Genomic DNA, 288358 nt, shown 5'->3' on the forward strand with positions numbered 1-288358 from the left:
GTATATTAATATCTTATTCTGTCCTCCTGTTATGTTTTAACATATTTGTGTGTTTTAAATAATACTTTAAAATAATTTTTTCTGTTTTATATTATGAAAATAATATGTATTAGTGGTAAAAATTCAAACAATGCAAAGAGTAACAGGGAAAAAATTTTTTTAATGCCCCTTACTCTCAAACTTTTAATCCCACTTCTTAAAGCACAGTTTAGTTTACTGTATTCATCCAGAATTTTCTTATATTGGGCATCTTTCCTAACCAACATTCTGGATCTAGCTTGTTCTTTTTAATAGCTGCATAGTATTTTATTACATGGTTATACCATCTTTTATTTACCAGTCCCCTTTGATGGACATATATGTTGTTTCCTCTCCTTTTTTAATTTTATAGCAATACAATAAATTTTGTGTTTCTTTGAACACATGAGAAAGCACCTCTGTAGGATAATTTCTTTGAAGTAGACCTGCTATGTCAAAATTTGTGTGTCTCCAAGGGTACACCAATTTACACTCCCGCTGAGAGTGTGTGGTAGTACAGTAGACTCCTGAACAACACGGGTTTGAGACGCACAGTCCACTTACACACGGGCTTTTATAGTACTATGTGATTGGTGGTTGGCTGAGTGGGAGGGGCAGGGGTGGTGACGTTAAAGTTATTTTCAGATTTTCCACTGGGTGGAGGTCTGGTGCCCATAACCTTCTCATTGCTCAAAGGTCAACTGTACTTGTTTTTCCATATGCCAAACTTTAATTGTTAATCTAAAAGCTGACAAGTGGAATATGATTTGGGCTGGATGCCTTCTGTTTGCCCCACCAGATGCAACTTGCACTCTTCTCCCAGCTCTTTGCTGTAGACAGATACTGTACAGACTACATCACTGGATTCCCGCACTCTCTCGCTTCCTCTGTGTCAGATTTAGAAACAGGGGCACCAGTTGAAGATGGGGTACAGATGGGGAAGAGGTATTTATTGATGAGGTTAACATATTTATTTCCTGGGCTCTCGCCTGTGGGGTGTCTGCAGACTGGCTGTGACCCTTAAGGTCAAGGACACAGCTTCTGTCCACACAAATTTCTGTCTCCATTTTCTTGTCCTTTCAAGCATAGAAGGCTGGTCTGCCCTGGTTTTCCTATATCTTGCTCTACCTTTGTAAGTAATAACTTTATTAAGTATGCCTTGAAGCACCTCATTTGAATGTTCTGTTTCCTGCCAGCTCTTGTTCCTGAAAGCTTGACCTAGAGAGATTTCCCAGGATGTTTAGGAGGTATCTCGCAAGAGGGGCAATTTGGACATAGACCTGAATGATGAGGAGTATAAAGCTCTTAGGTTTATGTGTTCCAGGTGGAAAAGGCCCTGTTTTTGGAACAAGCTTGTCATAGTTGAAGAGCAGCAGGAACACCAGAGTGGCTTTGGGCCATCAGGCAAGTATATGGTTTGTTTGTCTGAGAGCCATTGCCTCTTCTTCCTTTCTGAGAGAGCTCTAATTTTGTTCAGACATGATGGGAAGATTCAAGGGATGAACCACCACTTGTCTAAGTGAATCATGAAAATTCTGTCCCAAAGTGTCTGACTGATTTAGGAATGGGCATGTAACCCAGTTCTGGCAGATGAGACATGAGAGGGAATTTTCTAGGGTCCTCTTGAAAATTTTTCTCTCTGGTAAAAAAGCAGACATAAAGGAGAAAATTCCTACCTCTTTCTCCCCTTTTCTGCTTTGGATGCTTTTTGTGAGAATATGATGCCTGGAAATGCATAGTCTTTTGACAACCATGAGACAAAGGGCCAGGATCAAAAACAACATATGAAGGCAGAAGAGTGAAACGTTGGAAAGAACCTGGACCCTAATGACATATTGGACCTTCCAAGCCAACTGTAGGATCACCTCCCTTCAGACTCCCTGTTAAGTAAATAAACAAGTAAAAATCAATCTTAGCTTGAGTCACCATTAGGTGGAGTTTCTGTTCCTTGCAGTTGACACATCAACTCACAGAGTAGCAAGGGAGAGGGTGAGGGAAGGTAACCAATGTAAGAGAGGTGGGCAGGGATCCATCACAGTGTCTCTCAGGCCAAGGCATGGAATTTGGATTTTATTCCAAAGGCAAGAGGTTTCTGCCGATGACTCAGTGCATACAGGCATATAATAAAGACTTATCTAGCTATCTATCCATATCATTATACATATTTATCATGTATATGATAAGAATATTATTTAGTATTAAAATAATAGGTATTGACTAAAAATATATTTACCATTTCCATTTTAATTTTTACAGAAATTACTATTTAGAACCGGATAAAAAGAAAGAAAAAGTCTCACGAGTAACTTATGAACTATCTTGACTGAAATTCCCAAATGTTGAGAACCTACTAATGTCTGATCTTTTATGCTTGGAAGAACTTTCAACACAGTTTCTAGGTATTGCTTCTGTCTGCTTTAGCCACATCAGGGTCTTTACCAATTATGTTCTTCTTCAGAGAGTTTGCAACTGCCACCTCAAACCCTTATCTCTCTTTGAAAGAGCCCCCAGTTTTTTCCTTTGTCTTGTGTCTTTGAAAAGAAGGCGACTTCATTTAAGCATGGCTGTCCTAAATACCATGGATGGTGTTTTTCTCCTAGTTGGCACCAAAAAATCACAGAAGAAGGTAGATCATTTAAAACATTTTCCTCATGGTTGTCGTGTTCCTCCATTCAGCAGAAAGATTATTGGTTACCATGGCAATAGCTCCCACAGCATTCCATTCTAAGGATCCGCACAGGTAAATCGCAAGTTTTACTCTGCGTTCCTCCTACCCTGGCTCTCCGCAGGTCTGCATATTTTTGCAGCTTGTACTCTGTGACCGCTGTTTAGAGCAATCAATCAGCTGACCAAACAAAAAACCTAGAGTTAAGCCAGATATTTTTTTCAAAGGCACCATATCCCTTTCTCTTCTGAGTATTTTGAAAATTTACATAAACCGTTGTACAATGATTTTTCTAACAGCACCACTTAAAAACTTTCTGGTGTGTTCTTTCACCTGTCTGGTATTTTAGTTGTACCTCTTTAACCATGCTTAGAAAATAATGAATTTACAGTAAAAATTAAAGCAGGAGATAGTTCTATGAGATCATTTCCCATGGGCTTAATATCATGTCTTTCCTAAGGATAATTCTCTGACTTTCCTTCCTTCACCACTCCCAAACCCTCTTATAAAATAGTGCTGATACTCAGAAGAGTAAAAACTGTCCTCAAGCCATTGCCTTGGAGATACCAAACACTTAGATTTTCCCCCCTTAAGACTGTTAACGACCTTGTTTCTATTCAGAACCTTATTGATAATAGTAAAAGGTGGTTTTAAACAATTCAAACAAATTACTGGCACACAGCACCTGTTATGTTACAGAGGTGATGGAATAACTTTAGAGCATCAACTGGATAAATTCTATTTCCCTACAACTATAAAAAATTTTTCGTATTATTACTTTTAGTCTTTGCTGATTACTTAGTTTCTTCATAACCATGTGGCATAAATGAGGAATCTAGAGATTTCTATAGTATGTAGAGATACCTTTTAATCTTTATTTCTACCTATAACTTTGAAACAATAGTGGTATTTTGGTAATGAAAAAGAGAGAACATGAAGGGGAGTTGCTATTATCTGATGTTAAGCAATTAAAAATAAAATTTGGTTTCAACCCTCTTTCAGGGAAGGATTTTGTATCTCCTAGATGTCTTTTCATTGAGAAAGACATATCTCCTGACCTATCTATGAACATCCCATTGAATAGCACCATCTCCTATTAAGGGCATGGAAGTAAACTCTGTAACTAAAACAGATGCCTCCACCCACAGCTTCTAAAATCAGTGGGTATTCATAAACCTCACCACAAATTTTCAGAGCATAGTGGGAAAAGGGAACTGTTAAAAATTTGAAACTCTATTAAAGTACTTTCTGACTCTTCCGGTAAAAGAAAATATATTACTTTCTAGGAAGTTCACTACGTTAAAAAACAAAGCAATCAGGATTGGAAATCCATGGCTAGCATTTTGGGTTACATCACTCAGATTTAGGAGAGAAGACATTTACTTTTAGATAGAATGCCATATAGAATGGGTCTCAGATTTCTCTCAAAATTGTATTGGAATTGTTTCAAGGGATGATAAAGACATCATTATTTTCTAAGCCATTTTCTGTCTAAACTAAATCACTTTTCTCTTTTGTGCTCTTGCCATCTATGTTAAAGCTTTCACTTCACCATTTTCTTTTTTTTTTTTTTTATATGGAACGCTTCACGAATTTGCGTGTCATCCTTGCGCAGGGGCCATGCTAATCTTCTCTGTATCGTTCCAATTTTAGTATATGTGCTGCCGAAGCGAGCACAACTTCACAATTTTCAAACACTTCATTCCACTCTTTTATCATGACTTTATGATACCATGAAGCATACCTTCAAGCATACCGTGATAAAATGTTACAAAGGTTTATTTATTCCTTTACATGAGGGCTTCCCAATGGGCACAATGTTAAAGAATCTGCCTGCCAAAGCAGGAGATGTAAGAGATGTGGGTTCGATCCCTGGGTTGGGAAGATCCCCTGGAGTAGGAAATGGCAACCCACTCCAGTATTCTTGCCTGGAGAATTCCATGGACAGAGGAACCTAGTGGATTACCATCCATGAGGTCCCAAAGAGTCAGACCACTCAGTTACCCAGCACCACCGGGTGCATGAACACATATAGTACCTTATATGCTAATCCCACATAAACCAGGAAGAAAAAGTGACCCACTATTGTAGAATTTTCCAGATTAAGTACAGAGGTTAAAATAATCACACAAACTTTGGGAGTAATTATATTACACTGCACCGTGAGATTTATATAGAAAAACAGTCGCTCTCAATTTTCAGTTGACAAAAGAGCAGTTGAGAAGAGACTCTGTGGCTCTGAAAAGCAGAAACGCTAATGAAGGGTCAGCATTGTATAAGCATGAGGCAGCTAACATGCTGTTTTGACAGCTGAGTAAAGATGAAGGGAATAAAGATTGTAAATCAGAGGAAGTCATGATAAAAGGATGGAGTGAAGTGTTTGAAAATGGTAAAGGGAGAGCTTTAATTAATATGGGTGGGAAGAGCACAAAAGACAAAAGTGATTTAGTTTAGATGGGAAATGGCTTGTAGAGAAAGTTAAGGAGAATAATAATCTGTATGTTAATTTGCAAGGGCCAAGGATGATATTATTTGAAGAATGATAGTTTTATTGTTTTAATATTTTATACACTCAAGTTCCGTTTATCTGAAACATAAATTAGTACAAGTTCCTATTACTCTTAATATGTATATTAGACAAACTGGCAAGCAGGGGTTTGCTTTAGGTCAACCTTTGTTATAAACTTAATTAAAACTACTTTCACTATTTCGACTTATAAGCAAGATCATGAATTTATAATGTGAAGATAACAGAAAGACTGATTTAGTTACAACTTGGTCCTAATTCTTTTGGCTAGTATCCTTCAGTTCTGGGTTCCTAACATGATCAAGAAAATGCACATACAGAAAGAAGTAAAACCCACTGTTCCTTAATTAGAAATCATGTGAGTGGCTTAATATTAAAAACATTTTAAAAATACACATGGTACAAATTCTATAGTGTTTTAGCTTCTTTTATTTAAACTGCATTGATATCCATTTACAGCTCTCCTAACAACCACAATCCTCTGTCCTGGATTTTCCAGGTCACTTCAGATTCCAAATATTATATCTATTGTTAAACGATATGTTTGGATTTGGGTTTGGAAAATATGGTCACTGAACTTATAGACTAACTCTGAAATAGCAATAGCCTTTGGCATTATGTAGTGATTCTATTTCTGGGCCATGATTATCATGTTAAATCAGATCAAATCAATGTTCATTATTTGAGTCGACCTAACAATAAACTATGAAATAATGGGGACATTTAAAAACCTCTGTAGTCATTTGCAATTTGAAGAGAGTTCATAGTATGATCTATTATAGACACAAACACACATATAGCCAGTAAGCCTATAGACACAAGGCTCCTCATCCTTGCCACCTGCTGTGTGCTAAGTCGCTCAGTCATGTCTGACTCTCTATAACCCCATGGACTGCAGCCCGCCAGGCTCCTCCGTTCACGGGATTCTCCAGGCAACAATACTGGAGTGGGTTGCCATTTCCTACTCCAGGGGATCTTCCCAACCCAGGGATCGAACGGGGTTATGCCTAACCTGCATTGGCTGGCGGGTTCTTTACCACCTGGGAAGTCCATTGCCATATAGGAAATGAAAGCAAGAGATAACGAGATATTGTGTTATATGTTACAGGGTCAAAACTAAGGAAGACAAAAATAGTCTAAATGTACTTGTGCGAATACTTAAAAAGCGCTTGGTGATATTTTTAATTTCCATAGGGTTAAACTCATATTCTTGATAAATCAGAACTGAAAAGGTACACTGGGATTTGCTATGTACAAGACGATAATTACAAGGGAATGAAGTCAAGACTGACTCACTATCCTATGCCAAACACCTCCTCCTCAATGAAAACGTTTACATCATTTGATGCCCCCTACATTACTAGCCTTCTTATCATTATAATATCGTTCATGAGGCCAATCTTTATTCTTTCGTGATTTTGGGTACCCACTAAGAAAGAAAGGAAAAAGTTTTAAAGACTCCTGATGGCTCAGATGGTAAAGCGTCTGTCTACAATGCAGGAGACCTGGATTCGATCCCTGGGTCGGGAAGATTCCTTAGAGAAGGAAATGGCAACCCACTCCAGTACTCTTGCCTAGAAAATCCCATGGGCGGAGGAGCCTGGTGCAGGCAACTGTCCATGGGGCCGCAGAGTCGTACACGGCCGAGCGACTTCAAGTCCAGAATGGCATTTGGTAACTCTCTTGAAAATTAAGGTTATTTTCCCCAAGTCTTGCTGGAAACACATCTACCACTGTGCTGAGTCTCTCCTCCCACATTTCCGCGCTGGTGGGGACTTGAGAAGCCCGGGAAGGCGGCTGCAACAGGGGTGGGAGTGGGAGATAGGATATCACCCGCTTGACACTTCGGCACTGTTGCTATGAATGATTCACTCGTGTTTGGCACATTTGTGGCAAGGAAATCTCCTCCTCCCGCCGCTCCTCTCGGCAGTCTCCTGCGCTTTGGCCTTTAAGGAGAAGCGAGAGCAGGTGGGCACAGAGGAGCTCGCCGAGTCTTCCTCCCCCTGCTCCGTCCCTAATTTAGCAGTACTTCCGGCCGCGTGACATCATCCCCCGCACCCCGGTGACGTGAGCGGCGGGTGACGTGGGTGCGCAGAGGAGCGCGCTGACGTCGCTATTTAAAGGTCCTCCTGCGGGGAGGATGGAGACACAGCGCGAGCACCTGGCTTGGGGCGCGGAGGAGGCGGTGGAGGCCCGGAGCGGGGCCGGGAGCCAGCAGAGGAGCGGAGCGCGCGGCCTGCCCGCCGCCGGCCCCTAGGGGAGGGGGAAAGGAGGGAAGGACGGACCGCCGGGCCTGCGAGCCGGCCTGGCTCCCCACGAGGGTCGGCTCGGCCCCCGACTACCGGCGTCCCCGGCGCCCTCGCGGCCGCCGCCTCCTCTCGCTCCCTGCAGGGCCCCACCGGCTCCCCGGGACCCGTCCGCGCCCCAGCTCCCGGCAGTTCCCCGGCGGCCGCCGCTTCCCGCCCCCTCCCGCGAGCAGGGGGAGGGGCCGCGCTGCTCCCTGTTCTCCCCGCCCCTCCCCGCCCCCCGCAGCCCGCTCCGCTGCCGCGCTCGCCTCTCGCTGGCGGCGCTGACCCGGGAAGCGGCGGCTGGAAGCGGAGGCGGCGGCGGGCTGCGGGCCGCCGGACCAGCGCTTGCTCCGCCGAGCGGGAGCTGGAGTCCGGCGGAGGCGGGCGGTGATGGGAGTGTGAGGAGGCAGCGGCGGGGCCCGGGCACTGTGAGGCGGCGCGTGGCAGCGGCGCGGAGCGGGAGCGGAGAGGAGCAGGGGTGGGGCGCTGGAGCCGCGGCTCTTCCGCGGCGTCGAGCCCCAGTCCCCCAACCCCGGCGCGGGACCACCCTCCCGCCTCGGCTCCGGCGGGCGCCCGTCGACCCGTCAGCCCCGTGCTCCGCGGCTGCTCGGCCAGCCCGCGAGCTGGGGAACAGCCTGCCGGGGGCAGCGTGGGGCTTGGCGTCTCTGATTCATTCATTCGCCGCCGCCGGAGCTCGGACCTGCAGCGCTCCGAGGAACGGAGGGACAAGGGGCAGCCGCGAATGAGGGGCCGAGTGGGAGCCAGGCTCCATTGTGCTCGGCGGCGGGGGGCGGGCAGGGGCTGAGGGGGGTGGGATCGGGCCCCCTCCCGCTGCTCCCCGGGTGCGCTGCGCCCCCAGCCTGCTGCCAGCCTGGAAATGGCTCCGTGTGTTCTCTTCGGGAGAGTGAATCGATCCTGCCCAGCCTTCTCTTCCTCCTCCCCGCCTCCTCTCTGCTCCCAGTCTTAGGAAGGGGGAAAAAAATTAAAGACAGATTCCAATGTGGAGTGCCGAGCGCGTCGCGAGCTGCCGGGCTTGCACGTCGAAGAGGTTTTTCTACATAGCTTTTTTCTAATGTCAGCGCAGGGAAGCAGTGGTATTGCTGCTTTTAGGATTATTTTCTCGTAGGGATCTTTCAAGTGCACGTCGCATTGGGTTGCACGCTCCACCCCCAGGAACCTGGTGTGGTGGAGAAATTTGAACCCGCAGCCTTAGTAACACCGAAAAGGCCGAGTTACCTGGGCTCTCCCTGAGTGTGGAGGAGGACATGAGCGAAATGACCACCAAGCTCATGTTTTACAGGACTCCGTGAAGCTGGATTCTGCGTTTTCCGACACGTAGATTCGTTTTGTGGAATAAAGTTGACCGCCGTTTCCTCCGCGCAGCATTTTATCTCTAATAAGCAAATGCCACCTCTGTTCGAACGTTTTGGTATTTCCCAGAGAGAAATAATTTTACCTAAGGGAACTAACTGAATTTTCAGCTACATTGAAATACCTCCAGAAAAGGATCTCGGGGGTGGAAAAGCAACTGCGAAACAACAGACGGAGAAATTCATTTGGAAGTTATTCCGTAGCATAAGAGCAGGAACTTACAAGCAAGTTTTCATTGGGCAAAATGGGGTAAGGATTTTTGTGCTTAACCCTCTTGGAGTCTGTTTATGTTTGTGTGTGATTGAGCGGTGGTGGCGAATTGTCTTTGTTTTAGGTTTTCAAACAAATTTGCCACCTTGCTAAGCTAGTTGTAGTTTAAAAATATAGGTGTGTTAGCCTTTTACGAAGGTGTTTTTGTAGAGTGACACCAGAGGCCGTAATTAAGGAACATACGTCTATTATTGTAACCAGAACATAGTTTTACTACTCATATTTAAGAAGACCACACGTTCTGCGCTTTCCTGGTCGAAGTGCCGCAGCAGTTTGTAATCAAAGTCGTGTTGTCTTAGGTTTTGTTGCCGGTATCTTTAAAGAGAAGCCCTGCATTCTCTCAGTACTTTGAGAATAATCAGGTGCACAAAGGACGATTATAAAGTAATGGGTAGGTTAGACTCCAGTCCTTGAAAAGGATCCAGTGTAAATTGTTGTTCTCACCGTGCCCTCTGTTTTGCCCTTGAGTAGCCAAAGCAAAAGTCTATAGAATTGACTTACTGGGGGCATTAAAACGAAAATCTGGAAGTCTTAGAAGGACTCCACAGTGCTCTACACTTAGTTGGACATCATAGCCTGAATAGGAAACAGCTTTTTGTTGAAAGAACTTGTTCACTTTCTCTGTTTTTTGGCTTTTAGGATCAGCTCTTCAGTTTGTGTTAACAGGGTCAGGTCTACACCTTCTTTCAGATCCAAAGTCAAACAAGAGTGCATTTTTCAACCTTTTATTAATCCTTTACACAATAACTTGATAAAATGCTTGTGATTTTTCCTAATTTAAGCCTGATATCTGTAATATATTAAAGGAGTAATGATCTGGTTTGTTTCATTGACATTTTTTTTCAACGCTTTTTGTCAAAGAGGAACTTCCAGAATTTTTCTTTCTCTTTTTTTTTTTATGGTTGAATAAAGACATCTGAAGTGTAGTTAAAGGACAGAGATTGAAAAGATAGACATGGAAATACACTGACAGTTTAGGGATGTGCATATCTAAACTTTTGTTTTTAAAATGTCCAGAGGAAAGTTCCTAATAGTATTGCCCTTTTTGTTGGAGTTAAAGCTTGGAGTTTATTAACTTGAATACGTTTGAAAATGTTAAGAATGTGTGTGGTAGGAATCTTTCATCAGGAATTGATGAGAAAGAGCAATACTTGTTTGTAAAACTTAAATGACAAAGTGATGAGAATATATTTAACTTCCATGATTTGGAATACTAAGAGCAATTAAAATACCTCATTCTATTTCTAGTGCTGCTATTAGTAGCTTGGTGATCTGAGGCAGATTGCTTGACCTTTGTAGACTCTTGTTTTTTTATCTGTAAAATGAAAGTGTTAGGTGAGTTTTTTGGTTTTTTTTTTCCAGTTTGTAAAAATGAATTCTTTCTTTCTCCTCTTTCTATTTTTGTAATTGCTGGTTGGTTTCTTGAAGCAAATCTCTCAGATGGAGAGATTGCTTTCTCTAAGCAGTTGTTAAGCATGTAAGCTGGAAAATAATGGCATTTGAAAAATGTTTTGGATGAATTGTACCAATTTTAATAAGAGAAAATACTGAAAAATGCTACTGTTCAGAATCTTTGAAATATGGCTTCCCTTGAGAGTCTGCAGCCCTTCTGTTTAAAACGTGTCAGAGAAGAAAAATCAAGTGGCAGTTTTTCATGCTGAAGGCTGAGTTCTCTGTAGGCTGTGGAGTGGCAGCATCGTGAAAGAAAATCAGTTTTCCACAACCTTGAAGCTGCATGAATGTCCATGGTTTTACTAAGGGAAGCTTGGGAGGAACTTAGTACAAAGAACACTGGTTTTTAAAGCATGAAAATAAGTCCCACACATTTAACATACTAAAGTGTAATAAAATGTATTTATAAACTAGTTTATTTGTCCTTAATAAATTCTTTAAAGTTGACTGGAGAGGCAAAGGAACAAATATTTATGGCATAATTTTTCTGCAAGTCTGTATCTGGGGCTGTGACTCTTTCTCATTAACTATGACTTGTTTCATCTGAGTTGTCGAGAGAAGGCATTTGTGGAAGTTTCCACACTTGGTTGGTGTTTGTACCTAATAAGTACGGAATAAGCATAGCCTCCTGCACCTACTTAAACCGAAGGGAAACAGAGCTTTAAATGGCCTTTAAAGTTTTACCTAGGCAATCCTAAAGTACTTACTCTGACTGGCGTCTAAAACTTCCAATACTGTGGATGAAGAGTTTCACGTTTTATGAATGTATTTTTTGACTAATGTTAGGTCATAATAGAAGTTTACCTTTGCCTTAATTTTGGATATAATTGCAAGTCTAGGGGCAAAATTGAAACAAAGGAATGATTTTTTAAAGAAAATGAGTGATTAGTTCAGGCAGAAAAACAAATTAAGGCTCTTGTAATAGGAGTTTATGAACTATGGTGGAAATGGAAAAGAACAGCTGAAACTGACAGTTGGCAGAATCTGTCAAAGTGTCTTGGATGCTGCCTGAACTGTTTTAATTACGGTGAAGACAGTTGAAGGATTGGTTTATGAAACAGGTGTATCAGAACCCCTAAAAATGAGAGCGTGTATGTTAGGTAAAGTCTTGGAAAAGCTTCCAAGCCCCAGTGAGGAGTCCCTGTTAGGTATGACCCCCAGTCCTCCATGTAGTATCTCCTAAAGAGAGCAGTGAGTCAGGAGCTATTTTGGAATGAGTAGAGTAGGCAACAGAGATCATATAATTTCGATGAGGTATTTCATGCTACCTTTTGTTTTACTTAGCTCATATTGCCAGCTTATTGACCTCAACAAGGGAAAATCCCCTCCCCTGCCTTATTAAGAGTGAGTTATTTTTAAAATGTGATTTCTCCCTGCCAATACGGTTGATAACACTGTTTCTGACTTAACTCACCTGCGGGTGGACGCCCAGAGAAACCCTCCACTTTGGCTTCCCCACATAACTCCCTGAAACATGGATGTGGGTGCTGCCACATTGCAGTCTGAACCTTCTTTGCTGGGAGCGAAGCAGACATCTCTGTCTCAGGCTACTGGGTGCTGCTCTCCGGGAACTGTACCTAAGATGCAGAAGTCTTGATCCAGCACTGCAATCTGAATGGGCTGTGTTGCAAGGGCAACCACTCAGACATGTCTAACGTCAGAGAAGTTAGATGGAAGTCTTAATTATTCGTTCATTTTGCCAGTTTTGAACCTCTATCGTGCCATATATAGCAGCTCAGTGCTGCTGATACATAGACTAGTAAAATGTGCTCCTTCCCTTAGGGAGTTTATTGTTTAGAAGCTGGGTCAACAGTCAAGCCTAAAATTAATAAGCACAGTGGAATGTCTAAGGGACTGAATCGATCATAGAGATACAAAGTAAGTGTGTGTATGGCATTAACTGCTGAGGGAAGCATGAGAAAGCTTTTGTGGAAGAGGTAATCCATATTAAATAATGAAAACTGGGTACAGGTGAGCCTTGTAGACAAATAGCCTTCAAGGCAGAGGGAACAGTGTGGTTGACAGCATTAAGACAGTTCAGTTCAGTCACCCAGTCGTGTCTGACTCTGCAAGCCTGTGGACTGCAGCACGCCATGCTTCCCTGTCCATCACCAACTCCCGGAGCCTACTCAGACTCATGCCTATTGAGTCAGTGATGCCATCCAACCACCTCATCCTCTGTTGCCCCTTCTCCTCCCTGCCTCAATCTTTCCCAGCATCAGGGTCTTTTCCAATGAGTCAGTTCCTTGCATCAGATGGCCAAAGTATTGGAGTTTCAGCTTCAGCATCAGTCCTTCCAATGAATATTCAGGACTGATTTCCTTTAGGATGGACTGGTTGGATCTCCTTGCAGCCCAAGGGACTCTCCAAGATTCTCCTCCAGCACCACAGTTCAAAAGCATCAATTCTTTGGCTTTCTTTATAGTCCAACTCTCACATCCATACATGACTTTTGGAAAAACCATAGCTTTGACTAGACGGTCCTTTGTTGGCAACGTAATGTCTCTGCTTTTTAATATGCTGTCTAGTTTGGTCATAGCTTTTCTTTCAAGGAGCAAGCGTAATTTCATGGCTCAAACGGACTTTCAAGAGTCAAACAGACTCTTGCAGGTCACAAATAAAACCTTGTGCACACCAGGACTGAGGAGAAGGGAGCAGTGACCCCACAAGGGACTGACCCAGACTTGCCTCTGAGTATCCAGGAATTAAGACAAGGAACTGCAAGATAATTTGACGTGGTGAACTTGGCTTTATGGGGTACAGCAAGAGACAGGCCCAGAGTCTTACACAGGGCTCAGGTTGGAGGGCCTTGTGGACCAAACAAAAGTTGGTCTGTTTCAAGCTTTTTTGAGCAGTGACCCATTACAGTAAGATAATACATTTTTACTTTACAACCTAGTGCACACATATGTAAATGGTAAAATATCACAAAAGAACACCCTTTGTGTGATGCACTCTGGTATTTTCTGTTCTATTTCTAAGAAAGAGCAATGGTTGAAATGCAATAAATTGAGTTAACATCCCAGGACTAGCAATGGTATTTTGAAAAACACTGCTCTTAGCTCTGGGAACCCACTGGAGTGTTTTAAGGAAAATAGTTACATGAAGGGTCAGGGAAGTAGGTTGAGAAAACAGTTTTAAATATTTAAATTTTGGCTTTGTACATTGCATTCTGTGAAAACACCAAACCTGAACAATGAAGCATGACTTGGTAGGGGAAGTGGATAGCCAGCCAGGCCTGGAAAATTCCAGGGTGTTAGGAGAGGAGGGATCATGTTGGGCTGTGTGTGGTTGTCTGAGTAGGACTTTTTTTTTAAGGACCAGCACATTTTATGTGCAGAGGTCAAAATGCAGGAAACAGCATGGTATGTTCCTAGCAGAGCCACACACTCAGAAGGGCCATGGAATAGTGAATTTGGGAGTTTAAAAAGGACTTTATAGCTGGCATACAAATTGCATGGAAATAAAGAGAATGTTTTGGAATTCCTGAAGAAGTAAACTGAAGGGTACATGGAGTTGCTGGTAAGATTTGCCTTGTATGCTAAAAAGTTATTTGACTTGTGATTAAACAGAAGTGTAATTTTATATATATCAACCTACTGGGAGGCTGTCCACTATAAGAAGAGTTTGCATGTTTTGGGAATGGGTTTTCCCCCCAGTTTTATTGCAGTATAATCGACAAGTAACATTGTATTATTGTAAGGTGTACAGCGGAACAGTGAGCATGTGGGAGCCTGTGTCTGTGTTGGGAAATGACCACAGGTCCAGATAACATCCATCCCCTCACATTGTTAAAGCCTGTTTTTCTTGTGATGAAAACTTTCATGAGAATAGGTTTATTTTTTAATATATTAATGGAGTAATTGAGCCCTCACTCTTAATTGAAATTTGAAAGAACTCCTTTTTTGTTTGCAGGGTTGTTTTTCTAGATAGCCTGTTATGCATGAAGGAGATCTCTCTTGCTGTTTCTTTTACCCTAATCTCTAACCTCCTGTTCCATATAGTGAGGACTTTTAACTGGCTCCTTTTTGTTCTTATTTCCTTTTATTCTTGTGGCTACATCCCCTTTCCCTTGGCCTAGTGATGCAGGCAGTGATACCAGCCGTGGACCCTCAGGGCTTTCCTCCAGGTCCTACAGACTTTTACTCACTTCCAGGCAGTGGAAAAAATTTCAGTCTGTTCCACCTCCAATCCTGCCATCTCCTTAACTTTGCTTCTGCAATTTCCTCCTTGCTTCCCAGCTTCTCTTTCCTTCAGTATTGGGGTTGATGATGCTTTATCTGAGCACCACCCTCCCCTCTGCCCCGCCCCAAGATTTGAAGGAAGAAGAGAAATTTTCTTTTCCAGTTTTGTGGTGAGATGGGCTGGTTAGGACATCCACTATCAGCTGACAGGTAACATGATCTCTTTATGGCATAGCAAATTGTGTTATCATGCCAAGATGTGGGATATTATTACTTATACTTATAAATAAGATATATAATGTCTTGTCAAAAACTAGATCCTAGAGTTTTAAAATGAAAATAAAAACTTTTTGAATAGTAACATTTTTCAGCCAAGTACAAAACTTAATGAGAGTAGGAGTATCAAGATTATGGTACTTGAGTACTTGCACGAAGCTGTTAGTAAGATGGTATCAACAAGCCAAGCTTGGCTACTTTACATATATATGGAAATTGACTTTTGAAGGGAGCAAATGTTAGAGCTGGGATCATTTGGGAGACAGAATGAATGTGGAAGATGATGTATTTGGTGTTTTCTTTTTTGAGGACTTTTCTGGTGGCTCAGATGTAAAGAGTCTGCCTACAATGCGGGAGAGCCTGGAGAAGGAAATGGCAACCCAGTCCAACATTCTTGTCTGGAGAATCCCATGGACAGAGGAGCCTGGCAGGCTACAGTCCATGGAATCACAAAGTCAGACGCTAGTGAGAGACTATTGACTATGGGTGGCATGTTAGGATGTGATTATGTACTTCTTAAAAACAATAAACAACAGGGACCCTGCCTTCCCTCCTCAAGCCGGTTGAACGAGCACATTGAATGGAAAGTCTTCCTTTGACTTTCTTGGTCTTTACCCTTTAGACGCTTATGGCCACGTGTCTTGGTAGCACATCCCTCCGCTGGGATTTGTCTGATGTTTCACTGTACACTGAAACGAACAAAACACTTGATAATCAACTGTGCTTCAGTTAAAAAACCAGGAATCACAAACATCACCCCCCCCCCAAGAAAAGCCCAACAAGGTGTCTCATTTTTGATCAGTCACATTACATAGACATTAATCCTTTTAAAAAATATCCTTATTGATCCCTTTTGTATGTCTTTCACTTGTAATTTTCTTTTTTTTTCTTGGCTCTAGAATAGAATTACTAAACTTTCACAACCAACTTGCAAACTTATCATGGACAAGTAAGTGTATACACTAAAAAATCCTTTTCAAAATATAAATATATAAAGAGCGTGTTTAGGGGAATCTCTTGGTTTTGGTTCAGTACAATAATGTATTTAATAATTTTGATGTGAAGGCACAGTATAAATCTGACTAGTGTGACTTTTCTTTTTAGGGTTTTGGAGAATCATGAAAGTGCATTTAGGATAATTACCTGGAGTGTTGTTCATGGCAGTTAAGGGATTGACAGAAGTGTCTTTATACATAGTTGTAAACTGAGTTTAGTCTTAAGTGATTAAACGTTTCAGATGAAAAGGTGGTTGAGTCTCAAAAGGTCCAACATTGCTACTGCCCTGTGTTTGTTTTTCCAAGCCTATGATGTTTAGTTGAAATATTTATTGGAGTTAATCCATGGTTTTGTTCTGTCATTTTTGATTAATCAGACACACTAGATGAAAGAGTAGGGAACGTGAGTTCCAAATGTTTAAGTGTTTCCTGATATAACTTTTAAATGACTGAATAGAAGACATTTTAGAGAGCTTTATTTCTCAGGCTCTGTTGAGTTGAGTGAAATGTGCAGTTTCTAGTTGTGTTGCATATTTGTAATGACCCATGGCTTACACAGTAAAGTGACCCTGTGGTATACAAGATTCATTATGTTTGTGGAATGACTGAGGTTTTCCTAGAAGTCAAAAATACTTCTCTGTTAAGGTTTGAAAAGTTGAGTACTTTTTAAGATGGTGTAAGGTTTCATGCTCATTAGGTACCTTCATTTCAAAAGAATCCACGTGGTGAGGCAGTATTTATATTCATTTTAGCCCATCTGTGAGAATTGAGATGAAGTGTCCAATCTTACTTAATGGGCATTTCAAGAGTAGGTGAAACTTTTTAAAGGCTAATCATTCAGTGGTCTTTAACATGTGAATACAATCATATAGAACTGACTCTCTGAGGTTAAAATGTTAATTTTTACAACATCTCTCTCTCTGTACTATAAAATTAGGACATCCATTATCACTCTGTTAAAAGAGACATTTATCAGTGAACTTGTGCTCTTAATTGCAGGTTGATTTTCCTTTCTTCATTGTAAATCTAGCACTATTGGTCATCTCTGTGCTCCCTAATGAAGTGTCTGATAAAAAAGATGAAATTGATGAGAATCGGTGCTGCTTGTTTCAAGCAGTATTTTCTAGGGAAGAGATTGAAATTACTCACATGTATGTGTTATATTTTGTTGTGTGGCTTGTCATTACCCTCCACTTGTATTTTTTATTGATTTCTTTTTTTTTTTCTTTCTAAAGGTTTTAAAAAAATCTCATTTCCCTGGTAGGTATAATTTAGAATTAACTTTATAGGGACAAGTATAAATTAGAATTACTTTTACAGGCACAAAACTGAATTGCTTTTTCATGACCTTGCAAAGAGAAAAAACCGAAGTATTCTTTCTTGTGTGGTTTCTTCCCCCCAGTGACTAATTGTGAGCCCAATATGGCTTTGGTGTAGCTAAAAAAATTTCAAATATGTAAAACAAACGTTTGACTTAGGATCTGGATTTCATTTACACATAACTATCTTTTCTCTTTAACGGTAAGCTGCTGGCAGATGGCAAAAAGTCAGTTTTCTTTTTTGTATCAGAAAATAAAATTCTAAAATCCAAAAAATTAGCAGTCTACTCAATACTTTCTCTTCGTAGTACAGTTTACTTTTGCACTTTCTCTCACTTTTGAAAAATCGCTTTCATCCTTTAACACCTAATATTAGCTTTGAAAAAATTGCTTTGCTTTTTGGACATTTTCTTTTAATGTTCTTCCATAAAACATGAAGCTCTTCCATGTTATCTTTGAAAAGAGTTGGCACCAGCTCCTCAAGGCAGAGCAGTTTTAAGAACCAAGGACTTTTTATAAAATTACTGAACAAGAGTTAGACAGAAATTAAACACCTATCAAAGCAGCTTTTGCTCCTTTGTGAGGTGGTTTTAAATCATGTTTGTTTGTCACGTCTAATGCACATCCAGATCCACGTGGTCATGTGCTGCAGGGTCCAGAGGGCTGAGAAGAGAATGCTGTTGACCGCCACCCTATCTGTAGAAGGACTTGCTCCTCATTTGTCCCTGTCTTTAGTAGGAGGGCGGTGACGGCCGTAACGCAAGTTCATGTCTCTCTGGGTACTGTGCGTTGCGTTTCCTAACCACCTGCTGCCGCTGCTGCTGCTAAGTCATTTCAGTCGTGTCCGACTCTGTGCGACCCCAGAGACGGCAGTCCACCAGGCTCCCCCGTCCCTGGGATTCTCCAGGCAAGAACACTGGAGTGGGTTGCCATTTCCTTCTCCAAGGCATGAAAGTGAAAAGTGAAAGTGAAGTCTCTCAGTCGTGTCCGACTCTTAGGGACCCCATGGCCTGCAGCCTACCAGGCTCCTCCGTCCATGGGATTTTCCAGGCAAGAGTACTGAAGTGGGGTGCCATTGCCTGCTCCGTCCTAACCACCTAGATCATAGCAAAGCACACACGTACAGTGTAAGTTGAGAGGTTCTGGGGAATTAGACCCCACTTTTAGGGTATAGAAAATCCTGATTCCTAGCAGGTGGGTATAAGTTGGATGTACCAGTTATTTTTCTATTAATTTCCATGGTAACTTGTTGGATCCTTTCATCTTTAGTTTTAAGCATGCCTCAATCTTAAGTTGTGTTGCCTTCTTTCTGTTTCATTTAAGAAATCTAAAACTGTTATTCTGAATAAGGCTTTTTTGTGAGTTGGAATTTTCTGCCCTAGTTGCTTTCAGTTTCCCTCATTAGGTTCATAATAACGGTCTCTCAGAAGTTATCTTAAGTGGATTTGACTATCAAAGAGCAGTAGAAAATTTCTGTCCGTGTTCCTTCGTGGAAGGTAAGTCTATACATGACTAAGCTTGGGACAATTAATTTGAACCAACTGTATAATAATATTCAAGTGGGCCTAGCCTATCCGTTTGGGCTTCCTGGGTGGCTCAGATAGTAAAGGATCTGCCTGCAATGCAGGAGACCCAAGTTTGATCCCTGGGTTGGGAAGGTCCCCTGGAGTAGGACATGGCAAGCCATTCTGGTATTCTTGCCTGGAGAATCCCATGGACAGAGGAGCCTGGAGGGCCACAGTCCATGGAGTCGCAAAGAGTCGGACACGACGAGTGACGAACACTCAGCCTAACTCTTTACCTTCCTGTGCTTCCATTTTGCTTATCTTCTAAAGCTGCCATGTTCTGTCTTACTCTGTAGGTGTGAATCTCCGTCATAGGGCTTTTAACGTTAAAGTTCGTGTGCTTTGCTTAATCACCCTGCCCGCTCCTTTGATGTTCACAGGATGAGAATTCCACCTCCTTTTGTTTACTGAGCATTGCCAGGGATCTGTGTACATTCAGCTGAATGGGGAGACTCCCACATCACCCTTTTATCTTTCTTGAGGTTCTGTTGATTAAAAAACATGGTTCTAGATTTCGTGGGCTGTCTTTTTCCTTACTCAACTGATAATATATGGGATTTTAGTTGTCTGTTTTCATTGTTGCTTTCATTTAGTATTTTATTAATGCTGAATTGATATTTATTGTTATGCCTGTGTTAATGTGAGGGAAGTAAGACATTAATGGTAATATTGCTACTTAGTTTTACTTGGAGGCTTATTAGTATATTTGGGGTATTTAGCGTATGATCTGTGTGCAAAATATAGGCTATTCATGTGGTAGGAAGCTAGCCTGAAAAGTGTTTTCAAAGATGGTGCAGTGGTTACTTAGAAACCAAGGTGCAAAATTATATATTTGCAACTATACAAAATACATACTGTATATATAACAAGATTTGAAAGAAATTTATTAAAATGTTACCATGTTTATTTCTTGGATACAACAATTCTGAAATTTTGTTTTTGAGTCTTTCCGAATCTTTTAAGTTTCTTTGTGATTAAGTTTTAGAACTTATCTTGGGTTTTAAGGGTGAGGGTGTTAAAAATTACTAATGTCTACCATACAAAGTTATCAGGGGGTCTGTCACTGTTCCTATAGATGCATAAATACTTATGTGTTTGTATCAACTTTAACTTATCTCAAATTTTGTTTTTCTTTTCAAAACTGGCTAAAGAAGTAATTACTCCAGTGATAGCAAATATGGTTTCTTGTTTAAGTAAGGAGTACTTCTGGTGTTGGTTATCAGAATGTTAGTACTAATCTCCACTTTTATGGATAAGGAGCCAGAGCTCAAAGGGAAAATGTGCGTAGGGGCAGTTATATGGGGCAAGAGCATGTGCTATGTCCTCTAATTCCTAGAGGCTCTTATCATTAGCTCAGGGGACCCTAAATGGATACTCACATATACGGAGACTCATTTTTTGTTGATTAGTCACTAAGTTGTGTCCAACTCTTTGTGACTCCATGGATTGTAGCCCACTAGGCTCCTCTGTCCATGGGATTTCCCAGGCAAGAATACTGGAGTGGGTTGCCATTTCCCTCTCCAGGGGATCTTCCCAAGCCAGGGGTGAAACCTGTGTCTCCTGCACTGGTAGAAGGATTCTTTACCATTGAGCCACCAGGAAAGCCCAAGACTTATATAGAGTGGGGTTTCTAACCCCTCATAGTTTATTTTTTTAATTTTTTTTCTTTTCAGGTTTTTTTTTTTTTTTTTCATTTATTCTTATTAGTTGGAGGCTAATTACTTTACAGTATTGTAGTGGGTTTTGTCATACATTGACGTGAATCAGCCATGGAGTTACATGTATTCCCCATCCCGATCCCCCCTCCCACCTCCCTCTCCATCCGATTCCTCTGGGTCTTCCCAGTGCACCAGGCCCGAGCACTTGTCTCATGCATCCAACCTGGGCTGGTGATCTGTTTCACTATAGATAATATACATGTTTCAATGCTGTTCTCGCGAAACATCCCACCCTCGCCTTCTTCCACAGAGTCCAAAAGTCTGTTCTGTACATCTGTGTCTCTTTTTCTGTTTTGCATATCAGGTTATCATTACCATCTTTCTAAATTCCATATATATGTGTTAGTATGCTGTAATATTCTTTATCTTTCTGGCTTACTTCACTCTGTATAATGGGCTCCAGTTTCATCCATCTCATTAGAACTGATTCAAATGAATTCTTTTTAATGGCTGAGTAATATTCCATGATGTGTATGTACCACAGCTTCCTTATCCATTCGTCTGCTGATGGGCATCTAGGTTGCTTCCATGTCCTGGCTATTATAAACAGTGCTGTGATGAACATTGGGGTGCACGTGTCTCTTTCAGATCTGGGTTCCTCAGTGTGTATGCCCAGAAGTGGTATTGCTGTTTAACCCCTCATAGTTTAAAAAAGAAAAAAAGGAAGAGAGTCCAATGTAAGCTTAGTATCTTGACAATGAGTTTTAATTAAACATATCTTGTTTTCCTTTTAAATGGTACTGAAAGAAACTGCATTCTCATTTTAGTGTGCTCAAATCTCTGCTCAATGCATTTAGTTTTGAATACACTGATGTCTTTCTCATGAATGAACTGAAATGTTGTTACATGTGTTTTGTATAATTTCCGAAGTTCATTCTAAAGTGTAAATTCCATCAGTCAGAGCCCTGTTAACTGCCTTTGTAATTATTGGACACATGAGCCTCAAGGACACGTAAGTCGGCAGCGTCTACTTCTCTGAGGAGCTCAGTCTGGAATAAGAATGCTTGGGATGTTATCTTAAAGCATGTTTCCTGAAACTTAATGTTGGACCATGAGACCTACAAGTGGAAGGATCACTTACAGCCTGTAGTACAATTTCTGAATCATGAGACAGCTGTAAGTTGTTTAACTCCCTAGAATTTTCATAAGAGTCCGTTGGGCCATATCATATCCAGTTTTAAAATTGTTACTCTTTCGGAATTGTTTTGGCTGAGCAGAAAAGTGTGTGAATGTGTAAGGTAGAAGTCAGTCAGGACTGGTGGAGACCGTGGCAAGGTGAAGAGAGCATGCCCTGCCTGAAGGCATTCATATCCAGAGTTCTCAAAACCCTGTGCTGAAAACTTGACTCAAGAAGGAAGCCCAGAGAGCATGGCAGGGCATTGGCAGAAATGGACACTAGATCAGTGGTTCTCAGTTTGAACCTGCGTTCCAATCACCTGGAGGGCTTGTTAAAAACAGACTGCTAGACTTCAGCCTGAGTTTTTGATTCAGTAGGTCTGTAAGTGGGACCCATGAATTTGCTGCTCTATTAAATTCTTAGGTAATGCTGACATTGCTGGTCCATGGACCGACCTTAGTGTTACTTGAAAAATGAAGTGCGTACATGAAAAACTTCTGTCTGTTCAAAAGCTTCGGTGATTCTTGAAACCTTTTTGTTCTTTGCTTGCAAGTTGTAAAAAACTGTGATTTTGAAATAAAGGGAGAAATTCTGATTGAACTTGTTAATTTTTTTTTTTTTTTTACAAGCTAAAAGATCCAGGGCAACTTGAAACTAATCTCTATTTCTTTAAACCTGGTTACTTCTGGCAGTGCTTACCAGTTACAGTTGTGCAGAGTGACTTCTGCTTTCTGGCATTTCTGAATGGATTATTTTTGAAACTACCTGGCAGTGCTTTGACTCTTGAAGTTTTTATGCTTTTGGAGGAAGTGTAATTTCTGTCTAAGTTGTTTATCCTGCCTAGATATCCTTAAGTTTGTCCACATGCTATAGTACTAGTTTTCTATTGCTGGGTGACAATTACCACAATTTTGGTGGCTGTAAGACAACACCCACTTACCTTAGTTTTTGTGAGTCAGGAGTCCAGGGACCTTAACGGGATCTTCTGCTCAGGGTCTCACGAGGCAGCAGTCAAGGTGGCAGCTGGGGCTAGGGTCTTATCTGTGGACCAGCATCTCCCTGAAAGCTCATATGGTTGTTGGCTGGTTTCATTTCCTTGCAGCTAAGGAGCATGGCGGGCTGCAGTACACGGGGTCACAAGAGACTTGGACACAACTTAGCGATTCAACAGCAACAAATAGAACTCAGTGGCGTTGTCTTCAAGGCCAGCAGGAGGAGCCCCTCTTGGTTCTTTATCGTCTTCTAAAGGACTCACCTAAAGAAGTTAGGACCACCCAGGGTAACCTTCTGTTTGAAGGTGGAGAGTTTTATGCAGATGTCCACCAGGAGGCAGTAATCCTGGAGCCATCTTAGGATTCTGCCTGCTGTACTCCATCAAACATCTATGGGTGTTTTCCAGATGCTCAAATATCAGTATGCCCACTCCAGTTTTTTTTTTTTTTTTTTTTTTAACTTTAAAAAATCTGTAGCCTTCTGCATTCCTGCTCCAATATGGACTGGTTACTCCTTAGGCATATTACATAATCCTCATATTAGACTTTCCCTAATTTTTTTTTTGGGCGGGGGGGGAGCGTGGGAAATGTGGGCAGGCATCATATCTTGTTTTCTGGTTACTATGCTTTCTTTCTGCATTTATTCTTTTATTTTACTGAAGCTCCTTTTCTTGTAGTTACCTGAAAATGACTAGGTAGGAGATAACTTGAGACATATGTGAAAGTGCCCTCCCCCTCAATTGAGTCTAGATCTCTAGACAGGAAGTAATTTTCTGTCATTACTGTGAAGGCACAGATCTATTCTGGTTTCCAGAGTTCCTGTTCAAGCCTGCTTGTTTCTGATTCCTTTCTTTGCCTTCATGTGTTACTCTTTCCCCACTTTGTAACATTTTAGGATTTTTTCCCTGTAGTTCAAAAATGTCACAATGATACAGGGTGGGGCTTTTTGTTTGCTTGTGGGTTTTTTTTTTTTTTTTTTTTTTAATCTTTTGGTCACTGCTGGACCATTTCAGTCTGTAAATTTCCATAACTTTGGGAAATTTCCTTCTGTTTTTAAAAAAATATCTTCTGTTTTTCTCTTTGTGAACTGTTAGTTGGATAGTAACCTTTTTCTCTAACCTACCAGTTTTTTTTTTTCCGCCTTCTAAGGAAATTACCTTGACTTCATCTTCTGACAGTTACTGAATTTAAAATTTTCACTTAATTTTAAATTTCCAAGTCTTCTTTCTCAGTGTGCCATCAATTTGAGATTCTTTTATGTTCCCTAAGCTTTCTTTGGGGTTCCTTTTTTGTTTGGTTTCTTCTTGCATGATCCTAAACTTGCCTAGAGTGCCTGGTGATCCCCATCTGTGTGTTTAAGAGTAAGACGCTAGAAAGCCGGTTGGAAGCTCTCTGTGACCCAGTGAGCCCTGTCACCAATGGGCTTCATGTTAGGCATTTAGGTGGTGAACAGGCCAGCTTCTTGGGTGGTTTCCGGGTGTCACTAAGCAGAAATCTGTTCTCTGAGACTGCAGGTCTTTTCTTTAAGAATGTTCAGTTTCTCTAAAAAGCAATCTTCCAATGTATATACCTTTTGGCATTCTGAGAGCAAAGTGTACACCATTATGTATCTAGGAGGCGTGTACCCGCCCTAAGCTGAAAACCATGAAGGGAGGGTTTGCAGCATTTTTCTTAGTGTTCCACCCTTGTTTTCTCCTACTGGGGAAAGTAATTGACTCTGGTGGTGGGAAGGGGGAAGGGAACTCTCATTGCTCTGGTGCTTGAACTTTTCAGGCAATTTCCTAATTTCAGGTCCATGCTTCACACTCTCTGCTGCAGCTCCTGTGTCTCTGAGTTCTGGCCAGCAAGTTGTTCACTCCCTTTCCTTTTTGCAGGCACTGTGCAGTTAGTTTCCTTGGGTTTGCCACGTCATGTACTGTTCCTTCTTCGAAATTACTTCTTTGAAAATTGTATTAAAATTACTTATCCCCTGGTGTCACTTCTATTCTTCGTGGTTATGGGTTTATACCTTCTTTTCCTCCTTCCCTTTCATTTTAGTGTAGTTTCAGAAAGGGAAGATAAATATGTGCAATTAATTTGCCGTGTTTGACCAGAATCACTGAGCCTTAGCTTTTGAATTTATATAAGGCGTTTTTCAGAATGTGTTGACACTGTTGACAATTGATTAGAATTTGGTGGGTGAGGAAGTGTTGGCTTTCTAAAAATCTCTCCCTGTTACCAACACCAGAAAACTCAGTGTTTAATGTAAATAAGCACATCTTAAAATTTAACAGTTAAAGTTGATCATCAGCCTAAATAAACCCCAGCAAAGCAGAGCACTTGCTCTTTCAACTGTGCCAGGTAGCGAAGGGGTTGCTACAGTTTATCCCCATCACAGTGCCTCTTGAGCACTTGTAACAAATATTAAATGACTTCATTTGTTTCATGAGTCACACTAGGTGCTGGCAATACAAAGATAGGTAGAAGTGAAATGAAGTGAAAGTCGCTCAATCGTGTCCGACTCTTTGAGACCCCAAGGATTCCATGGAATTCTCCAGACCAGAATACTGGAGTGGGTAGCCTTTCCCTTCTCCAGGGGATCTTCGCAACCCGGGGGTCGAACCCAGGTCTCCCGCATTGCAGGCAGATTCTTCACCAGCTGAGCCACAAGGGTAGACAGCCACATAAACAACAACTTCCGTTACTGTGACTTAAGTGCTGTGATACGGATGTATGCTGTGTTTGAGCACAGAGAAGGAAGTGCCCACACGAGTTCCAAACCAGCTTTTTCACTCTCCTCTTTCACCTTCATCAAGAGGCCCTTTAGTTCCTCTTCACTTTCTGCCATTAGAGTGTTATCATCTGCATTATCTGAGGTTGTTGAAATTTCTCCTGGCAGTCTTGATTCCAGTTTGTGATTCATCCAGCCTGGCATTTGGCATGATGTGCTCTACATATAAGTTAAATAAGCAGGGTGACAATATACAGCCTTGATGTACTCCTTTCCCGATTTGGAACCAGTCGTTCCACGTCCTCCAGTTCTAACTATTGCTTTTTGACCCACATACAGGTTTCTTAGAAGACGGATTCAGTGGTCTGGTATTCCTGTCTCAGGATTTTCCACAGTTTGTTGTGATCCAGACGGTCAGAGGCTTTAGCGTAGTCCATGAAGCAGAAGTAAATGTTTTTCTGGAACTCACATAGACATATATTATGAAACACAAAAACAGAAATGAAAGAGGAGCAAATAATTTATTTCTGTCACCCCACCTCCCCCATTTAGAAGTCACTGCTTTACATAATAGTTAGCAAAGGAACGATGTTAAGTTTGTAGAGTTAATACCACGCTTGTGTTTTAGATGAACTAATCAGGCCACAATATGGAGGAAGCTTTAGACTTGGGGAGATACGCATGAGAGAGAAATGGATGGGGGTCTTGGAGATCCTCAAATTTAATTGTGTAATAAGTTAATTGCAGCAGCTTAGTCAGGAATAATGGCTTGAATTAAGGTAGAGTAGAACACGGACAGGATTCAAAAGAGATTTAAGTAGTCCTATCTGTAGGAGTTGACAGTGAGCTCTGTCGATATAGAGGGGTAGGAAGACTGGCTTGGTCAGCATTAGTTGAGATGAGGAACCAGGAGAAAAGCAAGTTTGCAGTGAGGTGAGATGACGAATTGGATAAAAATTGTTGTATTTATTGCCATGTACGCGGGAATGTTTTATAGTCAGATATCCAGGTCTGGTATTCAGGAAAAGAGAACTAGGCTTTTGGGAATCATTAGGATATATAAGCATTGGTTGAAACTTTGAATGTGGATGAGCTCATTCAGGGTATTTATAGAAAAGAGCAGATTAGGCCTCTCTGGGGGAATAGTCATTTAAGGGGCAGCAAAGAAGCCGAGAGAGCAATCAAGCTAAAACGGTGAGAGAACAGTGTCAGAAACAAGAAAGGGAGTTTCCAGAAATGAGTAGCCAGGATCGAATGTAGCAGAAACATCAGATGAGGCAAACAGTATCTATTAGATTGGCTAAGTAGTGGTCCTTTAAAAAGGACCTTACCTTGAGAAGTTTGAGCAGCATGGGATGGATGCCAGATTGCCAGGGGGTGACTCGAAGCAGAGGCTCAGAGGGTAGGCTTCTCCTTTAAGACTAAGCGTCTCTGAAATAGGGTAGGGCTTCAGCAAATTCTAGGGTTCAGGAAATTGTTGTGCTTTTGTTTTCAAAGTGGGACTAAGCATTCTTTTTAGACCCTGAGAAAGGAGTCCATAGCTAAGGGGATTTGAAAATTAGAGTACAGAGGGATAACAACTGAGGAGAGTCATGGCAGAAAATGCCATCTGAAGCACAGGAGGAGCAGTTACCCTTAAACAGGAGGCATGCCTTACTCGTAGACTGGAGGGACAGGTATGCGGAAGGTTATGATGGGGTTAAGTTTGTAGGTTAAAGGGCTGGAGACTGGAAGGGAGCTCTTTAGCTGGGGGACTCCATCTCGTCAATTCATTCCCTGATTCATGAATAAACAAACACTTGTTCTAAGTAGCATCTATGAGTCAGGCACAGTTGTAAGTGTATGAGATACATCTGTGAACAAAGAGACTTCCTTTATGGGCGTGCATTCTAGAAAATGACGAAAGGCCATCTGTAGAGGCTGAAGGTTGCTCAGAGCCTTGGGAAGAGAGGTGCACAACGGGAGAGATGACTGAACAGTGAGGAGGTGGGATGGCCCACATCAGGGTGTGGCCACAGGTGTCCGTGTTCCTGTTAAAACAGTACAGGGTGCTGCTGTACCTGAGAAGCAGAGAACTGCGTGTTAGAAGGGCTCTCCTGGCCTCCACTCTGTTAAAATGGAAGCACAAAAGACGTGTGTCCAGTTTTGGTAGTGTTCTGTTCAGAGTTATTTTCATATGCCGCCTTTTCCCATCCTAAATGGCCCTTTTCCTTCTGTAGAGTACATTCTTATCTGAGGAAACCAACCTAGTAAGTATTAAGTTGCCAGAATGCCACCAGTTTATTAATATTTGAAGTCATTTCTCTGGGAAGCATCCTAGTCCTGTGAAAAGTCCTGGAGCACTCCTGAGTTCTGGGACTCCATTTAATATTTATCTTCCCAGCCCCCACTTGCGCTGTGTACACGTACCATTTTACTTCATCCTTTGTTGTCTAAAATGTAATTTCATCATCAAGCTCTAAATTGATGGGACTTACACCATTTTTCAAAGTTTTTTTTTTTTTTTTTTGACCTTAAGAGATGGATTTAGGCTGCAGAAGCTCAAGCTGTGATACAGAGGATCATGGCACAACGCAGGCAGAGCAGTTCAGAAATCAAGCAAGGTCTCTTGCACCAGCCAGTGGCTGCATTTAAATTAGTGATCCTCTTAGCTCTGTGATCTTGGGCAAGTTGCTTAAGCTTCTCGGTTTCCTCATCTGAATGAAACATAGGGATAAAAGTGTGGATGTTAAAGGATCAAATACGAGCAAGTTGTTAACACATCCAGGCACACAGGAACTGCTTTAACCACAGCTGATTATTAGTGTAGTTTTATACAGTTAACTTTCTGGTAGTAAACTCAATTTGAGGATTTTTTTGACTTATAAATAAAGAGCATGAGAAGAATTTTAACCTTTGGTACTACCGAAAGGCTTCCCTGGTGGCTCAGCCAGTAAAGAATCTGCCTGCAATGCAGGACCCCGGGTTCAAGACCTGGGTCAGGAAGGTCCCCTGGAGAAGGAAATGGACAACCCACTTCAGTATTCTTGCCTGGGAAATCCCACAGACAAATGAGCCTGGCAGTCTACAGCCCATGGGGTTGAAAGAGCCAGACATGACTTAAATATCTGATTGGGTCTTTTTTATTAGATATGCTCATGAATTATGAGACGCTTTAAAGCCAGATATTACTAAATTACTCAGTTTAATATCGGAAAAGTTAAGTAAAAAAAAAAAAACACAAGGTACTCATTACCTAAAACTATGTTTCTAAATTCTTATGATAGCATTGGTTTAGACCATAAGTGTCAGGAAGGCAGGGACTGCCTTGTCTATTAATTCATCTAAGAAATGTTTCTTGAGCATCTACCATGTGCCAGCACTCTTCCAAGTGCTGGCAATATTGCAGTGAACATAATAGACAAAAATTCCAGTCCTCATGAGATTATATTTTAATGTAAACTGTGTCTGCACTGCTTGGCATATGACAAGTGTTCAAGAAGTTTCCTCTATACCCTTTAGCTGTCCGAGAGACTCACTATAAAGGTGCAAATAGTCCCCTTCCCTCCCCAGTTACTGTTAGGGGCTACAAGTCAAGTTAGGCTAAGGGGTTTCATATGTCCCTTCCATGGATGTGTCTGCAGAGATTATGGGTCCCTGAAGGATTTTAAGCAGTAGAGTGAAATTTCAGTTCATAGAAAAGTCATATTTATGCAGTAGAAGTACTTGTGTGACACCAGAGGTCCCATTTTTCCTCTTGTAGTAACTTGGAATGTTGGGTTTCACTTGAATGTAAGTTAAAGTATTAACTCTTTCAAGTAGAGTTCTCATGTACATAGAGGAAAGAGCCTTAGAATTTTTCTGCCTTATACTTTTGTAAATTAATGTTTTCTTTCCCTTTGTTTTCAGATGCAGAAGTAACCTTGTCAGTCAGTGCCTGTGTTACTTTTAAGTGAAGCCGCTGAGGCCTGCTAGGTGGTGGTAAAGCTAGCCTTCTATCGCTTGGCTTGTGTTCTTTTCTCTCTAAAGATATATAAGCCACTCAGTACACCGTCCTGTAGTATAAGCCAACCTAAAACTTGTTTAGCAAGTTTGTATACATTTGTCATATTTTGAAATCTCTTTTCTGAATCCTCTTAGCACTTTTTATTACCTGTCCTATGGCATTTGTTACTTTCCACTCTTACATAATTGTCTTCTATTAGAAACAAAAATTTTTTTCTAGTTGAAACCTCTCTGAGAATAGGATGTATATGTAGTTCCTCTTTGAATATTCCCCATAGCTCTTAACAGAATGTCTGGCATTCACTAGGTACTCGAGTTATTAAACATGTATTTAGTTCATTCAGTTGTTCATTTGTGTCCTACTTCTTGCAACCCCATGGACTGCAGCACACCAGGCCTCCCTGTCCATCACCAACTCCCGGAGCTTACTCAATCTCCTGTCCATAGAGTCAGTGATGCCATCCAACCGTTTTATCCTTTGTCGTCCCCTTCTCCTCCCACCTTTAATCTTTCCCAGAATCAAGGTCTTTTCCAGTGAGTCAGTTCTTCGCATCAGGTGGCCAAAGTATTAAAGCTTCAGCTTCAGCATCAGTCCTTCCAATGAATATTCAGGACTGATTTCCTTTAGGAGTGACTGGTTGGATCTCCTTGCAGTCCAAGGGACTCTCAAGAGTCTTCTCCAACACCACGGTTCAAAGGCATCAGTTCTTCAGCAATCAGCTTTCTTTAGAGAGTTAGACTCTAAAGAGTTGAACTCATATTCATATATGACTACTGAAAAAAACCATAGATTGGACTAGACAGACCTTTGTTGGCAGAGTAATGTCTCTGCTTTTTAATATGCCGTCAAGGTTGGTCATAGCTTTTCTTCCAAGGAGCAAGTGTCTTTTAATTTCATGGCTGCAGTCACCATCTGCAGTGATTTTGGAGCCTCCAAAAATAAAGTCTGTCACTGTTTCCATTGTTTCCCCATCTATCTGCCATGAAGTAATGGGACCAGATGCCATGATCTTAGTTTTCTGAATGTTGAGTTTTAAGTCAACCTTTTCACTTTCATCAAGAGGCTCTTTTGTTCTTCTTCGCTTTCTGCCATGAGGGTGGTGTCATCTGCATATCTGAGGTTATTGATATTTCTCCCGGCCATCTTGATTCCAGCTTGTGCTTCATCCAGCCTGGCATTTCACATGATGTACTCTGCATATAAGTTAAATAAGCAGGGTGACAATATACAGCCTTGACGTATTCCTTTCCCGATCTGGAACCAGTCTGTTGTTTCATGTCCAGTCCTAACTGTTGCTTCTTGACCTGCATACAGATTTCTCGGGAGGCAGGTCAGGTGGTCTGGTATTCCCATCTCTTGAAGAATTTTCCACAGTTTGTTGTGATCCATACAAAGACTTTGGCATAGTCAATAAAGCAGAAAGTGAAAGTGACGTCATTCATGTTTTTCTGGAACTCTCTTGCTTTTTGGATCATCCAGCGGATGTTGGCAATTTGATCTCTGGTTCCTCTGCCTTTTCTAAAACCGGCTTGAACATCTGGAAGTTCACAGTTCACGTACTGTTCAAGCCTCACTTGGAGAATTTTGAGCATTACTTTGCTAGCATGTGAGATGAGTGCAATTGTGCAGTAGTTTGAGCATTCTTTGGCATTGCCTTTGTGATTGGAATGAAAACTGACCTTTTCCAGTCCTGTGGCCACTGCTGAGTTTTCCAAATTTGCTGGCATCTTGAGTGCAGCACTTTCACAGCATCATCTTTCAGGATTTGAAATAGCTCAACTGGAATTCCATCACCTCCACTAGCCTTGTTCAAAGTGATGCTTCCTAAGGCCCACTTGACTTCGCGTTCCAGGATGTCTTGTTCTGGATGAGTGATCACACCATCGTGGTTCTGGGTCATAAAGATCTTTTTTGTATAGTTCTTCTGTGTATTCTTGCCACCTCTTCTTAATATCTTCTGCTTCTGTTAGGTCCATACCATTTCTGTCCTTTATTGTGCCCATCTTTGCATGAAATGTTTCCTTGGTATCTCTAATTTTCTTGAAGAGATCAATAGTCTTTCCCATTCTATTGTTTTCCTCTGTTTCTGTGCACTGATCACTGAGGAACACTTTCTAAAATCTGCTTGCTATCTTTGGAACTCACATTCAAATGGGTACATCTTTCCTTTTCTTCTTTGCCTTCAGCTTCTCTTCTTTTCTCAGCTATTTGTAGGGCCTCCTCAGACAACCACTGTGCCTTTTTGCATTTCTTTTTCTTGGGGATGGTCTTGATCACTGCCTCCTGTACAATGTCACGAACCTCTGTCCATAGTTCTTCAGACACTGTATCAGATCTAATTCCTTGTGTTTATCACTTCCACTGTATAATCGTAAAGAATTTGATTTAGGTCATACCTGAATGGTCTGGTGGTTTTCCCTACTTTCTTCAATTTAAGTCTGAATTTGGCAATAAGGAGTTCATGATCTGAGCCACAGTCAGCTCCCGGTCTTGTTTTTGCTGACTGTATAGAGCTTCTCCATCTTTGGCTGCAAAGAATATAATCAATCTGATTTTGGTGTTGACCATCTGGTGATGTCCATGTGTAGACTCTTCTCTTGTGTTGTTGGAAGAGGGTGTTTGCTATGACCAGTGCACTCTCTTGGCACAACTCTCTTAGCCTTTTGACTTGCTTCATTTTCTACTCCAAGGCCAAATTTTCCTGTTACTCCAGGTATCTCTTGACTTCCTACTTTTGCATTCCAGTCCCCTGTAATGAAAAGGACATCTTTTTTGGGTGTTAGTTTTAGAAGGTCTTGTAGGTCTTAATAGAACCCTTCAGCTTCTTTAGCATTACTGGTTGGAGCGTATACTTGGATTACTGTGATATTGAATGGTTTACCTTGGAAACGAACAGAGATCATTCTGTTGTTTTTGAGATTGCATCCAAGTACTGCATTTCAGACTCTTGTTTACTATGATGACTACTCCATTTCTTCTAAGGGATTCTTGCCCACAGTAGTGGTTATAATGGTCATCTGAGTTAAATTCATCCTTTCCAGTCCATCTTAGTTCACTGATTCCTAAAATGTCGACATTCACTCTTGCCATTTCCTGTTTGACCACTTCCAGTTTGCTTTGATTCATGGAGCTCACATTGCAGGTTCCTATGCAATATTGCTCTTTACAGCTTCGGACTTTACTTCCATCACCAGTCACGTCCACAACTGGGTACTGTTTTTGCTTTGGCTCTGTCTCTTCATTCCTTCTGGAGTTACTTCTCCTGTAGCATATTGGGCTCCTACCGACCTGGGGAGTTCATCTTTCCAGTGTTCTATCTTTTTGCCTTTTCATGCTGTTCATGGGGTTATGGGGTTCTGAAGGCAAGAATACTGAAGTGGTTTGCCATTCCCTTCTCCAGTGGACCACGTTTTGTCAGAACTCTCCACCATGACCCGTCCCATCTTTGGTGGCCCTACATGGCATGGCTCATAGTTGCACTGAGTTAGACAAGGCTGTGGTCCATGTGATCAGTTTGGTTAGTTTTCTGTGATTGTACTCACAAAGATTATATTTTGGATTTGATAACCATGAAAACCCACAAGAAGCTGTTTCGTCTACAACACTCTAAGAGGCTCTTTGGCTTAGCCTCATATCTAGGTTTGAATTCTGGTTCCATCCTCATCTTGGCTGTGGGATCTTAAATACATTGCTTTTGTCCTTTTCCTCATCTCAGAATGGAAAGTAGTATGTGCCCCATCCAGATTTAAAGTGTATACAAAAGATCTAGTAAAAGTATACAAAGGATCTAGGGCCCGATGTACTAATAGCCACTCAATAAGTGGTAAGTCTTATATTTAAAATTTACTTTCTATTATTATAAATGTGTATGTTTTAGTAACAGCTCTATTACTATATGAAGGATTTATAATAACCTAGAGAAAGTTCTCTGATGAAAAATTGACAGTATTTTGTTGTGAGTATTAGATTGTAATGGTTTAATAGTTCAGCATGTTTGATTTGGGGCTCCATGGACTGATTTACCCTATGAAAACATAAAAGGGACTGATATATGAACTGGAATGGCAATTTATTAATAAGTCATTAGAAGTACATCCTCTCCTCATAAAAAAAGATGCCATAGTTGAAGCCTTGCACTCAGGAGGTTGATGAGTAAGGGTAATTGATTGGCTATTTAGTGCTACAGTAGCCTTGTACATCATTCTTCACCTGCCACTGGGGTTGTCAGGACCCCCCTCTTCCCCAGAGAGTGTTAGAGAGCACTGCCTAATCACCTCTCATGAATTACAGGTTACATAGTTATCTGCTTTTATGTTGCATATTCCTAAAGGAAAAAGCAGAACACTTGGAGCTTTTATACTTAGACATTAGCCTGTCATTTCTGCCTGAGTTTACAGCCTCACTTTGGTTGGATTTGGGGAGCTTATATAGACTCCTATATTTTTAAAATTTAAACTTTGTATTTAGAGAAGTTTTAAGCATACTAACACCTAAAGAGGTTTGTATAGTTAACCCCAGTGCATCCATCACCCAGCTTCAACAGGTATTAACATGTGGCACATACTGTTTCATCTGTACTGCCGGTCCCTCTTCACATTATTTTAAAGCAAATTCTAGACTCGATATAATTTTCCCTATGAATACTAAGATATGTATCATTAGGAAGTAGGACTATTAAAAATATATACAATACAATTATCATACCAAAAACCCCACTAATAATTTCTTAACATCTAATCAGTGATCAGTTCTCCACCGTTGCCTCCTCAGTCTTTTTTAACCACTGGATTGTTCGTATCAGCCTCCAAGCATGGTTTACACATTGCATTTGGTTGATACGTTTCTTGAGTTTCCTTTACTCTATGACAGCACCTACCCTATTCTTGCTGCTTATTTGTTTGCCATCTAGAATCTTCTACATTCAGGACGTGGCAGGCTACATCCTCATAGTTCATAGGGTCTCAAGAGTCGGATACGACTCAGTGACTGGACAACAATAACAATATTAGTCCTCGTGGTGTTCTTTAACTTGTTCCTCTGTTCTCCCATCTCTGATAAACTAGTAGCTAGACCTAGGCTTGATTGGGTTCAGGTCTGAATTTTTTCCCGAAGAATATGTCGTGGGCGGCTGTGATTTACCTCTTTTCTGTTTGTCACATTACACCAGAAGGCGCATGGCAGTGTCTTGCCTTTGGTCTTTTTGTATGTTGACCTTGATCATGAGGCTCAGGATTATCAGCTTGATCGATCCAGTATATTCTTTCAATGAAACCATTTTATTTTAGTTATTTTTAATTTTATTATCAAGGAGTACCTTGGTGTCAAACATTATGGCCTTCCAATTTGTTCTTCACATGCAGCCAGGATGATCTTTTAAATATTAATAGATCACATACTACCCTGCTGAAAACTCTTCAGTAGTGCTTGATTACTCATGAACAGTTAAATTTCTAACCAAGATCTATAAAGATCTCCATACCCTGGGCTTGATCTGTCTTTCTACACCTAATTTTATGCCATTCTGTCCTTTAGGAGGAAGGATGACTTTATTCGTAATGTAGTCTCTTGCGTAGACTGCGTGAGTGTGTGATCTTAGGCAACTCATTTAACTGTTCTGTGCCTGGTTTCCCCATATTTTAAAGTTGGTGTTTTAAGAGTATAATATACCAATAGGATTCTAATGATAAACTAATACGGGTAAATTACTTAGAATGATGCCACATAAAATAATAAATACCAAATGTTAGCTGTTGTTTGTTGCTGGAATTGGTGGTGGTATTTTTTAATCACTGTGTTGTAGCCACTCTGTATTTCTCAGTTTCTAGAACTGCTAAGCTCTTGTCAGCCTCAAGATCTTTGCACGTTGCTTTGATGATCTCTTCCTGTATAACAAGACCACTCAAAATTTAATGGCCTAAAACAATGGTATCTTTTGCCCAGCTCATGAATGTGCAAGTTGGGCAGGGCTTGGTGAGGGTGGCTCATACCTGCTCTGTGTGGTACTGTCTGGGGTGGCTTCCGTGGGGGCTACAAGATCTGCTTTTAAATGGGTCACGCATGTGGTTGGCAAGATAGTGTTGGCTCTTGACTTCGGACTCAGCAGGGGCTGGGACCTTGGTTCCTGAAAGCGGTTTCGTTTGGTGTCCCTTGGCATGGTTTTTTTTCATGGTTCTTCGTGCTTCACATTTGTCAAGCTTTTTGTTTGGGGCTTTAGGGTATTATCCAGTATGTAAATTATCCAACCATAATTTCTTCAAATATTTTTTTCCCCCATTTTTCCCATCTTTGAGGATTTCAATTGAATATGCGTTAGGCTACTTGAAGTTGTTCCATTATAAAGTTGTTCCATAATAATTACATCGATGCTGGATTTTTGTGTTTTTTTCTCTGTGCTTCATTTTAAGTAGTTTCTATTTCTGTGCCTTCAAATTAGCTAGTTTTCTTTCCTTCTGCAGTGTTTAATTTGCTGTTAATTTCCTCCAGTTTATTTTTCATCTCCAGAAAACTGATTTGGGGCTTTTATATATCTTCAAGTCTTTCCTTAACATGCTCTGCTCTTCTCTGCCTTCCTGAGTATGTGGAATGTCATTATAATAACTATCTTAATGTCCTTGTCCACAAGTCCTGTCATCTGTGTCATTTCTGGGTCTGTTTCTGTTGATTGATTTTTCTGCTCTTTACAGATTTTATTTTCTGAGTGTTAGATATTTAGAATTTTTGTCTGTTGAGTGCTGAATGTTTTTGTATTCTAAATATTATTATAGAAGGGCCTACGGAAAGAAGCAGGATATTTTCTAATATTTATATGAAGATAATAACTTGTATAGTTATATAATGCTCCTCTCAGAGGGAACGAAGAAGTAGAATGTATTTTGTTAGCAAGACAGTAACAAAGATTTACAACTCAGGAGATTTTGAATTGGTCAGTGAGCAATTCAAGAATAAGGAAAAATGAAACATGAGTTTAGTTTTCACTGTCAGACTCCATTATCTTAGGGCGTCATGAAAGCTCTTGGGTTTTGGAGCTAGTCTTGGATGTGAATCATAGAAACACCGATACTGGCTGTGACCTTTGACCAATTATTTAAACTACCCCCCCTCCAAGCCTTTTTTTTTTTTTTTTTCCCAAGCCTTTTTTTAACTGAACTTCTTTTATCTCTTCCAGTTGTTTTGAGATAGACATGAGAATTTATACAGGGTATTTACATGTAATCGGAATTCAACAAAATGCTACTGATACTCTTCCTCTATCTTTTTCCCTTACCTTTTAGCTATTTCATTTTGCAACAGTGCTACTTTGAATCACATGCTGGTTTTAAATGGGGATACTAACTATTTTATTACCCTTGAACAATTACTGTAACTCTTCCTATGGAAAGAGTTATTCTTGAGCTTTAATTTTCATCAAATTACATGCAGTTGAAGATATTCAGTTGGCAAACAGCTTGCCTAAAATTGCTTTAATAAATTCAGAGTTGCTTCTATTAAGATTTTTATGCTAGTTTTTCAGTAATTCTGCCCTAATTAAGTAAATATATTATTTGAGATGTATGAGGAGAAACTTCTTTTTAACTGAATTTAGAATAAATTAATTCTATAAATGGCAGAGGGTTGATAGGTTCTAACTGGATGAAGATTTGTATTAGTTTGCTATGTCTGCTGTAACAAATTACTACAAAGTTGGTATTAAGATAACATACATTTATTCTCCTGCAGTTCTAGACGTCAGAAGTCCAAAGGCAGTCGCACAGGGGTGAGACCAGGTGTCAGCAGGACTGCGGTCCCTCGGGAAGCTCTTGGGGAGAATGGTCTCCTTGCCTTTTCCACCTTCTAGAGCTGTCTTCCTGGCATTCATGGTTTTTGGCCTCGCCTTCATTCCAGAGCCAGCAGTGTAGCGTCTTCCTCCTGACTCTTCTTTGTCACATAACCTTCTTTACTCAAATCTCCCTGTGCCACCTTCTTAAGGACACTTATGAGTACATTTAGGGTCCTTGAGCATGATCCATGGACAGAGGAGCCTGGAGGGCTACAGTCCATGGAGTCTCAAGGAGCTGGACACGACTGAGTGACCAGTGCTAACAGTAGCATAATCCAGAAGAATCTCTCCATCTGAGGAGCCGTCCCTCAGTCACAGCTGCAAAATCCCTTTTGCCAACAAGGTAACATTCAGAGGTTCTAGGTATTAGGACCTGGACATCATTATTCAACCTTCCACAATCATTTCAAGAGGATACCGAATCCTGTTTTTCAAATGGTTTAATTTTTTTTTGCAGCCCTGAATTTAAAAGATCTGTCAGTTTACTGAAGTCTTCTATTCATCTCCCATTTTACATTGACTATTTATAATTTCACCTAGTGAAGTATGGTGCTTGTCCTAACTATGTCCACATCACAAATATTTAGTGGTGAAGACTGACAAGAAAAAGATTGTCTGATGTCATATCATTTTCAAAGAATTAATATTTCCTAAAGCAGTTCGTACAACCCACTTTATAAACTTATTTTTATGGAGTCGTGTGTGTGTGTGTGTAGGAATCCTGTAATGGTTCAGAGCACTTTCACAGAAAGTATATGGAACATTCCCACAAGTACAGCTAGTTAGGGAATTACATTTTTAAAGTGAAGGGAAACATTTTCCTGGAAAAACTCCATTATCAGAGGTGAAGTGTTCAGTAAAATGCTGATGGAATTAAATTCTTAAATTAATTTCTTAAATATTTTTTCCAGAAAAAAACCAAGTCAAGATAGGAAAAACAATAAGTAGAAAGTAGAAAGCATTTTTGTAAGTGTATAGTTTCTCTTTTATCAAAATATGCATATTATTCCTGTCATATAATCCTTTTCAGAACTACCCTGTGTGATGAAGTCTAGTTGGTGTCTGCAGCAGATATAAGATACACTGGAATTAATAACTTCTAGTTTCAAAGACCAATGTTTTCACCTTAGACAGGCTAACACTGTTAGTACTATTGTTATTATTATTGTATTTTGTTAAAGAGGTGAAATCCTTGTATGAAAATACAGATCAGAGAATTAACTTTCTTGCAGAAGGAAAAGATCAGGAACTATGATAATTGGCATGACTAAAAAAAAAAAGTCTTTAGATTCTTCCAAACCACACTGTCATTCTAATGAGTGTTATAATACAACTTGTTTTCAAAATACAAGTAGAAGGTAGGTGGAACCAGTGCCCATATATATTGATACATCCCATGAAAACACTTAAGCGCTCTTTAACAGTGTTTCACCTGCATAGTAGGCACAGTTGTGTAACTATACTACCCCACTTCTGTCAACAGAATTTCAGCCCAGGGGCCAGGCAAGAGTTTCCTTACAGCCATGAACTTGGGTTTGCCCGACAAAAGGAGTCTTTTCCCGTCCAAGGAGTCAGCATAGGATACAGTGAGGGCCCTAGAGCCCAGGCTGTGTTTGTGTGCTGGCTCTCATCTTGAGAAACTTACACACTCCAGCTTCCTCCTGTTCAAAAGAAGGTTAATAGTAACTGCCTCACAAAGGTTGAGAGTCTTGACACATCCGTTTTGTAAGTTTAAGCTTTTGTTTTCAAGTTTAAGGGTAGCATATTTGAATCTCTTAGTTTGAATCATCCAGTATATGGGTTTCTTCTTTTGGCACAAATGGTGGAAATTGTTGTTAATTTATATGCTCATTGATTTATAAAAGGGAAACAGCTGAGTTATTACATCACTCCAACTGCAAAAAGCTAAAATCTCAACTTTTGAGGGTCACTGTCACTTTTTAAAATTCAATAACTTGTGTTTAAGCTATTCAGTTTTTATTATATCCTGCAATATTTCAGTTGCTACAGAGAATTTCCAATAATTTGCAAAATCAGGAGCAAGGTGAAGCAGGAGGGTTAAAGATAGAGTGCTGAAAAGAAACAGGAGGAAACACAGCAGCCTCCTGACGTAAGATCAGGATTAGTGGAGAGGAGAACATGGCTGGCTGAGCTTCAGCAGTTGAGCTGTAGTCTTGCTTGGGCATAACAACAAGCAGACAAGTTTTTCCCTGGCAGTGTCGTACAAAATAATGAATATTATAGGGATCCAGTAGGAGTTTATTATTGTTAATCTGCTGAGAGATTCAGGGGAGAACTTTAAATCTTAATCCAGTGAAGGCTTTCTTCAAAGCAACTGTTATAAGCAGAAATTTGCTTTCTGACTGATTAATAGTACAGAGGGGAGGGAAGGTTTAGTCTTGAATAATCTATGATAGTTAGCAAAATTCTTAAATACTTTTGATGTCTCTGCCAAAGTAGAAAATAGTAGAAAAGAAGGAATGCATTTAGGATGCTGTGGATAGGAAGCTGTGATTTTTTTTTTTAAGTATTATGTCTTAACTTATAAATTAATAGAAAATGTGCATTTTCCTCCATGGTCTAGTCATATTTATTTCTAAAGCAATTTCTTTTTATTACCATAATGTAAAATCATCACATGATGACGTGTTGTGCTCACCTGCTGTTTGTAATACCCTTGCTGTTAATACCACTGCTTTCTTCTTGAGAAGTAAGACTAGTTTTTCTCAAATGTCTCAAAAGAGCATTTGATTGAGACTCTAGAGCTCTTTTTCACATGGTGAGAGGCTGTTTTTGAGTAGGAAAGATTTAAGAGTAGATTTTAGCACTTTGTGCAGAATCCAGGGTATGACGTTTATAGATGAATTGAAGATAACTGGTTCCTAAGTGGTCACCGACTAGTCCGCTGAGGCAACCTTAATTGGAATTCTGGTATTATCCACTTAGCGTGGAATGTCTGCCAAACACAAAGGCTTTAGTAGGATCGATACGTCTCTATTTATCGATTGGTTCAGCTAATATTTGTACTTGTTTAGTCACTAGTCGTGTTTGACTCTTTTGTGACCCTGTGGACTGTAGCCCACCAGGCTCCTCTGTCCATGGGATTTCCCAGGCAAGAATACTGGAGTGAGTTGCTAGTTCCTTCTCCAGGGGATTCTCCTGACCCAGGGATAGAACCCATGTCTCATGCATTGGCATGCAAATTCTTTACCACTGAGCCACCAGGGAAGCCCCAGTAGTTTACTTAATGTTTAGTTAATCCATCATCATCTTCTATGCTGTGTTCTCTGGAGAACCAGTTAGGGAACTGTCTCTAGCCTTAGATGACTGGCTTTCTTAGAGTTGATATTTTACAGGATTTCTTAGGACAAGCTTGCTGGTTCACAATTAAAGATGTGCAAATAGTTTTAGGTTATCATTGTACTGGATAACTCTAGGTATTTTTACACACCATAAAGAGAATTCTGAGCAGATCTATGTGATGGAAAAAATTTGCATCAGTGGAAATTTGTGGATGATTTGTAAGAAGTGTTCTGTAGGCAAGAGTGTCCTCAAATCTGTTTGCTACATGACTCCATTATCGCTTTGCTGTAATACTTTTAGCTGTGACCTGTCATTCGCTTTTTTTAAAAAAAATTTAAGGCTTGTGTTCAGTAAAGTACACAAGTCTAGAGCTCAGTGAATGTTTACATGTGTATTTGTTTGTGTAATCACTAAGACAACATTCCACTAGCCGTGCTTTTTTAAAGCAAGAAAGTACATTGCGTTAAAATTATTTGCTTAAATTTTTCCTAACTATAAATATAGTACATGTTCACATATTGAAAAGTTGTGATAAAAAATAAGTCATTTGTAATCCCACCACCAAGAAGTCTAAATGTCTTGATATATAATCATTTATTCATTTATTAAGTATTTTCTGAGTGCCTAATATGTGCCAGGTATTTGAGTTGCTGGGAACACAGCCCTGATAAAAAACGGCAAACTCCTTGCCCTTAAGGAGATAACACTTTAGCTGGGGGAGAGGGATAATAAATAAAAATACTTTGTATGTTAGATGGTGATAAACGCTATGGGGAACAGTGAAGAAGGGGGACGGGGCGTCCTGGGAGAGGAGAGGAAGGGCTACAGTGTTTACACAGAGCAGCCAGGAGGGTCTCACTGAGAAAGGAACACTTAAGTAAGCACCAGAAGGAGGCAAAGACCCCGATGTGAGGGGTGCTTGGCCTCGTGTAAGAAACAAGGAGGCCCGCTGTGGCTGCAACAGAAAACAAGCTGCTGCTGACCGGTCGGAGAAGGAGCTGGGACCATACTGTGAGTGGTCCTTCTCCTGACCTGAGACGTGATTCCTCAGGAGAATCGGCTTGGAAGTGGGGCTGCCCACCACCGTTGAGTCTCGGGCTTGGGGTCAGGTGTTCGCAATGCAGCCAGGGCAGAGACACGCCGATGGGAGGGCGTAAGACCTGTTCGGGACTTTGGCTTTTACTGTGAGATGGGAAGCCATTGGAGGGTTTTGAGCAATGACTCATCTGATTTAGGTTTTATTACTTTAAAATTCTATGTTATGAAAATGTTTTAGACATACAAAAAAAGTAGAAAATGGTTTTTCATACCCATTTCAGTTGCCATCTCATTTTGTCTTAATTGGTTTGTCCTGACCCCTCAACCTTTTCTGTTTTTTTTCCTGAAATATTTTAATATCAGCTTGGATTTTTGGAAGGATCACTCTGGTTTATGTATCGGGAGAAGGGAAGGCAGGACAAGGCCGAATATAAGTATATCCTCTATGGATTTTTTTTTCTGTGTATATATGGTTGACCCTTGAACAACACAGGTTTGAATTGTGAGGGTCCACTTAATGCATGGATTTTTTTTCACTAAATACATACCACAGTACTGCACAATCCAAGGTTGGTTGACTCCACAGACACAGAGGGTCGACTGTGAAGTTGTACCTCAATTTTTGGCCGTGCAGAGAATTGGTGTCCCTAACCCCATGTTGTGCAAGGTTCAAATGTAGATAAATTTTTAAACAAAAATTGAATTCTACTGTGTCAATGTTATATATAAACTTTTTATTTACTATACTGGACACCTTATGTCACTGAATATTCAACAACTTTGTTTTTTAATAGCTACATAGGGTTCCATTATATAGATCCATTATATGGTCCAAACATGGACCATGTCCATAGGGTCACAGAGAGTCAACACCACTGAGCAACACACACACACACCGTGATTTATTTGATCTTTTACATCATTGGGCGTAATTTACAATCTTTGCTTAAAAACAGTGTGGTGATACATCCTTATAGCTAAATCTCTGCATATATGTGTGTGTGTGTGCGTGTGTGTGTGTATATATATACACACATTCATGATCATTTCCTTAAGGTAAATTCCTAGAATGGAATTGTTCTGTCGAAGGATATGCACAAAAATTTAAAGCTTCTGATATGCATTGTTAAAGTGTTTTGGGGAAGACTTTACTAATTTATACTCCCACCAGCTGCTTCTGAAAGTATCAGATTTCCTTAAATTCCATTGCTGAGCTTTTTCATTAAAAACAAAATGGTTTCCTGTTTTGACAGGTGAAAAAATGATAACTCGTGGTTTTAATGTGCAGTTCTTCAGTTTCTAGTGAGGTTGACTTTCATTTCCGTTTGCAGTTTAAAAAATACGCTCATTCATATCATTTCCTAGCTGTGTGACTTTGGAGAAGTCACTTAGGACCTCTGCTTTTGTGCTGTGAAATGGGTGTTGTATACCTGCTTCACAGGGTTTTCATGAACATTGAATAAAACCATTTCATAGATCTAAGTTTTAAAACTTTTTGACCGTGACCTCCCAATTAAAAAAAAAAATCCTACTTTGCAACAAATTAATATAAATATGTAGGCAGAATTTCATGAAACAATGCGTATACCAAGTGTGATACACTCTAATACACTCTGATATTTTACATTTTCAGTCATTTTTTTTAAACACCCATTAAATTGATCATAACCCTCTGGGTTGTAACCCAGGGTTTTCTCATAAGTACTGAGTATATAATGGATGTCAGGTTCTCTTTCGTCTCTAGTGATTATTTCTCGTAGATAGTTCAGAAGTCAGCTGCCTCTAGTAGTTTACCTCTGCTGCTGCTGCTGCTAAGTCGCTTCAGTCTGTCACTCAATCGTGTCCGACTCTTAGCGACCCCATGGACTGCAGCCTACCAGGCTCCTCCATGCATGGGATTTTCCAGGCAAGAGTACTGGAGTGGGGTGAATTTACCTCTAGTAAATTCATTTTCAGAAAAGCGAAGTAGTAAACAACCAACCAGCCAACCAAATCTAGCTTATTGTATTGCTGAATCAAATTTTTGGTCAGTGAAAAACGAATGTATTTGTGTGGGCTTTTGTAATACCATAATGACTGAACTGTTATACCATTATTGTGAAATAAATCTAACGCATTTGAGCAAAACATCACATCATTACAGAGATTGTATTTGCAAAACCCCAAACTGGGACATAGCATCTGACAGAATTTTGCCTATAATTTTTGTTACCTGAAAAGCTGACAAAGATTGGAAACATAAATCACTTTTAGTTATATTTAATACAGCCTTTTTCAATTGAAAAATAAAATAATACAAAGCTAGAATATCCTGAGAGACTGGGAACGGGTGGCTCCCACGCATACAGTACCAGATGCTGTTCATTGGTAGATTTGTAGCTGAACTACTTGAGGACCACTCAGAAAGGAGATAAATCTAATTATTAGCTGTGACTAGAGGAAATTTGATCAGATGAAAGTGAGAGTCACTTCCAAGCCTAAGGGCTGTTGGAATGAGAACTGCAGAGAGAAATAGAGTGGGAATGGACTGGTGACATTTACTATCTGGAAAGCACCAAGGAGTGTAACGTATTTGAGAAGAAAACTGTGTTGTTGCTTTGGACCTGTAGTTTAACATTAGATATGTTTTATATGTTAAAATCATTTTTTATGATAAGCCAGGAAAAATTTTTAATGACTCCAAGTTAAAAGTTTGACTAATAAACATTTGCTACTCTCTTAACTTAGTCCTCCATTTTGAAGTATGTCAGAAACAATTTGGTACAAAAATATAAAAATGAAATTTGAATGTCTACTAGAAAATTACTTATTTTGAGTTTTTAGGAATATGCCACATGTATTAACAAGAATTAAATTCTCATTAACAAGAGGCTATTTCCTTAGATTTCCCTAGTGTATACTGTGAGTTCTCAGAATATAGCATTATTCAGTGGAAATCATCTGGGGAAAGAAGAATGTTTAAAGTCTAGTGTAATTGAAAGTACAGTGCTACTTTTAAATGTAATTGAGTTGCCATATATTTTAAAATACCAAGTATTTTATCTGAAATGAATAGGATTTTAAATGGGCAAGTGGGACAGAGATGATGTCAGTTGGAAGTTATTTAATAAATAGCAAGGTTCTTTGAGTAATGAAGCTGTTGCTTAAATATATACATTGAGTAGGTTTATTTGCTCTTTCCTATGAATTTGAGCATATACTTTTGATCTTTTAAATGTAGCTACTGATTGAAGTGCCCAGGGAAAATAAGTACTATAACCTCTTAATAATTAGTACTGTGGCTTATGAAAGGGCTGAGATTAATTTTAAGAAAAACAAAACCTCTTAAAATGAGGGCTGGTGTATGAGTATAAAACAATATTGTTACTGTTGAAGTATAATTTTATAATTTAGTAATCTTAAATTTAATTGAAAATTTTAGTTTGATTATAGTTTCTTTAGATATAGTTCAGATATAGTTTCTTTAGATATGCTAATTAAATCAAATACTTGATGTCATGAAAGTATTTCTGATGTGCAATTTTTATAACAGTTATTTTCTTAAAAAATCTTTTATTTGAATGTGTACTTAACCAGTTCAAAGCCCAAGGAATTCAGATCATGCACTTAAAAAAAAAATTCTTCCAGAAAAGACATTTTGTAGTCATCGGTGTCACATTTTAAGTCAGTATACTTATGTTATAGCAGTGTCCTTTACAATTTTGTATTTGCTGTGTAGCAAACTTGGAAGTTTAAAAAAAACATGTGAATGTGAAATCACTCCGTCCTGTCCGGCTACCCCATGGACGGTAGCGTACCAGGCTCCTCTGTCCATGGAATTCTCCAGGCAAGAACACTGGAGTGGGTTGCCATCTCCTTCTCCAGGGGATCTTCCCGACCCAGGGATCGAACCCAGGTCTTCCTCGTTGCAGGCAGACGCTTTAGCTTTACCGTCTGAGCCACCAGGGAAGCCCTAACACAAAAACAAAACAAAAACACACCGGCCTTGATTTGGGTGCATCACTAGATGGCGCTGTTGTGGTACAACTGTGTGCGGGTAGCCGTTAGTAGAATAACCTTTGCTTTACCTCAGAATAAGCCTGTGGTGTTCGTTTTTTAAAGAAAATTAAAAATGGGTAAGTAGTCACCTGTTACATAACATGGTAATACAAACACATAGTTGGTAATATGCAGTCATAATCTTTGAGCAGCGTCAACATAGCTCTTTTAGTCAGTAAGATTTCTCTTAGAGGCATTGTGTCGTGGGGAGTAGTACTGGGTGGTGGGGTTGGGGAGGGTTTAAACCAATTACCTGATAACCCAGTGGAATTACAACTTATATTATTACTAGTATAGGACAGTGCTTCTGAGGAAATTCCAGTGCTTAAGCTCCAGCTTGTCTGAAGACATACTGTGCTGAAACTAAATTCTTCAGGCATTACATTTGAATTTAAATAGTCGTTAGTGTTCAGCCACTCCTTGCCCATATCCTTTTGGCTTTAGCAAGTATTGTACAGCTTTTCCTTCCATTTCAAATTCCAAAAACCAAGCTAAAGATAGAATGTTCTTTGTCTTACTTCCGGTGTATTTACTTTCAATAAAGGAGGGAAGTGGACATTCCTGCAACACTTCAGACCCATAGTCAGGCACCTGGATTTCTGCTCCTCTCCTACTTTTCCTTTATTCCTTTTTATGAATAATAAGAATGCTTTCATACATGTACTGTTAGTTGAGTTCCAAGCTAAAAATTGTCACTTATTCTGTGATTCTTTGGCAGTCTTCAATAGTGATCTCTAAAGCATTCCTTTCTTAGTGTTAACTGAGATGTAAGTGTAGCTTCCTTCACTGTGCCACTTAAGAAGGTCTTTTAGTCCAGTTCGCTGCAAGTTTTAAAAGTTAAAAGTTTGTAAAGGTGAGTACTAGTTTCCTTCCTCATCTCTTCTTCATTTAGCCCCATCCCCACGGGCAACTGCTTTTTACAAATTCTGATTTTTATTTCTCTTGGTAGTTGCCTACATATCTCTAATATGCTGTTACACTGCCATTTCTTGATTAAAAGATTTGGATACTGAATCCTTATAGCAGAAAGTCAATTGATAATGAACTTTTATGATTTCCATATTACTTCTACCCATCTCAGTCAGTCCTATAAATTTTTCCATTGATTACCTCTACAGTATTAAATGGGGCCCTAAAAGTGTAATTGTGTGTACTGTGGGTCTGTGTTGCAAAGTTAATGAATGACCAGTGTGTAGCTAGCCAGCCAGGAGACCCGGAAGACCACCAGTCACATTTTATGGGGGAACATGTTGTTTCAGAGTTTATTATATGTAAACCTCTTTCTTCAATTATCATTTGTGTAATTTTTTAAATGACAATTGCCTGGAATAACTAGGAAGCTTGTTTTATCACATAAAAAGCCTGGAGGCTGATTCATTGAGTCAATGACATAATCAAGGAACCAGCTTCTTGGTTTTTCCATCTACTCCGATTCACAGTGTTGGCTTTCTTCTCAGGTTAACTGCCCTCAGGCTTCCCGGGTGGCACTCATGGTGAAGAACCCGCCTGCCAGTGCAGGAAACACAAGAGGCATGGGTCTGACCCCTGGGTCTGGAAGATCCCCTGGAGGAGGGCATGGCAACCCCCTCCAGTACTCTTGCCTGGAGAATCCCATGGACAGAGGAGCCTGGCGGGCTAGAGCCCATGGGGTCACAAAGAGTCAGACACGACTGAGCGACTTAGCCCAGCACTAGCTGCCCTCAAGGTCCTAAAATGACTCGTCAAGTCTGGGTGTCACTGCAAACGCAATATTATTCCAGAGAACACCCCTTCTTATGTGTGTATCTTTTTGTGGGTGTACCCAGAAGCTTACAGCAAACTTTCCCTGATTGTCTCATTAGGCAGAACTACCTCAGAGGTTCATTCCTAAGCAGACTTCTGGCAAGGAGGATGGAATTGCATTGATGATCTTAGTGAAGCTCACAGACATGTGGAGGAGGGTAGGGAGCACCATCTGACATGCGCTAGGAAGAAGCCAGGAGGAATAGTTGGTGGATAGTTAGCAGTGTCTGTAACAACGTCAAACTTCATGGAAGGTATCATCTACCTCGTTTGCTATATCTCTGCCAGGCTGCTTTCTTTTGGAAAATTAAGTAGAAAGTCTGGGAATTGTTTGAAATCATAACTTTGTTTATATCCACTTTGCTACAATATCTAATTGTACTTACATTTCTGAAAAGGATATTTGTAAGCTAGGTATTAAAAAAAGACTAGAAAATGTATAATTACTCTTTCTTCCCTTGAGCTGGTTTGTATTTATTGGACCCATACTTTTACACTTCCTTAGAACAAAAGTCCATTGGGCAATCCCTTAATATTTGCAATAGTATAAACTTCAGTAGTAATTTTTTTGAAAAACATCATCATTGATTTTTCTTTTTAACCAAAGCTATCCAAATGACAAATGTTAGTTTTTTGTTTTACTCCTAGATCTAGAGCTTTTATTTCTCTTGGCGAATAGTTTTTTTGTTTTGCTTCAGTTTGTCATGATCTTCCTTTCTTATCATACAGATAGATGCCTGAAAGTTAAATGCCGTAATTCTTTATGTCAAATTTTATGAGTTTAAATAAACTTTATTTCTGAAACAAAATTCTGATTTTACTACATTTTCCTCAGGGCCATCTAGTCTTTACATTCCTCTACTTTTCTACATCCATACCAAATGGTAGCGTTCATTACTGTATGTAGTACTTACAGAGTTTTAGCCCATGATGACGACATTGAGAATTCTTTTTTTAAGCATTTTATTCATCTATTTTTGGCTGTGCTGGGTCGTCTTTGCTCCACGAGCTTTTATCCAGTTGTGGCGAGCAAGGACTACTCTGGGTTGCAGTGTGAGGGCTTCTCATTGCCTTGGGTTCTCCGGTTGCAGAACACAGGCTCTAGGCCCACGGGCTTCAGGAGCTGCAGCACACGAGCTCAGTGGTTGCAGCTCCTGGACTCTCGAGCACAGGCGCAGTAGTTGTGATGCATGGATTCGTTGCTCCACCGCCAGTGGGATCCTCCCCAACCAGGTAGCAAACTCATGTCTCCTGCGTTGGCAGGCGGATTCTATACCACTGAGCCATCAGGGAAGCCCAGGATCTCCAGAATTCTTCTTATACCAGCGTTTAGAATTATTTCATGAACCTTCTGGAAAATACTCAAGTAACCTCTTTTAACATACTGAACTATTGATGGAAGAAATTACGCAGTAGATGATTCGCTAAGATTAAAATGTGTGTGTGTGTGTGTGTGTGTGTGTTTTGTTTCTCTAAGCTCATTTAAAGCATTCCCTGCCAAAATCTATTGGCTTTTAAAATTGATTTTTAGATTAATGTTTAATTTCTTAGGAGAGTTACTCTGTGGTGTTATATCTATTTAAGAAATCATACTGTAGTAAGGACTAAAGGCCTCGATTTTGTATTATGCTCTATATTCTGGTAACAGTAATGTCAGTAAAGATGGTAGAATATATAAATTGGCTTTCAGTGAGATGTATTTACCCCAAAATTTATCTTTCCATTCTCATATTGTAGTTATAAATCTAAGTCCTATGAGATGTTACTGTGTTCCATGAAGAATTCCAGGGTTAGATCATTTTGCTGCATGCTGGGTTATTCAGGGTTAAATGGATTTCTTTACTGCAGGACTTCTCAGAACTTTTTATTAACATGCTTTATAAATGTTTCAGAGTGGGACACATACGATGTTTGCAGTACTTATTTAAACATGGAACACTCAGTTCTAGGACTTTCGTTCCATAGACCATACTTTGGAAAACGCTGGTCTTTGATGCAGTTGGTTTTGTGTGAATTGTTATTAAGGAAGTAGTGTGTCTAACCTTTATTTACGAGCGCCATCCAGTTTGTTTGAAAAAGTATTACCACTTGAGCACTTGGGATAATCTGTGTCGAGTGCTTTTCAGATCCTTTAAGAGATAAGAGCTTTGAAATTTCAGGTATGGCTTCTCTACTGCTTTCTGCAGCTTTTCTCTGAAATGAAGTTTATCCACACACATGACATTGATATGTATCTTAAATAGACAAGTGATAATCTCTCTTAATGATTCTCAAACCTTTTCACTCCCGCCTGGGTTTCTCTGTTGAGCCCCGAAGTAACATTTTAAGTTCCCTTCCTGATAGTTTTACATGCACACTCTCTAAGCTTTTGAACTTGGTCAAATCTGAGAGCTCATCTTTCCCTCACAACCAGCCCCCAGTTCCTGACTTTTATTTTCTGTTTACCATCCTGCCAAGCGGCACTGTCTTCGTTTCAGTTACCCAGACCAGAAACCCAGTAGTCAATTTCTTCACCTTGGCTTTGTTGACTTTTTTGGCTGGATAGTTTTTTGTTGTAGGAGGCTGTCCTGTGCACTATAAATATTTAGCAACATCCCTGGCTTCTTCCCATGAGAAGCCAGTAGCAGTCTTCCTCAGCTGTGACTGTCCAAAATGACTCCAGACTTTGAGAAATGTCCCCTGGGAGACAGCTCACCTCAGTTTGATGAACCACTGCCCTACATCCAAACTGTTACTTAATCATGGTGTGTCTACTTTCTTAATTTACCTTTAATCCCTTTTCATGTCTTCATTCCACTCCCTAACCTCCTATCCTTTTTATTTTTATTTTAATACTTGGGATCCTTTTTAAGGTTCTGACTAGCATCCCTATGTCCAATGTTTAGTTCAGTTCAGTCGCTCAGTCGTGTCTGACTCTTTGCGAACCCATGGACTGCAGCATTCCAGGCCTCCCTGTCCATCACCAACTCCCAGAGATTACTCAGACTCATGTCCATTGAGTCGGTGATGCCATCCAATGCTCTTATCCTCTGTCGTCCCATTCTCTCGCCTTCAATCTTTCCCAACATCAGGGTCTTTTCAAATGAGTCACTTCTTCACATCAGGTGGCCAAAGGATTGGAGCTTCAGCTTCAGCACCAGTCCTTCCAATGAATATTCAGGACTGATTTCCTTTAGGATGGACTGGTTGGATCTCCTTGCAGTCTGAGGGGCTCTCAAGAGTCTTCTCCAACACCACAGTTCAAAAGCATCAGTTCTTCGGTGATCAGCTTTCTTTATAGTCCAAGTCTCACATCCATACATGACTACTGGAAAAACCACAGCTTTGACTGGACAGACCTTGGTTAGCAACATAATGTCTCTGCTTTTTAATAAGCTGTCCAGGTTGGTCATAGCTTTTTGTCCAAGGAGCAAGTGTCTTTTAATTTCATGGCTGCAGTCACCATCTGCAGTGATTTTGCTCCCCCACCCCCACCCCAAATAAAGTCTGTCACTGTTTCCATTGCTTCCCCATCTATTTGCCCTGAAGTGATGGGACCAGATGCCATGATCTTAGTTTTCTGAATGTTGAGTTTTAAGTCAACTTTTTCACTCTCCTTTTTCATCAAGAGGCTCTTCAGTTCTTCTTTGCTTTCTGCCATAAGGGTGGTGTCTTCTGCATATCTGAGGTTGTTGATATTTCTCCCAGCAATCTTGATTCCAGCTTGTGCTTCATCCAGCCTGGCATCTCACATGATGTACTCTGCATATAAGTTAAATAAGCAGGGTGACAGTATACAACCTTGATGTACTCCTTTCCTGATTTGCAACCAGTCTGTTGTTCCATGTCCAGTTCTAACTGTTGCTTCCTGACCTGCATACAGATTTCTCGGGAGGCAGGTCAGGTGGTCTGGTATTCCCATCTCTTGAAGAATTTTCCACAGTTTGTTGTGATCCACACAGTCAAAGCCTTTGGCATAGTCAATAAAGCAGAAGTAGATGTTTTTCTGGAACTCTCTTGCTTTTTGGATGATCCAACGGATGTTGGCAATTTGATCTCTGGTTCCTCTGCCTTTTCTAAATCCAGCTTGAACATCTGGAAATTCACAGTTCACATACTGTTGAAGCCTGGTTTGGAGAATTTTGAGCATTACTTTACTAGCGTGTGAGATGAGTGCAATTGTGCTGTAGTTTGAGCATTCTTTGGCGTTGCCTTTCTTTGGGATTGGAATGAAAGCTGACCTTTTCTAGTCGTGTGGCCACTGCTGAGTTTTCCAAATTTGCTGGCATCTTGAGTGCAGCACTTTCACAGCATCATCTTGCAGGATTTGAAATAGCTCAACTGGAATTCCATCACCTCCACTAGCTTTGTGCATAGTGATGCTTCCTAAGGCCCACTTGACTTCGCGTTCCAGGATGTCTGGCTCTAGGTGAGTGATCACACCATCATGATTATCTGGGTCGTGAAGATCTTTTTTGTACAGTTCTTCTGTGTATTCTTGCCACCTCTTCTTAATATCTTCTGCTTCTGCCAACCCACCGTCTTCAGTGCTACTGAATTTACTGTTCTAAAATGCAAAGCTGTTCCCTATTTACATGTCTCAGTAGTTCCCAGCAGGTATCCTCATGAACTGACTTCTCTATCTCTAGCCTCATTCTTCAGAGTTACTCACGGTCACTGAGGTTCATGCTACACATGCTGAGATTCTGTGCCACGGTTTCAGGCTCTTCTTAGGCATCAGCTTCTCCATAGTAGCCCTTACCCATTTACACTTTCAGAGTCTTAATCATGCTGAAGAGTATTTTATTTGTTTAACATGTCTGTCTTCCCACACCAGGTTGAACTTGTTAAAGGCAAAGACCATCTCTCTCTCTCTCTGTTTTATGCATGTAGTAGATATTCAGTAAAAGTGTGTATCACCTATTTGTATGCCCTGATAGATGTGGTATCACCCTCATTACTACTTGAAATTCTCTTCACTGTTTATCAGCTGTAAACTTATTTTCCTAGCCTTTGTCATCCACATGATGATGGCTAGGCTTTTGACCACAGAAATCTTGAATTATAACTTTCTTTAAGAAATCAGAAAAGAATTGAAGAGAACAGTGTGTTTAGTTGATGTCAGATGTCATTTGCTTGTAAAAATAGCTAGTTTACCCTAAAGACTTTTATTCGGAATGGGATTAAATTGAGTGGAATAATTGTGCAGATTAATTACACTGTGTGAATTAATATAGTGTGAAAGTATTTATTGGACTCAAAACATTGTGTTTCCATTGAATAAGGATTTGATGATTAGTCATATAAGGCTTGCAAAAGCAATATCATTGTCTTAACAGTTTTATTTTTTTGGAAAATATATGTACCAGAAAACATGCTTCTATCAGCCTACACTATCTAGAAATTTACCACCTGTCAAATGAAAAAAAGAATTATCAAGTCAATAAGAATAAGTGGCCTATTTCCTTTCTTTATGTGTCTTAATAAATAGAATTTTGTGGGAATGAATTTCCATATGAATCAAAACTAGTAGCACTCTCTAAACTTTAATTACAAGATGAGAAAATCAGAGGTTGTAGGACTTCTGGACGACAACCCAAATGTTGCACCAGCCTCACTATGAAAGTCAGAGATTTTGAGGATGGGAAAGGGAGTGAGTAAGACCTATTCCTAGTTTGAAAGACTTCAACTGGCATAGTGCGTTGCCAGATCATTCATAATTATTTCTTGAATGAACCTGTGTATAATGGCAGTTAAGCCAAAGTGATGACTTCCTGCTTCATTTTTTAGGGAGAGGCATAAAATGTATCACTCACTTCCTTTCAGAAGTGATTCTTTCATAAGAACAGTTGTTATGAAGGTTTCCAGAAATAAAACCGGGAAGAGCCTGGTTATATACAGGAAAGGTACCTCCCTTTCATAACAGCTCTCTAAGGGCTAAAGTAAATCAAAGGAGGCATATGTAACACCCAGCCCATTATTACTAATCCGAAGAGTCATTTTGCCAAAGACCAAAATTTGCCTTGCCTGTTTTCTAATTTCACTGTTTTCCGTACTCTCCTTTCACGTCTTTAAATTTAATATTGGAAAGTTTTTCTTTTAATTCTTTAAAATGAAAAAACTTAAACGTACTTAATTTTAACTTTACATAGTACCAGTTAAGATTCTCCTTAGGACCTTAAGCTGCTTTAGGAAAGAAAAGGGTTATGTCAGTGAAAGAAACAATTAGACTCCCCCAAAATTTTGGTCAGTGCTTGTTACCAGAGAATTTTTACTGAGAACTTGGAAAATTTTGCTTTGTAATGGTTCTATTATATGCAGATTTTTTTTAGGCTTGTTTTTCAGACTGTAAAAGAAATCTGTAGTGATCATATTTTGAATATATATTTTTGAATAGTTTTGGTTCTTGAAATGATAATTATAAAAACCTCTATTTAAGGCCTTACTTGATCTAGGTAAAATATACTGTGAAGATGGATTACTTTGTTTTCCTTGTATGTTTCAGTGTAGTAGAGATTATATTGAGTGTAAACTTTCCCATAAATTCCTCCCCAGAATTTTGTAATTTTAAGTGGGTAAAAACTTTTAGCTTAGTGACAGCCACGTATAAGATACTTGTATTTTAATAGCACATCGTCAGTTTTATTTGTAGTGGTTTTGTTCTACAAAGGCACCACAAACACTGAATTAGTGATATTGAACCGTTGTCCTGAGGGAGACACAGGATTAGGTTCCTGTGAGCCTCAGGTCACATTTTCATCAGCCAATCAATAGCCTTGTTTGATTATGTTTCTATTTAAAGACACCCTATTTAATATATATTATTGATTCATTACCATTAGCTCGTGGCCAAAAGCACTCATGCCTGAACAAAGCTTATATAACATTTTCTCTCCATGAGGCACATCACAATCTGCTTATGCCTAAGAACAGACAGCACTGGGCACTGTGCTTGGGGGCCATTTGAAACAGTGCAAGTACCAGCAGAAGGCACAAAAATGCAAACTCCATGGTGCTAAATAGGTTGCAGAAAGGACAGTTGTTTATAGTGTGAGAGCTGAAACAAGAAGGCTGAGTATTGCCTTGATCAGCCTCAGGTGGGGCATGTGAGGTCCCTGGGAAAGACCAAGAAAGTACCACAAGTGTGGATTTTGTGGTTACAGATGCCCTCTATGGAGCAGGCAAAATCTTGGATACAGAATCTTCAAATAGTAAGGATTGACTAATTGTTCCAAAGAAGCGTACGGTTGCACACCTCCAGAGTGTTCGACTCTAGAAGAAGGTTTCTTATATGTTCAAGGACGTGGGAGTTTTTGGCTAAGAGGAGTGACCCTCGCCGTTTTCGTGTTCTCTTGTCCGGGGGAATCGGGGCGGCTGCTTTCAGCCTTCTGTTTTCTCCCCCACAGGGAACAGCCCATCTTCAGCACCCGAGCTCATGTCTTCCAGATCGACCCAAACACAAAGAAGAACTGGGTGCCCACCAGTAAGCATGCAGTTACTGTGTCTTATTTCTATGACAGCACAAGAAACGTGTATAGGATAATCAGCTTAGACGGCGCAAAGGTGAGTTCCGCTTACTGTAAATAACCTTGCTGTTCTGCTTTATATTCACTGTTTCACAGTATTCACTTTAGTTTTATTCAGAAGATTTTTATCTGCAGTAAAATGAAACATTTTCCTTTCAGTTTTAAAAACCTACCTTTTAAAAAGCAAAATCGATCAATTTTAGGGTAGCAACTTTTTCATCTCCTAAATTGCTTCGATTAACCACCTTATATATATATATATATATATATATATATATATATATATATATATTGAGTTGAGGGCTTCTCCCATGGCTCAGTGGTAAAGAATCCACCCACAGTGCAAGAGACACAGGCGACATGGGTTTGTTCCCTCCCTGGTCAGGAAGGTCCCCTGGAGGAGGAAATGGCAACCCTGTCTAGTATTCCTGCTGGGGAATCCCCTAGACAGAGGAGCCTGGTGGGCTACAGTCCATAGGGTCACAAAGAGTCAGACACAACTGAGCACTCATGCATGGAGGCATCTGTTGAGTTACATGCTGAAATATTCTACAAATCTGATTTCAGTTGATTTGATAAGTACTCATTGCATATCTGTTCTGTTGGGCACTATGCTAAGTGCTTGGCATAGACACAGTTTCTACTCTTGAGCATGTAACCTAATGAGGAACTGGACTTCTTTTTAGATATACTGCTATAGTCCAAAGGCAGTTCAAAATTCCTCAATCATAGGAAGTCTTTCTATATTAAATTCAGTATTCAACAATAAAGTCAACATCCATTATTTAGAAGAGAAATGTATGGACAAGACCTCTTTTTACTTTTTAGCAGAGGCAGATAGTAAAATGTCTAAGAGCATGGACTGCCTGGGTTTATATCTAAAATCTACCATCTACTAAGTTTTTGATTTGGGGCAAATTGTGTGTTAACTTCTCTGAGTTTCCTTGTTTTCACCTCAGTAGTGGTTGTAAGGATTGAGTTAGTATCTCCAAAGCACTTGGTTAGCTCAGTGCCTGATGGATAGTATACCCTTCAAAAAGGGAGAAATTCCATTTTTTTCCTCAGTGAATTTTGAATAATACATGTAGATAAATACCAGACATGAATTCCTGGATATAGTGTGTAAAAAGATGAGGCCTCCATCCTTCTCTTTCAAGCTTTCTTAATGCCATGAGTCTCTTCTTCAAGCTTTCCTGATGTCATAAGACCTTTCCATTCCTAGGAACTTTTTGCAGTGCAGTGCAGAGTTAAGACCACAGAATCTGGAGCAGGAGCATCTGGTTTGAATATTTACGTTAATACTCCCTAACCCTGTGACCTAGAACAAGGTATTTAGTGTCTTCGTGTCTCAGTTTTCTCTTCTGTAAGAGAAGAATTAATACAAAAAACCACATCATTACACCATAGGATTATTGTGAAGTTTAAATAAATTAACTTAGGCAGAGACACTTAAAGTATATACAGTAATCACTATACAAACACTGCTGTTGTTTCTATTAGTATTATTAGGCTTTTAATTACATATTGTGTAGTGGTTTGAGGGAATAAAAGATAATTTAATTCAATGCTTTTCAGTCTGCTTTTTCTGTGGGCTCATCCCTTATCTCCTTAACTGGGTGATAGGACCTCAGGGGCTGTTTGCACTTTGTCTTGTACGTAAGTAACTAACATGTATTTGTTTGAATAATTGATCCTCTTTTCATTTTTACTCAGGATTTATAGGACTTGGGAAGTAGCACCAATTAATTTCTGTGAAGTTTGCTTTAATGAATAATTTTGCAACATTTTGTAACTGTTTAGTGAAATTAACAGATATTAATTATTATAATCTCAGACCCTGGAATGTTAATGCATCTCTTTTTCCCGACTTGAACCTTCAGTTCTGTGTAACTCGTATTTGTCTCTTGGCCCAAACAACAGATGAGATGTGGTTATTAGAGAGGGCAGTTAAATGGTATATAAAAGTAAAGTAGGCCCAAGTCCATTGTGATTAAATAATACTCATGTGTTTTTCTTTCTGAAGCAGTATGAACTATTGCTTCTGTCATTTCCATTTTTGAATGTACTTTGCAGCTTGTAATTATGAGGCTCTTATATAACTCAGTGAAAAAGTTTTTTTTTTGGTTTGTTTCATTTAACAAAATTTACCTGCTATGTTATGTTTTCTATCACGTTTTCTGTTATCTTGTTATTTTTTAAACTGATGCTATTAACAAAACAATAGAATGAGAAAGACTAGAGATCTCTTCAAGAAAATTACAGATACCAGGGGAACATTTCATGCAAAGATGGGCACAATAAAGGACAGAAATGGTATGGACCTAACAGAAGCAGAAGATATTAAGAAGAGGTGGCAAGAAGACACAGAAGAACTATACAAAAAAGATCTTCACGACCCAGATAATCACGATGGTGTGATCACTCACCTAGAGCCAGACATCCTGGAATGCGAAACCAAGTGGGCCTTAGGAAGCATCACTACAAACACTTTGTGGAGGAGATGGAATTCCAGTTGAGCTGTTTCAAATCCTAAAAGATGATGCTGTGAAAGTGCTGCACTCAAGATGCCAGCAAATTTGGAAAACTCAGCAGTGGCCACACGACTAGAAAAGGTCAGCTTTCATTCCAATCCCAAAGAAAGGCAATGCCAAAGAATGCTCAAACTACTGCACAATTGCACTCATCTCACACGCTAGTAAAGTAATGCTCAAAATTCTCCAAACCAGGCTTCAACAGTATGTGAACTGTGAATTTCCAGATGTTCAAGCTGGATTTAGAAAAGGCAGAGGAACCAGAGATCAAATTGCCAACATCCATTGGATCATCCAAAAAGCAAGAGGGTTCCAGAAAAACATCTACTTCTGCTTTATTGACTATGCCAAAGGCTTTGACTGTGTGGATCACAAGAAACTGTGGAAAATTCTTCAAGAGATGGGAATACCAGACCACCTGACCTGCCTCCCGAGAAATCTGTATGCAGGTCAGGAAGCAACAGTTAGAACTGGACATGGAACAACAGACTGGTTGCAAATCAGGAAAGGAGTACATCAAGGTTGTATACTGTCACCCTGCTTATTTAACTTATATGCAGAGTACATCTTGTGAAATGCCAGGCTGGATGAAGCACAAGCTGGAATCAAGATTGCTGGGAGAAATATCAATAACCTCAGATATGCAGATGACACCACCCTTATGGCAGAAAGCAAAGAAGAACTGAAGAGCCTCTTGATGAAAGTGAAAGAGGAGAGTGAAAAAGTTGACTTAAAAACTCAACATTCAGAAAACTAAGATCATGGCATCTGGTCCCATTACTTCATGGCAGATAGATGGGGAAGCAATGGAAACAGTGACAGACTTTATTTGGGGTGGGGGAGGCCAAAATCACTGCAGATGTTGACTGCAACCATGAAATTAAAAGACACTTGCTCCTTGGACAAAAAGCTATGACCAACCTGGACAGCTTATTAAAAAGCAGAGACATTATGTTGCTAACCAAGGTCTGTTCAGTCAAAGCTATGGTTTTTCCAGTAGTCATGTATGGATGTGAGAGTTGGACTCTATAGAAAACTGATCACCAAAGAACTGATGCTTTTGAACTGTGGTGTTGGAGAAGACTCTTGAGAGTCCCTTGGACTGCAAGGAGATCCAGCCAGTCCATCCTAAAGGAAATCAGTCCTGAATATTCATTGGAAGGACTGGTGCTGAAGCTGAAGCTCCAATCCTTTGGCCACCTGATGTGAAGAACTGACTCATTTGAAAAGACCCTGATGCTGGGAAAGATTGAAGGCGAGAGGAGAAAGGGATGACAGAGGATGAGATGGTTGGATGGCATCACCGACTCAATGGACATGAGTCTGAGTAATCTCCGGGAGTTGGTGATGGACAGGGAGGCCTGGAATGCTGCAGTCCATGTGTTCGCAAAGAGTCGGACACGACTGAGCGACTGAACTGAACTGAACTCAGCTGAACTACTACAGTTCCCCATAGAAGTAGTGTTTTGGTTAAGCACTGGTAGTGTATTTGATGTAGCTAAATGAGTGAGTTTCTTCTTTCTATCCTCGCTTCTGTTTCTGCACAGCACAGTGAGCTGGGAAAACCTTTAGGTGCTCCTGATCAGAAAGTGTCCGTTTGTTTGTCACTTACGGCTGTTACTGTGCATGTCAAGTTTGCTCAGAGGTTTCCTAATCCTGCTGCAGACATCGGCATGGCCAGGGGCCAGGATCAGGGCACTATGTGTCAGTAATGACCCAGCATTTCTACTGTTTTTCCTTGAAAGAAGCAAGAACTATGGGATTGAGAGACATAGATATTAATTTTAAAGAACTAAATTTTTAAAAAATTGGATTTACAGTAGCATTCTATTTTAAGAATTCTAATAAATTATTTTAAATGCAGAATCATCTATTATTTTAGAATTTTGTTCACTGATTAAAGAATCCCAAAACAAGTCATATGCAGGCAAGGAAAGATTCAGAAAGGGGATTAAAATGGAGCTCTTAAACATAAAAGCAGAAAGAAGTTAGTTTGAAATAGCAAGAAATAGGTCAGTAACCAGCAGCAGCAGTGTAAAGAACCCTCCTGCCAATGCAGAAGATGCAGGTTTGATCCCTGGGTCGGGAAGATACCCTGGAAAAGGAACTGGCAACCCACTCCAGTATTCTTGCCGGAAGAATCCCATGGACAGCGAGCCTGGAGGGCTACAGTCCATGGGGTCAAAGAAGAGTTTAGACTTAGCGACTAAACAACACATCAGCAGACACGGGTCACATCCCTCACATGCTTTATAAATCCTACGGTTGCCTCACTGTGTGAGAGTTATTAGGATCAGCTGTAGGATACCCGGGTGTATCCTTGGAAACACTCAGATCCCAGCTGACAAGTATCCCCGTCAGCAAACCCTAAAGGACCACCAAATCCAGCCCTGTCTTCCTGTGTCTCAGTCTTTATCCCATCCTGGTCTGTGGTCTTCTTCGCACTTACCACTCTCTGAAATCTCATTGCTCAGCTACTGGTTTGCTTCTTCATCAACCAACTCTTCTTGATCTAGACTGTAATGCATAATTATGTTGCTTCTCACTGTTGTATCTCAAGTTCCTAGAATTGTGCTAGGCATTTAGTAGGACACACACAAAAAGTTGCATATTCAGACAATTCCTTACTATTAGTATATTCTTTCCCACTTAATCTTTCATTTGATGACAACCCTGCATGTTATGCCCTTTGTGACAAAGTGGCTCAGACAATAAAGAATCTGCTTACAACGCAAGAGACCTGGGTTCGATCCCTGGATTGGGAAGATCCCCTGGAGAAGGGAACGGCTAGCCAGTCCAGTGTTCTGGTCTGGAGAATTACTTGAACAGAGGAGCCTGGCAGGCTACAGTCCATGGGTCACTAGGAGTCAGACTTGACTGAGTGACTTTCACTTCACTTCATTATTGGTTTGGGCTTCCCTGCTGGCTCAGACTGTAAAGAATCTGACTGCAGTGCAGGGTTCCTGGGTTCGATCCCTGGGATGGGAAGATCCCCTGGAGAAGGGAACGGCAGCCCACTCCAGTGTTCTGGCCTGGAGAATGCCATGGACAGAGGAGCCTGGGGGGCTACAGTCCATGGGATCGCACAGAGTCAGACGGGACTGAGTGACTAATGCCACATGTTAGAGCAATTGTTAGCTACATTTTATAGGATCTAGAATGACATGCTAGGAAAAACAGCTTTTGAACCAAAGGGTAAGGCAATATATTAGTATATAAATTTTGTCAGAGGTAAAAATGCTTATCGAGAAGAAGGGCTTTCATGTAACAACAGATAACATGACTACTGTCGTGAGAGAAAGCCAGGCATTATGCTCTTACTGTCTACTTTAGTAGGACAAGTATCAGGGACTCATTATAACTTCATCAACACCTCACAGTGAATAAATATGTACACTTTTACTGTTCATGTGGTATATAGATTTAGCTATGTTCTGAAAATGCTTGATTTTTATTCAGAGTTTAATAGTTCACCAAGTAACTGCTTATGGATTTGATGACATTATCTGTTTTATTATTACTGAGATCACTTTGTAATCTCAATCTCAATTGCAAAGTCATTAGACTTCTTAACTAAAACTGATTTAGAAGTACTGGCAGAAGGACTGAATGAACTTGATGTGCTAAAGGACAGTTGAAATTCATTAAACTGATCAGCAAAGTTAATATTTAATAAAATAATGATGCTAGTTTTCTAGTCTGCCAGGCTCCTCTGTCCATGAAATTCTCCAGCCAAGAACACTGGAGTGGGTTGCTATTCCCTTCTCTAGGGGATCTTCCAACCCAGGGATCAAACCTGGGTCTCCTGCATTGCAGGCAGATTCTTTACCACTGAACCAACAGGGAAGCCCAATACTAGTTTTCTAAGGAACTATATTATAATAAAAAATGATAGTGAGTCTCATTAACATGATTTTATACCACTTTATACATCAAGAAGTAAAGTATATATTTTGGGGTTTGTTTTTCTCTTGAGTGGAGGAAAACTTACTAAATGATTGAAAATCTTTTCTGTATCATAGTATATTTCAGGTAAGTTGGCTTTAAGAAAATTCTTGATGATGGATTTTAGAAAATAGTTTTCAAACAGAAAATTTAGTGTCTTCATTTTTGTAAGATGCTTTCGGGAGGGAGACTTTACTTTTAAATAAGCATCTGTTAAAACCTAGTTGCTTCCAGTGAACATCACCCAAAATTCATAGGCAGTAATCCTAAATGTTCAAAGAGAAGACACTGACCACATTATAAACTCTTTAAAATTCTGTGCATCACAGGAACATTTATTTTGCTTGTTAAGTGTTGAAATTTGTGAGAGTGCCATTGTATTTATAGTTCTATTATTACCATATTTCCACATTATCACTTATAATGTTAAAAACTGTTTCTCTAACTCTCTTCATATACTTAACATTGTGGCTCAATAGGAATTCTAAGTTTTTATGTAACTGAATAGTCCTGTGCTTGATTGTCTATTTGTGAATTTTTGGCTGGTTCCTCATACTTATTTTATTTTTCAGGCAATAATTAACAGCACCATCACTCCAAACATGACATTTACTAAAACATCTCAGAAGTTTGGCCAGTGGGCCGATAGCAGGGCAAATACTGTTTATGGACTGGGGTTCTCCTCTGAGCATCATCTTTCGAAAGTAAGTTAAATCACAAGATCCAAGTGGAAATCTGCATCTTCCGGTCAGACATCTTATATATGTAATGGAAAATGGAGAGTATAAAATGTAGGAGAAATTTCTTTGATATTCTTGAAACAACTGTAGTGACTTTAGAGCAAGAAGTGAGAGATCAGTAGATTCCACTGTCAACTGGAAACATTGTTGTATACATTAAATGCAGTCACCATTGATTGTATGTATTGTATTGGCATTTGTGTGGTTAACTAGGTATGGTAGGAAATAAAAGGTGGGAATTATCACATTAATATGGGCTTTGCTTGGTGGATAGCACCTTTGATTGATGCAATATAGGTAAACACCAAACTCTTCTGAATTGTGGAAACTCAAGCTGATAGTGGTATTTCAGCTTTTTGACATAATAGCAGGCACATATAAATTCTGTTTTATGCTTTGTTTGGGTGAGAATAACTCTGAGCTGTCTGATACAGCACAGAGTAAGATCTAAGAGACCCCCTGAGGAGTTATTGGAACCAACCAAGTAAATTGCTATGGCTAGAATGGCTGATAAAATACAGAGCATCACCTGGGCAAAATACTGGAAATAAAACAGTTGTCCTGCATAGAAACAAAAAGCCATGAAGTGTTCATACAAGCAGCATCTTGAGTTCTTGTGGCTGTCCACAGAGAAAGAGCTTATAAGGAAAAGGAAGCACTGTCAGGATAGTGAGATGATCCAGGAGGTGATTGCTCACCTTTATACTTCACATTTAATGCTCACCAGGCCCAAAGGCTTATGTTTACAGCTTCTCTGTTTGAAGTATTCAGTTAAGAGAACAAGCCTACATTTGAACCATATTTTATGTATGATTTGGGATACATAAGATCCGATGACTTGAGAGCTGAAATTGCTCAAGTGCAGGGTAATCAGGCTCTTGTTAGATGCACACTGTTAATACTTAAGTTAAACCTAAACTGTTCATTATAGAAATCATTCAGATTCTTAAAAATCAGTTCTTTTAAAAAATCTTACACTTTTGTGAATATTTATTGATTTGGTTATAATTAGTTCAGTAGTTAAAATAATCTTTCTTTCCTTTGGTTTTAGTTGTAAAATTCCTTAATGTTGTTTTCAAATGCTTTTGTTGTCTTTTTTTTAAATATAAATTAGAGTTGAAAGCTCAGTTTTACGACTGTTTGAACTTTCGTCAATGATTAAGACAAACAGTGTTGCCTAATTTCGCTTCTGTTACACCCACCATATTCTCCAAATACATTTCTTGAACTGTGGTAAAAGTATGAGTTTTAGCCTCAAAGTATTTCAACAAAGCAGGGACATAGGCATCCAGTTAAGTGTTGCCCCTCCGTAAACAATCCCCTCAGGAAATTACACATTTATTCTAATATTTTTGCCTTTACTCAGAACCTTTTTGGAACTTTTCTTTTGAAATTGTCTATTAAACCCTATAGCAAAAACATTAAAACTATGATTATATTATACTTGCTGAATTTCCTGACAACAAAGAAACTAGGTTGTGGATTAATTTCTCAAACTTGTATGAAATGATTTTTGAACCTGAGTAATTTTTTTATTATATTAAGTTGGTTCTTATTTATAACTACATCTTTCAAGTTATGGGCAAAAACTAATGTGACAAGGAAATAGGTTATTAAAATCTGTCAATCATATTGTTTCCTCTTATCTGATATTTTTTCTGAGAATGGTGTTTATAGTTAATTTGTTTTTCCTCTTTAAAGTTAGTGTATATTTTTGATCAGACTGACTGGTAGTGAATCCTGGTATTGTATTGTGAAGGTGGATTGACTATTAGGAAACGACCTATTAGTCAACCCTCGTTTATTTATTCACTAGACTTGGCTCCAGGAGCTTGTGATCAATCTCTTCAGAATGTTTTGGTCCAAAAGTAACAAAACCATGAATTCTTTTCCAAGCTACCTTGAAGATTAAGGTTGGTGCTTTGTAGGGGGCCCAGAGGAGTATATAATCTTTTACATAAATGAAGCAAGCATGGAAATATTCTGACTTGTTTTTATCATTAAAAAACCATACATGAAACAGAACATTATAAGAGATTGGAGAAGTCTCTGAAGGCAGTTGTAGACAAGGTGCTCTCAAAATGTGGAGAGCAGGAGCACTGAAAAGAAATGTGTGGTCTCCTAAGGTTGATGGATGAGGAAAATTTCAACTATGCTTGGATTGTTAGAGTGCTTTCCAAGTGGTATTTTGTTATCATGGAAACCTAAGTCTATAAAAATTAACAGCAGCTTGGGTCTTTATGAAGTTGAGAAGAGTTTTAAACATTAACTACCTTGGAATGCCAAATTAGTGTAAGAAAAACTTTATGTACTACTTCAAATTACATAAAGACTAATTTTGGTTTTGCTTTTATTTCATTTCCAACAATGTGAATGTTACCTTTTTAGCTGTATATTCAGATTTTTTTTTAACAGTAATATGATATTCTCTCCAATTAAATTAGTATAATAATGCAGATTCAGTTTACTGATCTACAAGTTGTAGGTGGGGGGGTAACAGGTTTAAGGTAAGAAGGAAAATTGTTATAATAACAGCTTTAATTTTGACCTTCTGTTTCTCTGCAGTAGGTCAGAATATCATGAGCCTTTCCTTCCAAAGCTTTCCTTCCCAAGATGAAAGTGAAATTGGGGTTGGTTTATCAGGTTTGAGAGGGACCTGTAATTTCATGTTTTTATTGCCAACTCTAATAGATGTTTAAAGTTGCACAAAGATTTTCAGTTTTTTAAAAAAATCTGGTTATTTTGTAACCGTAGCTTATTCTCTCTGAGAACAGTGGGAGAGTAGTTTCCACTTCCAGTGCATAAAGAGATACTGTTTGTAGCCATGACCTTTATTAGATTACCTTGAGTTCCTAAGAGTTAACATTTCATAAAAGTAATTTTTTAAATTGTTACCAATCTTAAAGACCTTCGTGGGGACCTGCTTTTCCTTTCTGCTGCTGTTTAGGAATCTTTGGTAATGAAAATTTAGTAATGTCATCAGTGACAGTAATAAATGTTGCTGTTTGTATTGCTGAAAATAAAATGCCTTGTGTGATACAAGAGTTAACATCCTAGTAAAACTTAAAGGCCTGCTCCAGATACAGAGATGTTTAGGAGTGGACACTTAGGTGATTTAAATTTCTCTGTGATAAGTGTGCCCATCTTTACTGATTTCATTCCCAACCTCCACCCCGTCCCCTGCCTTGGCCTTAGTAAAGTATATCTGAACAACCAATGGAGGGACATAGCAAAGCTAGCTGACACCAAATTCTAACTTAGTTGTATCATGATGTTTTTGAATGAGATTTGTCAGAGTACTTTATGGTATGCAAATGTTTGATATTAGGTTTATTTTCCTGTCATTTTCATATTATGCCTATAATTGATTTGAGGGCTAAGTTGCTTGTGTAAGAGTCAATTATTCAGTAAAATGGAAGAAAATTAGAGTAAAAGTGGGCATTAAGACCTATTTTTATTTGGTTAATGTATGTAGTCTTTCTGCATTCAGTTTGCAGAAAAGTTTCAGGAATTTAAAGAAGCTGCTCGACTAGCAAAGGAGAAATCACAGGAGAAGATGGAACTTACCAGTACACCTTCACAGGTGGGTATCTGATTTCTATTCCTTGTTCATTTTAGATGATATCATGCCTTATGCCAGAGATAAATTTAGAAAAATAATGGCAAAGTTAAGGTGATTTTCAAAGTGGACATAGAAATGCACTGTTCAGTTGATCTGTACTGGTGGAGAAAGGGTTTTTTCCCTTATATACCAATGTGTATAACAATCTCATTGGGGGGGGAAATCTGTTTAGCAATTCAAAGTCAGTTTTCTAATATGCATCCAACTTGAAAACAGTTGTACACAAAGAGCATAGATTGCCCTGTTGTCTGCCTTCTGTGATGATCAGTAGAGTGTGGCTGCAAGAGGAGACGTGGGAGGCGCTTGGGGAAACAGAAGTTTATTGTACTCCCAGGTCCTAGAAGGGCTACAGGAAGGGTAACCCCTCCTAGGGCCCCAAAAGTGGACTCTTCTCTGACACTCAGCAAGGAATTGTCCAGGAGATACGTGTGCTGACAAAGCAAGAGACTTTATTGGGAAGGGGCGCAGAGGCAACGGGAACCCAGGAGGCCTGCTCTGTCACGTGACTTGCAGTCTCTGGGGGGTTTTGGTGATGAGATTAGTTCCTGGGCTATCTCTGGCCAATCATTCTGACTCAGGGTCCTTCCTGGCGGTACAAGCATTGCTCCAGCAAGATGGATGCAGCGAGAAGGATTCTGGGAGGTGCTAGGACACGTGACATCTCCTTTTGACCTTTCCTAAATTCTTCCGGTTGGTGGTGGCTTGTTAGTTCCATGTTCCTTACCAGGACCTCCTGTCATAAAGTAATTCATGCAGATGTTACTGTGGTGCCTGGCCAGGCTGGGCGGTTTCACTGTTTCCCCTAACAGGACGCATGCCCCCTCTAGGAGGCAGCAGGACGCCTCAGGTTGGGCAGCGGGCAGAAAGCAGGCGTTCAGGGGAACACAACACAAGGCCTGTATTGGGGTTTCTCTTGGGAATGGCAGGCGGGGGGAACAATTTAGGATTGACTAATCTGCATGGTTTCCACTGGCTCTCAACCATAGGGGCGGTTCCCAGTTGCCTAACACCCACCCTTGGAATGTTGTCTCCCCCAAGGCAGGGGCCCCATAGGAGAGTGTTTCCTGGAGTGGTTAATTTGCCTATCAAAGGCATGCTCCCATCGTAGCCCCCTGCTGTCTCTAAGAACTGGCTAACTAGAAAGGTTTTTAAGATGTCATCACAGTATACAGAAAATTAAAATATATAAACAATATAGTTCTACCTTATTTTAATATGTGTTTAAATCTGACAGTTGGGACATTTACATCTCAGCACTAAGACCCAAAGGTTGTAGGTTTTTAAAAAGTCTCACTTTTTCCTTTAACCGGTTAGTTAATACCTACCACTTGTCCATTGTAGTCTTTCTTCAGCTGGAAATTAATTACATCTCCAAATAAAATTCACTAAAATAGCTGCATTTCAGTACTTTTACAAAGGTTTTAATGTAATAATATGACTCAGAGAATGCCAGTAACTTTTAGCTTTTTAATAATATACTTTGCTAAAATTTTTATTTCAGTTGAAATCTTACGGGTAAGGTTCAGCTTTATACTGGGTTCTTCTCTAGGCTAAATGTTTTTGAAGTGTCCTTAGGAGATTTTATAAAAGGAAAGATTGGATGTTACAAATGTTTCTGTGGAATATGTCAGTAAGTAGCTGATTTACATAAAACTTTCTTAAGGAAGTAGATAGTGATTGCTTTGGAATTTTGTGACTAGCCAAATGATTGGAACATTGTAGAAAATATTTTGCTCTTCCTTCCTCCCCACCCATGACACCCAACTCTATTTGGTAAACCCTACTGGTATAAAGAGTTTTGAGTGTTGTCAGAGGAAAGGAGAGCTCTGTTAAGTACGCTTAAAGTACACATTTCCTCACAGGCCAAAGGTGAACTCTGGATTGAAGCCAAAGCTCCATTATTCCTTCTCTATATTTGCAGAGACCTGGAATAACATGAATGATCATTTTGAAACTTCCCTTGAATCTCCCTAAATGCTATGATAGTGTAGTGATGCTTTTAAACATAAAAGCCTGTTTAAAATTTAATACCAGTACACATTGGGATCTCTAGTTCCTCAAGTGAATGATTCTAGTGTCACTGCAAGATGCTCCAGCACATTCAATAAAAGAATATGCCAAAGACTCTAATAAAATTGTAATAGATTACACTTTGCCATTGTACTTAGTTCCTGTTTCTCTAATTGTAACTTGTTTTTGTTTAATTGGTCATGAAATGTTACACATTGCTGCTATGGTCCCTGCTCCTCTTTGGTGGAAGGAATGTCTTGAAGCTTTTACTTTCATCAGGGGAATCGAAGATGTTTATATTTGGAAAGTGCTGTGAAATACAATGAGTAAAGAAATGTCTTGAGTACATTAGCATTTGAGAACCAAAATATTCTGACCTTAATTTATCTTTTAAAAATATTTGAAGTCTGATTGTTAATTTACAGAAGCCAGGGAAATAGGGGGGAAAAGTATTTTCATTTCTCTTTCCTCTCCTTTCTTTTTTTGTATGACAATAGTCTCTTACAGAGGTCATTAATATTCCTGTTTTACTTTGAACCATGTAATCTCTGGCCACCCTGATTCTATTTATTTTGAGCTTGATTTTCACTGGTTTAATCCAATCTACTAAATTAACACTCTGCCTGGAGAATAGAATATTACTCAGGAATTCAGCAAAGGGAGTCAAGAGATTAAATGTGATAACGGATAATAGTAGATAGTCACAGCTTTTGCTTTTCTTCAAGGCTGTATTGCAGACAACTTAGGCATATGTATTTTCAGGTCAAACTTAGACATAAATTCTTTTTCTGCCACTATATGATCTTGAAAAATTTGCTTAATCTAAGTCTGTTAGTACATCTGCAACATGAATGTTACATTACTTACCTTACAGGATTGTTGGGTGGAATAAATATGATAATGATAATGTCACATTGACAATGTCATGCAATAATGGCAATAATGTAGACTCTAGACCTCGGCTTTGATCTGGACTCTAACCCTGATTAGTTTTCTGAGCTTAGGCACGTTAGTATTTTCTTTAATTCATAAAATGGGAATAAGTTATTTCCTTACAAACTTGTCGTGAGAATTAAGTAAGGATTACAAAGTGCTCAGTGTGTAGTAAAGGCTTAATGTTAACAGTTGAGTTGTAATGTGACTATAATGGTGAAGATGATGCTATAAAGCCTTGACAGTGTTATTTAGAAAAATACAGATGCCTTAATTAAATAAAGCCTACATCAGAAGCCCCTGGAAGACGTGTTAAAATGCAAATCGCTGAGTCCCAACCATTTCTAAATTTAGAAGGGCTGACATAGGGCCTTAGAATGTGCATTTCTAACAGGTTTCCAGGAGATGCTGAAGACTGTTGATCTGGAGGATCAGACTTTGAGCAACACTGCTGTAGATAAATCCTTCCATCCCCCTAAAGGCTTGTGATGAAAGGAGTCTGGCATTTAGAGCAGAATTAGCCAATTCCCTCTCAGACTCTTGAGCTAAGGGTGTACAGGCGGTATAAATGTGTGGGTGTGTCATGATCTTCATGTTGTCTTCATCGAGGTAACATCTCTAGGAATACATGGACTCATGTGTTAGTTGTCAGGTTCTTTCACATCTCTCTTTAAATAATAGACATTAATTTAAGACTTTTTCTCTGTTGGAGATCTTATGTTCTCATGTTTTCATGGGAACCTTTTAAACAGTCAGTGATACATAATCAAGAGTGATGACTGACTTTAAACCTGAAATTTCTTACAAAGTTCACAGTTACAAAATACTGTATTTCAGTTAACTTAATAGAGAAAGGGGCTATATGATCAAATAATATCCAAATGTTTCTTCATTGGAGTTGAAAAAAATTAATTGTTAGCTGTCAGTTGACTAAGACCTTTAAATTGAGTAAAATCTATTTAATTCCATCACTTGTTTGCAGCCAAGCAAAAGTCATGGGCTTTTTATTTTTTTCCATTTAATATGTCAGGTTGTATAGCATTGAACATATTGTAGTGGCTATCTTGATTTATATTTAGCATGTCTTAACTTTTTCCTCAAGGTTTTTTAGAATTCACTTTATAGAAAAAATAGATTCTACATGTGTGTGAGTGTGTATATTCAGAGAAAATCAGTTTCTTTTTGTGTGTGTGTGTGTAAATGTCATAATTTTTAAAATGTTCATTTTAGCAATAAACTATTTGCCCAAAGGGCACTGGTTTCTTGTAAGTGATTATTAGGACCTCTGTGACTAGCTATTCGATCCTATGAAAGTCAGTTGATCTCTTTGGGCAGTGGTTCTTGAGAATCTATAAGGTCAGAGGTTTGAACTATATCATATATTAAGGACATTTCAAATGCAATAAATCTTGAGTGTTTTAGATTTTCTTGGTATAAATGGATTTTTTGAAAGGTGGTGTGCATTTAGACCTGTTACTATCCTAGACTATATTATTTACATGTCTAGCCCAAAAATATACCTTTAGAATTAGTGATTGCCTATACATTAAATATGATACCTCCTTTGTCACAGTATCATTTGACACGTTTCATATTTACTGAACCAAATACCACAAGAACAACATTTACAGCCTCAGGAAAGATTTGCTAGAGCTCTCTTCATATCATTATATGCTCTCCAAAGTAAGAACAGTGAAGGCACATGTCTTTAATCCAGATTATGAATCTTTCTTAGAGTTGTGTTCGACTCTTTGTGACCCTGTGGACTGTAGCCCGCCAGGCTCCTCTGTCCGTGGGATTCTCCAGGCAAGAATACTGGAGTGGGTTGCCATTTCCTCCTCCAGGGGATCTTCCCAACCCAGGGATTGATCCCAGGTCTCCTGTGTCTTCTGCATTGGCAGATGGATTCTTAATCGCTGAGCCAGGGAAGCCCAAAATTAAGAACAGTGCAGATATGTGTTTTTAATCCTGATTATGAATCTTTCTTACATAAACCATACCAAATTTGATGGTCTACAATTTCCGGAGATTTGTTTTTCTTCACGTAGAGCTAACCCTCGACACCCACCCTCCTGCTGTGGCACATACCCCTGAACAGACACCTGAGAGAAGGCTGGTGACGGCACCCTGAAGGCCTGGCTTGCAGTGAGAGCCAACATCATTTCTTTCCCATGTGATTCAAGATATTTCTGGGGCTTTTTGCTTTTTCCAGGGGAGGGCTTTCTTGCCACTTCATAAATGAGGAGAGAGAATTCTTAAGCACTTTCTGAATCTTTTACATCCTTGCTTAGGTTTCTTTTTTTATAATATGGTCATATCTTCTAGTTTTGGCTTCCTTGATACTCTTATATTTTAAAATGCAAAGTTTTTATTTGCTATCACTATGATCAAAGAATATATTATTTGATATATTTTCCCTTAAACATTTACTGTAGACGTGCTAGCCATATTAGCTTAGGAGTCCCTTTCTAAAGAGAAATTATCCTACTTTTTCAAAGTTTGTAGTCTAGCAGCTATACTTCATGCTTTTTAAAAAAATTTGCTTATTTTTTAATTGAAGGATAATTGCTTTACAGAATTTTATTGGTTTCTGCCAAATATACTTCATGCTTTTTATTTTGATATTTGATTTAAAGATATAAAATATAGATTTTATGAAAGTTAAAGTTTTTAAGGAATAACTACAGTTGGGACAGGAAATTGCACAGACTTTGATTTAAAAACAGCTAGGTATTTGGAATATGTTAAATAAAACAAGTTTCACAGTGCTATTTTTAGCATATGTAAAATTTCTAGAAGGTTTCACACAATACTTTTGGCTACCTCTGCGGTAGTTGGAGTAGTTGAAGGGCAAAGGAGTTTCATTGCCCTCATGTACTGTTGGAACTCTTTCTTGTTCTCCTGAGCAAATGTTGATTTTTTTGCAAACATCCTTAAAAATAAAACATGCTCAGGGCTTTTGTTTTCATTTTAGATGTAGCGTCTAGGGTAACTTAAATATGCCTTTTGTTAAATATAGCGAATATTTGAGCCTCCGGAAGAAAAGCAACCTGAGGCCCTTTCTTCCTTTTCTCCTTCTTAGCTTGTCTCTGAGAACAGTCTGCTTCAGTGGCATCAACAGTACTATCCTCCCCAACAGCCATGCATCATCAGCTTTCTTACTTCATTCCAGAAGATCCTAAGAACCAGAAATCAGACGACTCCTCTCTCTCTCTCTCTTTTAATCCTAATCTCCTTTTCACTCTTACCAACCAGTTCTAGCAGGTCCTTGTTGCTAATATTAGTGCTCTTTCATGTTAACAAAGCGGTTTGTTTCTGCTGTCATTTTCACTGAATCAGTTCTTGGCCAACTTACTGTTTAGTTGATTGGACTGTCAACCTGGATTATTTTAGTTTGGCCTTTCTTGGAGAAAAAATTTCCCTGATTTATTGAAACCAAATATGAACACCTCATGGTTTCTTACTGGCTGCTTAAAACTTTTCCAGGCTAATTGATATGGCCCATGATTGATCAAGAGATAGCCATTTTAGTTACTGTTCTCTCAGTAGGATTTGACTTTGTTGTAAAGCAATTTCATGTTGTCACAACATACTGCAAACTATTTGTGCATTGACTTATCAGTTAATAGAAACAGTAGATTCAGATGAAAAATTTAAAAGGAATAAAATTAAATGTCAAACTGGAGGTTCCATTAATAATTGAAAAATAGGTGAGGATGTGGAATCAAGAAGGAAGTCTTTTGATCTTTTGATAGCTTGTATAATTTATAGTATTGTGGTACTATTTAAATATTTAAATGTGAAATAAAACACACAGAGCCGTATAAAACTAAAAGCCCCAGAAAAGAAAGTTGATCTCACCACGTTAATATTTTCCATATTTCTTTCCAGTGCTTCTCCATGAGTAATAATTGTTACATAAAGTACATAAATATCATAATCTAGGTATCTCCTTATATCATCCTCTTTTTCTAGTTATAAGCAATTTCCTATATTACAGATACTCATCTTGTTTCTATTTGAGGAGATCTTACATTCTTTCAGGTTGACAAATTATGACCATCCCCAGCCACTCCCCTATTGAACACTGATGTTTTCATTTTCTTGCCTAGTTTAGCCTAATATTTCAGTTTTGAAGTTGTATTGGTCAGAGATTGTAAGGGGTCCACCAAGCTGCTCTTTAACCATCTTGTGCTGGGTCCTTCCATGGTTAATGGGTTTGTCAAATGACACCTCATTCTGATTTCTAATATCAAATTTAGATAATCTGGCTATGACAGTCATGAGAATAAGTGTCAGAGTGAGCTTTGTTTTAAATTCCATCTATTTTCCAGTGGGATAACTTAAATTCACTTTGTTAGAAATAAAACAGGAAATTTTGTGAAGAGAGATAATATCATTATGAGTAGCAGACAAAAAAAGCTGAAAATATACTAACATCACTGTATATAATGTGTTACAGGAATATTTCCAGTTACTTTTCTAAATGACTCTTAGAACTGAAAATTAAGGCATATAAAAAAATTGAGACTTAAGATTTCATTCTTTCTCTTCCTACCCTCCCATAAATAATAAATAATAATCTTGCAGTTTTGTCTTATTTTCTTTTTCTTCTCAAGTAATGATTTGAACATCTAACCAATTATATAACTTGCTTATATAACCTGAAAGTTTTTTAGTTCTTTGAAGCTACGTTTCTAAATTGTATGTTTACATTTTTAAATTGTATCATTTCAGATAGTTTTCTTGTGCATTGCTTTGCTTTAATTTTTTTTCTGTTTAAATTTCATTTTTTAAGTATTTTATTCAAATTTCAATTGAAATATGACCATATTTTATAAGTAAGCATGTATCAGGGTCAGTTTTAACTTTTAGATGATCTTGTGTATTTTAACAAAACAGCACTTTTTTAATCCCTATGCCCTTTTTTCTTTTTTTTTTTTAAAGGAATCAGCAGGCGGGGATCTTCAGTCTCCTTTAACACCAGAAAGCATCAATGGGACAGATGATGAGAGAACGCCTGATATGACACAGAACTCAGAGCCACGGCCTGAACCCACTCAGAACGCATTGCCGTTCTCACATAGGTACAGATTCAGCTCAACCATCATGATTAAGTAACATGTAGAAACTCACTTGGTTTCAAATAAATCTTGCAAAGTTACAACCCTGAGTTAAAATTCCAGGTCAGATTTTTTATTTTTTAAACTCTTAACTTCAGAAAAGTTTTACTAATTTATAGTTGATAGTTGCCTAGATGGACTGGAGTGGGCAATTTCTATTACCTTTGTAGAAAAGGGCTACTGAGCTAATTATTGTACAGATCATTTTTCAGTGAGACCACATGTTATTGCAAATCTCCTCTAGTTATTTCTTAACCCAGGCTGTAAAAGACCCTCTTTGTTAACCTGGTTTCCATTTTCATGTGTGTTCTTGAGAGTTATAAAAATTAAAAAAAAAATTAGGTTTCCTACTTTGAAATTAAGCTTTGCTGTTGCTTAGAGGTTGATCTCACTGTATGATTTCAAACAAGGAAACGGTTTATTGGTGTCACTTCCAGTATGAACCTGTTAATGTCAGATTTACTTTTGCACATCAACTAACAGAAGATAAATCTTCACATGCTTCTGAGTTTTAAGGAATTTGATACTTTAAAAAGATGCAATTTATTCTAAATATGTTCCAAGCCAGTTACACTAATTATTGGCCATGTTGGAGTGTTTTTAGGATGTAAGGAGATCTGAGAATCTGCAAATGTAAACAAATACCTATCAGTCATTGTCTTTATTTTTATCCTTTGGAAACTTTTGACCTAGGTAGTTTTAATTAAAATTAAGAAAAAAGTTTTCCTTTGTCATGCATCTCTTTCTGGACCAGTTCAAAAAAAAAATAGAATTCTTTAGCATATTCGGAAGAATGGTGAAGTGAGATACTCCAAACTCTTTTTCATGAGAATTTTAATTTTGATTGAATTGGTTGAATATTAAGGGTACAGGACTAAACTTATTAGAGACATTGAGGGCCCAAGGAAGAAGAAATTTAAGATTTTTCTTAGGAATGAATGGGGGGGAAACTGTTTGACTATGAGGCTATTCCAGTTTGTTTCTAAAATGCAAATAATTTTGCATAAAAGAGGCACATTTTGTAGTTTTCATAGAGGTGATGCTCTAAGTATTTCAGGATAAGCTCATTCTCGTTTCTATAGCTGTAAGAATGACGGAATGTGTGAACATTTTTGGTTCATCCAGTCTGAAGACTGTATGTTTACACTGATAGTAAACCATACTAGTTTTTAAAATACACAGTTACTACTAAAGAGCAATGTGATTCATGTGCAGTTTTAAAAATATTTGTATTGAGGGAAGCAAAAATTTCTTTCCTATTTAGCACATCCAATTAGTAAATAGATGTAACTACAGTGAACATAATTATAAACTTGATTTCTTTGGCTAAAACTTAAACAAGACATGTGCATTGAATACTGTTGCGTTAAGAAATAAGAACTTTTGTACTTACCATTGGTAAAGCTGTTTCTAGTCTACTTTTTGCACCTAGAATTTTCTGAGTGTTTATTACTTTGCTAATCCTCAGTGCTTGGAATTACTAACTGCGACTGGTCATCTATTGATTTTCTCTGTTTTTGGGAGTCAAATAGTAGTTACTTTCTTTGATGTGAAGATACAGCTTCTTTGACTACTGGAATATATAGGTTAGCCAAGGAGATATTTGAGTTCTGAAAATGAAATTTAACAGGTTGATTTAAGCTTTTGGTTATATTAAAGGCATTATGCAATCTTAGAGTTTTCTTATTTAAAAATTACTTTAGGATTTTAGAAGATTTATCCTCTGAACTTGTTTTGATTTTATATCAATCAATATTAATGAATACTCACTAAGTTACTTGATTAAAATTAAGATTTCTACTTGAGATAGGAAACTGAATCATTTACAACTAATGTTAGAATATCAAAATAACATTAGAGATTTCAGAGATGGTGTAATCTAGGATTTTTCAAACTGTAGTGGTTTGAAATCAACTTAGGTTATTCATTTCATTCTGAAAAAGAAATATAAAATTAAATAGGAAAAAACAAAATAAAACTCAACATTAGGAGAAGAAACTGTGTTTCAGTAATATATATATTTTAGTGTGGGCTGGATTATAGGGTAAAACATCAAAGTTTGAACGCTTGTGCCTTTGACACATGCTTGTGCCTTTGACACATTCCGGACGTTAGATGATTTGTCCTAGGTCACATGGGTTATTAGTAACTACTTTAGGTTTACAGCTTAACGCTTTTGGTCCTAGTATATACTACCAAGTTTTTTAATAGTGCATTTTAGTCTAATCCCCCAAACAAGCACATTGTTGTGTCAGGAATTTAATAAATGTTTCTTTATCAGGAAAACTATATAGAAATAAGATCAATGTTTCATAAATTACACAAAGAATATCAAAATAATTTCTCTTTAAATCTGAAACTCACAAGTGTTTAAACTTGATACACTCTCCTCTTTTACCGTGGCAAAGAAAACATTTAAAATCTGTGTTTTTAAGGCTTGCATATACTGTTTATTTTTGCCTTTCTTCCTCGGTACTTTTTTCAGCAGGAAAGAATGAATAGCCAAAAAGATATTCTGCCAACATTCCTCTGTTCTGGTTGATATCATTTTATTGCTAAATTAGGAGCAAAATCACTAGAACATCTATGTGTTGTTTTTTTTTTTTTAAAGATGGAAGGATATGGGAAACAATGATCTAGTCAGGCAAGTGGACTGAGTTGATGATAGTAATAGCTATTTAGCAAGCCAGCTTGTGCCCTTCTTAACATTTAAGTTTTATACCTAAATCTTACTGATTCATGAATTAACATGCCAAAAGAAGGCCCTGAGTTTTCATTCGGTCCTGAAAATTTAGTAATGTATTTATAGTTTATTTACACTATAAGCTTTATTTATTTTTTAAGAAGTACTACTTAGTTTTAAAAAGAAAAGAAATATTTCTTTTATTAGTCTTTAAGTTTCAAATGTATTTGAAAGAGATGATACTTTAGTGAACTCCCATGCACCTATCTCTGAGCTTCAAAATTTGGGAAAAAATGGCCAGTCTTGTTTCATTTCTAAACCTACCCACTCTTCCATGTTTGTATTTTTAGAGCAAGTCCCAGGCATATAATTTCATCCACAAATATTTTTTAAAAATTACTTCTGTATTTTATTATTTACTAAGCTAGTACAACTTTTATATCTAAATTCTATTTACTGTCATTATAGAGTTACCTTTATTTACTCTTGTCTTTGATTTTTTAAAAATTACGCTGCTGAACTAAATTTTAAAATGTATGAACTGCTCAATATTCCTTAGTCAAATGCTACAGTACTGTTTTGTGTCCTTGTTATAAACTACACAAAAACATTTTCATTAAATAAGTTCTGTTAAATTAACACTTTAAAAAGTATATTTATTTGAATGCTATAGAAGTCTAGAGATGTGTAAAATAGGAAGATTATGAGGATGAAAATCTTTACTAATTTCTTTGGGGAAATAGTATTAAGTTTTACCTGAATTGCTATTTTTTCTTAGAAAATATTTTTTTAACCTAACTGATAATACCCTTTTGGGACTGAACAGGTATACACTGACCCACTGAAGTGTTCAGGATTTTCTTTGAGGCTGTAGTCTTAGATTAGCTATATAATTGACCTTTGAACAACACAGGTTTGAGCTTACAGAGTCCACTAATATGTGGATTTCTTTCAATAGTGAAAATTACAGTAGCACACAATCCTCAGTTGGTTGAATCCATAGATGTGGAACCAGGGATACAGAGGACCACCTGTATATGCATGGCTTTTTGACTGCATTGAGGGTTGACACCCCTAACTGCCTGCATTGTTCAAGAGTCATCTGTATACTAAATAAAATACTGGATGCTTGATAATATATATATCTATCCATGTATATATATAATATGGAGGACAGTTTTGTGTTCTCATTCTAGGAGGGATTTGTTTTCTTCATAGCTATATGGAATTTTGGAATTGACTCGTTATTTCTCAATGAATTCTAGGATATTTTTGAAGATATAAAGCTATCTAAAATTCTTTTAGAAATAGTTAATTTTATAGTTTCTCAGGGCTGTTAGAGGGTAATACTGAAATATAATGCTGAAAACGGAAATTTTTTATTTTGTTCATTGTGAATTTATGATTTTCAGATATATAGTAATATATTGATAAATAGCTGCTGTTATATTTTCGAGAGTTGAGAGCAGATATGTATATATAGCAGTAGTTCATGAAGCTATTTTTATACTGATAAATTTTTAAAAGTTTGATTATCTTAATGGAAAATTGGCTATTTTGAGCACCTATTACATTTAAATTCTTCTAATGTTTAGATAATGTATTCTCATGGTGCTGCTAGAATTTATGCATTTGGAGGTATTGCATGTATCTTCTATTCTGTTAAAGAGATTTTTCCACCACTTTGTGTTTTTCCAACAGATATTCATTAAAGGATATATGCAGAATCATTACTCCTTAGTATGTTGACTTGCTTTAAATGAGTATAATGACAATTTTACCATAATTTGAGTGGGTTTATTCCACTTGTATTTAATAGACTAATTGCTTCATTCATTATCAAAAGCTACTATTTTAAAACTGTGATTAGAGATTTTTGTACATTTTCAAAAATTAAATTTCACTGGAAAATATACATGCAATTTTAGTTACATGTTAAAAAAACAAGCAGTGTTTTATCTTCACTGGAATACATTTTGTACATACTTTGAACATGATACAAACAGAAAAAAATTGTTAAGTGCTCTGGAGAACTATATTCTCCACAGCTGTGCCATTTGTCTCTCTTTTCATGAATAACTTCTAGGATTATAGTTATGAAATAACACAGAAATAATTTCTGTGGACAGCTCTTGTTTGAATAAAACTGTGTAAAGCTGGGGCTTGATTTCACAAGAAGTGCTTTATCATTGATAAAATTGTAGAAAAAAAATGTAACTTGTAGGATTCCCCTTATAGTTAGAGTTACAAATATTGTTATTCTACCTCAAATCAAACCTCAAAATTAGAATTAGTTTTTTAAAAATTAATTTGGAGGCCAAGACAGTGAGAGGGTACAACTGAACATTTTGGAGATAGCAGAATTTCCTTTACCGTAATTATAAACAGCATTTTGTAAGAAGTGCTATGGTAAGTTGGTAGTATATATAGGCCTGCATTTTTCTGGGAACTTAGAAGTAATCCATGTATTTTTGAATAAGATGTGATAAAAGTATAGTTTAGTGTCCGAGTGTTTACTTTCTTAGGTTTTTACATATATATATTTAAATTTCCTATCTTAAATTTTTAAGAGCTAATCTTCATTCTATTTTAATGTCTTCTAAAAGATTTTGAAGAAAATATATTTTCTAAAGCATTTTGGTTGGGAATTATCACTTAATATGGATTATTTGTAAGAAGAGAAGTACTATTCATATGAGATAATGACATTACTAACATACCTCCAGTTAGAGATTGTTCCTTCCCCTTCTTCTTCTCTGCCTTACCACTGAAATTAATGGGAAGAATTTTCACCAGTCCATCCCTTGTGATTGTTAGTTTGTATTTTCAGGGTTACTAGCTTGGAGTTAGGGGTGCTATCGCTCACAAAGAAACAGATGGATCTTAGATTAATTATGACCTCTTCCCTAGGACTTTTAAAATCTTTCTAGGAGGACTTTTAAAAATTCTTTTTTTCCCTCCATTTGTGTTCTTTGAAGACCGTGGTGGGGATTCTGTTGGAAGGGAGGTGTGTGATGATGACAGTTATGCTCTAGGACTTAGGAAAAAACACTCTTCCTTTGGACTTGGCTTTCTGTCTTTCCTCTTACTAGAGTAGCAACGTGTGAACATAAGCAGAGACCAAGCAAGTCACATGAATGTGTGACGTTTGTGATGTGTGGTATATGACAGTATGGAATTGTGAGGTCTGTGGTAAGGGGAAGTGTACATGGTTCTTCCAAAGACACTAAAGTTTTTAAAACATAAGGCCAAACAGAGAAATGAAGATTATGTGACCCATCTGGTTTCTAGTTTAAACTTTCAAAAGGAATCTTTGTGAGTTATTAATATATATGGTTTAGCCCAAGGTAATGATTTTAAGCAAATTCCCAGCTAGTAATATCTGTTGTCATAATGCCCTTATTAAGTTCTTGGTGGTGGTATTTGGAAGTATATGATTTGAAGATTTGGAATCCTGGATATTTACTCTTTGGTGACATACTACTCTGATAGGTGTTATTACCACTCTCAAATACAAAAATCTGACAATGTCCCTTTTCTCCTTAAAATATTTCAATGGCATGATGTATGTAGACCAGTTCATGGTCATCGGATGAGACTTACCCAGTCTCATCACCTTGTGATTTTGTAGCAGCTACTTGCATTTGCTTTTGGTCCTCCACTTCCCAGGTGGCGCAGTGGTTAATGAATCCACCTGCCAGTGCAGGAGACGCAAGAGATGTGGGTTCGATCCCTGGGTCAGGAAGATCCCCTGAAGTGGAAAACGGCAACCCACTACAGCATTCTTGCCTGGAAAATGCCATGGACAGAGGAACCTTGTGGGCTGCAGTCCATGGGGTCGCAGAGTCAGACACAGCTGCGCACACATGCACTCCACTTACGAGCGAGCAAACACAATACTGCTCATCTGCAAGTCTTTGCTCCCTTGTTTTTTTGATGTTCTCCCTTTTCTTTGGAGTGACTGTACACACACACACACACACACACACACACACACACACACACACACACACACACACACACACACACACACACACACACACACACACACACTCCATGCTTCCTTGCACCCCACCTCTGTTTTTGTTATTAGTCGCTTAGTCTTGTCGGACTCTTTGTGACCCAATAACTGTAGCCTGCCAGGCTCCTCTGTTCATGAGATTTCCCAGGCAAGAATACTGGAGTCGGTTGCCATTTCCTTCTCCAGGGGATCTTCTTGACCCAGGAATCAAATCCGTGTCTCCTGCAGGTCTCCTGCATTGCAGGTGAATTCTTCACCACTGAGCCTCCCACCTCTGTCTCTAAGTTGATCACCAGCTGATGAACGCCAGTGTATCCTTAGAAGTTCCAGCATTACGTCCTCTAATAAGCTCTGTTTCACGTCTCCAGACTGAATTGTGTGTCTCCTCTATTAAATCCTTGTTGCCTCCAAACTGACATATACAGGTTGACATTAGCCTCTCAGTCTCTCCTGGGGCAGTGATTGTGATTTATTCATTTATATCACCGATGCTTAGTACAGTAGGGATTCATTAAACATATGAAGGGAACGATGTTCCTCGCAAAAATGGAGTATATGCTCTGAATGCCCTTGGTATAGTGCTTCAAGTGTGGGGTTACACCTACAGATTCATAAGACCTTAAAGCTGAGATATATTAATAAAACTAGTTACAATCTTTGAACAGCAGTCACTCTAATCAATTTAAGTCTTGAGTTTAACTGAGTTAATCTAATTGTCTTCAAAATCACATAACCCTCCAAAAGGGTTTGTTTTCTCTATCATGTTTCAGACTCTCCTTGTCTCATTTTTTTTTTTTCTATCATTGTTCAATGTATATTTGCCATCACTTGCTGAACTCCCCTCTAGAGTCTTGGCTTCCAGCTAAACTTCGTTGAGTTGTATTTCTTGGTAGCGCATACTGTTTCTAGTCATTAGGCATGTAAGAGATAAGCAATAAATGTGCTGTGTGGAAAAATATGCATGTGCTTTTACTGTCACTGAGATGACAGAAAGGGTTAAATAAATTGGTGCAGCTTGATCATTAGCGTAAAAATATCCCACATATATGTATTCACTTGAGCAGAGCTAACAAAGATACCCATGTGAAGAATAATTACCTTTTTAATTCTAACAGGGTCTACTTAGCTATTGATATTCTCATTAATATTGTTCGTAGCAGTTTGATTGAGCTACAGTGCACATACTAGACAATTCACCTATTTAAAGTATATAATTCAGTGATTTGGGGTACAACCAAAACTGTCCAACAGAGTTTCTACAATCATGACCACAATCAATTTTAGAACACTTCACTACCTACCCGTAAAGCCTGTACCCTTAGTGGTCACTTCCCTCTTGCCCTTTTTACACTACCTGCCTCCCCCAGTCCTAGGCAATCACTCATCGACTTTCTCTCTCTGTAGATTTGTCTATTCTGGACATTGTCTATAAATGGAATCATATGATATGTGATCTTTTATGACTGGATTCTTTTACTTAGGATGTTTTCAGTGTTTATCCATGTTGTAGCATATGTCAATACTTCATTTCCTTTTACTGCCAAATAATATTCTCTTAACCCACTCATCAGTTTATAGACGTTTGGATTGTTTCCACTTTCTGGAAGTTCCACCATTGTTATGAATAATGCCGCTATGAACATTTATGTATGTGTATTTGTGTGGATATAGGTTTTCAGCTCTCCAAGTATATACCTAGTAGTGGAATCGATGGGTCATATGGTAATTCAATGTTTAACCTTTGGAAGGAACTGCCAGACTGTTTTGCAAAGCAGCTGCACCATTTTGAATCCCCCCCAGCAGTATGTCAGAGTTCCAGTTTCCCCACATCAACACTTGTTAGTTTCTCTTTTTTGTTATAGCCCTCCTAGTAGGTTTGATGTGGTGTCTCATTGTGGTTTTGACTTTTATTTCCTTGATGGCTGATGTTGACCATTTTTTCATGTGCTTACTGGCCACTTGTATATCATCTCTGAAGAAGTAGCTACTCAGTTTCTTTGCCCATTTTTAATTGGGTTTTTATCTCTTTGTTGTTGAATTGTAATTCTTTATATGTTCTAGATGTTAACCCCTTATAAGTTAAATAATTTGTGGATATCAATATTTTCTCCAATTCTGAAGGTTGCCTCTTCACTTTCTTGATGGTATCCTTTGCAAAACAAAAGCTGTTAATTAAGTTCATCTATCTTTTTTTTTCCCTCTTGTTGTTTATGCTTATGGTGTCATATCTAAGAAACCATTGCCCATAGGCACAAAGATTTATAACTGTGTTTTCCTTAAGAATTCTATGATTTTTAACTCTTATATCTGGATCTGGCCAGTTTTGAGTATTTCCATATGTGATGTAGAATAGAGGCCCAACTTTCCTCTTTTATATGCGGATATCCAGTTGTCCCAGCATCATTTGTTGAAAAGACTGTTCTTTTTCTACCGAGTTTTCTTGGCATCCTTGTGAAAGTCAGTTGACCATAAGTGTTTATATCTGAAGTCTCCGTTCTATCTCATTGATCTGTCCTCAAGCTGTTCTTCATTATGGCAGCTTTGTAGTAAGTTTTGAGATTTGGGATGTGTGTTCTCCTATTTTATTCTTCCTTTTCAGGATTGTTCTGACTATAATGAGTCCCTAGAATTTCCATGTGAGCTTTTGGATCAGCTTGTGAATTTCTATAAAGAAGTAAGTTGGGATTCTGATAGGAACTCCACTGAATCTGTAGTGAAATTTGGGGGGCGGTGTGTGTGTTAGTCTGTCAGTCGTGTCTGATTCTTTATGACCCATGGACTGTAGCTGTCCAGGCACCTCTGTGCATGGAATTCTACAGGCAAGAATACGGGAGTGGGTTGCCATTTCCTTCTCCAGGGAATCTGATCTTCCCCACCCAGGGATCGAACTTGGGTATCCCACATCGCAGACAGTTTCTTTACCGTCTGAGCCACCAGGGAATCCTGTCTTAATGTTAAGTCTATCAATTCATGAACATAATGATGTTTTCCCACTTAGCTCTTCTTTAGTTTCTTTCAACAGTGTTGTTTAGTTTTCAGAGCATAAGCTTTGTACTTCTTTTGTTGAATTTATTCCTAAGTATTCTTTTTGATGCTGTTATTAATGGAATTGTTTCTTGTTCATACTGTATATAGAAATACAGTTGATTTTTTTATAGTGATAGTGTGGAGCATAAAATTGGCTAAACTCTAATTAGTTTTATTAGATTTTTAAGTGACATCCGTAGGATTTTCTATATACAAAATCATGTCATCTGCAAATAGAAATAATTTTACTTCTTCCTTTCCATTCTTGATGCCTTTTATTTCATTTTCTTGACTAATTACCCTGTCTGGAACCTTAGTACAATGCTGAATAGAAGTGACAAGAGTGGACATCTCTGTCTTGTTTCTGATCTTAGAGGGAAAGTTCTCAGTCTTTCATCGTTCAGTATGTTATTAGCTGTGGCTTTTCATATATATTCCTAGTTTCTTAGTTTTTTTTTTCCCATTACTATTTAGCCTGATTGATTATAATGATTTCTTTCCCATAATTGGTATCTTTAAGAATCTGTGCTTTGACAAATATAACAATATGCTTTTCTTATATTTACTTCTTAAAAGGTAATCAATATTTTATTTTAAAGGGAAAAAAAAACCCCTCAATTTGAGAGGAGGAATTTTTCTGATAAAATTGTTGTTATTTTTTAAAAGCCTATCACTGGGCCTCAGTTTTCATACATATAAATAGGAAACCTTCGAGTTTTCTAGCTTTTATCTCTAGAATATGTGAAGAACTTTTACAGACAAGGGGATGGGAGTATATTTGCTTCTTAACTGATTTTGTTAGTGATATAGTTGACTCTTCATGTTTTTTAATTAAGAGAAAATAACTGATAAAAATGTCCTTTTTTAAAAAAGAGAAAGAATGTAAATAATCTTTTAAAAATGATACCAGATAAAGATGATACAGACAGGAAAGAACATGCCTGCAATGCGGGAGACCCGGATTTGATCCCTGGGTCAGGAAGATCCCCTGGAGAAGGAAAAGGCTACCCACTTTAGTATTCTTGCATGGAGAATCCCATGGACAGGAGAGTCTGGTGGGCTACAGTCCATGGGGTCGCAAAGAATTGGAGGCGACTGAGCAACTAAGCAGGAATGCACGCACTGGATAAATCATAGCATTATTTCAATGAATGTAAAGCGTGTTCTTATTAAATATGAATAGAAATACACATATTAAGTTATTCATTGGGAATAGCTCTGATTTCTAGTGTAAATATTACTCTAGAAAAGACTCATCCTCCATTTATCCTTACTGAATTATAGAAATGTTAGTTGATGATTATGTTAAGTGATCAGTTATGTGATCAGTGCTTCTTTTGTGCCAAGAGTATTCTTAGTTTACCATGAAGGGGTTGCATTTCTGGATGCATATAGTTTTCAACTTACTTGATGCTAACCTTTAAGCAACATAAAGATGTTATAGTCATGCTGCAGGACAGTTTAAAACCTGCCTGTGCATACAAAGTAGAAAATTAAGTCACTAGGTAGATTTAGTTAAATTTTTTTACTCTCATTTACTTTGGAAAGCAAAATATTTTTAAATTTAAAATTTCTGACACTAAAAGTTCTCCATGATACTTAATATGAAACCTTAGAAACAATTATATATAAAGATTTCCTTCATAGCTGCTTTGGCGTCTATAACGTGAGGTTTTTGGAAAAGCATGTTAGCAAAAGTGATTTTAGGAAGTGTATTTGATCCTTTGACTTAATAGTTTTTTGTAATCAGATCATTTTAGGTTATGCTTTACTCACAAGTTAAATTACTATTAAAGAGGTGACCTAAAGCATCTCTGGCTCTGTGAAATAACAGATTTTTTTTTTCTCATGAGATACAGAGAATGAATATTAGTAATTTGTTCAGTTACATGAAGAATAATATCACTGGGTATTTCTGACTCCACAGACAGTGCTATTGTATAGTACCTCTTCAGGCCTCTTCAACTTCTTTTAAAAGGTATAGCTAAGCCATCCTGTTATTATTACACATTATCAGAAAGTCTTAGTTTCCATGCCAAAGGAGATGTACTTTATCTTAGAGGTCTCATAACCCACAGGATATATTAGGTGTCAGGGCCTAGACAAATATCACATTTTAGTTTTGGAGAGAAATAGGTCTCTTGGGCAGAAACAGTAAAGAAGAAAAGTTACATATCTAAGCGAACTCAATTGCCTTTCCCCCACTTCCCACTTTAGGAAAAGTTTCTGCTTGAATGTTTTTTCTTTTTATGGGAAAGCTGAACTCTTTTACTTCCTTACATCCTGATGTATACTGGAAGGCTTTTTGGTTTGTTTTTTTTCCTTCAATTAAGATTTTTTTCCTACTGCGGAGACAACCTGTTTTCCTTGGTAGATGACTTCTGTAACCACCTTTAGTTTTGGAACATAGTGGAGTCACCATTTCCACGGAAGAAGAGGATCTGCAGTTTATCCTAATTGGAAAGATCAAATAGTCCCTGACTGAGAGAGTAACTGATATGGATGAAACATGACACTAAAAAGTTCTAATCGTCACAGATTTAACTGTGAAGAGTCAAAAGAACTAGTGCCTATAATGAAGATACTTAAATGTATGAGTTCCTCAGTATGCCTAGATAACACTTAGGATATCTCTGAGTAGCAGAAGAAAGAAATGATTTGGCATGGCATCTTATATTTGTTCCTTTGGTAAATGCTATTATATTTGCTCGATCTAATTTTCAGAAGCCTGAAAGCCCTTGATGGAGAAAATTTTCTGCGTCTTAAAAATCGAAATAGCTATTATTCCTGATAAAGATAGTGGGAAAAAAGCAACCTAATTTTCCTAGACTTCAAGATAGAACTGATTTGTAGATGCTGTGTAAGACTTTGATACAGCTATTTTTCTGTGTGTAATTTGATACACTTTTCTTGGTCCATTTCTTTTGTCATAACATGAGAACACTTAGCTCCCCACCTCACAGGGATGTTGTGAGGCAAATTTTAATTGCTCTTAAGAAAAGTGTAGAATTAATCATTCTTGATTCTCTCTTTGTTGGTAGTGTCCACAATCATGAGGTTTTATTTTAAAACTTACTAGTGCTTTCCAATAGTTATAAATGGGTATTTATAGGTGTATTAAAATGAAAGTAGAATAATGAAGTTGCATTTGATTTTATTAGTGAGCATCCTTGTAAATAATTTAACTGCATGAAATGTTGCATTAATTTTTTTTCAACAAAGAGCCTTTATACAATTATAATTAAAGAAAAGCTAAAGTAAAAGTGTCTGGTTTCCCCTTTTATTTAGTTGAGTTTAATTACTCATACCTTTTAGAGAAATAAAGTGTAACCCAAGCTATCAATTTCTAATGAGTAGAAAATGAAAAATACAATGAAATAGATATAATTTAAAGGAAAAACTCATAAGAGGTGCCCAAAATTTAGGCTTTGAGTAAAATTCTTGTGTTATTAGGTAGAGGTGAAATTTTAGTAATATTTTCATTAAAAATAAGATTACTGTAGGAATAGAGATTTGATAAGCAGTTGCTTCACATCACAGCGAATAGAGAGAGCAAATTTGCATTATTAAATAAAGGAAGAATGTTTAAGTATTAGCTAAAACTCATGCATAGAAAATTCTTGTTAGCCTGCAGAATTTGATTTTATTTATACAATTTCATTTTCATAACATATTTTGGAAAGTAGTTGTACAACATTTTCTGTTCCACATAAACCAGCCAGCCCAGTTTTACAAATCAAACTTAGATAAAGTGTGTGGATTACTGGATAGTGGCTCCCAGAGTGAGACGCTTAAATCGCTGGCAAATAATTGCTGCAAATGCGTCTGCTGCTTTGTTTTTACCATGTGTGGTATCAAAAGACAAATCAAGTGAAAGTGAATTTCCGGATTCAGGATTATAATCTGGCATTTGTAAACAAATGATTTAGAAGATCTTTTCTAAATTACTGTATTATTTAAATGTGTGTTTTATAACCTATTCTATAAAAATGGGACATTGTCCTAGATTAAGTGTGTTTCTATCAAGATAGTATTTTAAATCAGAATATTGCATTTTTTGAACTCCTCACTTAAAAAAATTAATAGCTTTAGATGAACTTTGTAAGCTTCACTTTAGCTGAGATCCTGCTGCTCCCTACTGTCATGCATGCCCCAAAATTCACTCACTCGTGTTGTTTAAATCGCTAACCTCTTTAACTTCTATAGGGGAGCTAACTATTGAAGAGGCCTTTCTTCAGCTAACTTGGTTTTATCCCTCTTCTCAACATTTTCATAATAAGCCCTCATTTAAGCATTTTATGCGTACGTTCAGATCAACTACTGATATGAATCATATAAATTGGTTCATAGTGTATTACTCTTTATTCCCTTTAATGCTGATATGTTTAAATACTGCAGGGAGAATAGTATTTTGGAAATCCTAACGTCATAATAATGAGAAGAACACAAACCAAACAGTTAGTTTGAGAATAATTATGAAATTATTGATGAATTTTATGTATACGCATTAATTTAAAAAAAGCTTCTTTAAGAATAATTCTGAACCTGGTTTCTCTTGCCCATACTGATTTTTTAAGTATCAAAAATGATTTATAAAACTGAGAGGTTATTTTCTGATTAAAAAAAGTAGAGCACTTTGTTTTCCTCTCAGATACGGTAGCATCTAATGTAGTATGTGCTCTTCTCACAAATCTATCATAGAAAGTAAAAGTTCAAGTTGATGAACATGTGCTTCTGAAATAATGAAGAAATATAACCACACTAGTCATTACCTTAACACTATTCCTTTTCTGATCTTTAAAACTTAGAAGGGCTATCTTGCATCGGTGCCTGTTTTATTATGGGAACAGTTTATAAAATATATCCTGAACCTGATATAATTCTAGAGAGAATAGTTTCCCGGGAGGAAGTGTGGATAATATAATGGTTTGTGATCATTTGTCGGTCTCTGAAAATAAAACACGTTCTTACCATCATATGGCTTTCAGAAATAAAAAGCTAAACTGGGGTTCTTCTGGCTATGCCACCAGTAGTGTTCTTTTAAGAAAATTGCTTCATCACTCTACGCTGGTTAAGAAAGAGAGGGAGACGGGGGTGAGTAATGATTTAAAAGGCCCTTTCTCTTGATTGTCTTGAGATGATCCTGCCTCAGTCCAGGAAATGAGTAAGATAGCCTCTTGTGGTGGTCTATGGCTGGGTGTGAGATTTAGTACTGAGTTTATAATCATTAAGAACATTGATATGTTACTGTGCTACATAAAAAACTAGCCCATGTAAGTCATTAGCCATCTTCGTCTTTAAATAGAACATTAAGAAAAAGAAATGTCCTATGCTTTTGCATTATGTGCACACATAATTAAAATTATTTAAATGCCTTCCAGATGGCATTATGGGTTCAAAATGTGTGATTCATCAGTTATTACTTTTCAACAATAAACTCATTTAAAATTAGAACACTAGCAGAGGAGATCACATAGTATTGTAATGTCCTTGGACGGATTATTATAATGGGATGAATTTCTGAACTGTAATACTATCTAATAACTAGACTTATAGTTTGAAACTCTTAATGACAATTAAATCTTCTGTACTTGGAAATGGATTTGAGTAGTATTAAATCATAAACAGCAAACTGAAAGAAGCTTGCTTTATATAGTGGCTCACTTTGAAACATAGTATTAGCCGATGGAAAGTGGTGAAGCCTGATATGCTGTCCTTTGAGAAAGTAAAAATTTAATAGGTAATATATTGTTGAGGAGGGCATGGCAACCCACTCCAGTATTCTTGCCTGGAGAATTCCCATGGATAGAGGAGCCTGAAGGGCTGCAGTCCAGGGGGTCGCAAAGAGTCAGACACAGCTAAGCACACACACGATATATTGCTACAGCTGGAAGTAATGGTGGAGGCATTTAACACTTCAAACAGTGTATTATGTCTCATCTGTGAGTCATAATTCACAGTTTAATACAAGTTCTAGACTAATTTGTGGAAAGCATTATGCCTAAAAAGGCCAGGGAATAATACTCCTTGCTTTGAATTCACTGAAGTTCAGTGATCCCAGTTAAGAGAAAGATCATCTTTGTTCTTCATTTTCTTTCTCAAGAGATCCTTTGTATTTTTAAAATAATTTTGATTAGAATATAGTTGATTTATGGTGTTGTGTTAGTTTCTGCTGTAGAGCAAAGTGACCGGTTAGACATGATTCTTTTCCCATATAGGTCATTACAGAGTATTGAGAAGAGTTTGCTGCAGGTTTTTATTATCTATTTTCATCTCGTAATAGTCAGTTTATTTCAGTTCAGAACTCTGAATATGAGGCTATGTGCACTATCCTTAGGGCTTCAAACACTTAGGTGGTATCAGTTCAGTTCAGTTGCCCAGTTGTGTCCGACTCTTTGCAACCCCAGGGACTGCAGCATGCCAGGCCTCCCTGTCCATCACCAACTCCCGGAGTTTACTCAAACTCATGTCCGTTGAGTCGGTGATGCCATCCACCCATCTTATCCTCTGTCGTCCCCTTCTCCTCCTGCCTTCAATCTTTACTAGCATCAGGATCTTTTCAAATGAGTCAGTTCTTTGCATCAGGTGGTCAAAGTATTGGAGTTTCAGCTTCAACATCAGTCCTTCCAATGAATATTCAGAACTTATTTCCTTTAGGATGCACTGGTGGATCTCCTTGCAGTCCAAGGGACTCTCAGCGTCTTCTCCAACACCACAGTTCAAAATTCTTCAGCACTCAGCTTTCTTTATAGTCCAAATCTCACATCCATACATATCTACTGGAAAAACCATAGCCTTGACTAGACAGGCCTTTGTTGGCAAAGTAATGTTTCTGCTTTTTAATATGCTGTCTAGATTGGTCATAACTTTTCTTCCAAGGAGGAAGTGTCTTTTAATTTCATGGCTGCAGTCGCCATCTGCAGTGATTTTGCAGCCCAAAAAAATAAAGTCTGTCACTGTTTCCACTGTTTCCCCATCTTTTTGCCATGAAGTGATGGGGCCAGATGCCATGATCTTAGTTTTCTGAATGTTGAGTTGTAAGCCAACTTTTTCACTCTCCTCTTTTACTTTCGTCAACAAGCTCTTTAGTTCTTCACTTTCTGCCATAAAGGTGGTGTCATATGCATATCTGAGGTTATTGATATTTCTCGCGGCAATCTTGATTCCAGCTTGTGCTTCATCCAATCCAGTGTTTCTCATGATGTTTCTGCATATAAGTTAAAGAAGCAGGGTGACAATATACAGCCTTAACATACTCCTTTTCCTATTTGGAACCAGTCTGTTGTTCTGTGTCCAGTTCTAACTGTTGCTTCCTGACCTGCATATAGCTTTCTAAGAAGGCAGGTCAGATGGTCTGGTATTCCCATCTCTTTCAGAATTTTCCACAGTTTGTGGTGATCCACATAGTCAAAGGCTTTGGCATAGTCAATAAAGCAGAAATAGATGTTTTTCTGGAACCAGTCTGTTGTTCCATGTCCAGTTCTAACTGTTGCTTCCTGACCTGCATACAGATTTCTCAGGAGGCAGGTCAGGTGGTCTGGTATTCCCATCTCTTGAAGAATTTTCCACAGTTTGTTGTGATCCACACAGTCAAAGCCTTTGGCATAATCAATAAAGCAGAAATAGATGTTTTTCTGGAACTCTCTTGCTTTTTTGATAATCCAATGGATGTTGGCAATTTGATCTCTAGTTCCTCTGCCTTTTCTAAATCCAGCTTGAAAATCTGGAAGTTCACAGTTCACGTATTGCTGAAGCCTGGCTTGGAGAATTTTGAGCATTACTTTCCTAGTGTGTGAGATGAGTGCAATTGTGCTGTAGTTGGAGCATTCTTTGGCATTGTCTTTCTTTGGGATTGGAATGAAAACTGACCTTTTCCAGTCCTGTGGCCACTGCTGAGTTTTCCAAATTTGCTGGCATCTTGAGTGCAGCACTTTCACAGCATCATCTTTTAGGATTTAAAATATCTGAAGTGGAATTCCATCACTTCCACTAGCTTTGTAGTGATGCTTCCTAAAGCCCACTTGACTTCACATTCCAGGATGTCTGGCTTAGGTGAGTGATCACACCATCGTGATTAACTGGGTCGTGAAGATCTTTTTTGTACAGTTCTTCTGTGTATTCTCGCCACCATTAGCCACATACAAAAGCATGGTGAAACTAAGCCTGACCCTCTGTTTCTGGAAGTTACCCATCTATAGGTCATTTTTTAAAAAATAGGTCATTTTAAATGTGCATTTATTGAAAATGTGATTTATTGAAGTCATTTATTGACCTTGTCTGTGTGCTGGGACAAAGGGACTAAGATTGCCCTCAGGAGCTTTGTGAGGCAGTAGAACATGTATTTGGTGGTGATGGTGATGATGCAGAGATAATGATTCATGGAGTGCTCTGGAAGCCCAAGAGAGCCCCAATTGTCTTCATAGCTACTTCTGCACTCTTTGGTCTCACGATTCCTTTTATATTCTTTTGAGATATCTGAGTGCCGGATACCATGACTACATCAGTGTACAAGACAGACGTCTCTGTTCCCCTGATGTTTAAACTTAAGTTGGGAGGCCAAGAAAAATAATTAAATAACTGTATAATTACTGTTATGAAAAGTATCAAAAAAAAAAAAAAAAGAAAAGAAAAGTATCATACAAGAAGAGATCCAAGGTAGAGGACAGGTAGGGATATGTCTGAATCGGAAGAAGCAGCCTCCTGGAGCAGTCAGTCGTCAGGCAGCCTCAGAAGCTGCCTTGAAGAGTGGAGAAGGAGCCCTCCAGGCGGAGGGAGGGGCCCTGACTTCGCCTTGAACCCCTGGGCTGTTGGTGCTCTCACCTGAGGTCTTGGTAGTGACAGTGGAAAGCATCTCTGAAAAACTGGGATGGAAAAAGAGGATTTTTCACTCTGCAGCTTTGAGAGCAAAGAAATAGGAAAAGATAATGATGTTTCCACTCCAGATCTTGTAAGCCATTTGAAAACAATATCTATGCCTTGCTATTTATCCGTGAGTTCACATTGGTAGCATGCTTGACATGTAGTAGGTGTGCATTGTTGTCCACTATAAACACGTAGGTGTTTTATACATTTGTTGACTCAGGTGACTGGTTAATTGTCCTTTATGTATTAGAGGTTTTTTTTTCTTTCGATAATTAGGGTAGAAATTCTTTTGAGGATGAGAAAAATATCATATACATTTATATCCCCCAATATTAGATAAAACAATAAATGCTGTTGATTTATCACTGATTGCTTGAATTAAGCTCAGAAATTACACAAACTGATAGCCTTTTTTGTTATCCAATCACCATGAAAATGACTAAAATCACATGACTAAATAAATTAGAAACTGGTAGAGAACCTGCCCGCCAATGCAGGAGACATAAGAGATGCGGTTTCAAGCCTTGGGTTGGGAAGATCCCCTGGAGGAGGGCACGACAGCCCATTCCAGCATTCCACCTGGAGAATCCCATGGACAGAGGAGCCTGGCAGCCTATGGTCCACAGAGTCTCCCAGAGTCGGACACGACTGAAGTGACTTAGCACGTACTCAGTGCATTGATAGAAAACAAACTAATACTTCCTTGATTGTTTGGTGTTCTCCAAATAGAAATCAAGAGCCAAAATAAATAAATTCCTAAATTTTATAGAAATTGTCACATGGTTGTCAATGGCTAAAATTTTAAGAAAGAAGTACTTTTGGCTGTGTTACATATCCATAACTTAATTTAGCGCTGTTTATTAATGTCATCTGTGCTATAGTCTTAGGTGGTATGAGTAAATGGAACCTAAACTAAATTTGTCTTCCTTCTTGAATTTCTCTGTTCACTTTTACAAAAATGCATCTGAAAGTGTGTTTATACTCGCAAAAGATTAACATTTGTAAGTTGCCTATTAAGTTAGTTGCCACAAGTCATTTCATTTTAATATAATCCTTAAAAAAACTTAGCATGGAACCTAGCTTTTCAGATCTGTATTTACATAGAGCTTCTCCTAAGTCTTAATTTTTTCCAGCTTGAGATACAATGACGTGTAACATTGTGGAAGCTGAAGGTGTACAGTGTGTTGATTTCATGCATTTATACATACTGCAAATGAGTGTGTTAGCTAATACCCATGTCAGGTCACATTATTACCAGTTCTTTTTTGTGGTGAGAATATTCAAAAACTACGCTTAGCAACTTTCAAGTATATAATACAGTATTGACTATAATCACTTTGCTGTTCATTAGATTCCCAGAACTTATTTGTCTAAGAGCCGGAAGTTTGTACTCTTTGACCAACAGCTTGATTCCTTTTCCCCCAGCCCAATCCCTTGGTAACTGCCACTGAGGTCTTTGTTTCTCTGCATTCAGCGTTTTTAGATCCTACGTGAAAGTGATAGCATATAGTATTTGTCCTTCTCTGACTTACTTCACTTTAGTGTAAATGTCCTTAAGGTCCATCCATGTTGCGGCAAATGACAGCGTGTACTTTTTCAGTTCAGTTCAGTTGCTCAATCGTGTCTGATTCTTTGCGACCCCATGGACTGCAGCACTCCAGCCTTCCCTGTCCATCACCAACTCCCAGAGCTGGCTCAAACTTATGTCCATCGAGTTGGTGATGCCATCCAACCATCTCGTCCTCTGTCATCCCCTTCTCCTCCTGCCTTCAATCTTTCCCAGCATCAGGGTCTTTTCAAATGAGTCAGTTCTTCACATCAGGAAGCCAAAGTATTGGAGTTTCAGCATCAGCATCAGTCCTTCCAGTGAATATTCAGGACTGATTTCCTTTAGGATTGCCTGGTTGGATCTCCTTGCTGTCCAAGGGACTCTCAAGAGTCTTGTCCAACACCACAGTTCAAAAGCATCAATTATTTGGCGCTTAGCTTTCTTTAGAGTCCAACTTTCACATCCATACATGACTACTGAAAAAACCATAGCTTTGTCTAGACAGACTTTTGTTGGCAAAGTAATGTCTCTGCTTTTTAATATGCTGTCTAGGTTGGTTATAACTTTCCTTCCAAGGAGGAAGTGTCTTTTAATTTCATGGCTGCAGTCACTATCTGCAGTGATTTGGGAGCCCCCGAAAATAAAGTCTGTCACTGTTTCCATTGTTTCTCCATCTATTTGCCATGAAGTGATGGGATCGGATACCATGATCTTCATTTTTTGAATGTTGAGTTTTAAGCCAGCTTTTTCACTCTCCTCTTTCACTTTTATCAAAAGGCTCTTCAGTTCCTCTTCACTTTCTGCTATAAGGGTGGTGTTATCTGCATATCTGAGGTTATTGATATTTCTTCCAGCAATCTTGATTCCAGCTTATTTGTAGTGGCTGAATAATATTTCATTGTGTATATATACCACATTTTTACCATTTATTAATGGACACTTAGGTTGTTTCCATATTTTGGCTATTGTGAGTAATTCTGCAGTGACCATGGGATTATAAGTCTTTAATTTGTTTTTTAAAAATCAGTAACAATCACAGTGATATAACTTAACTAGTTGAAAAGCAAAAAAAAAAAAAAAAAAAAAAAAATCAGTCATTACCAGCTCATAAATTATTTAGGTAAGAACTTCACTAATTTGGGAAACATAATATATATAATAAAAGCTTTTCTAAAGCTGAACTATGTAGTTATTTGGGGTGATTTTCTGAAAGCTGTTTATAAACCAAGTAAACTTCAAGGCATATTTTAGTGCCAAGAGCCTAGATTTAGTAAAATCTGCATTCATTTGTAGAAAAGAGCATAGCAAATAGTTACAGAATGCCCTTGAAGTCATTACACAGATATTCATGTGTTTTATAAAATTATTTACTTTTACATGTAAATGTAAGTAAAACATCTCTATAATATAAAGCCTTTTGATTTTGAGTTATGTAGTGACCGGGATGTCTGTTGTTTTCATATCCTCAAAAAGAAGTATAGAGATCCTACTATATTAGTCAATCCATATTTATAACCATTATCCATTTCGAAATATGCTTTGCAAATTCTGCTGTGGTATTGAAGGCCTTTGGAATAATAACTTAAATCTGTTTAATTGATACTTTATCAGACTCTCCAAGACTTTGATCTCAACTTTCACATTTTCATTTCATTTCTGATAAGTGTTGATACAGTCTGATAATTGGACTTCCCCAGTGACTCTGCAGCAAAGAATCCGCCTGCAATGCAGGAGACATGGATTCAGTCAGGAAGATGCCCTGGAGAAGAAAATGGCAGCCCACTCCAATACTCTGGCCTGGGAAGTCCAATGGACAGAGGAACCTGGTGGTTCCTGTAGCCTGGTGGGCTACAGTCTATGGGGTCGCAAAGAGTCGGAGTCGGACACAACTTAGTGACTGAACAACAACAGATCTGATAATCTGAATTTTATTAATCCACTTTCTAAGCTAGTTGAAAGATATTTAGCTGCATGGCATTCTCAACACCCTTATATATGACTGCATATAGCCTATTATAAATAACAGAGCAGAGGAATAGCACATGTGAAAAATGGCATTATAGTTTAGTTGGAAAAACATTAAGGCAGGAGTCATAATTCAAGTTTTAGCTCTGTTGTTGTTATATAGGAAGTCCCCATCCATAACAACATTTGGATTTAATAGACAGTTAATTCAGTTACTTAAGCTTGGTATATATGAAGCCCATATTACTGACCCTGGTATCATATGTGATCGCTTCACACAAACAAAAAATCTTTCAAAGTCCCAGATTACAGAAGTATTAGGGCCAGGGAAATTCAAGTTTATGGGATGAATATGTTCAAATCTGTCACTGTTGCTAGAAAAACAATACAAAGCAAATATCCAAAGCAAATATCCTGCTGGTAATGATTTTAGCTGTATCATCTTCCTATTGCTAAAGGGGTGACCCTTGCTGAACTAATCTGAAGTTGGGGTACAGCCAGTGTTCATCAGCTTGGCCAGTAAAGTTTGTTCTTGGAGTTTGGCTTCCATCCAGGCTGAGTAGGCAGACTTTAGAGGGAAGTAGAAAAAAAAGTCTGTCTTGATAATAGTCAATTAATCAGAGCAGACTAAGCTGTTACTAATTCTGAGCTATATTGTCTTAGTACCATCTCCCTTTTTAAAAGTTCATTTGCATAGTTCTTTTGATCAGGGCCCTTATTTTTGCATATGATATACATACCTCATGTGTACTTTAAATAAATGAAGTTAATAATGATGATCTGCCTCAACTAAAAAGCAGTAATAGTTGCAAGTAAAATTTTGTTTATACTACAATTTAAATTTAAGTGATTTGAAGTTATGTCTTTTGACTCTGGCCTCATTTTTTAAAACAAATTTAAACTGAAATGCGGGGCTTCCCTGGTGGCTCAGTAATTAAAAAACCCTCCTGCCAATGCAGGAGACATAGGTTTGATCTCTAGGTCGGGCAGATCCCCTGGAGGAAGGCATGGCAGATCACTCCATTATCTTGTCTGGGAAATGCCATGGGCAGAGGGGATTGAAGGTGGGAGAAGGGGACAACAGAGGATGAGATGGTTGGATGGCATCGCCGACTCAATGGACATGAGTTTGAGTAAACTCCGGGAGTTGGTGATGGACAGGGAGGCCTGGCGTGCAGCAGTCCATGGGATTGCAGAGTCAGACACGACTGAGCAACTGAACTCACTGACTGAGGACCCTGGTGGGCTACAGTCCATGGGGTCACAAAAGAGTTGGACACGACTTAGTGGCTAAAGAACAGCAGCAAACTCAAATGCAAAAGTTCTCTGATTGTGAGTGCCAAGTTAAATTATTGATTACAATTTGTTTCTAAAAAATGAAAAGTTTTCATAAGAAACTTTCTTTCATAAGAAAGAAATTGGAAATCAGATTTTATTGAAAATTATATTTTCAGTAAACACATTTACTGAATAGTTTCTACTCAATTTTAGTTTTGACAAAATCTCTGTTAATAGCATCTTTTCCATTCTGCCAGTACTGTGATTTTTAATTCATAATGTTTTTCCTCAACAGTACTAAATATTGTATTGAACAATTTTTTTAGGATGGACTTTAAGTGACCTACTTTGCAAGAAAACAGGCATCTTATTATTAGCCTCTAAAACTTATGGATAGACAGATGAAAATACTCATTTCTTTCTTGAATAAAGTATGATGATTATAATGCTCTTACCCTATAAATAAAAGGACAGGCTTAATATTAATTGATCTCATTTTTCGTAGATGATAGATGTGTATTCATAAGAGATAAGAGAAACATAATTCTTTACTTGGTATGTAAGTCTGTTTCCCTGAAGACACCTCCCCAATAGAACACTCTAACATCAAGTTCTGCCTAAGTTTCCAGTGGAAGTGTTTAGTCACTAATCAGTTATATAAGAGGGAAACCAACACAAGTATTGACTTGCATGAAGGTAATAGATGCGTAAATGACCGTATCACCTGGAGTAAATTCTTTTCTTTTCTCGTTTATGAACTAGCAGTAGTCTAGACTAGATAGGTTTTCTCCTTTCCCTTACACCCTCTCTTCTCACCCTTCACAGTCAGAAATCAACCTTACCACTTTATGAGAATCATTTTTGTTAACTTACTCTCTTACTCCTCATTAGTTTGATAAATTTATTTCTAGGTCTACACCAAAGGTTTAAACTTACAAACAGTGTATCCTATGGTCCCTAAGGGTGACAGCAGAAATCATGGAGTGTACCCCTGGTGTGGTTTCACCTGAATTATATCCAAGTTATTTACATCATTAATCAAAAATATCTCCTGTGAAATATTCAGTGTTAAACCTTTCTAGCTTTATAGCTCACTGAAGACTCTTTCAGGATTCTTTATTGCTTGTACATATACAAAAGGCACTAACGTTTGACTGTTACGTGCTTTCCTCAAGGGTACTTTTATTTGGGCTGTTTACTTGTCAAAATCAATGAGAAGAGTTGGTATTAATCCTAATTTTACAGATGAGGAAACAGACGCAGTGAGATTAAATTACCTTCCTGAGGTCCTATAAGTAGCAAATGATTGGAATCATGACTTGAACCACGTCAATAACAGAGTTCTGAGCCTGCGCCTTTTAAAAATTGAGATGTAATTAATATGTAACATTGTATTAATTTTCGATGTTTCTGAGCCTATACTTTTCATCACTGTTTCACAGTTTGTTCTTGCTTAATGTGTACTTTTAACAGAATTCTTCACAACTTAGAAATTTCTATCTACAAAGTGATACAGCTATGCATCAGACATTTTGAAGTAATTTGCTTCAGATTAATAACTTCCTCGGCAAAGTCAATGGCGTTTCAGATTCTTTACCAGAACTAAGTCAAATTCTGTAGTTTATCTGATTCTAGATGATCTTTGATAAGACTCACTGTTATTTACATAATACCAGGAAAAAAACATTGTCAATTTAAACTGACTATAACAGCTCTTTCAGATATATTTATACATAGATGTTAATATGTCTGTGTTAAGACTTTGGTACGTATGTAATGGACGAAAAATAAATGGTTTAAAAGTTCCTATAATTTCATCAAATTCAGAGTCCAACTGTTCAATTCACTTTGATTCTATAATTTATGTCCAGTTTTTAACCCAGTATTGTCTTTTGGGGCTGTAAATAACATTAGTGATACAGTGTTTCTTTTTTTCTTTTCATTTATTTTTATTAGTTGGAGGCTAATTACTTTACAATATTGTAGTGGTTTTTGTCATACATTGACATGAATCAGCCATGGATTTACATGTATTCCACAGTGTTTCTTTAAAGACAACTTTATTCTTGTCTCTGAGACTTTCTTCCAAGCCATTGTTTATTAAAAGCTTTAATATTTAAATTCCAATTCAGTTCTGAACACTGTGTTTCCTAAGTGTGGCCATGCGATTTCCCATTCATGACAGGTCTGTCTTTAAGACTTCATGGCGACCACGTCTTCATCTGTTTGCCAGTAGCCATCACATTCTGTACTGTGTGTTAATGCAGACATACCAGGCTCTGTGCAAAGATAATGGATTGTGAGACAGGGAAGGAATCTGAGCTGGAAAGTAAAACTTGGGAGATTATTGTGGCAAACATTGAAAGCAAGGGTCAGAGGAGGCAGCGGTTTAGAGGCAGGTGCCAAAAGGAGAGTAAGGAACGGAGCAATGAGACCATCTGGTAAGAAGGTCCCAAGGATAAGCATAAGGATCAGGAAGTTGCTAGAATTACAATCAGCTTTGAGAGGCACCTTGTTAGACATTTATGCAAATTTAGGCTTTCAGCTGTATATCTAGTAGAAAATCCTTTAGTATACTAGGCTCTTTAAATACTGTTTATAAACAATACAGAGTTACTCTCATTTAGGAGGTATTTCTTTCCTCTTTTAAAAGGATAACTCATATTGTATCAATAAAGCATCTGTTTCTCAGTGGGTCTAGCTTGGGTCTGGTGGCCCGGCATAAGAGCCCCTCGGGACACAGGGAGGTTGAAGTCCACGGAGGCCGCTTCTGCGCCCACGGGTGTGGAGGGGCGGAGGGAAGGGAAACCGGCAGGCAGGTCCCGAGACCCAGCAGCGGCTGGGCTGCTCGCATCAGCCCTCCTATTTTCATAGTGACGGAGTGACCTCCCTACCAAGATTAATGTCGGGAAGTAAGCCTGTTGCAGCCTATTCTTGAATTCTCTTCTTAAAGCTTCTCTGGATATTTTTCATGGTTTTACATAATTAACATGATGATTAGGAAGTATATACAAAGAACTGCCTTTTCAGAGATTGATAGTGGATGTTGGACCAGGAGGTATGGAAGAAAGGCAGCTTTCTTCAGTCCTGTAACTAACCATTCACGTATAGGATTCACTCCACAGGTTAAATAAGTGCATTGTTTGTGCCTAAGACTCTTATTTTGTTAGCCTATCTGTTAGATAGTACTTTTGGAGACATTTTTCTTTTAGATTTTACATAACTAAGTTAATGAAGTTTACTACTTTCTGATGTTAGATAAAGAAAAACAGTAAAATTCCAGTTTAAGGAACGTTTCAAATGATGTTTTTGGAGTGTTTTGAACTCCCTCATCTGACTTCTAGAGCTGAAGCCAACAGGAAACCAACTGGTCCTTTTTGAAGGGAAACTTTACCAAACAGTCACAAGAATAAAGAATTATTTTGCCCTTATTCCAGCTACAGACATGAGATCATAGTGGTATTTCAGTATCTCTTCTGACTCACTGATGTGTCTAGCTAAACAGTTTCTTCATGAACAGTTAATGTGAAACTATCAAAACTATACCTGTAAAAAAGGACCAAATTAGTAGCTAGAGAACCCCAACATTTATTAAACAAGTATTCTGAAATGTAACATGTCAATTTAAAATTTTGGTATCAATTAATCCCAAGGTATTCATTACTGCTAAAAATCTGTGGCAGGGAGGAATGTGGTATCTTAAAAGTTGTAGATTAAAGCAAGGAACAATGTTTTTGCAAAATTGCAAGAATGTGCCAAGTATTTAACATTATATGTAAGGGCTGATCACATCTGAGATAGCTCACATGTGGACCTTCCTTCAGTTTACTCCAGAATTCATTATAAGCCGAAATTGTGGAGGATATTCTTAATATACTGAATGGTGAAAGGGATATATAAAGAAGTTGTAAAAAGAAAACAGAGCAGATGGACAAAAAATCAGAAGCATTTTATTTCCCGAGTTGTGCTCTAGAAAGACAGATTATTAAAGGAGTAGCTTATAAGGTACAGGAAGCAAGAATGTTCCCAAAGATTCAGATTTACCAATAAAGATGAAATTTTGGTTGATACTGCAAAACTGCCTTAATGACACATACATATTTACCTTGGAACGAAGTATAAAAAATGCAGAAACACAAAAATTTGGCATTGAATTGCTCTGCTATAGTATTCATTTTGGGCCTATTAGGTTTCAAATTGTTGCAGTTTACTGTACTCATGTGCAATATGCATAAAAGTATTTGATGTGACAATTTTTTCAGCATTTGTTTTTTAGTGCACTCAGGAGTGCTTTGAGGCTCTGCAGAGGAAATAAGAAAAAGGTTAATGGGAACCCATTGATCAGCTTCTTTCTCTGTGGCCAGACATCACTACTTAAAATATATTAGAGGTTCAGAACATGTTCAAGGATATGAAGTTACAACAAGTTATAGTATTTCAAAGCTTTGTATGTTCATCTTTTTGTTTCCTGTTCCAGGGGCGTTGTTTTAATTTTTTTTCCTGCCCAAATCAGTTTTGATTACACCTCGTCTATGCCCCATCCCTTTCCTTTGTGTATCTCTGCCTCTCTAACCCTATTTCTCCTGTCTGCTGCTTATCACCATCTCCAGTTGCCCTCCCCTCCTTCCTTTTTGTTTCCAGCTCTTTTATTTGAGTCCCAGCTGTTCTGTTTCCTGCCCACCCAGTCCCTTCCTTTGCCAACAAATACAGTGGAGTAGCTTAGAGACCATTCTGCCCAGTTTAAGAAGACTTGACTTTCCAGCCCTTACTGTTTGTAGTCCCACAAGTCACAGAAAGAGTATCTAGGAGGGCTTAGAAAGACTTTTTTTTTTCTTTTAGTTGTGTGATGTTTTTTATTTGAAGTATAATATAAAGTAAAATCCATCTTTTCTAGTGTCTCGTTGTATGAGTCCTGACACATGTGCAGTTGTGTACACATCAACACTCTCAAGGCAGAGAAGGGTTCAGTCGCCCCCCAGATTCTCTGCTGCTCATTTGTAGTCAGTGTCTCTCTGGTACCTCAGCTTCTAGCAACCAGTTAATCTGTTTTTTTGTCCCTCTAGTTTTGCCTAGGGCTTCCCTGGTGGAGCTTCCTGCGTAGCTCGGTTGGTAAAACATCAGCCTGCAATGTGGGAGACCTGGGTTCAATCCCTGGGTTGGGAAGATCCCCTGGAGAAGGAAATTGCAACCCACTCCAGTATTCTTGCCTAGAGAATCCCATGGATGGAGGAGCCTGGCAGGCTACAGTTCATGGGATAGCAAGAGTTGGACACGACTTAGCGCTATCTTTCTTTTCTTTCCCTGGTGGCTCAATTGTAAAGAATCTGCCTGCAATGCAGGAGACCTGGGTTCGATCTCTGGGTCAGGAAGATCCCCTGGAGAAGGGAATGGCAGCCCACTTGAGTATTCTTGCCTAGATAATGCCATGGACAGAGGAGCCTAGTGGGCCACAGTCCAAGGGGTTGTGAAGAATTGGACGCAACTGAGTTACTAATATACACATAGTTTTGCCTTTCCCCTAAAGTCATGTGAATGGAATCATATGTTCAAAACAGAATGAAATAATGTAGTGTATAGCCTTTTTTTTTCTTTCTAAAAAATTGTGGCGAAATATATATAACATAAAATTTATTATGGTCAATATTTTAAGTATACAGTTCAGTTCTTGCGTGCTCAGTCATGTCTGATTCTTTTTGAACCCATGAACTATAGCCAGCCAGGCTCCTCTGTCCAGGGGATTTTCCAGGCAAGAATATTGGAGTGGGTTGCCATTTCCTTCTCCAGGGAATCTTTCTGACCCAGGGATCAAACTTGTGTCTACTGCATTAGCACGTGGACTCTTTACCACTGACCCACCAGGGAAGCCCGAACAGTTGAATCGTGTTAAGTACACTCACATTGTTGTGGAATCAATCTATAGAACTCTTTTCATCTTGCAGAACTGACACTCTACACACCTTTTAAACAAAAATTCTCCATTCCTCTCTTTCCCTAACCCCTGCAAACTACCCTTCCACTTTTTGTCTCTATAAATCTGACTACTGTCAGTAACCTGGTCTTCCCTGCTGGCTCAGTGGTAGAGAATCTGCCTGCAATGCAGGAGATGCATGTTTGATCCCTGGGTCAGGAAGATCCCCTGGAGTAAAAATCCAGTGTTCTTGCCTGGCAAATCCCATTGACAGAGGAACCTGGTGGGCTACAGTCCGTGGAGTGGTAAGAGTCAGACACGACTTAGCAACTAAACCACTACCATAGGAAACTTATATAGGTGAAATCATATAAGTGACTAACTGAGTTCATTTAGCATGATGTCCTCAAGGTTCTTCCATATTGTAGTATGTATGAAAGTTTCCTACATTTTCAGCCTCAGTAATATTCCACTGTATGTATGATGTATATACCACATGTTGTTTATCCGTGAGTCAGTGGACTGTTGGGATGCTAAACCACTACCATAGGAAACTTATATAGGTGAAATCATATAAGTGACTAACTGAGTTCATTTAGCATGATGTCCTCAAGGTTCTTCCATATTGTAGTATGTATGAAAGTTTCCTTACATTTTCAGCCTCAGTAATATTCCACTGTATGTATGATGTATATACCACATGTTGTTTATCCGTGAGTCAGTGGGACTGTTGGGAACACTGCTGTACAAATACATTTTAGATATTTACCAGTAACTGGAATTACTAGATCATATGGTTATTCTATTCTAAATTTTTTGGGGGACTGCCATACTTTTCTATAGCAACTTTCCCATTCCCACCCATAGTGCACAAGGGTTCCGATTTCTTCACATTCTCACCAACATTTGTAATTTTCTGCTTTTCTGATAGCAACCATCCTAATGGGTATGAGGTGGTATTTCATTGTGAATCTGATTTGCATTTCCCTAATACTAGCAAGGTTGAACATCTTTTTGATTGTTTACTGGCCATTTGTGTATCTTCTTTGGAGAAATGTTTATTCTAGTCCTTTGTCTATGTTGTAATCAGCCTACTTGTTTTTTGTTCTTGAATTGTAGGAGTTCTTCATATATTCTGGATATATGTTTTGCAAATTTATTTTCCAATTTGTAGGTTGCCTTTTCACTCTCTTGGTTGTATCCTTTGATGCACAGAAGTTTTAAATTTTGCCATAGTTCAAATGTATCTGTTTTTACTTTTATTGCCCATGATATATTCAAGAAATCATGTACAGTGTTGTGAAGCTTTTCATATATATTTTTTCTCATGAAGAGTTTTATAGTTTTGCTCTTATGCTTAGGTCTTTCGGAGAAGGCAATGGCACCCCACTCCAGTACTCTTGCCTGGAAAATCCCATGGACGGAGGAGCCTGAGAGGCTGCAGTCCATGGAGTCACGAAGAGTCGGACACAACTGAGCAACTTCACTTTCACTTTTCACTTTCATGCATTGGAGAAGGAAATGGCAACCCACTCCAGTGTTCTTGCCTGGAGAATCCCAGGGACAGGAGAGTGGTGGGCTGCCGTCTGTGGGGTCGCACAGAGTCGGACACGACTGAAGCAACTTAGCAGCAGCAGCAGCTTAGGTCTTTGATCCATTTTTAGTTATTTTTTGCATATGATGTGAAGCACAGAACTAACTTCAGTCTTTTCCACGTGGATATCCAGTTTTCCCAGCACCGTTTGTTGAAAAAATTGTCGTTTTCCCATTGAATGGCCATGGCAACCATAGATGTGAAAATCATTTGATCCCATATGTGAGGGTTTATTTCTGGACTCTTTCCTTTGGTCTGTGTGTCTGCCTTTGTGTCAATACTATGTTGTTTTGATTACAGTAGCTTTGTAATAAGTTTGAAACCCAGAAATGTGAGACCTCTAACTTTGTTCTTGATTTTTCAAGATTGTTTTGTCTATTCAGAATTTCTTGAGATCCCCATGTGAATTTTAGGATGGATTTTTCTATTTCTCTAAAAAGCACTATTGGGATTTTGATAGGGATTACATTGAATTTGTAGATCACTTTGTGTTGCATTGACATCTTTGCAATATTAAATCTTCCAATCCATCTCCATGGTATGTCTTTCTGTTTATTTGTGTCTTTAATCAGCAACTTATTTTCATTGTACAGGTCTTTCACCTTCTTGGTTAAATTTAGTTTCTAAGTAGTTTATTCTATTTAATACTGTTGTGAATAGTATTGTTTTCTTAATTTCCTTTATACATTGTTCAGTATCTATAGAATCACAACTAATTTTCGTGAGCTGATTTTTATATCCTGCAGCTTTGCTGAACTCATTTGTTAGTTCTAACAGCTTTTTTTTGTGGAATCTTTAGGATTATCTATATATAAAATCATGTCATCTGCAACAGAGATAATTTTACTTCTTCCTTTCCAATTTAGATGCCTTTTATCTATTAATTGCCTAATTCCTCTGGCTGGGACTTTCTGTACCATGTTGAATTTTAAGTGGTGAAGTAGTAATCCTTCTCTTGTTTTCTCATCTTAAAGGAAAAGGCTTCAGTCTTTCACCTCTGAGTCTGATATTAGTTATGTGCTTTTCTTATATAGACTTTTTATGCTAGGAAATTTCTTTCTATTCCAAGTTTATTGAGTGCTTTGAATCACAAAAGGGTGTTGAAATTTTTCAGTGCTTTTTTTTTACATCAATTGAGATGATCACCTGGTTTTCTCCTTTGTTCTTGCTAATGTGGTATCTTATGTTGATTGTTGTTTGTTGGTCCACTCTTGTATTCCAGAATCTCTTTAATTTTTTAATCATGTCTTTCAAAGAGAATGTTTCAATTCTTATTCAATTCTCTTTTCTTAATTTTTAAAAATGGATCATCTTTTTGGTGTTGTATCTAAGCAGCCTTTGTCTACCTGAAGGACACATAGATATTTCTATGATTCCTTCTAGAAGTTTATGTTTTGATTAATTTTTGTATGGAATGTGAGATATGAGTCAAGATTCTTTGTTTTTCCTTTTGTGTGTAGTTATCTGGTTGTCTCAGTACCATTTGTTTAAAAGACCATTCTTTCTCCTTTGGGTTGCCTTAGACCTTTAATTATAGCTATCTTCATTTTAATCATTATCAGATATTTTCCTGTCTTTGTTGAGATCCAAGTTTCGATTTTGTATCATAGTCTTCCACCTGAAGAACTTCTTTAATATTATAGTATATGTCTGCTGGTAATGAATTCTCTCAGCAGTTGTTTGTCTGAAAAGCTGTTTGTTTATTTTGCTTCCATGTAGAGAGTTATGTGTGTAAAGTTCTGAGTTGAGAATTATTTTCTTTCAGAAATGTCATTCCTTTGTCTTCTGAATTACTTAGTTTGTGATATAATTGTTGCTTTTGTTCCTCTGTGTATAATGTGTTTTTGAGCTTTTTGGATTTGTGACTTAATGTATTTTATTATTTTTTAAAAATTCTTAGCCATTAACTCTTCAAATATTTCTTCAGCCTTTTTTCCTCTCTCCTGAGATTCTAGTTACACATTTGTTGAACAGTTTGGTATTGCCCCACGTCTTAGATGCCCTGTTTCTTTTCATTCTTTTTTCTATTTGTGTTTCAGTTTGGCTAATTTCTGTTTGTCTGGATTCAAGTTCACTGACTTTTATGCATCTATGTCAGGTTTACTGATGAACTTGTCAAAAGACGTTCTCATCTCTTTTATATTCTTTACTTCTGGCATTTCCATTTGACCCTTATAGTTTTCATGTCTGTTGAATTCAACATCTGACAATATAGGGTATCCTCCTTTTCCATTAAAACCTTTAATGTAGCTATTTCATATTCTTTGTTTTTGAAAGTTTACTTTTAACTGGAGGATAATTGGTTTAGAGTGTTGTCTTGGTTTTTGGCGTACAGCAACATGAATCAGCCACAGGTAAACATGTGTCCACTCCTTCTTGAACCCCACTCCCATCTCTCACCCCATCCCGCCGCTCTGGGCTGTCACAGAGCTCCAGACTGAGCTCGCTGCATCATTCAGCATGTTCTCGCTGGCTGGCTGTTTACTGATGGCAATGTGTATGTTTCAGCGCTACTCTCTCAGTTCATCCCACCCTCCCTTTCCCCACTGTGTCCTCACGTCTCTTCTCTATGTCTGCATCTCTGTTGCTGCCCTTCAGATGGGTTCACCAGTACCATTTTCCTAAGTTCCATATATATGCGTTAATATATGATATTTACTCTTCTCTTACTGACACGTACTTCACTGTGTATAACAGGCTCTAGGTTCATCCACCTCACTAGAACTGAATCAAATTTGTTCCTTTTATGGCTGAGTAATATTCCACTGTATATATATGTACCACAATTTCTTCATTCATTCATCTGTCAATGGGCATTTAGGTTGCTTCCCCTAGCTATTGTAAATAGCACTGCAGTGAACACTGGGGGACATGTGTCGTTTAGAATGTGATTTTCCCAGGATATATGCCCAGTAGTGGGATTGATGGGTCTTATGGTCATTTTATTCCTAGTTTTTCAAGAAATCTCCACACTCTTCTCCATAGTGACTGTATCAGTTTACATTCCCACCAACAGTATTCCTTGTTTTGACAAATTCTACATTGGCGTTGTCTATGGGTATGACTCTGTTGATTGCTTTCTCTCTTGGCAATAGGTTTTTTCCCCTTGCTTTTTTGGTATGTCTTATAATGATTTTTTTATTGATTGCCAGAAGCAAGGCATTCAATGGAGATAAATAGTATTCCCTCCTGGAGATGGGCCTGATTCTTCTGCTAGCCTGTTTGTATGAAGGTCAAGCTGGTTTACTCAGGGGCTGACCTGGATTTGGAATTTGTTGTTGCTATGGTTACCACAGTGCATCACAGGCTTTAAACATGTCTAGCATTTCCTTGTGCATAGAGTTGAGATTTGACTGCTAGAGGGTTTTCTTACTGTTTCTGCTCCTCCCTCAGCTTTTGGTCTTTTCTGTGTACCTTTGCCTCAGAGGGGGGTCTGTCTCGTGACCTCCCCCCAGCAGATGGCTGCTATCAGCGTGGTGGTAGAGGATAGGTTAAGATTCTCAATATTCCTTATCCACTCAGCCTTGGGCAGGCACTGAAACCCAGAGTGTCAGGGTAGGCCTTTCTCAGTGATCCTGTCCCTACAAGTAGCAGACGAATTTGGCCTTGTAAACTTGAGAGTCTTAAGCAGGAGTTTCCTGCCCCTTCCCCCAAGGTTGGAGAACTCTAATGGTCTCAGACTATTTTTTGTCCTTTTCACGGGCTGTTTTAGGGTTTTATTCTCCTACTTTTCTTCATCTGTGACTGGGAGGGTGACAGTAACAAGATTTTCTCCCCTTCTCCCATGGCTTAAGGCTTTGTTTCCATAGAGGAAGAGGGTCCTGGCCACGCTTTGTGGCTTTTCCACAGTGATAGCCTCTCCCTTCACCCGAGGATCCCTGGAACTTCTGTCACTGTGGAGTTCGGGGCCCAGCATAGTGGCACATGGATGCATTCTGGTTCGCTAACCTGGAAGCTCTCCAAACCTCGTCCTTTTGGGTTTTTGGGATGGCTCCACTACAGACATAATTGATTAAATCACTGGCCATTGGTGTCGCTGGTCCCTCTTCCCTCCCTTGTAATCTAGGATTGAGACTGAAAGTTCCAGCTCTTTTCACGTGGTTGTTTCCCTTAGCATTCAGTCCCCTCATCTTAGGGCATCCCCCCAAATCACCTCATTAACATAAACTCAGCTGTGGCTGAACAGGGCTTATTTATGAATAACAAGACGCATTTCACCTTTATGGCTCTGGATCGGTTTCAGAAACTAAGGACAGAAGACCACATATTATTAAAAAAGATACTCCCATTGCTCTTCTTGCTTAGGAAATTCAAAGGGTTTGGGGGAGCAATTGAGCTAGGAACAAGACAAAACTAAAATATATGTTTATTATGAATCACAATATTTTAGATACATAGTGTGTTTAAGCTACACACAGTGTTAGTTTGTTTGCTGGGGCTGCCCTAACAAATAGCACAGGCTAGGGCAGCTTGAACAGTAGACATTTATTTTCTATAAGCGGGAAGCCTGAGAACAAGTTGTTGACGGGGTTGTTTCTGGAGACCTGTCCTTGACTTGCAGGTGGCTTCTTCCAGTGTGTTCCTCTCTGCATGTTTGTGTTCTGATCTCTTTTTATAAGGACACCAGTCATATTGGATTAAGGATCACCCTAATTACCCCATTTAATTTAACTACCTCTTTTCAGACCCTGTCTCCAAGTATACTCATATTTTGAGATACTGGGAGTTAGTACTTCAACATATTCATTCATGAGTGGACACAGTTCAGCCCATAATGCAAAAAATTGGAAAAAAAAAAAAAAGACAGTGGGAAATGTAGAACTTTCTGTGATGATAAACAATTTTTTATTTTTGCTTTCCTATATGGTGGCCACTAGTCACCTGTGGCTATTGAGTATACGAAATGTACCCAAAGGGATTGAGAAGCTGAATTTTTTACTCTATTTGGTTTTGAGCACTTTAAATTTTAATGTGGCCACTTTAAATGGCCACATGCACCTAGTGACTAACATTTGGACAGTACAGATCTTAACTAATGTCTTCATTTGACATACGAAGAACTGAAGATCAAAACAGTTGAGAGACTAATCTGATGTCACACAAATAATGATTGAAATAATTGCAGAGTAGGCTGTTTTCACATTCTTAATGAGTTTTTCTACCTACAGATTGTAAAATAAAACCTAGAGAAATAAAATGTAAAACACTCCTGTTTTTGTTCTTTTTCCTTTTATAAAGACAAGATAATCTTATGTTACAACTGAGAAATTTTCAACATATGTGTTTTAGAAGTAGTCAAAATCATTTCTCTGCTCTTTAATTTTTAAGAGGTTTGATATTTGTGTGTATCAAGTGTTTAAATTAGTTTAATAAGACTTTTGTTGTCAGATTGTAGAGTCTATTTAAATAAAACTAATGTCTGTAGTGGAAAAATTGGTAGATGATTTAAAAATCCGTATTCAGTTAGGGCAGATGAATCAGTGCATACTTTATCGGAAAATCTGAATCTGAAAAATCATTCCACAAAAGAAGAAATGGGAAGTGCTTTCTCTTTAAAGATAGAAATGGGTTGTTAAGTTAACATGTGTTAGTCACTCAGTCGTGTCTGACTCTTTGTGACCCCATGGACTGTAGCCTGCCAGGCTCCTCTGCCCATGGACTTCTCCAGGCAAGAATACTGGAGCAGGCTGCCATTTCCTTCTCCAGGGGATCTTCCCAACCCAGGGTTGAACCGGGGTCTTCTGTATTGCAGGCTGATTCTTTACTCTCTTTACCAGGGGAGCCCTGTTAAATCAATAACTTGTTTGATTTTGTCCTTTCATGTTTGATGAAATTTTTTCTGTAGACTTCAGAAAAAATGTTAAGTTTTCATTTAAAACTAATTTTAGTTGGGAGGGGGCTCAAAAGGGAGGGGATATATGTATACCTATCACTGATTCATGCTGAGGTTTGACAGAAAACAATAAAATTCTGTAAAGCAATTATCCTTCAATTAAAAATAAATAAAATTTTAAAAGATGAATAAATAAAACTAATTTTAGAATTACAGAAAAATTGCAAAAACTGTACAAAGAACTTCCATATACCCTCACTCAGCTTACCTTCATGTTAGCATTTCACATAACCATAATATAATTTTCAAAACCAAGAAATTAACGTTGATACAATATTACTAACTAAACTACAGATCTTAATTTTCACCAGTGTCCCTTTTATGTTCTAGGAACCTATCTGGATCCCACATTGTATTATTTCTTCTGAGTCTCCTCCATTCTGTTTCTCAGACTTACCTTTTCCTGACACTTTCTAAGTGTGCCAATCAGTTTTTATGTAGAATGTTCCTCAGTTTGGGTTTATATGTTTTTTCAAAATTGGAATGATGGTTATGCATTTTTGGAAAGAATGCCACAGAAATGATCTTGTTATACTGATATGTATTCTTACTGGTGATGAGCTTTAGAAATATTGATGATTGAAACAATGCTTTCTTTTATACTATATATATTAAGATTACTATAAAATATCAGTCCACCGAAACATTTGCTCTGTGATGCAAATAACTTCTCAAAAACTAAAATTCTGATTAAAGAAAGCTATTATCATTACTAGTTAGTTAATGGGATGAGGTTAGTAGAATTTCACTAATAGGAGTAAGCTGTTCAATAAGGAGAAAGAGAAACCACCTTTTTTTCTTTGAAATTAGGTAATTCTTTCTTCATTGGAAAGTTAAGAAAGGAGTTATTGAGAGGGGCCTTCTCACTTAACAGAATTGTCTTTGTAATAGAAAATTGTCTTTGTTGAGATACTTAACTCTGGGTAACTTAACAAATAGAACATAAAATGAGGAAAAAGTGATTGGTTTAGTTTTGTTGTATAAGTGACACTGGAATTCTATCAGTTATTAGTACCAAGTTCAATTTATTGCAGCAGATGTTTATATTGGGGGCATTTAAAAACTCTGAGTAAGATAAAATAAATCAACAATTTCAAAAGAAATACTTATATTTATTTATTTGATAGGTTTTATTCACTAGGAGCATTAAAGTGAAATATTTGTCTTTTTATTCTTTGTGGGTATTCTTTGAAACATTTTTGAATTATAAGCCAAATCTTAGAACTGAGTACTGCTGTCTCTTTAAAGCAACAACAGTCCGTGTAATGGGTAGAATTTTCTTTTCTTTTTCTTTAGTTCAGCAATCAGCAAACACTGGGAGGCTGAGCTGGCTACCCTCAAAGGAAACAATGCCAAACTCACTGCAGCGCTCTTGGAGTCTACCGCCAACGTGAAACAATGGAAACAGCAACTTGCTGCCTATCAGGAGGAAGCAGAACGGCTGCACAAGCGGGTAGGTGCGGGGCCGCGTCCGTAGGATTTACAGCCAACAGAGTTTCTAAATTTAATGCAGATTCAGCACAGGGACCTCTTCTGGAGATTTTTGTTGGTTATCAAAACATATATATATGGGTTGTATTATATGTGGGTTTATTGGTTAAGAAAACAATTTTCTGCAGTTTCCTGAGAATGAAGGAATTTGGAGAGCTTTGGAGTCCAAACAGCCAATTTCACATTCCTGTTGTGCCGCTTGTTAGCTGTGTGACCTTTGGTAACTTATTCCCCTCTTTCTGCTCAGTATTCTTTTTTTTTTTTTTTTTTTCTTCTCAGTATTCTTATCTGTAAAATAGGAACAATAATATAGACTCTGTACAGTTCCTGGGACTGACATGTAATTACACCGAAGCAATGATAATGCTTTTGTTATTTTATTTTATTTCTTAAAGAACAATTTGAAAAATATAAGTAGAAAAGTCTTTATAAAAGTTAAAGATAATAACTATAATTAGAAATATGGGGCAATAATACAAATATGGGGCAGTAAAAGAAAAATTAATATCAGGAGACCAATTTCTTATAAAGAATTTTTTAATCCAAATTTTTTAAACCAAATTCACCCAACAGGAAGCCAATGCCACTAGTTTCTGTTTTTAAAAATGACTTTAAAGAAGTGAACTCCATTGACATTAGGAAATGAGCTTAGTATCAGAGCAGAATTTGAGGAGTGCAATAAGACCAGGATGACAGGGGAGGTAAGGTTGAAGTTAAATAGAGACAGGAGGGAGAGTAAGAACATGAGTAAATACCTTCTATCCTAAGTTTAAACTTAATTCATGAGGGGAAGAGGGAAGTTGTTGTTTAATGAGGATAGTGTCCCATCTTGCAAGATGAAAAGCTCTGGAGATCTATTTCACAGCAACGTGGATATACTTAATCCCACCAAATTGAAAGTGAAGTCGCTCAGTCGTGTCTGACTCTTTGCGACCCCATGGACTGTAGCCTATCAGGCTCCTCTGTCCGTGTGATTTTTCCAGGCAGTAGTACTGGAGTGGGTTGCCATTTCTTTCTCCAGGGGATCTTCCCGATCCAGGGATTGAACCTGGGTCTCCAAATACCACTGACCTGTACGTTTAAAAATGGTTAAGAGGATAAATTTTTACCGTGTTTTTCATTGTGTTTTTTTACCACAATTAAAAAAAAAAACTTAGGATAATTGACTTATAATCCAAAAAACATTCATTGAGGAGCTATCCTTTTAATATATTCCCTGACCCTGAGAGTTTTTTGCTTTAAGTAGTCAATTGAATTTTAAAGAATTTACGAAACAGTATTTTTATTTACTCACATAGTTATAATTTCCAGTGCTCTTCTTTCCTTCCTGTAGATCTGAATTTCCATCAGGTACCATTTCTCTTCAGCCTGAGTAACCTTCTTTAGGATTTTTTTGTACTTCAAGTGTACTGGCCACAAACTTTCTCAGCTTTTGGATATATGTACGTGTATAGAGAGATTTTTTATCTTTACTACAGATTGTGTTTTCCTATTTCTTCATATGTCTAGTCATTTTTTATTTTATATTGGTCATGGTAAATGAGATGATGTTATAGAGCCTATAGATTCTGTTATCTGTCTCTGAATATTCAATGTTAATTTTTGTTTTAGCAAGCAGTTAAATTACTGGTAGAGTGTAGTCATCCCTTAGTATCTGATGCGTTTGGTTCTAGTGCACCACCCCCTCCCCACCTCACAGGTAGTAAAATCCATGAATGCTCAAGTTCCTTATGTAAAGTGGCATCATAGAGTCATCCCTTTGTATCCGTATGTTCCACGTCCACCATGAGTATAGAGGGCTGGCTGTACTTTGAAGTTTTGGAGGTGTAGACTTCTGCTTTAGTATTTGGCTTATTTCCATTTTGTTCTTAATTCAAGGGGATTTTTTGAGTCCTTGGAAATCTTTATTTCTAAGGCATAATCCTCCTGGGGTTTCAGTGGGAAGCTTGACGTGCTTACTGAGAAGCCTAGTTTGGTGTTGACACTAACCTCAGAGTGTCTTCTCTGTGGTGAGCACTACCACACCTTAACTCTTCTTCATTCTTTTAGCGTTTCTCCCACACCCCTGGACCCCTGTGATTCCTATTTTTACATGTTTACTTCAGAAGTCAGCCGAAGATTTGAGGGATGTCTGTATGCTTTTTAAGAGGCCTTTTTTTCATATAGTTCCCTGAATTTCGGTTTGCTTCAATTGTTCTAAGGCATCCCCAACTCCTCAGACTTCTTTGGGAAAATAAGAGCTCAGCATTTTGCTTGCATTCTAGTCAGGCAGTGCAGCCAGCCTGCACAGGGCCTTTAGGCAAAAAGAGGTGTAAATGTGTATCTCACGCAGGATGATGCTCTCTTTGGGTCTTTTGCCCAATTTGGTCACTCACCAGGGCCTTCTAACAGTTGACGTTTACATTTTGCCCATGATTTTGTTATATGGGTGAAAGTTAATCCAGTAAAAAATACTCCAACCTTATCAAGACTGGAACTGCTCATGAGGATTGTGCATTGCCTAATGCACAAAGAGAACTAATACATATTAGACAATAGGGGAAACTTCCCAAGATTTTTGAACAGATGTTCAGTGTTGTGGACCAGCAGACAGGAGAGCCTGAGCAGTGAGGAGATAGAAATGGCTTTCTAGAGAAGGGCATTCTAAGCGGAGTGTTGGGGGATTGGTTAGTTCTGAATGGTTTTCAAAGGTAAAAGAAGACATTCTAGTTATATCAGCAAGATGGATATTAGCATGGTTTGTTGAAAGTTCATACAAACTAGGTGTCTTGAGCAATGAGATGTTTACATAGTTTGCAGCTAGCTTTTGGAGGACTGAGAGTTTAGATCTGATGCTGTGAGAAAGACGAGCCATTGACAGGCTTGTAGCGGGGCAGTCACACAATGAAAGATGGGTGTTAGCAGTTTTCAGAAGACATAAAAATAGACCGAGGATATAATTAGGTCCAGTGGCAGGCCGTTGGTTTTGTTTACACCTGTATGACAAGGGTCTGCGCAAGGCTATTACAGCATGAATAGAAACCAAGAAAATGATACGAGAGGAGAGTGACAGAGTGTGGTGTTAATTCAACATTTGGGAAGTGTGAGGGAGAGAGATTTGCTGTTTCCTTAATAGCCTACAATTTATTGTATTCTAACCAATCAAAATGTATGAGCTCCTGACATGCAGAGAATTTTGATAAGGTGTGTGTTTTTATGTTGACTTCTGTCTGTTTTGACTATAATTTTGGATGGCATAGCTTTTAGAGACAGTGCCCTTCTCTGTTCTTTAAAAAAAAAATAGCAAGGGCACATTAAAAGTTAAGTTGCTGTCTCGGCCCTCGGTAAATTCGTACTGCATAGAGAACTCTTCTCCTTTGCTATAAGACCCTACTGATGTGAAGATATTCTAGTATCAAGTGATTTAAGTTGTATTTTAAGCATATCTTTTCTTCCAGATTCCTTTACATTTTAGAAGTGTATTTGAATATTTTCTCACTTCTGCAAGGCCAGTTTTCAGAACCCATATTTAATTTAAAGGCTACAGATGGAGGGCAGATGGCTGGTTTTGAATTTGTTTTCAGAAAACGTTTTTAAAGAAGACTTTGTTATAGGGGTTTTCTACTGTCATTAATCACTTAATTTAGGTTTTCCTAACTTTTTCATGACCAAGTCTACCTGTCTTCTTTGGTCTTTTTCCTTAGTCCTAAATTGATATTTTTAAAGAATCAATTCTACTCATTCAACCCTGTCTTAATATTTCTCAAAGTTAATTTTCATATATTGATTCAAAATTCATTAGACAACTGTGAAGGACTTATTGTATGTCTTCAGCAAGAAATCCTGTGGAATTGTCATGATTTAGTTTCTGTTCTCATTTGATTTTAGGTGACTGAGCTTGAATGCGTTAGTAGCCAAGCAAATGCAGTGCATACCCACAAGACAGAACTAAATCAGACAATACAAGAACTGGAAGAGACGCTGAAAGTGAAGGAGGAGGTAATTTGCTACTTCTCACGCATCTGTAATCTCATAAAATATGTGTGCAGTTTTGGAGTCTATATCCGATTTAAGGGTATTTTATGCCATAAGCTTATGGGGTGTTTTTAGGATGAAATTTTTCTGATTGATACTAACCTTGTTCACATTTTCCCCATCGCTGTGTCTGTTGTTATGAACCATGGTGAGGCAGTCAGACTGAGATACTGCCTCTTTCCTCCTGTATGAGAGTTGCATTCATACAATCAACAGAAAACCATTAGAAGTTAAATGAATTTTACGAGCTGTTGCTTTCTCTAGTTTCCAGTCAAAAGATTTAATACCTCAGGAAAGAATTATATCCACAAAGCTTGAAGCAGACTTAAAATGTTCAGATTGCTGTTTCTAAGCAGCGCTGTACCAAAGCCACCAAGTTGACTTGCTTCAAATTATTCTGTGCTAGACTGCATACGCATTAAGATGAGTTTATCCCTTGAAATCAGTACAATGGAAATTTTTTAAACACCCTTTTTCTTAGGACTGGGACAGTAATTTCAGGGAAAAATAAGGCCTTCTCTTTCCTTGATGTAGCTAAAATATTGTTAAAAATATTGTACTACTTTTTCTAGGAAATAGAAAGATTGAAACAAGAAATTGATAATGCCAGAGAACTGCAGGAACAGAGGGACTCTTTGACTCAGAAACTACAGGTGAGCTCTAATAAAATTTTTATTCATTTCTGCATGGAAAGTCATCAGTCTTTCTTTCATATAGTAATGACTTTTTTCCTTCAACTCAGTTTTGAAGGCTTTTGGTCATTTTTCTTTTCTAGAACTTCTGATTCATGCCTGATGGTTGACTTTTCAAAAATTACTTGATTCATCTAAGTAGCTTACCGTAATAGATGGTCATTTATAAATTCTTTGTCTTTAGCAAATTGTTTTAGAAATGTCTACTTTTAGTATAAAAAGTGCTCTGAATTTAAAGAAAATGTCTCAAATGGAGTATATTCAAATAGTTTAGGAATTCTGCTCATCTTTTTTCACACTGAACTAATATATGAAATACAGCAGTAGTTGTGCCCTAAGGGAAATCAAGGCAGTCTCCTTTTCCTTTCTTTGCTCTAATTAATTTTACTCACTTTTCTCTGCATAAATAGTATGCTTCCTGACTCTTAATTCACATACATGTATCCTGTGTCAGTGGTAGTCGGCCATAGTTAGGGAAGATTCTTTTCAAAATTACAGCCAGAATTGCCTCCTATCAGCCCAAACACTTTTCTTATACCTCCTAACCTCAAGAAGAGTTAGGACCACTTCAAGGTTTGGAGTAGAAACAAATGTAAATATGTATAGAGTGAGGAACTGGGGACAAAAGTTGGTAAGTGGGACCTGAAAATCTAAGATTGGAAGGAGTACCTAGATTGTAATAAGAACAATCAATATTTATTGAGTCCTTACTATATACCAGACACTGCACTTCACTTATGCATTTAATCCATGTAACAGTCATATGAGGAAACTAAGGCTTAGTAAGTTAACTTGTCCTACCTGTTTAAATGAGCACAAACTCTGACAGTAGAGACATTTCATGAAACAAACAAGTTCTTCATATGAAATCTTCCCCTCTTTTTCTCCCATCACTGACTTTCAGCAGTCTAGGAAAATGAAGTTGCTTGTTTTGATCCGCCCTATTAAATATTGTTTCTATATTTTAACCGTCTGTGTAGGTTAGTGGTTCTTAACTAGGAGTAGTTTTGTGCCCTGGGGAACATAGATCTGTGTGGGGAGACAGTTTTGATTTTTACAGCTTAGATGGTGGAATTGATCTCTAGGAGGTTAGGGCTTCCCAGGTGGCACTAGCAGTAAAGAATCTGCCTGCTAATTCAGGAGACACAAGAGAGGTAGGTTCTGTCCCTGGGTCAGGATGATCCTCTGGAGAAGAAAATGCAACCTACTCCAGTATTCTTGCCTAGAGAATTCCATGGTCAGAGGAGCCTGGCAGGCTACAGTCCATGGGATCACAAAGAATTGGACGCAACTGAGCATACACACAGGTTGAACCCAAAGTTGTCACTGAGCATTGAATTATCCAGCCCCAAGTTTCAAGAGTGCCAAACTTGAGAAAAACTTGGTGTAGAATTAAAATAAGAAACATATGATCAGGGCTGGAACAAATGGTGGAAATGCAGGCTAGTTTTGTCTTTTGGTTTGGTTTGGCACCCATTGTTTAATTCCTTGCTTTGATATAGGCGGTTGCTAAGCATTTACACGATAGGGCTTCCCTGGTGGTTCACTGGTAAAGAATTCGCCTGCCCGTGCAGGAGACAGAGGTTCGATCTTTGGGTAGGGAAGATCCCTGGAGAACGAAATGGCAGTCCACTCAAGTATTCTTGCCTGGGAAACTCCATGGACAGAGGAGCCTGGTGGGCTACAGTCCGTGGGGTCGCAAGAGTTGGACACGACTTAGCAACTAAACCACCACCACCAAACACTTACATACATTAGCTCTAGCTCTTACAGTAGCAGTTGTGGTATCCCCATTTTCAAAGAAAAAGCAGCAGTTCAGAGGTACTGACAAGTTTAATTAAGGTACTTAGTTAGCAAATAGTGAAGATTAGATTTGTTTTGATTCCCAAATCTCTGTTCTGTCTATATTACTGCACTGTTTCAGCAGGCAGGCAACCAAGCCATCCCTAACTATTCTTGGGGAAATTTTTTTTCAGTTATGTACACATTTATATTGTCTGAGAGAAACCAAGAAATGATTTATTCATACCAAACTTCTAAATGTGTTTCATCATTGATCGAGCAGTAATTGAATTTTACAGCTGGCACCTAGAATTGTGACTATAAATTCTTATCTGTTTTTTCATTGAATATCAGAAATACTTATCGAGACAGCCTACCTGGAATAGGACAGGGAAGCTTTCAGAAAACCTAAGGGTGAATTCTAAAAGGCCAACCCACCGAAATAACCTGTATGTTTTTTCTAGTTTGAAGAAAGTCCCTCCTTTATGGCCTAGTCCCTCCTACCTAAACATCTACATGTCAAAAGTTCCATCACTCTTGAACCTCCATTCATAAATTCAGTCCAAAAAATTGGGATCATTAGTTTCTGAAATGGTAGAGGAACTTCGAAATTGCAATGCATGGGTTTGGATTGTAGCTATGAATTTGGATAAAAAACATAGTTTGAAAAAATTTTAAGTAGTTTTGATATGATTTTTTTTGGTTTGCAAGTTGTTTTTTCTTTAAATATCAATGTAACATATGCTCATTGTAAAAAATTTAGAAAAATGTAACTTACCAGATAGAAAAAAAAAAAAAATACTCCCATCATCCTAAGGCAAAGTGTTGAGAATTTCCTTCCCTCAGTGTTTTTATGGATAACTTTCCCTTTATGTGAGACATACAGATAGCAATTTTTTGTCTTTCTTTCCTAACAATGTTATGTCTTAGTTGCATATGTCATATGGCTATATAATATTCTCCTGCATAGGTGTACCATAATTTTCTTCCAACATTTTTACAGGGATGGTCATTTGTTTTCAACATTAGTTGTAATAATGTTATGATGTATCTTTTTACATAAACCTTGGCTTTCTCATTATTTCTTTAAGATGAACTTTTAAAGAATTATTTGGTGTCAATGTTCTTAAATTACTTATGCTGAGAAACTAATGTCTGGAGCAACAGGATACCCTCTGGATGTTAGTCTTCTCTCATTTTTGCTTCTAATAGGGAACAAAGGGGAACTTATTATTTTTTAAGTATTACCTTTTTTTCTATTACAAGTTTTCAATATGTTTATTGTCATCTTTCTGTATCTTGAAGGCACGAAGTACATTTTTACCTTATAGTACACGGCATATCCTTCCCTGGAATTCTAAGTCCCCAGATCTTCAAATGGGCTGGTTTCTAATGTCATTAAGACTTGGCTTGCATGTTCATCTCACTGATTTCCCAGTTTAAGCACCACTCTGCAGGCCTCCCCACCCCCCAAGCTCTGCGTGATATTACCCTATCTTATTTTTCTTGTAGCAATTATCACTGAATGAAATGATCTTGTTTTTTTTTAAATTGATTTTTAAACATTTATTTTGAAGTAATTTCACATGGGAAAGTTGCAAGAATAAAGTACCTTTCATGTACCTTTCACCTATATCACCAGATGTTAACATTTTTGCCATATTTGTTTCATTTTATCATGATGGAATTCTCTCTGTATTCTTTTTTTTTTCTAAATGGCTGAGAATAAGTTCCAAGTATGATATCCCTTTACCTCTAAACACTTTAATGTATATTTTCTTTTTCTTATATATAACTTTTAAAGATAATTTTCATTGAAGTATAGTTGATTTACAGTGTTAGTTTCTGCTTGTGGCAAAGTGAGTCAGGTATACATGTACATATGTCCACTCTTTTTTAGGTTCTTTTCCCATATAGGTCATTATAGAGTATTGAGTAGAGTTCCCTATGCTTTACAGTTGTTCAGTCGCTCAGTCGTGTCCGACTCTTTGTGACCCCATGGACTACAGAATGCCAATCTTCCCTGTCCATCACCAACCCCCAGAGTTTGCTCAAACTCATGTCCACTGAGTCAGTGATGCCATCCATCCATCTCATCCTCTGTCGTCGTCTTCTCCTGCCTTCAATCTTTCCCAGCATCAGGGTCTTTTCCAGTGAGTCGACTCTTCGCATCAGGTGGCCAGAATTTTGGAGCTTCAGCTTCAACATCAGTCCTTCCAATGAATATTCAGGGTTGATTTCCTTTAGGATTGACTTGTATGATCTCCTTGCTGTTCCAGGGACTCTCAAGAGTCTTCTTATTAGCTGTCTCTTTTATATAGAATAAAGTGTGTGTGTCTGTCCCAATCTCCCAATTTATCCTTTCCCCTTTGGTTACCATAGTTTGTTTTCTACATCTGTGACTCTATTTCTGTTTTGAAAATAAGTTCATTTGTACCCTTTTAAAATTCTAGGTATAAGCAATACCATATGATATTTGTCTTTGACTTCACTCAGTAGGACAACCCCTTCTATGTGTATTTTCTAAGAATAGAACAGTCTCTTATATAACCATCAAAACCAAGACATTATCTAAAGACTTTATTCAAATTCCCATAATTGTCCTCTTTATAACAGAATATTAAAAATTGTTTTTCTGGTCCAGGACTCATTCCAGGATCACAAGTTGCATTTAGTTGTCATGTCTATTTATTTTGATGTTAAATTGTCCCAGATTTGGCAAGGGGGAACCTTTTTAATCCTGCTTCTGTGTCCTTTGGATGTGACCCTATCATTTTTTAAAGAACTTCGTGTTTTAGCTCAACTAGATATTCTAGGTTCATCTTGTATTTCTCAGTTCCAGCTTTGAAATTAGCTCTTTCTTCGAACAAAATTTTCTTTTAGTAAAGTCTGGTGTTTAGAAACCAGGTTCTGGGCATTAAATATACTTTTTGCTATTGAGATGTCATTGTGTCTAGGCCGTCTTAATTATCAGGGTTAGAAATATGAACATAGCACATTATATCCATTATAATAACTATATTAAAAAAAAAAGACCCTGAAACCATATTAATACCTCTCATTGCAGTCCAGTACTACAGAGCTCATTTTAGCCTTCCCCCATTTCCTGTTTATAACTCTGTTCCCCAATATTAAGAAACCATAATATGTTTACTTGCTTGCTTAAGAAGTGAAGTGAAAGTCGCTCAGTCGTGTCTGACTCTTTGCGACCCCATGGACTATACAATCCATGCAATTCTCCAGGCCAGAATACTGGAATGGTAGCTGTTCCCTTCTCCAGGGGATCTTCCCAACCCAGGAATCAAACCCAGGTCTCCACATCGCAGGCGGATTCTTTCCCAGCTGAGCCACCAGGGAAGCCCAAGAATACTGGAGTGGGTAGCCTTTCCCTTCTCCAGGGGGTCTTCCCAACCCAGGAATCAAACCCAGGTCTCCACATCGCAGGCGAATTCTTTCCCAGCTGAGCCACCAGGGAAGCCCAAGAATACTGGAGTGGGTAGCCCATCCCTTCTCCAGGGGATCCAAATGAGTATTCTTTTTGTTTTTAACCTGTGTCCAAAAGTTAATTAGGTTCTTTCACTCCCCCTCTTCAATTGGTTAGTTATTCATTTAAAGTACATTTATGTTCATCTGTATCATATAATACTCCATTTTAGTTCTTCCCCATTCTTCTTTGTGTTGTATTTGTATGCATTTACTGAGCATTTGGGGCTTCCCAGGTGGTGCTAGTGGTAAAGAACCCACCTGCCAAGACAGGAGTTGTAAGGGAGGCAGGTTCAATCCCTCGGTTAGGAAGATCCCCTGGAGAAGGAAGTACTGGAAACCCACTCCGGTATTCTTGCCTGGAGAATCCCATGGACAGAGGATCCTGGCGGGCTACAGTCCATACAGTCACAAAGAGTCAGACACAACTGACGTGATTTAGTGCACAGACACGGAGCATGTGAAACATGGTTCTAAAAGTCAGAACTACTCAGAAAGATATCTTTCGAGAAGCATCATCCTGTCCAATCCAGTCTAGCCCCATTCCCATCTGTCCCTGTGGGTAACCAGTCTCATTATCTGATTTATTCTTTCTGTGTTTCTTTTTACACAAATGAACAGATAGGTCTGTTTTTTTATTCCCTCCCCTTTTTTCTTACACAAATGGTAACATACGCTAGTCACTCTTAACTCTTACACACTTTGCTTTTTTTTTTAAATCTAAGGTATGTCCTGGAAATCACTGTCCGTGTTCATAGAGATCTTGTTCATTCTTTGCTTGGCTGTATAGTACTTCATGTGTATGTGTGATAGTTTTTTCCAAACACACTCCTTTTATGGATATTTGGGTTGTTTCCAGTATTCTGAGGGTCCTGTAGTGAGTAATCTTGTACATAGGTATTTTGTTACTGTTGGAGGTGTGTCTATAGGGTAGATGCTTGGAAGCAAGATTTCCAAGTGAGAAGGTCACACTGTCACGCTCTTCTCCGTTATGGGCCTTGCTAGTTTCCCCCGTATCGTCAGCGTGTGTGCGCCTGTTTCTCCCAGCCTCGTCAACAGAGCGTGTTCTCAGACTTCTCATCTTTTGGCAATATGTGTTAGGTGAGAGACGATAGTTCTAACTGGTGTATCTCGTAGAATGAGTGAGGTTAAACATCTTCCATAAGCTTAGAGGCCATTTCAGTGTCTTTTTGTACCTGTATAGACTGTGTTTTCATGTCTTTAGCCCTTTTCTCTATAGAATTTTGATGCTTCTTTGAAAAATTTTCTAGAGTTCTTTATATATCTGCAATTGTGTGTTACAGATATTTTCTCCCAGTTTGTCAGTGTTTTTTGACTTAGCTTAAGACAGTGGTATTGTTTTATGTAGTAGTCAGATATATCATTCTTTTCTTTCATTGCTCTGTTGTTCAGTTGCTAAGTTGTGTCCAACACTTTGCAACCCCATGTACTACAGAACACCTGGCTTCCCTGTCCTTCACCATCTCCTGGAATTTACTCTTAATTCGAGCTGGATTTAGAAAAGGCAGAGGAACCCAAGATCAAATTGCCAACATCTGTTGGATCATAGAAAAAGCAAGAGAATTCCAGAAAAACACTGCTGTTTCACTGACTATGCTAAAGCCTTTGACTGTGTGGATCACAATAGACCTTGGAAAGTTCTTAAAGAGATGAGAATACCAGACCACCTTAAATGCCTCTGGAGAAACCTGTATACAGGTCAAGAAGCAGCAGTTAGAACCGGACATGGAACAATGGACTGGTTCAAAATTAGGCTAAGAGTACATCAAGGCTGTATATTGTCACTCTGCTTATTTAACTTGTATGCAGAGTACATCATGGGAAATGCCTGGCTGGATGGTAGCACAAGATGGAATCAAGATTGTTGGGAGAAAGATCAATAACCTCAAATATGCAGATGACACCGCCCTTGTGACAGAAAGCGAAGAGGAACTAAAGAGCCTCTTGATGAAGGTGAAAAAGGAGAGTGAAAAAGCTGGCTTAAAACTCAACATTCAAAAAATGAAGATCATGGCATCCGGTCCCATTACTTCATGGCAAACAGATGGGGAAACAATGGAAACAAGTGACAGACTTTATTTTCTTGGGCTCCAGAATCACTGCAGATGGTGACTGCAGTCATGAAATTAAAAGATGTTTGCTCCTTGGAAGAAAAACTGTGACAGACCTAAATAGCATATTAAAAAGCAGAGACGTTACTTTGCTGTTTGCTGAACTGAACAACAACAACAACAACATGTCCATTGAGTCAGTGATGCCATCCAACCATCTCATCCTCTGTCGTCCCCTTCACTCCTGCCCTCAATATTTCCCAGCATCAGGGTCTTGTCCAGTATTCAGCTCTTTGCATCAGGTGGCTAAAGTATTGGAGCTTCAGCTTTAGCATCAGTCCTTCCAATGAATATTCAGGATTGATTTCCTTTAGGATTGACTGGTTTGATCTCCTTGAGTCCAAGGGACTCTCAAGAGTCTTCTCCAGAACCACAGGTCAAAAGCATCAATTCTTCAGCACTCAGCCTTCTTTATGGTCCAACCCTCACATCCATACATGACTACTGGAAAAACCATGGCTTTGACTATATGGACCTTTGTCAGCAAAACGATATCTCTTCTTTTTAATATGCTGTCTAGGTTTGTCACAGCTTTTCTTCCAAGGAGGAAGCGTCTTTTAATTTCATGACTGCAGTCACCATCTGCAGTGATTCTGGAGCCCAAGAAAATAAAGTCTGTCACTGTTTCCACTGTTTCCACATCTATTTGCCATGAAATGATGGGACCGGATGCCATGATCTTCATTTTTTGAATGTTGAGTTTTAAACCAACTTTTTCACTCTCCTCTTTCACTTTCATCAAGAGGCTCTTTAGTTCCTCTTCACTTTCTACCATAAGGGTGATATCATCTACATATATGAGGTGTTTGATATTTCTCCCAACAATCTTGATTCCATCTTGTGATTTATCCAGCCTGGTGTTGCACATGATGTACTCTGCATACAAGTTAAATAAGCAGAGTGACAATATACAGCCTTGTCCTACTGCTTTCCCAATTTTGAACCAGTCCGTTGTTCCATGTCCAATTCTAACTGCTGCTTCTTGACCTGCATACAGGTTTCTCCAGAGGCATTTAAGGTGGTCTGGTATTCTCATCTCTTTAAGAACTTTCCACAGTCTATTGTGATCCACACAGTCAAAGGCTTTAGCACAGTCAGTGAAACAGTAGTGTTTTTCTGGAATTCTCTTGCTTTTTCTATGATCCGACAGATGTTGGCAATTTGATCTCGGGTTCCTCTGCCTTTTCTGAATCTAGCTTGTACATCTGAAAGTTCTCAGTTCATGTACTGTTGAAACCTATCTTGAAGGATTTTGTGTATTACCTTGCTAGCCTGTGAAATGAGCCAATTGTGCAATAGTTTGCACATTCTTTGGCATTGCCCTTCTTTGGGATTGGAATGAAAATTGACCACTTCCATTACTGGAGTGTGAAATCCTGGTTATTGCTCTGACTCTGTTCCACACTCAGATCATATAGAAATCCATCCATATTTCCCTTTAGTGCTTCTGTGGTTTCATTTTTTACATTTAGATCTCTGATTCACTTGGGGTTTGTCCTTTGTGTGTGGTGTGAGATATGGATCTAAGTTTATCCTTTTTCAAATGTCTGTCTTGTTATCTCATTACCATTTATTTAAAACTTTATCCTTTTTTCCGAGAGATTTGAGATATTCAGCTTCCATGAGTATCTTGGTCTATATCTGGATTTTCACTTCTGTCCTGCTAAGTCACTCGTATCTATTCACACATCCTAGTACCACACTGCTTTACTCATAGAGGCGTTACAGTATATTTAATATTGAATATGGTCCATCAGCCCTCATAGGTTTTCTTTCTTAGCATTTTTCTAAATGTATTCTTAACATGTTTTTTCCATATGTATTTTAGTATTAACATTAGTACCAATTTTAGTTTCAACAAAAAGCTTAGCTTTGTAAAAAAAAAAATCATTGGTATTGCTTAAAATTTAGATTGCTAGTTTAGCAGAAGTGATATCTTCATGAGGTTTCCATCCTATTCAAGAACAGAGGATGTCTTCTTACAGGTTTACGTCTACTTTTGTGTTTTTCAGGAACGTTTTAAGGCTTTCATCCTGTGAATTTGGAGTGTTTCTTGTTTATTTGTAAATATTTTATCTTCTTTTATACTATTGAAAATTAGGTTTTTTCTGCCATTGTATCTTTTGATTATTGTTTATACAATCAATGTATATGAAAGTTTTTGAATTCTGTTTGCTAATTTTATATCCTGCTACCATACTAAATTATTGTTTGAACTAGTCTTGTCATTTATTTCATTTATTCACTAACAAATAATTTGCAAATAGAAATAATTTTACTTCTTTTTTTCTAGTTCTGAGGGCTCTGTTGATTTTTTTAATTGAGTTACATCTGTTAAAAATACCAGTACAGCGTTAATAGTGAAGGTGACAGACTTATCTTATTCCTGATTTTAGTGGAAATGTCTCTAATACTTTTCCATTAGTTGAAATGCTGGCGCATCATATTATGAGAGTGGCTTATTCCTATTTTCTTGAGTGTTTCTACCAAGAAAGTGTTAACTTTTGTTAACAGCTTTTTTAGTACCAATGGAGATAATCATAATTTTTCCCCCCAGATTCATTAATATGGTTTATTTTATTAATGAATTTTCTAAAACTGAACATTTGCATTCCTAAGATAAATACCACTTAGCTATGGTGTATCATTTTCTTAATGTGGTGTCAGATTTTTGTTCCCTGTTATTTATAGTTTTATATGGTATTCATTTGTAATATTGGTCTGTAATTTTCCTTTTTCAGGTGGGGGCTGAATTTATACAATGTAGGTGTCAAGGTTATACTAGCTTCATAAGATAATTTGGAAGATTTTCTTTATTTTCTTATGCTCTTGAATAATTTATGTCATATTGGAACTATCTGGTCTTTGAAAGTTTAATAGAACTCCCGTTTGAAACTGTCTGGGCCTGGAGCTTTTTTAATTCCTTGATTGCTCTCTATTTCTTCCGCAGATATTAGCCTAGATAAGTTTTCCATCTGGGTTTTCAGATATTCAATGGAAACTCTTGTAATTTCTTATCTTATATAGCTCCTTATCCTTGTCTTTCTTAAGTTTAGTAATAGTATGTCTGTTTTAGACTTCCCTGGTGGCTCAGTTGGTAAAGAGTCTGCCTGCAATGCGTGAGACCTGGGTTCAATCCCTGGGTGGAAAATATTCCCTGGATAAGGAAAGAGCAACCCACTCCAGTATTCTTGCCTGAAGAATTAGATGGACAGAGGAGCCTGGTGGGCTGTAGTCCATGGGGTCAGGAAGAGTCGGACACGACTGAGTGACTAACACTTTCACTTTCGTGTCTATTTTAAGTTTTTTGAAAAATGAAATTCTGACTTATTAATCAGTGTTACTATTTTTCTGTCTTTTACCTAATGAATTTTTACTCTTCTGTTTATTATACCTGCTTTATGGTTTGTTTTGATTTACTTTTTAATTTTTTTTCTAGCATTTTGAAAGGGGAATTTAGTTCCATTGCTTTCATTTTTATTTATTTGTGTTTAGAACTACAGATTTCCTCTGATCGTTGCTTTAATTTGTCCCATAAATTATGACAGTATTTTCATTATCATTAGGTCTTGAAATTCTGTAATTTGGTCTTCCCTTTCATGCTGGAAATGTTTAAAGGAACATGTTTTAATATCCTGGTGGAAGGGTCTTTTAATTTTATGATTTCATTTTACTGCATTGTGATTACAAAGGTTTATTTATATAATTTCTGCTTTGCATAATTTACCGCTTTTCTTATGTAGTCTAGCATATGATCAACTTGTGAATGCTCTTTATTGATTTTGTAATTTAAGCCTTCTACATCCTTACCATTTTTTTGTTCCTCTTGATCTGTCCTATATTGAGAGGAGCATATTAAAAGCTCTTATCAGTGATTTTTTTTCTGTGTGTCCTTACAGCTTCTGTAGTTTCTACTTTGTAAAGATGGCTACTGTGTTTCTTGGTACATAAACATAATTGTTGCATCTTCACTGTGTTATGGCTTTCAGCATCGAAGGTGTGTTTCTTTGCTGCTTTTTCTATGGCTGTCAGAATGCCTGCCTGGTATACCTTTGCTCATGTTATTATTTTGGACTTTCTAAATGAATTTTCCAGTGGAAGGACCTTTTATTTTATGATTAGCTGTCCCCAAGAGCCTCTTTCTCTTTTTATTTTTAAGGGTCTCTTATTTTTTAATTTACTTTCTGTGATCCGAGTCTTCCCTGCTGTGCTCAGGCTTTCCCTGGTGTTGGCAGCAAGGGCTCCTCCGCTGACGGGCGCGGGCGCAGTTGCGGGCAGGGGCCCCCTGCTTGGTGGAATCTCCCCAGACCAGGAGTTGAGGCAGATTCCTGCCCGCCACGCTGCCAGAGAAGTCCCCATCTTCTCGTTTTCACTCTCTCTGCTCAGAAATACTGCCTTTCCGGGTGACCTCCTCAAGGCTTGTGTACCCTGTGAGGTTGCCTCGTGTAGCTCGCTCTGGTCTACCAGGACTTTTTGTTTTCTCCCAGCATCTTGGCACTTTGAGTGGTCTTTCTCTTTCTTTGAGTTATTAGGGTTCAGTCTTAGGTTTTCATTCTCCTCTTCCCTCTTCTGTGTTTCCCCCTCAACCCTGCCTTGCCCTCTGCAAAGAGTTAGAGTAAGAACTTGAGAAGTATCTCTGCGAGAAGCTAGTGCTTATATCTCCTAATTATAGGTAACCTCACATTTGTATTGTTCTCTTTCTTCTAGTTGAACTTGTGGCATTTGTATTGTTTTATTTGTTCTTATTAGTGGTTTATATCTTTTAGAAAGCTGGTTGAAAGATTTCAGTGTACACAGTAGTTTCCCTGTTCATCTGTTCTGTTGATTTCTTGTTTACCAGCATCCCCCTTGGAGAAGGCACACTCCATTAACACAGGGACCGTCTTTGTTTATTTACTACTTTATTCTCAAAGCCTTGGCTTCCCTGGTGGCTCAGTTGGTAAAGAGTCTGCCTGCAATGCTGGGTTTGATCCTGGGTCAGGAAGATCCCCTGGAGAAGGGAATGGTAACCCACTCCAACATTCTTGTCTGGAGACTCTCATGGACAGAGGAGCCTGGTGGGCTACAGCTCATGGGCTCACAGAGAGTCAGACACAACTGAGTGACTAACTTTCATTCTCAAAGCCTAGTTACTTAGAAGACATCTCAGTAAATAATTGTTGAGTAACTCTTCTTCAAAATATGTGTGTCTTTTAGCCATTTTTCTGTTAAATTATTAATACTTGTTTGGATGATCTGTGTATGATCATGTATGATCTATGTGAAGGTTAACAATCTGATAGGACAGTAATATATCTTGTAAGAGTTCAAGATGTGGATCCGATATCAATAAAGACAAATTTTTGTAGCTTTTATTTAGATTAAATGATGCACGATTCAAATTTACAGAAAATGAACCTGACCTGGTCCCATTGATGGTGGTAATAATTGTTTAATTTTTTTTTAATCACTCGAGTGTTGTAAGCTCCATATCTAACAAATACAGAGCATGACCTTCTGCCCACTAGCATTTTATACTTTCAGTTTTTGCCTTCGAAAGCACACAAAAGGATTTAGCAAGTTCTGGCCTCAGCGTTTTATTAGCGCTTTATCTTGGTGCCCTGACACATGCTCACATATCAGTTAAAGAAAGGAAAATAGAAGCACAAAAATCATAATAAGCACAAGAAGGAGTGGCAAGGGGGAATAAAAGTTAAGAAGAAGGGCTGGAAAGTATAGACAGAAGATAGAACTGGGACATGCCCCCAACCAGCTTGCTTCATCCTGCTCTTACATTGTCTGTTCTTCCTCTGGGATCTTGTTCTCTGCCTCAGAATAGACCACAGCACCGACAGCATCAGATTGGATCCCTTTTGTTACAGGCCTGGTGACATTCCTTTAATCGGAGAAGTGGCTCAGAGCACAAGACTCCTGGAGAAGAACAGTGCGGTTTTAATAGCTGGGGGAGTTTGCTGTTTTGCTTGTTTCCACTGAAAATGTTTGGCTGTTTCATTGATTGGCAAGGAGAACAAAGAAGCCTTTCACTTTTTCAGGATGGCTTTAGAGGGCACACTGGGCGGTGCCTGGTAAAGTGGGTGTTTTCTCGTGAATGACATTTGGTCTATTTTTACAGTTGGAAACATTCTAATCTTAAGCTTCTTGTTTGAGCAGGTCAGAGAGCGTGCTGTGGAATTTTTACATTTGATCCGGGGTCTGTTCACTCCCCTATGGTTTAGAGACTTCATGAACTTGGCTTCTGAATTTATAAATATCGTATTGGTTTCAGAATCTGTTGTCATTTTACTTATCTTCACCTTGTAGGTGATTTGAAGGGAAAAGATTAGAAACATACGTGGTTAACATCTAATAATAAATAAGATTGATTGGAAATCTCTAAGTTCTTTCTTTAAAAGTCATTACAGCTGCAGTATTCCTTCTTTATGTCTTCCCAGGCTCTTGCGACTCATCTGTGGTGTCTTTTTGCTTGAGGCTTGCTCTTAGTTAAACATGTGAATATTTCTTTGTGCTGGGAGTGCTAAATCAATGGTTACTTTCTTATATGTATTCAAATCAGTTTTCCAATTATTTTTCTTAGAAGTTTAATTTTGCAGGCATTGTAGGGTAACTGGATTTTGGAAAGAAGTGTACATAGTCCCAACAACCAGAAGGGTTTCCTATTTTCTATGTGTACTTCAATTTCCATCATTCATCTTCACACACACAGCTTTGCCTCATTGTAGTCAGTACACTGCTTCATATTCTGTTATTTGCATTTAACATTTACCAGATTCTTTAAATAATTTTTTTAAAAATCGACCATCCTTTAGATATAGTATATAGTAACTTATAAATAATTTGTAAGTACACCAGGAATTCTGGCATTTATTTTTAAAGTTTAAAAAATTTTTGTTGTCATGAACTTTTGGCTTTCCTTTTGTCATTTTTTTCTTCCCTTAATCTGCAGTATATTGGAATTGTTTTTGTCTAATTCTCTTACATGTACAGGTATTCACTACAGTTTTTAACAGGTGAGCTATGTTCTCTATACACATTCGTTTGATAACTGAGGTGAAACGAAGAATAATTAACATATTCAGAGGATCCTAGATTTGAGAGAGTCATTTCCTTCTCCAAATCTTTCTCCAGCATTGCCAAGAAAGAGAAAAAGTTAATTTGTCTTTTTTTTCTGCCTGCTTTCACTTGAGATTGCTAACAGTTGTGCGTGAGGAAAAGGAGGCGGACACAAATAGAAATGAGATATACCTAATCCACAAAATGGGTCACCAGTCCTGTCTTGGTATTTGAAGTACCTAGACTAATGTTGCCTGACATGAAACAGGCAGGGAGGAAATTTGTACTGGGGGAATAGATGGATTCATGAGCAGCCAGTCAGTAAAACTACATGGACAATCTAAAAACCTCCTTACGCTGTGTTGAGATTCAGAAGCTCATCCTGATGATCAAACTGCATGGACTGTCACAGTATTCTAATAATGAAAGTTATATTGTTTCTTAAATCCTCAACTGACACCCATATATATATCACACTTTTGTTTCTAAAGGAAGTAGAAATTCGGAACAAAGACCTGGAGGGACAACTGTCTGACTTGGAGCAACGTCTGGAGAAAAGTCAGAATGAACAAGAAGCTTTTCGCAATAACCTGAAGACCCTGTTAGAAATCCTTGATGGAAAAATCTTTGAACTAACAGAATTGCGAGATAACTTGGCCAAGCTACTAGAACGCAGCTAAGGAAAGTTAAATTTCAGTGCCAATTGATTAAAAAAGATACTGTCTCTCTTCATAGGATTGTTTGGGCTCCGCATCAAGATTGCACACAAAAAAATTTGAATATCTCTTCTCCACGAGGAGGATCTTTTGAAAATTTGGAATTGTATATTTCAGTGTAAATTTTAGAATTCAGCTTGTAGCTAGTTGGGGAAAAAAAAAAGAGATGAAAAACTTGAACTACAAATTACCTCCATGTATATTATTGGCCATAGTTAACTAGAAAGTTATAAATAGACACTTAATGCAATCTTTTTTTTCTGATATTAGCCAATGGGAGAATTAACAAATGTCTGGGTCACATCCCCCTTTTTGTGTTCAACACAGTGAAGGTTATCTGCTTTTTAAATTAATTTATTTATGATATCTAAAGCTGTGTTTTGTGCAAAAACTTAGTGATGAAAGCCCTGTCTTTTGTTGTAATCTGAATAATTTCTCAGGATATTTTTGCACTGCCAGAGGCAGTGCCATTACCAATTAATTCTTGCCAGGAGTGAAAGAGAGCTGCATCTTTAATTGAAACATACTACAACTGGGTGTATAGAGTTCTTCCCTTTTTTTATACTGGAAGATATTTCTCTCTGGTGACCACTCTGATACACTCTGGTGTTCTCTAATCTTGTCTGCTGTATAGTTTACTTTTCCATATTGATTCCATGTATTTATGAAAAGATACTGTCTCCCATTTTATTACACATTTTAAAGCCAACTAATGAAGGCAGCTGAGTCCCTCCAAAATTTTTCTTTTTAAATTTCTAATAAATTTGACACACAGTACTGAAATACAGCAGCCGTCCACTGACGGTCTGGTCTAGCAATGTTAAGTATATTTACAGAATATGCAATTACATTTATTTATATATTTTGCAAGAAATCTTTTCTGAATGATTAATGCATTTCAATTTACCAATACTAATGGTTGTTGGGGAACTGTTTATTATAGATCATTTTAAGGTGTATAGCTATTTTAAAGGCGATCCATTTCCATCAAGCAGCCAATCAGAGGACTATTGGGATTGGAGCCGCTTACTCTGTCTGGGTCTTCGCATCAACAACATCTCTAGTCGATCCTCACAAGGCAATATTCTAAACTGTTAACTAGGCATTTCAAAACAGGATTTCAATTCAGTGGGCTCTCCTCAGTGAACAGGTTTTAATGTTGTTTTGATGTAATTTTAAAGGACTTTTAGCAAACATGCATTTCCTTATATATTTCTTTTAAGGAGCTATTTTAAAAGTAAGTCAAGTGCTGTCTAGTCTGCTTATGGAGTAAGAATTGCATCAGAGTCCATATATTCTTGCTGTACAATGCTTGTGATGTTGAGGAGGGTTCTTTTTTAAAGTGTATGCTTGAGTATCGACTCCATGGAGTCTGCAAATGCACTGACTTTTTGTTTGTACCCCAAAACAATTGAATTGTTAAGTACAAAATTAAGCTGATTAATCAATTTGTAACCCATTTTTTCACTCACACAGCTACTCAACACCAGACAATTTTGTTTTATATATGTATGTGTATGTATGTAAATACATACATATTAATTTATATTAGAGTGAAAAATAAATGGTTTGTTTCTAAAGTTAGTTTCTAAAGTGAGTTTTCAGGTGTCTCTGAAAAGTTTATATCAGACACTTAATCATCATGTATTATATGTGCTATAATATCATGTACCTCCATCTATTTTAGGGTATTTTCCTTACCTATTTCTTGTAGGGAGGATAATTTAGGTACACAAGCTCAGAGCTATTTCTCTGATAAATCAGGTAATAAAATTTATTTGATTGATGGAATTTTGAAGTAGATGTGACTTTATCCATCAGTTTCTGAGTACAGAGCACCATATTTTAATTTAAATAGGGGATTTAACACTAGGGATCAGGGAATTTAGTTATGAAGAGTTAAAAAAATTAAAGAAAAAAAAACAATGTTAACTATTGAAATGGTAAGTGAATTATTTTAATGATGTAATAAGATATTTTTAAATTTTGACATAGTTGTCATTTAATGGGAAAATAAGTCACCAAAATGTCTCCACTTGAATTGTATTGATATATGAGACATGTGTGTAATTCAATATATACATATACTCATATGTATATACAGAAAATTATTTTTAATATTTTCCTACTGATATGAAATTTAAAATTGGAAATTTTGTGAGTTTTTTCTTTTCCAATAGAGTCTACTTTTTTTCTTTTTTTAGTGATTTCAACAATTTCTTGAGGGCTGCACCTTTAAATTCCCAGATTGTCTTTAGACATGTATAGTATATGGGATAAGGTGGACACAAGTGCACATATAAATAAAATCTTCTTATTAAGACTATTTTAAACATTCATTTACAGTAGGAGAGTACCTAGAAATCATCATCAACAAGTCATAATTAGGCTATGTGCCTACTGTCGTTTTCTCCGTTTCTGTATTATATAAATAAAAGTTTGCATATTAAGATTTGATTTTTTTCCCAGAGACAAATATTATATAATGTATCTATATTTAGATCAAACTGTGGTAATATATTTATCAGAAAACAATGTTGGGGGACTATAGCCTGAACATGTGGACTGGAAGTGGACACAGGGGAGGAGAGCAGAGATTGATTCCCATTGTGTAAAGTTACTCTGTGATGACTGAATTCTTGTACAAAAAGACAACTGAAAAAAAGAAAAACAAAAATACAGTTTTTATTTTGAAATACCTTTGTTGTTCTCTGAAGAATGTACTTTATCTTTTTTTCCTTCAGTCTTTTACAGATATTTTTAAAGAAGCATTTAAGTAATGGCAGCATTTACTTAAATCTTACAGGTGCTACTGGATTTTGCATTAGTGTGTTATGTTGTGAAATCCTAACTTTGACATAAAAGGTTTTATAAGTATTTCCCTGCCTGGAAAATTAGTTTTTGTTTCTCCTCTCTCTTTTTCTCTCTTTTTTCCTCCCTCTTTCTTCCTGCAGATTAAAAAAGGCCATGAAGTTGCACCCCTTCTGTCCCTATAGGAGAACTCCAGCATCACCATAGATTTAATGTTTTGCTGTCATTGAACCTATTGAGAAGCAGTTAGAGGAAAAACTTATACCATTTTTTCAAGTGAAACTAAGAGAGACACTCAAAATTGAACCACCGCCACCTTTTAAAACTCATTTCTCTGCCTTGTTAAAATTAAATGTATTCTTTCACATGTGCGCTCCAGTCTTCCACGTTTTTACTTAACTCCGGAGTGTGTTCAGCCGCTTTCTCCTTTCTGACTTTCTGACAGCTCTGGAACGGGAGGCGAGACAGAGGAAATATTTGTTTGGTGGCAGTGGTTTATTGGTTTTTTTATTTATAGAAATCCTTTTGTTTGATATCAAATGATTTTAACATCCTGATATTGTGATTGAAGCCATGAAATAATCTTCATTGAATTTTTTTCTTCTGGATATTTAGCATTGTTCCTTTATCCTTTGTGAAGTCAATTAATTTATATAAATCTTAAAGAGGAAAACTTTCAGGTAAGAAGTAGTTGAGAATGACACATTTGAGGAAAAAAAAAAACTTTTCTCCAGTAGGATACTATGCTATAATCAGTATTTGCCGTAAAGATAATTTTCATGTGAGAAAGCATTTTAAAAATTACTAGAAAGGGATCATTTTGGAATGGAAACAGATTTATCATTCACCTTACTCTAAATTGTGAGAATGTATTTTTTAATAATATTCATGTTAAATTGGACCTTAAATTTTATTTAGCCTTTTATTTTGTACTAGAGTATAGTCAATTGGACCTTTAATTTTTATGGCAGTTTTTCTCTGTGGGAATCTGATGTATTGTTGTTACAGAAATAAGCATAGTTAATGAATTGAAGAAATGAATGTTTTTCTCTTTTTGTTTATATATTGTAAAATAGCTTCAAATAACTAACAATTTTACTCAAGAAAAGACTTGATCAGCATTCACTGCCAAGTGATTTCTGCTTAGTATACTAGATAAAAAAGGATGGAGTTGTTTTTACCAAAACCAGGTGATCCTGGGAGAGAAATTGCACCCAGAATAGGGGAAAGGCCATACGCTCCCAACAGATTTCTAGTCAATTCATTGATCTCTGTAAGTACCCTTTTGATTAAAGCACATATTCCAGAGGATACCAGGAGTGTATGGGGTGAGGAGGGGATATTTTTCGTGAAACCAGGACCAGCAAAAGAGTAGGAGCATAATGCCCTCCGTTTTTATCTCAGACACGTCAGGATAGCCAGAGTAACGTAAAGTGCTATTTCCTACCTTGCTGCTGCTTTTAACTAAACAATTTGGGATTGCCCTAATGAATTTCAGAGGCTTCCAAAAGATCCTGTCATTTTTGCCTGTCAGGATTTATAACCTAATATGACACACAGCGCTCAGAACTCACCATTCTGTGGCATTCTGACCTACTTTGTCAATTATTTTCACGTCAGATTTACCCAGGGACAGAAAGATTACTCTGCTTTCTCCTAATAAAACCAAATGAAGTGACAATGGGTGCCTAGTAAATGCAAAATTAAGCCCATTCTGTAATATAGAAAATTTTTTTCTGTTTTTTTTTAAAAATTTCTTTTCTGGGTATCTTTTCTAACTACATTCATTATTTTATCTTGTTATCTGTTTTATAACTATGTTACTATATATGCATAAATATATAGTAAGTTGTATCTATATGACATGTATATATGACTTTTTTGGTTATTATACCTTAAGTGGAATGACTGTTTCAGAAAACAGGGCTAGAAGTCAATGTTTTCTCAACAACTTCAAAGTGAAAGCAAATAGAACTAGGTGTTTGTTGACTGTCTGTGACAGGCACTGTACTAACTGTTTGATGTTTCATCTCTACATATAGGGTCCCTGCCAGGGGTGTCCTTTGGAGGGGGGATGCAGGGGAAAGGCTCTCATGATTGCACCTGCTGTGTCCCAGCAGTCAGTCTGGCTTTCCTGTCCACTGTCAGAAGGTGGAGATCTTGCTCATGTTGCTGGTACAGTTTCCCCTCAAGCTTGCCTGCTTACCTCTTCTCTCTGTAATATCTCTGTTAGGGCACTTCTTAACTATAAATCTTGTATTTGCTTTTCTTGAACTTCTTCCTGCAGCCTCCTTTGGTATTCACAATGCTTGTCAGTCAGTTGCAGATCATACTTTGTTTGTGAGTGTCATATTTATGCAGTATTTTTTCTTCTCCAGTATTTTTAATTTATAGACTTCAGATAATCCAAGCAAAGTAGCTTTCATATGCACAATTTCAGTCTGTAAAATTTAAGTAGCAAACTACTTATGAAGGTCTTGGGGAGACAAATTACCCGATAAGGTTCCTAGTGAAATAAGTTGTAAACCTGTAAAACTCCTCCCCCAACACTAAATTAGAAGCTAAGCAGGATGTGGGTTTTGCAGTCAGCACTGGGTAACTTTGTGGTCAGTTCTGGTTCCACAGAAGTTAAAGCTTTTTCCGGTTGATCAAGACATTAGATCAGCCACAGAAGTAACTCATGGTCCTCGGTACTTTAGATGGGTGATAGCCCTCATATAAAGGAATCATGTGTTGTGTCTTTTCTGCATCTGGCTTAATGTTTCCAAAGTTTCCGTGTTATGGCTTATATCAGAATTTCATTCCCTTTCAATGCTGAATAATATTGCATTGTATGGATGTACCACATTTTGTTTATCCATTTATCTTTTGATGGACACTTGGGTCATTTCCACCTTTTGGCACTTGTGAGTAATTCTGCAATGAATATTCATATACAAGTATTTGAGTCATGCTTTCATTTCTTTGAATATATACCTAGGAGTGGAATTGCTGGATCATACAGTAACTCTATCTTTAACCTTTTAAGAAAGGGTTGGGTTTGAACTGGAATAATTTAAAAGTCTTATGGAGCAAGGTGCCATCTCATTGGGAAATCACAGTTGTGGGGTTAGTATTTGTTAATAGACCTGTAAGTGATCCATTGGCCTCTTAAGTTGTGCCTTCAACTCTCTTACCTAAAACATCTGTTAAGCTCCTGCTCTATCCCAGGAATAGAAATGTGAAGAGAGATGCTTATCCTTTGGTGCAGAACACAGTTCACGGTGCCTAAGTGCTGTGATAGACAGGAGCCTAGTATGAGGGGGACCAGAGGGAAGAAGAGTCAAGAAATCTTTCCCAGAAGAGGCCCCAACTGAGTTTTGGTGGAGGAGTAAAGGCTAGCTAGTGTAAGAAGGGGTGTGAGAGAATTGTAGGGAGTGTGTCATGTGCAAAGACTAGGATGGATGAAAGCATTGAGACATTCGGAGAATTAGAATGCGTTAGTATACTGACACATAGGGTGTTAGGGCCGGGTGTATGGAATAAGATAGTGATTGAAGAGTAGGCAAAGGGTAGATCAGCAAAGACTTTTTAAGCACATGAAAGATATGGGTTTTATTCTGAAATCATCTGGAGATATTGAAGAACTATTTTTGTAAAGAAGTAATGTAGTGTTAAAATATATGGTTTAAAAATCTAGGTATTGAGACTCCCCTTGGTGGTCCAGTGGTTAACTCTGCACTTCCATTACAGGGGGGATGGGTTCGATCCCTGGTTGGGGAACTAAGATCCCACATGCTACATGGCATGACCAAAAAAAGAAAATAGAGTCTAGATAGCTCTAGAGATCACAATAGCCACTGTTAAGTGGCTCTACTGGAATAGAGAAGGTGAAATGGATTCATAGAGTATTTGGGAGGTAGAATGAGTACGGATTCTTGGTAGAATCAGTAGATGGCAAAAAAAAAAAAGAGGAGAATACAGGCTGATTCCTAGGTCTCTTGAGTTGGACAACCAGGTGAAAAATCCCATTTACCGAGACAATGAATTCAAGATGGGGAATGGCTTAGGTTTGGTGAAGGCAGGGCAAAACAAGATGAATGGTGGGTTAGATCTGTTTTAAGTTTAAGATACCTGTGAAATATCCGAGTGGAAATATGATTCTGGTTGGGACTTAGGAGAAAAATTGATGAGTTGGAGATAAAATATTTGGGGATTGTCAGCCTATGTAATTATAATTGAGGGCATGAAAACTGGGGTGATTACAAGATGAAAATGTCACTTTGGGCCAGGTGTAAGACAAGAGTTTGCAAAAGAAACCAAGAGTGATGAGTAGACAGACAGAGTAGGGGACTCACGGAACCCAGGGTGGAGTTTCAGAAAGCCAGACTTCAAATGAGGTTAAAAAAACTGACACAGCAACTCATGTCTTGAGGCAATGATATTGCAAGTATGTTCTGCTGAGACCTTTCGTTAATATTTGATTGATATATTTTAACATAAACTTAAAAATGAACAAACTCAGATATGCAGTTTATAACATTTTAAAACATTGAAATCTGGCAAACATCAGTACCAGGTTAACTGTTTTTGTGCAGATGCCAACATCAAGCCATCTCTGGTAAATTGAAGAGCATCTTGGTATTTCAAGGTGAACTATTAAAGAACCACTACCATTTCTTTTTTTTTTTTCCACTACAACCAGTTACCATTTCTTAATGTGAATCAGAAATTTCTCAAAACTGTGCAACTGAAACAAAATATAGAAATAGGATCAACATACGATAATATCTGTCTTCTGTAAACCTCAAATGCTGTTTATGAAAATAGTTTCACTTTTCTTCTTGACGTATTATTCAATTAAATGTTACATACCATCCTGTTAATATATTGGTTGGTTTTCCATGTAGCTGTCATTTCTAAAAAGCTCTAGGGATGGGGAGGGGGTCACTCTTTCCTAGTAGAACTTGGCTTATTACCTTTTCTGTGGCTGAGCTGCCTCTCCTCTCCTCAAAGTCAAGTTCTAGAGGCTTGAGTGTATTACATGTATCTTTTTAAAATGTGTTATTTTGATACTGAATTCACCACTAGGACCAGATGGCATTTGTGTTTTCATTGCTATAGAAAGTTTAGAGAATTAATATTTATGTTAATCTTAAATGATCCTTATTCTTTTTCATATTGATTCATAAACAGGTCACTGTATACAAATTATCTCTGGTATAAATGATCTCAAACAAGGACAACAACAACAAAATACTCTCTGTACTGGGTTTTAGAATGCTGTATAGTATATTTGATTTTTATTTCTAGTTTGAGTTAAAATTAGCTTGAATTCCTTGGGTAGACATGACTTGCACTACTTGGGCAACAAATTAGAGCATGTTAGATATTCCAGGAAGAAAAGAGGAGCTTCTGGTTTTCAAATTTGGCTCCAACTAATCCATAAAATTTGCAAATCACTTGTGAATTGTCAAATAAACTCTTACTTTTAAACCACTTTTGTTCATATTGTTCTTATGTAGTGATTAATCTTGGTCTCCTTTGGCAGAGCCTTTATTTTAGAATATGTCCTGTGGATTAAAAATCCCATGTTATATATAATAGTACAGAACATCACTGTCTATGGCACATGTCCTCCTCACAGCAGCTCACAACCAGTTTTCACAGCAGTGTTGTGACTTCAGGGTTACTGTTATTCTCATTTTATAGATTTTGTAGAGCCTGAGATCCAGCAATATTAAGAGATGAACCAAGTAAGAGGCAGAACACGGACTAGAACACAGGTCCTTTGCCTGCTCATCCTGTTCCCTTCCCACTGCATCGTGTCTGAACCATGAACTGCAGACCTTTTTTAAGAAGGCAGGTGCAAAAATTTACCAACTCACAATATTTAATAAGTATTACTTAATGAGGAAAATCATTTTTTCTTTCAAAAACATACTATGTTTTTGAATGCTTGTCTCTCTGCTTCTCTCCTTTTTAAGGAAAAAATCCTTTATTTTCACTTATATTATGGAAGTGGTTCACATATGCTTTCCTTTTGCAAATGTCTTTAATAGTACAGATAAAGCAAAAATCACCCTTGATCTTTCAGTTCCAGTCCTACAAATTACTACTATAATCTGTTTCATGTATATCCCTTTAGCATTTTTATATGTATTTGTATACAGTATATATGTGCTTATAGAAATAACTAGTTGTGTTTGAGGGGAGGAGGTACATAAATTTTATCAAATGGTATGTCTTGTTATACAATTGCTATTCTTAATCTCTTGGGAAGATCTGTCCAAGTTAGTACACATAGACTTGCCTCATGCTTTTTAACTTCCTTAGTGTATTGAATTTTATGGATGGGTGATGGTTTATTTAAGCATTTCCATATTTTTTTCTTGCTTTTTTGTTCTATCCCTTCTTTCAGACCATGATGCTATTTTCTTAAGTGCTAGAGGTATTCAAGATTGCTTACTACCCTGTTACCAAATGTTCCACAGTCCCTCTCATATCCTCAGTAAGAATGAACTCTGGATAAATAGCTTTTCCTGAAAACTAAAATTCAAAAACAAATTTATCTGGTCTTGATGAAAATCCTTCTGAATTATACTTCATGCAACACCTAGCAACATGCTTTGGACATAGTCACTGCTCTTGGAAATGTGCTGAGGGACTGAACACGCTTACCGCCATAGAAAAGAGAGGACTCTTGGTGTAAATGTTTACCTTTGCATAGTGACTTGGTATACCAACTGTCCAAGGCCACCATCTGGGGCTGCCTGGAGGACCCCAGGTGTGTGTAGGACAGTTTAAAACTCAAAGTGCTCTGCTTAGAACCTTCAAAGCAGGAAAGAAGGACATAAGTTTAAAAAGGAAAGGAGAAATGAGAAGATGCTTAAACTGTGGTGTGTATCATGAAAGGAATGGTAACTTCTGGGGAATATACGGGGGCGGGGGAGATAGAGTCATTGAGGAGGGGGCCTTTGAGCCGATATATAGAAGGGGAATGGCCATCTACTTCAAAGATCAGGTGGATGGGTGGAGAGCTGAGCAGAAAGGCTCGTCACAAGAACAGAGCCATGGGCTCAAATTCAGTCTCATGCCCAGCGGCTTAGCTTGAAGCACCAGAGCAGATAGGTGGACAGACTCCGGATGGGACCTTATCATGTGTCCTCAGCAGTTCTGACTTTCCCTAAGGGGGATGAAAAGTCCCCAAAACCTCAGAGGAGGAAAGTAATGGGACTGGATTTATGTTTTAGAGAAAGGAAGTCACTCTGGCCGCAGTATCAAGAACAAATTCAAGACTGTGAGGTGATGGAGGTGTTAACTAACCCTACTGTGGTGATCATTGCACAATATATGCATGTACCAAATCATCAGTTGTACACCTTAAACTCACAAAATGTTACATGTCAATTGTAGCAATCCAGGTAAGAGACCAAAAAAAAAAAAAAAAAAAATAGAAAAAGGGAAATGATGTGAAAATAGCTGAGCCAAATACGAAAGATACTCAGGAGGTATGTGCTGAGATGATACGTTGAAAGTTTTAATTTCAGCTTCTCTTCTGGCTTTTATTCCTCCTTCCCCCACTTTGTTGCTGTTTAGTTGCTAAGTCATGTCTGACTCTTTTCAACCCCCATGGACTGTTGCCCGCCAGGCTCCTCTGTCCATGAGATTCTCCAGGCAAGAATACTGGAGCAGGTTGCCATTTTTTTGCCAGGAGATCTTCCCGACCCAGGGATCAAACCTCGTCTCCTGCATTGGCAGGTGGGTTCTTTACCACTGAGCTACCAGGGAAGCCCTTCTCTCTGCCCCCGCCCCCAGTTCAGGCGACAGCACAAACATCGTCTTCTCTGGCCCTTGGGATTGGATCGTTACTGTAGTAAACAGAGAGTCAACTCTTTACTTTTGGATTTCTCCCCTTGAATGATACCTTTTTAAAAAGACATCCGCCTCCCCATGAAACAAGGAAGAGAAATGGAAGGGAAATGAGATGAAGAGAGGGTGGCAAGAGTCACCAAGAAAAGGCCTGAGCACCGCCTCTCCTACCAACACACCAGCCTGAGATCAGAGTTTGGCGAACAAATTAGTGAGTCTGCAGAGAGGACGGAGAATCAAAGTGCAGAAGACACAACGTGCAGAAGACATCCAGCTGCCTCAGTTTCCAAGCTTTGCCTGGATGTTTCTTGGGAGTCCAAGCTGGCCAAGGGAGGAGCTGAGAGTTTTCCCTGCCTTGCCCTCTAGCAGGCACATGCCACTGGCAAAGGAGCCAGTGAATCAGGACAGAAGGTCACCTGCATGGATGTGGCACCAGTGACCAGATGGACATCGGTGGATGCTGGTACAGAAGCATGCGAGTGACCAGGGCCAGAGGGGACCCAGCCGTGTAAGCAAACGCAGCATCAACAGAATGCTGTTCTGTTGGCTCAATTGAGCTCAATCCTGACTCAATAACCAGGACCCGCACTCCCCTAGCCTCCCAAGTGCTTGATAACGAGGTGAATTTAATTGTAATCGCAGGGAGGAGGTGGTTTCAGCTGGGGAATTCTGATTGGCTGGGCTTATCTTAAGTTGACAAAAACAATGTTTCTGCTGCTATGCAGAAGGCATTTTAGAATAACATTATACTGTTTGCACAGTCTAGTTGTGGCCTGGGAACATGTATCCGCTAGCAGTACACATTGGAGGACTTGGTAACTGTCTGGAAGACCTCTCGGTTTCTAGACTGGGTCTAAAGAAAGATAACTCCAGGACCTGGTGACGTTGAGGTACTTCTCCAGAAGCTTTATGGATCTGAAGCTTGGGAGATGAATGCAAGCTAGCGAAATGTGTTTGAAAGTTACCAGAAGACAGGCTATTGGTGAAGTGGTGAGTGGATGAAGGTGGGTAAGGAGGACAGGACCAGAGTCCTGGAATCGCTGACACGTAACCGAGGGTGCAGAGAAAATGGACTTAGACAAGAGCCTACGAGGAAAGGTCCAAAATAGAGAACTAACAGTTGATACCAGATAATCAAATTGATAACTCATTTTTTTTTGGTACTAAATCAATAGAGTCCAGCCCAGGAGAGTTCATGGGAACAAACTAAAATTCTTTGTGATATCTATTCTCCTTATCCAGGGAGTTATCTTCCTCATGTCCAAACTTGAGGCCATGTTCTGGTCGCTTGAAGATGTCAGGATTGCCACTGCCAGGCCTAATTTGTGTTAAGATGGCAAAGCCTCACTTATTTCATAGTGCTCCTGCAAGGTAGATCGTGGTCCATGTATGCAGAGAACACTTCTGCATGTTATGCCAAGGAGCTGTCAGGATTTTTTCCCCACTATCTTACCCAGTTCCCCTTTTAAGAAAAGATCTCTCACAATTTATTTTCAGAGATTAAGAGTAAAATATTATTTTGTTCTTTTGGCCTGGGCTTCTTATTTCTAAGCATCGACAACTACATAAATCCATTATTCCCTTATCACCCTGGCTGCCAGGAAGCTCAAGACCAGATTTTGGGCTTAATTGCTGTAGGTTTCCTCAGATAGGGATTCTTAGAATTCTGGGTTTTTTTTCTTCCTTTTTGCCCTTATTTATTTGTTCCTATTTTATGTTTTTTTGTTTGTTTTTTTTTTTATCAGTGGTTTGGTTTTGTTATACTGGTCTGATGTTACTTATATTTTTATAATAAACTACTCCAAATCTTTTTTTTTTTTTTTAGTTTGGCAAAAAGGTATGTCATCATAATTTTGCAGGGTTTTTTTAACCTGTATGTCTAAGGCTGACCATTGGTCTGTCAGTAACTGCTGTCTTCATTTATTATTTGCAAAGTTCATTTTGTTGAATAATTCAGAGCATCTTTTTTCTCCATGAAGTGAAAGTTGCTCATTCATGTCCGACTCTGCGACCCATGGACTATACAGAATTCTCCAGGCCAGAATACTGGAGTGGGTAGCCTTTCCCTCCTCCAGGAGATCTTCCCAACCCAAGGATCGAACCCAGGTCTCCCACACTGCAGGCGGATTCTTTACCAGCTGAGCCACCAGGGAAGCCCATTTTCTCCATAGTCAACATATATTAACAATAGCAAAACGTAAACATGTGATTGCTTGATGATATAGAGCATTTAAGAAAACAAGGAAACCTCAGTGAAGTGATAAAAAGCTTTCCTTTTTTGTCTGTCGTATATCTTTCATGGCCACATTGGTTAGAATGTTGTCTGCTAATCTTACAAGTCACTGATATAAATTTTTTTCTCCATATTTCATGTCAGAACTGATGACAAGCTTCTCACTCTGTTGACTATCACAAGCAAGAACTCAACAGAAATAAATAATAGCATCGATTCCCCTGTACTGCCAAGTCCGTAACTGCGGGCGTACATTCATTTGTCACATCTGTTGGACTCACCTCTTTTTTAGGTGTCAGGATCCACTGTTCCCATCACCAGTGAGGAAGATTAGTACTAGTCTTGCCTCAAAAGTGAAAGATTGAACTATTGAAAGAGATTTTGTCAAGACCAAAGTTTTTCCCAAGAGTCCTGCCGAACATTGGCCCCTGGGGAGAATGCAGCCTTCTTCAGAGAGTTTAGAGTATGCCATGCAATTCTCCTTTTCCTCTCCTTGCTACCCACTTACCTTTAAGCCACATGTGCCGGGTTAGAAGGCAGTCACCAACCACCATTGCTTTAATTTTCCCAACTCAGTTGGCACAGAGCCACCTGAACCAGAGAGTTGGATGAGATTCTCTTTTGAATAATGCTCAACATAAGACTTGATGTAGCTTGGGGCCTCAGCCAATGCCTGCTAAACACTGGCTTAGTAAAGTTAAAGTCTCTCAGTCATGTCTGACTCTTTGCAACCCCATGGACTTTACAGTCCATGGAATTCTCCAGGCCAGAATACTGGAGTGAGTAGCTTTTCCCTTCTCCTGGGGATCTTCCCAACCCAGGGATCGAACCTAGGTCTACAGCATTGCAGGCGGATTCTTTACCAGCTGAGCCACAAGGGAAGTCCAAACACCAGCTTGGGTTCCTGCAAAGAGGGAAACGGTCTAAACTTTCATTTTAGCTAATGATTTGATCATCAAATCAAGATGTCTCAAATCTATAATTCTAGTTTTAATTGATAGCATTCTGTTTGAAAGAGCAGTAGCTTCAAGGGAGGAGAGTAAGAACTTTTATTAACCACAGAGCTTGTATTGGACCCTGAACATCAGGTCATTTGGTCCTTGCAACAGTCCTGGGAAGGGCTGTAGTGGTTCCGCTTCACAGGGAAGCACCTGGGGACCCCAGGAAACCAGTGGTCACCCATGTCATGTAACTAACAAAGGATGGAGTCTAGTTTGAATTTGGATGGGTGTGACTCCTTTTTTTTTCCTAAGAGGCATATTTTTCTTTGCCAACCTCAACAATGAGAGAAAAAGAAGTAGAAAGATAATCCAAAAAATGGAGTGACTGCTCACTTACGAGGCTGTAACAAGACAAGCTTGGTGGCTTATTGCTGGCATCTCCAGGGCAGGGTCCATAGGAAGATTCCTCAGTTGCTGACCAGGACTCATTCAGTCCTTTCTGTTGCCTGATTTATCATCTGACCCCAAGGCTGTGCCGTCACTTTGGGATTAAAAAAAAGCAGAGCTAAGAATCCATGCAATGCTCACACCTCCCATCTAATGCCTTGATTCCTGAGATCTTTATACATAATGGGGGAGATACAAGCAAGGAAATCTGCATTCAGTGATTGAACAACTCTCCAAATACAGCTTCCCAGTCGAGCCAGGCTAGATTAATTCAGGTGGACTCAGAGGAGCCTCAGGGACAGGTTTTTGGAAAAGCAGGCCTTGGGATTTCTGGAAACGGCACTTATGCTACCGAGCATTCCTGTTCCTGCCTCCTTTTTCCTCTGGAAAGAGTCCCAGGGTTGCTGGTGTTGGGGTCAAATGAGGAGGTCAGTGGTGACAGAGGTGATGACATAACCCTTCCACCACCTAGAGAACCTCCTTAGCCTTTCCCCAGATGTAGTCACTAGTAAAGAACTCCTTCCACTTGAGCCTGACTGGAATCCACAGATTTTTAAAGGAAGATTTTCATTCCACCTTGTCTAAACCCTAGGTTAGGGTTTGTTGCAGACTTGGAGCTGGCAGCAGCTCTTCAGAGCAAGGATATGTAGGATTCCTTGAAAATCTGCAGCACGGAGCAGTATGGAAAGCTCAAAAATGCTTTTGAGATTCAACTTCATCTTCGGGCTCTGAAAGCAACTGCATGATGATGGGGGCTTCTGCTTTCTTTGCAGAACCTAGGCTCCCTTTGAGAGTTTGTAAATGTGAATTGAGACAGCTTTTCAATAAGCTGTTATTTCTTCCTCTCTATTATTTGGGTCAAAGAATTTTCTAATTTCATTCCAGTTCTTTCCACTTTGTATGTTGCGAAAAACAGTCATACCAAGAAAGACTTGACAAATGTACTCTTTTCATATCACATATTCTCAAAGTGTTTTTTGTTCTGAGAGGAATGAAAGTAATTTTATTTGTTGTTGGGTTTTGGTCAAGTACTTACATATGACATGTTTTTTCTATTAAATACATATTTTCTGACCTACCTGATTACAGTACTTAAAATATCATGCATCCAGTGGTATCCTGTCTAAAGTAAGATTCATTGTTACTGCTAAAGATGACTTTATAAATATCCCTTCAAGAATTATGCATAGTATTGACAACAGAAAGCACACATAAATTGATTTTTTTAAATTAGAATTTTGTTAGCCTTATGTTTTGGATTAAGAAAGAGATGTGATCAATTAATGGTTTTATTCCATTTTTATTGCAAACAAGAATGAAAAAAGGAACAAATATTTCAACACTGGATTCCTCTTGAATGAATTCATTATTAGTGGTTTTGCATCTGGTGAAGGTGTGAAATTGTGCCCAGGATGGCATTGATCTGCTCCACTCAAGGGCCCAGCCCTTTAGTGGGCAGTGCTGGCCTCAGAGAAGTGATCTTCTCTGCATGTCTGTTAAGTCTCAGGGGCTTCTGGGGTTTGGTGAGAAGCTAATGCTAAAAATTATTTTTTTCTGCCAGATTCTAGGTGGAGAAGATATGTCATCCAGTGTAAATGATGGCTGGATTGTTTCTAACTCTAACAATATGAGCCAGGTCTTAGGACCATGCAGTTTTTCATGACATTTCCATCGATGGATAACACTGAAGGTGTTATTCACACACACAGGACCTGCCAACAGTTTTATCAGTCCTTGCCACTCTGCTATTGACAGATCCCTCACCTCCTCAGGCTCCCATTTCCTCCCTTGCAAATAAGGAAAATGGTCTGTAACTTCTTCCAACCTCTTCTTCCACATTTAGAATATTCAATACATTCAGGGAAGGAAAAGGTTAAGAATCATTACCTCAAAAAAAAACTCTAATGTTTTTATCATCTAAGGGCAAAGGTGGGCCTGCAAATCATTTTTATTGTCTCAAAAATTTAAGACCTTTCTTGAAACACACACCTACCATATGACCCAGCCATTCTACTCCTAGCTGCTTACTCAAGAGAAATAAAAACATGTCCACAGAGAGTGTTGTAACAGCAGTTTTATTCCCAATAACCCCAAGCTGGAAACAACCCAATGCCCATTAACAGGTCAGTGAATAAATGAAAAGTTGTACATCCATACAATGAATTATTATTGGGCAATGAAAAGGAACAAACTGGTACATGTGATAACATGTATTAAGCTGAATCAGAGAAGCCAGACACAAGATTACATACTGTATGTTCTGAAGAATGCAAACTAATCCCTTACTATTACAGGGAGGTCAGTGGTTGCTTGTGGACTGTGGAAGGACGTGTTGTTCTGTAGTTTCACAGGCAGATGCAACTGTCAACATTCTTCAAAATGTACACTTTAAATGACTGCTGCTGCTGCTAAGTCACTTCAGTCGTGTCCGACTCTCTGCGACCCTATGGACAGCCGCCCACCAGGCTCCTCTGTCCACAGGATTCTCTAGGCAACCACACTGGAGTGGGTTGCCATTTCCTTCTCAGTTAAATGACTACAACTTATGTAAATTGTTTCTCAAAGTTATCAGGGAAAATTTTTTGTAAGCTCGTGACTGTTCAACCTGAGACTTAAAACACATAATGGGCAGCAGATCAGTTTTACGTGGCCATGTCGTCACGAAAGGGCCGATGAACCCAAAATGTTCTTAGACATTCTGGGAAGCCCTTTCGTTTCGGAGCAGCATATGTGAATTTGTAGGAAAAGAATTTATCTTCTGTTTTCAGATAAGGCCCGAAACAAAGAGCTGCCTTGGGAGCGATGCCGGCTGCGTGGGGGCAGTCGAGCCCTGCTCATGCCCGGCCCTTCTGCCGCCCTCCGGAGTCCTGAGAACCGGCTGGTTCTGCAAAGGCAAGTACGTGGTGGGGGCCGCTTTCTGTCTTTTTAGCAAGTCATGCTTCTTAACACTGATTTCTTCCTTTACTCTGTCCAAGGTGGAGTGTGTCTACTCAGGTGTGGATTTCTGTCTACATTTTGAATGTCCATTCAGAAACTAAGGTAGTTCTAGTAAAGAACCCACCTGCCAATGCAGGAGATGTAAGAGCTGTGGGTTCAATCCCTGAGTCAGGAAGATCCCCTGGAGAAGGGCATGGCAACCCACTCCAGTATTCTTGCTTGGAGACTCCCATGAACAGGGGAGCCTGGTGGGCTACAGTCCATGGGCTGCAAAGAATTGGCCACCTCATGCGAAGAGTTGACTCATTGGAAAAGACCCTGATGCTGGGAGGGATTGGGGGCAGGAGGAGAAGGGGACGACAGAGGATGAGATGGCTGGATGGCATCACCGACTCGATGGGCATGAGTTTGAGTAAACTCCGGGAGTTGGTGATGGACAGGGAGGTCTGGCGTGCTGTTGATTCACAGGGTTGCAAAGAGTCGGACATGACTGAGTGACTGAACTGAACTGAACGGACTTAACATTCGGAAAACGGAAAGCTGTAGTGTACCTTCTTTATAGGCTACATGGAGTGGCCAGTTTTAGCTGGCACCAGTTTATAGAATCACAAGATGTAAGATTTGGAAGGAACTTCAGAGATTCTCCTGTCCAAATTCCCAGAGGAGGGAGCTGCGGCCCAGAGAGGGTAAGTGACTGGTCCAATCACACACAGCACAAGCAGGGCTAAAAATCCCTGCTCTCCAGGAGTCTCTCCACTTTAATACACTGGTTTATCACTTACTGAAAAAAAATGAAGCCCCAAATCTCTCGCCAGATCCTAAGTTTAAGCTTAATGAGCCTGCTGCACTTTTTTTTTTTTTTTAAATGAAAGCTGTAAAATTGTTAGATTCTAGCTGAGAGAAAGACCACAAATTCTCAGCTGTGGCCTACTGTGAGGAAACGTAAGGATCAAACCTCAGCATGGGAGTGAATGCAAGGCACTTATGATTATTGTGGAACTTGGCTGCAATAACAAAAGCCTGTTCCGTGGTGGACAGGACCATGTTACATTTCCATTCTTATTTGCATTGAAAAAAATAGAATAAAAATTATTTCTTGGGTAGAAGCAGTTTCTGTGACTGGGAAAGACTTCTTGTTCATTACTGCTCCTTTGACTGTTCATATATTTTCCCTTGATGGCTATTGAAACGGCAGATACTTCATACAGAGAGAACACTTATCACAGCAGATTCATGATTAAAGTTAAATCAGGTTCTTCCAGTGAAGCAGCCACAGCCAAGGGAGTAAGTTGGGCTTTTTCTGGAAGCTCCATGGACACTCAGGCTAACATGGCTTTCATTTCCAAACTCGAGTTTGGCAGGCTCAGGTCTCAGCAACATCCCCCGCCGCCTCCTGTCACAGCTGACCTCTTGGTGCCTGGACAGGAGCGGGGTTTCCCGGGGCTGAGACCCCTCAGGGGTTGTCACACTGCTTCCCAGAGGCACCTGGACGGCACCTGTGATGCTGCTGGTTCAAGGAGGTGAGGATTATAGCTGGGTGATGTTGCAGGGGCCTTGGCCCTTTGATGGCTGTGCTGCTAACGTGCGCTCTTCACCTAGATTCCCCAGGTCAGTTGTAGAGTTTGCTAGAAGGAGTAGGACAGTAGCTCCCACAGGAAGACTTTGGATTGTTAGATTCATCCTGAGCTGAAGAAGCAACATCAGTGGCCCCCACTTCTGGGGGTGGGGCTCCTGGATCACCAAGCAACAGCGCTTTCTGGAACTGTTGGCAGTGGTGGGCCCCACCCTTCCTCATGGTATTGTTTTCTGGGCCCCTCTGTCTCGTCCTGAGGGCCGTGTGTACCCTGGCTGCAGCGAACAACTTGTGTGTGGGGGCTCGGGGCTCGGGGCGGGGGATAGGGAGGTGGCGAGGGCAGGGGAGGCGGGCCTAACGCTGCGCCCAGCCAGCCCCTCCTCTGAGGTCTGAGACACCGCGTAGACACCTGTGTGTCCACAGGGCATGTTGTCAGCCCGCTGAAGGGTTCCATTACTTGTTGAGCAAGTGGACAACACAAGGACTGACCTAAGTGTAGACTAATCAAACCCGTGTAATAGTGACACAAGAAATCACTGAAAAACTGTGGGAGGAGAGTTGGAACTTTCTCTAGAAAAGTTCATTAATGACCATTGACAGGGAGGCCTGGCATGCTGCAGTCCACGGGGTGGCAGAGAGTCAGACACGACTGAGCAACTGAACATCGTCAATGACGAGAATAGATTATATACAATAGGTTATAGATGATCTATAATCTATATACAACCATGAAGAGAACTGAGATGGATACTTGAGGAAAAAAAAACAAACTTATTCCCCCTTCCTCTAATCCTTTGAATCTAAATCAGTCCCATCATTGAAGTCAAAGGTGAAGTAGAGAATTCTCTTCTCCATTTTCCATTGATTTATTCATTGTAAATGTAGGCTTGTACTTCCCTGAACAGACAAGAATAAAATTGGTATTTCAAGTCACTTTTACTTTTTTCATGCCCTAGTCTCTCTTACCTTAAAAAAAATCCTCCCTCCCTCAGGGTTTAGGACTTGACAGTTTCACTGCCGTGGCCTGGGGTTCAAAATCTGATGGGGGGATTACCCACAAGCCAGTTGATTTCTCCCCTTCTCATTGAAAAACTTGTGAAAGAATTGTGGGCTCATGAATTATCTCCATTTCCCAGTTTTTTGTTTGTCCTTCAAACTTCTCCACTGTGGCGTCTATTCCCACGGCTCTGCAAAAAGTGCTCCCTCCATGATAACCGGTAATCTCCACAATGTCCACTCCGTGGAGTATTTCTGGGTCCTTGTCTTCCTGGAATGTTCCTTGGAGGACCATCTGAGAATCGTTGTATTGCACATGAAAGAAAAACCCACTCAAATTGTGGCAGACAAAACCGTAAGTTTCCCATATGGTTTCTTTAGTAATTTTCTCCCCTTTACTTCTCTCTTCGAGCATTATATTGTTGTTCAGGTGCTAAGTCATGTCTGACTCTTTGCAACCCCATGGAATTAATCCTCTAACTTTTCTATCTCCTTAGCTGTTTATTCAGCTCTGAGAGTTCCTTGCCTGTCTTTTAAACCTTGTATTGCATTTATAATGTCACCTATCATATTTTTTCTGTCATGCCTTGTTCTCAGATGATTCCTTTCTATTGCAACACATTCTTGTTTTGTGAATGTGGTATTTTGCCTAATTTTTTCCGGCAAAATTAAAATTTTTCCTCCTACTTCCTGAATTCTGTTTTCTGAGTAACGTTGTGTGTTGTGGTCTCTGTCCATCGTGTGGAGACATTCTGAAAATGTCCGTGACTCAAAGCAGCCTGTTCACATTCTACAGGCAGATCCTGGCAGGAGGCTGGAGCTGGTGGACTCATGGCTTTTTGGGGCTAGGTTGACTGGATGGGAGGCCAGCTTTGGTCATTTGATAAATCTCCATCTCTCCTCACACCCAAATATCACCACGTGCTGGTCTTCTCTCTGGGGCGATTCTGTTTCTCCAGAAAGGGATCTTCCGGACTCCTCTGGGGAGGGTGGGTGCAGATGCCTAGCTGAGGGCTGTCTCAGGGCCAGGCTGAAGAAGGCAGCCAGGCGCTTTGTAGTTCTGAAGGTAGGTTGTAACTGTGTCCTTCAGTGCTCAACATTGCCTCTGCCCTCCTCTTGAACCTGCTATTTGAGACCAGATCTTCTCTGGCTCAGTTTATCCAGGGGATGAGCCTCTAGACTCTTGCTCCTGGGGGAGGAGGGCCTCGGAGGTAGGAGGGCTGTCTGAGACTTCCACCACGCTCCTCCTGTCACCTTGCCCTTCATCCCTACCTCTCAGAATTGGACAGTGGCCCCCCAGTGATGCTGGCCGTCAGGCGCTGCGGGGCCCCCGGCGTCTCCCTGCACACCTTCAGGTCAGCTTCCCCCACCGAGGTCATTTACCTTCCGTCCATCTCTCGAACCCTGACTGACCTGCCCTGTCCGTAACTTTCTCCTCTCTTTACTGTCATGTGAGGGTTTAGGAGTATCAGTAAACACATTTCAAGCCACCACATTTAACTAGAAGTATGTTGGCCTTCTTTATAATTTTGGATTATATTTTGATTCTTTAGGTTTGCCTTTCCACAAAGTCAGGAAATAGAAATTCTGACTTTTTCAGCTGCATCCAATTCTTTCTACAAGGAGTAAACATGAAGGTAAGGGTTTTGTTAATTTAAAATGTTACCTGTTATATAACATTTTGTGTCATGTAAGTGAAATTATGTTCTTTGGAAGAAGGAAATGTGTGTGGTTATGGCTGCTTTCTCAGATTATCCAGGAGCATCTGTTCTACTCTCAGATGTCCTTGCTTCTAAACTACTCAAATCTTTGTAGTTCTTTGTGAAGGATTTTTGTATCAGATCTTCCAAATAATAACAGCTAACATTCATATATGTCAGGCATTCTTCTATGCACGCATTTAACTCGTACAACAACCATATGAAGTTCATATCATTATTGTCTCTATTTTGGAGATGAACAAACTGAAGCACAGAATGTAATTTGTCCAGATTCACACATCTAGCAAGTATATCAAGAATCCTTGCTCTTAACCACTGTGCTATGCTCTGTTGCAAAATCTTTTTCTCCTTTTTGATGAAGTTTCAGAAGATTTTTCCCACCTACTTCCCCAGAGGAAATTTACAATACTAAAATACCTAGAGACAGTTTATTTTTTTATTATTATTATTTTTTTTACCTAGAGACAGTTTAAAACACCACACACACACCAATTAAAGGAAAAGCCAATTAAAAGAAGCTGTGTAGATAAGAAGTCTGAGATGAACTGGTTTTTCCATTGGAATACTAAATTTGGCTCTGATTTCCTGTCAACTAATGGAAAAAAGTGAAATGTTAGATTATATGGTTCTCATTGTTTTGTAGAGCAAGCATGCAAATTATTTTGCAGAGAGAAGTTTTTGGCAACCGAATTCTAAAAGCAATTTCTAGAATTCTAATAAAAGAACTCTACACTAGGGTTTTTTAAAAAACCTTTTTTATTGGAAATGTAATACATAATCAGAAAAATACAAAACAAATGCACAGCTTATTGAATTGTTATAAAACAAACCCCACCTCACCACTGCCCTGGTGAAAAATAAAAGCTTAGCCCCCCAGAAGCTCTCTGTGCTCCTTCCTAGTCATCAAGCTCTCCTCTCCCCCAAATGCACAGCAATCACGACTTTTGTGCCAATCGCCTTTGTCTTTTTGGCTATTGTTTTACCGCCTAAATAATATCCTAGACACTATGGTTTTGCTTATTTTTTAAAAACTTTTGATTGGAATCATATACTAGATAGTGTTGCTTTTTGCTCAACTTTTTGTCAGTGAGATTCGTCCAAAGTGTTTCGTGAAGCTATCTTCATTTTTACCCTATAGTACTCCATCGTATGACCATACTACATTTTAGGGGTGTATCAGAGTTTGTCCGTTCATCAGCTGATGAACATTTGGGTTATGGGTTCTTGGCTATTAGGAACAATGCTTCTATAAACATTCTTGCATGTGTCTCCTGATTCAAGGATACACACATTTCAACTGGGTCAAAGAGGGACCATCTTTTCCTTACCTCCCTTCACATCATGTTCCTTCTGTGTGTGTCTATGTCTAAATCTCCCCACTTCATAAAGATACCTGTCACAGGAATAAGGCCCACCTTAAAGACCTTATTTTTAAGGTCTCCAAAAATGGACACATACTGTGAACCAGGACATATGGATTTTGAGGGACATAAAGAAGTTGGCCTTACTAAAACAAGGGACATTCTAGGAAAAGGAGAGTTTGGGCATAGGCCCCAACGTAATGAACAGTGATACACAATGCTGGGGCTGAGTAAGTCACGAGGCTGGTAGGAAGGACCAAGTCACATTCGGCCTTGTGTCCACAGGAACGAGAGCTGAGGTTTTAGTCTAAGTCCAGTGGAGCTGGAGGGTTTTATCCAGTGGAGACACATGTCCTCCGCACTTTCGGGTGGAGAACAAGTTGGAAGGAGACAGTGGCAGTGAAAGAGCAGGTAAGGGACTAGTGAAGCAGCCTGCTTGAGGGAGGGGTGCGGTCTGGAGCAGTAGGGGTAAGGGACAGAGGACGCAGGGGGCGGATGCGAGGCAGGGTGGCCAGGACTTGCTGGGTAAGGAGGCTGAAGGTGAGAAGGGCAGGGAGAGTACCCACAGGTTCTGGATCGCAGAACTGGATGAACTGTTTTAAAAAAGGTGAAACTGGGAAGAGTCGCGCCTGGCGGGCCCTGTCCGTGACGCCAGTTGTCTTGCTGTATCTCGTGCAGTGTTCTCTGAGCCCAGGGGAGGCAAGGCGCAAGCCCAGAGGCTGCAGGAAGACTCAAGGAGCCGGGCGAACTGCGGAGGCGTTTCTTCTCTCCCGGCCGGCACAGCGGCCGCAGCGGCAGGCTCGCGCTCGGCCCTCCTCTCTGGCTGAGCCGGCGGGCACAGCCGGGAGCAGCAGGAATGCACTGCTCTTTAGGTGAGCTCCTACGGGCGGTCGGCACAGAGCGGCCACGATGAAGGGGGCCCTGTGACACACACGCGCAGTGCCGTGTGTGATCTCAGCTGTTCACGATCACTGTTTACAGAACGTGGGGCAAGACCGAGAGGCTGCGGGGCAAGAAAGCATGCCCATGCCACCTTGGCTAATTTGCTCTTTCCCTACAAGTTGGGTCCAGGTTTTAACAGAGTGGGGACCACAGGAACCATTTTAGACATGTTATATTTGAAATGTCTGAAGCATCCAAATCAAGAGATCACTGGGCAGTTGAATACACACAGATCTAGTATTCTGAGAAGAGATGTGGTGGTGGTCATGGTTTAGTCCCTGGTCGTGTCCGACTCTTGCAACCCTCTGGACTGAAGCCCACCAGGCTCCTGTCTGTGGGATTTCCCAGGCAAGACTACTAAAGTGGGTTGCCATTCCCTTCTATAGGGGATCTTCCCAACCCAAGGATCAAACACATATCTCCTGCATTGCAGGTGCATTCTTTACAGCTGAGCAGCCAGGGAAGCCCAAGAAGAGGTATATAGGACAGATAAAATTGGGAATCATTGACACAAATGTCATTTAGAACCATAAGGAAAGGTGAGAGTAAGAAGACAGAGAAAGAACTAAGACAATGAAGAAAGTCTAGCAATACTTACTTATTGCTTCATCTCAACCATCTGTGAATACCAAAGCATAAAACCATTGTGTTTATATATGGTGCAGTGAAAGCACTGCTGGAGTTGGGAAGATAATACGCTAGGTGTTACCTTCTGATGATTCACCTTAATGTAATACCAAAGCTTAGATAATATTTGAAATTCATAATTGAAATGGAAAAACCTTTGAGCAAGTGCTAGGTCACAGTGAAATTATTGTTGCATCTTCTTATGGCTATTGGAAGAGTTAAGCTTCTGCTTCAAAAACCTGGCACCGATCCACCCACTAGTGGGGGCAGGCCATCCTATTTTTGAAAAGAAATGGGTCACAAAGTGGCCTATAGGTGAGACCAAAAAGTTTTTAAATTGAGATTTGAGCCACTGGAACTCTTCAACATTCACTTAAAGAAGGTTCCAGAGCTTTGGGTCTTTAAAGCATGAAAAAGATGATCTTAGCCTAAAACATTTACGGCCTGTTGTTGCCAACTGGACTGCTTCCAGTAGAACCATCGTGTGGCTTTTGCATAATGTAATTTTGAATATGATTGTTATCACAAAATGCCCATGTTGGGCTCCTTTCCCTCATCTTACTCCTCCCCCAAGTCTATAATGTTAATTTATTATTCTAGCTTAAATATATACTTATACACTATAGAATATCTGCAAAAAAAATTCAGAGTAGGGCTTTTATTCTAAATCTTTCATAAGAAGTTTTAGGAATAACTGTATGATTGATTCCTGCTTGACTTCATTTTCTTTCCATTGGAAAATGGTTACAAACAATGTAAGATTTCTTTGTAGTTTGCAAAGTTATCATCTTCAATTACACAAAACATCCATTGGTGGAGGAAGTTCAATGCCCTTGGTGATAAATAACTTTTTAATTGTCCTTGATAATAAACTATTCTGACAGAAATTGGGCAGTAGGTTTAACTGCTTAAGGCTTTTCCTCAAAAACCAGTACTGTAGACTTGCAATGACTTGATAGAAGAACTTTAAAATATTATTTCAATATAGAAGGGCTCCAGATGACCATATAGATAGACCAAGACATTTTACTCAGGATTGAAACAACTCAAACTGGCTGCAGTCACCAGGAATTTTCTAGCTGTAGCAGCACATGAAGACAGGCAAGTGGCTGAGGCTGAGTCAGCACCAAAGCGTCTACAGCTTGGAGACCTCATGTGAAGTGAGACATACAGCGGTCTGGGAGTTTTATATGTGACCACGTGTGTGTCCCCAGGATACTCCTCATGGGAACTACATGCCAGGTAACAAAGTTCCTAAATCCACACAGCATATTAGCCCTGTGTTGTGCTCAAAGCACTTCAAAGGGATCTGCTCTATAACTCATTTATGTCTTAAAATAAGTTGCCTCTCAAGAGGTTTGAACTTAATGGTTTTTTTCTGGACTGACTTTATTCAAGTCACATCTTGATGCCTTTGATACCCTGTTTTTATCCTTGAAAATTTTTAGTGATCAAGAGTTTCTCTAGCGCATCTTGACACAGGGAGACTCAGACCTGGTTTTAGCCTAAAATGAGGTACTCTTCTCAGACAGTGTGAATTGAATCCTGAGCACACGCGTACCTAAAGGGTTAGGGTGGAGAGGCAGTTGAACATGCTGTGGGGAGTAACTGGGGTGGGGGGGGCGCGGTTGAAGGAAAGCTCCCTGACACTTAGTAGTTGTCACCCCAGACAATACCTAAATCCCTTTCTCATGCCTCAAATGACTTGTGAAGATTAGATTCTGTAATTCTTCCTTTTGCATCTTTGCTTTCCAAAAGAACATTTTAGACATGTGTGCAGGTGGAAAGGCATGAGCTGAGAATAAAAATGTAGATACTAGGGGCAGGCTTAGGAGACCTACAGAAAACCTTGCGGCATTGGTACATGATTTCCTTAACCAGCATGGAGGCAGTAAGCAAGGCCTGGCCATTGGAATGACAGGGTGGAGGATGCTTAATGGCCTGAGTGTACCTGATGATGATGAAGTTATCCATACCAACAGGAAGAGCAGGTGGAAGAGGCAGGAATGAGGGAGAGGAAGTGACCATGACTAGAGATGGACCTGTCTGAACTCTAGAAGAATGAGGGGCATCAGTCATCTGTTAGAGGTTAAGAAGTCGACAAATAGCGGAGTTTGGAGAATGATGAGAGTGTAAAACTAGTGAGCTCTTGTGAACAAGCAAGAGTATTAGTTAAGAGATCAGGAGAAGATGTTAGCAGTGAGGAAGAGCTAAGTTCCTGGTGAGCAGCCAAGTTGTGGGTGTCTGTGGAAAGAGTATCCACTTGGCAGAAGGACAGAGTGTTTGGGAAACATGATTAAACTTCAGTAACTGTCAGAATGTGATGGAATGTTGGTGGTTTTGTATCAAAGAATTTTAAACCTCTTCCACACAGCTTCCTGCAGCAAAGAATTAATGAAGTTTCAACCAGTTTATAGAACTCAGCAAGGTCAGGATGAACAACAGCATCACAAAGGACTAAGGAATTCTACAGGGCCTAGACTTCCAGGAGAGGTTTCCACCTGTCCAGGTAGGTCACCGGGTTAAGCCCATTCCAAACCAGCCGCAGCATGATTTTCACAAGGGTGGACTGCCATATACTGTGTTGAGACTTGAATTAAGTCCATTCATTTTGAGGCTGAACGTGATATTCTGTCATTTTGGCTGAAGCACTTCTATTAACTGCATTCTCTAAACTCTCGCAGAAAAACCATCTAGTAATCAAAGCCCTCTATTTCGTATACATTTATGGAGGGAATACAAAGGAGTGAGGTCCTTCCTTGGGAGAAATGGCTCCCTTAACCCTAGAGATCAGAAAAAGTGCCATTTCCTACTTGGCCCATCATTTTATAAATGAGGGCTTGGGGAAGGGAGACGGGAAGAAAAAAAGGATGTAATACAAGAATGTGGATCTTCTCAAGCAGAGATGAGCCCTGATTAAAAAAACAAACAAACAAAAAACAGCCACCTACAAGAACTCAGTTATCTAAGGAGATGAGACTGACTTGAGCTGTGTGGGGTTCAGAGAGGGACTGGAGCCCTTACTCAGGCCCTGGGTGGAATCTGGGACCTAAGCCCGTTAATGAAGGACCATTTAGACCATTTAGACAGCATCGGCTCAGGGAACCTACTAGGCTCTAGTTAAGAGTCCTGTTACTGAATGTGAAGACAACAATCTCCCCCAATTTAGATGATCACAAATTGACTGCTAAAAACATTTCTAAACTGTATTTTGTCACAAATAGAGGTCAGGAAGAGGCAGAGGTTCAGAGGTGGAGAGTTTGAACCCAGCTCATCATGTAAAAACAAATGTATAGCTTGCTCTTTCTTACTAGAAAGGAAGTGACATTATATACCACCATTGTGATTTTAAACAAACAAAATGAGCTTAACTCAATAAATATCTTTTATTAAAGAAAAAAAGAATATTGTTAAGCACCAAAACTGTATGTTACGTTGCATGTACAAGAAGAGAAAGGTGATTGCAATACTTGGTGTACAAGTACTTAACTCTGAAGTCATGAGTGTAAAAAACATGAAATACAAAGCGATACAGTCATTACAACGCAGAAAGTTGCACTAAAGAGCAAAAGGCAACAGTCAGAACATCATCGGCGATCTCATAGTATTGCTCTAAATGCTTAGTTTTTTCCCTCTGTACTTTGAACACTTTAGAATGTTAGCTGAGCACATTTAAGTCCTGTAAATCTGCAAGAGCTGCCGTTTACCATACACTTTGTACAGTGTCCATTTTAGTGTAATGGTGTTAAAGCCGTCCTGAAAAGCCAAGCACAACGTGCTAGTGTTTTGCCTCTACATTAGAATATTGCACAAAGCTAGTGAGTCGTGAACTGGTTTGCCATTAAAATTTTCCTTTAACCGGAATGGCTAAAAGACATGTCAGTTTCATTAGCCCTAATGGGCTTTTATTCATGCAAAAGGATCGGTAGCCTTCAGTTCTTCATAAATTATATATTATGGTTTCACACTTGGCAAGACATACAGTACAGTAAGAAATTCAGTGGCGCAGTGGGGATCCTGTCCAAGTTGAGGAAGTCGGAAGTCACTTGCATGGGTTGTACTGTCTACCCTTCTTTGGTCACAAATGAAGGGAAAATGTCATCTTGTGATTATGGAGAATTCTTACAACCAATATAATTAGTATTGGGAAAAGCTAGAATAACTTGTTGATAGTTAACCATAGAACATGCAAGTTTAAAAAACAAAACTTCCCTTCTTAAAATTGAACTCTTTAACCAACACCCATACCTTTTCTATACATCTCAAATCACTTTCCAGACCTTCCTGAACTCACCAGCTGGAGCCTCTCTCAGTCACACCCGACCAGAAAACTCCAAACTTTCTCCTTACCCTCAAAACAAGACTGCTTTAAGATTCAGTATAACATTGATAATATATTTAATTATCAGCCTCAGAGGTATTTTATGTACATGCACCTTACAGTGGTGTAATTCATGTGTTTGGAGAAGGGGAGAGACACTTATGAATTTGGAATTCAATCAATTAAATCCCTCCACTATCAAGCTGTACATTTACTGTGGGTAAAACAAAAAATTTTAGAGTGAACCTATCTCTAAAATAATTCAATGAACAAACATTAAACACACACACACTCTCTCACAATCCAGACTCCCTCTCTCGCCTTTTAAAAAATCCTTTGTTTACATAGATGATAGTTTAGGCAGCAATATAAACTCATTTTGTAGGAAAAACTTTTAAATTAGACTATATTTATAGGATAAAAAATACCATTGCCTTACTTTACAAAGCAATTAAGCAGAGACTCTTTTTATGTGCTTTAAATAAAGAGCACTTTGCAGCAAAGTTCAGAAATCACTACTGAATTGTTCAGTAGAACTAAATGAATGCAACACGCTCCACAGTAAGGTGCTTCTGCTTTCTTCCATCTAAAACCAATCTTCCATCTAAAACCGTCTTCTATCTAAAACCAATCTTGTGATCAACTCTCTAACACTAAGCATTGTTCTATGCTAACCAATAAATGGGAAATAAAATCTGTTTAAAATGCACATTTAACTTTATTTAAATTCAGTGCAAGAATTAGGTAAGACTTGTTTGGGTTTCTGCTTTCACTATCAAATGGATGTGTGATAACTGCATCTGCCTCAGTTTTTAAATGTTTTATAGCTGTTCAAAAGACTTTTTACAAATAATTTGGTATTATGTATATAAATTTCAACTCCCTGATAAGGCCTGTAACCCATGAGCACTTTACAGGTTGGTGTCTGATGTCACAGAGGTTTAAAAATAATTATAAAGGTTTAAAAAGAAAACCTTGTATTTAGTGAAAGAAAAGGCTTTTCTTATATACACAATGAATGCAATTTAAAAACAGTCTTAGGGAATGTATAAATTTAAATGTATTAATTGTATACTGGTCCCATTTCAAACAGAGAAGATGCTGCCCATTCATTTTTGTTCCACTGATATGAGAGTTTTAATTCTTAGTGTCTGCTATGGCCAAAGTATGCGTTTCAATCTAACACATTTTATGACAGAGAGAGGTCATGCCTAAGTTAACAAATACTGCTACATACTTCAGCTTTGTATAAACAAGGCTTCTCTTCCCTCCCTCATTACAGAGTAATAAATTTTCTGTGTTTCCATATAAGAAAAGCCCCCGTATTTTTCACTGTGGAAATACTACTCCTGATCAACTGTTATAGCTGTGTATTTTATAGAAATGTCTCAGTTCTACAATGAAGAACTAAAGAATGATTGTTTTTGTGCTGCTCACAGACTCAGTAAGCCTGTAAAATATACATTAAGCAAGCAATTCTTTTAAAATTCTTCTTTAGCCAGGTATTTCTTCCACATACTGCTGCTACACTACAGTACCATTAGGATTTTAAATCATTACGAATACCTTTTCTATAGAGGCCTCGTTGATTATATGTACGTAATTTTAGTTGTATTAGTAAAAGAAATATTTAAAATTGACATTCAAGTGAGCAGTAACATTAACCTCCAAACAACTAAGTCACCACCTACTTGTTTCCCTATTTTAATTATGCTCAGTTGAGACTAGATTGGTAAGTTAACTTATAAATTGATTCAGTATAAGCAAGCAGCTATCTGGGGATTTTTGATATGGAAATAATGTATTAACAGCAATATAACTGTCAAATAAACCACATTAGTTGTATGGGCAAATCTGGAACTGGAAACATGATCATATATAAGCACCATCCTACCTAAATATATACAAATTTAATACTAAGGGCAGAGATGCTCATTTTTTTTTTTTTATTTTGAGATGCTCATTTTTTTAGGGGCAAAGATAAAAAGGAAAGCATACTTAAATTGATATAAATTTTTTTGGGCTCTGAAACTGATTTTTAATTAACATGAGGATTTATTTGGACAAACGGACTGCAGTTATCTGAAACTCTATTATTTGTGAGAACTCCAAAGGTTGATGACCTACAGTAACATGTAATTTTGTGGAAGGAGGAACCTGAATCTGGAGGAGGGGAAGTAGATGTGTTGGGGAAAGCTGTTACAGAGAATGGTCACTGGGGGCTGCTAGTGAGGCTCTGCTTTAACCTTCTATCTTCAGGTGTGAGGACAAACTTCACAGAGTGCTGGGGTGGCGTGTGCTTACAGCCATGGATTCACTCCTAAAGGATTCACATGGATCTGAGCACCCTGCATCATTTGCTAGAAATTTATTACAACATGGCTCAGGAAAACAGGTTACAGGACCCTTTTAAAAGGGAGCACTGCCTCATGACGGAACCCCAGCTGTAACACTAAGTGGGTAGTAATTCCCGCTAGACACAGTAAAGTTCCAGTGCTTCTGCTGTTAATATGACACCAGATCCTTCTGTATTTTTCTAAATGTTAATAAATGAAACAAATCCCCCCCCCCAAAAAACATGATATGAAAAACCAAAGGCAAAAAATTGATACATGATTTAAGATTTGCGAATGTGCTAAAAGAATTTTTTTTCAAATATATCAATCAAATCACTCATTAGGTTAAAAGGCATGTTTCAATGCATTGCTGAAGGTGTGTTACAAAAATCTATAATCCACCTCCACTGTAATCAGGAGACTGAGTGAACTATATTAATCTGTATTTCTAATATTCTCAGATAAGGTGTGAGAATGATGCTAGAATAAAGCCAATATATTGTGAAAATGCTCCTAGTCTCATCAATAAATATATTACCAACATTTAAACAGATTTTTTTTTATATAACCTGTTGACAGAAAATTATCTCCATAATTATTTTAAAAGAAATAACATTTTCAAGTGACAAAGGTGTGAAAGTAATTTTTCTTCAGTATCACCAACGCAGATACGTTGGAGGACTTTTACTCCGGGACTGCTTTCTGTGTCTAGGCCAGAGAACTGCCTCAAAGTTCATTTTGGTACATCAGCCATTCATGTGCAGGTCAAGACCTGTCTTATCCAGAATCACACTTACAGAGTAGTGTAAACTGGGATCCAAGATATCTACCTCCATTCAAGCCCCACAGCAGTCCTGCTGAGAATTCATGCTGGCTCCATGCATTCTTCAGGACTCCATTACAGCAAAATCGGCACCTAGAGCTACATACATAGGTTTAAAAATTTATTGACAATAACAAAGGCTGTCTCCCAAAATTCAACTCAAAGCATGTGAAGAGTGAAATGCCAGTCAAAGAGCCTTTTCTGCCTGTCTACTTTCTGCACATTTGTAGAGCATGTTTTTCTCCCACTGTGGAACATAAAAATAAAAACTTAAACAGTCTGTTAGAAGGACTTAAGATCTGCATCCCTACTATTGAATCCTGATTTTTGATTCTTAATAGGAAAGTCATGTTGAGTTACAGTAATCAAGCAATAGTTCAAATGAAAAGGCTAAAAATAATTTGAATTATTATCAAATTACAAAGTATTGCTTCTCATAAACAAAGCTGCACATAAAATTCAAACTATTATAAATTCACAATTATGAAGAGCTATTTAAAAGCATGGAAATTTTTACTTTGAAACTTTACAAACTGTTACATGTGTGGGCTTCTAAAAATATGCCATGTTAAATGTATCACGTTGTGGTAAACACATTTATAGGTGTATCTCCATGGTTATGTATCTTTTCAGATGTTGAACATCTTTATGAAAATCCCTTGGAGATGAATAATATGGGAATTGTCAGTGCATTTCCATCTGATTCTTCCAATTCCTACCCTATGGCTATCACGGTTAACTTCTTTTTCAGAGGGTCACACTATTTAAGCTGATACAGAACAAGCTCTGTATCTTGAGCAGGTGACTCTTCAGTGCACTGAATGGTGGACTTTAACGCAGTCTCAACACAGCTCACAGCAGATCTGTCAACCCAGTGTTTCTTCCAACTCATAGCGACCCCGAGCTTTACTGGCCACTACAAGGATATAAACGGGTGGACAGGTGGGGAAGGTGCTTAAAAACAGGAATCTTCAGAAGGCCGTTTCTTCGTTGCAGTCAGGAACATTGCACATTTAAACTCATGTTAACCACCATCTACTGGAATGACTGGAAAAGTGGTAACTTGCCCGTTGTGCTTCCTTTTTCATACCACTGAGTCAATACATTTTGGATCTAATAGAATCCAATCGTGGAACCAAATGTTTACAATTTTTCAAGAGCCCAATGTTCAACTGTAGGTGTTTTTTCATTCTGTTGAGTTACCTGTGTACAGAGTAATACAGTATATTAAAAAGAATGGCTTACGAAAGACATTGTGTATTATGTTCCCCCATATCTTTGCAAAATTCAGTATGAACATGATGGATTTTTTCTTTTAAATGGCCTTTTTATACCATTTGGCCATTATAAACAACCATTTCTACCAGATGATGTATAGAAAACATCAAATAAAAGTGAAAAACAAAATAATAGATCTTAATCACTGTTAAAAGGCTGCATGTCAAGATTACTATAGTTAACACTGCTATAATATATAGGCAAGATGTTAAAAGGGTTCTTATCACAAGGAGAATATTTTTCTTTTTCTTTTAAGATGGAGGTTAGCTGAACTTGCTGTGGTATCATATCATTTCACAATATTTGTAAATCAAACCATTATGCTGTTTAACTTATACAGTGATGTATGCCTACTCTCAATAAAGCTGGGGAAAAGAGTTTTTTTTAGACTGTAAGGTTCACTTTCACTTTTCTTCCTTTTACTCTTTAATATTTTATGTCAAAACTTATACACAAAAAAGAACAATAAAATTTAAAATCTTTGCCTCATAAACTGACAGTATAAATAAGAACTATCAAATGGCATCTTTAAGTACACCAGAGGGAGTTTTCTTAATGAGATTTAGAAGACAACGTTAGTATTGGTCTTTAAATGGATGCTTTTAGCAGGACTTTTTAAAATTCAATATAGTTGTGTTTGAGACTCATGCACTGATCCACAACACATGAGAAATATATATATGACCTATTTGTCAGATAAAAGCTGATACGTTGCTTTTGAGCACTTGAAATGTGTCTAGTATGACTGAGAAACTGATTTTAATTTGGTTTAAATGAAAATCTTATATAAAATATTTTTCCATTAAGCAAAATTTGGTTGTTTTGGTAAGGCAATTTAATTTAACCGATGCATACTTGGCAACCAAACTGAGATGGTGCTATTATTAAAGATGCCATACTAAAAAAAAAAAATCTAAACTACACTGTGGAATTTTATACTGAATATGTCATGTAAAATATTACTAAAATCAATTTCCCCCATCATCTTTAACTTTTTTAATCTGACTCACATATTCCTATTGGACAACACTACTATAGTTACTTCATAAGTTTAAGGGCCCTACAGGAAACAAAACAAATAATAAAAAATCTATTCAAATACATATATTTCCTTATGTTTAGAAATTCCTTTCAAGGACACTATTACCTATGACTAAATAGATCTAAGATGAGCTTTTACAGATGGGTGAAGCTAAGCATGTCCAGGACCTTAAGTTTTTACTTAATGAAGTTTTAAGAAATTAGTTCTTCAAAAACAAGTACATAATTATATTATTTTAAATCTACAGGAAATAAACCAATTAATAGGAAATACAAATTATTGCCTTTCAGCCACCTGTAGAAAAGTACCTAAACATTCAGAGCCTTTAAAAATGACTGAGACCACCCACAGGCAGTATCACATAGCCCGTTATCAATGGCTGCTCAACTGGAAGGGATTACAACTGGTCTATAGTTCGCTTCTGGCGTAGGATACATTTAGTCTTTAGTTACTCGGCCGCTGTTCCAGCTCATGCATTTTCTGGCAGCATTTCACTGTTCCTCTTAACATTATACTATATATCAGTCACGAACAATCAGCCAAAACAGGAAGATTCTAGGCAATATTCAAAGGATTATTCACTATTGACAGAAATATAAGGTAAGGACCTAACAGAAGCAGAAGAGATTAAGAAATGGTGGCAAGAATACACAGAGTAACTATACAAAAAAACGGCTTAATGACCCGGATAACCATGATGGCATGATCACTCACCTAGAGCCAGACATCCTGGAGGTGAAGGCAAGTGGGTCTGAGGAAGCATTACTATGCACAAAGCTAGTGGAGGTGATGGAATTCCAGCTGAGCTATTTAAAATCCTAAAAGATGAAGTGCTGCATTCTCAATATGTCAGCAAATTTAGAAAGCTCAGCAGTGGCCACAGGGCTGGAAAACGTCAGTTTTCATTTCAATCCCAAAAGAAGAGCAGTGCCAAAGAATGTTCAAACTATTGTACAACTGTGCTCATTTCACATGCTAGCAAGGTGTAATGCTCAAAATCCTTCAAGCCAGGCTTCAACAGTACATGAACCAAGAACTTTCAGATGTACAAGTTGGATTTACAAAGGCAGAGAAACCAGAGATCAAATTGCCAACAAGCTAGACAGCCTATTAAGAAGTAGAGACATCACTTTGATGACAAAGGTCTGTACAGCCAAAGCTATGGTTTTTCCAGCAGTCGTACAGATGTGAGAGTTGGCCCATAAAGAAGCCTGAGTGCTGTAGATCTGATGTTTTCTAACTGTGGTGTTGGAGGAGACTCTTAAGAGTCCCTTGGACTGCAAGATCCAACCAGTCAATCCTAAAGGAAATCAGTCCTGAATATTCATTGGAAGGACTGATCCTGAAGCTCCAATACTTTGGCCACCTGATGCAAAGAGCCGACTCACTGGGAAAGACCCTGATGCTGGGAAAGGACTGAAGGCAGAAGGAGATGGTGATGACAAGGATGAGAATGGTTATTAGGTTGGTGCAAAAGTAACCGCACTTCTGCACTGCTGAATCTTACCATTTGGTACTGGAATACATTCTTAAATGTGGTTATGTTATATGTAATTTTAATGCACATTTCTCACTTTATGGTTTTTGCTAATGACTTATTATTTGTTGTTTTAAACTAGGGAAATGATGTTAGACAAAAAGCAAATTTGAGTGATTTTCTTATTCAAGTTCAAAATGGGTCATAAAGAAATGAAGACAACTCGCAACATCAACGACACCTTTGACCCAGGAACTGCTAACGAATGTACGGTGTAGAAGCACAGTTCCAGAAGTTTTACAGAGAGATCAAAGCTGATCCTCTTACAACTGCATGAGAAGTTGCTGAAGAACTCAACATTAACCATTTTATAAAGGTGAAATAGCTCAAGAAGTGGGTGCCTCATGAGCTGACCAAAAAAAAAAAAAAAAAAAAAAATCATTTTGAAGTATTATCTTCTCTTATTCTACATAACAACAAACCACTGTTCAACTGTATTGCGAGTGTAAAGAAAAGTGGATTTTATAGGACAACTAGTGACAACCAGCTCAGTGGTTAGACTGACAGGATGCTCCAAAGCACTTTGCAAAGTCAAACTTGCACCAAAAAATGTATTTGGTGGTCTGCTGCCTGTTTGACCCACTACAGCTTTCTGAATCCCACTGAAACCACTACATCTGAGAAGTATGCTCAGCAAATCGAAGAGGTATACCGAAAATGGCAATACCTGCAGCCAGCAACAGTCAAGAGAAAGGGCCAACTTCTTCTGCACGACAACGCCTGACTACACATTGCACAACCAACGCTTCAGAAGTTAAATGGATTGGGCTACGAAGCTTTGCCTCATCTGCCATATTCACCTAACCTCTCGCAGACCTACTACCACTTCTTCAAGCGTCTCAACAACTTTTTGCAGGGAAAAGGCTTCCATAACCAGCAGGAGACAGAAAATGCTTTCCAAGAGTTCATCGAATCCCAAAGCAAGGATTTTTACACTTTAGGAATAAACAAACTTATTTCTCATTGCCAAAAATGTATTGATTATAATGGTTCCTGTTTTGATTAATAATGTGTCTAAGCCTAGTTATGATTTAAAATTTACAGTCCAAAACCACAATCATGTTTGCACCAGCCTAATAGAAAGCATCACTGACTCAATGGACATGAATCTGAGCAAACTCTGGGAGATAGTGGAGGATAGAGGAGCCTGGTGTGCTGCAGTCTATGGAGTCATAAAGAATGGGGCATGACTTAAAAGCTGAACAACAAACTCATTATAGACATATTCTTAACACCTGATATAAGGTAATTAGCAGCCCAACGCTGTAAAAACATCCAAGCCACTTGAATATGTGAAATGCGTGCTTATGTGAAGTTCTAGCTGTGGTATTATGTAATCGTGTGCCAACACAGTAGTTTCTGGATACGTTTAGCAGCTTACCGAGTGGCCACATGCGAAAGGGGACAAGGGAATGGGTAGCAAGCACTGTGACGTGGGACACAATCTGTAATCACCCAGTGTGGGGATGGTTCCCAATCAGGCACACCTGAGTCTCTAGACACACTCACACAATGAGTGAGCACGTTCACATATGTACAAGCACAAAGAGCCTGAAATTACTTTGGGATCCAAAAACAGTACGTGACTAATAATTAAGGCCCCCACACCTAACAGGGAAAAAGGATGCCACCAGTCTCAAGACTCGTGGCCAGAGCAGGACAGTGTGACTGTCGACGCTGGCTGGAACACACTCGGATCACACACGGCCACTTGCTAGTGTCTTCACGCCTCATCAGGCTGCTGATGGGGCAGCTGCTGGGGGGAGCGCCAGGGCTGAGCGCGGAAGCAGAGCCTTTTTCTGGCGGCGCAGAAGGACAAAACTGCTTTCAGTGATATTCTGACATATCCGAAACAGTATCTTCCAACGTCAATGTTTTTTTAAAGAACTAATGACAGTTTCTGTTTGGGGTTTTTTTTTTTTTTTTTGAGTAACTTTTTAAAATCCAGATGCATGACTACGTATGTATCAGTTCTACTCTGACAGGATCTTTGGGTGTGAAGGCCATGAATCTGCATTTTTAATAAGCTCTCTTGGAAATTCTTAGGATTTGGCACCGGGATTCTTAAAATAACCGTGCTAAGGATAAGTTTCTCATTCCTCTGCCTCACCTACTTTCCCCTTTTTAGTGAAGACCATAGAAACATTCTATCAAGAGAACATAATGATCAACAGAACATACGTGCATATTTCATATCCGTACAAGCATTTCAGCTATGGTCATATCAATTCAATACACGATTTGATTTATACCATGTGTTATCTTTGTGTGTGTGTACTCAGTCACTCAGTTGTGTCCAACTCTGCGATCCTCTGTCCATGGATTTTTCCAGGCAAGAAACACTGGAGCGGGTTGCCATTTCCTACTCCAGGGGACCTTTCTGACCCAGGGACGGAACCCGGGTCTCTTGCATTTCCTGCATGGCAGGTGGGTTCTTTGCCACTGTGCCACCTGGGAAGCCCCTGTGTTGTCTTTACCAATTCTATATATTTAGCATAATTTGTGCCAAATAACTATACAAATTAGCTTATTAAAATGTATTGGGGAAAACTCTATTACCTTGGGAGAAGACCAATACCCACAGGAGTAACTCAATAAGATATTCATGCAATTTATATAGATAATGTAGTAATTATGATAAGTCATAAATGATAAACTTTAAAGGCTTAGAAAGCTAAATAATTACACAATGCAATTAGATTCCTTTGTGGGAAACCAACAAAATATCAAGATTCAATATGCGTAACAGTCTGCAACTGACACATCTAAGTCAGAAAAAGCTTTTCCTATTTTTTTTCTGAAGCTAGAGTAAGACTATCACTATACTAGAGTAAGACTATCCTTTTTACTTGCATTATAGCTTATACTGAAGAAATGTTTAATGAGCAGGATATAAAAAAACACAGCATTTACAAAGCAACATCTTTGTAAAGCATTTTTTCTTGTTATGTTTCTGGAAACTACAGAAGTAAAGCCTAAAGTTTACAAATTTATGATCCAGGCTCTAACTGACCTATGTAATAAACAATGACCCTCAGATGCAATGAAATATGACAGACCTCATCATCCAATATAAAAGCTGTATACTGAATGCTACTGAAGAAAAGTAAGGCCATTTACTTGTTAGTTTTCCCAGTCTGTGCAAGGCAAAGCCTCCTCTTCATCCTCTGATTCAGGGGATGCTTCTTTGATTCTTCTAAGAGCTTCATGGATGCTCCGTGTTAGAGGGTCTGTGTCAGGCAGAAGCGTGAAGGATTCTCTCAAGACTTCCTTCTGTACCTTCTTCAATTTTACCCCTTTTCTTATTTGTGCCAGGATGTTATTACTATCATCTTCATCAGGAAAAGGAGGCAGAGTTCGCTGTTCAACCTTTTTCAGATGGAAACTACCACGCTTCAAGGAAGCTAGCACCTCATCCATAGGTGAGCTCACTTTAGAAAATGGAAGAGAACAAAGTTAGTTAGGACTGTGCTTAAGAAGAGTGGGGAACTGTATAACTTCTAAGATTTCAGGACTGTGACAGCCCAGGAAGCTGAAAGCACATCAATAGAAGGGACCATTAAGCATGGACAGAACTTTGTCAGAACACAAGGGATACTAATTATGTTTGTTTTAAAAAAAAAGTTCCAAGGCTCAAATTCCATGTCAAGCATTACTAGTATTTCTATTGTTTCCTGTATGAGAGAAGACAGCAGACTGGGAGCTGTGAGCGGGGATGATCTCTAGTAATATTACGGTTGAGACTCCTAAAGGGTTTCCATAATACAAAACTCCAATCTAAATTCAGACAGTGACTGGACTGCACATTTAATTAAAGAAACTTAAATTCTGGCTCATTATGGTGATTATTTTCTTTTTTTAAATAACTTTCACATATGATATTCTACTTGGGTTATGGTAAGAAATATCCTACAGGATGGTCTTTTAGATTAAAATTTAATACACAGATAAAATAGTCTCTCCATGAAAGTTAAAGCTCTTTAAGGGCCAAAATTATTCACTGTTTCAAAAACAGCTTTATGAAGGCTGAAATGCCCTTTTCTTCTTTGTTTCTTTATACAACATGTCAGAGTCCTCAATAAATATGTAGCCAAATGTTACATGGATCTGCCAATGTTACTCTGACCAGACAGCTTCCCTTTTATTTCTGAGACTTAAAATCAGATTCTAACATAAAAGGAGCCACCTAAAATATGTTACCAAAGAGACCAAGTCAAAAGATAAAATTTTAAAAACACGCCTAAGAGCTCAAGTAGGCCCACATTTATTTGTGTCTGTATCCATCTGCAAACATGGGTTGGTAACAATTCTGCCAAGGTGAGACCTTGAGAACCTGTTTGCTATCAAATAATGTTCAAAAATATAACGTTTAAAGCTTTGTAATGTCTGAGGAAAAAAACAGTCTTTAACTATATGCCTCAGTCAACAGATGAACTCAGTGTTTTTAACTCACCTCTCCTCCTCTGCAAGCCTTCAGCCGTCTTGCGGAGCTTCTTCCTGGCGCTGACGAGCTGGCTGCTGTCGAAGAGGTGTGCTGAGGGGGCGCTGGCTGACTTTGGGATCCTCTTCTCGCTCCCCTCCATCTGGGGCAGGCCTTTCTCCAGCGCCTCCGGGGCGCCGTCCTGACCGACCGGCAAAGGCGGCGGTGGGGGGGGGCGGGGGCGGCGGGGGCGGCGGCGGGGGCGTGGGAGGCAGAGGGGGTGGGAGCGGCCCTGCGGGGACCGAGCCTGCTCTGCAGTCAACAGGGTTCAACAGTGGACGAGACACAGGGGGAGGCAGCTCGCCGGTGACGCCGCTGGGAAGTGATGAGGTGGCTTCAAGTTGTGCTGATGGAGGACCGTCAGGTGGGGTGAGGCTCCGGGCGTCTGCCGCCTGTGATGACCGGAGCGCGGCCCTTCCTCCGTCCAGGCCCTCCCTTTTCTCTTCGATCTGTAGCGCTGCTGGCGGGCCGTCACACTGGTCTTCACAGGACACGGGGCCCGCTGCACTTCTTCTTCTTGCCTGAGCCAGTCGCAATCGGGTTGATTTAAGTATGACCTGGCCTGGGTATCTCTAAGAAATCAGAAGTTAGTATAACTCGTTAGATTAGAATTTATGAAATGACTTTATTTTCTCCGTCTAATGCAAGGTGTTATTTTAGAGCTTTTGTGATTTTTCAGGGAAAAATATACAGAAAAACAAACATCACAATGTAATACCTTACAAAAAATTATCACCAAACTCTCTTATTTGCTTATCAAATCCTTATAAAAAGACCCTTAGTAATAAAAGTACTACTTTAAGTGGAAAAATATTAGCAGTGTAAAATTCAAAACAAATGATGTCAAACATATATATGCTATTTTATTGCTAAAAAACTATTCTTAGTTTCTTACATGTATTTTCCAAATGCTCAGACAAAAATTAAAACATTAATGTTTTTAAAATGGTTAAGTGGTATTTTTTTTAAAGCTCTGAAAACAATATACGCATTTTGCGATAAAATTCTGTAAAGCAATTATCCTTCAATACAAAAATAAAGAAAAATGACAAGAGAATCAACCTACTGAAAAAAAAAAGAAAATGATAAAATTTGTTAGAAGTACTAATAGAGCTGCAATCTTTTTACTAGGGTACAACATACCCATAATGCATTTGGTAAACAACATTTTCTTAATACAAGGCTCATTCCTCTGTTAAGGAGCCCATTCCCACCTTACTCTTTCACTTGCTCAAAAGCCTCCTTCTCCTGCAAGGAGATCCTTCAGAATAAAGAGGAGAAGCAAGGCTCTTGAGTAGCTGCTAAGAACTGAAACTACCGAGTTTAAGCACATTCCTAGGAAATGCTTAGCTGCTCTAGTGTCAGTGTCTGGAGTCATGGATTAGCTTGGCAAGAGACCTGCTAAGGCATTTCTCATGTATACTGATTATCTTCTAATTCTCCCACTGGTCAGATTATTACCACAGGCTGATGTGCACAGAATTAATAACAAGTTGATGCTTGAAATGGATGGTTAGTTACTAGCTAACTTTTATTAAACTGAGAGGAATCCAGACTTCCCAAAGGCCCTGACTATTCCTCTTATACCACAGAAATGGTAAGCCAAGACTGCCATGATTGTAATTGTTTTCTAAGTAACAAAAGGAAAATCAAATTTTTCTCATCAAAGAGATGTTACAGTAGGAGTATGTATGTAGCTCGGTTTAAAAAGCAATGAATAATAATAAATTAACCACACTTTTACTACCTGTTTAAAATTTCGAAGTCTATCCAGTGTTTTCTGCCTTTCTTGGCTAACCCAGGCGCTTTTTCTTTCTTCTTCATCATGTAATTTATCTCTTTTCTGGTTAAAAAAAAATTAACAGTAATTCCATTATGATGTGTCCCACTGTATTTTATCATTAATAGAAAAAAAGGAGAGTTCTCTCAATATATATGCTGTATTACTCCAAAGAATGATATGTTAAGCAATGTTTTGTGGCATGAAACACTGTTAGCTTTAATAGAAATGGTTTCACTTTCTGCATGTAGTACCAATTAAAAGATGTTTACTCTGCGAAGTAAAATAATATTTTCTCTGAACTGAAAAATATTTCATATTTGTGGTTCTAGCTTTAGCTGCTCTATTCTGCTAACTCAAATATTAATAGTTGATCTTAAAAATAAAAAATAACCACTTAGTAATTTAGATATTATATATAGGTTAAGCCTGGTGTTCTGCAGATAATGTCTACTATTACTGAACCTGTACCTCCTGCTACAAATCTGTGTCTTAGTATCTCATTTTTTTTTCCTTCCCATTCCCTAATCCCAAACTGGGAATACACTATCACCCACCTAATGTTGGTCAAGTTAAACATGAATTCCTCTTCCTAGAGGAAAGAAAGTGGGACTCTTGGCAGGAGGTACTGCCTCACTACTGAAGGTCAGGTGACAGATCCGTGGTTCTCGTGGACGGGATGCACTGAAGAGTGCCACTATGGCAACCACTTCCCCAGAGGGATGCACTATCACACACAGCAGAGACCGCTTTTCTCTCTTGGGTAGGTGGCTTCGATCCTTTGTATAGTAATCAGCCTCTGGACTCATGATCAGGGTGGGGCAAGGGTGAGTAAAGATGAACCTTCTTCCATCTCTTCTTGTGGCAGGTCAAGAAGACCCTTTCCCTTTAGAGGGCTCTCACTGGGGGAGTTTGCAAAAGCCATTTGTTGGTAGGTTAAGTCAGGCAGTCCAGATTGCCATATATAATGCTTAAGGTTTCCAGATAGGAAAATTTGAAAAGATATGACTTGAGTTCGTTAAAAGAAATAAAGATCGCATGCAGATTCTCTCCTTTAGAGAGGAAACCCCAGAATGGCTCAAGAACACAGTGAGGCAAGAACTTATTCCAACTCCTCAACCCTCTCTGTATTCAGTTCCATTTACACAGCTGAGCCAGCAGAAGGAAGGAATGAAAAACTCTCACATGCACATGTGGTGACCACCTGGAATGGGAATGGGCATGTCCCTTCCCACACTGGGATACAGGCCACAGAATGCTTGGGGACAAAGGGTCTTCCAAGGTCTTGTCTCAGAGATGAATAGAGTTTTCTGTACTTAGAGGGTGCAATCTAACGAATACAGGGCTTAGTACTTGAGAAAAAAATTATCTAAAAGATACTCAGCATTTCAAACTGTGAATCTGCATCTCTAAACATAAACAAATAGTTGGAGTTTCAGAAATAGTTGAAATTCAGAAATAAAACTGGTCAATCATATTGCTGGTCTGTTAGTAGATATATCCAGAGTCAGATCTTACTATTATCTAAAAGACCCCAGATGGAAAGTTTCAGACATGTTCAGGTATGAACTAATGGGTTTATATGGACTTTTCACAGAGCACAGTATTACTGCAAGTGAAACCAACAGGCCTGGGTTGAATATCACCCCCTATTTCCACCCCTTGCTAGCTACTGGCAAGTCATTTAATGAAGATAACCTACCCTTTGGGTGGGGAGTGGTGTGTATTAATCACTCAGTCGACCCTTTTGGGGGTGGGTAGAGGATACTTATTAGATGGTGACACAAGGAGCTCTGAGTTTCTGTCAACACTTTGTCAACCTGGGTGCTGGTTGCATGCATATGTTCATCTCATGAGAGTTAAAACTTATGAGCTATATACACTTGTGTGTGTGTGTGTATGCATCTGTAGATTGATAAAGGTGGTTTAAAATTAGATTTGATCTAAGCCAACTTTCATTTCCCTCTAGCTTTGCACGTTAAACAAAGGTGGATTCGTTCTCCTACAATGAGGTATTCCACCCAAAGTCAGTAGTAGGCAAAATTACTAACATGAGAAAGATAACATTTATCTTTGACATTTCCCCAATATCAACTTCCTTGTTTTTACTCATCTTTGCCACATAAAATTCTTTGAGAAAGGATTTGACACTCATTCATTCTAAGAAGCTAATTAGCTATTCCATTCACAAAAGTATTGGCGTTTTATCAGAATCCACAATCTTCACGTAAGAAGAAACAAATCCTAAGTGTGGAGTCTAATAACAAGCAGACAGTGCAGCTGCCAACAGTGATGACAGGAGGCATTCTTATTCACCGAATTCTTAAGCTGGCCCATAGTCTGACCTTCCTTACAAAGCAGCTCTCTTGACCCATGAAAACAGTAATGAAAAATAAAAATACAAGAAACTTTCTGTTAATTTAAGATTATTTTACAGCTTACTGGTAGTTTGGTTACTTTTTATGTGTTTAAATTCAAGAGTTTTAGCTGTGTGCCATAATGATCTTGAGGGAAACCATCAAACCCCTACAGCAGCAGCTAACATCACTCAATCACAACAAATTAGAAGCTTTCTTGTTAACAGATCAGGAAAAGACAAATTTCTCATCACTCCTTTCAACACCACACTGGAAATCCTAGTGAATGCAATAAGAAAAATAAATAAAAGGTATACAAATTGCATTCAAAGGAACTAAACTGCCTTTATTTGCATATGACATGACGGTATATATATAAAATCTGAAAGAAGAACCAAAAAAATATGACTAGAAATAATGGGAAAATTGCAGGGTATAGGGTTGACATATTGGGTTGACCACAAATTAGGCTAACCTAGTATAAAAGCCAATTAGCCAACTTCTTTCTAATAAAACAATAATGAAATGCTGGAATAAAAAACCTTTTATATTATACCTACAGCACTATTTACATTCAGTTCAGTTCAGTCACTCAGTTGTGTCAGACTCTTTGAGACCCCATGGACTGCAGCACGCCAGGCTTCCCTGTCCATCACCAACTCCTGGAGCCTACTCACACTCATGTCCATCTCATCGGTGATGTCATCCAACCATCTCATCCTCTGTCGTCCCCCTCTCCTTCCCCCTTCAATCTTTTGCATTAGGGTCTTTTCCAATGAGTCAGTTCTTCGCATCAGGTGGCCAAAGTATTGGAGTCTCAGCTTTAGCATTAGTCCTTCCAATGAATATTCAGAGGACTGATTTCCTTTAGGATGGACTGGCTGGATCTCCTTGCAGTCTAAGAGACTCTCAAGAGTCTTCTTCAACACCACAGTTCAAAAGCATCAATTCTTGGCACACCCCAAAAAAGAAGACAAATTTAGGTATAAATCTAATAAAATATGTACAAGATCTATATGGAAAGAAAACTTTCGGATATGTTTAGGTATGAACTGATGGATATTTATATATAACTATCAGCTCAGTTCAGTTCAGTCACTCAGTTGTGTCCAACTCCTTGTGACCCCATGGACTGCAACACGCCAGGCTTCCCTGTCCATCACCAACTCCTGGAGCTTGCTCAAACTCATGTACATCAATTGGTGATGCCAACCAACCATCTTATCCTCTGTTGTCCCCTTCTCCTGCCTTCAATCTTTCCCAGAAGCAGGTTTTTTTCCAGTGAGTCAGTTCTTTGCATCAGGTGGCCAAAGTACTGGAGCGTCAGCATGAATCCTTCCAATGAACGTTCAGGACTGATTTCCTTTAGAATTGAATGGTTTGTTCTCCTTATAGTCCAAGGGACTCTCCAACACCTCAGTCGGAAAGCATCAATTCTTCAGTGTTCAGTCTTCTTTATGGTCCAGCTCTCACATCCATACATGACTACTGGAAAAACCATAGCTTTGGCTATATGGATCTTTGTCACCAAAGTAATGTCTCTACTTTTTAATATGCTGTCTAGGGTGGTCATAGCTTTTTGTCCAAGGAGCAAGAATCTTTCAATTTCATGGCTACAGTCACCACCTGCAATGATTTCGGAGCCCAAGAAAATAAAATGTCACTGTTTCCATTGTTTCCCCATCCTTTTGCCATGAAGTGATGGGACCGGATGCCATGATCTTAGTTTTCTGAATGCTGAGTTTTAAGCCAGCTTTTTCACTCTCCTCCTTCACCTTCCTTAAGAGGCTCTTCAGTTCCTCTTCACTTTCTGACATAAGGGTGGTGTCATCTGCGTATCTGAGGTTATTGATATTTCTCCCGGCAATCTTGCATCCAGCTTATGCTTCATCCAGCCCGGCATTTCGCATGATGTACTCTGCATACAAGTTAAATAAGCAGGGTGATAATATACAGCCTTGATATACTCCTTGTCTAATTTTGAACCAGTCCGTTGTTCCATGTTCGATTCTAACTGGTGCTTCTTGACCTGCATACAGGTTTCCCTGGAGGCAGGTAAGGTGGTCTGGTATTCCCATCTCTTGAAGAATTTTCCAGTTTGTTGTGATCCACACAGTCAGAGGCTTTGGCATAGTCAATAAAGCAGAAGTAGATGTTTTTCTGGAACTCTCTTGCTTTTTGGATGATCCAACGGATGTTGGCAATTTGATCTCTGGTTCCTCTGCCTCCTCTAAATCCAGCTTGAACATGTGGAAGTTCACAGTTGACATACTGTTGAAACCTGGCTTGGAGAATTTTGAGCATTACTTTGCTAGCCTGTGAGATGAATGTAATTGTGCAGTAGTTTGAACATTCTTTGGCATTGCCTTTCTTTGGAATTAGAATGAAAACTGACCTATCTTTTCCAGTTCTGTGGCCACTGCTGAGTTTTCCAAATTTGCTGGCATATTGAGTGCAGCACTTTCACAGCATCATCTTTTGAGGATTTGAAATAGCTCAACTGGAATTCCATCACCTCCACTAGCTCTGTTTGTAGTGATGCTTCCTAAGGCCCACTTGACTTCGGACTCTAGGATGTCTGGCTCTAGGTGAGTGATCATACCACCGTGGTTCTCTGGGTCATTAAGATCTTTTTTGTATAGTTCTTCTGTGTATTCTTACCACCTCTTCTTAATATCTTCTGCTTTTGTTAGGTCCATACCATTTCTGTCCTTTATTGTGCCCATCTTTGCATGAAATGTTCTCTTGATATCTCTAATTTTCTTGAAGAGATCTCTAGTCTTTCCCATTCTATTGTTTTCTGCTATTTCTTTGCACTGATCACTGAGGAAGGCTTTCTTATCTCTCCTTGCTATTCTTTGGAACTCTGCATTCAAATGAGTATATCTTTCCTTTTCTTCTTTGCCTTTTGCTTCTCTTCTTTTCTCAGCTATTTGTAAGGCCTTGTCAGACAACCATTTTGCCTTTTTGCATTTCTTTTTCTTGGAGATGGTCTTAATCACTGCCTCCTGTACAATGACACGAACCTCCATCCATAGTTCTTCAGGCACTGAGTCTATTAGATCTAATCCCTTGAATCTATTTGTCACTTCCACTGTATAATCGTAAGGGATTTGATTTAGGTCATACCTGAATAGTCTAGTGGTTTTCCTTTCTCCAATTTAAGCCCATAAATAACTATATGTAGTTTTTTAACTGTTATAAAAGAAATCAAAGAAAAACTAAATAAAGAGATTCTCTGTTCATGTATAGGAAGACTCACTACTGTTAAGATTTTAACTACTCCCATCTTGAGCTATACATTCAGTGCTATCTTAATCAAAATCTCAGCTCTTATTTTAAAGTTTTTTTGGAGAGGCAAAAGAAACTAGTTCAATGGAACTGAATAGAGAGCTCAAACAAATATAATCAATATATCCTTAAAGGAGCAAAGAAAATTCCATGGAAAAGTTGCAGTCTTTTCAGCAAATGGTGCTAGAGCAACTAGCCATCCACATTTAAAAAAGAAGAAAATGGGGAGGGGCAAGACAAATTTAGCCTTACACACTCCACAAATATTAACTAAAAGTGGATCACAGAATTAAATGTAAAATGGGAAATTATAAAGCTTGTGGAATATAACATAGGAGAAAATTTATGGCCTTGGGTTTGGGTGGTGACTTTTTAGATACAACATCAATGGTACATCAAAGATTTGGTAAGCTGGATTTCACTGAAATTAAAAACTGTTTTGGGAGATACTGTTCAGGCAAGTCACAGATTGGGAGAAAGTATTTTCAATAGATATATCTGAAAGGGGCTATTATCCTGAAGAAAACAAATAACCTAATTAAAAATGAAAAAGTAACACTTACTAAAGAAGAGGTACAGATGGCAGATAAACCGTGTGAGAACATGCCCAACATTATACAATTAGGGAACTGCAAACTAAAACCAGCTATGAGATAGCACTACACACTTAATGGAATGGCTACAATCCAGAACACTGACAACATTAAATGCTGGTGCGGATGTGGAGTGAAAGGAACTCCACTCACTGCTGGTGAGAATGTAAAATGGTGCAGGAACTCTGGAAGGCCGTTTGGCAGTTTACTACAAGCTAAGCATACTCTTCCCCTAAGATCCCATCATACACTTTGCAATTTACCCAAAAGAGCTGAAAATCTAATGTACACACAAAACCATTTCCACATTATCAGCTTTACTCCTAATTGTCAAAACTTGGAAGGAAGATGTCTTCACTAGGTGAATGAACAAATACACTGTGGAATATTATTCAGTGCTAAGAAATAAGCTACCATGCCATGCAAATAACACAGAGGAACCTTAAGTGCAAATTACAAGTTAAATAAGCAAATATGAAAAAGCTACTTAAGTGTGTGGTTCCAATTAAATGTTCTGGGGAAAGGCAAAACAAAAAGATCAGTGGTTGCCAGGAGTTTGTGGAGAGAAGGGTATGAAGAGGTGGAGCACAGGCAATTTTTAGGGCAGTGAACACATTCAGTGAATACATTATTCAATACTGTAATGGTGGATTCAAGTCATATATTTCACAAAATATATGGATAAGCACTAAGGATATAAACTATGGACTCTGGGTGGTAATGATGTCAATGTTGATTCAGACTGTAACAAATTTAACATTTTTGTGTGGAATTTTACTGGTAGGGGAAACTGTGCTATAATGAAGTATATACATAATTGGCCCTCTGAATCTGTGGGTTCCACATCCTTGGATTCAAACATCCTTGGATTGAAAATATGCAGGGAGGTTAAAAAAACAAAACAAAACACAGAAGGTTCCAAAAAGCAGAATTCAAAGAATTTGCCCACTGGCAACTAGTTACATCACATTTACACTGTATAAGGTATTATAAGTAATCTAGAGATGAAGAATATAGGAGGATGTGTGCAGGTTATACGTTAAGTACTATGCTAGCTTATGTAAAGGACTGGAGCACATCCAGAGATTTTGGGGATTGAGGGATGTGGGCAGGGCAAGTATCCTGGAACCAATTTTCCCACTAATGCTCACATCTAGCTATAACATTTTCTTAATCTCTGTAGATTTTATTCACTTTGAGATATGCAAAATTCAAAGTTTTATTCTAAGTTTTCCAGAATGCAAACTTACTAGTTGTACTGTGTGGTGGGTTCTATACTCATCTTCACTCCGAAGGCGTTGTTGGAATTTTTCATTGTGTTTTGCAATACAAATTTCCTAAAAATACATGAAATGTGTTTTTTAATACAAGTGAGTAAATTAAATTTTAATCTTAACATATACCTACACAATAAAATATCAAGTAAGCCACCTCTGGTTTCTCACCTGGAATACTGAAGCAGCATAAACCAGCATGAATTAGTAACTTAAAAAACTCGTTTATTAAACTACAGAATTCCTGGTTTCTCCCTTTTTTGGAAGAGGAGGAATCGCCATGGTAGAGTGGAAGGGTACACAGAAATCTTAAAAGCCTCTTTCAAATCTGAAGATTTAGGCCAGAAGACTCTAAGTATTATTATACTCTTTAAAACAGTCTGAACAAAAATGGATATATAACTCTTAAACTCTGTTTCTTAAGTGCTCTCTGGTGAATTAAAGAACATGATTTTGCCAGGATTGGTTTAAACACTATCATGAAATCTGAATTTTCTGGTCATAGGTAGATTTCAAAGCTAAAAAGAGACCTTAAGGACAAGAAAGTATAATACAGATATGCTAATTCTAATCACATGAAAATATATTAAATAAGAGGTATGTGCTCTTTACAAAATAATGCACGATCCTATCATCTGGCAACTTTCCAGTAGTACCAGGCTGTCCTCATTTTCTCTGGGTCCTATAGAGATACAAGGGTTAACATTAATTTCAAATTATACCAAAAGATCACTCTTCTAACCTCATAAAGTCGTATATGAGTAGCCTTTCAAGCCAGGAAGCTGTATTTTAAAGCAACTGTTTTTATCACTTTCCTATCTTCACCCACACCGGGTTGACTCTATTACCTAAAAAGTACTGACCATGAAATGAGCCTCTCCAAAGCAATCCCACAGGGGAAAGTGGCATGACGTAGTGATACAAAGGCACAGGTTTCCAAGTCACACAGACCTTGGATGGAATCCTATCTCTGACCCATTCTAGCCACTTTCCCTTGGGCAGACTTAGTCCCCTTGGTTATAAAAATGAGGATACAAGTCTATAATTCCTTATCTAGAACCGAGCTCAGGTGTGTTTCAAAATTATTTATTTTTACTTTAGAAAGGTGAAATGTTGCATATGCCATCGTTTGCCCAGTAACTCCAGCAGGATCCAAAGCAACATCTCATAGTAAGTATCACTAACATTTTTGCAGTGAAATAGTCACAGTAAATAGGATAAAGGAATGTTCAAGTATGAGAATGCTTTTTGGCTACTGGAAGAATTAAGATATAAAAGAACAATGTTGTTTCTATTTATTCTTCCTGAAAAGTTTAATCACAAAGGATAGACCTCAAGTCCTCATGGGACAGTCAGAGATCATCTTTGTTCTTTCAAGAGGACAGGCAGGGTATGATTTACTTGTAGCCAAAGAACCACCCCTGGGTGTGGAATTCTATCATGGATGCCAGATTAACCAGGGAGCCTGTGACCCTGGGAATGCTGAAATGCAGACAACAAGGGATGCAGAGTGTTGTTACAGAGAGAGTCATCTTATCTGTCAAACAGTATGCATGGGTCATCTTTCCTTTTACAACAGTGTTTCTAATTCCTCTCTTGCCAGCCTTGTCACTCCTCCTTTCCCCTGCAGTTCCGTCACATCAGCTGTTGAACTTGGGGGTCTGGGGGCAGGGAAAGGGGATGGCAGGGGACAAGACCATTTGCAGAGCCCTGTGTAATCGCTCACAGGAGATCAGAGACAAAGTTTAAATGTGCAGAATCTATACGGCTAAGTTTCCCTACTTCAGATTTAGTTTAATGTAAGAATGAAGAGTGAAAACTATAAATTAAATCGGTACACACTTTTATCAGTTCAGTTCAGTCACTCAGTTGTGTCCGATTCTTTGAGACCCCATGGACTGCAGTATGCTATGCTTCCCTGTCCATCACCAACTCCTGGAGCTTACTTAAACTCATGTCCATTGAATCGGTGATGCCATCCAAGCATCTCATCCTCTGTCGTCCCCTTCTCCTCCTGCCTTCAATCTTTCCCAGCATCAGGGTCTTCTCCAAAGAGTCAGTTCTTTGCACCAGATGGCCAAAGTATTGGAGTTTCAGCTTCGGCATCAGTCCTTCCAATGAATATTCAGGACTGATTTCCTTTAGGATGGACTGATTGGATCTCCCTGCAGTCCAAGGGACTCTCAAGAATCTTCTCCAACAGCACAGTTCAAAAGCATCACTCCTTTGGTGCTCAGCTTTCTTTATAGTCGAACACTCACATCCATACATGACTATTGGAAAAACCATAGCTTTGACTAGACGGACTTTTGTTGGCAAAGTAATAGCTCTGCTTTTTCACATGCTGTCTAAGTTGGTCATAGCTTTTCTTCCAAAGAGCAAGCATGTTTTAACTTCATGGCTGCAGTCACCATCTGCAGTGATTTTGGAGCCCCACAAAATAAAGTCTCTCATTGTTTCCATTATTTCCCCATTTATTTGCCATGAAGTGATGGGACCAGATGCCATGATATTAGTTTTCTGAATGTAGTTTTCTGAATGTTGAGTTTTAACCCAACTTTTTCACTCTCCTCTTTCACTAGCATCAAAAGGCTCTTTAGTTCTTCGCTTTCTGCCATAAGGGTGGTGTCATCTGCATATCTGTGGTTATTGATATTCTCCTGGCAATCTTGATTCCAGCTTGTGCTTCATCCAGCCTAGCATTTTGCATGATGTACTCTGCATATAAGTTAAATAAGCAGGGTGACAATATACAGCCTTGATGTACTCCTTTCTCAATTTGGAACCAATCTGTTGTTCCATGTCCAGTTCTAACTGTTGCTTCTTGACCTGCATACAGGTTTCTCAGGAGGCAGGTAAGGTGGTCCGGTATTCCCATCTCATGAAGAATTTTCCAAAGTTTGTTGTGATCCACACAGTCAAAGGCATTGGCATAGTCAATAAAGCAGATGTTTTTCTGGAACTCTCTTGCTTTTATGATGATCCAACAGGTGTTGGCAATTTGATCTCTGGTTCCTCTGCTTTTTCTAAATCCAGCTTGAACATCTAGAAGTTCATGGTTCACATACTGTTGAAGCCTGGCTTGGAGAATTTTGAGTATTACTTTGCTAGCGTGTGAGATGAGTGTAATTGTGCAGTAGTCTGAACATTCTTTGGCATTGCCTTTCTTTGGAATTAGAATGAAAACTGACCTTTTCCCGTCCTGTGACCACTGCTGAGTTTTCCAAATTTGCTGGCATCTTGAGTGCAGCACTTTCACAGCATCATCTTTGAGGATTTGAAATAGCTCAACTGGAATTCCATCACCTCCACTAGCTTTGTTCGTATTGATGCTTCCTAAGGCCCACTTGACTTCGCGTTCCAGGATGTCTGGCTCTAGGTGAGTGATCACACCATCGCGATTATCTGGGTCATGAAGATCTTTTTTTGTACAATTCTTCTGTGTACTCCTGCCACCTCTTTTTAATGTCTTCTGCTTCTGTTAGGTCCATACCATTTCTGTCCTTTATTGTGCCCATCTTTGCATGAAATGTTCCCTTGTATCTCTAATTTTGGTGAAGAGATCTCTAGTCTCCAGTCTTTCCCATTCTGTTGTTTTCCTCTATTTCTTTGCATTGAGCACAGAGGAAGGCTTTCTTATCTCTCCTTGCTATTCTTTTCTCAGCTATTTGTAAGGCCTCCTCAGACAACTATTTTGCCTTTTTGAATTTCTTGTATACATAAATAAAAATTTCCTTGAAGAGTGAGGTTAGAACCAGTCAACTTGATTATAGAGCATCACATAGAGTCCTGTAGTCATGCCCAAGCAGAATCACCTCTGGGTGGCTGAGGCAAATAGCACATCACCACTGACTGTTCTAACGTGTTTAAGAGGGTAATTCTCTGACAACCATATGTCAATATAATGGCTCAAGTATTGAGAAGACATTATTCTTACTTAGTTTTAAAAGGTATGCAAGCATTAGTGACAAATCAGGTTAGAATTATTAGATATGGGTCAAGGATTAAGTAATGAATAAAAGCAAGATGTAAATTAAGGTTACAGTCAAGCAATTATACCTTTTTATTTCTGAGGTATGCTTTCTTGGCCGAAACCCGTCCACGTCTTGCCTCCAGCTGGCGTGCTTTCTGCTGAAGTTTCTGTAGTTCTTCTCTCTGAAAATGCACAGACGCTGCCATCTCTTCCTTCTCCAGCATGGCCTCCATGCTTTCATAAGTGTCATAGTATACCACTTCATCTCTCTTTTCTGTTACAAAACAGAAACAAGGGGCATGGGCTATGGAGCCGGACAGACTTCTCCACTCACTAATTCTGTAACCTCAAGCAAAGCCATTACCTCTTGAATTTCTCTGTAAAATTGTGATTATTAGGAAATACACCTCAGAGGGAGGATGTGTGTGCCAGTATCTGTAACAGAGTTAAGTGTTCAATGTAAAAAGCTATGAACTTTGTCTCCCAAATTAAAAATTTGAGAGTACAGATTCTGGCTGAAGCAACAAAGCAAGTTAGAAAGTACTTTACAAAGGTAAGATCATAGTTGAACTGCTACGTCTACTAAATCACTTGTTCGACTTTAAGTTTTTTTAGCCTCAACGGAAGAAATAAAGTAGTATCCATGTACATTTTTCCTATCCAAGCAAACAACTACATGGGGAAATTCCATCATTCATTCAAAAGTATTTTGTGGACCTGTGTTGTTAGACACACATCATACCTGATATAAGTCTTTTGATGCTTTCCAGCTGTGCTGTCAACAGTAACTCTTCACACTTCAAGATTTCAAACTGCACTTCATACAACTGAAGTTGCAGATCATAATAATCAGCTTCTAACTGATCCAATCGAGCTATGGCTTCTGTACCACCCTGTAGACTCTGCATCTGCATTGAAAATAAAAATAAGGACATATCTAGTTGGAGAGAACAAGAAATCAAGTTAGTTTGGAAATGTATTGTAACTGATCAGACAGGGTGAATCCATGAAGCAACTGAACACTAGCAGACAATCTGGGGTCAAAGGCTCAGGTACAGATGATTTAAGAACCTACTAAATTTGTGTACAAAGCTGTGTGTACATGTATTTTTTCCTCTGAGTGTTTCTAGCTTTCAAATTTACAAACAGAAGAGTCTGTGACCTAAAAAGAGGTGAGAAAGATTATAATCAAGACTCAGTTAAAAGGGAGATAAATTAAAAAGAATAGTACTTATCCTAAAGTGTAGTTAAAATTTTAATTTTAGGATTAATTTAGGATTTTGCTTCCCTGGGTGATATTTAATATTTCAATGTTAATTTAAAAGCTATTCGAAAAGGAATCCAGATAGGAAAAGAAGAAGTGAAACTCTCACTGTTTGCAGATGACATGATCCTCTACATAGAAAACCCTAAAGACTCTACCAGAAAATTACTAGAGCTAATCAATGAATATAGTAAAGTTGCAGGATATAAAATTAACACACAGAAATCCCTTGCACTCCTATATACTAACAACGAAAAAACAGAAAGAGAACTTAAGGAAAGAATACCATTCACCATTGCAACAAAAAGAATAAAATACTTAGGAGTATATCTACCTAAAGAAACAAAAGACCTATACATAGAAAACTATAAAACACTGATGAAAGAAATCAAAGAGGACACAAACAGATGGAGAAACATACTGTGTTCCTGGATTGGAAGAATCAATATTGTCAAAATGGCTATTCTACCTAAAGCAATCTATAGATTCAATGCAATCCCTATCAAGCTACCAATGGTATTTTTCACAGAACTAGACCAAAGAATTTCACAATTTGTATGGAAATACAAAAAACCTCGAATAGCCAAAGTAATCTTGAGAAAGAAGAATGGAACTGGAGGAATCAACCTGCCTGACTTCAGACTATACTACAAAGCCACAGTCATCAAGACAGTATGGTACTGGCACAAAGACAGAAATATAGATCAATGGAACAGAATAGAAAGCCCAGAGATAAATCCATGAACCTATGGACACCTTATCTTTGACAAAGGAGGCAAGGATATACAATGGAAAAAAGACAACCTCTTTAACAAGTGGTGCTGGGAAAACTGGTCAACCACTTGTAAAAGAATGAAACTAGAACACTTTCTAACACCATACACAAAAATAAACTCAAAATGGATTAAAGATCTAAATGTAAGACGAGAAACTATAAAACTCCTAGAGGAGAACATAGGCAAAACACTCTCTGACATAAATCACAGCAAGATCCTCTATGACCCACCTCCCAGAATATTGGAAATAAAAGCAAAAATAAACAAATGGGACCTAATGAAACTTAAAAGCTTTTGCACTACAAAGGAAACTATAAGCAAGGTGAAAAGACAGCCCTCAGACTGGGAGAAAATAATAGCAAATGAAGAAACAGACAACGGACTAATCTCAAAAATATACAAGCAACTCCTGCAGCTCAATTCCAGAAAAATAAATGACCCAATCAAAAAATGGGCCAAAGAACTAAACAGATATTTCTCCAAAGAAGACATACAGATGGCTAACAAACACATGAAAAGATGCTCAACATCACTCATTATTAGAGAAATGCAAATCAAAACCACAATGAGGTACCATTACACGCCAGTCAGGATGGCTGCTATCCAAAAGTCTACAAGCAATAAATGCTGGAGAGGGTGTGGAGAAAAGGGAACCCTCTTACACTGTTGGTGGGAATGCAAACTAGTATAGCCGCTATGGAAAACAGTGTGGAGATTTCTTAAAAAACTGGAAATAGACCTGCCATATGACCCAGCAATCCCACTTCTGGGCATACACACTGAGGAAACCAGATCTGAAAGAGACACGTGCACCCCAAGGTTCATCGCAGCACTGTTTATAATAGCCAGGACATGGAAGTAACCTAGATGCCCATCAGCAGATGAATGGATAAGGAAGCTGTGGTACATATACACCATGGAATATTACTCAGCTGTTAAAAAGAATTCACTTGAACCAGTCCTAATGAGATGGATGAAACTGGAGCCCCTTATACAGAGTGAAGTAAGCCAGAAAGATAAAGAATATTACAGCATACTAACACATATATATGGAATTTAGAAAGATGGTAACGATAACCCTATATGCAAAACAGAAAAAGAGACACAGAAATACAGAACAGACTTTTGAACTCTGTGGGAGAATGTGAGGGTGGGATATTTCAAAAGAACAGCATGTATACTATCTATGGTGAAACAGATCACCAGCCCAGGTGGGATGCATGAGACAAGTGCTCGGGCCTGGTGCACTGGGAAGACCCAGAGGAATCGGGTGGAGAGGGAGGTGGGAGGGGGGATCGGGATGGAGAATACGTGTAAATCTATGGCTGACTCATATCAATGTATGACAAAACCCACTGAAATGTTGTGAAGTAATTAGCCTCCAACTAATAAAAATAAATAAATAAATAAATAAAAAATAAAAGCATAAAAAAAAAATAAAAATAAAAGCTATTCAAAGTTCAGCGTTGTATCATGTAACGTACCACTGTCACATTTGGAAGAAGTCTTTGTTTTTAAAATAACCTAAGGAGATGCAACATATCAACATTTTTAAAAACATCTCATCATTTATCAGGGCTTCCCTGATAGCTCAGTTGGTAAAGAATCAGTCTGCAATGTAGGAGACCCTGGTTCGATTCCTGGGTTGAGAAGATCTACTGGAGAAGGGATACGCTACCCATTCCAGTATTCTTGGGCTGGTAAACAATCTGCCTGCAATGCGGGAGACTGGGGTTTGATCCCTGGGTTGGGAAGATCCCCTGGAGAAGCTACAGTCTACCCACTCCAGTATTCTGGCCTGAATTCCATGGACTGTATTAAGTCCATGGGGTCGCAAAGAGTAGGACATGACTGAGCGACTTTCACTTTCATAATTTAAACCACAGGGTAAGACTGTATCATAAAGCAAGGGATTTGTTTGGGATGGGCTTAATAAATCACATCTGGTCTCTGTCTTGTCATGTGGTTGTATTAAATTAACACTAATAAAACTGGTGCAGTCATCATCACAGATGTATATAAAAATCAAAATGCATACATTATATCACTCAACACGCATAAACCTGGCAAGAATGACGGGCAGTTTTACCAAATCCTTTGAAGAACTCAAGCATAATCCAGAACATTCAAAACAGACTATTATCATTCTGGGATGACCCCAGGGAAAATGACCCCACTGATAAATGCCAAACTCCCTGGCCCATTTCAGCCTTGCCCTTCCTCTACCACAAGAGACCAATTCCAGTAAGAAATGTTCTTGCAATAGCAAACAGTTATAAACCTAACTCTCTGCAGCTCTTTTAGACACCCTATGTTGTTAGTACTATTCATTCTGGTTAGAATAAAGCTAGTCACTGTGATGAAGAGTAGCACTCTATTTCAGAGGCAATAAAATGCTAGTATTTCAAGTTTTAAAGTTCTAGAACTTAAGAAATATCTAGAAACATAAAGGAGAAAGCTAACTAGAAAACGTTAGAGTGGCAATGCCTCAGATGAAGAAGAGATGGAGCTAAAATCTGTAAGAGATTCTGAATAGTGTGAAAAAGTTCAGAACAAGTTCTAACTTCTCCTTTAACAATAGTAGCAAATAAGAAGAGGGAAAAATAAATCCATTAACAAAAGATCTTTCTAGATCAGAGCCATAATATATTATGGATTACCTCATACAGTCTTTTTAAAACAAGAGTTAGACATGCATATGCACATTCATAAAGCAATGTGTTTTACATAAAGCTATATTAATAAAAGCAGTGATGACATTTTGTTCTTCTCTAGAGCAGAATGTATAACTTTCACAGATACATATTAGAAGCCAATCAAGTCAAGCCATGGAATGGGAGCAAATACTTACAAATCATATATTTGATAAAAGACTTGTAGCTGGAATATGTAAAGAACTTAGGAAGCTCCCTAGCTTTCCAGTAGATCCACAAGCCATGAAAAAAAAAAGTTAAATGGGCAACTGATCTGGATTGAAATTTTTCCAAAGACGACATATAAGTGGCCTAGCACACAGAAAGATACTAGACATAAATGTCATCAGAGAAACGCAAATCAAAACCCCAAGACACCACTTTACACCCACCAGGATGGCTAAACAAAAAAGACAGTATTAGTCATCATGTAAAGAAAGATGTGGAGAAATTCTATCATTTTGTACACTGCTGGTGAGGATGGAAATGGTACAGCTGTTTGGAAAACAGTCTGGCAGCTCCTCAATAGGTTAAATAGCATTTCACACCAAGATAAAGGAAAACCTTATATAAAAATGTTCATAACAGCTTTATTCATAAAGCTGTAAAAACAGAAAGAACCCAAAAGCTCATCGACTGATAAATGCATAGTGTGGTATAACCATGCGGTGGGGTCTCACTTGAAAAAGTAGACTGAGCAATGAAGCACGCCACAGCACGGATGGACTGGAAAATATTACATCATGTGGGGTGAAAAGCATGAAAAAATCACGTCTTATGATTTCATTTACATAAAATGTCCAGAATAGCAAATCTAAAGAGAGAAAATAGTTGCCAAGGTGTGGTAAGAGTTGAAGGGGAGATAGGAAATGAGTGCCCCTTTTTCTTTTAACAATTGTTAACAACTGCTGCCTACAGTCACGCTGGGATGCTGTGAAATTATGATAACTCCAATTCTATCATAGGCCCCATTGTGAAAGTTATCATCACCTCAAGATAGTGCTGCCCAGAGGGTCAGAGAAATTTAAGTCTTGTACCAAATATAGCACACCTTAATTAAAAATAATTTTTTATATGTTTTTCTCATGGTTTTTGTTACCTCTTCTTTTAGAGCATGTTTCTTCTGTTCCAAACAGATCTCCTTAGCTCTCATCATCTGCAAAGTCTCCTTAGAAACTGCATACTGAAGTTTTTCCATACGTTCAGCGGCTGCTGCCCATGACGCTTTACCAAATTTCTTTTGATCTGCTCGCATTCGATCATACACAGCTATTGATAATTTTAAAAAGGACATTGAGACATTAAGACATGAAACAACTTGATACTAAAGAATTTGGAAATCTTAAGATTGCAATGATCACCCACTCAAAGATAAGCACACAAATCCTACCCTCATGATAAATTACCTGTACCAGTTCATGACAGATTACCTATAACATGATAAAATACCTATAAACTAGATAAATCAATACTATCTTAGATTCTAAGTCTCCAATGAGAATTTTAAATAATCATCCTGAGAAATAACTTTCTGAAGATGAAACTTAGTTTTCAGGTTAACTTTAAAACTTACTTAAAAATATTCTTTTCACATTTTCCAGTATTATTAAATTTCAAAGTTTCTATAAAACTTTATTCTGTGAAGGTTCATATCTTTTCTGAGGTATGTTATTTGAAATCAGAAATAACTATTGAAATAACTATTAAAGGTTATTTAAAAATTATTTAAATTCATGTACTTTTTGCCCTCTCCAAAAGTAATTTAATGATATGATATAGAGTGAAATAAGTGTCTAGACATTATCATGAAGTTTATGCTGCTAAGGTTACTGTTGGAGTTCAGTTAAGCCCCAAGGAAGACACCCAACTTCTGGCCACCACACAAAAAAGGAAAAACTTCCAGTTTGCCACAACAGAGGCCTCATCCAGGAAACATTTCTTGGCAATCAAACAGATAATATCTTCTAGTTAAATAAGTTTTAACTGATATCAGTTAACTGTTTGGTGTTGGCTCATCTTGGGTCCTTATACAATGAATCCAACCATTCTATGTCCCTTCTGCTTAACAGGTCAGAAACATGCTTTAATTATCATAAAAGAGGCAGGTAATCTTATTATGAAGTATTTAATATAGTCTTTAGGTCAATATACATTCTCTCGTAGTTTCTTATGCTCAGAGGTTAAGTGATTAATACTTTTGTATTGCAACTACATAACTCTCTTTGCAAAAAGTGTCTCAGTAACATCTGCCTCAGAATTTCATGAAATTTAAAAATATTTTTACAATAATACTAGAACATACTTAAAAATTAAAATTGTACAGAGAAGCTGATAGTGGAAAAGAACAACTTCTCGGGCTCTCCTCCCTCCCTCCACCCTTAGTCCCAGTGACCAAATGCAACCAACTTGGAACCTGCTCTTGCTAATTACCTGCATTCAAGGACATTACTATTTCTTGATTTAGTCTTAAAAATCTATTGAGTTCTTATGACAAATGAGCAATCTACTTACTCAGAATCATCTCTCAATATAGTTCTTTTGGTTTCTCTGTTTTTCTGTGGCCTTTAAATGCTAACATATTTGAACATTGATCTGATCCTTAATTTTAGGGTTTAACAAATAACATCTACTTATGTTGCCTACATATCAAATGATTCTGCCATTTTAAATCTCTGCCTATCTCTTCAAAAAATGTATGACAATATTTATGCAACTGTAGTATCAATATAGCAGTGTTCTGTAGGGTAAAAAACATCAGCAGGAGGTTAGGAGACAGCTTGGAGTTAAATTCCCCCTTGTACCCATCAACATGTAACTTAAGGCAGAAACTTAACTGTTCTTGGGCTAAATTCCCTTGAATGATAAACATAAAGGAAATACAGTACCTCCTTGGAAGACTTGTGGAAATTAAATGAGAGGATAATATATATTCAAGTGTTTTTCTTACTTTACATAGCAATATTAACCAAATACATGGTCTGTTTTGTTTCTTCTCTCCCTCATGCACACACAACCACAATCACTCATATTAACACAATGCTACGTTAATTTCAAAGTACTTTTCCCATGTATTCTATTTATCTGCCTAGCAATCCTATAGAATAGGCATGGTGGCATTATCAACACCTTCAACACAGATATGTGAAACTGAGGAGTTTTGGTGGCTTTAAATCAAGGAAAGTTAAACTAGTTGCTTAAATACTGAGTCTGCAACTTCCCTCATTTTTACCTGAATCTATAATCACAGGAGAAGGCAATGGCAACCCACTCCAGTACTCTTGCCTGGAAAATCCCATGGACGGAGGAGCCTGGTAGGCTGCAGTCCATGGGGTCGCAAAGAGTCGGACATGACTGAGCGACTTTACTTTCACTTTTCACTTTCCTGCATTGGAGAAGGAAACGGCAACCCACTCTAGTGTTCTTGCCTGGAGAATCCCAGGGACGGCGGAGCCTTGTGGGCTGCCCTCTATGGGGTTGCACAGAGTTGGACACGACTGAAGCGACTTAGCAGCAGCAGCAGCATAATCACAACTTAATAAAGCCAAACATTCTGTAAAAGCAAAAATAGTCTGGAGCCTTTTCTCTCGCTTTCCACTTAAGGACTATGTATATAGAGCAGTTCCTGTCCTAATTTAGTCTCATGTTGCTACCTACTATAAGAGCTAGTCAATACTTTGTCTACCAACAGCTTTTGACAGAATGTATTCTTTCACCTACCTGCTGCTCACTTCACTGGAAATTATTTTCCAACAGCTCAGGAATATGAAGGTAATGCAGAAAATTATGAATACAGAATGCTCTATATGAATATGAATAATTCAAACTGCTTCTCAGAGAGTGGTGGAAAGATTTCTGTGGTCCCCTATGGAAGGGAGTTGGAAGAAATGTACCTGGACAGACAGAGCTTGTCTGTATCTCTTCATCTGGCTTATTTCTGTGTTTCTTAAAGAAGCCTCCCGGTTTGTTTCTGGCTGTGCTGAGCGGCGCCGCTGTGCGGGCTTTCCTCCAGGTGCACGAGCGGGGGCTGCCCTCCCGTTGCGGTCACTGGAGCTGCACTCACGGAGGCGGCTTCCCTGACTGCGGGGCACAGGCTCTGGGACGGGCGGCCCTCAGGGGCTGCAGCTCCCCGGCTCTAGAGCTCAGGCTTGCAGTCGTGGCACATGGGGCTAGCTGCTCTGCGGTGTGCGGGCTCTCCAAAAATCAGGGATAGAACCCGTGTCCCCTGCACTGGCAGGCGGATGCTTTACCACTGAGTCATAGGGAAACCCTTGATTTCTATCTTTTATAAATTGTAATGGGAACTATGTTTTCCTGATTTCCGTGAGTCACTGTAGTGAATTTTTCAAACTTAAAAGGGCTGTAGCAAAACCGCTAAATTTGTAGCCTACTGTTTACAAATACAGATGGCCTATGGACACCCCAAGTAGTGTCTAAAGGGAAGGCAGTTTTCTTGGGAATTTTGCCTTTAAGCTGTGAGCTCTGTAACTTCAAACATTTATTGTCAGAATTGAAATCTGCTCACGATACCCATTATTTTTTATTATTTTAAAGGTGAGTATATGTTAACACATAATGCCTAGAAAAAGACTGAAAGGATATACCTTAACTTGTTAATAGTGGTCTTCTTTAACTGCTAGGATTGAATGGTCTTTATGTACTTTTCTATAACTATTGTGAACACAAAATATTTAAACCACTCATTAAGGAAAAAAACCCTCCACTCACCTTTAAAAATACCTAACAAGGATGATTTTACTGGGAAACTCACCTTTTTGAGCTTTAGCTGTTATTTCAAAGTATTTGACAGTAAGATCTTGAATGGACAGCACGGCCATGTGGGCTTTCCGCTGCCAGTCAGCATCCTCTTTCTGGAGACTTTCAATTCTTCGGGGGCCCAGGTAGTCATTTTCCATAGAAATCTTTAGAGAGAAAAAAGAAAAACTGAAAAAATCATTTCTTCCTCTTACTCATTCCTTAAACATCTACTGAATGTTTGTGTGTCAGGCACTCTCAGTACTAAAAGAATAATTGCTTTTCTCTGCTCTTGAGGAAATGCTATCAATTTACAAAACAATTAAATTAACAATAATGTTGAAAACAGTTAATATAGAAACCTGTTTCCCTTTTCTTCCTCTATTGGATTCTTCATCCTTCTCTCTTATATATATATATATATATAAATGAAGAACATAGAACAAAATGTTTGACTGATTATTTCGGGGTGCTGAAACATTTTTATTTCCTCCTTTATGATAATTATATTTTTAGGTTAAGAATTATTTGTGCCAATAAAGTGCTTATTTAATCATTGACATAAATAAATAAGGTTGACAGTATATAAAAAATAAGCCTATCTGCCTACTGAAGGACTCTGGAATAAGTAAGTAACAGGGAAAAGCTGGCTATGTATTATTTATAAGAGCCACAGCTAAAATGACAGGACAAAGGAAAAGTTGAAAATCAGATAACAGACAGAGACAGTGCCAGGTGCATGTCGCAGAAGTAACAACATTAATATCAAAGTACACATAAGCACTACACAGGTATGTCAATATGGAATAAAGGTACAGTTCAGGAAAAACAGCCACAGACCCTCTGTATACTCTGTAGTGTTTTACCACATACCAAGAAAGAGATTAAAGATTAAGCAGTTAAGTCAGTAACACCAATATCAGGATGACGGGGAAAAACTTTATAGTGAAAAATGTTAGCCCTTCCCTGGCACACTTAAAAAAAAAACAAAACTGATCAAGTAAGCAGATTTCTAAAATAGAAATACTGAAGGCCATACTCTTTAAACAGTACAACTAAAGGAACAGAAGTCAAAAGATTTGGTTTAGCCTCGAAGCAACAATATACTGCTCTTTAAAGAAACAGGCTTCCAAATAGAGGGAAAAAATGATTCCAGGGCTACCGAGAAAAAACATGTACATGGAACGCCAAGAATTTCATTTTATATATGTTAAGTTTAACTCTGCAGGTCATGTCCAGAGATATAAGCTTGGGTACCCTTGACACCTGGGCTTGCTAGGTGGTGCCAGTGGTAAAATACCCACCTGCCAATGCAGGAGACATAAGAACTGTGGGTTTGATCCCTGGGTTGGGAAGATCCCCTGGAGGATGGCATGGCAACCCACTCCAGTATTCTCACCTGGAGAATCCCATGGACAGAGGAGCCTGAAGCATACACACACCCTTGACACAGTAGAAGACATTTAAAGCAATGACAGTGAATCATTTCATGTAAGGAACCACAATCACATAAGTAGGAAGAGTCAATGGAGGAGAAATCAACTCTATCAAGCATTGCTTAGAGGTCAAGTAGATACAACACCAGTATTCATGGACCTAACAGCATGAACTTGGCAACAACAGTTCTGGAGTACTGGCAAACTCCTTCTGCCTATTAATTCACACCATATCTTCAGATCTCAGCTCAGTTCTGGTTCATGGATATCTTCCCTGACTCAATGTTATAGCTGGTATAAGCTCTTCAGTGTAATAAATACCTTTCCTTCTTATCTCTTATCACACTCACTTTTTATTTTATATCACCTGCTTCCCACTCTGAATGTTCCGTGAGGGCAAAGAATGCACAGTATCTCTGCTTGCTTGCTCTTCACTAGCACACTGCCTGGCATGAACTAGGTACTCTAAAATATTTCCTGAAATAGTGAATAAAAATCCACTTCCATACATGTTTTTAAGGAGGACAGAGATACAGAGACATGTGTAAGTACTCTCTTTACAGAAATCTGTGTTAAGTGAATAGGAGACGAGAATAAGGCTTATGAAGGGTAGGCACTATGCTTTATTTTAATGGCAGGTCATAGAGCAGGTTGAGAGGGAGAACCTAAGCTTTCTCCTGTGAAGAAAGAACCCAGTTATGAAGAGAAACAGATACGTGTTCTTTCTCTGAGAAAGAACAGATACATGTATCGTGTACAATGGAACCCCTCTGCTGCACACCTGAGAGTTGACACAACTTTGTGAAGCAACTACACCCCAATATAAAATAAAGAGAGAAAAAGAAAGAGCCCAGTGAGAAATAAGCTGGTAGAGAGGAGGGGAGGAAGAGGACACAAAACAGCTGTTTTTAGATGAAAAGGAAGTGGAATCGCTCAGTCCTGTCCAACTCTTTGCAACCCCATGGACTGTGGCCCACCACGCTCCTCTGTCCATGGGATTCTCCAGGCAAGAACACTGGAGTGGACTGCCATTTCCTTCTCCAGGGGATCTTCCCAACCCAGGGATCGAATCTGGGTCTCCTGCATTGCAGACAGGCGCTTTACCATCTGAGCCACCAGGGAAGCCCCTAAAAAAAGTCTCTCTGACCCCAACGTGACATGAACACACACCTTCTGATTGTTTTTAGTTTGTTTTTAGATGGTAGGGTGACAAATCATTTAGAAAAATTACTAAGCAAATTTATTAAGCAAAAATTAAAAACAAGACCAACTAGGGTTAGTGAGGTCACGGTGAGACAAGACACACATAATATACTGCTGGTGGAACTACAAATTGATTAAAACCTTTTCTGAAAAGTAATTTATGATACCATAATCTTTGAACACATTTAGCTGTTTAGATCAGGACAAACAAACTTTAATGAAGTCCACAAACTGCAGAGGGATATGAAGGAGGGGTAGGATTCTGACAGTTACATGGGGAGCATATGGGAAAAGAGAACCACCCAAAATGCATGCTGAGCAAAGCCTTGAAGCAAGTTAAGTTCAATGTATGGTAAAGGACAAGAGCAGTCCAGCCTACCTGGAGTCTAGGTAAAACAGATGAAGGCAGAGGAAGATAAGACTAGACAAGTAGGCTATGATCACCATGAGGAGGCTGTGGAGCTTATACTGCACATGACAAGCAACTGGAAACCACTGTGGCATTCTCAGCAGTACGTGGCATTTAGACTTGTTTGCTTTTAAGATTCTAGAAAACTTGTTTTCTGTAATAAAACCATCAAGGTTTTGTGCTTTTATCTGTTGCAATTTAAAAAAGCTAAAAAGCAAAAGATTCACAAATATGAAAAAAAGATTTACTAAATTGATCACTGCAGCAAAATTTAAATTCTTATTCAGCACGTTATGACAGAAGTCCCTTTCAATGACATGACTAAACTCCATCTGTTTATTATACCTAAGACTGTAATTTAGCTTAGCTACAGATTTTCCTTGACTTTGAAAGTCAAAATGTATTTGGATTCTATCACCTCCAAGTTCAACCTTCTGCCTTGTGATGCTAGGATTCGGGCTCTGAAACCACATTCAGCCTTTGCCAGGAGGAAGGGCTGGAGGAGATTTCAGAGTTGAAGGAAAGAGGCACCTTGCGTCTTCCTATCTGTGTCACTTGGCTTTTCCTGTTTGCTGTTCCTGTGTTCATCATTCCAGTCTCGCTCTTTAATCCCAGCACCCAGTACCTTCTTTAAGAAGTTAACAGAAACGAGCCTGCAGTTTTTTAAATCTCTGCAGAACTGGCCTCACTGTGTGTGCCCAAGACAAAGCAGCACCAGTCCATCAGTGCTTTATCCCCAGGGAGCTGGTTCTCTCCACTGCCATCAGTCACACTGGCACAAACAGCAGTGTCTTCTTCCTCAGAGGTCAGCTTCATAGGGCCTATCCTTCCACCTTTTCCCTTTGTAACCCCCACTCCTAGGAGTGGTGGCCATTTCTGCAATTAACTCTGGTACCTGAGAGCTGCCTTGTGGTTCTTTATAGAACCATACATATGGTTCTCTGTTGAAATAACTGGTTTGATCCCAACAAACACAACTATGGAACAGAAAATGTAATAAACAGAACGAGCAGTGCTCATCACTCAAAAATCTTAACTCAGATCATGAAGACAGAAACTTTCACTTGCATAGTTAAACACTGTACAGAAATGAGAAATAAAAAAATAGGAAAAATCTGGTATTTGGCGATAACCTGTACTTTGTTGCTGGATTATCTTTACCTTCATCGCACATATATACCCAAATACACAGAAGAGAAACATGCTATGTTTTTAAATGCTGGTTTTTCAACTGATTCTAAAACTCAGTAGCTAACACTACAGCCTACTGTTTAAAAATGTGATTATAGTTTATTGTACCGAAGTTAAGCTAGGATACTGAGTTCTTTTCCTAACTTGGCGAATCTGAAGAGGTACAGCACTGGTCAGCTGGGTCGTGTGCTAAAAACAGTGACTCCTCTGTTGTCAATTTCAGGGCCAGAAAGAAAACAGTGTCTGTTATTAACATGGAAAAAAGTATGTGTCGGTTTAGGTAGCTAGGATAGTGAGACTAGTTTATAAACAGATTTCTTGGCAAGGAATTACTTATTATAAAGTACATCACTAGCTTGGATACTGGGTTTTATATGAAACACTTAAGTATCTTCTATTGTTGAGATAGTAATTTTTAAAAAAGCACTCTGATTCTTGGGTAAAACAAATGCAGATAAACTTGTGAATATACTGATGTAGTGGTGATCTTAATGCGAATTTTCCAGGCCCAGGAGTTATATGACTCCTGATTAACAGGATGATATAATTAGATTCGGCATCATGTATTTCATGCATTTTTACATTCAAAGTAAATGTTAAATGTAATATCCTCAGGAAAGAGTATGAAATGATGCATTTTTGAAGGTAAAAGGCATCTAAAGATAAGGAAATCAATAAATAGTTCAGGTGAGAGATAAGTATCTTAATGTACAGTGGTAAGCACTATATGTATAGTGCATACATATAATGTATTAGTGGGGCTTCCCAGGTGGCCCAGTGGTAAGGAACCCTCCTGACAAGCAGGAGATGTGGATTCGATACCTGGGTTGGGAAGATATCCTGGAGAAGAAAGGCAACCAACTCCAGTACTCTTGCCTGAGAATCCCATGGACAGATTCTGGTGGGCTCCATGGGGTCACAAAGAGTTGGACACAACTTACCAACTGAACAACAAAAACAAGCACTATCTATTTCACAATGTACACAGCAGAGTATACAGTGGTCCAGTGATGTAAAAACCGCCTGCTGCACAAAACCAGGGGGTGGCCAAGCCATCTGTACTGCTGCACACGCCCGCTTGTCTGCTCGAATAGTGTGGAGATGGGCTTTTTCTATTTCACACAAAGACACCTACAGATTTCCCTGGGGGAGGGGAGGGGTGGAGGACGAAGAGTATATTCGAATTACAACCAGAAAATAGTCCAATTGCAAAATGATATGACTGGCTGCAAAGGGGAGGAAAAAGCTGAGGGTGCCTTCTAGTTTTTAACTTATGTACTTTCAGCAAGTTATTAAAAATAAGTTGGACAATGTGTTTGAAGTGCTTATGGTTAATCCAGGAAGACTATCAGTAGGTGAACTCACTGTGACTCATTAAGACATCGGGTTTAAAAATCTAGAGAGGATCATCTAGTTTATTTACTTTTACTTATTTATTTAAGCTTCCCTCTCTTTTGGGGTGGGGGGCGTGCTGTATGGCTTATGTGATCTTAGCTCCCCAACTAGGGATCAAACCCTGGCCCCCAGCAGTGAACAGTCCTAGTCACTGGACCACCAGGGAATTCCCCAAGGATCATCTCATTTAATTTCTGTTTTATGGATGAGAAAACTGAGGCCCAAAGTGAATGTATCTTACAATTTAGTGCGCTCCGCACCTCAGCTGTTTCAGATTCTATTAGACGTGTGGTTCTCAACTTTACAGCGTGTCATACTGACCGGGAAGACTTGTTACAACAAAGATGGCTGAGCTCTTCCCTAGTTTCGGTTAAGGGTATCTGAAGTAAGGCCTAAGAATTTTTGTTTCTAACAAGGTTTGAAGTGATACTGATGCTCCCAGTCGGGGCGGCGGGGGGGGGGGGGGGGGGTGTGGGGGGGGTGTCACATTTTTCACATGTTAATGAATCAGTACATTGAAGTCTGGGAGCTTCTGAAAGGGATGAGGCTAAAGAATAAAGGTCAAATTCCATAGGATGATACAGCTTTCTAGGTCCTGACCATACCTTCTCTCCTACAAATCCTTAGACCTGAGGCATACGAAACAATTCATACCCTGTGGAAAAACTAATAGAAGAGGCTTTGCAGTCAAATGTGTTTCAGTCCCAGCCATGCCACTTACTGGCCTCCACAGATGGTGCTGGGTTGGTGACTCACTAAGGTTTGAATAATTTACTGTGTCTAAAAATCCAAGTACTATGCCTGTTTATTATACCATTCCTATTTTTATATATATGGGATATTCTCAATTCCAATCTCTAATACAAACATATGTACTCACTTCCTACTGAATTCTTATTCTTCAATAGTGACGCTCACTAATCCCTCTTTTACCATATGTCTTCAGGCTATGCTGATCGCCTCATCTTGTCTCTACATAAACCTGTACATTTTGCTCATTCCTCTTTTTAAAAATCACCTGAGTTATAATTTATATACAACAAAATGTACCCATGTTTTAAACATAAATTTTGACAAAGTTTTATAGCCACGATAACAGCTACCATAATCAAGATTTAAAGCACATCAATCTCTCCAAAGGATTCTGTTACATCTGCTTCCTCTCAGAGAATCTCCCTGGCCCCACCACAGGCAACAACTCTTCAGAACAATTTTCTAGAATTCCATGTAAATGGAGGCGTAGTTTATACTCTGTGTCTGGCATCTTTCGCTCAGCACAACTTTTTCTAAGCTGTTTAATCAGGACTTAATTAATTTACATAAAATCAAGTGAATCAATCCATCTAAAGTATGTGACTCGATGAGTTTTGATTGCTATAAACCCAAGAAACAACCACTACAATCATGATACAAAACATTTGTCACCTCCAAAATATTCCAATACCACTGTGCCATCCATCCCTTCACGCAGCATATACTCTCTTGTATCTGGCTTCTTCAACTCAGCACGACTCTGAGGCGTGTCTATGCTGCTGTGTCTTGTGTTGTTTAGCTGTTAAGTCACGTCTGACTCTGTGAACCCATGAGCTGTAACCCGCCAGGCTCCTCTGTCCATGGAATTTTCTAGGTAAGAATACTGGAGAGGGTTGCCATTTCCTTCTCCAGGTGACCTTCCCGACCCAGGGATTTAACCTGGGTCTCCTGCATTGGCAGGTGGATTCTTTACCACGGAGCCTCCAGGGAAGACTACCTTTTGTATTGTCGAATATTATTCTATCATATGGATATACCACATTTTATTTACTCATTCACCTATTGATGGTTATTTGAGCTGTTCCAGTTTGGGGCTACTGGGAATCCAGTCGGCACAAACACTGGCAAGTTTTTTCTTTTGTGAACAGATGTTTTCATTTCTCTTGCATAAGTAACTAGGAGACAAACAGCTGAGTTGTAAGATATGTACAGCTGACTCTTGAACAACACAGGTTTGAACTGCCTGAGTCCACTTCTATGCAGATTTTTTTCCCCGACAAATATTACAGTGCTATAAGATCTGCTGTTGTTGAATCCACAGATGGGGAACCATGGATCTGGAAAGCTATTTTGCCATTAAACACCTGAGAATTCTGGTATAAATGGCAGGTACAGGAACCACACCCAAGGGCTGCTCAAAGATCAACTGTATACGTTTAATTTTTGAAGAAATTGTCAAGCAGTTTTCCCAAGTGGCTGTACCACTTTAAAATCCTATTAGAATGTATGAATATTCCAGTTACTCTACATCCTCATTACCATTTGGGAGGGCCAAATATTTCATTACACTCACTTGAATAATCAGTGTGTAACACTGTCGCACTCTGGTATCGATCTCTATTTCCTAGGTGAGTGTGTACAGTGTCGCACTCTGGTATAGATCTCTATTTCCTAGGTGAGTGTGTACAGTGTCACACTCTGGTATCGATCTCTATTTCCTAGGTGAGTGTGTACAGTGTCACACTCTGGTATCGATCTCTATTTCCTAGCTGAGTGTGTACAGTGTCGCACTCTGGTATCAATCGCTATTTCCTAGCTGAGTGTTTAACAGTGTCGCACTCTGGTATCGATCTCTATTTCCTAGCTGAGTGTGTACAGTGTCGCACTCTGGTATCAATCGCTATTTCCTAGCTGAGTGTTTAACAGTGTCGCACTCTGGTATCGATCTCTATTTCCTAGCTGAGTGTGTACAGTGTCGCACTCTGGTATCGGTCTCTATTTCCTAGGTGAGTGTGTACAGTGTCGCACTCTGGTATCGGTCTCTATTTCCTAGGTGAGTGTGTACAGTGTCGCACTCTGGTATCGATCTCTATTTCCTAGGTGAGTGTGTACAGTGTCGCACTCTGGTATCGGTCTCTATTTCCTAGGTGAGTGTGTACAGTGTCGCACTCTGGTATCGATCTCTATTTCCTAGGTGAGTGTGTAACAGTGTTGCACTCTGGTATCGATCTGTTATTTCCTAGCTGAATGTGTAACAGTGTTGCACTCTGGTATCGATCTCTATTTCCTAGGTGAGTATGTACAATATCGTCCTCTGGTATCAATCTGTATTTCCTAGGTGAGTGTGTTGGGCATCTCTGTATGTGATTATTGGTCATTTCATTGTGTCCTTTTAAATATTTAGCTCATATTGAAAATTTGGGGGTTTTATCTTACTGAGTTGCACAGTTCCTTTCTCAGATATATTGATATTACAAGTTATTTTGTCTTAGTGTATGGCGTGCCTTCTCATTTTCTTAATCTTTCAAATAGTAAAATATTTAGTTTTAGTGAAGTCCAATTTATCATTCTTTTTTTTTTTTATCATTCTTTTTATTAGTTTTTGGCTCAAGTTTTCTGCATTGTTATCTAAAAAAATATTTGCCTTTCCTTCCCAAAGACTGTAAAACCTTTCACAGTTTGCGTATAAAAGTTTTATACTCTAAGCTTTATGTTTTGGTCTAAGATATATTCAAATTAATTTTTGTATATGGTGTAACATAAGGAAGACTAGGGTTCATTTTTTCTATATAGATATCCAGTTCTCACAACATTTATTGATAAGACTATTCTTTCCCCCTACTGAATTGCTTTGGTACCTTTGTGAAAAACTAATTGACTATGTAACCACCCTACTGGAATTTTAATTTGCATCTACAGATCCACTGAGAGCTGACATGTGAACATTATTGACTACTGTTAATAGATTTTCTTCCAATCTATTACCATGGTCTATCTCCCATTTATTTAGGTATGCTTTAAGTTCTCTCAGCAAAATTTTATAATTTCTCAGTACACAGTCCTTTAAATGATTTTATAAAATTTATCTTTAAACATTTCAAGCATTTTTAAAAATTTCTATTTCAGTTTGATTTCTAGAAGACAGAAAATACAACTGAATTTTTAAATATTGACCTTGTAACTAAACTTACAGATTACTTCCAGTAGCTTTTTTAGATTCTTATTTTTCACATGTGATCACATAATCTATGAATTACAAAAAGCTTTACTTTTTTCCCCAATGCCAGAGAGATAGTGAAAAAAAATTGTGAGAGCAGACAATTTTGTCTTGTTACCAATCTTAGTGGGGGAAGAATTCAATCATTCATCATCACGTATGATGTTAAATGAGCTCTACATAATATCCTTTATTGGGTCAAGGATGGGCTTCCCTGGTAGCTCAGACAGTAAAGAATCTGCCTGCAATGCAAGAGACCCAAACTTGATCCCCAGGTCAGGAAGATCCATCCCCTGGAGAAGGGAATGGCTCCCTACTCCAGTATTCTTGCCTGGAGAATTCCATGGACAGAGGAGCCTGGCGGGCAAAGAGTAGGACACCACTGAGTGATTAACACTTTCACTTTTGTCAGGTCAAGGAAGTTCCCTTCTCTGCCTACTTTGCTGAAATCTTACCATGGATGGGCAATGAACTTTATCAAATGTATTTATGCACCCACAGACACTGATTTTTTTTCTTTATTGATAATATTGTGAGTTACATTGGTTACTTTTTGTAATGTTAAACCGATCTTGTCTTTCTGAGATAAATCCTGGTTATGGTATATTACTGAATCCTATTTTTCAATACTACATTAAAGATTATTATATCTACATTCATAAGGGATATTTATCTGTAGTTTTCTTTTTCTCTGTAATGTCATTTGATTTGGATAATGCTTACCTCAAGGTTTTAAATTATGAATTCAACTTTGTTAATATCAAGCTAGTAAATTTTTTCTATTTTCCTTTGAACCTATTTTGACTATTTGCATTTCTGTAAGAAATGTGTCCATTTCATCTAAGTAGTTGAATTTTTGGCACAAATTTGTTCCTGTTCTCTTTCTAGCTCATCATTATAGTTGAGAGGCATCAGAGGACCAACACAGTAAAATACCATTTTTACCTCTGAAAATATTACCAGTTTAAAAAATACATTGCCAGTTCCTCCTCACCTATATTCTTCTTCCCAGGAGAAAAAAATGAAGTAGTAAGTGATGCTAGCGGACAGTACAGTCTGACATGGCGGTTCAATCAATTTGCTAATGTTAATACTCAGCATAAATCATACTGCTGCTGCTGCTGCTGCTAAGTCGCTTCAGTCGTGTCCGACTCTGTGCGACCCCATAGACGGCAGCCCACCAGGCTCCTCTGTCCCTGGGATTCTCCAGGCAAGAACACTGGAGTGGGTTGCCATTTCCTTCTCCAATGCATGAAAGTGAAAAGTGAAAGTGAAGTGGCTCAGTCGTGTCCAACTCTTAGCGACCCCATGGACTGCAGCCCCCCAGGCCCCTCTGTCCATGGGATTTTCCAAGCAAGAATACTGGAGTGGGGTGCCACTGCCTTCTCCTATACAAACCATGATATAATAATAATTAATATGAAAGCAAAAATTCACATAGACTCTGATAGTCAATGTTAAGCTGTATAGATTATGTCTGCTCTACACTGCAACCTAGTTTAGAAGAAGATGGGGCCTCCATGTCTTCTAGTTCATCCCTGGCCTTCCAGTCAAGTTTTCAATGGGCAAAAATTCTACAGCTCATTTTTAAAAATTGAAGGAAACTGTAGTGCCTAAAAATTCTTAGTTACTATTTATCACTTTAGCCAAAATGCCAAGTTTTACGGTAAAACTGCCATTTTTTTTTTCAAAATGCCCATATTTTTCAAAATTATTAATAAAGAAGAACATACCAATTATGTGATGGTCTGTATGGCTCCATGTTGATTCATTAAAGGAAAAAAGACACACAGACATGCTTTACATTGTATTTTTTCAAATATACACTCATTCTTGCCCCCAAGCATAAGGTTCTCAGAATAATTAGTAATTTCTCACATATAAATTTATTAAATAATGCTCAAAATTAACCCATTATGCAAAAAAAAATTTAATATCCTAGTTCAGCAATATTTTCATGTCAATTAAACAGCAACACTGATTTTAGGTCAGCTATAAAACCAAACCCCTAACACTCACCTCAAAAAATGTAGTATTACTTTACACACAAAAATCAAATGTCATGAAGTTTAAAGCTCTACCATTAAAGCCATATAACTTTTAAAGAGGTCCTCCCAAAACATATGTTCCCAAAACTCCTGCTAAAGAAGTCTAGGACTAGACTAGACAAGGTCCTCTCAACCCTTCCTATTCAGCAGAGTCACCTTTTCAGATGCTTTTAAAATGAGGTATTCAGGCTCTGTGTAACACAAAACTACCAAACTAGCATCTTTGGGAACAATGGACCAGATATCTACATTTATAAAAGCTCCTCTAATAATTAAAATGCATAGCCAGCCAGACTGAGAACTACGAAATAGGTAGGCTGCATTTTAGGTTTTAAAAAAAAAATACCTTGATCTGCTGTCTTCGTAGCATAGCAAGTTCTCGCATGTCTCGGAATGGCTGCAGTAAATACTGATAGAGTTCAGTTGTGGCTTCCGCAAGGCTGCTGTAGGCTTCGTCCTCCATCTGATACAAGTCCAGAAGCTCTACCATGCTCTCCGTATTCTTGTGCTTATCCAGGAGCTGTGGAACAAGAAAGTTTCACCACAAAGAAATCCAACTGGGATAGCCTGTAAACTTTTGCAAACCCGCTATCATCTCAGGACTTTGGGACCCTGAAATGCGGAATTAAGAGAGGATGATCGCTTGCATTGATCGCCTGCGTCACTCACCTCCATGCCTCACGTGTTTTACTACAAGACCACTGCCTGACACATCGTTTTCTAACTATGTCTCCAGGTTATTCCGGTTCTCTGCATATTCTGGTATTCTGGAATTCCACGCTATCTGCCTACCCTTAACTCTAAAAAGTTTTTCCAGCATCTAGTAGCTTTCTCCATATTTACATAAATTTTTTTCCCCATCATTTATCTAAGGCCTCCTCAGACAACCATTTTGCCTTGTTGCATTTCTTTTCCTTGGGGATGGCTTTGGTCACCATGCAAAGAAATAGAGGAAAACAATAGAAAGGGAAAGCCTAGAGGTCTCTTCAAGAAAATACCTATAGAACAATACCGACAAAGTTAGGAGACTGACACGCTCCATTCAACTTCACTAGTTACTAAACCTAGAGCCTATCATACAGAGTGAAGTCAGTCAGAATGAGAAATACAAATAAGGTATACTGACACATATATATGGAATCTAGAAAAACGATACTGATGAATTTATTTTCAGGGCAGCAATGGAGAAACAGAGGTGGAGAACAGAGCTATGGACACGGGGGCAGGGAAGGGGGGCAAGGGTGAGATGTAAAATAGCTAGCCAATGGGAATTTGTTGTAGGACTCAGGGAACTTAAACAGCGACTCTGTGACAATCTAGAAGGGTGGAATGGGGAGGGAAGTTCAGGAGGGAGAGGACATGGGTGTACCTATGGCTGATTCTTGTTGATGTCTGACAGAAAACCACAAAATTCTGTAAAGCAATTATCCTTCAATTAAAAAAAAGTGGCCCCCCCAAAAAAGATACAGTAATCAAGACAGTGTAACACTGGTAAAAGAAGAGATCAACGGAAGAATCTAAAAGCAAACCCACACACAAACAGTCAAGCAGTCTTTTGACAAAAGAGCAAAGACAATTCAATGAAGAGGTCAGTCTTTCCAACAAATGGTACTGAAACAAATGGATATCCATGTATGAAAGAAAGAAAAAGAAATCTACAGACCTTAAACTTTTCACAAAAATTCATTTAAAATGGACCACAGATCTAAATGTAAGATACAAAGTTATAAAACTCTTAGAAAATAACACAGGACAAAATCTAGGTAACCTTAGGTTTGATGACTTATTAGATGTAACGTAAAAACACAATACTTTTCTGTAAACCTGAGTGTGATAAAACAAAATGTATTAACTTTTAAATGATAACAAACCTATTTAAAGACATACTTTTATACTTCACTGTATGCATGCTTTTTTTAAATAAAACAAAAAATCATTAAAAATAAATCCATAATATCCAATTAACACTGATTTTCACCCCTATTAAGTTCTAGTGTTTTAAAGTGATCAGACCAATCAATGTCTTTCTGCTTTGTTAACAAGCAGTTTTTGGTAGGCTGGTTTTGTTGGCTGTTTGTTTTTAATACAGGCCTACTAGAATTAATTCAAACATCAGTGATTTTAACAGCTGATAACACACAGATGTAGACAGAAGGCCTGACCAAGTGCCGATCTTGCTTTATGCTGAAAGCAAAGAATTGCCATCAAAGGTTTGTTGATTTGCTTTGTTTTTCCTTCAAAAATCTCTCTGGTTCCAGGGAAGCATTAAGGAATACTTTCCCAAGTAAAGGAATCTTGACTTGTATTCTGAAGGGAAAAAGGGACTAATTAGGCAAAGTGGGGCTTCCCTGGTGGCTGAGCTGGTAAAGAATCCACCTGCAATGCAGGAGACCTGGGTTCGATTCCTGGGTTGGGAAGATGCCCTAGAGAAGGGAACGGCTACCAACTCCAGTATTCTGGCCTGGAGAATTCCATGGACTGTATAGTCCACAGGGTCGCAAAGAGTCTCACTTTCACTTTCTTTCAGGCAAAATGTAAAGGAAAGACTGGGTCAGAAAAACATAGTGACTTGTCCCTAGATACCGTAAAATAAGGTTTGTAAATTGGAGTAAACAGAAAAAGACAACATATGAAAGACAATTCTGGAGACACTAACATACATGATAGACTGGAGTTATACTACAGTGGTGAGAACGGACTGCAAGGGGCAACAGAGTGGATGCAGACAGGTTAGTTCATAGTCTCCTAGGTTGGTCCATGAAAGCTGCTCTTAAGCTTAGACTGGAGGAAGAGAAAAGCATGGATTCATGAAATGCTTAAAATATAAAAGCAACTGGACTTGTTAAAAGACTGGATTTCCCCTTGACTCTAAGATCTTTGGTCTTCACTGATACAAAGAACACAGAAATAGAAACAGGTTTTTAGAGCAAAGTTTACAGATTCAGAGACAGTGTCCAAGCTGTTTTTTACTTTTCCATGAAGAGAGGTCATAAAGGGAAGGCAAAATGTCCCCAAGCTACACCTTCACTTTAATTGGTCTACAATCTAACTAGGAAAACAAACCAAGAGACAGAAGTAAAATACTGATTGTAAAAGACACTAAAAGTTTAGAGAAAAGATGGTTCAGAGTGGGCTAAAGCAGCTGAAACAGATGTCCTAAAGCTAGGATTTGAAGTGGATCTTGAAAGATGGGAAGTGAAGACAGGTGCAGAACACCACCTAGAGGTGAAGAACAACCCAGTCTTAAGAAATTAGATGAAAAGAAGTGTCACAGATTTGAAATTTGGATGGGAGGAAGAGGGTGGCAGAGTGTCATCATGCTCCTTGAGGTACAGTATATGCACTAGTAAGCAGGACACCACACTGAGTCAGTAAACGCAGCATTTCTAATAAGCAGGGAAACCATCTATGGAATAGAAAAAAAAAAAGAATGATGCATTTGATCAAGAGGATCTGTTTAACATTTAGTTTACATAGTTCAACATATCTAGAAAACCATATCAAAGTGATGGTCATTTAGTACCTGGTTACTTGAAGCATGGTCTGGGACCAGCAGCATCTGAAAACTGGTTAGAAATAAAGAACCTCAGGGCCCACTCCAGACCCACAGAATCAGAATGAGTGATGAGTATGCACAGCAAAGTTTGAGAAGCACTGCTTCAGTAAACACCTTATTTATGCCCACACTGACTATGTGTGCTTCGCTCAGTCGTGTCCGACTCTGCGACCCCATGGACGGGAGCCCACCAGGCTTCACTGTCCGTGGGGATTTTCCAGGCAAGAATACTGGAGTGAGTTGCCATGCCCTCCTCCAGAGGATCTTCCCAACCCAACAAGCGAAATCAGGTCTCCGGCATTGCAGGCAGATTCTTTACTGTCTGAGCCACCAGAGAAGCCCCCACATTAACTATAATGTGAGATAAAAGTCTCAGTAAATCACACAAATTATGTAGCGCATCTTCAAATTGAAAACTGTAAGAATTATGTAACATTTTTTCTTGTATCTAAAATCATTTTTCCCTCACTCTCTCACTGTTTAACTATTATTTTATTTTAGCTCAATTAGCACTACTCAGACCAAAATTAAGGCAAAATTCCCATTTCTCGTGGTTCAGTTCCATATTAAAGCATTTTTAGCTATTCTAAAAAACAGTTACTACTGAAGCCAACCACAGAATGATCTTCATCTTTAGAAGACAGGTCTGAAGAGACACAGTCAGTCTGGCATTCTCTCCAGCACTGGCCAGATCTTATCTCCAACACATGAGCCATTCAATGAAACTGAATGTTTAAAAGCAATCCCCCCACTCCCCACAAATACATTTAATAAGTAAGAATAAACAAAAAATATTGAACAAATAAAAAATAAAAGCAATTGCCATTAAAATAATCAAATTGACTGTTTTCATTCTGATATGTTTGCTTGTTTTTTAAAAATTATAATTTGGCCTTTTACTACTGCAAAGAAATGATGAAATCATAATGAAGATATTCCAGTTCTTCTGACAGAATTCTATTAATTTACAAACTGGCAATTTACAGTCCAATTTAGAATAACTTGAAAAATCACAATAGAAATAGAATAAGCTGTTATAATTTATATGCAGAAACCAACAGCCCTTTCATATTAAATACAAAACAATCAGCAAGGATTCCATCTGTAATAAAACAGAAAAATACCTAGGAATAAACTTAAATCTATTAAGAGCCATGTAAATAAAATGTTATGGTACCAAAAGACTATGTAAATAAATGGAAGAATGAATCTATAAATTTCATACGGTAACAAAACACCTCTTGATACTTCTATGGCACAGGAAAAGGCCAATTTTAAAGTTCACATGAAAATAAGAGGACAAAATAGCAAAAAAAAAATTTTTTTTCTTATAAAGAGTAAATGTGGAGAAAGTTAATGGCCTACCCAGGTATTATAAATATTTGATATAAACATTGAGTACAGTGAAGTAATAAAGAGTTCAGATATATGAAAGTTTACTGCATGATAAGCAAGAATCATTCAAGAAATATTTGTGATAACTGTCATTTCCCCAGAAAAAAAGAGAGTTGGATCCCATCTTATTCCTGAGTGAAGTAGCTCAGTCATGTCCGACTCTGCGACACCATGGACTGTAGTCTGCCAGGCTCCTCCATTCAAGGGATTCTCCAGGCAAGAGTACTGGAGTGGGTTGCCATGTCCTTCTCCAGGGGATCTTCCCGACCCAGGGATTGAACCCAGGTCTCCCGCATTGCAAGCAGATGCTTTACCGTCTGAGCCACCAGGGAAGCCAAGATAAATTCTTGCAGGGTCAACAATTTAAATGCAAACAGCAAAATCAACTGGCTACAGACATAAATAACTAAATCAAGAAATAAATGACAAAGGGAAAAATATTTGCAACACAATTTCCAAGATCAAAACAAACAGGTAAAGAAATTACTCTTGGACAAACGAAGATTCATTCATACTATAAAATAAATCACAAATTAAAAGTTTTCTTGGGAGACAGGGTGCTCAGGGCTGGTGCACTGGGATGATCCTGAGGGATGGGGTGGGGAGGGAGGTGGGAGGGGGGTTCAGGATGAGGAACACACGTACACCCATGGCCGATTCATGTCAATGTATGGCAAAAACCACTACAATATTGTAAAGTAATTAGCCTCCAATTAAATTAATTAATTTAAAAAATAAAACTTTTCATGGATAAGATCAAAAAGTTTTGAAAATAAGTCTTGGGTTTAAAAGGATATATTAGGTTGGTACAAAAGTAATTACAGTTTTGCATTGCTGAACTTTGTCATTTGATACTGGAATACATTCTTAAATAAATGTTATGTTATACACCATTTTAATATGCATTTCTCACTTTATGCTTTTTGCTAATTAATTATTACTAGCTGTTTATACACATTTTAGACTATGGAAATGTTAGACAAAAAACAAATTGGAGCGATTTTCTTGTCTGAGTTCAAAATGGGTCATAAAGCAGCAGAGACAACTCACACCATCAACAATACCACTTGGTCAAGGAACTGCTAATGAATGTACAGTGCAGTGGTGGTTCAAGAAGTTTTGCAAAAGAGACAAGAGCCTTGAAGATGAGGAGTGAAATGGCCAGCCACTAGAAATTGACAACAATCCACTGAGAGCATCATCGAAGCTGATCCTCTTACAACTACACAGGAAGCTGCCCAAGAACTCAAGGTCAACCTTAGTACAGTCATTTGGCATTTGAAGCAAATTGGAAAGGTGAGCTGACTACCAAAAAAAAAGAAGTTTGAAGTGTCGTCTTCTCTTATTCTTTTCTTAAAATGTTAATTGGAAGATAATTACAATATTATGATGGTTTCTGCCATACATCAATACGAACTGGCCATAAGCATACATTTGTCCCTTCCATCCTGTACCCATCTCTCACCTCCCTCCCCACCCCATCCCTCCATACTGTCACAGAGCACCAGCTCTGGGTGTCCTGCATCATAATCGGGGAAAAAAGACACATGTATCCCAATGTTCACTACAGCACTATTTATGATAGCTTAGACATGGAAGCAACCTAGATGTTCATTGGCAGATGAATGGATAAAGAACCTGTGGTATATATACACAGTGGAATATTACTCAGCCATAAAAAGGAATGCATTTAAGTCACTTCTGATGAGGTGGATGAAACTAGAGCCTATTACACAGAGTGAAGTAGGCCAGAAAAAGAAAGACAAATATCACATATTAATGCATATATATGGAAACTGGAAAGATGGTACTGACAATCCTACATGCAGAGTAGCAAAGGAGACACAGACATAATGAACAGACTTTTGGACTCAGTGGGAAGAGAGGGTGGGATGACCTGAGAGGATAGCACTGAAATCTATACATTACTATATGTAAAACAGTCTTCTGTTATTCTATGCAACAACAATGAATCATTTCTCAATCGGATTGTGACATGAGACGAAAAGCGGACTGTATGCGACAAGTGTGATGACCAGCTCAGTGCTGGGACTGACAAGAAGCACCAAAGCACTTTCCAAAGCCAGACACATGCCCATGGTCACGGGTGGTCTGCTGCCCATCTGATCCACTACAGCTTTCTGAATCCTGGTGAAACCGTTACATCTGAGAAGTATGCTCAACAAATCAATGAGATGCACCCAAAACCACCTTGCCTCAACCCAGCACTCGTCAACAGATAGGGCCCAATTCTTCTCTGCAACAATGCCCAACCACACGTCGCACAACCAACACTTCAAAAGTTGAACAAATTGGGCTACAACGTTTTACCTCATCTGCCATATTCACCTGACCTCTCACCAACGGACTACCACTTCTTCAAGCATCTCGACAACTTTTTGCAGGGAAAATGCTTCCACAGCCAGCAGGATGCAGAAAACGCTTTCCAAGAGTTCACGGAATTCCAAACCATGGATTTTTAGGCTACAGGAATAAACAGACTTATTTCTCATTGGCAAAAGCGTGCTCACTGTGATGGCTCCTATTCTGATGAATACAGACGAGCTTGTGCAGAGTTACAATGATCTACGATTCAGGGTCCCAAACCACAATCACTTTTGCACCAACCTAACAAAAACAAATAGCAAGTGCCTTCTTTTGTTTCAAACAGTCTGAATTGATACATCCTCTACAGAAAGCAATTTAAGCAAAACGCTATTTCTCTTTGACCCAGCAATTTCTCTTACAGAATTTTATCCTATAGATAAATATGCACATATAGGAAAAGGTACGCTATTTCAACAGCAAAAGGAAACAGGAAAAAACCTATATATCAAACCAAATCCAGTCAATGGGGCATTATTTAGCCATTAGAAGAAATACTGTTTGTTACAGGAAAAAGAAAACTAAGATGGTAATAACATGCTACCATCTGAGTTATATAAAAGTGGAAAATAGGACATATCCATACATACTGTCTATGTCTTTATGCATGTAACTGAATCTGTAAGACACACAAGAAACTCTTCTGGGTGGCTGCCTCTGAGGAGATGAGAAGATGGGAGAAGGAGTTGGGTTTATAATCCAGCTTTCAATCATGATCTATGGAGTCAATATACTTTTTTTAAAAAAAGGAAGTCTTATAGCGTATTTTTTTCCCACCCCGAAAGTATCTTGGCTTACACATGAAAAGAGGAAAATTAAATTATACCCTTTGCCACAATATCCAAAACTACACATACAACTTTTGCTAAAGTATGAGAACTATGAAAATGATACCTGCTTCTCTTCCTTTGCTCACCTACAAAAGTACCTAAGTCATGTTTAAACCATCTATTTTAAGCTACAGCTGAAAAGGAAGATTATGAAAGTAATAGCAGCAGTATGAAAAATCAATTTCTAATCACAACACTCTTCTCAAGTCCCAGAAATCAGTTCTAATTAGTGGCAAAGATGCTCCTAGGCTTAACACCAAGGCTGCAACATATCTGAAATAAAATAACCAGATTAAGGAAGGAACAGGACAATAAAATGGGAGGGCAGTGTTGTCACATGAGTGTGTAATAGTAACAAAGCAGTGGTTATCTTTATAATGAATTATAAACTATCTTTTTTTTGGCCCCACCTCACGGCTTGTGGTATCTTAGTTCCCTGACCAGGGATTGAACCCGGGCCCTCAGCAAAGAAAGCAGAGTCCTAACTACTGGACTACCAGAGAATTCCCTAAACAATCTTTTTATTGTTATAATAAAGGCAATAATTCTCTCCTTGCAAGAAAATGTACATTGAAAGAAGCCCCTTATCTATTATTCCACTTGAAAATGGGAACACTTACGTTGATTTTCTACCAAGTCCTAGCAATAGCAGAACTGTTAAAAAAGATGTTTCAATAATAAAGTTCTCCAAGCCATTTACAAGCAATCGAATGAGAGGATTCAACAGTAAGACAATCCTCAGATACTAGGCTTCTTTGAGCTCTTCTTACAGAGACACTAAAGTAAATGTAAGGCACCAAACAGTTTAGATACTATTTAGTACCGACACAAAAACATTGTCACCATATTGTTAATTAAATCACAATCGGACTCTACACAGGTGTGCAACCACAAGAAAATCAGTTATTCTACTCAAATATTAACAGTTACATATTTCCCAAATGCCTTTGATCAACAAACAGAGCAGAACTTTACAAAGCTATTATGCACCAACTAAACTCAATACTCCTGCAGAGAAGCCCAAGGCATCTCACCTAACACTGCTCATTTATTAATTTGTCTTCTTAGCTATAAAGTTTCACGTTTTTCCAACATTAGATTACCTAAAAACCAATTATAGCTTCAATCAGCAATCTATTTTAATCTAAGTATCTGAAAATGATCTTAAAGGAAATGAATTTTAAAATGTCAAAAGAGGCAATTTACTAAGCATTAGACTGTTTAGTCTAAACCATTTCCTATAATCCATGATAAAAGACTTAAACTGTAAAAGATAATCACAACCTGTTACAATAACGCATTTAATTTTCTACTTTGCTAACCAAAACTGACTAAATCCAGGGACTAAATACACTGAACTGTGGACATTTGCAGGTTATTACCTGTGAAATGTAAAAGGTGCTATAAATAATATGCACAAAAAAAAGAGTAGAAAGAAATTGGAAAGAGAGTTAGCTTACTTAGGATTAAGAATATCTGAGACAGATGTATAGAGAAGGCCTGAATTTAAAATGGAGAGAATGCTGTTCGCTAAACTTGAGAAGATTCACTGACGGATACAAACTGAATCAGAATACAGATGGACCTATGAGAATACAACATGCCTACAAAGGGTGATTTTGGAAGGGCTCAAGTGCACTCAATACAAAACAGAGATACTCATTACAGGGTGCAGTGGAAAGGAGGGCAGACAGGAACAGGGCTTAGAAAGTAAAAAAACTGAATTCCTTGTTTCAAAATCTGACACATCGCTCATGCAATTTATTTAGAAAGTCATTTTGCTCTACTGAGTCACTTAAAAGAAATGAAGCAGAATTATATACAGCATTAATTAAACACATTAGCCTAATAAGTAGAACATTTCTTTTCCCTTCCTTCCAGCTTCCCTAACAGACACCTTTTTTGTTTCCCCCAGTCTAATTCTGATAACAACTAAGCTCCTAACCTACTCTGATATTTGAAACACAGCTCAGCTTACTGCAAAGTTTCTCCAGGGCAAGGACCCCACCACTTTCACCAGGTTCTTAAAGGAGTCAGTGACAACAGCTTTTAAAAAATTTCTTTCAAGACTCCCTTATAACCATTGTAACAGAGAAAGTACAAAATAAAACTTGTGCCATTTACTCCCTTCTTTAGTTCTATTCAACTTTGGCTTTTTAACCCTGTGAAAAGTTACAAATACAGGGGAAAGGAAGAAAGCACCTCCTGTGCTTAATGGAGTCCCCATCCCGCAGGGGGCCAATCAGTTATAGAACCTGCTCTGACTTCAGGATTACAATGAAAGTCGCTCAGTCATGTCCGGCTCTGTGCAACCCCACAGACTGTAGCCTGCCAGGCTCCCCTGTCCATGGAATTCTCCAGACCAGAATACTGGAGTGGGTAGCTGTTCCCTCCTCCAAGGGATAGGACTGCCACTATCCTTGAAGATCCTCAGATAATTTGTGAAGTCCTGGGTATAAAATTTAGAACCTAATCTCTCTCCTGCCCAGAGTCTCAGAACTTTCTTCCTACTTTAATGTGTCAAACCCAATAGAGTGCCTCATTTTCTAAATTAAAATGTTTAAGAAGCAACATAAAAATCTACAAATAATACCACCTTTTAAATTATTATTAAGACATGCAAATAATTATCTGCTTGTGGAAAAGGGTGATGCAAAACTAGCAATGAGGTGCTAAGATGGGAGAGGGAGGCCTATCCCAGCAATCAAACTGGATCTGTGGTCCTAGGAATTTCCGTTAGGTCTAGGGGATTGGTTTCCCTAATGACAAGGAAGGACCAACACCATACATTTTCACACAAAGCACATTGCTCAACTCTGTTCTTGTTTTCTACAAGTGTTGAATCATTTTTATTACTATGTTAATCACTGATTATTTATTAGGAACTGTTAATGCTAAAATCCAATTCTGGAAAGTATAAGGGCTACTATTTTGAAAATAGTAGTTTTCAGATTATTTCATAGATGAGTGGCAAATTTAATTTCATTTTACTTCTGGGGAGGAAGTACCTTTAATTAAAATGTCAGGTACATGTATACATGTCATATACAGAAACCAACTTCATAACATACCAAAAACCGTCCACTTAGTACCCACTGAGGACAGAAACACTGGGGAATTGAGGCATTAGAAAAGAATAACAGCAAACCCACCTTTGTCTCCCTGGGCCTTATAATACATTTTAAAGGGTAAGAGGGAATCCATAAAGAGAAAAACCAGAAAAGCAGTCATGAATAATGTGAACCATATGTAATATAATGTGTCTCTGATCTCTGAATTTCTGACAGAAAGTCCTGGTCTCTGAAAGTGGTCAGAGATGACTTTCTTCAGGAGGGGTACCTGACCTGGCCCTGGAAAGAAGGAACTTAAACCAAAAAAAAAGGACAACATGGGCAGGGAAGGAAGATGTCCTTCCTATTATACAGTACATGGTGTACGGTGAGTTCAGTGAATAATGTGTAAAGGAGCTTGACTAGAATAATGAAAGGTTCATGTAGAGAAAAGAAAGAGATTAACTGGCGGATTAACCAGAAAATGGATGATACTGAAGGCCAGGATTGGGGCTCTGTTACAGGACAATGGTAAGCAATAGAAGAGATCAGCTTGATGTGTGTATATCACAGCTAAGAGTTTGGTATGAAGATGTGCAAAGTAATGCTTGGGAGCAAGTATTACAAAGGCTACTTTGCAAGGAAGACATTGAAGGAGAGCTAAAATAAGTCCAGGGATGAAACTGTGAGACTAAACTAAAGTAGGTATAGGAGCAACATGAGAAAGCAGAAACTAATGCATAAATGATTCCATAGCTCTAAAGTTCTAAAACTCATATTTAACATTTCTGAATCAGTATGCATTTACAAATCAGTGATGCAGGTATAACTATTATGGCCACTTGCAGAAATAAGAACCAGAGGCACAGGCTCAGTAACCTACCTAAAGTTAGGGAGCTGGTGAAAGGTTGAGGTAAAGTGTGAATCTTTGCAGCCTGACTCAAGCCCTTAACCACTGCCCTACTTGCCCCTATGCATAACCAGTCTATTACGTTTCCCTTACCTGAATGATACCAATCTTTTGGGTCTAGGAAGACTGAAAACATGATGAAATACATATACAATGGATACTACTCAGTCACTTTTAAAAAATGAAACTTTGCTAATTGCAACAACATGGATGGACTTGGAGGATAATATGCTTAACTCAAAGAAAGACAAACACTATATGATTTCACTTATATATGGAGTCTAAAAAATAAACAAACATAATAACAAAAAAGAAACAGATTCACTTATACAGAGAACAAACTAGTGGTTACCAATGAGTAAAGGAAAAAGGGGATGGGCAAGATAGAATCAAGGGGATTAAAAAGTACAAATTTATTGTCTATAAAATAAATAAGCTACAAGGATATACTGTACAGCAAGGAGGGAATATAGGCAATATTTTATAGTAACTTTAAACGGAATATAATACATAAAAATTTTGAATCCCTATGCTATATACCTGAAACTAATATTGAAAATCAATTATACCTCAATAAAAATAAATAAATAAGTACTTCCCCCCTAAGTCTTAGGTCTCATAAGACTCAACGTATAAAGTAAAACCTGCTCAAGAACTAACTCCAAGGCCCTCCAGGGAGTCAAGAGATCTTTTATTAACACTTTACAAAATCAAGCACTCTGACAAGCTTCACTGTGAGCTGGCACATAATTTCCTTTTATTAAAATAATGCATGTTTTTCAAGTTTAGATATTGCTAAATTAATTCTTGTTCCCTTCTCTCTTAATCCTCCATTTCTTTTTAACATTTTTATTTTATACCAGAGTATAGTTAACTTACTGCATCAGTTTCAGGTGGACAACAAAGGGGTTCAGTGATATAAAATACGTATCTATTAGGTTATTGCAGAGTGCTGAGTAGAGATCCCTGTGCTGTAACAGCAGATCCCGGTTTGTTACTATCTTAAATACAGCATGTGTACATGTCACTCCCAAACTCCCAGACCCTCGTCACAGCCTTTCATTTTCAGTTAGCAACTCCAATACCCAAATTCACAACACTTAATAAAAAAGAGGGGGGAGGAAGAATTTCCAACTAAAAATAAATCAAGAGAGTTAACACACTTTAATTGCCCTCCTCCCCTGCGTAGCCAGAAAAATTAGTATAGTTATGAGAGACAAGGGAGTTCAATATTAACTATTCAAAGTTATGCGCTACTTGTTTGAAATGGTAATCAACAGCAAGAGAAAGGAGGTAGATTTCAGGTCTTACCTTATAATACACCAAATTCCCTATTACTACTGTGGAAGGAAAAAGTATTAGGAAATGTTTAGAGAAGAAAATAAACTTTCTTAAAAGTATTATCATACCATCTAAACCAAGTCACCCTTAGCTAGCTTAACACAAAACACATTTTGTAATAGATTAAATATCAGTATAACATTTATTCTTCTTGTGGGTACAGGAAAATTATTTTTATGAGTCTGTATGAGACATATGCATTCTGTCTCACATTAAAGTTTTTTTTTTTTCTATTTTTCACTCACATTAAAGTTTTATGTATAATACATGTACAAATTTAAATTCACTTCCTTTGGGATTACAATGTTCTCCAATGATAGACACAACACAGTATATGTACATAACCAAGGTTTTGCAGAAACAGTCATCAGCCAGACACTGTTGCAATATTTTTGTCCGGTGATGAAGACATTGACCATGTATTTCAACTTGACAAAGGCTAAGTTCATCAGTGAGCCTCACTTCCTTTCTACAGGGATGAAGAGAGTCCAGTGGTTAAGAAAACCGGCTGGAATCCGGCATGGAATTGAACCTGGTTTTCATATATGCATATGTTATCTTAGGCAAGTTTATCTAGTTTCTTTGAACCTGTTCGCTCTATTGTAAAATCCCTGCCTCTTAGGTTGATATGAAGATTAATACTAGGAAGAGCTAACACTAAGTGTTACATAAAAGCTGCTTTCCAGTCCCACTGTGAGGCAGTAGTAGTATTCTCCTCACTTTACAGACGAGGAGGCCAACGCATTTAAGAGAATTAAGTGGGCCCAAATTCATAAAGCTGTTAAGTGGAGGAGCCAGGACTCAAACTCACTTGAACCCTACCTCTTAACTCCTATCAACATGCTGAGTTAATGTATTTAAAGACCTCTGCATAGTGCCCGAGCCATAGAAAGCATTCAGTAAAGGTTAGCTACTGTGATCACTAGGAGAAAGGAATGACAACCCACTCCAGTATTCTTGCCTGGAGAATCCCAAGGACAGAGGAACCTGGTGAGCTATAGTCGATGGGGTCACAAGGAGTCGGACACAACTGAGTGACTTTCACTTCACTCACTCTGATCATCAAAAACTAGGGCCTCACACAAGTCTCTACACATTGGTCATTCAACAAGTTATGACCTTGTTAATAGTAAAGAGAAAAGCAACAAAAAGTTAGCAAAGAGGTGACAGACTCACCTAGATAGGATGGTGAAGGGGAAGAAAGAGTTTCAGTTAGTAATGAGACATTGGTTTTGTAAGTGTAACTGTATCAAGTTATCAAAATTCTGATGGGAAAGCAATTTTAATAATAAAGTGTGTAGGGAAAAGCACCCACATCAAAATCCACCTCAAGGACAGGTAACAAACAAAGTGAGGAAAAGAAAATAAACAGAAAACACAGAAACACCACTCCTGCCTGCTTTAATGCCCCCATGTGCTAAAAAATGAATTAGACCTTTTTCAAAGCCTAAAGCCTAAAGAAAGAAAAAATGAAGAGATGGAGCCAAAGCAAAAACAACACCCAGTTGTGGATGTGACTGGTGATGGAAGTAAAGTCCAATGCTGTAAAGAGCAATATTGCATAGGAACCTGGAATGTTAGGTCCATGAATCAAGGCAAATTGGAAGTGGTCAAACAGGAGATGCCAAGAGTGAACATCGACATTTTAGGAATCAGCGAACTAAAATGAACTGGAATGGGTTTAACTCAGATGATCATTATATCTACTACTGTGGGCAAGATCCCTGTGAAGAAATGGAGTAGTCATCACAGTAAACAAAAGTCCAAAATGCAGTACTTGGATGCAATCTCAGGAACAACAGAATGATCTCTGTTTCCAAGGCAAACCATTCAATATCACAGTAATCCAAGTCTATGCCCCTACCAGTAATGCTGAAGCTGAAGTTGAATGGTTTTACGAAAACCTACAAGACCTTCTAGAACTTACACCCAAAAAAGATGTCCTTTTCATCATAGGGGACTGGAACACAAAAGTAGGAAGTCAAGAAATACCTGGAGTAACAGGAAAATTTGGCCTTGGAGTACAGAATGAAGGAAACAGAATGGAGTACAGAAATAGAGGAAAACAATAGAATTGAAAAGACTAGACATCTCTTCAGGAAAATTAGCGATACCAAGGAAATATTTCATGCAAAGATGGCTAACAGAGTTTTGCCAAAAGAACACACTGGTCATAGCAAACACCCTCTTCCAACAACACAAGAGAAGACTCTACACATGGACATCACCAGATGGTCAATACTGAAATCAAATTAATTATATATCTTTGCAGCCAAAGACGGAGAAGCTCTATACAGTCAGCAAAAACAAGACCGGGAGCTGACTGTGGCTCAGATCAGGAACTCCTTACTGCCAAATTCCAGACTTAAATTGAAGAAAGTAGGGGAAACCACTAGACCATTCAGGTATGACCTAAATCAAATCCCTTGTGATTATACAGTGGAAGTGACAAATAGATTCAAGGGATTAGATCTGACAGACAGAGTGTTTGATGAACTAAGGATGGGGGTTCCTGACATTGTACAGGAGGCAGTGATCAAGACCGTCCCCAAGAAAAAGAAATGCAAAAAGGCAAAATGGTTGTATGACAAGGCCTTACAGATAGCTGAGAAGAGAAGTGAAAGGCAAAGGAGAAAAGGAAAGATACACCCATTTGAATGCAGAGTTCCAAAAAACATCGAAGAGAGATAAGAAAGCCTTCCTCAGTGATCAGTGCAAAGAAATAGAGGAAAACAACAGAATGGGAAAGACTAGAGGTCTCTTCAAGAAAATCAGAGGTATGAAGAGAACATTTCATGCAAAGATGGGCTCAATAAAGGACAGAAATGGTATGGACCTAACAGAAGCAGAACATGTTAAGAGGTGGCAAGAATACCCAGAAGAACTATACAAAAAAGATCTTCATGGCCCAGATAATCACAATGGTGTGATCACTCACTGAGAGCCAGACATCCTGAAGTGTGAAGTCAAGTGGGCCTTAGGAAGCATCCCTATGAACAAAGCTAGTGGAAGTGATGGAATTCCAGTTGAGCTATTTCAAATCCTCAAAGATGATGCTGTGAAAGTGTTGCACTCAAGATGCCAGCAAATTTGGAAAACTCAGCAGTGGCCACAGAACTGGAAAAGGTCAGTTTTCATTCCAATCCCAAAGAAAGGCAAAACCAAAGAATGTTCAAACTACCACACAATTGTACTCATCTCACATGCTAGCAAAGTAATACTCAAAATTCTCCAAGCCAGGCTTCAACAGTACGTGAACCGTGAACTTCCAGATGTTCAAGCTGGATTTAGAAAAGGCAGAGGAGCCAGAGATCAAGTTGCCAACATCCGCTGGATCATCAAAAAAGCAAGAGAGTTCCAGAAAAACATCTGCTTCTGCTTATTGACTATGCTAAAGCCTTTGACTGTGTGGATCACAACAAACTGCGGAAAATTCTGAAAGAGATGGGAATACCAGACCACCTGACCTGCCTCCTGAGAGATCTATATGCAGGTCAAGAAGCACCAGTTAGAACTGGATATGGAACAACAGACTGGTTCCAAATCGGGAAAGAAGTACATCAAGGCTGTATATTTTCTCTGTTTATTTAACTTATATGCAGAGTACATCATGAGAAATGCTGGGCTGGATGAAGCACAAGCTGGAATCAAGATTGCTGGGAGAAGTATCAATAACCTCAGATATGCAGATGACACCACCCTTATGGCAGAAAGTGAAGAAGAATTAAAGAGCCTCTTGACGAAAAAGTGAAAGAAGAGAGCGAAAAGCTAGCTTAAAACTCAACATTCAGAAAACTAAGATCATGACATCCAGTCCCATTACTTGATGGCAAATAGATGGGGAAACAATGGAAACAGTGACAGACTATTTTGTGGGGCTCCAAATCACTGCAGATGGTGACTGCAGCCTTGAAATTAAAAAGACGCTTGCTCCTTGGAAGAAAAGTTATGACCAACCTAGACAGCATATTAAAAAAGCAGAGACATTACTCTGTCAACAAAGGTCTGTCTAGTCAAAGCTATGGTTTTTCCAGTAGTCATGTATGGATGTGAGAGTTGGACTATAAAGAAAGCTGAGCGCCGAAGAATTGATGCTTTTGAAATGTGGTGTTGGAGAAGATTCTTGAGAGTCCCTTGGACTGCAAGGAGATCCAACCAGTCCATCCTAAAAGAAATCATCCCTGAATATTCATTGGATGCTGAATATTCATTCAGTTTCACTGATGCTGAAGCTGAAACTCCAACACTTTAGACTTTGGCCACCTGATGTGAAGAACTGACTCATTTGAAAAGATCCTGATGCTGCGAAGATTGAAGGTAGGAGGAGAAGGGGATGACAGAGGATGAGATGGTTGCATGGCATCCCTGACTCAACTGGACACGTGTTTGAGTAAACTCCGGGAATTGATGATGGACAGGGAGGCCTGGTGCGCTGCAGTCCATGAAGTCGCAAAGAGTCGGACACTACTGAGCAACTGAACTGAACTCTACTGAAAGAAACTCTTAGCATCATTAAAAGTGTATGTCTTAGTCACCTTGCTGCAGAGAAACCCAAACCTGGAGACAGGTACATAAAACAAGTGGCCCAGGTTCCAACTCTTGCCACACTGTGCTTGTAAACTGCCCTGGATCCTTAAGGAAAAGAACAATGTATTTTCATTTTCCAAACATGAAATTAAGGCCCAAATAGAGTAAATGACAGCATAAGGTCAAACCACTAGTATCAGAACTGGGACAAAAACACAGATTCTCCTGAGCCATGTTCAGTAAATTTTCTTTCCACTAAGCACTAATTAAGATAGCGCAGTGAGACATTCCTTTAAAAGTATACCCTGCCTCAACTAATTCTTAGCAGCAGCAAGACCTGGTGACCAATTTTAATTAAAACATTTTTCCTGAGGAAAATGACCATTCCTGCTTATCACTGTATTCTCCCTGTGCCTATATTATATGAATGCACTAATACTGGTTGAATAAACTAAGTCTCAAACCATCACCCTCACTATAACCTTAAAAGCTACAATAAAACCCCAAATCATTAAATGAACTTCATTTATCCTTAAGACCATTCTCTAAAAATGTCTAGCCCACAAGGCTTATATTTCTTTCACAGCCTATTACACAAAAGCTTCACTATAGTTTGAAGTTACATATTATATCAAATTATAACTAAAATTTAAAATTCAAGGACAAGGATAAAGGCAGTTCCCCATATTTAGGAAAAAGAACTCACAAAATTTTCTAGCCTTTTGCTGAATGAATCCTTCTCTGCCCTACACAGTTTTAAGGACTTAGACACTCTGTGTTAAGCCTAGTTGGTATTAACAGTCCCCTATAAGAAGCTTGAAAAGCCAAATGAACTTCACCACCTATACCAAAAAGCAATCAGCACCAAGAACAACTGTTCAGTCTTCGCTGCCTTTTACCCTTAAAACTTCATTTTTCTCCTATGATAGCTGAGGAAACTGGGCAGCTTCAATGGGAGCAAATGCTGGCCTTTTAATGAGTAATAAAAGGAGCCATAGGGAAATTTCCCATTACAAAAAAAATAAGCACACATAAATCTAACCATCAATGGAAAGTCACCCCGCACTTTCAAGTACCACTTCCAACAATGTCCTAGTCAATAAAAAGCCAAATAAAGCAGCAATGGAGAACAGTGAGACTAAAGTTAAATGTGAAGATCTGGGGAATGGCGATTGCTAATTCAACCATAACAACTGTTATGTTTGACAAATCAAACCTCCCACTCACCTTTTCCCTTCAACGCGCGCACACACACACACACGCACACACACACACACCCTTGTACTCACATTACAGAAGTATTATATTTGTCCAAGCTGGCCTTGTTTTTGCAAGGAGGAAGCATGTCTGTGAAATATCTGGTGGGCCAGGCATCATGTGATGTCAAACAGCAAGCAGAGAAACCACCACATAAATTATTTATTGGGAAGGCTGCCATCCTGCCACCAGCCTCCATTTTTGTTTACAGAAACACTAACACAGAAGCACATATTCAACTTTTTTCCCATACTTATCTTTCTTTTTTTCCAGTTATATGAAAAATGGCCAGAAGTTTGTTAGGGCATAGGATTGAAAAAATGATAAATATCTAAGTGATTATTTTAACAGCTTCCAGCTTTTAAGTCTTTCATCATAATTTTCAGGAATCCCACAAAATTCATTTAGCTTCATTATCCCATTACTGTGTTTTACAGTAAAGAGCAGTTTGCACTGTTTATGTAACTATCCAGGTGGAATGGCTCTCTCTCCACTGCAACTGACTACACGTGTCCCTCCCCAGCCTGCTTCTCCTACTTATACCTAAATCACGGGTCATGGCTACCGGCCCAAAGACCAGCATCCTAGGGCTCCTAAAAGACTGTCATTTCTCTAGTGACATATTAGAGATATATATAACAGATACATAACAAGTATACAGCAAGTATAACATAACAGATCTTCCTTGGCTTGCATCGGGGTCACTGCCCAATAAACGCGTCGTAAGTTGAAAATTCTCTAAGTCAGAACTGCATTCAGTATACCTCACCCACTGAACAGTATAGCTTAGCCTAGCCTACCTTAAGTATGCTCAGAACACTCACGTTACCCTATACGTGGGCAAAACTCATCTAAAACAAAGTCTATTTTACAATAAAGTGTTGAATATCTTAAGTACTTGATTTTAATACTGTACCGAAGTGACAACGGAAAGGCTGTGTGAGCAGAGAACGGTTGTTCACCCTTGTGATCGCATGGCTGACTGGGAGTGACAACTCGCTGCCCAGAGTTACAAACGAGTGCGGTACCCAGGAGAGGAAGTCCAGTTCCTACTGAATGGGCATCTCACTTATATCATCTTAAAGCTGAATGACCTTAAGTCAGGGACTGTCTGTAGTTGGGATTTTAGCAGTGCTCCAGAGTTTTACAGCTAATCTTAGTTTTCCTGGGAAAATCAGTAAAGTCATAAACGGGAGGAGGGAAATGATAAGTAAACAATCTTCGTAGAGCTCCTTGACCTTCTGCTGAACAACTCAAGTCAGGAGTTGTTTATAGACAAGTCATTTTAAACACAAAGGAAAACAGTGATTGGGCGCTCTTGTCTAACATAAACCCATCCTGGCATCCTAGGCAACCTGCTTCTAAAACATAACGTGAGGACTATGCCCTACACTATGCCTATCAGGATTAATTTGAAATAAAACAAATGCATTACCTTAAAAGCTCATTACTGAACCAACTAGATTTTAAAATACTGACGCCACCCTCCCATTCTCAGGAGTGGAGACGACATCCCTTCAAATGTCATCACGCAAAAAAGGCAGAAAAGGCATATGCAGAAACATGCAAAAAAGGCAGAAAAGGCATATGCAGAAACATGCAGAAAAGGCATATGTTTGAATGAGGACAAATCAAAGTTGAATCTGAGTTTAGTCACTCCTTAGCTGGTTAAAGTTGGCCAAATCAACTTCTCCTTCAGTAAAATAGGTATAAAACATCACCTGCCTCAAAAAATTGTACGGAGGATGAAGATAGGTAATGTGAAATACCCAACACCTAAAATAGTGCCAAAAAATATTTGCATTCCCTTGAAACAACACTTTCTGGATGCCAAACACTTCGTTAGGTACTTTTTCATGTCTTAAATCTTCAGAAATCCTAAGTATTTCCCCCATTTCTCTGTTTTAAAGAGGTTAAATAACTAAACAGGTCACAGGAACGATGAGCACTCATTTAAACCCACATCTTTCTGACCCCAAACACAAGGTAGTCTCTGTCTACTGTGTGCGTTACATGGCTATTTTTGAAAACACATGCTTCTCTCAGTGGTTTCAACTGAAAAAGTTAAAATTGAGCAATTCTATAAACATAATAAATTCCAAAGTGAGCACTGATTTTTAGCTTTTAATCAACTCTATCATCATAGTTAAGGTTTACTATCTAAACGACCACAATGATTTCAATAGTTGTCCTTATACTGAAACTTTTTCAAGTCATCAAAGGGTAAACCATACTATGACTTATAATACAATACTCAACTTTTAACCAACCAACAACCAAGGCTACTGTTGAAACCATTCCAAGAGGTCCTGATGGCACTTGATTCATTCAGGGATTGAGTGCTTGCTATATAAATAGCACTACTTACAGTAAATCCTTGTTAAAGTTCAAGACAAGCCTACCATGTAATAAATTTCACATTTCATCTGTACTCAAGATTAAAAGGCCTAAGTAGTATACAATCTACAATTCTTAATTCATCTAAAAATAACTTCATTAGTATTGTATAAATTGTACCTCCTCACAAACTAGTCAGTTGACCAAATTTGTGAACTATTAACAAAAACTTTTGGCAGAAAATGTAAGGTTTAGTAATACTTCAATACTCCACAAGACAGATATAGGAGTACTTCTTATAACCCCATATAAATCAAGAATATATTCCCCAAACTAAACTCCAAAAGAGGTTATGTCCTAAGTTTAGAAAGTAGATACTTTATAATTGTGATTTTAAGGCTCTTTTTGAAGAATACCTTTCAGTCCTCCAAAACTGCAAATACGCCTACGCATATAAAACTCTGCACACTGCTTAAGGTATCCCATAAAGTCTATCAATAGCTCCTCTCAATTCATAAGAAATTCACAAACCCCAAATAACCACTCCTTATTTAGGAGGTTATGTTTTTATAGTTTTAAACAGATTTTTCTCCTAGTTTATAAATAGCAGGGTTCCTTGAGGAATTTACATTTATCAGCTTAAAAATTTTATTTACTTACAACTTTATATTAAAATGACACTTCTTCCAAATCTCTTAAAAAAACTGGTGTCTTTTGTCCACTATTTTTAAGAGTGCTCACAAGATGTGTGGCCCTGAACTAGGGGTGGCAAAGAAGAGAATTCCAAGACACTGTCAAGGCCAGTGACCTTGAGAAGTTTACAATCTCACTGTACAGTTTGTCCTATTAAAAAAATAAATAAACCTCTCCAACAATTTACTGACATTTTGCACACAAATTGGTGTGGTCTTTAAATTGAAACCTTTAAATATACTGGAAAAGGAAGACTGTGGAATAAAGAACTGGAAAATAGATTCAGAGAAATTACAAAAGGAAAAAACACGACCAAAGGATCATGCAACGCATACCTAAGAGTATGTTTGATTCACCACATATTACCTAGCTTTAAAAAACCTATGGTTAATTCCATACAATTGTGAGACTGAGAATTAAAAACAAATTCAGACATAATTACTAACTCAACAGAACTGATAACAAAACATGACACAACTTCTACAAAGATTTTACCTAAAAGAATGTTACTGCAAGCTAGTCAATCGGCAAAAAGTTTAAGCAGATGGGGTAGAAAAAATATATGGCAGTTATGCTATACACTCCCACTGTCACTCATGGTAGGCATCATTGATTAATCATGCAACCCTTTCCGCCTACTGAGCCTAATTTCTTCCAAAATAGCCTTCCAGTAGAAATCAGGGTGGGCATTATAATTGAACCTATCTGTTGTCCTTCCCAGGTAACTATTTTTCAAATACTGTTCAGTCAACTATGTGAAGAACCCAGAATTTATGTATTTAATGTTCAATGAACTTAAAATAAACTCCATTTATTGAGTTGCTCCCCCTCCTCCAAAATAACTCCACAAAAAAATTAAATATCCTGTTAAAGAGAATAAAACATATGGTCAATATAACCTTAATTAGGAAAAATAATCTTTCTTAAAAAATGTACATGAGTTCTAGAAAACTGTTTCTCAGCAGTCCTCATTTTTGACCCAATTTGAATAAAAAAAAAACCAAAACACAATTACTTTTTCTGAGTATCAGAAAAATTAAAACCAAACATATCTTCACCATTTAGGGATTAAAAAATAGAAAGGTAAAAAGAAAAAAAAAGTAATATATACCTGTAAAACAAATAAGCGAAAGAAGCACTTTGTCCTTGCAGTTTAAAAGAAACACAGGTCACTATGAAAACTCTAAAGAGAACATGACTATTTAAGATTTGTCACTTCCTTCCAAAAAGGATTTAAGGTATTAATAGAACAAAGACTCCAGAAGTGAGATGATAAAAAGGGAAATAACAGAGCGCTAGAACTATAGGATCACATCATGATGGGTGATGTTTAGCATTAAGTAATCTAACAGGAGAAGTGAAAACCTGGAGTCACCAGGTTTTAAGAAAGCATTGTGGGGTAAGTGAGGAAGAATTATTTCCTAAATCCCGAATAGAGAATATTCTACGAATAAATTAGGGGGTTCCTGCTTCCTGGCACATATTACAAGATTCCAGTAGTATGTAAACACATGCAAAGAATATAAACACGACAAAAGGAGGCATTTCCCCAACCCAACTCCAACCTCAAGTGGTACTAATACTAAAAATAATTGCTTTGAGAACGAGAATACTTTTTTTAGTAGTTTTCCGGCAGAAGCTCCTAAGTACGCATGACCTCCAATTATACATCCTACACATCGTAGAACTCTCTATGTATAACCATTCAGACCTTTTCCCATTGTTTCCTGGAATTTCAAGGATTCGTTTGAAAATAAGCGCCTGCACTACTTTTACTCAAGTCCAAAAGTATAATAAACATTCCTGCCCAAGACCTTTTTCCTCCCTAAAACGAGTGAAACATGAGCCCTCCTTAAAGGCTTGAGATATTCCTAAGGTATGTAGAAAAGTCCGTTGGCATCCAACTGTCAATAGGGGCTTTTTATTTGGACAGGCCACTCATCTGGAGGAAAATGATTTAAAATTTGCCAAAGTTGCCAAATTACATTTGGAGACAAAAAACGGACCAATTTTACTTCATAAGACAAATCATTTTCAATAAACGAACACGACACCAGGAAAGTAAGTTTAATGATCCGGGCAATTATTGCTGGAAAGAACTTTAGGGACAAAGAGAATAACTCATTTAGCTTATATTTATGGGACATCTTTCTTCTGAGTGGCTTTAATCTCATTACCATTACTTAGTAGTAAACAGAGCACTTTATAGAACTTATATGATTAAGTAGGAGGCGGAAATCTAAAGGTTTATCCAAGTTCCTTCAGAGGTCAAATTAAGGAAAGCCAGGTTTTTTCCCACCTCTGAGAGGAATGAAGGGGAAGAAAGGTCAGGAACCCCTCCTTTCCCCTTGTTTACCTAGGAAAACAAGTGTCCCAAATGCACACAACCTAGACCGAGGTTCCAGTCTCCAGCAGCGTGGAGGAGCCAAAAGCGATGCGCGGAGCCTAGACCGGGTCCTTACCTCCTGGATGCGCTTCCTGGCCCGCTGGAGCACTTCTTCGTAGCCCTTCTGCCGCAACTCGCTCAGGCTTTCATAATACTCCTCCGGGTCGTCGGTCTCGGTGAACAGCACCTGGGACAGGATCTTCCAGCCGCAGGTGTCCAGGCCGTGGCCCAGGTAAACCTGGAGCTGGTAACACAGCGTGTCGATCTCCTGCTCGGTCATCTCCGGGGCGCCCCCGAAGAGCACCGTCCACATGCCCGACGGCTCCTCCGGAAACACCGGCAGGCACTGCTCCAGCTGCGAGTTCACGGAGCACAGCTGCTGGTGCACGGCGCGCAGATCCTGGAAGGAGAAGAGCCCGGCCCAGCTGCACTCCTCGGCCGGGGACTCCAGTTCGGCGGCCGCCGGCGGCTGCTCCGCGGCCGAGAGCGCTACCGCCGCCGGGTCCGCCTCATCTTCCCGGACCATTTCCAGCACCTCGATCTCCTCGGTGACCGTCCCGCAGGCGCTCACTACCCGCACCGACGACATCGGGGCCTCCTTGGCCGCCGGCGGGGCTGCCGCAGGGGCGGACCCCGCCACATCTCTGCCTCTGGATGCTCTCCGGACCGGGCTGGAGTTGGCCCGCACTGGGCTCCGGAGAGGACTTTCCGCCCCTTTGCCGGCCGGACTCCACAGCGGCGAGTCCCCTCGAAGGCTGCACGCGCTCCGCGGAGAGCTGCCCTCCGGCCAGGCTGGGCGCCTCCGGGACCCGGGGCTCCTGCCCAAAGTCGCGGAGGCAGTGGCCTCCGGGCGACCCTTGCCCGCCGGGCTGCCCGGCCCGCGAGTCCCGTCGGATGCGAGCGCGCCTGACTCGGCGCCGCCTCGCGCCCCCGCCTGCTCCCGGGTGCCGCTCCTCTGCCTCTGGGCCGTCCGGTTGTGGCAGGTTATGGCAAACTTGCCCTCAATCTCGTTCCAGGCTACGATGAAGACGAACTTGTGCTTCTCGCGCTCGTCGAATACGTGGGGCCGCACGGCCACCCAGTCCGACTCGACCGTCTCCTCCAGCGCGAACGACATGGTGGCTCCGGCGCCAGGCCGCGGGGAAGGCGCCGCTGGCCCTGCCCGCGCGAGCACTCGCCGGCTGGCTGCGCCGCGCCCCCCACTCACCCTCGCCGGGCGCCTTCAGCCATCTTAGCGCGCCGGCCGGCTCTCCCCGCTCGCTCGCCCGCCTCTCCGTGCCCGGACTCGTCGCGCTCCTTTGTGGCGCGGCTCGCGGGAAAGACAATGCGCGTCCCCGGAGCAGGTAGTTCACATGGTCACGTGCGGCCGGGTCTGTTTACAAGCCCCGCGCCCGCCCGGGCCGCCCCCCGAGCGAGGCCGGCGGGCTGTCTGCGGCGCTCCGGAGGTGAGGCGCGGGTGGCGCGGGGCCGGGCGGGCAGGCGGGTGGGTGGTCGGGGCCCTGGGCTTGCGAGCCTCCGCCGCTCGCCCTGGCGGATCTCCGCGCCCCTCCTCCTCTTCTTCCCGACAGCCTGGAGCCGGCCTGACGAAGGGACGCGTCTCCGGAGCGCGGAGCCTCAGTATCGCCACAATGTTGCCATTCGGCTGCTGACGTAGCGGCTCCACGAGGGACGTAAACACGGGCACGTGCCGCACGCTGGTGACGCGGCGGCGGCGGCGGCGCGCACACCTCGCTCGCGCGCGGCGGCCCCGCCCCTCCGCGTCTCCCGCCCCCGCCCGCTCGCGGCCGCGCGCTCGGGTCTTCTCTTTCTCAGGCTCGGGTCCGGAGCCGGGGCGCCGCGCGGTGAGCGTGGCAGGTGTGACCTAAGGCACAGGTGGCCTCCAAACCCAGGGGGAGAAGGACAAAGGCGGAGGAGCTGAGCATTTTTGAACTCCAGTCATTCCGAGGGACCCTCAAGTGTACATTTTCTTCCATTTCGGAGGGATAACTCCCATATTCAGAAAGAAGTACGCCGTAACGTTACGTGAGCTGTCGGCTAAACTTTGTCGGGACCCCCTAGACTGTTGGGTTCTCCCCTTCACACCCTTGTGATACACTGTCAGATACAAAGGGAAGGTGTCTGAAGACAACCCAGTAGAACTCCAAAACAAAATAAATGAAAATTCAGTCATGTCCTACTGGTGTGTTTACATCTCCGTTCGTCAGTGTTTTATTGCTTCTGGCTTCATCATTGTGTATTGTTCTGTGAACCTCGTTTTGAGGTCACCAACTTGAGCCCTTTTGAAATTGTATTCAATTATCAAGAGTTCCCAGAATCCACAGACCCCCCCCCCAAAAAAAATCACGTAAATCTGAAGAATCAAGCTATTCATACTGAGCTATGATGAAACACATTCTTAAAATTGCCTCTTTGGTCTTATAATCTAGTTTAAATTATTCACATACTCTTTCCTCTTACTATCCAATTCATATTGCAGGTATTTTGCATTTACAGTAAAGCACAATGGGAATTATTTGTTACTTTTATCCATATTTCTAAAATATATGCAAGACCGTTTGAATTAACCTTACATTGTTAGCCATACTTACTTCAGTATTGTCCCGACATCTGAAAACATCCCGAGAGCTTTAGCCCTGTCAGTCAATTGGACATTTTAGACCTATAGATCTGACCATAGAAAAGGGGAAGGATGAGCTAAAATGGAAAAGGGCTGGTTTCTGAACCTTTTTACAGTTCTATATATAAACCATATGTTTTCAAAGCTTGTAACTCAATATATGGTAATTCTCAAATGCAAATCAGAAATACACCTTTTGAAAGGCAGTAAGAAAGAGAAAATCCATTTCAAATCTGTATCACCAGCTAAACAAACAATAGCACATTATAGAAAATTTTCCTCTTTTCTGCAGAAAAGTTACTGCTAACAGTTTTTCTGATAAAAAATGAGAGAATCATACATTATAGATAAGTACGAATGAACTTCAAAAGAGTATGTTTATGGGAAATATTTTTATTTACATGTATATTAACATTGCAATATTTATCCACAACATTATGTCTTATCACAATAGTGCTAGAGAAAATTGGTTTGTGGTCACACAGGTTATTGTTTCTCTACACACAATGCTCTAGCTACTGTGTTTTTTCAGAAGAGTCGTTTCAATGTTTCTCATTTTGTCTTAGTAATTATTATCCTACAAATAAACAGAAACAAACAGAAATCCCCATGGCACATTACTGTGGTACTTTATCATTCTTTATTTAGGTCTGTATATGATTTTAAGATCTCTGAGTGTATAAATACTCTCTGGGAATAAGTTAAGTTACAGAAGGCCGCATTTTGACCTTGGTGGGTAACCCCTGGAGCCTGGGTTGTGATTCTTCCTCTGAGACCTGCTGAAAGTTTTACACTGTATCTTCTACTACTAACATCTTCAGTCCCATAGGGTGTGCTGGGATCTTTGTTCTAAGCCTCAGTGCTGCTTGTTCTGCAGTGAGGACTTCTGGAGAGCCAGTCTCTACTCTGAGCCCAAATATAAATTTGGGGGTGGCTCAGACGGTAAAGAATCTGCCTGCAATGCAGGAGACTCAATTTCGATCCCTGGGTCAGAAAGGTCCCCTGGAGAAGGGAATGGCAACCCACTCCAGGATTCTTGCCTGGAGAATCCCATGGACAGAGGAGCCTGGTGGGTTACAGTCCCTGGGGTCACAAAGAGTCGGACACAATTGAGCGACTAACATTATTACACTATATCACCTGATACATGAGCCTAGCAGCTTTCCTAGGTGTGGAATGTGTTGTGTCCAAAGCCCAAGTCATTGTGTTTCTTTTATTGTAGTAGTGGCTGCATCATGCACAAATATGTCCTTTGCTTTAAATGGAATGTCCTGACATACCTGATCATGGGATGTGCAGAAACTTTACTGACTTGACCAGGGCCTGAATTTTTGTAGAGTTTGTCTCCCTCCCTCTGAAATGCATATGTCCTACCAAGGTTGCCAGCATGCCAGCACCCTATCCTTCCAGATCATCATGATGTCATCAGTGTAATGTATCTAAATGATATTCTGCACTCTGTCCAGGTAGTCGAGATGTCTATAGATTGTGACAGATGGTGGGAGAGTTAATGTGGCCCTGGAGCAGAGTATTTCTGATCTTTTTTGCCTGGCTGGAATAGGAAAGCACACATTCACCAAATCAATGGCTGCATATTGAGATGTTGTTGTTCAGTCTTGTGTCTGACTCTTTGCTACCCCATGGACTGCAGCACGCCATGCTTCCCTGTCCTTCACTATTTCCCAGAGTTTGCTCAAACTCATATCCATTGAGTCGGTGATGCCATCCAACTATCTCATCCTCTGCTGTCCCCTTCTCCTCCTGCATTTGGTCTTTCCCAGCATCAGGGTCTTTGCAACAGGTAGCCAGAGTATTAGAGCTTCAGCTTCAGCATCAGTCCTTCCAATGAATATTTAGGGTTGATTTCTTTTTGGATTGATCTCCTTGCTGTCCATGGGGTCTCAAGAGTCTTCTCCAGCACCACAGTTTGAGGGCATATTGAGTACCAGAGACCATATTATCTGCTCTAACAAAGAGACTACACCTAGCTGGGGAACTGTGATCAGGACTATAGTTTGGTTGAGTTAGCAGTAGTCTTCAGAATCCATCTGGTTTCTGTAAGGACCAGACCAGCAAATTAACAGAGATATTCTAGGGACTGCCGTGACTACATCTTTAACAGTGGCACTAATCTCTACTATCCCCCTCCAGGGTTATGCTGCTTTTGCTTCACTATCTTGGTGGGGGATGAGCCATTTCAGAAGCTCCCACTTGACCTTCCCTACTATGATAGCCCTCATCAACAAGCTCAGTGTATGGGTTATTCCAACTGCCACATACCTCAATCCCAAGATATATTTGGGGACCAGGGAAATGAGTACCAGGTGAGTTCACAGACCTTGTGGACCTAGACTTTGGTCAAGACTCCATTTATTACCTGACCCCTGTAGGCCCTCACTTTGCCCCAGAGCTCATGATGAAGTTTCTGGTTGTTGGGTTTCAGCATCAGCTTGTACCCTGTCTTCAAGAGTCCTTGAAAACTTGGTGAGAGACTCAGTACTTCCCTCAACTTCCCGCTTATCCATTCTGGCTCTGTTTTGACAATGTATTGAATATATTAAGCAGTGTCTGTTAGCTGCTCAGCTATTTTGGCTCAGCTGGTGAAGAATCTGCCTGCAATGCAGGAGACCTGGGTTCAGTCCCTGGGGTGAGAAGATCCCCTGGAGAAGGGAAAGGCTACCCACTCCGGTATTCTGGCCTGGAGAATTCCATGAAATGTATAGTTCACGGGGTCACAAAGAGTCGGATACAACTGAGTGACTTTCAGTCAATCAATTGGTGGCTCAGCTATTTTGACCCTTGGGATGCTTTGTTTTATTAGCCATCCCATAACTGTGGACCCTGTCACCCTCTGACTTCTGATGGTGAGATGTTGACAGTAGCCTCTGTTGCTCCAGTGCCTGCTCATCTCTATTGCTGTCAGTGGATCAGATTCTGTGACCACTTCTCCTGCCTTTAACCCTGGCCTGCAGAGGAGAGCCACAGTGAACTTCATGGGGGTGCTGGGGCCCCCCTCACCAGCACATTTCCAGCGAACACCCTTAGTGAATGGCATATTCTTGGGACCTACCTGGGAAACATATTTGTTCTGGCCTCACATTGCATATCCATTCCAGCATTCCCAACTCCCTGGGTCTTTTATTCCTTCCTCTTTTTATACCTTGGCAATTCAAGCATTTCAAATTGGGCTCTGTGAGGCCCATTGCTTTTTCCAGGTTTCTAGGAGTCACCCTCATGGCAAGTTTTCAACATACACTAGGGTCTTAGCTTGGATGTTAAATTCTCTTGTCCTGAGAGAGTGACCTTCAAGCCTGTAAATCATGTTAGTTACCACAGCTTCTTATTATTAGCCTTAGTCTCAGCCGGGTCTTATAACAACCCTCCAATTCCATTATCCTTAGATTTATTGTTCCTCTAACATTTCAAATGCCTATGTTTTCACATCTCCATGGGTACATTGTTTCAGCTCATGCCCAGTGAAAATTTTAGGAAGAGGACTCTCACCTTTTGGCAGGGCCTCTCAGGGGCAAAATGAAGGAAAGGAAGTTGAGGGGAAGTGAGAAGGTAAACAAAGTTTACATCAGATACAAATCTGCTTCTAAGATTTGACAGTACCCAAGAGTCATACTTCATTAAGATCCTCCAAGAAGCAGATAGCATAATGGAATTAGATGTGTAAGAGAAGTTGGAGGGAAACACCTGTAAGGGAAAATGGGGAGGGAGCCAGAGCAAAGGGGAGAGCTTGTGATTGCGAAGGAGCGAGGAAGAAAGGAAGTTTTAATGAAAAGCATCTTGGAGTGCAGTGCAGTCTAGAGTGTTTTCTCTAGGTCAATGGGGATCCTCAAGCCAAAGTTACCTGTCAGAGGAGTTTCATGTCTCACAGCCAACAGGCCTGCCATATTCCCCGTCTCCTCAGACAGTGGCTAGGAGCAACCTGGAGGAAATGTGGTGGATACATAATGCAGCAGCCCAGGCTGTCAGCATTAAGCTCAGGGAGCTGAGACGCACATCTCATGGCCATCACAGGCACCAGCTGTGCTTTACAAAAACCTGGCTCTATCCCTTAATTGATCTGTGACGCACCAAGGGCACACACATGAGTACAGCGTGGTGCTCACGTTGTAGTAATTGGCTTCAGTCTGACTGGATCATCACAAGTAATTTTTTTTAAATTGGAAACAGAAGTTGATAGCTTTTCAGACTCTCTGGAGGAAGACCTTGAGGGTGTGGCTTCATTATCTTGTTTGAGAAGATTTTCCAGGTTCTCAGGTAAATTCTGAGCTAAATGGGGTTTGAGTTTTTCCTTACTGTGTAGATCCAGTCCTGTTTTCATCTCACATGATGCAGAAAACCTGGGTAAGAAGTCTGGAACCTGAAACAGTAGTTGCCATTTCTAAAAAAATGTTGGAGAGGGAGAGCAACATAACACTCCCAAACACACTTACTTTCCTGCATCACTTACTTACTTTCCTTATACTGCTTCTTTTATATCTATATGGTTGGTGTTCATTTTCTATGGCTGCTGCAACAAATTACCACAACTTTAGTGACTTAAAACAACTCACATTTATTATCTTTAAGTGTTAGAGGTCAGAAGTCTAAAGTGAGTCTCACTGAGCTAAAGTCAAGTTGTCTGTGAGGCTGCAAAGTTTATTCTAGAAGCTCCAGGGCAGGATCCATTTGCTAACCCTTTTCAGCTTCTGGGGCTGCCCAGATACACAGGCATGTAGCTTCTCCCTCCATCTTCTAAGCCAGCAATAGTGGGCCAGATTCTTCCCACAGCACATTTCTTCTGAGACAGATTATGCTTCTCTTGTCACGTCACCTTCTTTGACTCTTTATTTTAAAGTAAGTATTTATTTATATCTTCGGTTGCACTGAGTCTTTGTTGTGGCACATGGTATCTCCCATCTTTAAATGCTTTATGAGGGATCTGGTTCCCTGCCCAGGGGTCGAACTTGGGTGCCCTGCATTTGGAGCATGGAGTCTTAGCCAGTGGACCACCAGAGAGGTCCTTCCTTTGACTCTTGGCTTCCACTTCACTCTTCCACTTTTAAGGATCCTTGTGATTTTATCAGGCCATGAGGATAATCCAGGATAATTTTTGTGTCTGCTGATTAGATGGAATCTCAATTCCATCAGCAACGTCATTTCTTTTTTGCCAAATAACCTCACAAAGTCACAGGTTTTGAAGATTAGTTTTTGGGTATCTTTGGGGGGGACATTATTCTGCCAATCATAGTTCTCATAGCCAAGGTCTCTGAAACAGTATCTGTTGGTGTTTATTAATCTTTTGGGTGTTCATAGGAATGAATCTAAAGATTTGTCATTAGGATATTTTCCTAGTTTTTGTTAGTTCTACATTATCATGTTTAGTTATCATCTATTGCTATGGTTTCTTTATATGTTACTCTATAATAAACCACCCCCAAACTTAACAATTTAAAACAATCTATTATTATCTCTCACATCACAGGTTGATGGGTCTTAGCTGGTTGGGTCTGTCTTGAGGCTTGAGCAAGCTTGGTGTCCAATATGGCTACTTCCCCCATATGTGCTTTTTTTTTTTTTTAAATTTTTTTATTAGTTGGAGGCCCCATATGTGCTTTTGTGCTTCTCCATGGGGACCCTTTCCCACATGCTTGTCCCATGTATTGAGATAATCGTATTTCTTCTTTAATCTGTTAATGTTGGCAGAGTTCAATGTGCAGATTGTTTACTAAGCATGCCCTTGGGATCAAGTCTTGAAAAAGAAAGATGAGGGAGCTGGAGAGGGGAAATGGAGATCTCAAGCTGTGATGGGGGCCTGATACCCCTGAGTCCATGGGGATTTTCTTAGCTGAGTTGCTTCCACAGTGGGCCAGGTGTTTATGCATTCATCCAGTCATTGATTGTGGGTTGTCCCTGGAAGAGAAGACAACCTTTGATGAAGCTGATGTGATTTCCTAAAGGTGAAGCCTGAATGAAGGTTGTGCAGTGGCAGCTCTCTCAACAGATGAGGCAATGCGCCCCTCTTTGGAAGAGGATCTGGGTTGTGTCTCTCCATGTCTCTTCCATAAGGTTCCTGGCAGTAGTATGTATAATAGTAAAAAAACAAACAACAACAACAAAAAGCCCTGGAAACAACCTAAATCTCTATCATTCAATAGTCAATAAACATATGTAGTATAGTCAAATGATGAAAAAAAATATACAGCAATGGCAATAAATAAGTTATACCACATCTGTCAAGAAATAGAATCACCATCTGTCAGCATGCTTAAAGCTCAGAAACATGATGTTACATGAAAAAAGCAAGTGCATAAAATAGCATGTCTGTTATCTCTGTAAAAGTTGGAACCACTTAAAATACAGCTATACCCTGTTTATGATCATTAACTTCATACTGTCTAGACAAGGAGGGTGGGAACTAGGATCAAGGAAAGGGGTTCAGAGGCCACAAATGTATCTGAAGTTTTGTTTCTTTTCTAAAAAAAATTATTTATTTTAATTGGAGGCTAATTACTTTACAATATTGTAGTGGTTTTGCATTGACATGAATCAGTCATGGGTGTACATGTGTTCCCCATCCCAAACCACCCCCCCCACCTCCCTCCCCATCCCATCCCTCAGGGTCATCCCAGTGCACCAGCCCTGAGCGCCCTGTCTCATGCATTGAACCTGGACTGGCGATCTATTTCACATATGGTAATATACATGTTTCAGTGCTATTCTCTCAAATCATCCCACCCTCACCCTTCTCCCACAGAGTCCAAAAGTCTGCTCTTTTTATCTGTGTCTCTTTTGCCGTCTCACATACAGGATCATCATTATCATCTTTCTAAATTCCATATATATATGCATTAATACACTGTATTGGTGTTTTTCTTTCTGACTTACTTCACTCTATATAATAGGCTCCAGTTTCATCCACCTCATTAGAACTGATTCAAATGCATTCTTTTTAATAGCTGAGTAATAGTCGATTGTGTATATGTTCCACAGCTTTCTTATCCATTCGTCTGCTGATGGACATCTAGGTTGCTTCCATGTCTTGGCTATTGTAAACAGTTCTGTGATGAACATTGGGGTACACATGTCTCTTTCAATTCTGGTTTCCTCAGTGTGTATGCCCCCTTGGTGTGTAATCCCACCCGTGGGATTGCTGGGTCGTATAGCAGTCCTATTTCCCGTTTTTAAAGGAATCTCACACTGTTCTCCATAGCGGCTGTACTAGTTTGCACTCCCACCAACAGTGTAAGAGGGTTCCCTTTTCCTGCACCTCTCCAGAATTTATTGCTTATAGACTTTTTGATAACAGCTATTCTGACTGGTGTGAGATGATACCTCATTGTGGTTTTGATTTGCATTTCTCTGATATTGAGCATCTTTTCATGTGTTTGTTAGACATCCGTATGTCTTCTTTGGAGAAATGTCTGTTTAGTTCTTTGGCCCGTTTTTTGATTGGGTCGTTTATTTTACTGGTATTGAGCTGCATGAGCTGTTTGTATATTTTGACATTAATTCTTTGTCAGTTGCTTCGTTTGCAATTATTTTCTCCCATTCTGAAGGCTGTCTTCTCACCTTGCTTATAGTTTTCTTCATTGTGCAAAAACTTTTAAGTTTCATTAGGTCCCATTTGTTTATTTTTGCTTTTATTTCCATTCCTCTGGGAGGTAGGTCATAGAGGATCCTTCTGTGATTTATGTCAGAGAGTGTTTTGCCTATGTTTTCCTCCAGGAGTGTTATAGTTTCTGGTCTTACATTTAGATCTCTAATCCATTTTGAGTTTATTTTTGTGTATGGTGTTAGAAACTGTTCTAGTTTCATTCTTTTACAAGTGGTTAACTGGTTTTCCCAGGACCACTTGTTAAAGAGATTGTCTTTTCTCTGTTGTATATTCTTGCCTCCTTTGTCAAACATAAGGTGTCCATAGGTGTGTGGATTTATCTCTGGGCTTTCTATTTTGTTCCACTGATCTATATTTCTGTTTTTGTGCCAGTACCATACTGTCTTGATGACTGTAGCTTTGTAGTATAGTCTGAAGTCAGGCAGGCTGATTCCTTCATTTCCATGGAAATTTTGTTTTTTTAAAAAAGATCATAAAAAAGATTGAAACTAACATATCTCAGTGCTAATATATGATGAAATTTGGTCTTGAGTACATGAATGTTTATTACATTTATTTTTTCTGACTTAAAAAAACTTTATTATAAAATTAATAATTTAAAAAATACCATGCAGTCATTAAAACAAAATTAATTATACCTATATTTCAAAAGCAATGTTAAATGAAGAAAAGAATTTGCAGCAGATTTTATATACATTATGATGCCATTTCAATTTTTTGTGTGTGTTTTTTCTTTTTTAGTTTGTTCTTTTTTCATATTTTTGCCATTTTAACTTTTAAATAAGTAAAATGACATTCTATATTATTGATAGATTTATACTCATGTGGTACAAGTATTTTAAAATGTAAGGGCAGGACACACACCACTGATATCTGAATAGTTTTACCTTTAAGGAGAGGTGATGAATAGCATTGCAGATACAAAGATTCCCAGATAGTCACATTGGCTCAGTCTTGGTGTTGAGTACATGGCTATTTATTGTATGACTCTCTGTATTTCTTGGTATATTTCAGGTAGTTCATATTTTTAAAAATTAATTTATTTTAAACTGGAGGATAATTGCTTTACAGTGTTGTGTTGGTTTCTGCCGTACATCAACATGAATCAGCCACAGGTATACACATGTTGGACACAACTTAGCTAAACAACAACAGGTAACGTGTCCCCTCCCTCTTGTGCCTTCCTCCCACCTCCCACCCCATCCCACCCTCTAGGTTGTCACAGAGCACTGGGTTGGCTCCCTGTGTCACACGGCAAGTTCCCATCGGCTATCTGTCTTACATATGGTAATGTTTATGTTTCAGGCTCATATTTTTAATAAACATTCTATTCTGATTGGTCTTTCCCTTTGATTATAATGAAAGTAACCACATAAGTATATGCTATCACTTGACTGACATGAAAAGAAAAGGAAAAGAATGTCTATAACCTCCAGTTGCCATATCTTTCTGGTACATTCTTTACTGCATCCGTATTTTCAAAACACTGACCATATCCTTGATTAAAAACAACCACCCCAGTGCTTATGTACTCAGTTATTTTTGTGGGTGTTAAACTGCATTGCTGCAGTGGGACCAAAACACTGGTGTAGGCACCAGAAGTTAAGAGAAGAATCATGGTAGGCAAGTCCTGGGTTATGCATTTCTCCCACTAAAAAAAAAAAAAATGCGGATTTTATGGTTCAGGTGAACCTAGTTCCAGGACAGGAGTGGGGTCGTGGTGGGGGTGGAGAGAGCAGGGTGGGATGAATTTAGACTGATGTACATACATTACTATGTGTAAAGTGGATAACCGGTGGGAACCTACTATAAAGCGCAGGGGGCTCATCTCGGTGCCCATGATGACCTAGAGGGGAGTGCAGTCCGAGAGGGAGGGGATACGTGAGTACATACAGCTGAGTCACTTCCTACTACAGCAGACACTAACGCGACATTGTAAAGCAATTATACTCCAATAAACGAGAAAAACAAAAAACTTACAAACAGCGCATGAGGCTTAAAAAATCCAGATTTTATATAATTTTATGGAGAAAGGATATTAAGTTATCCATTTGCACCCCTCCATGTTATCCTCTGATCCCTACAAAGGGATTCTGGTGTTGTCTTTTTATTTAACATCAGTTAACATTTCCGTATATCCACCTAGTCCACACACTAGTCAGTGTTCCATAGTTTTCCATCTTGATCATGCACAGCCGTTTACTTAGACTTGTCACTATTGTTGAACTTTTGAGATTTTTCCAACTCTCCAGTGTTATAAATAGCATTTCTATGACCATCTTTGTGCAAGCTACCTCTTTTCTTTCTGGTCACTTCCTTCAGGTATAATCCTACAGTGGAATTAGGCCAAAAGGTATGAATGGTTTTGTGACTCTAAGTTCATATTCTAATATTATATCCACTTACCTTAGATCTGAAATATTAAACTTACACATTTTAATATACTTTAAGATTTTAATAGATATGGAGTGATTGTTAAAAGGTGATTAATGAAAAGTTCTCTCAGCTGCTTTTTAAATCGTGTGTGTGTATATGTGTCTAGTTATTAAAAGTCATACTCTCATTGTGAAAAAATAAAATCAGGTAAGTGAAAGTACACTATAAACCCTGCTCTTAAAAGATTTCATGTTCCAATTTGACTTATTTAGAAGTTCTTTAGAAACCCATTCAAGGAATACATCCTGTGTGCTTGAGTCTTTTCTCTCTTGACTTTGCAATTCTTTCATTATTCCCTTTCTCTTCAAATCTGCAGCCCTACTGTCTTCACCAGCCCTGTTTTTCCTGAAACTTCCAACATAATCCAATCTCACCAAAATCTTTATTTGGCATGTTAAACCTTTCAACTACAAGTTTATTTTTATTCTTTACAATCTGTTCCAAGCCACAGCAGCATCTCAGAATAATACCCTTGACCCACCCCAGATTAGTGAAATCAGGATTTTAAAAGGTGTGGCCTAGGAATCTGCTTTTTCCAAATTTCCCCAGGTGATTTTTAAAATAGACAGGATGAAAACCACTGTGTTACTCTAATTTCTGGAATCATTTCCCTGTGTTTGCTTGTTTTTACTTTTTTACTAATTGCTTTCTCCTTAATTTTCTATTAACTAGACTCTTGAGTCTTCTGTTTTACTGAAACCAATAACTTTAAAAAAAAAAAACAAAACTTAAAAAAAAAAAAAAACAAATTCAATACAATTCAGTCCTGAGAATAGGTGATAAGTCTAGAAGTTGCCTTTTCTGCCCTTGATATGCTTTTTTGTTACTTTGCTAGTTTCATATTGATTTCAAAGTTTCATGTTTGTTAATGTATGTTTATCTACTGCTACACTGTGAACTACTCCGAAACCTAGTGGCTTAAAACAACAAACCATTCCTTTGTTCCAATTCTGTGCTGTGGGCAGGGCTGGATGGGGACCGCTGGTGTCTACTCCTAGTGGTGTTGGCTGGGAATGCTTAACTGGGGGCTTGAGTACTCATGAGGCTTGACTTGCATGGCTAGTGCCTCAGCTGCCTCTTTCTCCAACAGGGAGAAAAAGGGAGGCTGGACTTTTTTTAAACATAGTGTCTTGGGGCCCTTAAGAAACTAAAAGCTGAGGTCATCAGATTTCTGAAGGCCCAACCCTGAGATCAGCAGTGTGTCACTTTTGCCATATTCTATAGGTTAGAGCAAGTCACAGGCCAGCCAGATTCAAGGAGAGAGGAAATAGACTCCACTCTGGCTGGAGAGGAACAGCGTGTATGAACAAGGACAGGAGGTTTCAGGGGAATAAATGCAAGTGCCAGACAAAGAGTATTGGTTGTAATTATTGATGAAAGAACAAATGAATAGAGTAACAAAGAGCATAGGACAGGAAATATTTTAAAATACACAGACAGTACATAGAAAACAAAAATACCCTTTTATATAAAGGGGATGTATTTAATGATAGAGACTGACTGTGTTCAGTTTTGTATCAAAAAGGAGACGGAGGGGAGCAGAAGATATTTTACATTGAGACAGACTGTGTCAGGCAAGGCCAGACTGTGTGAACTGAGAGACGCTTCAGCTGGACCAGGAGGAAGTCTCTATGGCCCCTAAGAGAATTAGGTACCCAAGGCAGGCAGGACAGAGGTCAGATCCAGAGAAGTCAGTTCTGGGTGTGGAACCAGAACAGGCGTGAGATGTGAGAGAGGTTCTGAGATCAGGGCAGCAAGTCCAGATCAGCCATGTCAGACTCTGCCACCAGAAACTCAGGACAGGAAAATGAAAGACAAAATAGAGACCCAGGCCAACAGGAGACAAGATACCAGGCATGAAAAAAAAAAAAAAAAAAGATACCAGGCATGAACATCAAACATGGCCTTTGACCATGAGCATGCTGCTCAGTCGGCCTGATCTGTGGGGCCTGGGGGCTAGGTCTACTGGGGCTGACCTGGTGCTGGGTTTGTCAGGATCTCTTTTCTGTTTCCTTACTGGATCGTCTGTTCTATCTGAATTTCAGAAAGAAGTAGCTCTTAGTCACTTTTGCCAGGATTACTCAAAATGTAGTGTAGCCATAGCCTCCAAGATGGCCCCTGGTGACCCCCACTTCTTGGTATTCATACCTGTCTAGTCCCCTCTGACATTCTGAGTGTGAGTCTGTGTAACACGTAGAATATGGCAAAAGTAATGATATGTCTCTTCCGAAGCTAGGCTATTAAATACTGAGAGTTCCATCCTGGGCTGTCTCTGTCTTTCTGACCACTCTGTGGGAAGGATGTTGTCGGGTTGTGAGCAGCTCTATGGCGAGGCGCACATCGGGGGTGGGAAGTGGGAACTGAGGCCTCTGGCTGAGAATCATGTGAGGGAACTTGAGTCAGGTTCTCCAAGCTTGTTGAGCCTTGAGATGACTGTAGTCTCTGCTAACGATTTAACTTCAGCCTTATGAGAGACCCCAAGGCAGTAACATCCAGTTAGGTCCTTGCAGAATTCACGACCCTCCGAAACTGTGTGAGATAATAAACGTGGAGTTTCAAGTTGCCAAGTTTGAGTAATCTATTATGTAGCAATTAATACCTAATACATGTGGTCTGTATCAGAATTTTCTGGAGAACTTATTGAACAGGTAACTCTCTGGTTGAAAAAAAACTATCAGATGAAAAAACTATCTTGGAGTATGGGCCAGTCATCTATACTTCTAGCAAGCTTCTGAGCTGAATCTTGTGTGCTAAGTCCCCTGCTAAGTTGTGTCCAACTCTTTGCAACCCTATGGACTACAGCCTGCCAGGCTCCTCTGTCCATGGGATTCTCCAGGCAAGAATACTGGAGTGGGTTGCCATGCCGTCCTCCAGGGGATCTTTCCAACACAGGGATGAAACCTGTGTCTCTTACGTCTCCTGCATCGGCAGACAGGTTCTTTACCAGTAGCGCCACCTGATTCTGTGTACTTTCAAATTTGAGACCCATTGTCTTATGCATTTAATCCCTTAGAATTACTTCTTCCAAATGAATTTGCATTTTCATCCTAATTTCTATGACCTTAAGCAATAAGTATTACTGAAGGCTTAGACACTAAACCCAGAGATTCTGATGCTTTGGGGTTCAGGACACTATTTCAAATATTGCAAGTTTTCTTGATATGTTTGAAACAACTAAAAGACAAAATGAGTGCTAAACAAGCCAACGATGGTTATAACCAATCACTGCTGTTGTACAGACTTGTCCTTCAAGTGTCTGTATTAAATACGCTTTTCCCTGGTAACCCTTTAGCCTTGAGGATGAATCTATTGCTCTGTATGTGCTCGCTCATAAACTCAAGAGGCCAAGTTTTTCCACATTCCAATAGGAGTATGTCAGGCTTTGTGCTAGGCATGCATTAGGCCTCACCCTTATTTTTGCCATCTCTTCTTTGCCCTATTATATATCTGACTTGCCACAATGTCCCACTGGTAAAAGATTCTACCTGGTTGAGCACCACAGCTTAAACTCTTGCTAATACTCAGCAATAGAGATAGTTGTTCTATTAGTTAGGGTTCTGACACGAAAAACATTGCATCTTCAAATTGTGATCATTCAAGAAGTGTTTAATGAAGGGAGGGTGAACAAAGGTGTAAGGTGGGAGTAGGGGAACACAAGACATAGACACCAGTAGCAGAGCCATCCCTGATGTAGGAGGAGGGATTGCTGCTGGAACTGAAGGACAGAGGGCTGTGTGGAGGGGCCCGCTTGCCAGGAGCTGAGAGCTTTGGTGGGAGGAGGCCCTCAGTCTCCAGGGAACCCCGAGTGGGGAAAGTAGGAGAATAATACCCAGACCACACTTTCTTCCCTTCCTCTTACCTCTTCCCAGTGCTCTGCATTGGTCAAACCCAACAGGAAGCCAGAGGTGAGACAGTTTGTGGAGGTAGTTCATAAAGGTCAGCCTCTTAGAGAAGGGTGGACAGTGATCTGGGGTTACAGAGATGAGAGAGATGCAGATGTCTGACACAGATATCCATCTTTGCATGAAGCTGTCCTGAGAATTTTTCAGACCTAAAATGAACTACTTCAAGTTCAATGAGACACAGCTTATTTAATAATGTGAAATTTGATTGCATGTTTGTTTGTTTCCAAAACGTCAGGACCACAAACATGGCAGTCGTATCTTCTTTAAGCCTTCATATTTCTCAACCGAATCTTAGCATTTTATTCTATTTTAATCTGTGACCCTACCTTTGTGGTGATTTTAATCAGAAGTTGTAGAGGAAATGGGCTTTCAGAAATTGAATCTGGACTTCCCTGGTTTTACAGTGGACAAGAATCTGCCAGCCAATACAGGGGACATGGCTTGGCTCCCTGGTCTGGGAAGATTCCCCACGGCATGGAGCAGCTAAGCCTGTGTCACGACTGCTGAGCCCACGCACTGCAGCTCCTGAAACCTGAGCACCCTATAGCCCATGCTCCAAAAAAAGAGAAGCCGTGACAATAAGAAACCCGGGCCCTGTAACAGGCAGTAGATCCTGCTCACTGAAACTAGAGAAAGCCTGTACAGAAACCAAGACCCAGTGCAGTCAAAAAATAAAAATAAAAAAGTTGAATCTGTGATTGGATGTCAAAGTTAGGGGAAGATAAAAGTGTCTTGACTTTCAGTAGAATGTTGGAGAAGGTTCAGAGATAGAAATGGACACCTGGACATATAGGCCTGAAGTGAGTGGAAGGAAAGAAAGGACTGGGAGGAAAGAGTTAAATAGTTTGAGGAGCACTTCTGAATGCTTTTGAACATAAGAAACAAATGGTTAGATTGACTCCACAAACTCTTCCCAATTGGTAAGAATGGTCTGTAGATGGTCCTCTTCTCCCCATTTGGGAGGTTAAACAGGGGCTTTTCGACTGAAAATTCAGCGCCCAGTAATTCTTCACTTTTATGGGCTTTGGACCTCTGAAATGTGGTACATGTGGAGAGGAGGTTCTTTGTGATACTAGATCATAAAACCCAGGATCTGGAAGGGATCTTTTACCACTGTGAATCTACTTTATAAATTTCTTGCTACGTTACTTTTCAGTCACTTACATGTGGCTAGTGATAAGGAGCTCAGTATTTTAATAAGCAAATTTTCCACTCTTTGCCTGCGTGTGTGTGAGTGTGCGGGTGCACACGCCTATTCGCTCAGTCATGTCCGGCTCTTTGCGACCCCATGGACTGTAACCCACAAAGCTCCCCTGTCTATGGAATTTTCCAGGCAAGAATACTGGATAAGGTTGCCATTTCCTCCTCCAGGGAAATCTTCCCAACCCAGGGATCGAAGCCATGTCTCTTGCTCCTCCTGCGTTGGCAGACAGGTTCTTCGCCACTGTGCCACCGGGGACTCACTCTTTGCCTATGTGTGGGGGGTGGGGGTGGGTGGGTGGGGGGTTAGTCGCTCAGTCGTGTCTGTCTCTTTGCGACCCTATGAACTGTAGCTCTCTGGGCTCCTCTGTCTATGGAATTCTCCAGGCCTACTCGATCGTAAAACACTTTTCCCTAAGGGCAGAGATATGTTTTCTTATAACTTCTGCCCGTTAATTTTTTTTTTCGCCCGTTGATTCTTTTTCTGCCATCTAGATAAGTTTAGAATATTCTATTCCTTCTGCTATATGAAAAACTCTCTAAATGCTACCCTTCCTTTTTTTTTCTTCCAACTTTCTTTTATCCTGGTGAAATAATTAACAATAAACAAACATATATATATATATATATATATATATTTTTTTTTTTTTTTTCTTCTTCTTTTTGCTGTGCTTGCAGGATCTTAGTTCCCAGCCAGGGACTGAACCTGGGGCCCCAGCAGTGAAAGTGCTGAGTCCTAAGCACTGGACTACCAGGGAATCCCTAGGTGTGTGTGATACTTTATTGCCCACCATGAACCAGACACTGGCCTAGAGGTCTTTGGCAGGGGAGTTGGCCATGCTTCTGTCATGTGGGATCTAATTGTCAGTTGCTTCAGTTGTGTCTGACTCTTTGCAACCCCATGGACTGTAGCCCGCCAGGCTCCTCTGTCCATGGGATTCTCCAGGCAAGAACACTGGAGTGGATTGCCATTTCCTGCTCCAGGGGATCTTCCCAACCCAGGAATCAAACCTATGTCTTCTGTGGTTCTTGCATTGCAGATGGATTCTTTACAGCTGAACCACCAGGGAAGCCCTCTAGTTCCCTGACTGGGGATCAAACCTCTAGTGGAAGCACAGAGTCTTAACCAGTGGGCCACTAGGGAATTCTATGGCCTAGAGGTTTTGTACACTGTATTGTTAATCTTTATAAAAAGTTGAGGTCAGCATTTTCATGCTCATTTTACAGGTGAGAAAGTCATACAAGTTCTGTGTGTCTGAGTTCGGAGTAGAAAGCAAGATGTGTGAGTCCAAGTTTCAACTTTCCCCAGTGCCAGTTCTTTCATTTCCTGGGTTTCTCAGCATCCTGGTTACTCTCTGGATTAGTACTTCCCAAAGCAATATTTTTCAAAATCTGGTTGAGCTGAATAGTCAGAAAAAGAAAAAAAAATTTTTTTTTTTTTTTTGGAAAACATTGTGCTAAACAAAATGAAGAAGTTCTATATTTTAGGGCTTCTCAGAGCCTTGAGTAACCTAGGGGCATTGTGAAGCTCTAGGAAGAATAAAGAGTATTCAGGGTTTTCTTTCTTCTTTTTCTTTTCTTTCTCCCCCAACCCCACCCCCCACCCCCCAAGGTTTTCTAACCTTATTTGAGACTGGGACTCTTTTGGGCATGGAAGATTTTACAGAATGATGTTTACCAGTCTTCACTTTGGTGTGTGCTAAGTGGCTTCAGCCGCATCCAACTCTTTACGACTCTGTGGACTATAGCCCACCAGGCTCTCTGTCCGTGGGCTTCTCCAGGCAAGAATATTGGAGTGGATTGCCATGCCCTCCTCCGGGAGATCTTCCTGACCCAGGGATAGAACCTTACGTCAGAGATAGTCTCTTACGTCTCCTGCCTTGGCAGACAGGTTCTTTACCGCTAGCACCACCTGGGGAGCCCATTCACTTTGGTACGTTTTTTAAAATTAGTATTATTTTGAAGATGTGGCCATACCAAACTGAGGATGATAATCTTTCATGTAACTGGCCAGGAAAAAAAAAATCCTGTTACAAGTGTAATTTTAGCTTTACTGAAACAAAATCTTTCAACACACTGATAACTGAGATAATTCCTTGTTTCAATTGAGCAGAATTGAATTGAATTATTTTTTGGTACCAGGACTGTCTATATGTAGCTAGTCTCTATTCTAACAGTGGGAAAAAAACCCACATGCTATAATAGGCACTAACATTTTTTGAGCAGCAAAAGTTTTTTAGGACAATGTCTTAAAAAAAATAACATTCATTTAAAAAAGCATGCTTTATAAAAATAATACTTGATATTAAGCATACTTGATAAAAATAATAGTGATGTGGAGATTGATTTTTAAAATGCTGAATCAAGTTTTTGTGGCATGATGTCAGGATATTCTCTCTCCCTTTGTTTTAACTCTGAACAAATTGCAAGATTTTATCACTTAGCTTCCCACTGATTTAAATTCAGTTTGTTTAGGTTTCACAAAGCCTTGTCTCTGTGTTTAGATTTAACATAATAGACTATAGCTCTCAACTTCCTGAAAGCTGTGCTCTTTTATTCATATGTGTTCTCTCTTTTTTAACTCATTTCTTGAAATTGAAGTGTTAGTCATTCAGTCATGTCTGACTTATTGCAACCCCATAGACTGTAGCCCACCAGGCTCCTTTGTCCATGAAATTCTCCAGGTAAGAATACTAGAGTAGGTTGCCATTTACTTCTCCAGGGGATCTTCTTGACCCAGGGGTCAAACATGGGTCTTCTGCATTGCAGGCAGATTCTTTACCATCTGAGCCACCAGGGAAGTCTTGTTTTTAAATCTTTGAATATTGGTAAAACAAACAAACCCTACTTTGAGACATTTTAAAAATGTACAGCACAAAATTGAATCTTGGGGTTCAGAATTTTTTAGTATTAAATGTTTTTGAAGGAAGAATGATAGACTTTCATTTCCAAATCTATCATATAAGAGAGTTAGAGTAAACCTGTAGTATAACTGATGACAGGAAGCTTATCTCCCATAACCAAAGACTCAATTCTTAGAAGAAATGGTGTGTTATAACTTCCCACGCTTATGCCTTCTTTCCCATTTAGAAACTACATTGAAGGTGCTTGCTGTGAGATAATAGAAAATGTCTATCCTTGTCCCTGCCCCTGGTTTCTTGCACAAAGCTCCTGAGACTCTTGTAATTTCCTAGGTGAAAAGACCACTTGGATGGAACATCTCTTGTTTTGATATTTGTACTTGACTCCATCCCTGTCACAGGGCTCCTGAAACGCTTGTGGATTCCTAAGTAGGAAGAGCATAAGGGCCATCTTTTGCTCTTTGGGGGCAACTCTAGTGGGCTCCTGGAAGGGGCTGTTCACCAGAAAAACCAGGCCCTGATTAGAAGCCTGGAGTTTTCAGTCCTACCCCTAATCCTCCAGGCAGGAGACAGGGCTGGAAATGGAGTTAATAGTGGATCATGTCTGCTTGAGAAAGCCTTCATAAAATTCCAATAGTGCAGGACTCGGGGAGTCCAAACACAGCCACAACAGAAGGGCAACACACCCAACTCCTGTGCGTGGATCCTCCCAGACCTCCTCTGAATATCTGTTCATCTGTATCCTTTACCATATCCTGTAATAACCTGGTAAACGTGTTTCCCTGAGTTCTCTGAGCCACTCTAGCCAGTTAATAGAACCTGAGGAGGAGGTCCCAGGAACCCTCAATTTGTAGCCAAACTGGACAGAAGTTGTGAGTAACCTGAGGATCAGCTGATTGCGATTGACATCCAGAGTGGGGTGGGAAGTGTCTTGTGGGATTGAGCCTTTAACCTATGGGCTAATACATTAGTATTAGCATTGGTATTAGCATTGAGTTAACTTGTAGGCTACTCAGCTGGTGTTACAGAGAAGTGTTTGGTGTGGGGCAACCCCCCTCCACATTTGGTCATCAGATGTATCAGATATGAAGTGTCCTGAGTGAGTAGTCAAGGAGACATGTGGGGCAGAAAGATAGGAGGGGAAATTCAGGTTTTTCTAAAAACACTTGCCATCAACCTTTTATCTGGAGCATAAAAAAATGTCACAGCCCCCTCCTTTGAGATGCTTGACCCTAAAATCAACTGACCTTTACCATGCCCTCTTATTAGATGGTTCAACTCATTTTGTAGGAACACCACCAAAAAGAGTCTTAGGATTTCTTAAATCCTGCTTTATCCAATCAGGAGATTTATGATCCCTTTGAATTATTGCACAAAAGAAAAAAAAAATCATTGTGAACCTCATGGGGGACTAACAGTATTTAATTTTACTTAAAGATTCTGGAAAACAGGTTAAGGTGAAGAAATCCCCAAACTCTTTCTGTTTTGGAAATTGACTTGTTGCAAAGAACTACTCTTCCATACGTGATGTGCATAAAACTCATGGATGCTCCATTTATTTATCTATAATAGCGTCAGACATAGGTCCTCTAAATTTCCATTCTCTGTCTCATAAGTGGAATTGGAAGGAATTGGAATTGGAAAGAAAGTGCTTATTAACTAAATTTAGCTGGTAAAGGATCCATCTGCAATGCAGGAGACCTGGGTTGGATCCCTGGGTTGGGAAGATCCCCTGGAGAAGGGAATGGATACCCACTCCAGTATTCTTGCCTGGAGAATCCCATGGACAGAAGATCCTGGCAACCTACAGTCCATGGGGTTGCAAAGAGTCAGACACGACTGAGCAACTTTCACTTTCACTCCCAGGCTGAGCTGGCATAGCTCTTGGCCTTAAAGGTTTCTGCTGAAAATAGGTTGACCTCAAGGCAAAACCTTCTCTGAAGTACTATCAGATCAGAGACCTCACACTTTCATCCCTCCCACCTCACACTCTCTGTAGCCTAGTTTACTCCTCTCTGTAAAAGAAAAGCCCCTTTTGCATGTCCCTGCATGCGTGCTAAGTTGCTTCAGTCATGTCTGATTCTTTGAGACCCTATGGACTGTAGCCCGCCAGGCTCTTCAGTCCATGGGATTCTTTAAACAAGAATACTGGAGTGAGTTGCTGTGTTCTCCTCCAGGGGATCTTCCTTACCCAGGGATTGAACCAGTGTCTCATATCTCCTGAATTGGCAGGTGGATTCTTTACCACTAGCGTCACCTGATATCTCTAATTAAAGATACCAAGGGAGCATATCGTGCAAAGATGCACACAATAAAGGACAGAAATGGAATGGACCTAACAGAAGCAGAAGATATTAAGAAGTGGCAAGAATACACAGAAATATACCAAAAAGATCCTAATGACCCAGATAACCACGATGGTGTGATCACTCACCTAGAACCAGACATCTTAGAGTGTGAAGTTAAGTGGGCCTTAGGAAGCATCACTACGAACAAAGCTAGTGGAAGTGATGGAATTCCAAATCCTAAAAGATGATGCTGTTAAAGTGCTGTACTCAATGTGCCAGCAAATTTGGAAAACTCAGCAGTGGCCACAGGACTGGAAAAGGTCAGTTTTCATTCCAATCCCAAAGAAACGCAATCCCAAAGAATGCTCAAACTACTGCACAGTTGCACTCATCTCACATGCTAACAAAGTAATGCTCAAAATTCTCCAAGCAAAGCTTTAACAGTACATGAACTGAGAACTTCCAGAGGTACAATTTGGATTTAGAAAAGGCAGAGGAACCAGAGATCAAATTGCCAACATCCGTTGGAGCATAGAAAATGCAAGATAATTCCACAAGAACATCTACTTCTGCATCATTGACTACACTAAAGCCTTTAACAGTGTAGATCACAACAAACTGTGGATAATTTTTAAAGAGATGGGAATACCAGACCTCCTTACCTGCCTCCTGAGAAACCTGTATGCAGGTCAAGAAGCAACAGTTAGAACTAGACATGGAACAACGGACTGGTTCCAAATTGGGAAAGATGTGCATCAAGGCTGTATATTGTCACCCTGCTTAATTGCCTTATATACAGAGTACCTCATGCGAAATGCCAGGCTGGATGAAGCACAAGCTGGAATCAAGATTGCCGGAAGATATATCAATAATCTCAGATATGCAGATGACACCACCCACAGCACGTAAGATCCTCCTGCACCTGGGATCAAACCCATATCTCCTCCTTTGGCAAGCAGACTCTACCACTGAGCCACCAGGCTAGCCCCTAAAGAAAGTCTTTTTAAAGGTTTGGCGCCATAGGTAACATCTCACTCAACCAACTGGGACCCTATTCAAGCTGAGAAAATTGTATTGGTATAATTTTAAGCAATGTTGTTGTTTTTTTTTTTTTTCCATTTATTAGTTGGAGGCTAATTACTTTACAATATTGTAGTGGGTTTTGTCATACATTGACATGAATCAGCCATGGATTTACATGTGTTCCCCATCCCAATCCCCCCTCCCACCTCCCTCTCCACCCGATTCCTCTGGGTCTTCCTAGTGCACCAGGCTGGAGCACTTGTCTCATGCATCCAGCCTGGGCTGGTGATCTGTTTCACCCTAGATAATATACATGTTTCGATGCTGTTCTTTCGAAACATCCCACCCTCGCCTTCTCCCACAGAGTCCAAAATTCTGTTCTGTACATCTGTGTCTCTTTTTCTGTTTTGCATATAGGGTTATCGTTACCATCTTTCTAAATTCCATATATATGCGTTAGTATACTGTAATGGTCTTTATCTTTCTGGCTTACTTCATTCACTCTGTATAATGGGCTCCAGCAATGTTGTTTTTAATACAATCAGTCATTACATCAAAAACTATAGATTATCTCAACATTAACTGGATAATTTTTCAAATTAGAGAATGACAATTCTTTAAGAATTCAAACTTTATATGTGATTAAAACTATATGTATATGTGGGAAAGTTGATGAGAAAAAACTGACATCTTATGTAACTGAAAATATAAATGCATATATATACGCATATGTGTGTTCTTTCTCTCACTGAATTTGCCACTGGGTAAAGGTAGTACTTTTTACAGTTTTTCACTATGAAAAATTTCATAATAATTTGAAGAACTGTACACGACCTATATTAAATAATTGCTAACACGTCACCTTATTTTTGTTATTATCCTCTATATATGTGCTGTTTGTGTCCTGTTGTTGCATAGTTGCTAAGTCGTGTCTGACTCTTTTGAGACCCCATGGACTGTAGCCCACCAGGCTCCTCTGGCCATGGGATTTCCCAGGCAAGAATACTGGAGCGGGCTGCCATTTCCTTCTCCAGGGGATCTTCCCAACCCAGGAATCAAACCCAAGTCTCCTGCATTGGCAGGCGAGTTCTTTACCACTGAGCCACCAGGAAAGCCCATTTTTGTTTTAGTCATTTGAAATTAAGTTGTAGACATTGTGAAACTTCACCTTTAAAAACTTAAGCATGTAGAACCCAAGAATAAGGGCATTCGTATACCAACGTCTTAATCATACATACTTAATCATCTACCAGTGCCAGGCTAAGGCTGAGGCAGTAGAAGTGGTCCACCTTGGGTGCAGGCAATGATAGGGTGCATTGCCTGTAAAGAATGAAAAAGCAATAAAAACTGACCATCCACTGTCAATTCTAAACAATGTCAGTGATAAAATACGTCTCCCTAAAAAGCTTTTTTTTGTTTAGTTGTAAATAATTGCTCTATAGTGTTGAATAATACATAAACTTCAAATTAGCACCTCTTACTGCTTGTATTTAAATAAACACCGTATTCTAATGGCAGAGAATTCTTGTGACACAATTGGCCCTGAACTTATAAGCATTTGGGTTGAACTACAAACATTCATTTCATAAGTTCCTAAAGGTTTTGAATTGTTGAACTACATTGGTTGGATGGGAGGTTACAGAGACACAGTTCATATTTGAGGTCCCAGTGGTACTAATACTCCTGCATCTAGACAATAGATGAACAATGATGGCATAGTAATGGTAAAGGTAAAGATAACTTGAATACCTCAATTCCATTATTTTATGTGATCACTTGGATTTGTTATTTGGGCTTAAAATGTAAAACGGTGATACAGTTTGAATGCAAGGTGAAATATTTTTGCTTGATAGTTTTACATTTTCTAATGTCAAAACAGCTTTTAGTTTTGTGGACAGAATTCAGATATGAGCTAGGCCTGATTTCATAAGGACTTACCAGAATTGGGGACAAACCCTAAAACCTGTGACTTGGAGCAGGTTGGAATCCCTGAGCAGAAAGCTGACAAGTTTTAATTCATACATGAAACATCTCAGTTACCTTGTATAATACCTTTATTTTAGGTGGCATTGTTCTTATTTAAATGCAATTAAATTCCAGTTGTAAGCGGATGAGGTAGGGGGTTCCTGGGGAAAGAAAACCAGGCAAGGCTTTCTTGACTTAAGTGAAGCCGTTTTTGGCTTAAATCATTGTGTGACTAAGTCTAACTGCAATGCTTGCCCTTGAACAGGTCTCAGTAGTTAATTAATGATCTTAAGGGGATAAAAGAGTGAAGAAACAAGCTACTGTTATAAGGCAAAAGAACTAACAACAGTAAAAACTATATTGTTAGTTGTAAAGGTTCCCAGTTCTATTCAATGGTAAAGATTAGCTTGAAGTGCTGAATCACCACATCAACTGCAACCTAAGGGGTGATGATTTTGGTATTTTCTGACCCTTTGGATTTCAATCCATTAAAGCTTGGACTCTGTAGACTGTCTGAACCCCTTGGAGAAGCCCCTTCCTTCTTTCTCCTGATCTTTGGCTTGGTTGTGTCTTTTGGCTTGACACTCAGCAAGAAGCAAATCTAGTTTTTGAGTAACATAATGTTATCATTCATTACTGTGAAAGGCCAACATGTTGGTGTAACTTTTTCCCTTAAAATTAATGCAGTTAAACAGGATGAATTCATTACATTTTTAGGTATGTAATCTTTGTTTTGTTATTTTTTTTTAATTTTACTGACATGTTTTATGCATACAAAATTCAATCAATTAAAAGTATACTGTCAATTTTTCTGGCCATTATCAATGTGATTTCATGATTATTACTGGAAAATGTTGGTTGTATAGAAAGTAAGGAATTTAAGTCAGCTCCAGACATCAAATAAAATAAGTATGTCAATGATCATGCATAAAAAAATTAGCAATAATCCCCTATCTTTATAAAAATCTAACCAAGTGGTACATTTTAGGCCCTAGATTTTCTAGAACTTGGTCAGATCCAGCAGGGAGAAGGGCATTTGATATTTCTGTTAACTTATTCCTCTAGAAAATAAGGTAAACCAAGAGAGAGGAAACAAAATTATTAAAGATTAGTTAAACAATAACAACCACCACCCCAGTTATAAAGTATGAAGAGAGATTTTGTTAATTGATCTAGCAGAAAATAAAGCACAACAGCTTGCAGAATTTTGCAGCCTTATTTCATCTAGAAAAGAACTGCTGCAGGTAGAATGAGGGTACTCTGGAGGGCTTGATCATTTGGGAGTTCCAGTGCCAGCCTATGGTGGTCACAGACTCTTCTAGCAGCTTGATGACAATTCTAGGAGGTGAGAGCGCTTTCTTTTTGCTACTGCCTCAAAAATCCCTCAGGTCAGTAATAAGTGAAAACGTGATTTTGTTTCTTCCTTCTTCTTGAATTGTAGGCAGCAATTCTGGAAAATCTTTCACCACCTTGTCTAACATTTCTCTCACTGGATCCTTCTTTTCTTCACATGGGGAGTACAATAGAGGAGAGAGGGCAAAAGTGGCTCATCAGGGTGAGTTTTAATCATTTCATACTTGGATAAATTACTTTCTCTTCATTTGAGAAATTGAGAGAATTATAGTGAGGACAGTTAGGATGGTATAGTGAAAACTCACTCTGCTTCTGAAGAATCTATGCCTCTATTACTTTGTTTAACCCTCAGAACAAACCTATGAAGTCAAAACAGTTTTTAATCCTTTTGACAGAAAGGAAACTAAAGTAACCTCTCTAAATTTGTGATAGGCCCCTCTTAATCACACTACTGTGCTTAACAAGTAGAGAGGTTGAGAGGATTAAGTAAAAGCATGCATGTAAAACTCTTAGATTAGTGCTGAGTGTGGTAAATTTTGCCTTGAGGCCTGTGATCCTGGAAAATAGTTATGGTTAAAGAAATCCTTCTACCCTTTGTGTTCTGGAAAAGGGTTTAGAATGTCAAAGAATGATCCTTCCCCATAGATTTACATTAAGACTCTTGGGTGCGCCCTTGTTTACCTGTGATACAGGCCAAACAGGGATCCTTCAAATTCCTATTCTTTTTCTCATAATGAGTTGAACTGTTTTGTCCCCCGTTGATCAATCAGAACAAAATGTTTGTTAAGCAAACTTTGATTAGGATTCTCTGCTTCCCTCAATCTCCTCTACTTTTTTGTTTGTTTGTTTTTTGAAAGTTTTGAGTTCAGTTTTTTTTTTTTTTTTTTTTTTAAATATTTATTTATTTGGCTGCAACAGGTCTTAGTTGTGGCATGCGGGATCTAGTTCCCTGACCAGGGATTGAACCCGTGCCCCCTGCATTGGGAGCGTGGAGTCTCAGCCACTGGACCACCAGGGAAGTCCCTTGAGTTCAGTTTTATTTGGGGCAAAATGACTGCAGCCCAGGAGACAGCACCTCAGATAGCTCTGAGAAACTGTTCCAAAAAGGCAGGGAGGAAGGTCAGCATATATGTGATTTTGGTGAAGGGGGAATACATGCAATCAAGCACATATTTTTCCAGAAGCTTTCTGCTAGTCACTAGGGACAGTCATTACTACGAACATTTTAGTGCTTTTCTAGATATGAGGAGGTACAAGAATTGAAGCCCCTCTACTTTGACCTGTCCTCAGCCTAACTTAGCTTGCAGCCCTTCCTTAACAGCTTCTTATGAAAACAGGTTGACCTCAGGGTAACACATTCTCTGAACTATCAGATCAGTCACCCCAGCACTTACATCTCACTTTACATTCTTTCTAGCCTTGTTTGTTCCTCCCTCTAAAAGAATAGCCCATTTTACCTAATCTCTGAGACACTTGCACTTGTCTTATTTTCAGGGAACCCTCCCTATCACATGAAAACCCTTTTCCTGTTACCATAAACTTCTTTCACTGCCACCTCCCATCCCTGAAATAATCCTTTCAGATGAAGTTTCTCCTTGACTAAGTCTGGATTTGCTTTTTAACAGTGCCTGAACATACTAAGTACTCAGTAAATATTAGCTACTCTTATTATATTTCCTTGTATCCTCTTCCATTGTCCTGTGCTAAAACTTTGCTGGTATAAGCGGGAAGCCATGGAGGAAAACAACTTTCTCCTTTTTTTTTTTCAACTTTCTCCTTATACCTGATGGGTCTATATTAATCTGAGTCCCCAAGGAAGTGGATTAATCACATCTGGGTATTTTGAGCAGGATATATTTATAAGGGAGACTAGTTACAAATGTTTGGCTGGTGGAGGAGAACCACAAGTAATAATAGCAATAGAGCGTTTACCTTCTCTGGGTCTGAGAGGACTGAAGAGGCAGATGCTGCCAGAACCTGGAAGGACAGTCATGTGGACCAAGCCAATCTGAGAGCAGCATTGACCTTCAGTCAATCAAATGACCCAGCCGACCTCCATCAGGCAGTAAATACCTCGCCTCACTGTCCTCTCTCTCTCTCTTGGATCTTCTGCTGTGGCATTCTCCTGACTAAATCCAACAGGAACGCAGGGACACAGGAACCCTGCTAATGTAATTCACACAAGTGAGCCGCAAGGGCCAGAAAGTCAAATGGAAGAGGGCGGAGATCTGGAGGGACGAATGGAAAATGTCTGTAACAAAGAAGTTTGCAGGTTTCTGTGTGTTGTCCATTGGGTCCTTGGAAACAGACTCTGAGACCAGTTGTCACGTGCAGAAAGCTTATTAAGGATTTCATTCAGGAGACACAGCTTTAAGGAATCGAGGGAGACAGGACTCCAACAGAGGGAGAAACTGACTCATGATGCAGGTGCAACCCAAGGCCTCAGCCTATTCTATCAGGACTTCTGGAACTGGGATGGTTTTTCAGAGTCATCCCCAAACTGAGGCCGTGGAGGTAGCCCTTTTCACTTATGTGTCAGCTAGATAGATTGACCTGGGGCTAAGGCTTGGGGCAGACACCAGGGAGCACGTTTCTGGAGCAGGCTATCAGGGATATCTGTCCCCCAGTCTCTCAGTGTTTGCAGAGAGGCATGTTTGGACTGGGATGTGGCTGAGCCTACCAGGGAACTGTACATCATCTGATGGACAGTGACCTCTAAGATATAAGTGACCTTGTATCTTACGCAGCAAGCGTAAGAGTTTCTCTAATGGTTCAGGAACAAAGACACCTTAAAACGAAGTGGTTGAGCATAGGTGGTAGCTGCTCAAAACTTCGAAATCTTGTGGGTTATCACTTAAAAAGGGAGAAATCTCATTGTCCTGCAAACCAGTTTGAACTTGTTCACTCATTGGACAATCCTTACTTTTTCATGGGGCTGAACACAGATCCCTAACCATTAAAGGATTTAAATATCCTTCAAAAGATGGCCTTTCAAAATTTAAGGGATCCAAGGAAAGGTAATGAGATCAAACTTCACTCTCAAGGAAGTGATTTTTTCTTACTGGAACATAAGCCCTTTTGCCATAGCAAATCATACAGATAAGCCTCTGTATGCTTATGATATAATTTTTTTCAGTTGAAGTATAGTTGATTTACAATATTGTGTCAATTTCTGCTGTGTAGCAAAGTGATTCAGTTATGTATATATATATACATATATACATTATTTTTTACTATTCTTTTCCATTATGGTTATCATAAGATTGAATATAGTTCTCTATACTATACCTTGTTTATCTATTCTGTATATAATAGCTTACATCTCCTAACCCCAACCTTCCACTCCATCCGCTCCCTAAACCCTTCCTCTCGGCAACAACAAGTTTGTTTTCTAGTTTTGGTTGAGCCAAGCTGCTTTCAGGATCTTAATTTCCCAACCAGGGATCGAACCTAGGCCCACAGTAGTGAAATCCCAGAGTCTTAACCACTGGACAACCAGGGAATTCCCCATGAGACTGTTCTTTATGTCCATGAGTCTGTTTCTACTTCATAGATAGGTTCATTTGTGTAATATTTTAGCTTCCACATGTAAGTGATAAATGATAAAGTTTTAACAGCACATCTTATGAGAAGAGTCTTTATAAGCCATCATTTCTACCAAGTTCTACCGGAAATAATGGCTCAAGTTCCAATCACTGCCTTCTGTGGTCATCACCAGAATTCAAACAGCTCCATGCAGAGGGTCAGGTTTATGCAGGTGCCTGGCTGTACATTTTGCAGCTAATTCACTCTGGCAGGCGTGTCAGGAAATGATGTTGTTCAGAATCAAATGTTCCACAGGAACATTACTGGACTTTTTCTATGGCTGAGTGGCAAAACTGATGATACCTACTCTGAAAATTTTCCAGGTCAAACTTATGTCTACCAGGCTCTGGCTAAACATTCTTGCTAGGAAGATGAGTCCTATGCAGTTCTGTAGGTTTGTGTGTTTCTCTGGGGACCTCAGGCAGGTACCAGAATGGAAGCAAAGGTGTTTTGTGAGGGAAAATTTTGGCTTTGACTCAGGAATTCTGAAGTTCATCTTCCCTCAGAACAGAGAGTTTGGAACAGGGTATTTTGGGGTTTTTTGTTTTGTTTTTTCTTTTTTTTTGTTCCCCAACCAGAGACTGAACCTGGGCCATAGCAGTGAAAGCCCAGAGTCCTAACCACTAAGCCACTGGAGAACTACCTGAGGCAGCATTTTCAACTTGCTTTATAGAATGTCAGCCTTGCTACCTGCTTCCTTGATATACAAGATTTATGTATCTTCTATCAGTCAGCAACATAAAATCCTAACACTACGTTCTGGTTGGAGAATAACCTTGAACTGTCAATTATTTTACTCTTCAAAAACTAAGCGTAGACAAGTGACATTTAGTGAAGATTAAGGGACATGTTACTCATCTGCTTTTTGGTGACTTTTAAGATCTGTCCTGATATCACATAGATCATGATTGAGCTTTATATTTATGTGACATTAACTGAGTCCTCTCCAGAATCACTGGTATTCTCTATCTTTTAGAGAATGCAAGGATCAAATTTTGCTATAAAGCTTTTGAAGTTGTTGACTAAAATATCTAACAATGTCTTCAACATAAGACATTGCATGATGGTTTTATTTTGCCTTAGAGTTTAGTATTAGAGGAAAAATCCCTTCTAAAACACTGGCTTCCAAATTTGCCATTCTAAGAACAACACATTCTATAGCTCTTCTTTCTCTGGTTGGCAAAAATAGAATAATCATGCTCAGATAACATGTTAGCCTTTGGGGCCAGAGTATACATATATATGCTTCCTCCTCCTTTTTATGACCTTAGTATTATAGTTCTACCCCAATAAGTGTGTTCTATATGCATCTCTTATTAGAAGTTACTGTAAGACCTAAATTTATTTTTAGAAAAAGTAGGGCTATGAATTTACATTACCGTAAAATGCTTCCATTAAAAACAACATTATGTTCATATGAATAAATAAAACAATGACAAAAAACTATACCCAGGCTAGGAACAAGATTTTAAAAATAAGAAAGTCTGACAAAGAAGGAGTAAAGGGACTCATTATTTGTTTTTTCATTTATCCATTCTTCTTTTTTTATGGCCACATTGTGCAGCATGTGGGATCTTAGTTCCCCCATCAGGCACTGAACTTGTCTTAACCACTGGATCTCCAGGGGAATCCCATCATTTATTCATTCTTTTTTTTTTTCTATTTATTTTTATTAGTTGGAGGCTAATTACTTTATAATATTGTAGTGGTTTTTGTCATACATTGACATGAATCAGCCGTAGATTTACACGTATTCCCCATCCCAATCCCCCCTCCCTGCTCCCTCTCCACCCGATTCCTCTGGGTCTTCCCAGTGCACCAGGCCCGAGCACTTGTCTCATGCATTCAGCCTGGGCTGGTGATCTGTTTCACCCTAGATAATATACATGTTTCAGTGCTGTTCTCTTGAAACATCCCACCCTTGCCTTCTCATTTATTCATTCTTAAAGTTATTCCTGGACTTCCGAGGTTGCTTGGTGATAAAGAATCTGCCTGTAATGCAGGGGATGTGGGTTCAATTCCCGGGTTGGGAAGATTCCCTGGAGAAGAAAATGGCAAACCACTCCAGTATTCTTGCCTGGAAAGTCCCATGGACAGAAGGGCCTGGCGGGCTATAGTCCGTTAGGTTGCAAAAGAATCAGATACTTCTTGGTGACTAAACAACAACAACAAATTCATTCCTAGCAGTTGAAGTTCAGGTAAATTTATCGGTTCTCTAAATGTAGCAGTAAACTTTAAGTATGCCAAACTTCATGTTGGAGGCTGGCACCTGCACCCTTTTGGGAGATTCCAGGAAAGACAAAAGTGGGGAAAAGAAGAAGAGTGGGGAGGCAAGGGTATCTTACACCCACTCAACATGCCTGCCCACCAGCTTAAGCTGCCTTAATGGATCAGTCCTGACTCTTCTTGGCCTGGTTCAGAAATGATATAAATCCTGTGATGGCAAGGATTTTTACCAGGCCCAGTGAACTCAGATTTTCTATTAAATATTTGGGGAATGAATAAACAAATAAATGAGAAAATGAATCAGTGTTATAGGTACCCACTTCGATGATGGTGATCTAAGTCTCCCAGGGCCTGAACTCCTGCCCTCAACCCCAAGCTTCTTTTGCTAGGAGATAGTAGCCCCACCTTGGGAGACCCTGGGAAGCAGTTGCCTCAGTGGGTTGTAGGTCTTGGAAAGGTGATTCACGTATTTTCTACACCCAAACTTCACTCCTATAAATATAACATTGGTTATGTTTTAGAATACTGTGCTCTTTAGACCACTCATAAATTTCCAATATTCATTTCCCCTAATTTTTCATAGTTCCAACTATAAGACAGTGTAATGTGAACAATATCTTGGATCTTCTGAAGCTTTGTGATAAAATCATATACTTTAAAAAAAAATCATGACATTGGGAAATCATTCTAATTCAATGGTTCTCAAACTTTTTTTTTTTGTTCTCAAGGCTTGCGAGATCTTAGTTCCCTGACCAGGGATTGGACGTGTGCCTCTTGCAGTGGAAGCCCATAGTCTTAACCATTGGACCAGGGAAGTTCCCCCAGTGGTTCTCAAACTTCATTGTGCATCAAAATCACCCAGAGGGGCTTGTTAAAGTTCACATCGCTGGGCCCAACTTTCAGAATTTCTGATTCACTAGATCTGGGGCGAGGCGCAAGAGTTTGCATTTCTAACAAAATTATGCTGAAGCTGCTAGTCTAGGGATCACACTTGGAGAATGACAGGTCTAAACCAACTTTCTTTACCCAACCATCTGCCTGTTGTGAGCCTGTGGTGGCTTCTGCCCTGAATGTGGTTAGCAAATGCGTAGAATGGCCTCTGAAGTGTGAGACTGACTAATCTGGTGACTGACCTGCATTATCTGCAGCTGCTGGCTGGTTGCAAAATGGAGCAATTAAGGATTAAAACATAAATCACAGGAAATTAATATGAAGCACAATTGAGAATAAAGCCCATAGACTTGCTGGCATTCCTCTGTTTTGGTCATACACGTGCATCCTGCTTTGCATTGCTGTTCTACCCAAGATGGATGAGACCACACCCAGAACAAACAAAGAACCGTCTCTGCCATCAGAGAATGACGAGGTCATGGGCAGGCAAGAGAAGGGAAGTAGAGTCAATGAAATAAGATCATGGTGCTGATCATAAAGAAAAATGCCGTTGTATTCATTTAATAAATATCCTTTCTCAGCCTGAGGCATAGTGGAAATCTGAATTTCTGTGGCCTCCAAAGAATGATTTCTTAATGCCAAAATAATTTCTTTCTCAATGTTTTTTACAAGTCAAAACTTTGTAAGACTATTTCATAAGAATTCATTATTGATTTAGAATAAAAACATGAAGCATATTACATGATAAATATGAATTTGAAATATAAGTTGGTGAAGTGGAAACAAGCTTAATAATTCATTTAACATCTTAGAAATTTATATTTGGATTTCTTCTTATGTACCCTCATTTAAAATATTTAAGTTGATTAGCACCAAGTAAAATGAATTGATATAAAGTCTGGAAAATCTGGTTAGATTGACTGGACAAAAATTAGTTTGAAAGTCTTCTTTTTATTTTGTCCCTTTCATGAGGTCACACAGTCACTTTTCATGTCATTGCTACTAAGTCACTTCAGTCGTGTCCGACTCTGTGCGACCCCATCCCTGGGATTCTCCAGGCAAGAACACTGGAGTGGGTTGCCATTTCCTTCTCCAATGCATAAAAGTGAAAAGTGAAAGTGAAGTCGCTCAGTCATGTCCGACTCTTCACGACCCCATGGGCTGCAGCTACCAGGCTCCTCCATTCATGGGATTTTTTAGCCAAGAGTACTGGAGTGGGGTGCCATTGCCTTCTCCTTTCATGTCACAGACTTCCCCAAATGGTTACTTATTCCTTAATGTTTTCTTTGACTAATCAGAGCAAGATGACAGTTTCTTTTTTATTTATCCTACTACTAATCTCAGTGTTATTTATCCAAATCTGCTCCATCTACTATTCATAATGATTGCATTGATGCATATAAGTTAAGGTGAATTGATTTAAATAAAATTGATTTAAATTTAAATTACTACCCAAAAAGATAGAATGCAATAGCTTCAACTGCAGCTTCCTATTTCTTATTTGATTTAACCACAATACAGTTCTCAACTGGTGAACAGATAGTTTCATTTTCAGAAAGCCTATGCTATACATTTCAAGTATTGACTGATTTTGATAATTTCTAAGCTTATTTTTACTGTCTAATCAGAAAAATGAAGCATTTGAAACAAATAGATGCAAATTCATTGAGAGGGTTAAACACCTTTGAGTCAATAGTTTTATCATGATTTTGTGTGGTGTATATTACAATATGTCAGTATATCAAACAAAACACAAAACAATGTACATGTCTGTAAATGTTTTATTTGATTAAAACAAAACATGCTGAAAAACTTCTAAAGACACACACAAATGTTGAAATTCACAAAACTTGGAGAACAACTCTTTCACCCCCGCTCCCTGGCTCTCTGGGACTAGAGGACAGCAGATGGAATAATGAGGGCTCATGGTTGCAATCATTCCTTTGCAGAAATTAACATAGACTAAGACGAATGTCATGCTGCAGAGTCTAATCTTGCTTAAAGAAGGAAAAGAAGGCTGCACCTTTAGAGTCCTGGGCTGGTTTGTGTACAGGGTAATGAAGTAGGTGAGCTTAGAAGCTTAGAACTAGCCCCAAAAGGATATTAATATTGCCAAGCAGTAATGTGGTATGCCATCTCCACTGCAGATTGGAGCTCTGTGCTGATCACCTTATGTAGGAAGCACTATTTTGTTCTCTTTATATACTTTAAGTATATGACCTTTAAAAATTAGTATTTTTCCTTAGAAGGTAGCTTGTGTGTGTGTGTGATTTAATACTCACCTCTGAAAGGCAACCCACTCCAGTATTTGTGCCTAAAGAATTCCATGGGCAGAGGAGCCTGGTAGCCTACAGTCTGTGGGGTCTCAAAGAGTTGGACACGACTGAGTGAATCTCTGTCTGTCTGTCTGTCCAGGATGCTCTAGAATGTGTGTGTGCTAAGTCGTTTCAGTCATGTCCGACTCTTTGTGACCCTGTAGCTTGCCAGGCTCCTCTGTCCGTGGGGATTCCCCAGGCAAGAATACTGGAGTGGGTTGCCATACCCTTCTCCAGGGGATCTTCCCGACCCAGGGACTGAACTTGCGTCTCATGTCTCCTGCATTGGCAGGCGGGTTCTTTACCACTAGCACCACCTGAGATGCCCATGCTCTAGAAGAGTGAAGGCTGTATCTTCAGGTTACACCAGGAGTTCAGGTCTTGAAATACTGAAGCTCATGCTAGGCTGTCCTGGATTAATTCAAACATAGAACTGCCGCACATTGATTGAACTTAAGAGATTTAAAAAGTTTTCCCTAGCAGGATATCTATAAACAATCTTTCAGGGTGGGTTAATTGTGCAGAACGAATGTCACCTAAGCTGCTATCAAATGCTTAAGTATTACCTCCTAACAGGTCCTCACAATGACCCTGAAAAATTAGCTTCATTTTTCAGAGGTAGAAGCTGAGGCACAGAAAGGCTAAGTAACTTTCCCTAGTTCCCCCAACGGTAAGTAAGTGGGAGAGCTGAAATTAGGCCCTTGTCAGTCTGGGTCATGAGCCTACACTCTGTGTTTGTGATACTTTGAAAAAAGAAAACCTCATCAACGTTGGGGCACATTCTGCTCAGGATAGCTGTTGTTGTCACTGAGGATGAATGTTCTTTTAGCTCTTTTAAAAAGTGGGTAAACTTGAAACCAAGGGTAGTCATAAGTTAGAACCCTTGAACAGTAACTTGCTGAATAAGTAGCCCTGTAATTTGTAATGATTGTTCCTGCAGGCTGACTCACCAGGCTTCATGTGACTTAGGCAATACACCACACGACTCCTTTAACCGCCTGCTATAGATGACACCTCTGAAGTGTGGGTTGCCATAGCAATGGCAACTTACATTGTTTTTCAGGGAGGTGGAGCTAGCCTTGCCCAGGTCAAACAGCTCAAGACTCCAACTGGGTCTGCCCGAGGTGCCAATGGATGACTTTTTAATGCCACTGGTCCAAAACCCCACCCTCAGATCATGCTAACACTACCACTTTCTGAACATACATCCCATGAAGAAGGATGGTACTCATATAGGCCTGCACAGAACACCCATCATTTCACCTTTTCTTGCCTCCAAGCATCTCTCTCCACACCTCAGACCACCCCACCTCCTTGTCCCATAAATATTCTGAGCCCCTCACCTTCAGGGGGACAGATGGGAGATTTGTTGTCCCATCTCCTTGCTTGGCTACTTCGTGAATAAACCTTTTCTCTGCTGCAAACCTTAACATCTCAGCATTTGGCTTGCTGTGTTTTGCACAAACCTGGTCCAGGAACAAACTGTCCTCTGAAGGACTGTGGGCCTTTGCTGACAGATGTTCAGCCAGCTCATGTTTTTGGGTGCCACATCTCAGGAAAGTGGAACCTCTCAGAAAAGAGCAACAGAACTAGCAAGGGCATGGAACTGCATCTATATGAAGCAAGACTAAGAAACTCAAGACCCTTCCCACTGATATCCCCAACTCTCAGCCCGGCCAGAGTCAACAAAAGATGGGAGAAGAATTACTATTCTTAATTGTGAATTTGTTATTTATTTGGCTATTCCTTTAACTAGGTATGCAGGATGTGAGTAAGCCTAGTTACATCATTGATTTTGGTTTTCTTATCGGTAAGATTGATTCTGGATTTCCAGGGAACAATATCTACACCAAGGCAGTACAGAGGGGCAGTTTGGAGCACTGAATCTGGAACCAGGTCATCTGAGTTTGTAATAGAGTTCTCAACTAACTTCTCACTCCTTAGAGTGATATACAGAAGGATAATAGTTTCTATTTCACTGGGTTGGGGTAACAGTGGATTAGTACGTATAAGCTCTTTGAGATTGTGCTTATGGGCAAGGTAGTCACTCAGTTGTGTCTGACTCTTTGCTACCCCATGGATTATAGCCCACCAGGCTCCTCTCCATGGGATTCTCCAGGCAAGAATACTGGATTGGGTTGCCGTTTCTTTCTCCAGAGGACCTTCCCAACTCAGAGATCAAACCTGGGTCTCCCACTTTGCAGGCAGGCTCTTGACCACGTGAGCCACCAGGGAAGCTCCCAGAAGAGCACTTGGCACTTAGTAAACTCTAAACAAATGGTAGCTATTAACACTATGGGTTTCTAGTACAGCTTCAAGGTCCAACTCTATACAATGGAGAATATTTAGACAAGTCATCAGCTTGGATCCTTTTTCTTGGTCTCTCCAAGCTTAAGAGGCTCAGGAAATAACAATTCTTTTTGTGACCCCATTCTGTTCTCTTACCCAATCAGGCATCCCCCAGCTCTAAGCTATTGTCAGGGCAGGGTTTCAAGCATGTGGAGGCAAGAGGTGGAGCAAGGGAAGAAGGAGGAAGAGGGTATTAAGGCCGGATGAAGGGCTGAGTGTATTATTAATAGTACAAGTTGTGTATAACTTGGCAAACACTTACGTACTAATACGTGTGAAGCTTGTTTCCCTTATGCAGAGTCAACACTGATAATGAGCTTGGACAGCTGGAGGTATCACCCTGCCAGGCAGGTCCCACTGTCTCCTCTGCCACCAGCCGACTTCCTCCTACCTTCCTGCATTCTGTTATTCTTCATTTCCCATCAACACTAGCCATCACCACTGCCTACATGTCATAATGGCAAGTGAGGTGTCCAGATACCAATGCAGAAATTGCCTGTTTTTATTCCGCCTCCAGAGAGGAACTTCATGAGTCGAGGCATTTCCAGAGCTGGACTCATCCTCTTGAAAAGGGTGAATGAGATGAGATCATTTTAAAGTTGAAATTGTATCAAAATACAACATTTTAAAGCTCTCCTTGAAAGAAATAAAAATCCTATGGGATATTCCTTTGGGTATACTCAGGTTCAAATGTAGACAGATAATTTAAATTATGACCTACATCTTAATTTAAAAAATACTCCTTAATTTTGAGTATATTTTTCTTAAAACTTTGAATTTTAGGAATGAAAAAGCCTTTTGAGACCTTTCAGTTCCATGTCAGCATGTTAATTTATTTTTAACTGGAGGATAATTGCTTTACATTGTTGTGTTGGTTTCTGCCATACAACAACATGAGTCAGTCATAAGTATACATATGTCCCCTCCCTCTTGATCTTCCCTCCCACCCCCCACCCCATCCCACACCTCTAGGTTGTCACAGAGAATAGTATTGAAACATGTACATTACCATTACATTACTGGTCAAGCTGTCCTCAGGCGAACTGCTCCAAATATTATCAACTCTTCCTGCAAAACATTGATTCTCAAATTTTAGCACATATCAGAGTCTCTAGTAGGGCAGTCCACCACAGGTTAGGCTTCCCTGGTGGCTCAGTGGTAAAGAATCTGCCTGCCAATGCAGAAACTCAGGTTTGATCCCTGGGTTGAAAAGATCCCCTGGAGAAGGAAATGGCAACCCATGCCAGGATTCTTGCCTGGGGAATCCTGTGGACAGAGGAGCTTGGCAGGCTATAGTCCATGCGGTCACAAAGAGTCAGACATGTTTGAGGGACCGAACAACAATATACATTATCACATGTAAAATAGGTAGCTACCGGGAAATTGCTGTCTAAACACAGGAAGCTCAACACTTGTCAGCATTTTTCAGATGAGGGAACTGAGAGGAAGTGAGGTGAAGACACTTGCCCTTGTTTATGGGGCTCATTAGCAGAGCTGGGGCAAGAACAGAATTCTCAGTCAAGAATTATTTACTTTAAATCACAGACGACTCTTCCTCCAAATTAATAGCGCGTTGCACTGCAAAGCATTTCAGAATGGGAGGACAAGTGAAACTAGTTGCATCCTCAGCTCAGCTGGAGTGGTGGTGAAGGATGTGGCCTGGGGCCTCACCAGCAGGGTGGGAAATCCTGTCTTCCTACTTCCTAGCAGTGTGATCATAGGCAAGTTCTCCCATCTCTCTTTAAGTCACAGTTAACCTGATTGCAGATGTTTTAATGTATTAGGGGCAGAATCCGTAGTGGATGCATGTAAATCAGGAGCCGTTTATGTATTTGGGTGTCCAGTTACTGTTAAATACTATTTCTGAAAGGCACATTATGAGTATCTAGTGCAGTGATAGTTTTTAGCTTTGCTAAATCAGGATATTTAGGGATGTCTACATCCTGGGTGCTTTTCTAGGAGTCTCCCAACTAAGAGTCTTGAGAAATCAGAATTTTCTTTCTAACTGTGTCTTGTCCCTACCTGAGTCCAAGCAGACACTCCCCTGACTCTATAATCCTGAGGACAGAGACTTGGTCAGAGTATGATGTCACCTGTAACCCAGTGCCAGTCCAGTGCCTGAAAAAGAAATGTTTATGAAAGACTAATGCTATGAGATCTCTGGGATTTGGATATAGAAATGCTTCCCTGGTGGCTTAGACAGTAAAGAATCTGTCTGCAACGCAAGAGACCTGGGCTTGATCCCTGGGTTGGGAAGATCCCCTGGAGAAGGGAATGGCTACCCACTCTAGTGTTCTTGCCTGGAAAATTCCATGGACAGAGGAGCCTGGCGGGCTACTGTCCACGGGGTTGCAAAGAGATAAATACAACTGAACAACTAAGACTTTCATTGTAACACTTTCAATGCTGTGAGAGCTCTAGGATTTGTATATTGAAATGCTTCATGTTGATATGGCAGAAAAGAGCAAAATTCTGTAAAGCAATTATCTTTCAATTAAAAAAAAAAAAGAAATGGTTTGGGGTGATCATCTAGTTGGGATTGAAAATTAGGGAGCTTGAACTGAAATTGTGCTTGCTGTATGAAATGAGGGTGATTAAAAGTATGTGGCTAATGTCTCCTCATGTCAGTCTTAAAATCACCAATCAATGAACATGTGAATGAATGAAGTGCTGAGTGACTGAACGAAGATGTGGAGTTCCAGCTTTGTTACAGTAGACCACAGCAGTGGGATACAACCTCCAAGCAAAACCGGGGAGGAAAAATGCTTAAAATGGGACCCGAGATGGACTAATCCAATATAAAATGGGTATTAATGTGTCATCTTTACCTGTGGACATCTTTAGTCAGTAGACGTCTGCGTTATAATGATTACACAGAGACGCATTCAATGCCCTTGCAGGAAGACAAACAACTTGAACCTGGCCTTTGACCAAAGACCTGTGACCTAGTTTATTCTAGAATGAACATACTTACTGATGAGGCCGTCATTATGTTTTCATTTTTCTTCACAGTGGTGTAAGAACAATGAGCTAACCATTTTACATCTTGATGTGAAGGAAACTCATATGTATAAATTACTACTGTTGTATTTATAATCCAGAATGATCTGATGAAATAGCACATGTAGATACTTAAATGATAATGAAGAGTTTGTGCTGAGTTTTTAATTTATTTGATTGATTTGTCGAATTTTAAATTAATTTGAGTTTGTAACAGAACTGTGAGTTTTTTAATTCATTCGGAGCCAAAGGTTACACGGCTTCTCTTTGTTAACAAGCCACATTTTCTCCTGGTCTGTACATTTTTTGCACTTATTTTTATTTCTATCTGGAAAGTTGTCTGACTGGTCTTTGCCACTAAAGGCATCAGGTTGTGTGAAAGTCTTGGCAATCCTTGCCTGATGACTACAGAAATGACTAATTAAGTGTGAGCAAATTCTTGTGGGATAACTTCATCACATAGTTCCAGAGAATCACTAGTACATGTCGGTCATTAAAGGATTTTTTTTTTTTTCCTTTTAAATGACGGCCATACTTATTAAAATAGCAAATTGCTTTCTTTTCTTTTCTTTCTAGAGGTTTTCATTTTTCTTATTTAGTCTTCATGGCTAGACTTCTTTTAGAAGCTTGAAAATCGTTTCTTTCTTGATACTAGGGCCTTTTTGGCAGACATGGCTTTTTTGTTGGAGCTGAAATATGGCTTGATTTATTTTTATTGTTTCTGGGTTTGTTTCCCAACATAATTAATATTATCAAAACTGTTCTTGGAACACAGCTTAATCCCTCAGCTTTTGTTTCTGATGCTAGGATGATTAGGTCTGGAGAAATAAATTTAAAAAAATAATTGTGTGCCAGGCTTAAGAGTGGTGGTAGCATTCCTTAGCCTTCCTGCTTCTGCCCACTTTTGCTTACATGTATATTCATCTGTTTCGTCTCAGAAATAATCACCATTCCTCCAGTTTAGAGGAAATGAGGAAGTCTCATTTCTGAGCTTCTTTCAACAAACAGACCATAAGATCCACTCACTGACACAAATTCTTTTTTCTAAGAAAAGAAAGTCACCGCTTTTAACATGCCACTCCTTAACCTCTCTTAGCTAGAATATTTAATAGAAATATCCTCATTGTAAAATCTTGGGTTCTTTCATAAAAGTAAATTTTGGCAATGCTGTTTTCATTCTTCCTGTCTCTTCTTTCTTTTTTTTTTTTTTTTGACTGAAGAAAAAAACAACCTTTTTATTTTCTCTCAGTTTTTTTTTTTTTTCCTTTAGCCATGGACTTTATTGTTTGAATATTAACAACTATTATTCTATACTCACATTTTAATTTCTTACAAAACTCTACATTCCACATTGCTAGGTCTCTTCATTCTCCATTTTATGCCACATTTTCATGTAAAGGTATTTCCCTGAATCATAATCTGCCTGATTGTGTGTCTGTTGTTATGGTTGTTGTGGTGTAGTCACTAAGTTGTGACCCCATGGATCATAGACCCCCAGGCCCTTTTGTCAATGGGGTTCTCTAGGCAAGAATACTGGAGTGGGTTGCCATTTCCTTCTCCACTCTTCTTTCTTTTTAATCCCATGCCTAACACTTTGTGACCTAGTGGGATTTTCAGGTCTCTTAGTGAAAATATTCTCAGTCTGAGATGCCGGGATGCTGGACCACAAGGATCTCAAGTAATGAATGTCATATTAGAATTTAGGTTCTACTGATGACAGATTGTGCAAAAAATAGTGCAATAGTGAGTTACTGTTTTTGTTTTTAAACCAAAAGAGAGTACTCTTTTCTCTTTATTAGCACTAAATTTCAAGTAGCTAAGGAACCACAGTTCAGTCTACAAGGTTATTCTGTTAATTTGGCTCTTGCCTTAATATGCCTACATTTCATTTATTTTATTGTTCTTTCTGCCACAAAAGTTAGGGCTTTACTCTAAGACCCTCTTTTTCACAGACCCCCTCTCTGGTCTCTAAAGAAAACCCGGGGAAAGGTCCAAGCCCAGGGATTGCAGAAGAGGGACGAAGACGAGGGGGAGGCTGGACAGTGGGTGGGTAGACTTGCCCTCCACCCTTCAGGGCCCCCTCTTACGCATCTAGCTAACCCGAGTCCAAAACCTGGCCCCCACAGCTTCCTTTGGCTTCTGCACTTGACTTGAAGACCATCCTCTGGGCTGACTGCCTTAGAAGGCAATTGGTTATCCTCCTTGTTGGCTCACAGGGCAATTCTGCCACTGGACTTGCTGGCCTAGCCTCATGGAAATCTGACAGGCCTGCCTTGCAGAGACACAACAGATTGGCTTCTTTCTCTTCTTTGCTTTATTACATTCAGAGAGAGGCCCGGAGGAGGAGGAAGCTGAGGGCTGGAAGTCGCTCTCTACAAGGGAGCGCTTGTGAAATTCGCTAGGCAGAGAAAACAATACCGTGGGGGTGGCACTTTCAGTCATGCTGTCTGCCGCTGGCAGGACAATTTAAACAGCACTGTTTCCCTCATCTATTGGGGCTTGGTTTCCATTCTTGCAAAATGCACATGCCTGCTTCTTTGTACTGTGGGTAACAGAGAACCCAAGGGTGCCTGGGCTAGAGAGCTACAGGCTTCTCTAATTTTATGACTCAAGCAGAGCACAAGATGCACATTTTAAAATCTCGTCTTTTTGTTGCTAAAACAATATATCAACATTAAAGATCAGTTTTAATCATTATGATCTATTTTAGCAATACAAAAAATAAAGATTAGCCCTCATCTCTCATTTTAAAAAATTCTCAACTAAAGGATAATTGCGTTACAATGCTGTGTTGGTTTCGGCATGTACAACAAGGTGACTCAGTTACAAAGATACCTGCAGCCCCTCCCTCTCAAGCCCCTTTCCCAATCCACCCCCAGGCCAGCCTGCCAGGTCACCACAGAGCCCTGAGCTGAGTTCCCTGTGCTATGTTCTTATCCCTCATTCAGTGGGACAGAGCTGGGTGCTCATTAGAATCACCCAGGAACTTTTCAAATTACGAAGCCCAGGTCTTACTCTAAACCAGATGAATGTGTCTGTAGTGGTGGGGCCCTACCATCTGTATTTTTAATAAACTCTTCAGATGAGTTGAGAACCACTTAAACAACCAGATTACTTTCCAACCAGCATAAGAAGTAATCTTTCCCTGTGACTCTCTCCCTGGTCACATTCCACCCCCCAGTTCAGTTCAGTTCAGTTCAGTCGCTCAGTCATGTCCGACTCTTTGCGACCCCATGAATCGCAGCACGCCAGGCCTCCCTGTCCATCACCAACTCCCAGAGTTTACTCAAACCCACGTCCATCGAGCAGGTGATGCCATCCAGCCATCTCATCCTCTGTCGTCCCTTCTCCTCCCGCCCCCAGTCTCTCCAAGCATCAGGGTCTTTTCCAATGAGTCAGCTCTTCGCATGAGGTGGCCATAGTACTGGAGTTTCAGCTTCAGCATCCATCCCCCAAGCATTAAGGTAATCACTATTCTAATTTTGGTGTTTATTATCCCCATCCAAAGATTTCAGCTTTAATCACATGTGTATATACATGTTTGTACCCTTAAATAATATATGGTATAGAATTTATAAGTTTTTAAAACATTGTGTAAGTGGAAATATGTCATGTGTATCTTTGTGAAACATTTGTTCTCAAGATTTATTCATATTGATATGTGTAGTTTGTTCATTTTCACCGTATAGTATTCTATTGTCTAAATATTAAAAAAATCTGAGGGAGACTTTCCCAGGAGTCCAGGCACTTGGCGCTTCCACTGCAGGGGGCATGGGTTCGATCCCTGGTTGGGGAGCTGGGATCCCACATGCTTAATGACATGGTCAAAAAATTTTTTTTGAAGTGAAGAGAGTGGTTGTACCACATTAGCAGAATTATTTTCATTTGCAGTTTATGGTCAAGGGTGCGTATAATAGTGATAATTCCATTATAACTCAATTTTGGTTCTTTTTCCATTTAATATTTTTTCTTTCCATTTTGTGTTGTATCATAAGCTTCTTTCCATATTTTAACATGTTATAATGATCATTTAATTAACTACATAATTTTCCTTCCGGTTTATCCTAATTTACCTGAATATATCCCTAATATTTACTCCTAGTATCTTTTCAGGGGATGGAACTGGCAATGCGATAAGGAAGATTCAGATATGAGCAGCTTGCTTATCTGTTGAGTTTTTTCCCTGGAATAACTTCCCAGAAGTAGGATTATTTTTTTTTTTTTTTCAGAAGTAGGATTATTAAATCAAAGTCTTTGAACAATTTTATGATTCTCAATACATTTTGTTATATTGCCTTTCAAAAAACACTTTTACCATCTCTCGGTTAACACTGGATGATTTTGTTTCATGGGAGAATAGAGTGTTAGAAGTGCCTCTTTTGGAGAAGTCATACTATTGGTTACAAACTCTTAGAACAAATCAAACACTGAAAAGTGTTCCTAGAGTCGAATCTATTTAAAAAAAAGCAAAGCCAAATGGAATAGCAAACACACAGGCAATACTGAAAACAGTGAAGAGTAAATGATTCCAGATGTGATTTAACAATGAGAACTGTTCCTTAAGTTGCCTAACCTCTTCACTAAACCTCAGTTTGCTCATCTATACAATGGGATTATAGTAAGAATGATGATAGCAATGAGTAACACAACAGCATTTTCATAGTCTTTATCATATGCTAGGCACTATTCTAAACACTTTAGGTATACCAACATTTAATTATCACAACATCCCTATGATATAGGCATTACTATTATTATGCCTGTTTTATAGCTGAGGAACCAAAGCACAGAAAGAAGTTAAATGACTTTTCTAATGTGTAGTTAGGAACTGGCAGAGCTGGAATTCTAACTCAGACAGTCTGGCTCCAGAGTTTATTTACACTCATAATCTCTAAATAAATAATATAGTTCATATAAAATACTTAATACAATGCCTGGCACATAGTAAGTACTCAATAAATGATTGCTTTTATTTTCATTATTATATATTTTAAAAAGCCGACTAGCTAGTATAGGGAGTGGCGGAACTGATTTAAAAACTCTAGAAGACAGAAATCAGTGAGTGGAAGTTTCAGCAAGGTGACTTCTGACTATAGCCAACTCCTGGGCACTGGGCATGAAAAAGGAGAGGCTGAATGGCCACTTGTCAAGAATGTTGTAGGAGAAATTTCTGCATCAGGTGAGTGGCTGAGCTATACGACCTCTAAGGTACTTTCCAACTACAGGATGCTATGATTCTAAGCCAGAATCTTATGTTCTTTATCCACACAATAAAACCTCATTTGTTTCAGTTCAATATTAGTTTTAAATATTAGGTTCAGTTTATGAGCCTTGTTGATGCCATTTTCACTGCAATTATCTGAATCATTTGCCAACAAGAGCGTGGCTCTGTGGTTTGGGGAAGCCTTTGGTGGTCTCTCGTGTTGCAGTGTTTGGTGTGTTATAGCATCTGGACATTATAATGACAGGTGCCGGGGACATGGACACATAAAGGCGTGTGTTTCTGTGCAGGGGTGGTCAGCCCTTCCAGGTGGGCGTCTACAGGATTACTGTCACTTGGCTGAACATCATTTGGAGTCAGTCATCCATAACTATTAGAAGAAGGCACAGACCCATGAGATCATCGTGGCATTAAATGTTTACACTGAAAAATTATGAGGCTATTTTTGTAGATGTGAGTTGGTGTTTCATCTCTAATAGCACAGTTTGCACGTGACTCAGGGGAGTGGCAGTGAGTTTCTTCCTGGGAAGGGGAGTTACTCCCTTGATGGAAGAAATAGTTTTGCTCAAGTCATGGGGAAGCCACACCTGACCTCATAATTTGCCTTCCCTTTGGATATCAGCCTAGGCAATTATTTTGCCTTTACCACTGCATCTTAAGCAATCCTTTGGGAGAATACACAATTTTCTATATCAACTTTATATAAGTTCTCCAAAAACGCCACCAAAAATTTAAAAGGCGTAGTTAATTCCATTATGAAGATGTTGATAAGTATATAAAGATGTTGATATGTATATAAAGATGTTTGCTATGGCATTCATAGCAAACACACTAGACTGGCTCAGAAAGTCAATACTTAGAAAATGATTTCTTCTTGGCTATGTATTTTTGTCTTTGGTCTAAAGTTTAACATTGTGGGGAATGTGTAGTTACTATGGAGATAGATGAAAATAGGCATGGAGTTTAGGACATCAAACTGTCAACAAATTTACTATATAAAAATAGGATGTGGATTCAGAAGGAAAGTAGACAAAAGCTTCCAAAACAATATTATGAGATTTTATCTATAATGTAAGGGGGATGTGTAAGCTGGAAAGCAGATAAAACTTTAGGCATTAGATTCCACAAAATCTCAAGCAATTTGAAATGATCGTGTTCGGGTCATCATCACTGAAACACACAATATATTTGCCTTATAAGGAAATTAATCTATTTTTATTTGGTGAGATTTGACTATTTTCAACATTAGTAATAATTCTCTTGAAACAGAGATTGTTACAAGTTGGCTTCTGTTTATGATGTCACCTTCAAGCAAACAGCTCATGTATTTACATGTATGAGTCTTTACACTCTGTGTTTGAGAAATATTGTAACTCAAGTTAAATAAAGGAAAAAAAATGCCATTTTGTTTTGAGTAAGCTAAAGTTTGCTTTGCAATCTCACCAGCAAATAATTCTGAGCATACATTTGGGGCATCTTGCTTTGGGGAACTTCAAAGAGGATGGCAAGCTATCTGTCAGTAATTACAAGTGTCACTGTTCTTGTGTTATTCATAACGAATCCAATAGGATGAAGGTGGTGTCTCCAGTCACCCAGGAACTTGAATTAGAACGCTTAGGACTTGAATGACAGCAGTAAGTGATCAGAATCACTGCTTTTTTGGAATGTAGGTAGCATTTCCAAAAGGAACATGTGTTATTTACATACATAAAGTAAATATTGAAAGATTGGCTTAGGCTAAAAATACCCAAAGTGAGGTTGTAGGGGAGGACAGTAGAAGAATGAGTTTGACTTTTCAAAACAGAAAAATTCCTTTTGTCACATCTGTTTAAGGTGAAAGTCAGTTTTTTGATTCAAATAAAACAGAAGGGAGTTGACAACATAATTCAGAAGAGAGTTAACAAAAAAAAGTTTATCCAAGAAGTGACAAATGTATAGTATAGCCAAGAATAAATCTCAATTTAAAATATTATTCTTAAGCAAATTATACTCTGATGACATCTTGCTACATTTCAGATTGTATGTTTAAAAGAATGAAATTTGAAAATTATTTTGACACATAGCATTTTGGGTTACATTGTGAAAAATGTATCCTAAGCAAGGCAGTATATTTATCGTCTATAAAACAAGGCAAAGAAATTGAACTTAGAGTCTTCTTCTGGTAGGTTAGTTGGACAAACAAACCTTCGTTCAGACCTAGAAGTTGACATTGATCTTCTTGCCCAGGGTAAAGCCTTGAATGAGACAAGAGTCCATTTGGGAAAATAAAAGAAGGAATATCTCTCTTCTCTACTGGGGACAGAAACACAAAGTAATTCAGGTAGCTTGAATTTATGCCTCCTCTTTGAAAATGTCCTTCTTGTGCAGCTATTTCCCTTTGCTTCAGATATTTTCTGTTGCAGCATAACCCTGAGAGAGGGTTACTGGAGAGGACACATGGTCTTTTTCTTTAAATGCAGGTCCAGCTGCCCAGTAAACATGACAATATGCGGTGGGAGACCTGATATTCTTCAAGGGAGTCTTGTCAGGCACAGCCGCAGAGGGGAGGCCTGTGAAGCCAGTGGCCGACCTCTGAGATCAGAGCAGTGGTTAGGGGAAACCTGGCCAGTGCCTTCTGGGGGCAAAACTCCTCCTGCTTCCTCCGCCCGCCCCAGCCCTTCAGTCAGACTAGGTTGGAGGCTGCTTGCGTTCCTGCGAGGAAAGGACAGGTTTCTCCTCTGCGCACTCTGCTTGTGGTTATTGTTCAGTCATTAAGTCGTGTCTGACTCTGCACTGCCATGGACTGCAGCATGTCAAGCTTCCCTGTCCCTCACTATCTCCTGGAGTTTGCTCAGATTCATGTCCATTGTGTCGGTGATGTTATCTAACCATCTCATCCTCTGCCACTCCCTTCTCCTCCTGCCCTCAGCCTTTCCCAGCATCAGGATCTTTTCTAATGAGTTGGCTCTTCGCATCAGGTGGCCAAACAACTGGAGCTTCAGCATCCGTCCTTCCAGTGAATTCCTCCTGTGAACCAACGCTCTCAAAGAACAGGGAGCCTCTACAATGCTCCTGCGACTCCGGAGACCAAGTAGGTGACTTAACACTCCAATCCACTGGCAGAGGTTCGGGAACAAATCAAAGAATTTAGAACTAGAAGGATGTTTAAAGCCTTAAAAAAAAATACAGCCTTCTCATTTTATATGTGAAGAATTGAGACTGTGTGAGCGCCTTGAAGCTAATTAGTGCCAGAGAAATGGGACAAGAACCCAAGTGTCTTGAGCAGGATTTTTGCAAAGGCGAGAGAGCGAGTCATTATCTCAGGAGATATGTGATGTGGATGCTGCCTCCAGGCCAGGGCTCATTCCTCTGTATAGTTACTAAGCAATGTTGGTTGGAAACATAATTTTAGATGGGGTGACTTGGGGCTTCATATTTAAAGAAATGAATTATTGTGAGTCTGTCATGTGCAAGCGAGTGCCAAACAGTTCTCTTCACACTGTTTTATAAAACAATCATAAGCCCCGCAGCTTTTCCTTATTGGGCTGTGTCCTTAACTGAACTCATGGAGGCACTTCATCTTCTGTCCCTTTGAGTGGCTCACTCACACAGTGAGGAAGCTATACTTGAAATCTTGAATTCTCTGGCCCATATTTAGGGATGGTTCTCTTTCTAGTAGATATTCTTTATCTGAGTCTTAAGACTAGGCAGCTGGGTATCCATTTAACAGGAAGACCTAAATTTCATCCCTTCCAGGCATAGTGCCCAACTTGCAAAATGGGAATCCTTGCAACTCTTTCCTGCATTTGGCCTGATCTGTCTTGTGTAGTCACAGTAAATTTATACAAAGCAAAGGGAAGCAGAAACAGACAAAAACACTTCATTCTTAGCATCCTGGAAGCAAATTGCATTGCTTTAGTTCTGCTTACCATGAATGCATAGAGTAACAGGCTGTAGATATTGGCTCTATGAAAGTTTTAAAGTAGGTGAATTTTTACAAAATTGTGTACCTATTATGTGCCAGGCATTTTTTTTTTTTTCATTCTCCTTCTGGTTGGCATCTATCATAAAAACTTTATTTTGGGGAAAGAATTTGATTGGTTATTTATATTTTAGTTTATGCATTTATTTACCCAGTGACTATTTCATGAGCAACTACTTTGTGCCCAACACTATGCTATTTGTTTGGATACAATAGGGAGAAAAAAATTAGACAAATTCATGCCTTTATGAAGCCATGAGAGAAGCTAGTGAGAGACACAATATAACAAAATAAATAAATGTAAGATAACAACTTGAGGATAGCTGTGAAAGAGATATGCAAATTGCTAGGAGACAGGGGACTAGACCTGGTGGTAAAAGCCAAGGGAAGCTTCCCTGTAAAATGATACTTGAACAGAAATGTGAAGGAGTCAGAGTTATCAAGAAGGGAAGAGTGATTCAAATCAGGAAAATAGTATATATAAAAGCTCTGTAATAGTGAAGGGTCAAAGGGGTATAGTTTGGCCACCTGATGAAGAGCTGACTCACTGGAAAAGATCCTGATGCTGGGAAAGATTGAGAGTAGGAGGAGAAGGGGGCAACAGAGAGTGAGATGGTTGGATGGCATCATCGACTCAATGGACATGAGTTTGAGAAAACTCCAGGAGATAGTAAAGGACAGGGAAGCCTGGCATGCTGCAGTCCATGGGACCGCAAAGAGTTGGACTTGACTTAGCAACTGAACAACAACAAAGGGGTATAGTACATATTATATTTTTGCTTTTGCTGTAATATGGTGAATAAGTTTGTTTGTGGTTAGAAGGGATACAGGTAGACTTGTTAGGAGGTTATTAAAATAGACAAAGTTTGGGTAAAGAAGGTGAAGAAGATATAGAGGAACAGACAGTTTTGACAGAATTGGGGGAGAGATTGGGCATGGAGGTGAAGGGAGGTCACTTCTGGCTTTCAGGTTGGTTCTACTGGATGACTAGTTCATTGAGATGGGAACCAAGGAAGAAAACCAGGTTAGGAGTATTGATGGGTATGGGAAATGATGAGACCTTGAATTCATTAAGCTTGGGCACCTTCAAGAATCCTAAGAGGACAAACTTGCCAGTTGTATAATCGGGTTTGAAGCCTGAGGAGACATAGGCTTGGGCTGGAGATTATCTGTGTTGTGAGTCATCTGTGTTTGGATAGTAATGAAGAAATTGAGTAGATTTGAGAGTACCTGGGAAGAGAATATTTTCGATTGGGTTTAAAGAGATGCTTTGCTTTCCTCTGGGGATGTGCCTGTTGAGCCTTGTCTAAGTACAGAAGAAAGCTCTTTGTTTCCTGAGCAAGGTCTTTCTGGTTTTAGAGCAGGTGGGCAAACTTATGAATTGGGCAGAAATGTCCCTAAAATTATGCCACAGAGGTGGATCCTCCTGGGCTTTTTGAAAAGTTAACCAACTTGACTTCAACCAAAAGGCTTGAAAGATATTTTTAAAATCCTTAAGAAAAACCAACTTTTAGCGATCTTCTTGGGAAGTGGATAGTACATATGGAGAGGACAGGTAAAATGCAAATGTCTATAGAGCAAATTAAATTCTGTGTTGGCAAAAAAAAAAAAAAACTGATTAAAATGATCAGAGATGTCCTTTCAATCTAAGATAGTTTGAAGATTTTTTTTATGTGAAGACTAAATTAATCTAAAGCAACCCGACTGACCTGTAGTGAGTTAAAAGTGCTTGTTTTCATTCTATGTCAATGGGTTTACATTCCCTCAAAAGATAAACTTTATTTATTTATGTTTATTTGTTTTATTTTTGGCTGCACTGCGTCTTGGCGGTGGCGTGCAGGATCTTCACTGTGGCGCGTGCCTTCTCTCTAGTTGTGGCTCACGGGCTCTGTATTTTGTAGCACTGGAGCTCCGTAGTTGCGGTGTGGGATTAGTTGCCCCGTGGCATGCGGCAACTTAGTTCCCTAATCAGGAATTGAACCTGTGACCCCTGCATGGGAAGGTGGATTCTTAACCACTGCACCTCCAGGCAAGTCCAGTAAGCTATATTTGTATATTTATTTATTTTTAGTTTTGGCTGTGCTGCAGGGCTTGTGGGATCTTAGTTCCCCAACCAGGGACTGAACCCAGCCTGGCAGTGAAACACCATGTCCTAAGCACTGAACCACCAGGAAATTCCCAAAATGTAAGCTTTAATAGCCAGCGTAGGTGAAAAGGCTGTGATTCTTCCTTAGGGTTCTTACTCTCACCTTATCTGCCAATGAGTGATTGAATAGTCCTTTCCTGATTTGTTCCCTTGTTCCCAGGGCATGTGGAACTTCCCTGACCAGGATTGAATCTGCACCCCTGCCGTAGAAATGTGGAGTCTGGACCCACTGGACCATCAGGGAAGTCCACCACTGATCTTTTTTATTGTCTCTATGGTTTTGCCTTTTCCATGGTGTCACGTAATTGGAATCATCTAGCAGGTAGTCTTTTCAAACTGGCTTCTTTGACTTAGCAATATGCATTTATGATTAAGAGTCCTCTATGTTTTTTCGTGGCTTGAGAGTTCATTTCTTCTTATGGTTGAATAATACACAATCATACAGATGTGCCATACTTTGTTTATTCACCCATTGAAGAACATCTTGGTTATTGCTAAGTTTTGGCAATTACTCATTCGTGTTCTGGTTTTTGTGTGGACATGATTTTCAGCTAATTTGGTTTTCAGCTAATGCTAAGGAGCATGACTGCCAGATCATATGGTTAAGAGTAGGCTTAGTTTCTCTTCTTTCTTTTTTTTAAAAATGTTTTTATTGAAATATAGTTGATTTACAATCAACGTTGTATTAGTTTCAGGTGTTCAGCAAGGTGATTCAGATATATATATATATGTGTCTTTTTTTCAGATTCTTTTCCCTTATAGATTATTATAAGTCATTGAGTAGCATTCCCTGTGCTATACAGTAGGTCCTTGTGGGTTATCTATTTTATATATAGCAGTGTGTATGATTAATCCCAAACTCCTAATGCATCTCTTTCCCCTCCACCCCCTCAAGAGTAGGCCTAGTTCTGTAAGAAACTGCTAAAGTGTCCTTCAAAATGGTTGTACCATTTTGTATTCCTATCAGCAAATGAATGAGAATTGTTACTTATAGTACTTAAAAAAAATCTATTAGCAACAACATTTAAAAATAAATCTATGCATAAGCTATTTGTCTATAAAGAATAGCCATTGTTTGTTGTATATGAAGCAGAGCGTCCCCACTTTACTGATCGTATTTTAATACTTTTTTTTTCCCCCAGTGGATAGAGTTTCTCCTCACTGTGAAGGATCTGCCTATGGATAGATTCCTCCAGAATTCAATTTTTGACGTTGAATCTTTGAATTCTTGACTAGTAGTGATGAGGAATTATTTTTTAAGTTTTAATAAAATCATATGCTGCTCTCAACAACACCACACAGAGCACAAGGCCACAGTTTGAGGTATTTGTTACCTGCCAGTAAAATCTTTCACCAGTCAATTTTGCATGTAGGCATAATTAACGTTAGCATGTGAAACAACCACAAAGACTTTGAGTGTGCTCAGCTGAGTTATTTTTAGGTTCATGCAAAATATTTTGTTAATGTAATTTTCAGGTTACTTATCTAAACATTCAAAGGAAAGACAAAGAGACCTTTCATGCTGCCACTGCGGGGCTCACCCGTCCCCTCCTTGGACCTATACTGGGAACTCCCAGGACTGTACCATAGAAGCACATACATCCCTTTACTCATAGACTCATGAGCTAGAGGGTCTCTCAAAGGCATAAGCCTGACCCAATTTAGGTCACATGCAACACAGAATGCTTACTCTAATCTTCCAGGATTCCAGATTTTCTTTTCTAGTGAAATAGAAAAATTCACAAGCTTTTCCTTTTTCAAAGGAAGGAAAGGCCAAACTGAACTTCTTTACCCGCAGTTAGAGAATCGTTCCTTTGTATTCTTCTGTTTCAAAAACACCAGGAGCATTTTTCTTAAATGTTCTCTCCATAACGACCACAAAATGGTAGTTATGTGAGGTGAAGGATGTGTTAACTAACCCTATTGTGGGAAATAGTTTGCAATATATGCAAGTATCAAATCATCCCATTATACACCTTAAGCTTCCGTAATGTTGTACATCAATAATATCTCGATAAAACTGGGGAAAATGTAAGTTCTTTACTTACATGAAGACAGGCTCCCTTTTCCCCATGGCTTTTGTGTTATTATTTTAAAATAAGGCTTTCTTTTTACTCCTGGCCTTTTCTCTTATTCTTTTTTTTTTTTAATTCTCTTCCATTATGGTTTATTACAGGATACTGAATATAGTTCCCCGTGTTGTACAGTTTGACCTTGTTGTTTATCCTTTCTCTCCATAACAGTTTGCACCTGCTAAGGCCAAACTCGCAATGCATCCCCACCCCACCTCCCTCTGCCTGGGCCACCACAAGCCTGTTCTCTGTCTGCGAGCCTGTTTCTGTTTCATGGGTAAGTTCATCCGTATCATATTTTAGATTCCACATATAAGTGATATCATATGGTATCTATCTTTCCCTTCTGACTTATTTTGCTTAGTGTGATAATCTCTAGGTCCAACCATGTTGCTGTAAATGGCTTGGTTTCATTCTTTTTTTATGTCTGGGTAGTATTCTCTTATTCTTGAGCCTACATATTTGTTATCTTTCTAGATAATTTGATTTAACATTTATAGAGTTCCTATTATGTGCCAAGTTTTGGGTTAAGTTCTAGGAATCCCTTTAAGGAAACATTGAGGACAGGAGTTGGCAAACTTTTTCTGTAAAGGACCAGATAAATATCTCAGTTTTGGGGGCCTATCCAGTCTGCGTCACACTAGTCAACTTTCTAAACAATTCAATTAACATTTAATGATGTAATGCTAAGGCAGCCACAGACAGTAAGTCAAAGGATGGGAATGGCTGTGTGCCAATACACCTTTTTATAAAAGCAGGTTATGGACTCATGATGAAGGAAATTACTGATACTGCTAAAATGAATTGGAATACAATGTAAAGAGTACTCTTCATCAGCAGTATACACATAATATGTGAACTCTAAAAGCAGTACAAACAACTTGAGATTGGAATACAGCAAAGGAAAGTAATTCATTTTATCTGGCATTGTGAAGCAAGTTTTCATTTAGGAGGTGACTTAGGATTTAAAGGATTCCAGGAGGAAGAAAGGATTTTGTAAAGAGAATTCCAATTAGTGTGAACAAGGAATGTGAGCATGAAAGAACATGTCATGCTTGGGAAGTCTCAAGTTCTCCTTTTGTGGCTAAAACACAGTTTCTTTATAGGAAGATGTGGGTGAAAGGTATTCTGGAGCCAGACTGTCAGAGGCTCTGAGGCTGCCCTCTGGGAACTAGATTTCAGCTGAAGGTCAAGACTGGGACACCATCAGCTCTGTTTACAAATGCAATCTGTAGGTCTATTCCCGTGGAGGGCATTTTGGAGTAGGAGGGAGTTGAGGCAGGGAAATAAATTTTAAACCCATTTCTGTTGTCCAAGTGACAGAGGGTAGGGCTTGAACTGGGCAGTGACTTTGGGATAGAGAAGAGAGGCTGTGGGAGATGAACTGACAGGTCATAGCGACTGAATGGTTGTTTCTAAAATTCTGCGACTGTCACCGGTTGGTTGTGTGCCGGTCATGTAGGGATCAGGTTGCTCTTGGATCCTTTCCCTGCCCTTCCTTGCTGGGCATCTCAGGTAACCGACCCCGTCAAACTTCTGCGCCCGTCTTCCTTTCCTCTCGGCCTCTGGTTGGGTGTAGCCAAGTCGGAGGTGGGAAGAGGAGAGAAGCCGCGCCTATTCTCCCCTCTCTGCCTGTCCCCATGGCATCAGCTGCCCGGTCCAAGGCTCCGGCTTCCACTCGGTGTCCTTGCTCTTGGGCTCTCTGACCCCTCCTTTTCTGCACCCTTTCGGTGTCAGTGGTAATAGAGGCTTCCTGCTGCTCTAATCTGTCTCTGGGTTGCCTCACCTTCCTCTGTTTTCTCTTTCAGCTTTTCTGATCTGTTTGTAACCAGTTCCCCTCGGTTGAACTAATTAATATAAGTTCTATTTTTCTAACCAGAGCCTAGCTGATAGAGATGTAATGATTAAACTAGTTGGGCAATACAGGGGTTTAAGTTAGGAAAGGAAGACAATTCAGTTTTCAATCTGACTCATGGTTTGCTAGAAAGTCCCTACGGTATCTGTGATGAACTTCATTCCTGCTTCCTC

The 288358-nt window shown here is 39.1% G+C and overlaps 2 protein-coding genes and 1 non-coding gene across 3 annotated transcripts; 1 reads left to right on the top strand and 2 right to left on the bottom strand.

The window, feature by feature from the left end:
* Positions 1-4253: 4253 nt before the first annotated feature.
* LOC122705961 lies at positions 4254-4360 on the bottom strand. The gene has a single exon (XR_006344230.1). It is a non-coding gene; the product is annotated as a U6 spliceosomal RNA (small nuclear RNA).
* A 3668-nt stretch (positions 4361-8028) lies between these two features.
* HOMER1 (homer scaffold protein 1) lies at positions 8029-140267 on the top strand. The gene is made up of 9 exons (XM_043919949.1): positions 8029-9118; positions 54815-54971; positions 61983-62114; positions 65641-65733; positions 73663-73802; positions 111915-112071; positions 115977-116087; positions 116696-116776; positions 131754-140267. The coding sequence occupies exons 1-9, from the start codon at positions 9114-9116 to the stop codon at positions 131940-131942; spliced, it is 1065 nt and encodes a 354-aa protein (XP_043775884.1). The 5' UTR covers positions 8029-9113; the 3' UTR covers positions 131943-140267.
* Positions 140268-159785: 19518 nt separating this feature from the next.
* On the bottom strand, positions 159786-232913 carry JMY (junction mediating and regulatory protein, p53 cofactor). The gene is given in 12 exon segments (XM_043919950.1): positions 159786-165101; positions 170876-171186; positions 172209-172410; positions 172412-172807; positions 173983-174078; positions 181507-181593; positions 185590-185777; positions 186246-186411; positions 191336-191505; positions 195005-195155; positions 206987-207160; positions 231384-232913. Coding segments are annotated over 11 exon segments (2979 nt in total). The 5' UTR covers positions 232425-232913; the 3' UTR covers positions 159786-165101; positions 170876-170878.
* Between the last annotated feature and the right edge of the window lie 55445 nt (positions 232914-288358).

Source organism: Cervus elaphus, chromosome 12, assembly GCF_910594005.1.
Source record: "Cervus elaphus chromosome 12, mCerEla1.1, whole genome shotgun sequence".
NCBI classification, from domain to species: Eukaryota; Metazoa; Chordata; class Mammalia; order Artiodactyla; family Cervidae; genus Cervus; species Cervus elaphus.

Coding starts and splice junctions, on each gene's coding strand:
- HOMER1 (XM_043919949.1), top strand. Junction 54,972..61,982: donor TCAGCTTAGACGGCGCAAAG/GTGAGTTCCGCT, acceptor TTTATTTTTCAG/GCAATAATTAACAGCACCAT. Junction 116,777..131,753: donor CTTTGACTCAGAAACTACAG/GTGAGCTCTAAT, acceptor TTGTTTCTAAAG/GAAGTAGAAATTCGGAACAA.